General features: G+C 40.1%; 7 protein-coding genes, 1 non-coding gene and 1 pseudogene across 13 annotated transcripts; 3 read left to right on the forward strand and 6 right to left on the reverse strand.

Annotated features, from left to right (window-relative positions):
- Nucleotides 1-13,554: 13,554 nt before the first annotated feature.
- On the reverse strand, nt 13,555-40,014 carry SEC62 (SEC62 homolog, preprotein translocation factor). The gene is made up of 8 exons (XM_059391579.1): nt 39,663-40,014; nt 31,827-31,935; nt 30,515-30,620; nt 25,900-26,104; nt 25,559-25,651; nt 22,933-22,993; nt 20,367-20,486; nt 13,555-16,351 (listed from the first exon to the last, which is right to left on the reverse strand). The coding sequence occupies exons 1-8, from the start codon at nt 39,696-39,698 to the stop codon at nt 15,882-15,884; spliced, it is 1,200 nt and encodes a 399-aa protein (XP_059247562.1). The 5' UTR covers nt 39,699-40,014; the 3' UTR covers nt 13,555-15,881.
- A 20,522-nt stretch (nt 40,015-60,536) lies between these two features.
- SAMD7 (sterile alpha motif domain containing 7) lies at nt 60,537-76,898 on the reverse strand. The gene is made up of 7 exons (XM_059388055.1): nt 76,813-76,898; nt 75,814-75,938; nt 72,163-72,241; nt 70,376-71,007; nt 69,143-69,264; nt 64,223-64,333; nt 60,537-60,734 (listed from the first exon to the last, which is right to left on the reverse strand). The coding sequence occupies exons 1-7, from the start codon at nt 76,896-76,898 to the stop codon at nt 60,537-60,539; spliced, it is 1,353 nt and encodes a 450-aa protein (XP_059244038.1).
- Nucleotides 76,899-112,205: 35,307 nt separating this feature from the next.
- On the reverse strand, nt 112,206-114,588 carry LOC132010525 (large ribosomal subunit protein uL22-like; annotated as a pseudogene).
- A 13,359-nt stretch (nt 114,589-127,947) lies between these two features.
- On the forward strand, nt 127,948-156,918 carry LRRC31 (leucine rich repeat containing 31). Its single transcript, XM_059388056.1, has 9 exons — nt 127,948-128,209; nt 137,120-137,263; nt 138,914-139,081; nt 141,704-141,871; nt 142,105-142,272; nt 143,051-143,218; nt 146,202-146,369; nt 149,899-150,066; nt 155,852-156,918. The coding sequence occupies exons 1-9, from the start codon at nt 128,020-128,022 to the stop codon at nt 156,205-156,207; spliced, it is 1,698 nt and encodes a 565-aa protein (XP_059244039.1). The 5' UTR covers nt 127,948-128,019; the 3' UTR covers nt 156,208-156,918.
- Nucleotides 156,919-159,103: 2,185 nt separating this feature from the next.
- On the reverse strand, nt 159,104-173,260 carry LRRIQ4 (leucine rich repeats and IQ motif containing 4). Its single transcript, XM_059388057.1, has 5 exons — nt 172,238-173,260; nt 167,621-167,794; nt 166,258-166,396; nt 165,168-165,364; nt 159,104-159,291 (listed from the first exon to the last, which is right to left on the reverse strand). Exons 1-5 carry the CDS (start codon nt 173,258-173,260, stop codon nt 159,139-159,141), a joined length of 1,686 nt encoding a protein of 561 aa, XP_059244040.1. The 3' UTR covers nt 159,104-159,138.
- A 5,719-nt stretch (nt 173,261-178,979) lies between these two features.
- LRRC34 (leucine rich repeat containing 34) lies at nt 178,980-204,693 on the forward strand. 4 transcript variants are annotated; one of them, XM_059391583.1, is made up of 12 exons: nt 178,980-179,103; nt 182,904-183,024; nt 183,565-183,683; nt 183,785-183,849; nt 185,305-185,388; nt 188,639-188,767; nt 190,436-190,531; nt 193,321-193,475; nt 193,855-194,010; nt 194,813-194,939; nt 196,421-196,606; nt 204,057-204,693. In XM_059391583.1, exons 1-12 carry the CDS (start codon nt 179,001-179,003, stop codon nt 204,060-204,062), a joined length of 1,347 nt encoding a protein of 448 aa, XP_059247566.1. In that variant the 5' UTR covers nt 178,980-179,000; the 3' UTR covers nt 204,063-204,693. The 4 variants fall into 4 exon arrangements, with proteins under 4 accessions (XP_059247566.1, XP_059247568.1, XP_059247565.1 ...); XM_059391585.1 differs by lacking the exon at nt 196,421-196,606; XM_059391582.1 differs by lacking the exon at nt 204,057-204,693 and having other exon boundaries at nt 196,421-199,002.
- A 4,296-nt stretch (nt 204,694-208,989) lies between these two features.
- Nucleotides 208,990-226,772, reverse strand: MYNN (myoneurin). 3 transcript variants are annotated; one of them, XR_009402513.1, is made up of 9 exons: nt 226,136-226,771; nt 224,991-225,287; nt 219,434-220,227; nt 218,549-218,708; nt 215,679-215,857; nt 214,679-214,762; nt 213,575-213,661; nt 211,572-211,892; nt 208,990-209,915 (listed from the first exon to the last, which is right to left on the reverse strand). XR_009402513.1 is itself a non-coding variant. In XM_059391580.1 (8 exons), the coding sequence occupies exons 2-8, from the start codon at nt 225,254-225,256 to the stop codon at nt 211,630-211,632; spliced, it is 1,833 nt and encodes a 610-aa protein (XP_059247563.1). In that variant the 5' UTR covers nt 225,257-225,287; nt 226,136-226,771; the 3' UTR covers nt 211,532-211,629. The 3 variants fall into 3 exon arrangements, 2 of the variants coding, with proteins under 2 accessions (XP_059247563.1, XP_059247564.1); XM_059391580.1 differs by lacking the exon at nt 208,990-209,915 and having other exon boundaries at nt 211,532-211,892; XM_059391581.1 differs by lacking the exons at nt 208,990-209,915; nt 214,679-214,762 and having other exon boundaries at nt 211,532-211,892; nt 226,136-226,772.
- A 1,174-nt stretch (nt 226,773-227,946) lies between these two features.
- TRNAV-AAC (transfer RNA valine (anticodon AAC)) lies at nt 227,947-228,019 on the reverse strand. The gene has a single exon. It is a non-coding gene; the product is annotated as a tRNA-Val (tRNA).
- Nucleotides 228,020-229,791: 1,772 nt separating this feature from the next.
- Nucleotides 229,792-231,891, forward strand: ACTRT3 (actin related protein T3). The gene is made up of 2 exons (XM_059388058.1): nt 229,792-229,991; nt 230,973-231,891. The coding sequence occupies exons 1-2, from the start codon at nt 229,792-229,794 to the stop codon at nt 231,889-231,891; spliced, it is 1,119 nt and encodes a 372-aa protein (XP_059244041.1).
- Nucleotides 231,892-265,565: the final 33,674 nt, after the last annotated feature.

Genomic DNA, 265,565 nt, shown 5'->3' on the forward strand with positions numbered 1-265,565 from the left:
GGACCCTGGGATCATGACCTGAGCTGAAAGCAGACGCTTAATGACTGAGCCACCCAGGTGCCCCGATTTTCATCATTTTTATCATATATCTGTGTTCATGTGTATAGTTCTTTTTTTTTTTTTTTAGGTTTTATTTATTTATTTGGCAGACAGAAAGAACACAAGCAGGCAGAGTGGCAAGCAGAGCGAGAGGGAGAAGCAGACAGGGAGCCTGATGCAAGGTTCGATCCCATGACCCTGAGCAGATCAGGACCTGAGCTGAAGGCAGACACCTAACCACTGAGCCACCGAGGTACCCCTGTGTGTATAGTTCTGTGCAAATTTATTTTACACATAGATTCATATAACTACCACCACAATCAAGATATGAGACCATTTGATCAGCACAAAAGAACTCCTCTGTGCTACCCTATTATGTTTCGGTAACCATTAGTCCATTCTCCATGTGTATAGTTGTGCATTGTGAGAATATTATATAAAGAGAATCGTGAAGCATTTTTAAAATTTATGAGTGAAACTATCTGAACCTGGAATTTTCTTTATGGGAACTCAAGAAAAAAAAAAAGAGAGAGAAGACACAAGTGACAAATACCAGATGCCTATGGACATTAAAGAGGTAGGGAATATTGTGAACAATTTTATGACAATAAGTTTGATAAATTGGGTGAAATAAAATTCCTTGATAATGTAATTTTCTGCCACATATTTTCTGTCCTGAGACAGTAGTCCTGAAATCTTTATATCTGTAGGACAGTCTTTTTCCTCCTATGAAGTCTAACAGTTTTTGCTTCATTTCTTTTGAAGCTTTTTTCTTAGGTGTATACATACTTAGGATTGTTATTTTTTTAAAAGACTTATTTATTTTGAGAGAGAGAGATAGTGCTCTTGTGAGAGCAGGGGGAGGGGCCAAAGGAGAGGGAAAGAAGCAGACTCCCTGGTGAGCACAGAGCCCAGAGCAGACTCCATCTCAAGACCCTGAGCTCACGACCTGCACTGAAAGCAAGAGCCAGATGCTTAACCGATAGAGCCACCCAGGCGCCTCCAGAAAAATTCTTGCTACAATGGCTAGCAAGTTCTCAGGAAATTATTATTCTAGCCAGGATCCACCCTCCATTAATAATGGTAGCTATGCTTCTCCAAGGTTACACTGGGAGATGAGGAAATGAAGTTGTACTTGGAGTCCTAGTCTGAGGGAAAACTCACACTCATCTGTGTCATCCTCTCTCCCCTCCAGGATGTGATTATTTGTTGGTGTGGAGAAGATGAAGGTATTGCTGCTATATGCAATATAGATTTCACAGTGTTGAAAAGTCCAATGCAGAAGACTACCTGTGAGGATTCCCTTTACATGAAGTTAGAAAGAGGCAAAACTAATCCATGGTGTCAAAAGTGAACACGGTGGGGAGAGGAGGAGTCAGGTGCTTGGGAAGTGCATGGGGAGCTTCTAGATGCAGGTGTTTGACTTCTTGGCCTGACTGATGTCATGCGGGTAAGTTTTCTTTGTAATGATTCACTGAGCCATGCACTTAAGATTTGAACATTTTTCTTTAGGTATGAGAATTTGTTTTAAAATATTTGTTGTGCATGTATACATTTTGATTTTAATTATCCAGTTAAACTGTTCTAGCAACAGAACATTAAAAAGCAAAAAGAAGTGGGTCACACACAACATTTTTTCAAGACTTTATTTATTTATTTGAGAGAGAGGGAGAGAGAGAGAGAACAAGCAGACGGCTGGGGAGAGGGAGAAACAGACTCACTGCTGAGCAGGGAGCCCTATGTAGGGCTCAACCCCAGGACCTTGGGATCATGACTGATCTGAAGGCAGACGCTTAAACTGACTGAGCCACCCAGGTATCCCTGTCACACAAAATATTAAAGCAAACCACCTTCTCTAAATGCACAGTTCTTTGTTGCCTTCACCTGCAGGGGGATCTTATGTTGCTCTAGGAGGAACTAAATTTTCAAGCACAAATGTATTTGGAAAAAAATTCCCATAATTACATGTCGTATTAAGAAAAACAAAATCCATTTCTTGCTCTACTGCAATAGGGTGTTAATGGATGGTTAGTGAGCAAATGTAAAATTTTACAGTTCTGCTAGTAGCTGGGAAGTTCTCAGCTGGTTAGGAGTGGAAAGAACCAAATTTCTTCTAGATCTCAAGGGAAATTTGGGGGCAACTTACTTTAGAAATGAAAGGTGAATGAAGAAAAAGACAAGGGAATCTCAAGCAAACAAAACACAAAACCAGCTATTTGCAGACAGAAAATATCTCCTAGGAGGTTATGATCCCTTCCTGAAGTCATTTTATGAGGGTGCAACTGGCCTGGATCGTGGTTGATATATTCAGCTATACATCCCCTCAACCGCCTCTCACCAAAATGACTAGGAGGAGGAACACTTAACAGAGGAAAAATTCAGAGACTATGCCCTCTCCTACAGAACTATTGGATATGGACATAAACAGTTGGAAAGGGAATTCAGGGTAACAATTATCAGGCAATGCCTAGTTTGGAGAAAACCATTAGTGACAACATAGAATCTCTAAGGGCAGGAGTGAAGGTCACCTGGGAAGATGTTAAAAATATTATCAATGAGATCCAATTAATCGAAATACGCTAACAGCTAGGGTAAGTGAGGCAGAAGTTAGAATTATTGATCTAGAGGACAAACTGATAAAAAGGCTCAGGAGAAGGTATGGAAGAAACAACTTAGAAAACCATGAAAACAGGGTGCCTGGGTGGCTCAGTGGGTTAAGCCTCTGCCTTCGGCTCAGGTCATGATCTCAGGGTCCTGGGATCGAGGCCCGCATCGGGCTCTCTGCTCAGTGGGGAGCCTGCTTCCCTCTCTCTCTCTGCCTGCCTCTCTGTCTACTTGTGATCTCTCTCTGTCAAATAAATAAATAAAATCTTAAAAAAAAAAAAGAAAACCATGAAAACAGAATTACAGAAATAAATGATGCCATGAAACATTCCAGTGTCAAAATTATTTGGATCCCTGAGTGGGTGGAGAAAGAGAGAAGACTAGAAGACATTGTTGAATAAATTCTAGGTGAAAATTTCCCCAATCTGGGTAACAAAACAAGTGTTTGTATCCTAGAGGCAGAAAGGACACCCCCAAAGATCAGCGAATCTAGAAAGACCACCAGACGCTTGACTGTGGAATTCATGAATAATAATTTTAGACAAGAGTTCCTAAGGGCAGCTAATGGGAAGAGATTCTTAATATACAGAGGAAGGTCCATCAGAATAACATCAGGCTTGTCCACAGAAACCTGGAAGCCAGAAAGGGCTGCAAGACATATTCAGGGCACTAAATGAGAAGAACATGCAGCCAAGAATACTTAATCCAGCAAGGATGACATTCAAAATGGATGGAGAGATAAAGAGCTTCCAAGACCAGCAAGGTTTAAAAGAGTATGTGACCACCAAGCTGGCACTATAAGAAATATTAAAGGGGGTTCTATAACAGAAGGAAGAACCCGAGAGTGACATAAAATAGAAATTTATAATCTCTAGAAATAAGAACTTCACAGGCAACATGATGTCAATAAAAACTTATCTTTCAATAATCACTCTCAATGTGAATGGCCTAAATGCTCCAATAAAATGGCTCAGGGTTGCAGATTGGATAATCGATATGCTGTTTACAAGAGACACATTTGGAGCCTAAAGATACATCCAGACTGAAAGTGAAGGGATGGAGAAGCATCTTTCATGCCAATGGCCCTCTAAAGAAAGCTGGGGTAGCAATTCTCATATCAGATAAATTAGATTTTAAGCTAAAGACTGTAGTCAGAGATACAGAAGGACACTACATCATTCTTAAAGGGCTTATCCACCAAGCGGTTTTAATAATTGTAAATATGTATGCCCCCAATATGGGAGCAGCCAACTACATAAGCCAACTGTTAATCAAAATAAGGAGTCATATTTAATGAATACATTAATTGTAGGGGATCTTAACATGCCACTCTAGACAGATCATGCAAGTAATAGACAGACCATCCAAGCAGAATCAATAAAGAAATAAGAGCTGAATGACACATTGGACCAGATGGACCTCATCGATATATACAGAAAATGTCACCCTAAAACAACAGAATACTCATTCTTCTCAAGTGCACATGGAACCTTCTCCAGAATAGACCACACAATGGGTCATAAATCAGGGCTCAATTGACACCACAGGTCTCAAACCGAGACCACAATGCTTTGAAACTGGAACTCAACCACAAGAAAAAGTATGGAAGGAATTCAAATACTTGGGAGTTAAAGACCACCCTGCTTAAGAATGTTTGGATCAACCAGGAAATCAAAGAAGAACTTAAACAATTCATGGAAACCAATGAGAATGAAGACATATTGGTCCAAAACCTATGGAATATAGCAAAGGCGATCCTAAGGGGGAAATACATAGCCGTCCAAGCCTCATTCAAAAAAATTGAAAAATCCCGAATACACAAGCTCTCTTTACACCTTAAAGAACTGGAAAATCAACAACAAATTAAGCCAACCTCACACACAAGAAAGGAAATAATAAAGATTAGAGCAGAGATCAATGAGTTAGAAACTAGATATACAGTAGAACACATCAACGAAACTAGAAGCTGTTTCTTTGAAAGAATCAATAAGGGCGCCTGGGTGGCTCAGTGGGTTAAGCCGCTGCCTTCGGCTCAGGTCATGGTCTCAGGGTTCTGGGATTGAGTCCCGCATCGGGCTCTCTGCTCAGCAGGGAGCCTGCTTCCTCCTCTCTCTCTCTCTGCCTGCCTCTCTGCCTACTTGTGATCTCTGTCTGTCAAATAAACAAATAAAATCTTAAAAAAAAAAAAGAATCAATAAGATTGATAAACCACTGACCAAATTAATCCAAAAGAAAAGAGAGGACCCAAATTGATAACATTATGAATGAAAGGGAAGAGATCATGACTAACACCAAGGAAATAGAAACAATCATCAGAAATTATTATCAACAGTTATATGCCAATAAATTAAGCAACCTAGAAGAAATAGATCCATTCCTAGAAACCTATAAACTTCCAAGACTGAAACAGGAAGAAACTGACAACCTGAATAGACCAATATCTAGTAACGAGATTGAAGCAGTGATAAAAACCTCCCAAAAAACCAGAGCCCAGGACCTGATGGATTCCCTGGAGAATTCTACCAAACATTCAAAGAAGAAATAATACCTATTCTCCAGGAGCTGTTTCAAAAAATAGAATCAGAAGGAGAACTTCCAGACTCTTTCTAGGAAGCCAGCATTACCCTGGTCTCCAAACCAGGCAAAGACCCCATCAAAAGAAGAATTTCAGACCAATATCCCTGATGAATATGGATGCCAAGATTCTCAACAAGATCCTAGCTAATAGGATCCAACAGTACATTAAAAAGATTATCCACCATGACCAGGTGGGATTTATCCCTGGGATGCAAGGTTGGTTCAACATTCGCAAATCAATGTGATAGAATAAATCAATAAGAGAAGAGAGAAGAACCACATGGTCCTCTCAATTGATGCAGAAAAAGCATCTGACAAAATACAACATCTGTTCCTGATTAAAACTCTTTAAAGTATAGGAATAGAGAGAACATGCCTCAACTTCATAAAACCCATCTATGAAAAACCCACAGCAAATATCATTCTCAATGGGGAAAAGCTGACAACCTTCCGTTTGAGATCAGGAAGACAACAAGGATGCCCACTCTCAACACTCTTGTTCAACGTAGTACTAGCAGTCCTAGCAATAGCAATCAGACAACAAAAAGAAATAAAAGGTATTCAAATTGGCAAAGAAGTCAAATTCTCTTTCTTCGCAGATGACATGATACTTTATATGGAAAACCCAAAAGACTCCACCCCCAAACTACTAGAACTCATACATCAATTCAGTAATGTGGCAGGATACAAAATCAATGCACAAAATCAGTTGCTTTCTTATACATTAGCAATGAAAATATAGAAAGGGAAATGAGAGAATTGATTCCATTTCCCATAGCACTGAGAACCATAAGATACCTGGGAATAAACCTAACTAAAGAGGTAAAGGATCTGTACTCGAGGAACTACAGAAGACTCATGAAAGAAATGGAAGAAGACACAAAAAGATGGAGGAGCATTCCACGCTCATAGATTGGAAGAATAAACATTATTAAGATGTCTATACTGCCCAGAACAATCTATACTTTCAATGCCATCCCACTCAAAATTCCACTGGCATTGTTCAAAGGGCTGGAACAAACAATCCTAAAATTTTTTTGGAACCAGAAGGGACCCCGAATTGCTAAGGCAATGTTGAAAAAGGGGTGGGGGTTGCGTGAGCCTGGTGGTGGGTATTAAGGAGGGCACCTATTGCATGGAGCACTGGGTGTGCTGCATAAACAATGAATCTTGGGACACTGAAAAAATAAAATTAAATTAAAAATAAAAATAAAAAAAATATTAAAGTGGAAAAAAAATTCAACAGGAAGGAAGTGGAATTGTTCTCAGCAGCCTAGAACAATGTCTTTGGTTGCTTCCTCTTTGTAACATGGTGGATGGGGGTAGGGGGAGAAAAAAGAACATCCTGGTGGATTTCATTTTAGGCAGATTTAACCTGAGCCATGATAAGTGAAGAGATACTTCAGAGAGAAATGGAATGTTTAAATGAATATTATCCTAGTGTTATGGCTTGGTGCTGGAAGTCTCTATCACAGAGGCCTGAAGAGTTATCCTTTTGTCCCTTCCCTTTCTACTCCAACACTTAGTGGCTATTTTTCACTTGGACTTGTAACCTCCTGGAGGGTCATATTTTCAGGTTTGGAAAGCAGCTGTTGATGGCAAAAAAGAAACAGAGAATGAGTGATGGCAGCTGTATCATCCTTGCTGGCTGGACGAACATGATCTCATTGGTCTTCTCTTTGCCTCCCCAATCTCGCCTTCTGGTTCTCTCTAAGTCCACAGCATCGGTGTTTTGTCTCTAGGGCACATGGGTTTTGGCTTTGTAGTTGCCCTATTCCCCTCCAGGCTGGAAACTTTGCAGTGGCTGAGACTGTAGCTCTTTGGGTAGAAATGGATCTCCTATCCCTTATCTGTTCTTGCATGGTTGTGAGCCCCTTCTCTGGACTCAGCTGCCTGGGGGCAGAAGCTGCAGGTCCCTTGTGTTTTATTTTCATTGTTCAGTACCTACCAGGGGTTCAGAATGTGTTCACTGGCTGAATGATGAGAAGAAGGGATGGTGGATCAGGGTCTTTCAGTTTCAAGATTCTTCAGATGACCTGCCTCCCGAGTCCTGCAGGAAACTCTCACAGCCCCTGAAAAAGGAGTCTCCACCGCATTCCTCCTGTCCCTGCTGATCACCACACTCCTTTCCATCTGGGTAGGGCAGAAGAAAGAATGTGAGGTGGCGATGGGCCAAAGATTGGAACTTATTTCCCAGGGGTTAATTTCCCTGCTATAGGGAACTCATCTACTTATAATTGTGGCTTTACATTGATGGAACCTTTAAAACAAACATTCTATACTTCCTGCTAAGACAGTGATTTAGTAAGTCCTTTTGGCTGGAAACTGAGGGAAGTACTAGACATCTTCAGAGTCCTTCCATATGCTGTTCTAAAGAAGTAAAATTTGCAACCAGACCTTTGGGAAGAGACCAAGTTGTGGGTAGGATGGAAGAAGAGGTAGAAGAAAGTGCATAGGAATTTGAGAAATGGAAAACTCTGGGTGTTCTTTTATTAAACTTCAGTAAGATAAAATGTTATTAAGGATAGGAGTTTCAATTTTGTAAACCTTGAAGACTATATGCAGCTGAAGAGTGGGGACAGAGCTATCACCTGTCTTCCTTTCTGTGATGCCAGTACCTCTTTACAGTTGTGAAGTCTGTCGGATATTGAATAGACTCCAAATGTGCAGACCACTTTCTATGTACACACTGCTTTCTCTCAGTTTTAGACTACTTTGCTTGTTATTGATTTTACTTCTTCTTTCCTGCAAAGTCTCATCATTGGAAGAGATGAGGGTGTATATTTGAAGATATGGGAAAGCTAATGATGAAATCTTCTGATCCCCTCTTACATTGATCATCAAATGCCCTGCAATGTGGAAATCCTTGTCTGTAGCATGCGTTTGGCATACACCTAGTCTAAGGTTAACATTAAGTTTGCATTTTGAAGTTTGAAGGTGATGAACAAGAATATGATTCAAAATCACAAGCTGATCAGTGATTTGTTTTTCTGGAAAAATGTTAAGTCTCTGGTTTCACACATGTTCCTTTTTCCAGATCATTGATATGGTATGATCTCATTTGCTTAATACCTTTTCCTACTTCCATGAACATGCTGACACATGTCACACACATAAGGGTTTAGAAAGATGTATATGAGTTTCAACAGTGATAGTCCCTGGAGGTAGGTTTGGGGGTTTTCTGTTTCCTTATTTTTGCTCTTGAGTATTTTTTGCGTTTTCTATAATACAAAAAAATCTCAAGTTATTTTGAAACAAGAGGGGAGTTATGGTTAGAACATGAAAATCTGAGGATTCTTAGAAGTATTCAGAGAAGATGATGGCCACTCCAATAGCCACATCATTCTCCTTCCCTCTGGACATTCCCCTCATCAGCCCATTTCCAGTGGTCAGTACCATCCAAGATGCAAATTTGATGGTGTCACTTCCTTGCATTGAGTCAATCCCCTCCAAAGGGATGTCAGTATCACTGTCCAAACTTACTGTCCTGTGTAGGTTGGTCACCTTTCAGTTCCAAGTGACAGAACCCTCACTCAAAGTAGCTTAAGCGAAAATGAGGAATTTTTTTTACTCATGTAACTGAAGAGTCCAAGGTTGGCTTTAGGCAGGGCTAGATCTAAGAATTCAAAGGTGGCACTGATAAAGTCCTCCTTTTTCTCATGTTTGTTTTGTTTCTAGACAAGCTCTATGTGAAGGCAACATAGCCACTGACAACCCATGGTCCTTCAAACTCGGATCCAGAGGAAGGGAGAGGCCCAGGGTTGGCCTGGGTCACATGGTCTTCCCTGGCCCATCACTCCAGAACTGAATGAGGAGTACAACAGTGGAGAATGGGTATTTCAAAAGGAAAGGATTTGAGGCAAACCATGACCTCTTCCCTCTCCAGACTCCTCTCTCTCTCTCTTTTGGTTCTGCCAAGACCTTTACTGGATGATTTCTCCCAGAATGGGAGCACACATGCTCACGTGGTGGTGGTCAGGCATTGCTCGCCGCTCTTCTGCCTCAATGGATTGCACCCTGGGCCTGACCCTGCCTGCCTGTGTTCAGCAGGCAATGGAAGGCTCCAGCATGGTCACTTCTCCAGGCGGCGAGACTCGAGCAGCTTCTTGATCAGGTCAGCGTGGGCCAGCAGCATGCAGCCCCTGCAGTAGCCGTTCAGGCCCCGTGCCTCCAGGGCAGCCTCCTAGAGGTACGGGCCTGCAACACCCCAGGTAGGCCTCCCAGTTGTTGCTGGCAATCATGCCACAGAGGAAGCAGCATGACCATGGTGGCAGCAGACTTGTTCCCGGGGCTCCGAGGCTTTGCGACCATCAGGCACACTCCATGATTCTCCAGACTCATCTCTCTCCCAGCTGCACCTGGACTGTTTTCAGTTCCAGGAACATGGCAGACTTATTTCATTGTCTTTTATTTTGTGCATCTCGTTGTAGTGACCGCAGATAGCCTTTGTCTCTTATTTACATACTGCCAACTCATCCTTCAAGCTTTTCCTGACCTTCCCTATCTGGGCTGGATGTACACTTATGTGATCCCACAAGCATGTCATTGATACTCTTGCCATCACACTGCGCTCTGCTGCAAGTACTTATTTACATAAGCACTTGTCTTTCCCTCACTGAACTAACTCCTTGAGTTCGGTGATTGCACAATGAATGTCCCACAAATATTTACTGAATGATTGGAAGATAACCTCAGCATGGATAAGAGTGTGCCCTGCTTTGCCCGTTAATAAAGTTCCTACAAAAAATGAATTTTTAAAAATATTTTACTTTTTTAAAAAAAGTTTTTAAAAATTTTTTATTAACATATAATGTATTGGGGCACCTGGGTGGCTCAGTGGGTTAAAGCCTCTGCCTTCAGCTCAGGTCATGATCCCAGGGTCCTGGGATGGAGCCACATCAGGCTCTCTGCTCAGCGGGGAGCCTGCTTCCCTTCCTCTCTTTGCCTGCCTCTCTGCCTACTTGTGATTTCTGTCAAATAAATAAATAAAATCTTTTAAAAAACAAAACAAACAAACAAAAAAATATAATGTATTATTTGCCCCAGAGGTACAGGTCTGTGAATCATCAAGCTTACACAATTCACAGCACTCACCATAGCACATACCCTTCCCAATGTCCATCACCCAGCCACCCCCATCCCTCCCACTCCCCTCCACTCCAGCAACCCTCAGTTTGTTTCCTGAGATTGAGAGTCTCTTATAGTTTGTCTCCCTCCCGATCTCATCTTGTTTCATTTTTTTCCTCCCTACCCCCACGACCCCCCACCCTGCCTATCAAATTCCTCATTATCAGAGAGATCATATGACAATTATCTAAAAAGTTTCTTTTTTTTTTTAAGTAATCTCTACACCCAACGTGGAGATTAAACTCACAAGTCCAAGATCAAGAGTCGTACACTCTACTAACTGAGCCAGCCAGGGACCCCAAGGTATAAGCTATTTTAAATAAAACCTCACACATGTTACATATGTATTAATGAGGTAGACATGAGATGTGACTAAGATTAAACACCAAATTATGCTAAATTAAATAGCATTTGATTATGATGGCCTTCGAATATAATGGTATAGTTTTATTTGAAATATTGCCACCAATATCTTGTTAGCTAGGTTAGGAACTCTCAACCTGGAGTCACAGACCTACAAGAGATTTAAGGGCAGAATTCAGAGGATATGTGCACTTGCATGGGAATAAAAATTATTTTCTGTAAACTGTAAATGGAATTTAGTATTCCCTTTGATTATAATAAATGCAAAAATGCAGAACTGTATCAGGCCAGTGACTATGACTAGTCAATAACAGAAAGCAGGTATTTTCATATCTCATTAGTTGTTTCAGAGATCTCCATATAGTATTCATGCTACTTCGCTATCAGAGCAGTTATTAAGCCTCCTGCTAGATTTGGTTATTAAGTGAACACATTTTTTACTGTATCACACATATATTTTGATAACTTACAGTTCAATATAATTGGTTTTCTTTGTAATCCCATGTATTTCATTTTCTGCACTTAAACACATTTTTCTGAAAAAGGGTCCATAGTACAAAACCTGAATGGATCTTGGCATTCACTTTAAATGAAATGAGAACAAAGTATGGTGATCTGACTCCAGAGAAACTTAGCCCTCCTGCCCTCTCTGCTGCTGGGTTAGGAATAGAGATTACAGGCCTTTTGGACAATTCCAAAACTACAGATCTAAGAAAAGATGTCCTTTCTCAGACTGAAAATCTATTTGGATGGGAAAGCTGTGTGACTTATTTAAGTTTCAAAGGGTTCCCAGGGTAGGCTGAAAGAGTGGAGTAAATGCAGTTAGACCTACTCATAAGCTCACAACTAAATCCTGCAGACATTGGTTTAAGAGCTTGTCCAAGAAAACAAATTCATTTCTTTATGTAGTATCTGCATAGGTATCTACTACAAAAGGGTTTGGGTTATCAAAACTGTTAGGACATACTCCGTAAAGTTGTGAGATCCTTTCAAGGACTGTCAGAGGTAAACTCTTTGGAGTATTTTCTCTAGGAATTCCTCTTTGGTTTCTTGGTTTTGGTTCCAACAGGAAGCAGATGGTCCTTAAATTAAGATACTCTGAGGAGATACTGTGCAAAGCTATGGGTCCAGAGAGCCAGAACAGGAAGCGCACTAGCTTTAGCAACCCCAGGTTAGGGGCAGCAGAGGTGACATGACATGGCCAGAAGGGAAAAGAACAGGGAGTGGCAATTCAAAGGAAACTAGTGAAGAGAAGTTTGGAAGAAGTTATGACAGAGCCAAAAGAATTGACACCCTGATCATCTGTCTATCTCTGACAAGGACACTCCTTGGCAAAACCCATTCAGAAGCCCCGAGGCAAGGGAGCTCACTGCTGTGGTCCATTCATTAGCTTTATGGGAAAAGAGGGTGAAGAAAAGATAGAGGGGGAGAGATGTCCACCACGTCTGACCAGTCTCTACCAGAACACATATCACACTATTTGATGGTCCAAGGGGGCACATCTGCAATTTTCAAATTCATGGCTGTGCCTAATAAAATTCTGGCACACAAACAGTTAGGAACCAAGTATTTACTGTTAGACTTTGAACATTTAAAGTATTATGGAGGGGAGAGCACCTGGGTGGCTCACTTGGTTAGGCTTCCAACTCTTGATTTCGGCTCAGGTCATGATCTCAGGTCATGAGATCAAGCCCCATGTTGGGCTCCATGCTCAGTGGGAGTCTGCTTGACATTCTCTCCTTCTGGTCCAACTTTCGCATGCTCTCTTTAAAATAAATAAATCGTAAAAAAAAAAAAAAAAAAACCAAAGAGTCACAGAGGGGCAACTGGCTGGCTCTGTCAGTGGATTGTGCAACTCTTGATCTTGGGGTTGTGGGTCTGAACCCCATGCTGGGTGGAGAAATTATAAATATATAAGATCTTAAAAAAAGTTACAGAAATATGGGAACACGATTCAGCAATATTCTGTAGATCAGGCAGATAGATATCATAGCTTTGTAATACAGTTAAGGACGATTGAGCCTCATTATACATGGGTTCTGTATTTGTATGTTTGCCTATTCTTTAAAACTTTCCTGGTACTTTCATGGTTACCTGTGGAGTGAAAATTTTGACTTGCTCAATGTGTATGTTCCCACTTGAGGCTGAGCAGGGTACCTCAGCACTCATATTGTAAATGAGAATCCTTTGCTCTAGTTAGTACGTTTTTTGCATCTTTGTCCTTTCTTTGATGATTTCCCTGTTTAAAATGGCCCTCAGATGTAGTGCTGAAGGGCTGACTAATGTTCCTAATAGGTACAAGAAGGCTGTGACGTGCCTCATGGAGAAAATAACCTGTGTAAGACAAGCTTTAGTCAAGTGTCAAGTTACAGGGCTGTTGACCACAAGTTTAATGTTTGTAAGTCAACAAAACACAAAGACACCTGAAACAAGCTTAGGTATTGATTAGTTGATAAAAATGTGACCAGAGGCTTGCAGAACAATAGCCCGTATTTCCCCTAGGAGCAATGGTTTAGCATTAATTCTGTGTTAGTGGCGACCACAGAATAGTTCTGCCAAGAAGAACAATAAACTGTACTTGTTGTTTTCCAGTTCCTAATAAAGATTCAAGTAAGAAAATTCAATTTATGAAAGACATGATTTTTTTTATGGCAGCAGCTAATTGGTACTTACAATGTAAAACCAAAAAAGGGAGAAACATTAAAATCCATCACCACTGCATAATTTTTATGTTACAGTAAAATTTATTAGTTTCTGAATAGTATTTGACTAAATCCAAATTATTTCAATTAAAGTTGTCTAGAAGGCCATATAGTTGGAAAATTAAAGAAATTAGTGGGAGGAAAAAGTGAAAACAATCTATTTAATACATTGACTTTAAGAACAATTACATACAATTTATGCTTATTATTTGGACTCAGCTGGTTAATCCAATCCTTAGTTAGGCCAATTTATATCTATTCCACAATAAGTCGTACATTATCCAAAAGCTTCATGCTTCTACTTACAGTAGCATTACAAATTTGAAGTTCCTTTAAAAAAAAAAATCACCATTTCGTTGACTAATGTAAACAGTTCTTCCATGCTCTGGCCTCAGAATATTTAATGTTAGCCAACAAAGACAACCAGCTATTCTTCTGAGGCATCTAATAGTGGCAGTCTTTTGATTTTTATAGTTGTTTAAAGTATACAACCTTGAATAGTAGAAGATACTGAGCTGAAATTTCTAACTCACTTTCTAACAATAGTAAGAATGATATTTTCCCCCAGGGACCACCAAATATTTATAAAAATTTGTACTAACGTTCTGTAAGAATCCACAAACATCAATGAGAAGCTGACTTTCTTGCCATGCTCCAAATGTCTTTAAGACTAGACACACTACATATATTATAAAGAGCTTTAGGATAAATATTGAGTGCCTGGGTATTATCGCAGTAGTAAAAATTAAGTCATTTTTTTATTTTTGAAAAAACGCTTTTGGTACCATTACCATACCCCAAAATAGGTATTAGTGCTACTGGTGATTAAGATGCTCAGATGCTGTAATTTGCATACTCTTACTGTGGAAATAAGCAGTAGAGCTCTGAAAATGTGAGGGGGAAACACCCAGGCACTTAGCGAACATTTGCTAGGAGGAAACTTTTTAAATGACTGTTTGCAGCCTTGACAGAGTTGTGTTAACATCAAATAGCCATATTTTCTGTCCACTTAGAAGGAATACTAAAAAGAAGCAGTCAAGCCATTTAATAAAAGGTGTCAGTATACAGAAAATGTCCTTTGTCACAAATAGAAAAATTTAACATCTTTAGTCAAACACTAGATGGGAAACAGCCTGAAAGAAAAAAAGACCTACCCACAACAACCATTTCAACTACAAAGCAAAATGCTCTGTGACTGAAGGAAAATAATTTAATATTCATTATAATTTTAAAAGAGTAGAAGTCCAAGGAATGATATTCTGCTCATAGGTAAACACAAGATTTTCCCCAAAGATTTGTAACTAAGGTATGCAAGACATAAAATCAAACTGAAAACTAGTTCAAAGTAATTAGAGTCCAATGGTTCTCTCATGTTTTCTTTCATGTTCTTTATTTTAAATTGGTATTTTAGAACAGTAAATTATCTTTCATAGCAGTGCCTCGTGATCTGATAATATAGTACCTCCTTTCTGAATGTAGAGATTTAAGATAAATCAAAATGAACATTAAGGCGTACAAACAGCTACTTTAAGTCTGCTCTTATTTAATAAGGATCTTTTAAACTCATATTCAAATACATGGAATGTTGGCACAAAACTGAAGCTGCTGTAGAAAGATCACAGATGTTCTGTGGGTTATTGAAACTTCCATTTCTCTAAAAACATACCCTTACATGGTCTTAATTTTACAAATTTAAGTGTTGAGAAAATGTCTAAATAATAAGTAACAATTAAAATAAAATGTTTATTTGTAAATTATGTACAGAATACATTTACTTTACGACAAGGAAATGGAAGAAGAGCCATCGCATTCCAACCAACGCTGTTTTGCTTTCTATGTTGGAGATGACTATCTTTCTCTGAGTCAGATGTACAAATCAGTTTGGATTTCCTAAGTTGGAAAAGGAGAATTTGTAGCTAAACTAAAAGTGTTGCTGTATTATTAGTTGACTTGTTTCCACAAAATGCTCTGAACCCTGCTAACTCAGAATCTTAGAAACTTCCTGGTATACTTTTATAATCAAGCAAAGCTTAACTATCAAGACCAAGGAGTTTAAGCATTTCATTTTAAAGAAACTGTGAAATGGCTATATAACTATGCATAATCTGAAATGTTGGTGTTTTCTGTTTATCTCTTTTAGTTATTTTGATTAATCTAATAGTAAAAAGCCATACAACTATCAAAAATGCCATTAATCTACATATCATTGTGGAAAACGCATCTTTGATAACTATCAAAATGAGTAAGACCTACTTACTGTAAAATTATCAAATAGACTCAACTTATAAATGGCTTTAGACTGTACCAATAATAGTATTCTATGAAATGAAGGACTGAATATAATTGCCTGGATGTCAAAATACATTTCAGCAAATGGGGTTGAAGAATGCTACAAATGTGTACATTAGGATGATCAGCCAACATAGAAAATCCAACTTCCTGCACTTATTTAGTCCCAAATTAGTCAGATTATGATTTTTCATGTGAAGATTTAGTTGTTTCTCCATCATTGTCTTCTTCTTCCTCCTCTTCACAATCCCCATCTGTTTGCTGTTCCAGTTCCTCTTTTGTGATCATTTCAAAATCATTCCCATTTCCACTACTGTGTTGGGATCGGTCATCTTCCCTCCTGTCACTGTCTGTGTCTGAATGCCGTTCTCCACCTGAGCCTTCTGTTCCATGATTCCCTGGTCCTACTTTTCCTTCCTCATCTTCCTTTTTCTCACTGTCTGACTTTTCCTCACTGTCGGACTTCTGTTGCTTTTTGGTTTCAGATTTCTCATCTTTCTTCAAGTCTGCTTTTGGTCCTTTATATTCATGTGTGTACAGAGGCCTGAAGGAGTCGATGAAGCCGACATCAGCAGTCAGGTTTGGCAAGAACCAAAAGTGGTGCCTTCCTCCAGTTATGAGCCAAATGATGAGAAACAGAATGCAACGAGCTGTAGGAGAAAAAATGTCTCTAATTGAGTAATTCAAGCAGTGACTCAGATAGCAGGGAATAGTTGATAAAAAACTGAAAAAACGTTCAGTTTATTATTTGCACATTACATGTACCGTAAACATAAACAATTAAATCCTGGCTAGTTTACAGAAGCAACCACAGTATTCTTGGTGCAAAGCATTCTGCTCTGATCCTGAGCGACACATTTTGCTATGACGTAGATCAATAAGCACAGCCTCAGTTGGACGTTTAAGTATTCATAAGACCATGGTATAAGAAAAAGGAAATACATGCAGTCAGGGAAGGAGGGTATCTTAAGAAGCACTTTAAATGAAAAAAACCATGACTTTCCTGGACTCTAGGAATTGCCTTTGTAAGGCAATTCCTTTGTAAAAAAAATATTAAAAATTATACTCTTTATAATCATACTGGTGTAAATACAAATATGCATAGGTTCATTATTATATACATGTGTATATATTACTACTTCTGATTTTTAAAAAAATGGAAATAGGGGCGCCTGGGTGGCTCAGTGGATTGAGCCTCTGCCTTCGGCTCAGGTCATGGTCCCGGGGTCCTGTGATCGGGCCCCGCATTGGGCTCTCTGCTCAGCAGGGCGTCTGTTTCCTCCTCTCCTCTCTCTCTGCCTGCTTCTCTGCCTAGTTGTGATCTCTCTCTGTCGAATAAATAAAATCTTAAAAAAAAAAAAAAAAAAAAAAGGAAATACATTTCTGTATTATGTCATGGGTCCAAGTCGTGTGCTTACTCTGCCTGAACAAGATGTCTTCTAAGTAAAATTACATACTACTGAACAGTAAGAGAATATAGCTACAATTTTGCTTATTAATTAGTTACATAATTTCTGTTATTTAGGGACCATTCCTCTCCTGATATTAGGAAATAATAAAAGCAGTAGGGCTTGAGGTTACTCTCAAATTGCAAACTCCAAACTGTGGTTAGATAATGGAAGCATCAGAATTTATAAAGTTTATAGTTTATGAGTTTTCACAAACACAGTCTCAGTTTTTCATAAAGTTTTCTTCTCAGTTATACAGAGTTGTGTGATTTTCCTATTTTTTTTTTAAGTCACAATTATGGGAATGCTATGGACAAACAATTATGATAGATTTTGGTTTGTTTCGCTTTTTGTTTTCTTTACAATTATATCACCATTTTAATATTAGGTCTGAAAAAAGCTCAGCTATCTGTGCCTCCTCCATTTATCTGCTTTGGATAAATAAAAGGAAATGGTTATAACTACCTTGAGTTTTATGAAGTAGTAATTGGTATTTTCACAAAGAATATAAATATTCTGAAAGTCTGTACACACTGATATCTTTTAAGGTACAAAGAGTAAAGGCAAATATGTTTGAAATTATGATTTAAGAATAAATTCCACAGATAAAAAGAAATAATATCTCTTAAGGAGGCTGCATGTTTTTTTCCTCCAAATAAAATTATGATACTATGATAGACACTGTAGGGTTGTAAGATAGATGGTCCATAATTGGAAATCTTGACTCAAATCAAAAAAAGAAAAAAGAAAAAACAACCCACAAAAACCAGGTATGACACAAATAAAACTTAAATTCTCCACATATATAAACTGGGCACAGCAGAATTCCAACAGGTTTTATGTGGCATTAGATTACCAGGGGCAAATTAGATTACCAGGGGCAAACATGTAAAGAGTCATGGGAAAACCATGGTTTATTTAATGTCCTATTGTTCATACTAAAAAGGATACATTTAGAAAACTGCCAAAGGTCTTATACATATTCAAAGGAGCACCAAATATAATTTTGACCAATATATAATACTTCACAGGATAATATAAAATAAATATCCACGTTATAAGTAGGCTACAGATGAACACTATTTGAAAGTATATTTGGCCTTGCCTTTTTCTAACAGAAACAAAATGTTGGGTTTGTTTTCTGGTTTAATTCACAAGATTATTAATCCACAATGAATACTTAGATTAATAGTATATTTAAAATGAAAAACGATGGAAAACACTATTGAAAACTGTTAAAGAGCAAAATGACATAATAATCATAAATTATTATGAATACTAGTTTAAATAAAAGGTAAGTAAGTGGGTTAATTCTATTCAAGAGAGTTAAATCTTCACTGAAATTTTTCAAAGAGCTTCTAAATTTTCAGGGATTTGAGAGCGTAAAGATACCAATTTGATTTTTTAAAAAGAGTTTATTTATTTATTTGAGAGAGAGTGAGAGAGAGCATGAGACGGGAGAGGGTCAGAGGGAGAAGGAGAGTTTCCTCTGAGCAGGGAGCCCCATGTGGGGCTTGACCCAGGGACCTTGGGATCATGACCTGGGCCGAAGGCAGTCACTTAACCAACTGAGCCACCCAGGTGCCCACCAATTTGATTCTATCTAATGTCAGATCAAAGTTTATAGCTTCTCATTCTTGATGCAGATAGTGTACTGTCACTAGTTAGCTGCTTTACAATCTTAGATATAATTTCCTGGCCTACAAATGTGCTGTATTGTATGTAGAAGCATCAGGGGATTTCCTCAAGGTGACTAAACCAGAGGAGGGAAAATATGAGGGTGGTGAAAAAGCTTCACAGTCAGAGATCACAGAGAAAAAAGGGAGGCCCATAAACCTGATAAATTGAATGAAAACACTACATGAGCCACTGGGTCCAGGGATGGTGGCACTAACTCAGGACGCCCTGATGTTCAGGGTGAATGCGCATGCAGAGGAAAATTGCTTAGGGGCAGATGAGTAATGCTTTACAATATAGGAATCTATTATATTTCACAAATCTCAGAATAACACGTGCTCAGCTCGGATAATCTTAGACAAAGTACGTCCTCTAACAGCAAATGTTAGGTCAATACGGTGATGTTGTATTTTCTTTTTGTACAGAAAGTACTCTCTTATGTCTTGGTGGAAGAAGGATTTGTCATTTGGGGAAATAATCAGAACTTAGTACCATCTGCCAATGTAAACTCTACCAAAGAATTATATATAGGTTTAAAAATCAATATATAGCTTTAGATAAGCAGAGAAAAATTCCCATTTCTTTCTCAAAGTAAAAATTAAATTAGACCTACCCAACCCTATATGGGAAAATCTTCAAGGATTTTAAGTATAACAGTATTTGTTGGTTTTTTTCATGGTAAGTAACATACTCATTGTAAAAAATACAGACAAGCATAAAGAATAGCCTTAAAAGTATTCACAACTACCAAAACGTATTTATATTTAGGTGTATTTCCTTCTAGTCAAACCCTCCCTGGCATTATTTCCATTTCAAAAAAAAAAGAAAAGAAAAAAATCTTCCTACTTAAACATACAAAAAACCTACTTTATCATCTTAATTTTATTATTTGATTACTGGTGATAAGAATTTTTCATGTATTTAAAAATCATTTGTTTTTAACTTTCTCATTTGAAGTGAGTTATTTTCATATTGGTTTGTTTTTAGTTATAAAGACCCTAATTCATCCAGAAATGTACAAAAATACTACTTACATTCTGATTTTTAAAAACCATTTAAAAACTCCTTAATGTATCTAGAATTTATTTTGGTACATGGATGCAAAATTTTTCCCAAAATGGCAACTCAATTTATTAGAATCATTTATTGAATATATGCATAGAACTTAAATATTTAATTCAAGTTTCATTTGCCTTAAATCGATACATAATAATGCTTTACTGAAAGTATTACATCTCATAAATGATCAACCACTGTAAAAATATTAAAGTCTTTGTGGTGGCTAAACTTTAAAACATATCTATATGCAGATTAAGAGACATTAAATACTTTTTCTTCACAATAGACCAGATCAAATCAGGTACATACTCTACTTCAAGCCTGAGTCAGTTTTGGGATATAACCCAAAATGCAGGTCCATATACTTCTTCATTCGCCTACATTAGTTTTGCTATTAAGCTTTACTTGAAGCTCCAGACTACAGTCCCAACTCCTGGGTATCAACCTTACTAAGGCCAAATATACTAATAACAATACTTACCAACAGCAAGAAGAAGAATGCTGGCTACAAAACAGCCTGCACCCACACTGAGGTAATAAACACCTACTCTCATTTCTGCTGGCCAAAGAGGGAAGAGGGTGGCTGCTATCACTGCAATCACTAGAACAAGAAATGACAAAGTTACATAGACAACTTTGAGATTCAAATTTTAAATGGTTTGGTTGCAATAACAGCGAATATTTTCCTAGGGGACAAAAGTGCAATATAAACATATTGAAACATATAGAATTGCCATTTTAATAGGTAAAAAAATGGTAAATTACCAGCCATTTTACACAGTTCAATCTAACATTTTAACTACTGCTTTCAGGTTAGGATTTTTTCTAGTACAAATTACGTATGATTAGAAAAAAGTGTCTAAAAATGTGAAATTGTTAGCCCCTTAAATGATCAACTGCTACTGTTTCCAAGCAATGTCTGTCTTATTTTTTGAATATATCTGCCTACTGAATAAGGGGAGCTTAAAGAAACAATCGCAAACAACACTAACTAAAAAACGATTCCCAAGATCCCTCCCCCAGGGAGGGGTGAGTCTGGGGTGGAGCTTTGACATCTATAGACTGAAAAGCTCAGCAGGTAGACTCTGATAGTTTTTTGGTAGTTAGGGAAAACTGGATACAAACACTTCCAGTTTTTTTCTAAGTACCGCATGGAATAATCAGAAGAAATCGGAAGTCTGGTTTCCGGTCTTGAGAACAAGAGAGCTCTATCATTTTTAAGCTAAGTAACTCTAGGCTAAAGTTATTTCAAGGCTAAGTTACCTTATATTTAATATGTGCCTCTCCCTCTTTTTTTAAAGGTTGCCCTGAGGATGAAATAATGCATGCAAAATATTCAATGAAGTGACAAGTACTTAGTAAGTGACTGATATTTATTAGCAATTTGGGTAGGATTTAACGGAGTTATTTTGTATGGGATCCTATGCTATCATATTGACCACACTTATTATTTGACCGCTCTCTATTTTTTTGTTTGTTAAATACCCTTCCTCCCCAGGCTCCTACCTTGAACTTACAGGAATAACAGATACCCAGAAAAATAATCCAAAAGGTATAAAGTGAAGTCTTCATCCAATTACTGGTCAGAGGTTACTACTACTATGTTTCTAATTTATACTGCCAGAGACTGCCTATGTATAATTAAAAAAAGGGACATAAAATATTTTTTCTACAAAAATGAGTTTATATTCTTCTTACATTTATAGTCTCTTTCACTTAGTCTATTTTAAATATTTATCCATCAGTATATCCTACCTAATTCTTAAAAGCTGCATGGTATTCTACTGTGCAGCTATGCTATAACTTATTTCACCATTCTCCTGTGCAGGAACTTGAATTGTTTGCAGTTTTATTCTATTAGAGACAACAATGCAACCAATACCAAAGTATTGTACATTTGTTTGATTAGGGTAGTATACATAGAGTAAATTCACAGGATATATTCCTTGAAGTGTAATTGTTAGGTCAAAAGGTATTGACATTTAAACTTTAAAACTTGCTAATTATCCTAAATATAGTCTGAGGGACTTGGATTAGAATACTGTGTCAATGAAGGGCATCTGGGTGGCTCAGTTGTTTAGGTAGCTGCCTTGGGTCATGATCCCAGGGTTCTGGGATCTGCATGGAGCCCAACACAGAGCCCCACATTGGGACTCCCTGCATCCTGGGGAGTCTGCTTCTCCCTCTCCCTCTACCACCCCCCATCCTGGTCATGTGCATGCACTCTCAAATAAATAAAATCTTTAAAAAAAAAAAAAGAAGAAGAATGAGTCAATGAACATTTCTGAATAGATACTTTGTGTAACTGTATTAAGAACAGTCATGGGATAAGTTCCTAGAAGTATAACACCTGAGTTAGTGTGTGTGCATTTAAAATTTGGAAGACATTGCCAAACTCCTCCTTAAAAACTAAAACAATGGACATAAAATCAATTGCTAGAGAGTGTTGGTTTTCCCTAAGTGTTGGGCCTACACTAAGACTCTGTACTATCAAACTCTGTAAGCCTCTTAATCATGGTTGCTTTAATGTGTGTGTGTGTGTGTGTCTGTGTGTGTGTGTGTGTGTTTGTTTGTGTATAAAACGGCTGACTAAGTTTTATTCATGATTATTGATTACGGTATTTATCTGTGGGCTGCCTTTACCATTTTTCTTTCTTTCTTTCTTTCTTTTTTTAAAAGATTTTATTTATTATAAAGAGAGAGCACACAAGGAGGGGGAGCAGCAGGCAGAGGAAGAAGCAGGCTCCCTGCGCAGAGCCTGATGTGCAGGGAGCCTGATGTGGGACCCATCCCAGGACCCTGGGATCATGACTTTAGCCGAAGGCAGACGCTGAAACTGAGCCACCCAGGCATTCCTACCATTTTTCTATGAGGTTGTTAATCTCTTAATTTTTGTTTTCATGCCTTGTAATTATTTTCCTCAGCTTACCATTTATCTTCTAACTTTATTTAAAGTATACCTATTTTAAAATAACTATTTTATGTTGAATATTTTTATGACTTTTGTATTTTTATTTTCCTTTCTAAATTTTAGAGATTGTACTTACCAAGAATTAATCCCATGACAAATGTTTTAAAGTGAACTGGGTCATAGATCCACACAAATACCTAGAAAAATCAAGAAACCCCAGTGCTTAAGGTTACTTTGGAAAGTTAAGCTTAATTCTATATCCTCTACTACAGTAGCTTTCAACTTCTTAACATATAAGAACTATTCCCTAAGGCAAACAAATTCCAAAAAACCTTTCATCAGTAGTAGGGTTTCTCTGGGTATTCATTTAGTTAGAAAATTATTTTCAAGACTATAAATTCTGTAATACACTTCAGTAAATTTCCAAATATTTAACATGAACTTAACAATTTGTTCATGTGTGCCAACCATTACTTAATTTTCAACCCAAAGACCAGCACTTGTACAACTTTTTGTCCCTAATGGAATGGTGCACACTGATGTAAGCAGAAGCAGTCTGGGCTAAGAGCACAGTTAAGATAGATCGAGCCAGGCCCTACTACAGATCCAGCAGTAATCAACTCTACCTTGTTCCCTTCATCAGTGAAATGCAAAGATTCATTAATGAAGTTCATGCTTACTAGACATAAAGATGTTATGACTATCCGCAATAATTACATTGCCTACTCCCTTGTGGAGGGTGTATAGCCTATAGGTTGGGAACCACTGCTTTAAAGCCTGATTTACTTTTACACAAGAGAAGTTTACTTCATTCACAACAATCAGAACTCTGCTCAACCCCTATCTAAAACTCCTACTTTCATCTTAGTTTCTATAAGTATCAGTACTCTTCCATTTCCTGATTTTATTTTGGCCAGAGTTCTTTGTAATTGTCTTTTTGATTTGGTTCTGTTTCTAACACGGGGGTTCCATTCCTCTTTTTTAACTGCAAATTTCCCCTGGAAATCAGATCCACAGACCTCACTTCTGCCAGTTAGCATTCTAAAAACCAAGTTTTTAAAGACATTTCCCAGCTTTAAAAGTTTGAAAGCATGTTGCTTCCTACAGAAAAAAATATAGTCTTTTCAAGAATGCAAGCACCTCTGCTTTTGCTCAGGCTATTTCCTTCACCTAACAGATCTGGAATTCCTTCCCACTGAAGCTGGTAATCTGCCAGTCGTCCTTCAAAGCTCAGCTCAAGTGTTCAAGGTCTCCAGACCCTTCTTATCCTGTCTTGATTAAATTTACTATTCTTAATTGATATTCTCATATTTTAACACTCACCACACTATGACATAGTAACATTTAAAAGCTTATATCTTTGCTAGAGTATAAAGCACTTCCAAGAAAAGAATTTATCTTATTTATCACGCTATTCCTAGCACCTATAAAAATATCTTTGCATATAGCTAATGCTTGATGTTTAACTGAAGGTATCTTAGCTTTCACACTAGCAAAGACCTATGGTCTTCTATTACAGTGGTTCTTAACCAGGGGTTCACAACAGAATCACCCTGGGACACGTTATACAATACACACACACACACACACACACACACACCCTTACATTCCATACTACAGATTCTCATGCAAGTATGTTTGGAATGAGCCAAAAGCACATATTTTCTGAAAAGCCTTCCCAGAATTTCAAACTCATAGCTCTAGGAACTACTACATCATATATACTATTACTTTTGTACTAGGTATAACAGAAGAAATATGTCTTGAATTTCACAAGAATTCAACGGCTAGTATATAACTAATGTAGTATATAACTAATGTTTCTGTATGAATTAAATGACTAAGTAATCTTCACGGAAGGCTATCATCACAGAACTCTCCATTACAAAAGAAATAAAAACAATAAAATATTGTGTCTGACTATAAGAGGACAAAACTATAGGTGTTCTCCATTAACCATTCTACTCTTTTTTCCTGTGAGAGTAAAGGAAATTCTGCATTTTAGGTGGGCAAATGACCACCAGTACAAAAGCACATTTCTAAGACTTTACTACAGGTAGGCCATGACCATGTGACCAAGTTTTGGCCACTGGAATCCACGCAGAAATGCAGCCACTAGCTTCCTGGAAGGTGTCCTTAAGGAGAAGGCATGTCCCTCATTCTTTCCTCCTTTGGATGCAGAGATGAGACTGGCAGTCATTTTGAACCGTAAGTTAACCTTTACTAATTGCCTCAAACAGCTCTACTATAGAACTATCAAATCTGTACTACTTACCTGCAGATTTCGCTGATGAGAGAGAAAGAGCATTTATTTTAAGTCACTGTTATTTCAGATTTCCTATCACTTATAGATAGCTAAACCCAATTCTGACTGGTTTTCTTACACATTTTTTATAACTCTAAATTCAGGGAAATTACTGATTTTTTTTTTTTTTTTTTTAAAGTTTTTATTTATTTATTTGACAGAGAGAAATCACAAGTAGATGGAGAGGCAGGCAGAGAGAGAGAGGGAAGCAGGCTCCCTGCTGAGCAGAGAGCCCGATGTGGGGCTTGATCCCAGGACCCTGGGATCATGACCCGAGCCGAAGGCAGCGGCTTAACCCACTGAGCCACCCAGGCGCCCCTGATTATTTTTTTTTTTAAAGAGTAGTATCTACATGGTTAGTTACCAAAAATACTTCTTGTCTTAGTAAAGTTATCAAAATGATTCTAAAAACTCTTATGGAAAACTGGAATTCTATTTATAAGCTAGATACTCTCACCTCATTTCCATCCAGAAAAACTTGATCATCATGTGGCTCAAGTTTGAATTTTTTCTTAGTTTCCTTCTTTTTGGGAGTTCCTGGAGTTTCCTCCTAATAAAACACAAGTTAAACAGAAGAAAAAAACACTTACAAAAAGCAAAAAAACAGTAAGACATTCACAGAGGCAAAAAAAAGTTTCACTTTCGAGACACAGAGATAAAAATTCTCAACCATAGTATTTATAAGAAACCTAATACAGTTATATTTAAGTGTTGTTGCACAGCATTTCAAAAATACTCATATGCCAGTGATCATGTCCACATAATAATTTATTCTGACTTAACTGTAGTTGAAATCACCTTTTTGGGTTCTTCCTTTTCACCATCTTTTTTTTTTTCTTTTTCCTTTTTCGTCTTTTCATCCTTTAGATTTTCTTTCCTGCTCTTTCTATCTTCTTCTTTTCCACTTTCGGCCTTTCCTTTCTCTTTTTCTTTTTTTATGTCTTTATCATACTTCATTTTCATTACTTTTAGTGCCCGGTGAAAAAACTGTTTCTTTAAAAGCCTATGGAAAAAATGGTATGACATTCCATTCCTTATCAACTATACAAACACAGACTGAAAAGAAAAACACCAAACCCAAATAAAATGAGCAAACACTACACTGGCAACTCACAAAAGAAATTACAACTAGTAAATCAATGGAAAGAATCAACCCCTAACATAAATAATTAGAAAAAACTGTATTGCCAACTGTATTGATTACATAAAAGTTTGTCACTTTTCAACTACATAATTTAAATATAACAGATTACAGGCTTGGAATTATGCTTATGAAGCTTTTCTATGAATTTATTAAAGTAAATCAAGATTCTATTTTATTTAATATTAAGTCTCAAATTCAAAAGCAGACATAAGGGGAAATTAAACAGTTTAAGAAATATTTGATTAAAAATATGCCCATGATTTGTCTGATCTAAATTGTGTCTTCAGCTGTCTTTCTTCATGTCATGTTCTTCAGGTCTTCCCTCAAATGTTTCCTTCACAACTAGCCCTATCCTATTTAAAATTATAAACCCATTCTCCCACCCTCCCTCCTGTTTCCTCTTATCCTATCTATAGCATTTATTTTCTAACTTAATATACAATTTATGTTTGTCTGCTCCCTTCACTAGACTATAAACTCCTTAGGAGATTCGCTTTATTCATTTCTTTATCTGATGAACTTAGAAGACCCAAAATTAAGTCAATGTAGATGGTAGTTCCTTTCTAACATTTTAATTCTACTCAAGAAACTGGGTTGCCCTTGCCTTTATTACCTAAAAGCCATCCTTTCAAATTTTATGTTCCAATTTCAGAGTTCTGGACTTCCTCCTTCATTCCTTCTTTGATGATGTACAACTACCAAAACACAACCTACAAGCTACATTTTAACTGTCACTATCTGTGCCTGTTGACTACCCACCTTTCTACTGCCACTAATACCTGTTCAGCACATCATACCACTTGTTAACTAGATGCTTCATTCCTGCCCAATGCCCACTTACTTCTGGTCATTATGCTGTGGCCTCTGAGGCACGTGTTTTCAACTGCCTGGCTGGGCTTCATTCTCCTGCCCAATTAGGTCCACCCCATGAACATCTCCACAAAACTAACTTTTAGGTCTTCTCATTTGGCCTTCTCCTTGTTCAGAAAATCATACAGCATAAAATTACACAACGCCTGAAATGCCCCAAAGACTCTACCATTAATATCTACTACCCAGGTGCAACTGACCCTTGAACACAGGTTTGAAGCATGCATATCCATTTACATGCGGTTTGTTTTTTGATAGATATAGTATGCACTATAAATGCATTTCTCTTTCCCATAAGTTCCTTTTTTTTTTTTTTTTAAAGATTTTATTTATTTATTTGATAGAGAGAGAGCAAACGAACAAGCAGGGGGAGAGGCAGGCAGTGGGAGACGGAGAAGCAGACTCCCTGCTGAGCTGGGAGCCTGATGTGGGACTCAATCCCAGGACCCTGAGATTATGACCTGAGCCAAAGGCAGATACTTAACCAACTGAGCTTAATAACATTTCCATATTAACATTTTCTTTTCTCTAGCTTACTTTATTGTAAAAATACAGCATATAACAGATATAACATACAAAATATGTGTTAATCAACTGTTTATGTAATCTGTAAGGCTTCTGGCCAATGGTACGCTATTAGTGGTTAAGTTCTGGAGTTCAAATATGGATTTTTGACTGTGTGGTGGGTTGACACCCCTTAACCTTCATGTTGTTCAGGGTGAACTACAAACTATTAACCAAACTGGTATTGAAAAGTTCACATTCAGGTACATGAGTTCAAATACCATGTCTATCACTTAACTGTACGGGTTTGGGTAAATTACTTCATTTTAGTAAAATTTCAAAAATGGGGTATGTACCTCACAGGGGTTTCTAGGACTAAATGAGAAGTGCAGACTGTATACAGTGTGGTCCCTGGAATGTATGTACTCAAAGTTAGCATTATTATTGCTATAACAAAAATCTTAATTTTGTTTAATAGTTATGGAATATACACACACACATTTTGGGTTCATATTATAACATTACAGCATCAATCTACTCAGTAGTAAGTAAAATTATTGACTTATTCCTCAATAGGTCCTTAGAGAATGCCTACTTCAACTCACTCTATGGCTAGAAAAGTGACATGACATTTACTATTGCAATAAAATCAGTGTCTCCGTTATTTAACACATCATATAGTATAAATCACTCATACAAACCTCTCTTACATTTTCACAGAACTACTGCCTTGTCCCAGTATGTTCTGTCCCATTTGCCAGGATTGACTGTCCTTTCTCCCATTGTTTCCTGGGTAATCACCTATTTATGTTTCAAATTTTGTTTAAGTATTTTCCCTGTGAAGCCATTTTTGAAGTTTTCTCATCCCTGTCCTCCTTACAGAATGCAACATACTATAATTAGTCATGAATCTTCTCTGAAGGCTAGAATATATATTTAGGAGATGGGGACCAAGTCACAGTCATCTTAGTATTCTTGGGCCCTGGATTACAACAAGTGTTTGATAAATGTTTGTTGAATACACAAATGGATCATTGAAAGCATCTGGTACAAAGTTATTAATTGCTTATATTTTTCCTCATCTCTTTTTTTTTTCAGGTTTCACAAACATTTATTGAAGCCAGACATGTGTTAAAAACTTTCATCTATGTGGTAATGGTGAAGTTTTATTAAGTGGTATTATGAATGAGAGTGAGAAGGACATTACTGTAGTAATGGGCTGGAGATGCAAAGTCACATGGAGTTAGAATGGTGCTAGATCAAGGGTTCATACTCAAATCAGATCATTAAGAGGCACAGAGCATATTAAAAAAGGTTGCTTTGTATACCATCCTACACTTTCCTGTTTTCTTTTGTTTCTCTTCAGACACCTTCAAGTCCACTTATCAGCTTCATAAAATGAGACCAGACAAATGTCCCTTCCTGGTTTTGTTTATGGTCAAGCTGGAACCCCTGAGGGCTGGCTGCAGTTGTTATCAGAAGTGGCTCTGAAGAATTTACGTAGTTATGATTCTCTATGTTGTGCAGAAAGGACACAAACAACCTGACATGAATGGGAATAACAATATACAACAAAAAGTGAGTGTATCTCTAGGTCTTTAGGGCTTTTCACAGAATACTATATGATGGCTCCTGAAAAGACAAGAGATATGTGCACTAATACTGGCTGCTCTGTCTGGGTTGACAGATTTAATATTCACATAGTATTGACAGACAAATCCTTCATCTTAATTTTTGTTTCATTAAATGCATCCTCATTTTGTTGGAGGAGAAAGGATACCACAGTGGTTAAGGGCATGGACTATGGAGTTTGAGTGCTGGATTTAGAATTCTGGCTCTATCACTTACTAGCTAAGTGACCTTGAGTAAATTATCTAACTTCTGTTTTTGCATGTATAACATCTCTTAATTTTCACACCATATGTACAAAATAAATCTATTTTGAGGCAGGCATGAAATTTGCACTTTAGAGTTCTACATAAACAGCTGAAGAGAAAAATGCCAGCTATACCAGCTATACCACTGTTGTGGCAGAAATGAGCTATACCAAGCTCATTTCTGCCACAATAGTGAAACTTTCATTATTTCTGAAAGGTCCAATAGTGACTCTAGTTATTGGCAACTAAGAATTTTAAGAAATATTTGATAATTCTTTCACTTCACAGTTTTAAAACCAGGTTGTGGAACAGTGGTTTTTAGACGGGTCTCATCTGGCTGATACTTTAAATGCCATTAAACAATATATTAGTAAATAGTATGTGTATATCACTACCACGGATATAAAATAATCTGAGATGTTAAATTCCTACTGATTATAAACTTCAGTTTTGATGTTTCCCAAAGTACCTATTATGAAAAACATGGATGTTACTGAACTATCTACACTTCACCATGGAATCAAGAAAAGCCAGATGTTGTAGTTGCCTTGATTTTATCAGAATACATGAGCAATCACTAAATAAAATAAGGAAGGGTACCTGACTAATAACCCCGTGTGGGCACAAAAATAACAACCAGCCAAGGGGTAACAGGTCTATTAGGAATCCCTGCCAAAGTTCTGAAAAAGACTCCCTCGCTATTTGCCCTAGGAAAAAAAAAAGAATTTTTTGGTTACTTTTGGCAATGGTATATGATTTTTATTGCTGATCTTTCAGTTCACTCAGCCTAGCAAATGTACAAATAGAACATAAATTAAAATTATGAAAATATCGTATCTAACACCAAATAAATGCCATTTCCAGAGGTACTAAAAAAATTCAGGTTGCATGTAAAAGCTCTGTGCTATGTTATTGTATTACTATATTTAATGATAAAAATGGGTAAGGGGCTTCTGGACTATGGCAAGGATTCTGAAATTACTACTTATGTTATCCGTCACTAAGAAATAAACACTACCTGTTGCAGTAGTCAACCACAGACTCCCTTGTTGTAAATAAAGCTTCCTCTCCTTTCTTGGCCTTTGCCCACTTTGAATCCAAAAGGCAATCCACTGCTTTTGAAGCTAAAGAAGAAATTTGTCATTTTAAATTTAGTATACATGGGAATTTATGTCTATCTAAATAGTAATTTGTAAGACATATTATCAACATTCTGGCCTCAGGAAATAAAAACAAATCCAGAGGAAATGATCATGATAAACAAACGGTTCCTCAAAACCTCAATTTATGAAACACAGCAATAAAGATCTTTTTAAGATAATGCTGGGAAATAAATGACATTCAAAAATATTAAGTAAAACATGGGAAAATGTTCTAAACAAATACATTTAAAATAAATGTAGGTATCACTCTTAATCAAATTACCACAATTAAATGTATGCTAAACCAAAAATCTTCCTCTCCCACAGTAATAAAAATTGTTATCAAGCTTTACTGTTACCCACTAAGAAATAAGTCTGTGAACAATCTACTGCTACCACTAGAAGAAGCTAAATATATTAGATCTGAAGAGAATAGCATTTATTTTTATTTTTATTCTTATTTTTAACGAACATCAAAACCATTAATCATAACACTAAAGAAAAGGAAGATAAGAAATTTCTTTACAATGGCAATTCAATCTTAATCAATGAGAGGCAAACTCAACCACTTTGTGGTCAGTGGGTAAGTTATGGGGCTATATTATAGATGACATTAGCTTATAATGAGGTTCTTTGGATTATGTGAAGAACCAAAGCTCCTACATTAGTTCCAACAGACTTACTTCACACTGAATTTTACTATAGTTTTTTAAAAAGATTACTTTCAATACATATACTATCTGAATAAAAGGTAGTACTAATACTGAAAATAAATCTTATTTTTAAAATTTGCAATGAAAGGTATTACACAGTATTCTTTTTTTTTCTTTTTTCTTTTTTTAAAGAGGGAGAGAGCAGGGGAAGGGCAGAGGGAGAAGGAGAGAATCTTAAACAGGCTCCATGTCCAGTGAGGAGCCTATGCAGGGCTCGACCTCACAACCATAAGATTATGACCTGAGCCCAATCAAAAGTCAGACAGTAAACTGACTGAGCCACCCAGAATGCCCCTTTTATCTTTTGCTATTCACATTTCCAATCATAAAAGAAAAGAACAGAATCATCAATTTCCTTATGCCCATCACCCAACTTCATCAAGCATACTCAGAAAGCACTTTTAAAACATCTTCACAACTGAGATTTAGTTATCTTCATAAAATATGTACACTAATATTATTGATGTAATCCTACCAATAAAATAATCAACTCGGTGCCCCATCATATTGGTGGACTTTGTTGGACAGTTGAATCGAAGATACTTGGCTACAGCCTTCTCTTCTTTAGATGGTTCACCAACTTCCTGCAAAATAAGAGTATTAATTTAATATAATCATTTATTTCACAAATTCGTGCACTGAATTTACAGATGTGTTTCGCAAATCTTTTAAAGTGAAGTATAAGCCTTCCTTTCAAGCTTTATATGAAGCAGAGCTGGTAATGTATACAAAAGACAGAACAGAGATTTTTAAAATTACATGGTTTTCGAATACACGCTGATAGGGCCAAAACCTGCCTCTCTGCCTCAGCTACAAGGCATTTATTTCTTTTGAGTTGTTTTTCCAGTATGGTAACTACTTTGTACTAACCCATCTTTTCTCTTTACCGATCTCTTTGTAACTCATGAAGCAATAATTTAAAAGATTAACAGGTTGCCAAAAGTGAGTGCCCAAATGTCAAAGTAAGTAGAAACAGGTGCCATAAATAAATGTTAAATAATAGTCAAAGCTATGAACCCTGAACAATGGACAAAAGACTATAGGAGGAATTCTCAGATTAATCAGAGATCTGTCTCAATGTAGGAGCCATAAGACTATTTCAGACTCTTTTTTCACTTTGTCTTTCTTTTCTTCCCTACTAGGGGGGAAGCAAAAATTAAAATGCAATAAACATAAATTATCATCTAATTTAACTCATTAATGGAAGTACCCAGAAGTTTGGAAAGGCTGCTTAAATCCTTCCCTATTCTCTCTCTTCATTTCTCCAAATTTTCTATTACTTTCTTCATTGTTTATCATTCCCTTCTTTTTATTTCCTTACATTCTGAACCTTTAATTTGACAATTCCTCCTGTGTATTCTTACCACCCATATACTGAAGAAAATGAAGGCAGTCTACATTTGTATACATCTTATATATAAACTTCTATAAGTTGTCTTACTGCTATAAGCTACTGGAACAAAAGTACTGTCTTTAATTTCATGTTTAAGCATGATATACACTCAAGCACTATTTCCAGCAATGCATAATCTAAATGTGAATGATTTCAGGAAGGTTTGTTTCTTAACTAAATGAAGTGCCAAATATTAGTAAAGAATTATCTGCTGAGAATCTAGGATGCTCAAAACAATTAATGCTACTAAAGACAGTTACATTTTATTTTTTTAAAAGATTTTATTTATTCATTTGACACAGAGAGAGACAGCTAGAGAGGGAACACAAGCAGGGGAAAGTGGGAGAGGGAGAAGTAAGCTATCTGCTGGACAGGGAGCCTGACGTGGGGCTCAATCCCAGGACCTGGGATCATGACCTGAGTCGAAGGCAGACGCTTAACGACTGAGCCACCCAGACACCCCTGACAGTTATGTTTTAGACAAGACATTCTAACAACACAAAACAGAAAAAATAATCTACCCAAATCATCTGTCTTTATGTCAGTTATCACGCAAAATTTATATAAGTCTGAATTCAGTTATGTTTGATGAAAATGAGGTAACAATTAACAAACAAAGCTTCCAGCTTCGATTTTATCTAGAAAAGGAGTAATTTGTTGGATGAAGTGAAAGCCTGTGATTTGGCTGGTAGCTACTTCTCCTATTTCTTCCTCTGCATTTTCCAACTCCCCTACTTCCAACTGCCCAATTAATAGTTCATGATTCTTACATTCTGTTAGTAAGCCATCTGTGGGCTATATGTGGCAATAAAAATTAAAAGCTCAAACCAGTCAATCCAAAAGAAGACTAGAGTAAAAAACAAATAACTGTGTAAATAAAAAGCCTTTTGTTTTATATAAAAATATGTATCATAGAAAAATAAAATCTTAAAAAACTACAAATTTAAATTTAACACTATTAACAAAATTAATTAACAAAATTTAATGCTCCAAGTTCACTAACAGCTACAAGGTTCATGATTTGGGACTTAGCCACAAAATATACTTTTGGACAAACTAAAAAGGTGAAAGTCTGTATTTCAATTTTTGAAATCACACTAAAATATATTAATATGTATTAGTATATGTGAAATGATAGTATTTAATTATGCTTGCATAATACAACGGATTTCTAGGAGGTTCATCTATTAGTAAATAATATCCTATATATTTGTGGTGCTGCCAAAAAAGTAATACGTAATACAATAAATAGTTTAAAATAATGCAATATTATAAATTAGTTTATGGAAACCAATTCTACTTTATAAGCATACCAACATATGCTCAATTTTCTTCTCAACTGATACATCTGTTGTCACTTAAAGTTTTATGTACTTAACTGATAAGTTGTTACTGGAATATACTTGATTGAAAATGACCATTATTTGTTCAAATACATACTTACTGAGTGTATACTTTAGAACACCTTTGGGTGTTTAGGTTAATAAAAATTTGTAAGGCATAATATCTACACTCTGTTACAACCATCTAAAATAGCAACTGTTATATTCTGGAAACATATACCTATTTTCTAAGTACATCAACTTTAGATGTGACAAACTTATACTAGCACTCAAACCATTTACTAAACAGAGGTATAAATGTACTAATCTAATGATTTTTGACAGAGGGATCACATGTAAAATCCGATATAAGGATACACAAGAAATGCAAAAAGTCCATTCTACTATTTTACAGTAGGGAATCTGATACTACATGAATCCACAACACTTTTACACCTCATTTTAACAATTAACTTCCAGTTTACAGAACTGTTCCAACAACCGCAAGATAGATGCAAGTAATGTATTTTTATTCCTTTCCCCTCCTTGGCAAAGGTACTACTAAGTAACAATGAATAGAGGGGACCCAGAAAACATGGACTTGAAAAATCTTTCCTAAGTAGACACAGTTACTTATCCATTGATACTTTTTAAAAGTATCTGTAACTTCCTTTGAAAATGACCAGAAAAGTAGTGACCTCTATCAAGATAATTGGTGTAAAAGAACTGATAACCTTCTTTATTCCTTCTTCAAATTCAAATCCTTAGTAAGTTTCTATTTTCTTTTGTGAATTATGAAAAGTTCATTATACCACATATAAGTTAATACACATTGTAGAATGCCTTTATGTGAAAAGTATAGAATTTGTACCATCTGTTGGGGCTTTGAAGACAGAAAGAAAGATTGCTATAAAAGCTGGTTAGATAGAAGATCTTGCCATGGAGTCTTCACTTTCACTGCTCCCTGCTGCAGCCAATGAGTATATAAAACAGTCTTATCCTCTTCCTGTTTATACTTTAGACTATAGTACTTCCCTTCTTTGTTCCCTTTTGATGTGAACAAATCTTCAGAATATTTTCTTAACTTTCCTAGAAACCTTCTAACAAAAAGTGAAGGCCTTTTGGGAACAGTACCAACCACTAAGAAAGAGAAGCCAGCTCATCAACCCTCAAATGGAAAGAACTTCATAGTTCTATGAGTGAGCTCAAATGTCTTAGAAAGAGAAAGCAAAGAAAAAGCCAATAGGTTTTTAGGCTAGACTGCCATCTTTGCACCCAAATACCAAAAGCTGGCTGTCACAACTTACAATCCAAAATTATTTAAGTTGAAAGTTCGGTTAGAACACTCTTTTTTTTTTTTTTTTTTAATTTACTTATTTATTTATTTGACAGAGAGAGAGATCACAAGTAGGCAGAGAGGAAGGCAGAGAGAGAGAGGAGGAAGCAGGCTCCCTGCTGAGCAGAGAGCCCGTCGCGGAACTCGATCCCAGGACCCTGAGATCAAGACCCGAGCGGAAGGCAGAGGCCCAACCCACTGAGCCACCCAGGCGCCCTTTTTAAGTTACTTAACAAATACTCTTTTTACTTTAGAATAGATCAAGATGCAAATACAATAATGAAATAAGGATTACCATTTTAAACCATAAATTGTTTTAGCCAGTACCTATGATAACCTCTTCAGGAAAAAATATTAGATCAAGGGTCAATACACCAGTCTTCAATCTTACAGAATTTTAAAAATTACTATATTCAGTAGAAATAAGCTTGTTTGATTTGTTGAGTGAAGTAAGCAAAAAAGAAAAAGATTAGTTCACAAATCATTAATACATGCGGCGGGGGGACCTTAGATAAACCATTTGCTTAAAGTCACACAGCATATTACTAATAAAGCTTTTCAAGAGTCTCTGTATCTTGACTATGACAGTGCCCTTCTGTAAATACATCACTGTTCACTCCTATTGCAAACACTCCATTAAGACTCCGGGGAAGTTTTCAGACTTAGTACTGGCTTCCCGGGTTCCTTCTATTTTCTTCAGAAGTTCTCAGACAGTTTGTATAGTCATAAACTTTCTCTTTCCTTCCCTATTCTGAAATTAAGCATATAGGCCCATGATATGCCAGGGTTTTACTGCCAGGAAGACAGAGGAGTGCAATAAAATTAACTGAGATGAAGATTATAAAAGTTCTAAGAATCAGTAGCCATTTAAATGTCCCAATACTCAACTGAATACACATAAGCAGTACACGAAATGGGATGTTTCTCTCTTTAGCAGGGACAAATTATGTTAAATCTTTATGTTATACAAGTTAATATAAAAATTTTAGGATTAAAGTATTTCAGAACAATTTATCACATCACTGGGGAGGTGTAAAGAACACTCAACTGGGAATTAGAAGACTTGGTCTAAATTTGGGTTTATTACTTTGATGAGTGACACTGGGTCAAATCATATAACCTCACTGAACCTCAGTTTATTTATAAAATGATGGTGATATACTAGATCTATAAATTTTATACCTAGTAAACTTGTAGATGTCGGTCCTAAAAAGAGTTTAAAGGACCATAAGGTATGGGATGATGGTAGTGGGGTACTGAGGTGATAGGGCCTTGGGCCCATCATCCTGCTTTTACATAAGAACTGCATGTGTGCAAAAAAAAAAAAAAAAAAAAAAAAAAACCAACAAAAAAAACAACAACAACAACAACAAACCCTGCATGTGTGCAAAAGGATCCCAAACACATTCTATTATCTGAAAATCCTTCTCAACTCTAAAATTTCATGACGCCCCGATTCCAAACGAGTAAGCACTTTGTTAACCAAAAAGCACCTACTGTATATTCTTAAAAACCTACATAATTCATTTCTTAAATCTTAAAATTATTTTCAAATGGTCCATTAATTTGGATTGACATCATTCTCATTTGAGAACCTCAATCATTAAAATTTCCTATTATAACATTAACAAACATGTAGCTCACTTCCAGTTTTCAGTGATCAGTGAAGTGAATCCAAGAATAAAATGTGACAAAATAGTTCTCTTCCTTCCAACTTTGATGGGATATCAGAATCTGAAATTATGCAACACTAGAAAAAGCAAATGAATTAGCTACTTTTCCAAACCCTGAAATTGTATCAGTCATTTCCCCCAATGTACCAATTACAATTCAAGGTCACTTGAATCTTTAAACATAAAAATTTTTTCTAAACATGAAACATCAAGTAACAAACAACAGGAAATTCAGTTGATATTACAGACCTTTTTGCCCAAAAGTCCTACAAGAGAATCTCTTCTGTAACTTAAACTCTGAACTTTGTCATTACATTTGATCTTTTTGTCTAAAGTGATGCCAATATTATAGTTTCTGATTTGGGGTGGGATGGGTGGAGAGAAACCCAAGGATGTTATAAGATACTTTATATTTATATTACTTTATTAACACTGCATAGTAGTACTCCAAGTAGCACTCCCAAGATATCCACAACATTCTAGTACAGCTATATATAAACTTTGAGGATGGGTAAAATAAATGTTATATATTTTAATTTAGCAATATGTGAAGCTGATTTTTAACAATCAAATCCTCACATATTTATCTGATCCTCAAATAAATAATATTGAGTAAATAGCTATATTTTATGGAATCACAACTTAATGGTTTATTTACTGAATAGATAGCTGTTAATCTTTCTTCAGCATATCAGAGTGGTTAAAAAAGAAATAAAACAAACTATCTTAAATCCTTCCTCCTTTTAAAGAAGTGAAAAGGAATGAATTATATGCCAACCCCTCTTTTACTAACTTCTACAACTTTTAATAACAAATCACTGACTCACCTATTTTTCATAACAACTCTACAACTTTTTTTGAGGTACATATCCTTTCTTATGATTTGTAAATTGAGGTAAAAAGTTAAGTAACTTGCCCAAAATTACACAACTAATAATTAGTGAAACTAGGGTACAAACAGGCACAGTTTGGCCCAAGTTTTAGCTCCCTGTCACTGCCACTACTACACAGCTTCCTAATCTACCTTACCCTTGAATATAAGATCAAAACTGAAAAAAAAGAGGGGGGATCAAAACTGAAAAAAGAGCAGCTATTCAAAAGTGAGTAAGGATCACCTTTACAACAATGATAAAGAAAAGCTGAAATGTACAAATAATGTGTATTAAAGGGCATAACATGGACTATACGTGTAAATTTAAGTAATTACAAATCCGGCCAACAACTTCAATATAAATTTTAACCAAAGTATTACATATTCACACCCAACCAATAACCCTAAATTCTGAAACTAGGAATAGCACAATTAGAAACTTCTTCCATAATAACCTCAAGCCCTGGTTTGATGACCTGTTGGAACTTGGGGGACTTGTCTCTTTTTGATTCTCTTCTGTACTCTGTTCGGAACTACTTTCTTACTTCTGCTCTATTCCAAAATTCCAAATTTACTGATCACTGGCGTCTTTTTTTTCTAGTAATTCATAGTTTTCCAGAGAACTTTAACGTGCATGGCTCAAATCACCTGCAGTATAGGCAAAAAAACAAAGTTTTTTGTTATTTTTTTTAATGTGGAATAAAACTTTAAATAGAAAAAAGTCATTCTCAGCAATGAAATCCTAAGAAACAGAAAGACATTAAGTGTAACAATTTGAGATTAGTATAGCAAAAAGTCACAACATTTCATCAATTTATGATAACATATGAAGGGTTCTAGGCAAATAAGCTGATGAGACAACTAATAAAAAAACATCCTGAGTGTAAGATGTCCCACGTATTTAATCCTCTTGGCAAAAAGCAAGAACAACAGGGGGATAGCCTGCAGGGAAGAAATGCACCAATGACATGCATGTGGAACAAGCGAGGGATGTTATGTAGGTTATGAGGCTAACACACTGGCATGTGAAAGGTTTCTGGGCGCGACCAGGTCGCTGCAGTACCAACAAGGTTGTATTTATTTACACTGTGTCGCCCGAAAGAGAGCCGGAAGGCTTCAAATGGACTATGAAGTTAGTAACATTGAGAAGAAAGAAGGGGTATACGCAACTGAACATCTGGATAGGCAGACCGTCGCCTGGGCCCCCAGGCAGCTGACCGAACCCCGATCACTCGTCTCCTATTTGCGCACAAAGAACCGGCTGCTTTAGGTCAATCAGTCCTCCACCTCCTTCTACCCTAATTACTACGGCCTTAATTTCGGGATAACTAAGGCGAGAGGATGAGGCAGAAAAAGGAGGGGAGGAGCCCGGGGAGGTCTATGTCTGAGCTCGGGAGGAGGCTGACCTCCCCCCGCAGGACTGGGCCGGAGCAGTCACTGAAAGCCTCCTCTGGCAGCCGCGCCTCCGCGGCCGATTCCGAGAGCGGCTCCTCTTGCCTTCCGCCGCTGCCCCACCACGTCCGCCTAGCTCTCCACGGTCGCCAACACCGCCCCCCCGCCAGGCCCCTCACAACGACGCAGCCCGCACCCGGAGACCTCGCGGCAGAGCCCCAGCTCATCTCGCCCTCGGTTTCGCTCGCCCTTCCAGGGGCTTCCCTCGCTTCTTCTACTGCCGAGCGCGCTGAAGCCCCCTACCCCAGGGCTCGCCTTTACTACCTGGATCCGCTTCTTGTGTCGCCTGCGTTCCGCCATGTTGGCCGCTCCGCCCGGTTCCCTCTGACGTGGAGCGAGGGGGGCGGGGGGGGGGCGTTGGAAACCTCGCGAGAGCGCGCGTGGGCCCGTTATGTAATCCGGCGGCTGGCTGTCGGCTGCTGGCGCCCGGCGCCCAGAGAAGGGGAAGGCGGGCGAGAACCCGGGACCCCGGCGGCCCCGCGGGCCCGGCGGGCCTTGTTGGCTCCTCCTTTTTCCTCTTCACTCCTTTTGTTGCGGGAACTGGAAATCTCTGGGACCAGAAGGAAACTGAGAAGTGGTTCAGAGAACAGGAGGGCTGGAAAGAGTCCTCGGTTCTCAAACCCGACTGAGCATCTGAATCACCTGGGAAGTTAGTAAGATACAGATTCCCGGGCCCCACCCCCCTCAGGGTCGGGGTGGGGCTCTTCACAGTGAGTTTTGCTACGTTCTACGGAATTCCGGACGTCTCTGTGGCAATTCCTATCTTGTCAACGAATTCTGACCCACCGGAACTTGACCCGTGTGTCAATTCTTTTAAACCCACTTAAGAGAGGGAAGACCTCTGAGGGGCAGAGTTTTGAACTGATTTATCGAAGTCCCCACCGTTGGTAGACTGGCGGAGCCGGGACCTAAACCAATTTTCTTTTCCATACGAAGTACGGGGTAGGACGGCTCGTCTTAAAGTTTGGATTCTCCATTCCCCATTTTCTACCTTGTTTCTCAAAAGTCACCTTTAGAATCCGAGAGTCGGAACCTAGGGAAGTACAAGCAACTAGTAAGATAAATGGGAGAAGGAGTCGAAGCAGTTGGGAGTGAAGAAGCCTGCAGGCTACTTAAAGTCTGGTGAATTACTCTTACTCCTCCAGCGATTATTATTTTAGAGATTCTCAGGCTTACAGCGTAATTTAAAAATATACTGCATGAATGTTTATTTCTAGCTGTCTTCTGGATATTTCCACTGAATAGCCAATGAAAAGTCACTATTTATCTCACAAAACCTGCCCCTTTGGCTGTATTTTAAATCTCTGATCGTTTTATCACTGTTGACGCAATTACTCATATTAGGAACCTTGGAGGTATCCCAACCACGCTTTGCTAATCGGTTACCGATTCAATTGATTCTGCAGCTGAGATGTTTGGAATTCTTTCCTCCCTCATCATTCCTACTGCCATTTCTTTCTCAGGTCTTCAGCATTGCTAACCTAGACTATTGTTGCAAGAGCCTCCTGATCCTTTGCCTCAACTCTACCCTCTCTGCTTCACTCCAGCGGTCTTCCACTCCGCCACCCTATGGCTAACCCATTGGTACAGCATTCATGATAGCCAATGTTCACACATTTAAGCCAAATTTACAGCTCAAACACTCTCCCCAGCACTCCATTTATATATTTAGTGGTAGTTGGGAGTTTCTCCTAGGCATTTCTTGCTCTGATTTCCTTTTGAATTTACAATCTCACGCCTGTCATTCGACTGTTCTTTCTTTCCCAAAGGAGGAGCATTGCCTCTTTTTTTCTTTTGCCAAAGCAAAACTTTTCTTTGCCGCTAAAGTCTGTCACTTCTCCCTAGGGCTCCCTCTGAAAGTTAGATTTCTCTTGATTCATAGAATAGAGGAATTGAGTTCTTCCCTCTTTACTGGATTCCTTTGGGCATATAGATTAAAAGACTCATTACCATGCTCTATTAAACAAAGGGCTCTCCACTTTGCATCCTGTCGCGGGAGGACTGATGAATAGATGGGGGTTTGAAAAATTCAGTTTCTTGGGTTCTACCATCTCAGTAATTGGAAGGGAATAGTATATAGTAGTATTCTCATTGATCAGACTTAAGTAAACTGGAAACTGGTACATTCAGATTTTTGTTTTAAATAGCACTTTCTTTGGGTCCATTGTATATGTTAAACATATATGTATGACTAAATCAAAAAGGAAGAAATTATAGAGAAGTATCGCAAAATAAATGAACAGGCCTTTTGAGGGCATGGTTTTTATAAGGGCATTTAAAAATATGTAGTTAATGTCAGTGACTTAAAGTTGTTATTACAAAGAAAATAAATTTAATATAAATATATGTAATATAAAACAAAATACAGTGAGCCCCATTTTATTTAAAAATTGACTTAATATTTATTTTTTTGAAAAGCTATATGCTCCCCTATGTTTATTGCAGCATTATTTCCAATAGCCAAATTATTATTATTTTTTTACATGTATTATTTGTTTCAGGGGTACAGGTCTGTGAATCATCAGTCTTACACAATTCACAGCACTCACCATAGCACACACCCTCTCCAGCATCCATCACCCAGCCACCCTGTCCCTACCATCCTCCTCCCCTCAGGCAACCCTCAGTTTGTTTTCTGAGATTCAGAGTCTCTTATGGTTTGTCTCCCTCCCCTGTCCCATCTTATTTCATTTTTTCCTCCCTTTCCCCAATGACCCCCCACCCTGCCTCTCAAATTTAATGTTTTTTTTAAAGATTTTATTTATTTATTTGACACAGAGACTAAGTAAGAGAGAGAACACAAGTAGAGAGAGCACCAGAGGCAGAAGGAGAAGCAGATTCCCCATGGAGCAGGGAGCCCAATGTGGGGACTCAATCCCAGGACCCTGGGATCATGACCTGAGCTGAAGGCAGATGCTCATCCTGCTGAGCCACTCAGGCACCCCGATGTAATATTTAAAATAAGTTGGTTCTGTAGACTTCTAGCATAAATTAAAAATGGCATAAGTAAGACATTGAGCATGTATTCTTGAAAAACAAGCACAGATATTTTGTCTTGAAAAAGTGCTATATATATATATATATATATATTCACTATTTTTAAAAAATGTATATTTTTATGTTTAATATTTAAAAATCACTTTGTTGAGGCACCTGGGTGGCTCAGTTGATTAAGGGTCTGAATCTGGGTTTTGGCTCCATTCATGATCTCAGGGTCATAAGATTGAGCCCCCCATCAGTCTAAGCCCTCAACATAGAGTCGGCTTGTCCCTTTCCCTCCCCCTCTGCTCTTCCCAACATCCATCCTCTCTCTCTCAAATAAATAAAAATCTTAAAAATATATAAAAAAAATAAAGTAAGAATCACTTTGTCTTTTTAACTGAAATGGTAATTTTTTTTTGTCATTTCAAGGACAAATGTTAGCAGTACCAATCTCATTCCAATAACAGTTACTCACGATTTCCTTTACCCTATTAATCAGGGTTCAGTGTGTAAAAGATGAACTAATCTAGGTATTTTAATAAGAAAGGAACTTAATTAGCATAATTAGATGTTTCCAAAATTCTTGAAAGATTGCAGATTCAAGTCTGAGGCTGCCTGAATGACTGCCAGAACCCTGCAGCATAGACCAGTGAGGGAAATCTCTACCCTTGGGGAGACAGAAATCTAGAATTAGGAACACTAAGTTCAAGAAACTCCTAGGATAACTGTGACCCAACCACTAGGAAGCCAGAATCAGAAGCTGTTGCCCACACTGTCACAACTGCCTCTTAACTCCCACACTGAAGAATGCACACTGGAGCAAAAATGTGGAAAAACCCTGTGTCTCCATGACTTGCTTGCCAGGAGCACCAGGAAGATGGCCTCCCCATTACTTTGGTCCTGATACCCTGCCAGTGCATCGGATTAGAACCAGAACTCTAACTGTAAGGGAGTCAGGAAATGAACACTTTAGCTTTCCATCTTCTGCTGTGTGCTAGTTGACCACATCCAAGCATCACCTTCTTCCTTAGAATCACGTAGTACATGTCTACCTTTCCTCCTTCATCTTTGATACTGTGAGACAGTTGTGGGGTGGTGGGGTACAATGACCAGGAAAGAAATCTTGAGACGTTTTAGGGTACAACTTAGTAAATTTAGTTAAACCGCAAGGAAACAAGACTCATGGGCAGAAAGGGCTGCACTTTTGCTGTATGGAGCTGATGGTTACATGTTTCGCACTCAAGGGGGGAGAGAACATGCAAGAAAATTAGATCATAAATGTCTTCTTTGAACTTCTATTCATGAAACTACTTTTGCAAGATTTCTCTGGTACTTGTCATTCAGTTTCGTTTTGGCTATCGGTATGATTTACAGGCAGTCATGAGACCCGTTAAGAACGTAGCAACCAACATGTATTTGATCCTTATCAAAACTGTGCTGGCTATAGGTCAGCCTTCTGGGTAAGAAAGGTAAACATTTTTCTGCTCTTACCAAGATTACATTTCTCCTCCTACTCCCCCATCCTGCCATGTGCACTTTCATACTCACATGTTTCCCATTTCTTTCCCCTTCCCATTTACCATCTCCTTCAAGGGCCAGTTAACACACCACCTTCACAGTGAAACCATCCCTGAATTCTTTCTTCAGCAGACTCAATTGTGTCTTTCTCTGACCCTTATAACATTTTGTGGACTCACTGCTATAGTATACAAACTTACATTATAATTTGTTGTTTTTCTTTCTACCAAACTGAAACACTCAATGTCTAGTCCAGTGTCTGGTTCAGAGTAAATAGATGTCAATGGAGTAGGTGACAAATGATGAGACTGACAGGTTATTCTCTGGAGCTTTAATAAATAAGAATATTCTTATAAGGCACACAAAATTATGTGGGGGACTCTTCATTATATCCCAAGGCTTCTATTATCTCTATAGTCCTCTTGATATTTAAAAGGAAATCAGTTTAATAAGAAGCTCCCCTAGTCCAGGTTAAGGAGGCACTTTCCCATGCAAGAAGAGAGAAATCTATCAGCCATTTTGCCTGGTTTCCTGTGAGTGTAGTCTCATCTGAGAAGAGACATGTGAGAATCTATCCTCTCAACCTATCTTCAACCCAGCAATCTGAGAGGAAATACAGGGCTTGGCAAAGCTAAATGCCTCAGATTGAAGCCTTTTTGACATGAAAAGGCAGCTAAACCCCAGAGGTTATTAATATACTTAAAACTTGTTTTTTGTGCAAACCCAACATCTGTGAAGACGGGAAGAGAGGAGAGGATTGGCCATGAAGAACAGAGGTCCACCTGGCACAGAATTCATGGAATGGAAGTGAGGCAGGCCAAGAAAACCAGGGCTTCTAGACCAGGAGAGCCTGGACATTGTGAGAAAAATCCCAACCTTTTCCTTCCTTATGTTGGCCTCAGATAATTTTCTGACAACTCTTGTGCTTGACTAGCAGTTCAATAATGCTGATTTCTCTGAAATAAAAAGTACAATAGACCAAGTAAATCTTATAGATTGGATATTTTAACTTTTGGGTAGTTATCTAAATAACTTGATGGAGGCTGTGGTAATTATGTGTCTACCCCCGAATTAAAGCTACAAACTATTCAATTATTTTTCCTTGTATATCTATGTAAGCAATTATGAAGATATAACATTTTCTATTCCTATGTGACATGTAAGATATTTTGCTTCCCCTGGCTCCAGTTATTGTTATCTTTCTTTCTACAGGCTGCTTCTAAGTTATGCAGCTTCTCCCCTGCCCCACAAAAGAGCTCACTGCATTTGAAGTGGTAAGGCAAAGAGCAAAGGAGTACTGGGTTACTTTCCTAAGCTATATGTTTAAGGGAAGGGATTTGCGGGGGAGCGTTCTTGATTTTTTTATCTGCCAACTGGAAAACTTTCCTCTTCTATCCAGTTTCCACCGAGGAATTGCTGATCTGAAGGTCAGTTTATTTAGAATTCTATTGTCATAATAAAACACTTCCCAGCAAAGGTCTATTCATATCGTTAGAAGGACAGACCCGAGTCACCTAAAAATTTTCACATACAATTGCTATTCTGATATTCCAGTTTTGGTAATAATGTCTTTTGATGACTTGCTAAAAGCTTAGAGCATGCTTTTAAGAAATGCCTGAATAACTTCACACCTGACTAATCAAAGGAGAAGGTTGCTTGTCTAGTCTTAAATTCAAGAGTGAAGTTATTTCTTTTAATTAATATGTATATTTTTATTTTGTCCAAAAACCAATATTGTAATAAGTAAATTTTGCTCAGCCATAGTTTTTTAAATGTATTTAAAACTTTTTTTAACTAACCATTTTGAAATACTTTCAGACTTATGAAAAAGTTACCAAAAAAGAATATGAAGAATTACCATATGCTCTTCATCCAACTTACAAATGTCAATATTTTATGTAACCACAGTACCATTTTCTTTCTTTTTTTTTTCCACAGTACCATTTCAAAGCAGGAAATTAATTTGACAGAATACTACCCAGTAATCCACAGACCTTATTCAGATTTTGTCATGTCCTACTAATGTATCTTTTTTCTGCTCAGGATCCAGTCCAAGATCCTGCACTGCATTTAGCTTTCATGGTTCATTAGTCTTTAATCTTTAAAAAAAAAAAAAAACACTTCAGTTTTTCTTTGTCTTTCATGACTTTGAATCTTTGAAGAGAACTGGTCAGTTAGAATCTTGCTCAGTTTGGGTTTGTCTGATTATTTCCGCATGATTACATTCAGTTTACACATTTTGAGCAAGAATGTCACAGAAGTGACATTGTGCCTCTCAAGGCATCCTATCAGGAGGAATGTAGTTGATGTGTTCCCATCACTGGTGATGCTCATTAGTTAAGGTGATATCTGCCAGCTTTCATTTCACTACTGAAAAGTTATAGTCTTCCTTTTGAAATTAATAAGCATTTAATGAGGTGATACTTTGTTGTGTTATTTTTATTTTTTTTATTTTTTAAAAGATTTTATTTATTTATTTGACAGACAGATCACAAGTAGGCAGAGAAGCAGGCAGAGAGAGGGGATGGGAAGCAGGCTCCCCGCCAAGCAGAGAGCCTGACATGGGGCTCCATCCCAGAAGCCTGGGATCATGACCTGAGCTGAAGGCAGGTGCCCCTGCTGTTGTTATTTTTAAAAAAGATTTTATTTATCTATTTGCCAGAGAGAGAGAGAGATCGAGCACACAAGTAATGGGAGTGGCAGGCAAAGGAAGAAACAGGCTGCCTGCTGACAAGGAGCCCGATGTAGGTCAGCACCCTGAGATCATGACCTGAGCCAAAGGCAGACACTTCACTGACTGAACCACCCAGGGGTCCTGAGTGAGGTGATACTTTGAAAGTATATAAATATTTTGCTTTTTATCATACTTTTGCCTGCTTATTTTAGTCTTATTTTAGTCTATTAATTATCTCTGCCTGAAATAGTTATTACTATTACATTTGCCAAACAGATATTTTCTATTTCCATCATTCCTTCTACATTTATTAATTGGGGTACTACTGTAGGGAATAGTGAATTAGTTATTTAGTTGTCAGTTTGGCTTGACTCTCTGGAGACTGTCACTTAGGAATGGTTTGAGAATGAGAGATAACACAGTGACAGTTGGGTACTATGTTCTCTATTCCATCCCATAAGAACTACTGCCTTTGTACTATGTGTGCAGTCAGATTGTGAAAGAGAGCCCATGTATTTTTGTGGGGAGAACCTAGAGGACATCTCTTATTATGAATCTGTTTGCATCCACTCATCTGCATCGAGGGCAGACCTCTTTGCAAGAAAAAGACATTGAACTCTAGGAAAGCATATACAACATGGGTGATGGACTGGCAGGGTCCTCCCAGGAGCCAGAATTTTGGAAGGAACAATGTGGGGCATGAGCGCAATAGGAGCACCTTAGAAGAGAAGAGGGGGCCTGGTCAGGGAAGTCAGACCCAGTAACAGAGCTTCAGAGAGGGGGGAGGTTTTAGATCATTGGGGTCCTATACTCCGCTTCTGAGCATCACCCACAGGAAGAATTCTCCTTCTCACTTTGTAAGACCGACATTTGGACCTCTCACCTCAAAGACAACCCTTCATTTTAACTGTTGTCTTAAGATAATGAGGCACCAAGATCTAGGGTTAAAACAATAATTTGGCCTCATCTGCTTGGTCTTCAGAGCACACACATGAGCCATTTCCAACCCATGAAATAAGGAGATCTTCATGAAACACTGTCTTCCTGTTGCAAATGAATAATAGTAATTGTGTCATCCTTATTCAGATCTTTTTCTTCTATATGACTTTAATTGTGCTAGTCCAAGATCTGAATGATGAACTTCAAAAAATATATAAGTAACCCAGAGGCAATTAATTATGGCTACTATGCTGCTGAGTGCCCATCTACCAGAAAAATCTAACATGGGTTAAGGCAAGGACAGTCATGACTGAAAACCTTTATCTTTCAGTAGCTTGAAAAACTCCAGAGATGAAGTAAAGTATCTGAGGTACAGGTTCCAAAGGAACATGAGGTTGACCATTTTGTGAGCATGCTGGGTGTCTTCTCTTGTTTTCCTAGGTCCATTTTCCATCCTTCCCCATTACTTTGTGATCAGGAGGCTAATCAGTGATCTCCCTCCCACTCAGGTTTCTGGGTACATTCAGCCAGTGGAGAGTGCTGGCAGGAGATTGGAGGGAGGGTAGAGAGGGTCAGCTTGCTTAGTCTGCCAGTTCCCGTCCCTACTGGGAGACAGTGGTCTTGCTGTGTTCTTGGTTGAAGATCATAGCTCTTGCTAGGTGGCCCTCTCCATTCAGGTCTCTCAGTTGGGGTTCTAGACACAGTTCTAGCCCTTGGCCCTTCAGGTTTAAGCATAAGGTAGATTCCAGCTGCTACTAGACTGAGGGCACAGGCAAAGAGCTCTCTAGGAAGAGTATCAAGAGTAAGGCAACAATGGATGCTGGTGGGCAGACTGGCTTGATGAATGAACACTGGGATCCACCTTTCCTCCTTTTCAGGATGTAGAGAATGAACAGGTTCCTCAAGCAGACATTTTTGCTACTTCCTATAGGGTAAATATTACCAGTGAAAACTCTACTGATATTTTTTACCTATTGCATTAGCAAAGATCAGAAGTTTTGATGAAACTGTTGGCAAGAGTCTGGGGCAACAGGCACTCATGCATGGCTGGCAACAGTGTAATATTCTATTACATTAAAAAAAAAGCCAAGTGCAGTATTTTAATGCTTTCATAAAAAGGGGGTAAAAAATGTATGTACATGTTTGCTTGTTATGGGAGGCTGATCAGTAGCTGGAAGGTGGGACTGGAGCAGCGGTTTTTCACTGTATACCTTCTTGAGCAACCTGACCTCGTGCACTAATTTTTTTTTAACCATAAAATTCAAACTCAGGCGTGCCTGGGTGGCTCAGTCAGTTAAGCATCCAACTCTTGTTTTTGGCTCAGGTCATGATCTCAGAGTCATGAGATCAAGTTCTACAGTGGGCTCCATGCTCAGTGGAGAGTCTGCTTGATAGTCTATCTCTCCTTCTCCCTCTGTCCCTTCTTCCCCTGTAGGCACACACTCTCTCTCTAAATAAATAATTATTTTTTAAAATTTCAAATTTAAAAAACAAAAGAAGTAGTAGTAGGAGGAGCGGCAGCAGTAGCAGCAGCACCTCTAGCTGAAGATAGAAGACAGAAGACTGCTTTCCTACCCCACTGGAAGCAGCACTGGCCCCCCCAGTGCTAGAACCACAGGAACAGAAGAGCTGCAGGAACAGAAGGGCCCAGGTGTTAAATCCACATCCTGTTTGGTGGCCACATTAGTGATAACTGGATAAGCAAGACCTGGCCTAGACAGGAATCAAAGACAATACTTTGGACCAGGCCTGGCACTAGGTGCTATGAGCAGAGGAGCCAATTGTCCCAAGCTAGAGGAAATGCATAAGACTTGGTTGCATTTCAGTCAGATTGGGAATGGACAAATCTGTTCTGACTGGTCATTTGGAAAAAGCAGACACTGAAGGTGGTGCGTTCCAAAGGCTTGGTGCCCTTGAGTAGATAAACTTCCAGGAGCAGGGTTTTCCCAGGGTGGTTCTCCCCAGTCCCACCATACCCCTGCCCAAGCATGCTTCATCAACCTTCCACTTAAGCAGATGAAGAGGCAAAGGCATAAAGGAACCTCAGCCTAGCCCAGATCATGTTGGAAACAACTCATTTCATAAATGCTCTCCACTAATGAGTGTGGGGTTTAAAAGTGACTCCAAGCTTGATGGGCCAGAAAGAGTACACGGTGGTGGTTCCTACTCTTTTTACCCAGACACTGATCATTTAGTCAATGATTTAATCATTTTCCTGTCTCAACCTGTTTTGGTATTAGGATTTCTTTGCTTCATTTGTTAAGTTCCTTTATCAAACAGCTCATCACTCACAGATCGGTGAAGAGCTATTCTCTGCTTGTAACCTTGGGAATGGGGTGAGGGGAGGCAGGTATTTCAGAAATGACACAACAGAATGTAAAGCCATGAAACAAGAGAGGGTGACTCAGATGAAATTACAACATACATCTGAGAATTGGACTAAAAATTACTAAAAGGCACACACATAGATGTTTTTATTGTTCTGTTTTCCTTTGTTGGTTGTCATGCTTTCAGTTTTCCCAACTTAGCCATGGAAAGTAGTTTTGTTGTTTTGAGTAAACTCTACCCCCAACATGGGGTAAAACTCACAACCACCTCAATTTCCTATAAGATTTTTAGTTTTTAGGGACACCTGCATGGCTCAATTGATTAAGTGTCTGCCTTTGGCTCAGGTCATGATCCCGGAGCTCCTCTAGGACAGAGCCCCCACTTCAGGCTCCCTGCTTAGCAGGAGTCTGCCTCTCCCTCAGCCCCTTCCCTCCCCCACCCCATTTTTTTTTTCATTCACTGTATCTTTCTCAAATAAATAAGATATTTTTTAAAAAAGGTTTTCAGTTTTTAGAAAATAAGTAAACCAGAATCTATCATACTAGTACCACAAAGGTTAGTTTCTGGGCCCTTTCTTCACTAAAATATAAAGCCTATATATACACATATATGTGTGTGTATGCTTGCATAAAAACACAAATAGGTGATCCATAGATCATGGGCTGTTAACTGTTGGGGATCCTAAAGGTCAGTGTCTTCATTTCACAGATTAGAAGATGGAGGTTTAAAAGAAGTAAAAGGAGGGGCGCCTGGGTGGCTCAGTGGGTTAAGCCGCTGCCTTCGGCTCAGGTCATGATCTCAGGGTCCTGGGATTGAGCCCTGCATCGGGCTCTCTCCTCAGCGGGGAGCCTGCTTCCCTTCCCCTCTGTCTGCCTGCCTTTCTGCCTACTTGTGATCTCTGTCTGTCAAATAAATAAACAAATAAATAAATATTTTAAATAAATAAGAGAAGTAAAAGGAGAAATACAATGAGCCAGCTGGAATTCAAACTCAGACCTTCTAGCTCCAAATTAAGGGCTTCTCCACTTGTGAAGTACTCTTTTTAAGGAGAGATTTTCTGAGGGAGTTTTTAAATACTGTGGTTTCTCAATGGTTTCTGACAAATGCCAATACCTGGTATTCTTTTGGCAGGGACATGGGAACAGAAATGGTGGAGGAGTTACTGTTTATTTCCAGTAGCATATGGGGAAAAAAAAGGAGCAGGTTTGGACATTCACTTATTTATCCTTTTACTGAGTACCTACTCAGGCAGGATTGTGTTAGGTTCTGTGAGAAATGAAAGATGAATAAAAATAATAATATGTAAAGAAAATCGAAAGCATATTTACAGTAAGATCCTAGAGTCATTGGGAGAGGAGTGAGTAAACTTCGAATATACACCAAAATGTTAACCAAGAAGTGGGAGTCGGGGGGCGGTGAGTGGAGAAGCATGCTGGGGAGGGAGGGGGATCATTAAGGACTACTCTCTCCCAACTCCCATTTGGGGATGGGGGTTAATTTTCAATTTCTGCATTTTGCATGACTAACATGCATTACTTTTGGAATAAGGAAGGAAAGTTATTTTCAGTTTTGAGAATTAACTAAGATATGCTGGGTGAGTCTGTCAGAGCCAGGTGGGCTATGCACAGGTGTTCTCCAGCCCTAGGCTGCAGTGTCCTTAGTGGTCTCCAGTCTCCCCCAAGAGCTGTGGCTTCCAGGAAGCACTGACTGGATGTGAGCGTGAACAGGGAAGGCATTGTTCCTGTATTCACGTGACCCTCTCTTACCCCATCTGCCACCTCTTGGACAGCAGGCACTTTGCACTAATTTTCATGGTTACTTTACTTGTTCTACCTGTCCATTCTAAATAAGGGCCAAACTGCTGTCACTGGAACCGCTTGGAACAACAGGGACACGATCATTGGTTACCCAAGAAAGAGATAAATCAGAGTCAAAAACATTTTTAAAATATTTTTTTAGCTTAGAGAGTGTAATCGACTTTTTTTTTTTTTTGAGAGGTCAGCAGTATTAAATCTCATACAAGCATTTCAGTTTAATGAGGGCAACTCCGTCCATTGTATACAAGAAAAAACAAAGTTCTTGAAACAACAGGAAACATTTTTTTTTAATTTTTTTAAGGATTTTATTTACTTATTTGACAGAGATCACAAGTATGCAGAGAGGCAGACAGAGAGAGAGGAAGGGAAGCAGGCTCCCCGCTGAGCAGAGAGCCCGATTCGGGGCTTGATCCCAGGACCCTGGGATCATGACCTGAGCTGAAGGCAGAGGCTTTAACCCACTGAGCCACCCAGGCACCCCACAACAGGAAACGTTTAAGCATACTTTATATTATCTTGTTCTTGAACTTTGACATTAAGGTATTATTAAAAACATTGTGTGTACAATGAAAGTCTTCTAATTTCAAGAAATGAAACCTGATGTGTGTTTTGCTGTCCTTGGTTAAAATCATTTACTGGTAGTGCTCCTGGCCTTCTTCAGTCCCTCTGTGATCTGAATTCAGCAAGAGGAGTCAGCATTTGGGGACAGAGAGGTACAGCAATTGCATCATAGAGCATCCAAATTGACACACCATCCCAAAACAAGTTAATTACAGCAAATTACTATTTTTAAATAAAAGATTTTCATGTTCATAAAAAGCATTTGACTCTTCACAAGAATTCTTACATTTTATTGTTATTCTTTATCTTAAATTTTTATATATTTATTTATTTGAGAGAGAGAGAGAGAGAGAATGCACAAGCAGGGGGTAGGGGCAGAGAGGAAGAATCTCAAGCAGGCTCCATTCCCAGCACAGAGTGTTGATATCATGACCTGAGCCAAAATCAAGGGGCAGAATCTTAACTGATTGAGCCACCCAGGCATCCCTCCTTATCCTAAATTTTAAAACATAGCTCTGATTTTGAATTAAATATTTCAGAAATAAGACTCATAAGAAGTAACCCAATGAGACCGTTCACTTTGGAAAACTCTCCACAAGGGAAACAATGCTTAGAATGTATTCTGTGAATATCATTTGCTTAAGTGCTGGTGAATGTAGACAAAAGCTGGTGAATAATGATAGTTTTTGCCTCTGGCATGGGAACATTCATCAGGCCAGAAATAAGGACTTTTGTCATAGGCTCCCAGGACTAAAAAGGCAGTAGTCTTTTAAGGATTTGTCCTTTGGAGTGGCTGCTGTATCTCTTAGGTACGGCCTAACAATCAGATGTTGGCAGATTCATTCTGATTCTTATGTTGTGACCCTTTATTTTCTTGCTCAGTTAAATGAGTGGTTTTAGTGATAAACCATTGGTGTTAATATAAAATACTAAGAACCAGCAGTTTTAAGAAAAGCCGAGTGTTAAAAGGTTCTAAACCTGTTAGACTACCATAGTAATTCCAGTCTCATGAGACCCTGAACCAACCAGCTGATCATCATATAATTTATTAAAACAAAAACAAACACAAAAACAAAAACAACAACAAAACCTAACATGGACAAAATTGCTTTCTGATGTTTGAATGAAGTTATTTCTATTTATTCAGTGTCTGGGGACCTAAATGTGTATCTGAAAAGAAAATGTTGCCTTTTTTCAAGAGAAGTCTACAATTGGAGTCTTTAAAACATCAGCAGAACTGTTTTCAGTGATCATTTATCAACTGTACCAATGCTTTATGTAAACACTTGTAATTTCTGTCATGTAGGTGAAAAAAACACTGCAGCAGTTCTATTCTGTTATTAAGGCAAAGTACATCACTGTATTTGACATAACTCCAGCAAATACTGTGCTTTCTTCATAGAACTGGTTGGATTAGTCGTATGACGTCAAAAAACACGTTGACAGTTAACCATGATATCTGCCTAGCCCATAGAGAAAGCATGGAAATTTCAAGTCCCCACAGAACACTTTGCAGTGTTCAGAGAACAGTGGGCATTGCTAGTTTGATTCAAGGCAGCTGGTGGCACAACCTACCTTAGGGAAGAAAAGGGCTTCTGATGTACAACATACACAGAAACTTTGCCTCATAGATTCTGCATAGTGTGTCTGGTTGAATTCATCAAATAACTCTACAACAGTATGGAATAAAGTCTTAGAAATGCTTAAAACAGTTTGAGGACCCAGATAAGTAGAGAGAAGCAGCAGAATGGTTTGCAGACACGGAAGACTATTTCAGAGCCACATGATAAATATAGCTCATAGATTCTGCATCCTAATGCGCGCCTGCGCGCGTGCGTGCGTGCGTGTGTGTGTGTGTGTGTGTGTGTGTGTAGAGGCCTGTTTTCTAGATGGAAGAGGAGATTCTGATCCTGTCTCCCTGGAGATATTTCCTCAGGACATTGGGACAGTTAGTGGGAGACTGCTTGAGGTAACCAAGATAGGAAGATGGACCAATTTAGAAGAAAGAATGGATATCCTACAGTTAACGGGAAGTGCTCAGGAAGGAGGTAGGCTGGATTTAGAACGGGTGGGCTGGTGTCCTAAGGAATTTAGAGTCAAGAGGTAGAACAAAGGATGGCATGTCTCAGCCTGGTCCCCAGGACAGGGAGGGACATCCATCCATAGAGTGGGGTCAGTGAGACTTCTGAATATTGAGATTCTCACAAGTGGACAAAACTCTTTGTGGTGAGTTTGCTTATCTGGGAAAGGCAAAACTCAGAGTCCTAATTCAGGAGACTGCAGAATGATTTCAGTAGGAGGAAGTGGTGGGAAAAGGGAAGGGGCCATGAGCCAAAGATGGGTGACCATCTGCCAGGTGCTATCCCAGTGGCATTCATCTTTCCTGGCAGTGTGAGTAGAGAGAATAAATCCAAAGCATATTCTGTAATGTCCCTTCTCTTCCACCCGGAATACAATAAAAATTTTTCTTCTTTTTCTGTGATCCAAGGTAGAGGCTGGTCAGCAGTGAACTGTATGGGTGAGTCAGTGTTGTTTTTTCCCTTGGGTGGCTGGAATTAGCTTAAAAGATGGGTGCCTAGTATGGTGGGAAAGGTAATTATCCCACCTCTGTTCTTGCCATGGCTGGTGAGTAGCTAGCCAGTAGGCTTGGGTTGCATCTTCTCCCTTGTTCTCCTCCTGTTTCAGAGCTCACTCTTGAGTACTTTTGGTCTGGTTATAGATGGACTTTGGAGCATTTGTTTGGAGGAGAGTTTTCCCAGGTAATTTTTACTTTAAACAGAATGCATTATACATTTTGCTATGCTTGGAGGCCTCTCTCCCTTGACACAAATGCCTGGGCCCCTTGTAGCCCACATCCCCCAGGGCCACACATCAATAGCACAGGTGTGGCTTCAATAGTGATGTTCAGGTACCTAATGAAGAACCATCTTTGTAAGAATGGTGGGATGGCAGAATCCATGATGAGGGCTCCCATGCAGCTTTGCAGTGGTTGCTGAATATCAGAAGGGAGACATGTGCTTTTTCTTTTTGTGCTTCCCAAGACGTGCTCTTAGGACAGAGATGGTTAAGAAGAAGTACAGTTAAAAAACAGGATTTTTAAGTTCTTGTAACAGCTGGTTTATCATCTTTTCTGGAACTCCCTCATCCTCTTCGATGTGAAATTTGCTGTTTCCTATATAGGAATGCAACTGTGGGAGGAAAAAAAGTACAGAAATCTGGCTATTTCCTGCCCTCCCCACCCCACCAAAGACACAGAAGGGCATCTAAAATTGCTGAATACTTCATTAGACATCAAAGAACTGAGGAATGTTGGGAGGGGACTGACAGCAAATGGGCTGATGAAGGTATTATGGACTAAATGTTTGCATCCCTTTGCTAAGTTCAAATGTTGAAATTAACCCCCAATGTAATCGCATTAGTGGGTGGACCCTCTGGGAGGTGATCAGGTCATGAAAATAGTACCCTCCTAGATGGGATTGGTGCTTTTCTAAGAAGAGACACAAGAGTTTGGTCTGGCTTTGCTTTTTGCCACAGGAGGACACAATGAGAAGTCAGCAGTCCTCAACCTAGAAGAAGGCGCTCACTAGAAGTTGGCTGTGCTGGAATCTGGATCTTGGATTTCCAGCCTCTAGAACTGTAAGAAATATGTTTCTTTTGTTTATAAGCTACACAATCTATGGTATTTTGTTGTAGCAGCCCAAACTGACTAAGACAAGAGGTGATTAAAAAAAATTTATAGTAACAAAGTGTTTGAAACCCTTGCTTTTATATTTTATTTGATGAGTATAACTTTTTAGCAGAATGAAAGAAAGAATAATTGAATTGAATTGAATAATCAGTCAAACTTTTTAACTAGCTTGCAAAATAAAATTACCTATTAGGGAATGAGCCAAAGTAGTAGTGGTGAAATATATTAGAAATGTATTTTTTTAAAAAACAAATATGCACAGCCTAAAAGCATTCTGGTTTTTTCAAAATGGCATCCAGTCATGTTAAGTGAACTATTACCTTTTCCAGGGAGATTACTTCTTATGGCTTATGAAATCTTGTGCTTATTTAGCAAATATATTGAAGAACCCAGACTCTGCTTTTGATTTCCATGAAGAGAGATTAATTTCCCCAAGGACAGGATGGACACATATAATAAATTGGCTACAACTCTTTATAAAACAGACGTTTCATATATCTGTAATAAAATTACTTCCCATCATGAGTAACTGCATTTGCTTGAAGTAAATTCTTAGTATTAATGGATGGAAAAAATATTCCATAAATTTTAAATAGTGAATATATATATTATGAGTATTCTATCAAAATATTAGAATTCACACATATTATATATGATAACTCTTTAGTAATAAGATTTTTAAAAACTTTTATTATGGAAAATTTCAAATATATAGAAAAGAAGAGTAACTAGTATAGTGAACCTCATGTACTCATAACCCAGCTTCAACAAGTACTGACTCATGGGCAAAATTGTTTCACCTGTATGCCCACTGACTGATGTACACCCTCTCCTCTCAGTGGTTTTTTGAAGCAAATCCATGCCATGATATTGTTGGAAGAGACACTCTTTTCTTGGCCTCTTTTGTTCCTACAGATCTTTCTGGGTGGGCCAAGATTACAGTTCTTTTACCAGGGCCCATTTTTCAGGGTTGATTATATACTGGTAACCTTAAGAAATGAGTTCTCTTTCCCATCCCACCCCCCACATTCTATCCCTAGCTCAGTTAAAGAGCAGCTTTGCTTACTGCTTGCTATAAAATTAGTGGGTTCCCAAAACTCAGTGCTACTGTACGGTGAAGCAAAACACTGCATGTGCAGGCCTCCTCTAGACCCATCTCTGTTACCCTGTGGCACCTGAGAGCACATGAAACTAACACAAATATGCTAAGGTTTGGGCGACTTGTTGTGTCATGAGTAATAAAGTCCCTTGTCTCTGACTCAAGAGTCTTGAATATTCTGCCAGTCTCCATAAAATACTAAGTGGGTAATTTATTAGGTTGTAATTAAGGTACAAACCCTAGATCCAACATATATCATTTATCCAGACGTATTTCAATATGCATTTCTAAAAGATGAAACCTCTTTAAAATAAAGGTAAGTTCTAGAGACCTGCTATATAACATTTTGCCCATTGTTAACAATATTATATTGCACACTTAAAATTTTGCTAAGAGGAAAGATTTCACTTCATATGTTCCTACCACAACAAAAAATCCTTTGTAATATTATGATGACATCTAAAAAAAAGGTGACCATTCCTTAGTAGTACCGGATATCTCTGACTATATTTAAATTTCCCCAATTGTTTAGTTCAGTTTAGTTTTTTGTTTGTTTGTTTTTTACAGTGCATTCAATAGGATCCAAATAATTGTTTTGGGTGATTTGAATCTTAAAACAAATTTTTTGTGGATATATATAACAAAATTTGCAATTTAAACCATTTAAATGTACAATTAAGTGGCATTAATTATAATCACAATGTTGTGCAACCATCATCACTACTTGTTTCCAAGATGTTTATATCTGAGTGATTTGAATCTTTAGCATCTTTTAATCTTTTGATTTTCCTCTCTCTGTTTTTCTTTGCAATTTGTCTGTTGAAGAAAATCAGGTCTTTTCTACTACACAGTTACTAAACATTTTCTACTGTGCAGTTTCCCATAGCTTGGATTTTGCTCTTTTCATAACTGTTTCATGGACTTCCATAGGAGGCATTCCATGGTTGTTTCTTTTTTTGCGATGTTAGCAGCCACTCATGATCATCATCCGGATCCTTTATTTTTCAGGGGTACAAAATGATAATATTCAAATTCTATTTTTGCTTCTTAATAGCTGTAAACTTTCACAGGGAAAAGAGTTACATTGTATTCCATTGTGTGAATATTTATTCAATCTGTATAAACAGAATATTTCATAAGTCACAGATCTTATTTAGCAAACACAGGTTCATTGTGATTGGTTTTCAAACATAGGAGAGGTCTTTCGGTTGCTGTCCTTTGTTATATTCCCACAAAGGCTACAGAGTATGCTCAAGACTAAAGTAGTATTTGCAGCAAAGTTAAACACTATTTCTATATGATAACCTGAGTGAAATTTTCATCCCCCAATATAATTTCTATCTCTAAAGCAGATTTGTTGTTGAAAAGTATCCTGAATTCATTCATCTGGAAAGAAAGTAGCCTGAGTGTGGACAAGCAACTCCAGCTTTCTTTTCTTCCGCAGAAGAGTAGGGGGAGCTGAGGAATCACCTCCTTCACCTGCGTCCTCTGCTTCTTTTTTTAATGCAGGGATCTAAGATTAAGCACAGTGCCTTTTTCAGTGATAGTACGTGGCCGGAGGGCATATCAGAACACTTTCTTAGAGCAATACTGCGACACATCTGTTCAAGTGAATCAGTTACCAACTCAATTGACTCATTTAGCGAGGATAAGAAATTCAAAACCATCATATGGATTGAATCACGTGATGCCTTTGCCACTAAAAATATTAATTAAGCTTTCCTTTTTATCCCCCACGGTAACATCGTTAACTCACACGTGGCATCCTCTGAAACTTCTGTACACTGAGAATCATAACAGTTGAAAGGTCATATGACAAAACTTCTTAAAGTTTTGAAATTTGGAGGGACTATTTCTCTCTTTCTCCCTCTTTCTCCCCTCAGTCTCTCTCTCTCTCTTTCTCTCTCTATAGAGGGGAAGTCACAAGCATATTTCTGAGTATAATATAATTTTATATTGGCAAAAAACACTGCTGTTTTCAGATTTAAAGTAAAAGAAAGCAAAGCTGAGTTATGTTAGCAGGGCTTGTAGGGAAATAACTTCAAAAGCCCACTTTCCAAATCAAAAAGTGAATGTGGGTACCATGCTATACATGTTTATCAGCACAATTTGTTTGTTTTAGTTACCTATTGCTGTGGAATTAATGACTCTAAAATGTGGTGGTGGAAAATAACACATTTATTATTTTGCAATCCTGTGGGTCAGGAATCCAGGAGCAGCGTAGCTGGGGCCTCTCGTTCAAGACCTCCGTTGAGCTGGGACAGGAGCTGTGTGTAATGCCATTTCAAGGCTTGAATGGGGAGGAGCCACCTTCAAATTCCGTAGTGTGGCTGTTGACAGAACTCAGAAGATTCATTTCCATGTTCAATCACTCAGGCCTCTCTGCAGGGCTGTCTTTGGACATAGAAGCTGGCTTCTTCAAGAGTAGGAATTTCAAAGGGAGAGGAAGACAGACAGACCCACAGATGTGACATTCATCATGTTTTCCATATTGTGTTCATTAAAAGAGTCAGTAAGTCTAGCCCATGTCAGAGGGGAGGGCATTACTCAAGGACATGAGTGCCAGGAAGCAGGATTCATTGGGGGCTATCCCAGAGGCTGCCTGCTATAGTTTCTTTATTTTGAATGTAAATTTTAAAATAAAAAATGCATTCTCATTGTTAGACATTTAAAGCATAGAAGAGGGTATGCAGTCAGTTTCCCCTCACATCCCTGTTACCCAGCCCAACTTGAGCAAACTCCTAGCAGTTCCTTGTATATTCTTTCAGAGACTTTCTGTCAAATGGGAGGTTGAAAGGCACTCCACAGGGACAAGCAGAAAGCCACTTTCATCTTCTTCCCTCCCTCCTGCCAACTCAAACCTGCATGCAGAGATAACTCTTCCCCACCCCTCTGGTGAAATCTGAGGTGGGCAGTATGGCTTTTCATCTCCCGCTCAGATAACCAGTAGTTATTTTTAGTCATAACATAGTTCCGTGTCAGAAAGAAAATGCTGAGTAACAGTCACTCTGAACTTAAAGGTTCAACCAAGTTTCTGTTTTTCCCTAACTTGGTCCTTCTTCAGCCTGGAAGCCTGAAATGAGAAAAAGTGGGGGCCCTGCCGTCAACGTCTCCTCCTTTTTACACTTCGCCACTTTTTCTTCTACCTCCTTTCAACTGCTGGAGGTTGCCTTTGTCTCTTTCTGGGTTGGGGGATGGGAAATGAGTGAAGAGACATAAGGAGCTCTTTTATGCAATACAGGTTATTTTGGCTTCTTCAGAGATTTCCACATGGAAACATCCAACTGTAGCTTTTTTTGGTGTTTGTAAATTCTCTCCTTCATTTAGCATTTGCTTCCAAGGATACACCTCCAGCCGCTTTGCTCTGAGGTCACTTTAGGAAGCCTTTCAGGCAAGGTCTCTAAGGGCTCCAGGTGGGCTGGCTTCTCTCCCTCCCAGTCTCCACCTCATCCCGGGAAACCCTCCCACACCTTTCAGAATGTCCTAGACTCTTTGGAAAACTGATTAAGACCGTTCTTACTCCTTGAGGGTTTTAATTTCTCACGCTATCTCGTTCAATTCCTTTAGGAATTGTTATATCCTGGGAACAAGGGATGTCTAATGTATTATCACCCCAGGAATTAAAATCCAAAAGAGGAGTTGTATCTGCTGGTTGATCAAATGCTTGTTTTGTATTGGTAGGAAGTGAAAGACTTTTCTTGTACAACATACTTTCCACATGCTGAGATACCTTTGAAGACAAAATGGTGACAGTAGTTAAGGCTAGAGATTCTTCCAGTAACCCAACACACTCTGCTTAGCCACAGAGGGCAGGGAGGTTGAGGTAATTTCAGGCATGGGTCATCTGTATAGTTGTGAGGGACACAGTTCTAGGACATGGTGGGCTTTTTATTTCTCTCAGTAGCATACAGTGTTTATTACTGTAATACTAGATATGAAGGGGGTAGTAACTTCCAAATTCCCATTCCCGGGTCTGCTGTGGTTCATCTGTGTATACCATTATTTTATTCTGAGTTCAGTCCACCTCATCCTTTTCAAACAGTCCTGCAAGAGATCCTACAGACACACCGTTCCATGTTTACTAATGGCCAACTGGTAACCTCTCCAAGCCCAGGCTGTAATTCTTTAGACGACTTCAGCACACAGCTGGCTTTAAATTGGCTTAGTGTTGAGACATAAACACTGCCACCTGGGGCCTCAATGCCCCAGTATCATCCGCTGGGCTCCTACACAAACCTGACCCTCAACGGGACCCAGGCGATTTCTATGTTGTTCACATTATCATAGCTCAAACCCAGCTTCTTCCATTCTAATAATATCTGGGTTCTCAAATTCCAGTAACTCTTTCCTCTCCTATCCCTTTCCTTGTATGCCTTGTCCAGGTCCACCCTCTTAGTTTCTGGCTTTCTGAGGGGGGGGTCTCCTTCTTAGCAGGGCTCACTGTATTGGAATATTGCCCCTGCTTCCCATTTTGGAGATTGAGACTTTGTTATCTTATCCATTGATGAACTCATGCCCGCTCACTTCCTGGGTCTTCCAGATGTTACCCAGAACCTTCCAATTCTGCTACTTCAATTGGATGCCTGGAAGTTCTCAATCCCAAGGACTCTACAACTGTTCCATTTGGTGGAATGTCTGGCATCAGTCACAGACCTTCCCCCACAACTCCTGTGGGAGCCCTGTCCTGTCGTGCAGGCAGAAGGAGTTTGGACATTAGAGCTCAGCTGGGCTCCATGGAGGCATTGAGACATGTCAGGTGGGAGCCAAAGAAATGACTACAGCCCTCAGAAAATGATTTGGGGTTAATACTAATGGCAAGTGAGAAGACTTGGAGAACATAACACTGTATGACAACTATAGTCAAGGTGGGGGTGGGGGAGAAAGAATTACTTGGAGTTAGCCACATTGTAAAGACCAAAACAAAACGAAACAAAAGAAAACAAACAAACAAAAAAACATAAATGATAAATTAAAGGTAAAGAAAATCAGATTTGAGAAAAAATCCTGCAGTGTCATTATAAAGTATGCCAAGTATCCTCATTAAAGAAAAATAAATTATTTAAAAGTGAATATGGGGTGCCTGGGTGGCTCAGTCTGTTAAGCATTGACTTCAGCTCAGGTGATGATCTGAATGTCCTGGGATCAACTGCACTGGGCTCCCTGCTCAGCGGAGAGTCTGCTTGTCCATCTTTCCCTCCCTCTGCCTCCATCCCTGCTCCTGCACTCTCTGGCTCTCTCTTAAATAAATAAATATATACATACATACATACATAAAATCTTTAAAAAATGAAGACCACATTGTACTGATGTTAACTTCTTAGTTTTGACAAATGTGCCACATTATGTAAGATGTTAATGTTAAAAAAAGTTGGGTGAATTCTCTGTAGTATCTTTGCAACTTTTCTATATCTAAAATTGTTCCAAAATAAGAAGCTGAAAAAAAGAATACAATGGAAACATGAAAGTATTTACATGAAATAAAGAACTTTTTTGCCCTAAAATTTTTAAGCAGATAAGAATGGCTTTTGAAGGATATTTTCAAATCTCATTGTACTTTGCATAAAACAAGCATTGTAGAAAAGTACAGTCCTGTATAAATTCTGGGAAGAATTAGCTGATGCTTCTTGGCTTCACTTTTAGGAAACTCACTCTTTCAGTAAATAATTTTTGACCTATTTATTGGTCTTGCATATTCTAAGAATACATCAGTCAACAAAACAGATAAGTATCTATGCTCTTGTGGAGTTACATTCTAGTGGGTTGGGAGAAATCAACGATACACATGAATATAATAAATGAGTTATATAGTATGATCTATAAGTGCTAAGGAGGAAAAAAGAAGAGCAGAAAAGGGATAGCAGCAGTATGCATGGGGGTTAGGCTGTGTACACTTTTAAATAGGGTGATCTGAGCAAGCTTCATTAAGCAGGTATGTGGAGCACCGATGAAGAAGAAGAGGGAGGAAAGCACGAAGGTATCGGGGGAAGAACATCCCAGGCAGAGGGAACAACCCTAAGATGGAGTGTGTCCACACGTTCAAGCAGTGTCTAGAGGCAACTGGTCAAAAGCAGTAACTGCAGGGGAGGGAGGGTACATAAGTAGAAGATGAGGTCAGGAATTTAAGGATCGTGGTGGGTGGAGAGGAGCACAAATAATACAGATCTTTGGCTTTTCCTCTAAAGGAGATGGGGAGCGAAGGCAGACTTTTGAGAAGGGAGACATGATCTGTCTTATGTATTAGAAGGATCATCCTTAACTGCTTTGTGGCTAGATGCTGGGAAAGGCAAGGGCAGAGCAGAGAGAACAGAAGGCTAAAGCAGTAATCCAAGGACAGATAATGGACCGTCAGTCCCAAATGAAGCAGTGGAGATGGCAAGAAGTGGTGAGCTAGAGTTAGCTTGTTCCAGTCTCAAGAGCCAGTTGAGAAACTCCTTGAAAGTTTGCAAGCCAGTGGTTAAGCACGGCATTATTAGAAGTTAAATTATGGTAAACTTACAATTAAACTCGAGTAATAAATATTCAAAAACTCATCACTTCTTAATTGTTTTTACTGAATTATTTTACTATTATTACTACTATTACTAGTTTAGAGAGTGGGTGTGCACATGCAAGCAGGGGGAGGGGGAGAGGGAGAGGGAGAATCTTACGCTGACTCCACACCCAGCACAGAGCCCAACGTGGGGTTTAATTTCACAGCCCTGAGATCATGACCTGAGCCGAAATCAAGTTAGACCCTTAACTGGCTAAGCCACCCAGATGCCCCATACTGTTATTTATTATTATATTTACTCCTGAGTTCATTTAGGTCCCTTTAAATAGAGAAACTATTTGCAAATGGGGTACTGCTGTGCATTTCTTCCCAATTCTGTATTCAGTGGCATTACATTAGGAGTTTGTCAGTCAGATTGGGGTTTTTGCCCTATAGAAATGAAATGCTACAAATCAGCGTTCATTTTGTGTTTGAAGAGAACTAGTTGTTAAGCATTAACCAGCACACCATTGCTTTATGCCTTCCAGCTATAGCTAGGAACATGTACCACTACTCCATCCAAAGCTTTCGGGTTCCCTGGCTCCTATCATGTCCCCACCCACAGAGGCAATTTTTCATAAAGAGGTCAAATAGGTATTGTGCATACTACAACGGGAGAAAAATTAAAAACAGATTTCTTTTAAGTCTCATACCATTAATGCATATTTAGTTACAAGAACTCAGCATACCTGTGATTGAATCTTTAGTGCCGGTCCTAGCTTTAATCCCAGAGTGCTTCGGAGATGCTCCTCTGTGAGTAACGGCAAGGTTTCCCCATCAATTGCATGATCTTTAAATACCTTATTAAATACAAAAGGTGTTAACTTTGTCTCTATGAGTTTTTAAAAAATTCTTGTTTTGTATATAGATATTTAAGTTTTGGAGGAAACATTAAGGCCGCTTGAGGCTGACACTAAATATTATAAAATTTCTCATTTTATATTATTCTCTTTTCTGTGCTTTGGTGGCAAGTTGTCTGTGTTCTTTAATTACTCTTAGAGCACATTATAATTCTGTTTATGGGACTCAAGTCCATCCTGGAGTAGGTATTATTTGAGGGCAGATCAGTGTCTTATTTACCAGTGGCCCTGTAATGCCATGGCTGGCACGTAGTAGGTATGCAATAAATGTTGCTGGACAATTTAATGAATGCACAAACAGACTGAGTAAAGGATTGTGGGTAAAGATAATGGCAGACAAATTTCACTTTTCACATAGACAGATACAGCCTCTGTCCACTGCCTTGGACGAATGGCAAGGGGAGGAGAGATAATGCGGGTGAGAACCATCATTCTGGGCCTTTCTGGGGCCCTCTCTGTTCTGACTGTGGAGTGGATGGCATCATGCCTTCCTTTCTTCCAGAAACTAGGAAGGCTGCTGGTGGACAAAGATGCCAGGCAGATAAAAAGGTGAATCAGAAAATCTGGGCAGACTGGCAGCACTGTAACTTCATGATTTCCAGCTTCAACCTGCTCAGCAATCCTATATTTACTGATGTGATCTGTTTTTTCTATTTTCAAGCTTTCTTCACACTCTTCAAGCTTAAGACCTTACAGGATTCTCCCTCATTTTTAGCAGACCATATAACTTCCTAATTGAAAAAGGAAGGAAGGAAAGAAAAGGAAAGGAAAGGAAAAGAAATAAAAGAAAGAAAGAAAAAAGGAAAAAGGAAGGAAGGAAGGAAGAAAAAGAAGAGAGAGGAGAGGAGAGGAGTGGAGAGAAGTGAAGAGCTTCTTTGGGGCGCTTGGGTGGCTCAGTCGGTTAAGCATCTGCCTCAGGTCAGGTCATGATCCCAGTGTCCTGGGACTCCCTGCTCAGTGGGGAACCTGTTTCTCCCTTTCTCCCTCTGCCCCACCCTCCTGCTTTGCTCTCTCTTGCTATTTCTCTCTCTCTCAAATAAATAAATAAAATCTTAAAAAAAAAAAAAAAAACACCAAAAACAATCTACTTCTAATTCTGCCCAGCAACCTAACCACAGATGTGCTCCAGGCTGCATTTGACATTGTTGACCACTTTTTCATGAAAAATGGTCTTCCTTGCCTTTGTGAGGCATCTCCCTCCTGGGGACTCTACTGAGGCTACCATTTCTTTATCCAAACCCTTCTGTGTTTGGGTTTCTGAGGCTTCTACTTTAGGTCCTCTTAGGTTTTCCTGATTTACCTCAGTCTTTGGCTTCAGTGAATGTCTCTCTATGCCAAAGTCTCCCTGAAACTTAGAAGCTGAATCATGCTAATTCTGCCTTTTAGATAGTTGTCTTTTTTTCTTTTTAAGGTTTTATTTATCTTATTTCTCTCTCTCTCTCTCTCTCTCTCAGAGCAAGCACACCAGTGGTGTGGTGTGGGGGCAGAGGGAGAGAGACAAGCAGACTCCCCAAGGCCTGATCCCAGGACCCTGCGATCATGACCTGAGCCACAGGCAGATGCTTCACTGACTGAGCCACGCAGGCGTCCTAGATGGTGTTCTTATCTACCCACCCATCTGGTGCTACCCTGGGTCTAGGGCTTCCCTACTAGCCTTGCCACCTTCAACCTGTTTTCATAAGAGCAACCTAAGTAACTTTTCTGAAATAAAAAGCTAGGCGCCTCAGCTGCCTTCAGGATGAAGTCATAATCCCTCACAGGGTGTCCCCAGCTCTTGGTGACCTGGCACCTTCCCCTATTCCAGCCTCCTGTCCTGCCATTCTCACCTGTCCTACCTTGGTTCTCTGTGCTACCAGGAACTACTCTTGAAATCCCAACTGTGCTAAATTCTTTCTGGTTCCTGGCCCTTCTCCTGGAAATTCCTCCTTTGCCTCACTTCCACCTCACCAACCCCCTCAGTTGGTAAACTCACTGTCAGACGCCTCACTCTTCAGGGAAGGGATACATTTTCAAACCCAGGCAGGTTGGCAGGCAGGGCCTGACCCTCAGCTCTGGTGGCGGAACCTGGCCCCAAGGCAAAGTTGCAGAAATTTATACTGTCACTTAGATGTCCCTCCCCCCTCATTCTCAACACAGTAGTTGAGGCCAAGAGCACCCTATAAACATACACATAGTTTTAGTGATTTCAGTTATTTTTAGACAGAGAACATTTTACCGTTGAGTCACCTAGAACAAATAAGAATCACTGAACACTGCATCAAAAATTAATGATATGTACTGTACAGTGACTAACTGAACATTAAAACAAACAAACAAATAAGATGTGTTGGAACATCTCCTGGACATCCCTGAACAAGTGAGCTACCAACCCTCTTTCTACATCTGTTTAAAAGAACTCATTCGCCTAAGAGCCTCGGGGTCTAGTTGTGGTTCTTTTCTTCTGGATTTCTTTTGATACCTGCAGGAAGCAGGTGGTGGGAGACTGCTGTGTAGCCACCTAAGGCAGAGATGAGGAAGAGGACAGGGTTGGGAGATATAGGGGGAGGACAGGGAGTGCAACTCCGGGGTAGCCCCAGGCTGTGACATACTAGACAAGGGATTTAGTGGCAGCTGCGCCTGAGCCATGCTGCTTTGATGCTTGTTGCTCTCTGCTGTGTCCAGGGACATTCTCTCTGTTTCTGCACACTGTACTGTCACTGAGCATGGCGGGTCATGCCCAGCAAGTCAGTGGCCTTCCTGCAGCTGATTTTGCCAGCAGTCCCAGGGAGGCAATAGACTAACGAGGAAGCGAGAGCAGAACTTGATCCTAGCCACGTTTGAGAAACACCTAGAAATAATTGTACCACTTCTCGGGGTGGGGAAAGGAGCACTGACATCCTGTTGGTGAGAGATAATGAGTCAGCCAAGTTTGGGGTACTCGTGTTTATGTGACTTCTATGTGTCCGCAAGAGGACGTGGAGGATGATAAAGTATGAAATGCACACGTGGCATCATTTATCACAAGAGTGGTTATTATCAAGAGCACTTTTATGTCTGATTAAGAATGATGAAGGTTCAAATAGATTCTGTCCACTGGAAGTCAGAGGTCACATGTTCATTACACACAGGGTTGCTTATTTCTGGCTGTTATAAAAATTTTGTAACTTTCCTAGTGGTTGATGAGGCACTTGATGCATGGCACAGATAAATTTAAAAAGTGATTACCCCATGGTGAATGACTAGTAAAACAATAATGTTATACTTGCTGAATAGGAGAGAACAGGACAGGAATTTTCATCAAGTATTCAAAAAGACAGGGTGGGTGACTTGAAGAATACAGCTTGCTTCGTAAGTAAGCTGCGGTTCTGTTCTCTTGAGGAGCCTCTGATAGAATGATGAAATTAATATTTATCAAGTACTTATAAAGTATGAGGCCCTCTTCATGGCTTACAACAATCCTTTGAGAATATATTATACAAGTATACCCATTTTACAGATGATTAACTGTGTACCAAGAAGATAGGCAACTTGTCCCAGGTCACATGTCCAGAAAACATGAAAGCCAGGTTTTGCACTTGTACTTCCTGGTTTCATACGCCATACTCTTAATGACGACGCTAATTTTTCCATAAGCCCCATAAACAGAAAAAAAAAAAAAGAAAATGTAGAAGAATTGACAGCATTACAATGAAGTAAAAAATGATCACAACACTGATAGCTGAAAAAAGTTATTTTTAACATCCGTTAATTATGTTCAATTATAATGTCCTTTCCTTGCTTTCTTTTCCTTTAATATATAAACCAAAGATAATGACACCAGATTTACTAGGCAAATTGTTACTTAAAATTGTGTTATTATATCACTTGCAGGGATGCCTGGGTGGCTCAGTCAGTTAAGCGGCTACCTTTGGCTCAGGTCATGATCTAAGGGTCCTAGGATCAAGTCCTACATCGGGGAGAGGGGATCCTTGCTCAGCAGGTAATCTGTTTCTCCCTCTAGCCTCTGCTGCTCCTCCTGGCTTGTGCTCTCTTTCTCTCTCTCTCTCTCAAATAAACAAATAAAATATTTTTAAAAAATAAAGCACTTAAAAAAATAAAATTTATGTACGAAAATATAGCACTGACATAAACTCTAAAAACTGGCCAACCTATTTTCCATATGAGTGAAACTAGTCTTCTTTCCACCTCTCCTGACAGTTCATTATAACTAAAAAAAAATAGTATTTTATCTACCAGATTTAATTATCTGTGTGTATGCACTTTTGTATGTTGCCCCAGCATACATATAGAATTTTAGAAGAGTTAACTTATTTTTTCAGATCTATTGTCCTGTTACCCTTTTCAGAATGAAGAATATTTCTATTACTTATTATGAGTAGCCTTAAACTTCTGGTACAGAAGTATGTACCCCCAAAGTATTTGTTATACAGAAGACTAGGGAATGTAGTAGACATTTCTCCCTGTTTTTGAATGTTTGTCCACTGAATCTTTTAATTTGGGGTGAATTCCAACCTCCTGGGAGTCTTGATAGAACAGAAACAAGCCAGACAGACATGGCTCTCCCAGCCTCCCCTGCAAATGGGGTGCGGGGACTAGACCCAAGCTCCACGGATCCCAGGCTCCTGTCCTATCAACCAGTGACATACGAAGGGGCAGATTATTGGGAATTCTCTCTGAGAGAAAAATACATGTTTAACAGAACTCATTAGGAAGGAGATATATTTCCTACAAGTGTCTTGTTTTCATGAAAACACTTCAGTGTTAAGTCACCTGAGCATAGTCTGAACAACCTGGAAGGCCACTAATGAAGTTGTACACGTCATCCACAGTCCATTTCTGAATATCTTCATCCAAGGACACATTTTCCCCAATTGTAGCCAGTGGGTGTGTTCCTTTAAAAATGGAAAGGAAATTATTTGGTGATATAAAATTTCCAGGGAAAAGGGGGAAGCTAGGAGTACAGTTTCATGTATGGTTACCTTAATTTCCTCAAATTCTATCTCTTACCACAGAGGGTCCCTTTAGACCCCTATAGATCTATGTATAGGCTCCTTAAAAGATACTGAGAGAAATTTTCTTCCCATCCAAGTACTAACCAGGCCCAACCCTGCTTAGCTTCCGAGATCAGACAAGATCAGCACATTCAGGGTGGTATGGCCGTAGACTGGGAGACATTTTTTTAAAAGTTGAGTATCTCCTTTCTTTTTCTTCCCCTAAAGATCTTTAATGACAGCATTATCATAAATAAACAAAGAAGTTGCCGACTGCTCTGTTTCTCTGCAATTCCAAGAGACATGCCATGTGGATTTCATTCTCCAGATGAACACTATCATGTTCTATAATGTTTTGTGATTTATCATGCTTTCTCGGTGACACGGGAATTTAGATACATATTCAAAAATGGCAAATTAACACTTTGTAAGGCAAGAAGTTGGTTCAGTGACCACACTCCCCCTCCCCTCCCCACAAATTCCAGTATTTTAAAATATTTTTGTCTAAAGAAGTTCTAGAAAACTATTCAGTATGTGTTTGGGTGGGGTGGGTAGTGTGCTAATGCTTTTAGGTAAAAAGGTATCACCACAGGAATGGGCATTGAAAGTTAATGTTTCTGTTTCACTGTCCATAGTTTTCTACAGTTAAATACAGGGGAGATAGAATTCATACTTCAAAGCAAGAAGTCCCTCTATTGTGTTTTGAAAAAATTAGCAGCCAATGAAATTAAAATTTTAGTTTAAAATGCTGGTAGGTTTCCCCACCCTTCCTCACCCTTGCCTTCCTAGCTTTTGCTGAAAGTTCTCTCTATAGCTACATAGGAATAGATACGAATGTCACTAATATGGCTTTAGTGGAGCTAACATAATTGAAGTGACTTCAAAAAGACATAGGTCTCAATAGGACTAAGAAAAGAATTAAGGAAACATGATGAGTATAAAGCATTACGGAATAACTTAGGGATTGGTGACCTGTGGCTCATAGAATCTGCCATTGGCCTCTGACACCCACCTGGCAGAACTGGTCGAGGAATTGGAGGGCAAACACCATTCTTTTCCCCACAGGCTGAGAAGCCCTGCTCTGAAGGCTTCTCTTTAGCACCATCCCAGGAGGCCTTTGCTTCTAGAGGTGCACCATGAGCTCCCCAAGGTTTTCTGTGGGAGGGCTCGAGCTCCCCACAGGTGTTGGCAAGAGCTGTAGTTGGCTTTTCATTGGTTTCACTTGACTTCTGGTTGTTGAGAGCTTCATTCTCTGGTTCCTTTGCATATTCATCCTCTTCATAGGAAATCCCATGAGTCTGGCCTAAGAGTTTTTCTTCTACTTGACTTTTGGAGCTCTCAATATCGCTGTCTAGAACTTTCTGATTCCCTGTACCTCTCCTGAGACGACGACATTTCTGACCCCAGCTCTCTAGAAAATGTGGACCAGTGGCCACTAGCGTAGGGTTTCCCTGAAGATTTCTCAGGGTGCTTCTGTGAAAATGCAGGTCACCAGCAGGAAGCATACTTCTGCCATGGTAGGGGGCTGGGGCAGGTGGCACACTGGAGCCATACAGGAATGGTATCCCTAGGCCTGCTAGTCCCTTGGGGTTCACTTTTTCTATTCTCCTTTGTTGGTAAATGGCATGCATTTCCATTTCCATCCTAAAAACAGAACAATATATTTTATACACCTGAAGAAAACCATTAGAAATACAGTCTTCATGGACCTCTGCCTTTTCTGAGATGGGACCTCTGCTTTTCCTGAGTCTTCACACTGCTTATCTGAAGTGTGTTGGGTGGAAACACGAGGTCCCCAAAAATTCACTGGGAAGGAGAGTTTGGAATAAAGATTTGAGGGTGAGAGGTTTGGTTCAATCTCTCAACGGAAAGGCAAGGCCAGTTTTTAAAGCATTAATTCTAATAGGTCTGGCAAATTCAGCAGGAGTGGGGATAACATAGCAGAGAGTAGTTTCTTGCCAGAGATTAATCCTCAAAGAAACTAAAATTCTGGAAAGAGGTTTTTAAACCCTGTACTATAATCACAGTGGGACTTAAGGCAGGCAGTAAGTCAATGCAAGTCTCAACTGTTACAAATCAATGCAGCTGGCAGGGTTTATGTAGGAGGACTTGTTGAGGGCTTTGCTTACTTTACTTTGGTTATTGGTTTTCACCTGGACCCCCTGGGGTTTAGTGATGAGAAAACTGAGGATAATGCCTTCTTGCACCCCAGGGTCATGCCCTATCATTATTGCTGTCTTTTCTTTCCATTTGCTACAGTAGAAGGCCATTGTGGGGGGCCACTGACGTGGGGCTGTCTGGGCTCTGCTCACAGAGTCTGAAGTGGAGTTGGCAAGCGTGGCTCCTATGTTTGGGCAGAATTGAAGTCATTTAAAATAGAAGGGCTGATATGAATTTCAGAGGCATCACAAGTAGGCATTTTAACTGTGAGGCATTGTTAAACTCTTATGATCTACCTGCTTAGCTTCACTACATAATTTCCAATCTTGCTTTTAACCAGCCTGAATCTATGTTTGTATATATTTCTTTTTGTAATATTCCTGAAATACTTTTTGCATATAATCAGAAATCTATCAAATATACATAATATAATATGTGTATGATTAGGGTATGTATAATGTATACAAATAAACAAATATAACAAATGAATGAGTGTATGTATACAAAAACTGTATCTCTGTCATCTAGCTATTTTTCAGTCTACCTATCTTTCTGTCTATTTACCTATGTGTCTAAAACAAATGAATAAATGAACAAGTGAGTGAATAGAAAATAAACAAAACAACACTGTTATGTTACCTGGCAGTATGCTGCCTTTGAATCATTTCATTTCTTCTGGCCATTGCCTTTATGGATTCAGGTGGTAAAATGCCCCAACCTTAAAAAAGAAAACCATTATCTCACTCCACAAACAAATTAACAATGTTTATTTTAAAATAATACAAAAAAAGTAATGATTTAAAACAGCATCTACAAAACCCTCCAGTAGAGTATAATGTTGGAAATAGTATCAGATAATTGCTGTTCAGCATTTTAGGGTCACTTTGGTGATGGAATGATAAATACTAGATAATTTTATTTTTCTTTAAGTATGGGTCTCATGATTGGTGACATTTTCCTGCCATACTTCAAAAAGGAAAAAAGATTCAATGAGCTGTGGATCGTGGATCTCTTCACTTCTAGCTTTTGAAGTAAAAATGGATAACTTTTTTTTTTTTTTTTTTTTTTTTTTGCTATAAGAGAAATTAGTTGACCGTAAAAAAAAAAGTAAATAAGTGCTTCTTATGCATCAAAATGTCTGGAAATAAATGCAGTGATTTAATGGGTAGGATATAAAGCTCTCTATGTGGACTTATTTGTGTATCTGAGGAAGATAATTTTTCCAAAATGTTTTCAATGATGTTGGGTAGAAATTATGTTCTTTGTGTAATCTTCTAAAATATCTTGAGATAACAGTGACATCACAGATTTGAAGGTTGTATTCTTGCTTCGTAACTTTATGCTCTATTGACTTTCTTCTTTCTCTGTACTCCTAATGCACTTAGTGTCTATATGTTGCTTTTCAAACTATCTATGGTAAAGGGAATTGTTTTTCTCTTAAAATTTCTACCCATCATAGACCAATACTTTTTTTTTAAAGATTTTATTTATTTACTTGACAGACAGAGATCACAAATAGGCAGGGGGTGGGGCGGGAAGCAGGCTCCCTGCTAAGCAGAGAGCCTGATGCGGGACTCGATCCCAGGACCCTGAGGATCATGACCTGAGCCGACGAAGGCAGAGGCTTAACCCACTGAGCCACCCAGGCGCCCATGGACCAATACTTTTAAAAATTATAACAAAATGAACTCTTTTAAAATTGAAATGAAAACAAGCACAAATACAAGTGAAAAAAAATACTAGATCAATAGAGAATTACCCTGTCAATTCATTGCAAAAGTTTCTCTATATATGTATTTATTTGCACAACCTCCTCACAGACCAGCACAGGTCTACAGAACACTCTTTAACATAATAGACACCCAAATTGTACTTATTAAGTATAGTTTTGTTCACTGATAGTTTTACATATGAAAATCTGTTCTCCCTAACAAGGGGATTAGTATCATGCAGGCTAGAACTGTTTCTTGTACATCCTTTGTACTAAGCTAGAAGATCTCCTTTAACTCCTATTAATAACCTATCTTGAAATAAATCGTACTATATCTTTTTAAAGGAGATTATTTGTCATTTGTAAAATTCAGAGATTAAATGAGGTGACCTCTAAAATCTTCCTAACTCTAAAGCTCTATATTTTTATAATTCAGTGGCTTCAAAGTATTCTTCTTTAGGGAGCCGGTATGCATAAAACTTTCAACCCGGGAGGTACTGGCAAAGGATGCAAAGAAAGTTCTCATGAGAAGTCCAGTAGAGAGGGCACAGTTCTAATTACCTGGATTCTAGGACCCTCTGAAATTTGGAGCCATCAAACCTATTTCAAGTTTCTTTCTCTTTCCCAAATAGATGACATCAAACTTAGGGCTAGTCCAGCTGTAATAATCCACTCTACCTAACATCTAATTTTTGAAATAGATTTCTGTCTTAGTTTCTGTTTTGATAACTTACTTAGTAACTCAGTTTCTGTAGGACTCAGCCCTTACTTTTCCCTTGCTCACTCTGCTACACATCAGCCTTGAGGCAGGAGACCTGACCTATGTCCCTGAGACAGGTGGTCAACTTGCTTGTGTATATACAAATATTGGCAGCTTCTGGATTTTTTATCACTAAGACAAGCTCTCTGAGTCAGCAATGAAACTATTTCACTGGTCTGTTTATGTGTTGTCTGTAACCATGGGCTGTAGATTTACTGGGTGCTTGCTGCCAGGAGGGGCTTTAATCTGGATCAACTGTTGGGACAGCCTTTTTGGTCCTTGGATCACTCCACGGAGTGTGTCTAGTTTCATATCTGGCCCTGGCTTGTCTGCCCGATCCCACTGTAATGGATCCATGCACAGCATGCTCAAATCTAGGCTGTTCTTCACCGGCCCTGACACCAGTGGTATTTCTTCTTGTGTCAAACTTTTCACTCACATTGTTCTTATCTACTCAGAGTTGTTGGAACTGGAGAGCAAGGACAAACAGAAATTCACGAATATAGTTTTGGGGAGATAAGATACATCAGTCTGATCTTCAGTATCCTGAGGAAATTCTCACTTCCTAATCTCTCTCAAGCCCCATCCAGTCATGTTTTCACTGATACCGCTCTACTGACTGCTCTTATCAAGATCACCAATGAGCTCCTCTTAGCTAAATCTAGTCATATATCGCTAGTTTTCATCTACTTGGCACACTTCACATAGATGCTCTCTCTCTCTCCTTACAACTTCTTCCCTTGCTGTCAAGGCCACCAGGCTGTCCTGAGTTTCCTCCCACCTCACTGGTTTCTCTTCCTGTTTCTTCCCTGCTTGTTCCTTTTCACATTTTGGATCTTTTCTGTGTCCTAAGAATCACCCTTTTAACTTCTATCTACATTCGTTCTGTGGGTGATCTCATCTAGCCTCATCTATGCTGATGACTTCCAAAATTATATCTCCAGGTTGCCTCCAGAAGTCTTTTCTGGGAGTTAACTGCCTTCCTGACATCTCCCAATGACGGTCGGTTAAGCGCCTCAAACGTAATAGGAGCGAACTCTGCCTAGGATATCTCTCCACCCCAAGAACTCTGTTCCTCTCATCCTCTTCCTCAACACAGAAATTCTGCCTTTCCTATTGCTCAGACCAAAATTTTTGCTGTCCTCCTCAACACCTCTCTCTTACACAGCTAATTTCTAAACTGTAAAAAAAACCCGTTATTTCTACCTTCAAAATAATTACAGAATCCAACCACATGTTGCTCTTGAACTGTCACCACCCAGGGCCAACCCCTCATAATCTTTTGGCTATTCTAATAGCCCATTAACTCCCATCAGTTTATCCTCAGAACTTTGATCCTATCAAGTTTGTCCCAGACACAGCAGCCAGAGTGATCCTGGTAAAATGTAAGTCAGACCACATGCCTCCTTTGCTTGAACTCCTCAAAAGCTTTGCTTCTTACTCAGAATAAAAGGCAAATTTCCCGCAATGACCTGTCAGGACATAGACAAACAGCCCTAAACCCCTTTAACTCTCAGATCTCATCTCCTCGTGACCTCCTTAGCTCCTCACGTGTAAGATAGGACAGATAGTAATAGTGCAACTTTTCATGTTACTCACCAGTAACTTGATGGTTGGAAGAGTTAAGCAACATACACTCAGGCACACAGTGGCAGAACCATGATTTAAATCTAGGTTGCAAATACAGAACCTACACGCATTACCGACACAGAGTTCTGCCACCAAAACTTAGCAGTAAATCTGATGGCATGATGGCAAGCATAAAGCAGCTGCCCAGGTCACAGTTGCTCCACAGACTGGAGCCATTTTTTGCCCATACCTGAGTAGACATGATTAGACAACATGCTCGGCACATTTGCGTTTGGTAGAACAGAAGATCCAAACTGGGAAGGAATGCAAAACTGTCTTGGGTCAGGAGGAGCTACGGTGGAAGGCAATAAATCTCTAGGGGAAAAAAGATATAAAGTAGATAAAATGATGTTGGAATAATACAAATTCCCCATTGTGTAGACAGTGGGCTCTTTTAACTGCCAGACAGAATTCTATCATCTCTTCCCCAAATGAAATGTAAAAATCCTGCAGCCTCTATTGGTTTAAATAGAAATGTGGTAAGAAAGAACTACTAAGGACAGACTGACTCAGCTGATAGCACGACAGATAAAGCAAGAAGAGAACATTTTAAGAATGTCTGCAAACAAGATCTAATCAAATCAATACTGCTTTCTGATTTCCCGTGACCAACATACCACTTGGACCACTACATTCTTTCCCTATGTTATGGACATACTTTGGATTGGGTTTTGCCATCTGGGCTCAGGGTTTGACTACCTGGGTGACAATTTATTTATTTTGCCAAACTTCAGTGGTCTCAAGAAGTCCAAATTTATTATTGATGCTCCACAAACAACAATAAATAATGGATATGACTTTCTTCTCAGAATGTCAAAACATGGGGAGCCCGGGTGGCTCAGTTGTTAAGCACCTGCCTTCAGCTCAGGTCATGATCTCGATCCTGGGATCGAGCCCTGAATCGGGCTCCCTGTTTGACAGGAAGTCTGCTTCTCCCTCTCCCGCTTCCCCTGCTTGTGTTTCCTCTCTCAGTGTCACAGGGCAAGTGCTCATCAGCTATGTGTTGAGTGAATATATCAAGCAGGCCTCAAATGGGAAGTGGCAGGAAGTGTGTTGACTGGACACTGCACTGGACACGAATCAGGGAAATAACATTAGTCAAGAAACAACATTGGAGTTATTATCATTTGAAAAGTTAATGATCATCCATTTTCTCCTTAGACCAGATTAGTATACTGGAAAAAAATACCTGTCTGCCATTGGAGGTTCAAATGGTGAAGGAACCAGTGGCATTCTCTGCTGCCCTGATGCTGTCAACAAAGGGTTCATGGCCATCATAGGATTTATCATCAATATCTCTCGCCACTGATGGAGTTCTAGAAGGGATCAGATAGATATGTTAACAAGTAACTCTACTTTTTGTGAACTATTGGATTTTTTCTTGAACACAATGAACACCTTTTGTATTTCCCCCACATTTGGGGAGACTGCTATAATAAGCTTTAAATTCCATAAAAGCCCCTCCATTTTAAGCACCCAGGTACAACTGTAGAACTTAGTCATTTATCAGTTTGTCCTTGGAGTTTGTTAATGAGCCCACAGGAAATACCACATCACACTACAAGCGATAATAAAACTAAACCAGCTTTGCCAGATTCTGGAAGTACCAACCTCCTTTTTTACAATGTATTTTGATTTTTTTTAAAGATTTATTTATTTATTTTAGAAAGGAAAGGAGCAGAGGGAGAGAGGGGGGCACTCAAGCAGACTCTGCACTGAGCAAAGAGCCTGACGCTGAGCTCCACGTCACCAACTTGAGATCAGACCTGAGCAGAAACCAAGAGTTGGCTGCTTAACCAACTGAGCCACCCAGACACCTCCCCCCTTATTTTTATTTTTATATTCATATTTCAGAGGTACAAATGCATATATTCTCCCATATGTTCAATCCTCAGAAAAATATTCTTATTTAATTGATAAAACAGAAAAGAAGGGGAAAATCTTCTTAATGGCTAAAAAATATATCTAGTTAGAGTGAATACAGGATAAGACCGTATTTAATTAGAACAAGTGATCAAGTTATATCCAAATGTACATAAACACAAGTATTCATAACTTTATCTGCAGAACCTAGTGATCAGAAAAAGGGACCATTGTTTAAAGGATAACATTTTGCTTTACATTTTCCTGTTAATTATTAATGTCCTTTGAATAATTTTAAATATTCAAGAAGTACTAGTCAAGTAGATCATTTTAGCTTCTCTTTCCTTCATCCTCAGTGGTCACTTAAAAAAATTCAAAATACCTACAATTATCTTTTATTTTTTAATTAACTTTCATATTTTAAAAGATTTTATTTATTTATTTGAGAGAGAGAGAGCATGAGCAGAGGGAGAGGGAGAAGCAGACTCCCCTCTGAGCCTGGAGCCTGATGGAGGCTCGCTCCCAGGACCCCAAGATCACCACTGAGCTAAAGTTGGATGCTTAATCGACTGAGCCACCCAGACGCCCCTTGTTTTTTATTTCTTAAGCTTTTACTTATTTATTAATTTCAGAAAGAGAGAGAGAGAGCTGGGGGAGGGGTAGAGGGAGAGGGAGAGAATCTCAAGCAGACTCTGCTTTGAGCACAGAGCCGGACCTGAGGGCCCTCTGACCAGGCTCCATCTGATGACTCTGAGATCATGATCTGAGCAGAAACCAAGAGTCAGGCATTCAACCGACTGAGCCACCCAGGGATACCCCCTCCCAAGCTATGTTTTTAGTAAAGAAAATTAGGAAGAATATGTTCTGCTTTTCAAAGTAGTGATCTGTCTTTTTTTCCCTTCTCATATGTATATTTGATTTAATTGTTAAACAGTTTATATGCTCATATGGTTCAAAAACCAAAACTGCAATGGTATTGAAATAAGCAATCGCTTCTTTAGTTTCTTTCTAAACCTATATCTACTGATCAAGTCCACAGTTCACATAACAATGGCTTTTGCCATTCCTATATTCTAAAAACTTCTTTATGTTGATTTATTTTCACTGTATTTCTGTGAGATCAGTATTGCTTCCTTTCTGATAGTGGCCTCAGAGAGGCTAGTGACCAGTCAGGATTAGAATAAAAATACCTGCCAGATGCTAGCCAGCCATGGTGAGAATGCCAGCAAAGAACACAGGTGAGCTCTGTGTCAGACCTGACTTGGAATTCTGTCAAGGACCCTGTTTGTGCTGTGAGATCTCAGGTTCCCCGTGTGAGGTCAGGAGCACAACCATCTTCTCCCACCTTGTTCATTTCACAGAAGAACAATGTGGGACGCAACTTGGTGCTCCTGAACTTTGATTGGTGTCATAAATTGTCTCCGGCAGAAGTTTGAATTTACTCATGAATGAGTTAGGATCTTTAAAATTAAAAAATATAGTGTTTATCCTGCATTTTCTATGATGTTGGAGACAAATCAGGAGGAAGAAGAAGAGGAGAGGGAGAGGTACAGAACCCCTCTAGAGCAAGGACTGCCTAGATGCTGACAACCCCTGCTCCTCACACATGTCACCTGAGGGAAAGGCTATGGAGATAAGTTGCCCAAGCAGATGAGACTGTCTTATTTTGGCGTCCCCCTGGGCAGGCCTCAAGACAAGGGCTTGAAAGGAGGTAGTGATCCCAAGAAGCCCACAGGAGGGAGTGGGGAAGGGAAGGGGAAAACCACTAAAGGGTGAGTTAACGTGTGAGTTACTACTGTGGGCAACTGGGGCTCAGCCCTGCTGGGGAATCTCCAAGAATTGTGGAACACACCTCAGAATTGTCCCAATGAAAGACAAAGAGTTGGATTAATAGCCATCTGGGTTATGCCTGAGCTAGAAGCAATGAACTCCTGTGGTGTGGAGGAAGGCCTTCAGATTAACAAGATGAGAGGTACAGGTGCTTGAGACAGGAAAGGTCCCCCATGGTTGTAGGTGAACTTGGAAGGGGCCCAGGGAGTATGGAATAGGGCAGCAACAGTGTCTAGTGCTGAGGAGGCGATGTGGTTACCTTCTAATGTCATTCCATTAGATAACTGGTACAAATGCCTTTCTTCTGGAGTGCCAGGCTCACCAGGCATAGGCATATTTCTACGAGATTCTGTAGGGTCCATTGTCTGCAACAACACAGCAGGATTTTTTTTCACTGTCAGGCACACATTTAGTGAAGTAAGCATGGAACTCAAGGCTATTGGGTTAATGGGGATGAAGAAATGAGGCATCAGAGACAAGTCTTATCTAATTTAAATCTAATTTAAAGCCCTCCTTGGTAACATAACTGTTCTGGGTTCTATGGTCCTTGGGTCTGGCTTTCTTTCTTTTTGCAATGCCAACCAAGGAGATTGAATGTGATCTATAAAATTTTGTTACACATCTGATAGAGTGATTTATTATTTTTTAAAACAATTCTCCAAGTTCTTACCTAAAATGTAAGTTATTTCCTGTGTCTAGAGAAGTATCCCTAAGCCACAGAGGTCCCCAGGAGGGAGGAGTCACTGACATCTGCTACACCTGTGTTCTCGGCTCCACTTGGCTTCCCTAGTTCCTTTTCATCCTCACACATGTGAACAAATGCTTTTTTACTTACCACCATCATATTTATGGGGCCCAAATTTTCTTTTAAAAAATTTCATTGTCTAGTGCTATAGACTTTTTAAATAGAATTTTTATTGCCCTCTCCCCAAATTCCTGTGTTGAAACCTAATCTCCAGCATGATGGTCTTAGGAAGTCTTTGGGAGGCGATTAGATCATGAGGGGGTGTGTGTGTGTGTGTGTGTGTGTGTGTGTATAGTCATATAGAAACTATTTATAATTATTAAATTATGTTTAATTTTAAATTAAAATCAGTCAAATTATTATAGATCATATAAATTATTATGTATAAATTATAACCAAATTAAATTATTAAAATATGTTACATTAAAAGAAATATATTTATTAAAAAGAAATATATTTATATTAAATATAATAAATATATTTATTAAAAAGAAGTATATTTATATTAAATATAAGAAATATATTTATATTACATATAAATAAATATACACAAATATATACAAATATAAACAAACATAAATAAATATATACAAATATAAATAAATATATACAAATATAAACAAATAAATATAAGAAATATATTACATATAAATATATATTTATGTATATATTAAGTATATATATACATAAAATATATATAAAAATATAGTACATAAAAATAAATATATTTATTACATATATGTATATATTGTATATAATGTACATATGTAATATGTGTAATATATGTACATTATATACAATATATACATATATGTAATAAATATATATTTTTTTTAATAGGCTTTATTTTCAGAGCAGTTTTAGGTTTACAGAGAAACCCAGTAGACCGAACAGGGAGTTCCCATTTATCCTATTTTTCTTCCCCTGCCCCACAGGCATGACCTTGCTCACTAGCAGCAGCCTATACCAGGGTGGTACATTTGGGAAAGTAGCACCATCCGTGAACCCACACTGACGAATCACTGCCTCCAAAGTGCACAGTGAACCTTAGGGCTCACTCATAGTTTTGCATATTTTATGAGTTTTGACAAATGTAAAATGATGTACATCTGTCACTGATGTGTAATACAGAATAGTTTCATCGCCCTAAATCAAATTATATTTCAAATCAAATGCTATCAGGAGACTTCCAGGGAAATATTCTGGAGTTGACCAGATTTTTCCCTTCATCAGTAAGATATGTGCTTGAGCTCCAAATCTAGGTTTCTACAAATTTGCCATTTGGGGAGTCATGGGATCAACCCATAAGTCTGTTTTTCCCCCCAAGATGACATTTTTAAACCCCCCAAGTCTTTAGATGTCACCTTTCCCATTTTCAGGGTGTCCTCTTCTATTTTTAGAAACATCCAGACAACTTGTGAACCAAGGTCACTTTGGCACGGCCGATGAAGCTCTTGAGTGCACATGCAGACGGGGGTAGGCGCTGAGAGTGCAGTGTGTCTGGTAATCCCAAGTTCGCGAGGGGACCGGTGCTTAGGTTTGCATTCAGGAAGGATTTCCCTGACCCAGAGCTCTAATCCTGGATGCCCAGCACTTTAGGAGGATGAGGACTCCTTAATCTCTGTCTTCAGACTCTTACCCTCAGCAAACCCCTCCGGGCAGCACACAGACGACTTAGCCAGTGCTGATTCTGTCTCCACTGATTAGGGCAGTAGTAGTAAGACATGAACTTCATGAACTAAAGCTCTTGCCAAATCAGCAGATATTTACTGAATGCTTGCCTTGTGCTCAGGAGCCAGGTGTCAGTTTGATTCTATTTCCGTCTCTTGTTGGTGACCCTGTGACCATTTATTAAAGTTATAACTCTGTATGTGGTAAGTTTTTGCATTTGAAGGGCGGATTAGTAGACTTAAATGTTTCTATAATTTGGAAAAAAATATAAATTCTTAAAACTAGCAGGAGATACTTACAGGGCTCTTTTGTTTAAGGGACAAAACAATTCTTAGTAGCTTCATACATTCCCTAGTCCAGGTGTCCTACATTAATGTGGGTTCTGAACAGCATTTTAATGCTAAAGTGTAATTCACACTTTTTTAAGTATATTTTCAGTTTTTAAAAGTAACAAATGGGAAATGTTTTTTAAAAAATAGAAAGGCCAAGCAGCTATGTAAAAGCATTTCATTATCAGTACCAGTAGCAGAAAAATTTGCTGTGAGAAGAACAATCATGCTAATTTCTCAGTTACAGTTAGAAGTGTGAAAAGTCTATTTTTAAATTCAATAAGAAAAAATATTTTTAAAAAATTACGTAAAATAGTGTGTAAAATGTAAATAATTGAATTGATATCCAAAATACATTTGTTAATTGAATAAAGCCTAATGTAAGAATAGATTAATAAATTGACATAAAACAGAATGTTTCTAATTGTAGATATACATAATTTCCTGAGATGACAGGGGAATTCTAAAATTATCCAAGCTTGTTTCAAGTGGAAGAAATACTTATATTTAAAGTATCTTTACCCCAAATATGCATCATGGCCATTTAAAACAGGACAAATGATATTGCTCCTTAAAATCTGAGAAGCTGATGTCACCTTCGACCCCCTTCCTCTTCTGCAAAGTCTCTGACCATTCCTGAGGATTTCATCCTCCTGGGCATTCTGGCTCTGAGTTTATGCTCTTGTGGGTTCCCCGTTTGCCCTATGAGCTACCTTCTATAGCTGTTCCCCCTTCACTGCTCTACACGGACTCCGAATGCACTCCATTTCCCTCAGTATCCACATAAATCCACAAGGCACACAAGGCAAATGTGTGCATAGCCAACTTTACCTAGATGTTGGCCAATTGGAGGTGAGGTGGGAAGGAGCCGAGAGTGTTGTGTCAAAAACAACTTAAAATTGGACATTAAATTCTCCACTATAAAATACTCCTTTGAGAAATTTTGACATTTCAGGGCCAAGATTCTCGTTCTTTTTCTCAGCCTTCTCTTAGCAGGTCCCCCAACAATGCCAACATTCCTCCCATTTCATTTTGCAGAGGATCTCTAGACCACCCTCCTGACTCTGCTTGGAGCCTCTCCTCAATGGGCCTTTGGCTCTGGGTCTCTGCATGTTCCCTCCCCTCCCCATACTCACCAAGGGTAGGGAAGAGACTTCAAGACTTCTCTTCTACCTGTTGGAATTATGCCACAAACATCCCACTTTAGAAGATAGCTACATATAGTTTTTGTTCTAAATAACCAGCCTTGCTCTGTTACACCAGCCCCGTCTAAATGAAATGAGTTCGTGCCGCAGTGAAGAGCAGTACTGCCACCAAAGGCACTTAATCCCGAGACACTTGGCAGTGGCCCTAAAATAAAGTTCACTTTTTTGAAAGGCATATAGCTTTAGCACTTTGCTAACTAAGTATACCGCATCACAACAGGTATCCTGCGTCAGTGAAGACTGATGACGTGTGTGCTGCCCTCACCTCACCTTTCTTTTGCTCTGGAAGCTCATTGTCATGACCGCCCTCCATGCCTCCTTGAACTTAAAGTGCTAGGTACATTTGCAAGTGTTGTAATGAAAAAGACTAAAACCTTTGTCATTGTTAAGCAAGTAGAAATGATGTCAAATCCTCACTACTTTGATATAACTTATGAGCCACTATAGTTTGAATAAATCATGTTCACTTTCTCTAAGGGCTTGTGAGGCAAAACCTGTCATATATAAATTTGTATGAGAACCAAAGTGAAATTGAGCAGTACCCATAGAACCAACCTGAATTTTAGATATTTTAGGTAGATTGTTGTTAAGAATGAGTGGAGAGATATTAATATAGTGGTTTTCATGATGATCATGGATTGTTCCTCAATTTTTTTTTCTATAAATTTCTACTCTGACATTTCATAGTCCATACATCATGACAATTTTTGGAATGTAGTTATCTGCAGCAATGAAAGGCCATTAAAATAATAATGCATAGTAAATGTGCAGTAGCAACATACAGAGGCAGGGACTTAATCTATTTGAAGATGAGAAAACATTTAAGAAATTTACATACAACTTTGAGCTAACTTTATTTTAAATAAACTTCCCTTTACTTTTACTTAAAAAAAAAAAACAGTGTATGCCAGTATTTATTTATTTGGCATGGGCAGTATATCATTAGTTACTCTTTAGTAACTTCAGCCAAATAAGAATTTATTAGTTAACATCTTGTTAGCAATAATGAAGCCAACAAAATCTATAGATAAACCTGAGCATTTCCTTATAAAGATTTATTTTTCTGAAGTCTAGTGTGTTTTATTTTTATAATGTGCCCAGTGATTTTGGCAGGAATGGTGTTGATGGTATTTATACAAGATTATTCCCTTACTTCTCCATCGGGCATTGGATCCATATATTTGCATTCCTTTTAAGATAAAGGTATCCTTTTATTTTATTTTATAAGTGCAAACATGTTACTAAAAGCAACTGAGTTTGGACTAATTAAAGTGTAGCTGTATATACTTACATTCTCCGTGAAGTCCTCCTGGTTTTGACATTGCTCACAGAGGAACCATCCCAAGACTCTACTTGCAGAAGGTAGTCTGACTGCAGACTGAAAAGCACATCTGACAACCGTTTCAGAAACCGCCTTAATTAATTCACCTTGCCTTAAATACGAGCTCAACTAAGTTGATTAGCCCTATTTCATGACAGAAACGCTGCCCTCCGATATCCCCTCTACAGATAGGGGAAAAGACGCTAAGCCCCAGGAAAGTGCACTGCAGGGTACATAAACCTGTCTCAGAGTTTAGCCTTTAGTTTAATCCTTCCTTAGCCTCTAAGATGCTTTGTGGGCATTCGCTTAATGCCGCTCTTCAATTTGACACAAAAGGAAAATACTAAAAGAATAGTAAGTTTTCTTTGATGAGAATATGACCTATTTCATATTTCCAAAAGGTTCGGAGTGGGGAATTTCCTTCGCAAGTAGAAAAAAAAAACACAAGTTATTTTTCACAGCTGCAAAATTAAACAAAAGAGGCAGTCTATTTAAGGAAGATGCTTCTAGAAAGTACAACTGTACTTTCTAATAGGAAGAAAGCCCTTCACCGTCTGTGTGAGAGCTGCGATCTATATAAAAGAGAAACTACGGAATTTTGAAAATGTGATCTGTCTTATTTACTAGTGAAACATGTATAGCTTTGAAAAAGAACACCAATAATTTTTATTTCTAAAAATTTGCTAGTGAAAAGTACAAGATAAGAATCCAAGACAAAAATTAGGTTACTAGTAGTGCTTTAGGCTTCCTGTTTGAAGATAACTTGCTTCTTTGTTGACACACGTTTTTTTCCCTCTAAGATTTTATTTATTTGAGAGAGAGAGCACACACAAGTCAGGGGAGGAACAGGGAGCAAGAGACAAGCCGACTCAGGGCTCAATCCCAGGACCCCCAGATCAGGACCTTAGCCAAAGTCAGACACTTAACTGACTGCGCCAGCCAGGGGCCCCTGTTGACACACATTTTTATCATTGGCTGTTGAGTTTGCTTAAAAAATTACCTCATGGGATGTACTGATTTCACTTTGGGATTCTTTCTCCTGAAATGGCAGTCAAGAGCAGAGATTTACATGACTAACAGACCCCATCATGTTTCAGGCCAACCATTTGTGAGCTTGACAACCTGCCCAAGGCATTGAACTTCTTTGAGCCTCAGTTTCCTCATCTCAGCAGAGTCTTGTAGAGTTTCTCTGAGACATGAAGGCAACAATGTAGACAGAATATTTGGATAGTTCCCACTAGGTGTTAACTATTATGTTAGGTAATGACATTATATGGAGTCCTCTGTTGAAGAGTCCTGGGAGAAATTTTCCTAGGCCTTCAGTGCTAGGAATATGAATAATTGGGATTTTCCCTGAGAAAACCAGCCAAAACAAAATCTCAAGAATCATTTATCTAGTGAATGTCTTTCTTTGCACTGGCTACCAGGAAGCTCAAAGCCAAATTCCTGGCCTGCCTTTAGTCATGCATTTTATTTTATTTTTTTTAAAGATTTTATTTATTTATTTAAGAGAGAGAGAATGAGACAGACCATGAGATGGGGGAGGGTTAGAGGGAGAAGCAGACTCCTTGCTGAGCAGGGAGCCCGATATGGGACTCGATCCCAGGACTCCAGGATCATGATCTGAGCCGAAGGCAGTTGCTTAACCAACTCAGCCACCCAGGCGCCTCAATAATTTTAGGCCTCGATAATTAGGCATGCATTTTTTTAAAGATTTTATTTTTTAATTTTTATTTGACAGACAGAGATCACAAGTAGGCAGAGAAGCAGGCAGAGAGAGAGGGAGGGAAACAGGCTCCCCGCTGAGCAGAGAGCCCAGTGTGGGGCTCGATCCCAGGACCCTGGGATCATAACCTGAGCCAAAGGCAGAGGCTTTAATCCACTGAGCCACCCAGGCACCCCAGACATGCATTTTAAAATTAGAAATTATCCATGGCTTCATCTTATTTTTCCTAATGTTTTCCTTTCGCCTTGATTTCTTTACTCAACTATCTCTCTCTTTGTATTGTATGTGTATATTAAAATCTCTGCTAATAAATAATAAATGCATAGAGATTTTCATCACCAATAGGCCTCAAATCAGAAGAGCTTGTGTCTGAAAGGCTTATCTCTACACTGCTAAACAAGAACTTATAAATGCACTGCTTTCGTACAAGCAACTTCTTAAAGGGGAATTCAGTTCCTGGCCAGCCCATAAACACCCATCTAACAGTGTAACAGCAGTCCTCATTCCAAGATAGAGCTACCATTTATAGTCCTGCTCTCTGGAAATGTGATCAGAGTCCTGGTCCGGTTCACAAATGATCTGGTTTCTCTTGGCCTGGCCCTGGATGCATTCCTCCGCCCCACGAGCAGCTCTTACTCTCTCTACCCTCCAACATCAGCTCCTGCTGTGTGAAGGAAGGAAGGAAGGTGAGGGGCTCTGACAGGGGGAAATGGGGGAGAAGGAGAAACAGGGGCTTCTGGAGAGTCCGGGGGCTCTGATGGGAAGTGGGAGAGAAGAGGTAGAAGCTTCTGGTCAGCACACATGGGTCTGATTGTGCAGATTGTTAAAAAACAAAAAAACAAAAAACAAACAAACAAAAAAAAAAAACAAATCTCCTGCTCTTGTTAGAAAACAGTGAGTGCCCTGAGCCCCCAAGTACTGTTGCTCCAGGATTTCCACTGAGACACCCCTACCAGAATCCGGTCAGACTGGTCTGCAGGGGAGGTGACTGTCGCTGTGCTGAGAAGTAGGAGTAGGAGTAGGAGAGCAATGGCTGCAAAGGAGAGGGGCAGGGAGGATGGGCGGGGCCTCAGCTATTTGGGGAGTGGCTAGAAGCAGCTCCACAGGCAGGGAGGAATGGGTGAGCAGGAGACCAGCCGTGGGTGTGCGGGGTATTTGTTAAGCATTCAGGAGGGTTGGAAATTTGCACCCTATACTCGGTATGAAGAAATGCCTATTTTCCTGCAGTTGTTCTAGTCTCCTTCAAAAGTTCTACTCTCTCAATAAGAGGTGAGAAACTACATTGAGTCCAATCTGGTAAATTCAAACCTACCTAACAAGGCAAAGAGACCATGTTTCTTGGGTAGTCTAGCCTCTTCTGAGATTCAGTTGTCTCCTCTGGATCTTTTCTCCAACTCCCTCTCTTAAGATGCTGCGTAAGTTGGGCATGGGCAACATACAGTGTCCCAGCGGGGGAGGGGGGTCGAGGGACCATATCCAACCCTGTGGCTCCCCGGGTGTTCCCGCAGGCTGGAGGTTCTGCCAGCTTCCCTTGGGGGCATCATGGCCTGGTCCATTCACCAGGAGGCCCTACCTGTTGACTCAACATCAGATGTTGTCAAACCTCGGAGGTTTGGCTGTGCATCCTCTGGCTGAGATGGTCCTCCCTGCAGCCCGCGGGACCGATGACCCACTCCAGCAAGCTTCCCAGACAGCGCCTCTGCTACTTACATATCATCCGAGAGGACGCAGGCACTTCCTGGTCCCTCCTTCCACACCAGTCAGGATCACTCAGGAAAGCTAAGTCAGGCTCCTGCTCTCAAAGCATAGGCCGCCTTCTTCCTTATCTGCTGGGACTTCCCTGCCTGTGTGCCGGTGAGTGGGGACCACAGTCCTCATTCATGCTGTGCTTACCAAAGGGATGATCCATCTTCTCCCCACAAACTCTAGTTTTAAGAAAAAAGTCTCAATTAAGCAGGTGAAAAAAGGAAGCTGGGGACTCAAAAGCAGAGCCACCCTCCCACCTCTGACCCCGCACTCTACGCACAGCTCTGATGATAAACATTCTCCCCCTCTCCCTCCCTGTGGCCCTAAGTCTCATGGTAGTCTTAAGAAATGGCTGATGCCTTTTTATCATCACATATTGGTATTTTCTCTATTTTTTGAAAAACAAAGTTAGCTTCAAACTTGGTTTATTGCTAAAGTTCTTACTGTTCATCAGTGACTTCTCTAAATGTGCAAAGGATACACTAAAGTCATATAAATCTGACTTTAGAGCTATTTTGTATTGTTTGTTTTGATACTGACACACGTCCAATCCACCATACACTTGAAATTATTTTCTGTAGCACTGAGTGCTCTTTTCCTGGAGGGTAAGCATGTAGGTATAGAAATGGAATGTAACAGAATTTGTTCTAAAGACATGTTTTCCATGTAAACAAAAGACTTCCAAAGAATAGGAAATATTTATTCTTCATCTGTATTTCCCTTTCCTTGCCCAGAACGTAGATGGTGATTATTTCATAATCTATGGAAACTGTGAAAAGTTGAGATCTCTAGTGTAATGAAATTGTGATTCATTTATTAAAAATATGGTAGCATTAAATAATTTCTTCTGTACATGTTATGTGCTAAATTTTAATGCTTCACAATTTCATTGTTTAACAATATTTAGGATAAGCCTTGTATGGATGAAAGTGTTTGCTTATTTAAATAACCGAGCTGGAAATAGCAAACATACTTTACATCTATTGCATATATTCAAGACTATGAAATATGTTACTGTTATAATGGCAATCCCTTTGAATCAGTGAACTTTGGTTTATTTCTTGCTCATTTATATTTTACAAGTGGACAACAATTTGGAAATGGTAAGACAAGAAAATAATCAACAGGGGTTTTCGTTTCTCTAGATGCTAGTTTTACTTGCCATTTACCTTCATTTTATCAATTTTTTAAAGTCTCACTTTCCTTAATATTCCCCTTAAAAAATAATTACTAAGATTAAGAAAGCCATGAACACTGAAAAGAAAAATAATATTTTAAAATTTTGTTTTCTGCACAACACTGTGCTTTCAAAACATCATTTGATCTTAAATAATGCTTCACAGGGTTGGGGGAGGAGGCAGAGGAGAGGGAGAGAGAGAGTCTTACTCCGACTCCACACCCAGTGCAAAGGAGATGCAGGGCTCAGTCTCATGACCTCGGCCAAAATCAAGAGCCCAACATTGGGGTGCCTGGGTGGCTCCGTGGGTTAAGCTGCTGCCTTCGGCTCAGGTCATGATCTCGGGGTCCTGGGATCGAGTCCCGCATCAGGCTCTCTGCTCAGCAGGGAGCCTGCTTCCTCCTCTCTCTCTGCCTGCCTCTCTGCCTACTTTGTGATCTCTCTCTGTCAAATAAATAAATAAATAATCTTAAAAAAAAAAAAAAGAGTCCAACGCTTAACTGACTGAGCCCCCCGGACACCCCTTTTATAATGCTTTTTAAATGGCCATAAAAATGTCAAGCCCCATGAAAACTGTATGCCAGACACATGGCTCTTGCTTCTAGCATATAAATGTTCCTCCCCTCCTTTTCACAAAGGACCCTTGTTCCTGCTACGTGATTCATTTGCTCCTCCCTCTTCACTGTAGATATAGCATAAGAACTAAATACAAAAAAATGATTGGCAAGGTATAGAAAAGAGAGTCGACTAGCAAACAGAAAGAAATAGCGTTTCATCTTCAAACAGGAAAATTAATTTGAAAGGGTCATTAAAACAATTGCATTTGTAAACGGGGTTTCTAGTGGTGATATTTTCTTTGGCACCAAGATGACAGGATTAACAATTCTTCCAGGAAATTTGGATCTAGACTACTTGGCCACATCACAAAACTTCTGGAATTGAACATATTTTTGTTATGTGGGGATTAGGTATAATGGAATTTGATTCCAAAAATTATTTTCATTTCTCTAAATAATAAAACTATTCCCCACAAAGGATGATCGTGGAAAATGGGAACTACAGTTGCCATGCTCTTAAAGCTCTATAAAATATTGAGCGCTTTTGCTGAGTGTCATTATGATTCATGAGTAACATATTTTTACTGCCATTAGAACACTTGCAAAATTAAGCTAGAATTACCTCAGTTGACTGCTATTAGCCAAAGCTCCAGGATTCAGTGCCAAGAATAAATCCTTGTAATGATAGACTTCAACAGTTGTACAAAGCAGGCTTTTAAAGATTGGTTTCTGGAAACTAAATATTACTTGCTGTGACAAACAGCCTATCATTAATAGATATTTAGCCATGACCAGTTAAATGGAAAGATTTCTTTTTAACAATGTAAAATGTTTGCAGAAGTAGCATAATAATACCAGTGATATACTTTTTCTTTTTTAAAGATTTTATTTATTTATTTATGAGAGAGAGAGAGTGGGTGAATGGGGGAGAGAGAGACTCTCAAGCAGTCTGATCTGAACACAGGGGCCTGACTCAGGGCTCAAACTCATGACCCTGAGATCATGGCCTGAGCTATAGCCAAGTGTCAGATGCTCAACTGACTGAGCCACCAAGTGGGTGGCTTTTTTCTTTTCTACAGTCTTCTTTTTGGTAAGGCACCACTGTTGTTTTATAAATATTATCCCATTCATACCTGAAACAGTTTCTTTGAAAGCAGTGATAGCATTTGATCAAATCCTCAAAAGGTACAATAATGCTATAACTGCATTTCACGTGCACTGCATCATCAATGAAACCAGAAGTGGCCCCAGGTTCCCTTACTCCAGCTTAGTGCTCTGAACAGCTTCCTGTTGCAAAGGAGTCTTGGATGTCTATATTTTATATCTAAATAATGAATCACTCTTATGAGTACCACATGGCGTGAAAGATCTTTTTTTTAAAAAAACTTGTGGTAAAGTACCCTCAACATAAAATGTATCATCTTAGCCATTTTTAAGCATACAGTTTAGCAGCAGTTTCATTCATATTGTTGTACGACCAATCCCCAGAACTCTTTTAATCTTGCAAAACTGAAACTCTGTTCCCATTAAAGATTCCCCCTCCTGCCCTTCTCCCCCTCTCCTCAACTCCTGGCAACCACCATTCTACATTCTGTTTCTACGATTTTGACTACTCCAGGTACCACATATAAGTGGAATCAATACAGTATTTGTTCTTCTGTGATTGGCTTATTTCACTAAGTGTAATGTCCTCAAGTTTAATTTCCTCCCTTTTTAAGGCTGAATAAAATTCCATTGTATGTATATACCACCTCTTAAAAATTCATTCATCCATTGATGGACTTTTGGGTTGCTTCTACCCTTGGCTATTATGAATAATGCTACTATGAAAATAGGTGTGCTGATATCTCTTTAAGACCCTGTTTTCAATTCTTTTGAGTACATATCCAGAAGGGAAATTTCTGGATCATATGGTAATTCTATTTTTAACTTTTTGAGGAACTACTCTATAGTTTTCCACAGCAGCTGCACTATTTTAGATTCCTGCCTGCAAGGCACAAGGATTCCATTTCTCCACATCTTTGCCAACACTTGCTATTTCTGTCTTGTGTGTGGAGAGGTGTGTGTGTTTTACAATAGTGATCCTACTGGGTGTGAAGGGGTACCTGATTGTAGTTTTAATATGCATTCCCCTTGTGATCAGTGGTGTTGAACATATTTCATGTGCTTATTGGCCATTTGTTTGTCTTCTTTAGAGGAATGTCTGTTCAAGTCCCTTGCCCATTTTTTAATCGAGTTGCTCGGGTTTGTTTGTTGTTGTTGTCTTGTTGCTGGACTTCTCTATATATTCTGGTTCTTAGCCCCAAACCAGATATAGGACTTTCCCCCATTAAGCCTGGTATCACTTAGATGTAGAACTGAAAAAGAAAAAAAGATCAAACTCATAGAAACAGAAAGTGGAAAAGTGGTTGCCAGGGGCTGGAAGGGGAAAGAAATAGGGAAAGTTTGGCAAAAGGTATGAATTTTCATTTAGGATGAATAAAATCTGGGTATCTAATGTAAAACATAACAACCATGATTAATAACATGGTATTGTATAGTCTGGATTCTCTAAGAGTATAGAACTTAAATGCTCTTAGCGCCACCCCCAAGAAAGGTAAATATGTGAGATGATGGATAGGTTAATTAACTTGACAGGGAGACTCTTTGCACAACCTGTGTGTTTATCAAATCATCACACTGAACATTTAAATATCTTATAATTTTGCCCATTATACCTCAATAAAGTGGAAAAAAATATAAATATTGAAAGAATAGTTTCTCAATTTTTTGTGCTGTTTTCCAAGTAATGGCTTCTCAGAGACATGACACTTAACGTTTCATCTGGATTATTAATATTTTCTTCATCACTCTCTTAAGTCTACGATCAACAAAACAATGTATCAAGCTCTAATTCATAGCATTCTCTGATTCTGTGGTATCCATCCTCACAGCCATGGCAGGTCTCAAGCCACCACTGTCCCTGAAGAGAGGCACATGGTTACACATTGTTTCCATCATTCTGATAAGGAGATGTAAATCATCTCAAAACCGTAGAAAATAGTAAAACGTGGTAAAATAATTAAGAAGTGATAAGTTTTGAGTATGTATTATGTTTATTTTTAAGATAATGGATTCAATTGTGAGTCTATGTGATTCGATTTTTAATAACGGGTGTGTTTAACGACCAACATGAAAATCCCTCAGAATTTTATAATCAGCTCTTGTGAGTTGTTGCAAGCTGGCCCTGCACAATGCTGCTTAGACCACTTCTGGCCCTCAAACATCCACACTTTTTCCACCCACCCCACCCACTGCAACATTCTGCTTGGGTTTCTAGAATAGTGGTAACTTTGGCCTCTCCTTGAAAGCTTTTAAATAGGTCTCCAATAATTGCTATTCAGAGTCTTTCTAAATCTGGCCCCTGCGCCCTGCTGGACTCTGAGCCCCGCTTCCTCCCCATTTCTCTGGAAAGCCTACCTCCTTTCTCATCCAAGTTCAACCCTTCCTTCAGGGTCCAGCTCCAATTCCATAGAGTGTACAAAACCTTCCTCCCTGGGTGCCTCAGATATCTCTTATCACTTTATTGCCCTTGCAGTTTCTACCAGAAGATGCACCCTGAATGAACTCTTATTTTGCACCGTCATGATTCTGTTGTCACATGTTGTTCCTCATTTACCAATGATAATGTAGTAGAAATGGCTGCTGCCTCCAATTAGAAGGTCAGGGAAAGAATGGTGTTTTGTACTGCTTGATTGCCCTCCCTTGGTGTCTGCTCACATTCAGAACTATTTACTGAGTATCTACTATGTATCAGGGACTGTGCTAGACATTAGGGAGACACTGGGAAGTCATTGTAAAGGAACAAGACATGTGTTTGTCTTTGCCACCCTGAATGGAAAAGCACACACTAGGCATTAAAACTAATTAAATTAAGTTCAGCAGTAAAGTACATAAATAGAACCACCACATTCTGGAACTAGCAGGGATCTTAGACCAGGCATTCTTACTGGTGACAATGATGCCTCCACAAGGACTTTGTGGAAGCCTGTTGAAGGTTTTTGGTTGTTCGGTTGTTTAGAGAACATTATGGAATTTATGGATAGTCCCAGGGATAGGAGACATCCTGCAAGGTGTGGATAGTCCCATTCGACAAAGCACTGTATTACCTCATACCCAATTTTTAAGTGTTTCACGGGAATTTAGGAAGATAAATTATAATTAGTAAAGCTCAGAATTAGAACTCTGCATGAAACACAAAGCTTTCTCTTGTGTGGTATTTGAAATACACCGACTTTTCCAGATATTCAACTATGATGTAAATTGAGAGAAAATTGTTGTCTTCTGTTCTATATCTTGTTGACAGTTGATCATCATTACAAAAAAAAAAAAATCACGTTATGAACAGCAATGCCTTTTATACTATTCAAGTCACCAAATCAACAGTTCCTATCATGTTGCAATCTTAGTCATTATACATCTACCTATATAAAATCTCATAATATCCTAATATGGAGAGTGTACGCATTGAGTCCCAATTTCAAAATGTCATATATCTTTAAAAGTCAAAAATAGTCCCAACATGTTACTATATTAAATACAATTTAAATATTTTAATGTATAATCAATTAAGATATTAAATAATGTAATATAAACACACATAAAATTAAATAAAACATTTTCAATATATGCAGATATAAGCAGCTGGTTTTTCATGTCTTCTAAAATCATGGGGACATGATTAAGTGTGACAAAAATATTCAGCAGCTAAAGGGAGAGCTTGCCTTACATGTCACTTACAGTGGAATCCCAAAGTTGCTTATAAGGATGGTATCTAGAAAAGCTAATCCTGACAAAAGGAAATAAGCCTCCTGGTGTTGGGTATAGTTCTAGAAACTGGAGTTCACACCCCAGGGAATCAACCTGAATGTTCACACTCCTTGTCCTTACCACCTGGTCAGTCATGTTTCCTACAACAGATTGGAGGTTTTAAAACCCATCACCTAAAGGAAAGGTCCAATTACCTTGTGATTTTGAGTCAAGGTTTAAAAAACAGTGAAAGATCAAAGGCTTGAAAATGTGGGACATGTTGAGGAAAATCAGGCATGGCACTTACTACGCAGCAAACAGCCTCCTTGGGGCGCATCTCCCCCAGCCCCCACACACACAACAAAACACCAGTTCTCGTTTCACACAAGTGTACTTCATTTTCATTTTTTTGTGGTGTCTCCCTCTTAGTTCTCTGGTCCAGACTGCAGCAGAGAGTCACACACAAAATCTGAGTATCAGACGTCCCCAACTTTTAACTAAACAAAGTCACCCCTGACGTAACAGGGACAAACCCTGTCCAGATGTTTGCTGCTGCTTCGTGTCCCACCTGCGGCTGCAAACCCAGGTTCTCTGGATTGGAAGGAGGAACACGCTTCAGAGCAAAAAGAAGTTGCAGCTGGTGACCGTGGTGATTATCCAAGTGGCTTCCCCGTGTTCGACCCACTGAAGAAGCAAGCGCCCGGAAGAGACGGTGGGACCAGCCAGCCGAGCCCAAACCAATCCGTCAAGAGAAGTCAGCTACAATATAGGAGCAACTGCTGCTATGTCAAGTAGTTTTCTGGCTGACTCATGAATTCTTTAGCTACAACAAAAAAATAAGTAATTTTTCTCTCCTGTCTGTAAGGCTAATGCATCCCTTTTTCCTGTGGCCAGTCTTTCCACTTTCCACTCATCTACTAATCACCCTTCTAAAGACACACTAAGAGTAACAACGGTGAGACCTTATCTTTTCCATCTATTATAGTGCAAAAATGGTATTGCTGCCGCTACTCCTGTCAGAAACCGTGGCAACAGCCTTCCCTCCCTACTATCTTTGCCCCTCCCCAAGCTCCAGCATCTAGAGTATCCCCCTTCCTACTTCTGAAGGGAAGGCTGCCCGTGTAACTGCCCTCCATTAGAGAGATCTCATTTGCGTTCAAGTCCTTTGAGGCATGCCTTTTGGGACATGGTTTCAATTTTGTGGGTGTTTCATTTTCTTCGGTGAGACCGATGAGTGAGCCACATTCCACTGAATTGTCAAAGGTGTAAAGACGGGCAGATTCTGAAATGTGACATTGGAAGATGCGTGTCCACCTTACAAAATGCCAGAGAAATTCGAGAGTTCTGTCCTGGCCTTTGGGGGAAACACGCAGCATGTTTTTCTCATAGGCTAACACTGACCTCAAGGTGCTGATTGGATTTCAGAGAGAGGGACTTCTTTGTCCATAAATGCAGGCAGCCGAGGCTAAAGGAGTCCTCTCTGTTCCTCCAGCAGAACAGAGCCTTGCACTTCATACGACAATAATGCTGAGAGCTAACATTTATTGAGTCCTTACCCTGTAGTAAACCCTGCGCCAGGTATTTATACACTGCCTCGTGCATTCATCACAACAAGCCTGTAAGCTGGTACTAGTTTATGACTTTCATTTTATAAACAAGAGTGCTAAGGCAAGGACACAGGTGAGTTCAAATTCCTGGTTAGAGACACCTGGAATTGAGCCCAAGTCTGTCTGGCTTTACAAGCTTCTCAGTCTCACCCACTGCCTTAGGTTGGAGTTGAGTGAATTGGAGCAGAGCACCTTCCCTCCCACTCCCTACCCTACTCCTGCCCCCCTAGGTCTCTGCCATTGGAGGCTCTGGGCCTTTTCTTGGTTCTCCTGCTCTGAGTCCTGCGGCCTCAGGCTATTCATTTTTTTTCCTCTTGCAGTTGAGATCTCAGCGCGCAATTATTACTGTTGTCTGGTGACCTGGGCTATAACTGTCCCCTCTTAGAAAACACAAGGGGAGTATAAGTTTCTTAAGGTTCTGTGCTAATGCCGCTTGGCACTCTTTAGCTAAGGAGACATGAGTCCATGGATGTCCTCTTTCTAGCTCTAATTTTGGAAGTACTGTGAGTAAGAATGTAGCCTATCGGGTTGGAAGTCTACTTTATATCCAAAAGGATAAGGCTGTCCTTTGTTTGCTTGCTCTGGGCAGAGACTACAAACAGCAGGAGTGATAGTTACATGAAGATGTAATCCTATAGGGAGAGCTAGGTGGCCACTGGTTTGCACATTAGCTGTGAGAAGTCTGGAATATCCTAGCAGGTTACTAGGACTTCTGTTGCATGAGGACCCCTCAGGGTCTTGGAAAAACAGGGAAGTGAATTTTGAGAAGTTAAAAGCTCCTAGACCATCAAGATGAGGACTCTCAAAGATGTGATGAAGGCTTCCTTCAGTTTACGGGGACATAGGTACCCTGCGAAGCCAATCATGTACCATGTCTTGAATGAGGGAAGGAAAACTGGTCCCTAAAGAAGAGCTCAAGGGGTGCCTGGGTGACTCAGTCATTAAGTGTCTGCCTTCGGCTCAGGTCATGATCCCCAGGTCCTGGGATCAAGTCCCATGTCAGACTATCTGCTCAGCAAGGAGTCTGTTTCTCCCTCTCCCTCTCTACTCTCTCTCTCTCTCTGCTCCCCCACTCTCAAATAAATAAAATCTTTAAAAAAAAAAAAAAAAAGCTCAAGGTCAATAGATGAGAAATCCCTATTACCTGCCCACATTTGTCTAGATCTGGGAAATTTTCCCCAAGTTCCTCCAAAAGGAGCAGGCTACCTTTCAAAGAAAGCTCAAAGAAAAGAATAGCAAATATAACGCCAAGCCACAGGAAGTAAGACCAAAAAAGCATTTTGCTGGTGAGGAAGAGACTCTTCTTCAGCATTAAGGATCACTGAAGTAAAAGAAGAGGGAGTAGAGAAGCAGGTTCCAGTGACAGGGAAGTAACAGCCACAAAGCCAGGCCACCAAGAACCAGAACAGGCAATGTTAACCACAGCCGTATTGAGAAAGCTTCAGAAGCTCGATCGAGATTTTGTCACCAAGAGACTTCCTTGGAAAACTCTGTCTAAGCTAGTGCAGTTGTCCCCAAGGACAGGGAGGTCTGGGAAGATACCTAACCTAACCCCCACCCAGTACCTCAGAATGTGACCTGATATGGAGATAGGGTTTTACAGAAGTCCTCACCCGAGTTAAAGTTATTAAAGTCATTAGAATGGGCTTTAATTTAGTGACTGGTGTCCTTTTAAGAAGGGAACTTTGGACACAAACATGCAGGGAGAATGACATGTGAACATGAAGGCGGAAACCAGAATGATGCTTCTACAAGCCAACGTATTATAAAAGTGTGAGCAAATCATCTCAAGTTAAGTGAACGGCATGGAACTAAGTTTTTCTTTCAGGTCCTCAGAAGGCACCAGCCCTGCCAACACCTTGATCTTAGACTACTAGCTTCCACACTGTAAGACTAAAAACTTGTGTTGTTTAAGTCACCCAGTTGTGAGTCTTTGTTGTAGTGGCCCCAAGCAACTAACATATCCAGGAAAAACCTCAGAGCACCAGTATCAGAACATTTTAGTTCTAATATCAGGGAACCAAAGGATGCTAGGTCCCACTATCATGATAATGTTATGCCCCTTAAATTTGTGTTCTCCATCCAGACCATGTTCTGGTGAATCACTAGATTGACCTCTCTCCTGTGGCATGAGTGTAAATCCTATGAAACACTCTATGCACGAATGTTCATTCAAAGACCACTTACAGGCAACCACTATATGCCCAACGACTTCGCAGATTTCTTTTTTTTTTTTAAGATTTTAGTTATTTATTTGACAGAGATCACAAGTAGGCAGAGAGGCAGGCAGAGAAGGAGGGGGCTCAATCCCAGGACCCTGGGGTCATGACCTGAGCCCAAGGCAGAGGCTTTAACCCACTGAACCACCCAGGTGCCCTGTCCTTGCAGATTTCAAAACATGACAAATCAAATGAAATTAAATACTCTGTCATCTCTTTTTAAAAATATTTTAATGAAAAGATGTATTGAAATCCATCTCCAACATTGCTGCCCTGGCCAGCTCTCCAGAGGGGAGGTAGAGTGGAGAGAACTGACTCAGCAATCAGGGCATTCAACAGGGTGTCCTTTGTCTCAATGAGAACATGGTTCCTGTATGGACTATTTTCTGGAATGCACTAAATGCTGCAGGATTTCCCTTTCCAGAGTGGAAATCCTATATGGAACAATCATCAGGATAATCATGGCCTCTCTTGCTTGGCTTTCCCTTAGAGGTGAGATTGGAGCAGAGACTCATTGGTCCATTTTATCTAGTTTTGTTGGATTCCACTAGAGCATATAAAATTCTTGTTTCTGAGGAACATTTTCTTGTCTCTGTTGTACAGTTTAGGAATACAGAAGAGGATGGTGGTTGGACATAGCCTTAAAAAATAACGCTCATTATGGCTAATTTCAAACATACTCTAAAGGAGATAGACTAGAACAATAAACCTGAATGCGCTAGTAATGTAGCCACAACAATGACAAACTCTTGCCTGCTCTGGTTTCATTTATGCCTTCTGCTTCTCCTTCCCCACACTGGAATATACTAAACCAAATGCCAGCTATGGGATTTCATCCACAAAGACTGCAGTCTATACCTCTAAGAGAGAAAGACCCTAAAACAATTATCATGAAACCATGACTGCATCTTGATCACCCACAATTCTAAACATCATTTATTGTCTAGTCAAGGTTCAAGTTGCCTTGATTTGTCTCATAGTTTTTTAAAAAAGTTGATTCACTTGAGAATCAAAAAAATGCCCATGTATGTGCATTTGTTGATGTGTACTGACTTTCTGTGAAGTTCTAAGTTCTCCTCTCCCTTCTATTTCCTTGGAATGTATTTAAGAAAACAGGTTATTTTTTCTGTCAAGTCTCTGGTTTTGATAATGGCACCCCCCTGGTGGTGTTACCATGTTCCCCACGCCTTCATATTCCTGAAATATTAGATTTAGGTGCTCGATCTGATTCAGGTTTAATATTTTGGCGAGGTCACTTTATATAAAGATGGTGTTGAATCTTCCATCAGGAGGCACATCCTGTTCAGTTCTCCCCTGCCATGGTGGCTGCAGATAGCCAAAACCTAGATCTTATTTCGTTTGAGATTTGCCAAATGGTCGTATTCTAATTCTATTATTCCTTGAGTGTGAGGGTACAGCTCACACAGGAAAGACAGATTCAAGTTTTGACTCATTTTAGAATAACTGGTTTACTAATATCTTCCAATGAGGACCGGTGACTTTACTTTAAAAAATTTCATTATTGGGTTGCCTGGGTGGCTCAGTAGGTTAAGCTGCCTTCAGTTCAGGTCATAATCTCAGGGTCCTGGGATCAAGTCCTGAGTCATGCTCCTTGCTCAGTAGAGAGCCTGCCTCTCCCTCTGTTTGCTGCTCTCCCTGTTTGTGAGTGCTTTCTCCCTCTGACAAATAAATAAATAAAATCTTTAAAAAAAAATGCACACACACAAAAAAAAGTTCCATTATGAACTCACATGACTTTCTAATTTATTTAATATATTTATATATTTATTTAATTCATTGTTGGTATTAGTACTCAAACTGTCCCATCATTGGCTATTTGGAGCTGTTTCAATTTGGTTCTTGAGTCTTGGACATAAGCTTTTTAACTGCTTTTGGGAAAAGGGCACAAACCCTTACCAGAACTTTCACTCCTGGATCAGTGGTATCCAAACTTCTTTGATTATGAACTCCCATTAGAAAACATTTTCAACCCCTTTTATGAAGATGGCGCCGAAAGCTAAGAAGGAAGCCCCTGCCCCTCCCAAAGCCAAAGCCAAAGCAAAGGCTTTGAAAGCCAAAAAAGTGGTGCTGAAAGGCGTCCACAGTCACAAAAAAAAGAAGATCTGCACATCACCTACTTTCCGGGGACCCAAGACTCTGCGTCTCCGAAGGCAGCCCAAATACCCTCGAAAGAGCACCCCCAGGAGAAACAAGCTTGATCACTTGCCATCATCAAGTTCCCCCGACTAATGAGTCAGCCATGAAGAAAATAGAAGACAACAACACACTTGTGTTCATTGTGGATGTCAAGGCCGACAAGCACCAGATCAAACAGGCTGTGAAGAAGCTCTACGACATTGATGTAGCCAAGGTCAACACCTTAATCAGGCCTGATGGAGAGAAGAAGGCATTCATTCGGCTGGCCCCTGACTATGATGCTTTGGATGTTGCCAACAAAACTGGGATCATCTAAACTGAGACCAGCTGGCTAAATCTAAATACAGTTTCTTCATGATAAAAAAAAAAAAGAAGAAGAAGAAGAAGAAAACATTTTCAAGCATGAATCCCCTCTATATGCTTATTTATAAATTATACACACATCCTAGGAGTTAATATGTTAGATACATAGCAAAACTCCAAATGGAAACCTTGGATGTTGAGAAAGAGCTGAGATAAACAATGTTTTAAAATGATAGTCGCCTAGGAGGTCATTAGACATAGCTCTCTTAGCCAACCCAACAGGGAGTTTGGAGGGGCAAGAATCTCGGCCATGGCAGAGCTCCACGTTTGCTGGCTGAGGAGCCAGGAATCCTAGAAGAGACCAAGCTGCTGGCCTACAGCACCGCAGCCTGGAGAGCTCAGCCCTGCTTCCTGCCAAGCGCTTGGCCATGAGCAGGACAGAGATGCCAATAGTGTCCTGGCAGCCCACCAAGCTCTTTCACCATCCAGCAATCTGGCAAGCAGTCCTCGTGGGACCAATGTTCAGCAAGGGGGCATGCAGGCTAGCTCCACAGATACAGAAGTAGAATCATGTCTGCTTTCTTTCTAGGAAGGAGAACTCTGAAGCTGCAAAAGTTGAACTCCCTTTAAAAGGGCAATCAGCTTCAATTAAAAAAATTGATAAAGCAAATAACTGTAAAAAGACCTTTTCAGAGCACCTGAGTGGCTGAGTTGGTTAAGCGTCTGCCTTTGGCTCAGGTCATGATCCCAGGGTCCTGGGATCGAGTCCCATCTTGGGTTCCTTGCTCAGCTTCTCCCTCTCCTTTTCCCTTTTTTTGTGCGCTTGTACTCTCTCTCTCTCTCATTCACTGTTGAATAAATAAATAAAATCTTTTTTAAAAAATGACATTTTCATTGGCTTTCTGTGCTGATAAAACCAAAGGATGAATATTAATGACTCAGGCTGCTACACCAGTGACTTGGTTAAGTAACCTGTTTAAGACCAGCTCTGAGGTAGAGATTTGGCTCCATCCTAAGTAGCGGGTTCCCTCAGCTATGATATTCAGTATAAGTTGTGAGGACGCCTTACTGCCCAATTGTTTTGATACCCATCTAAATGGCAGAACTTTGTGCTTGTCAATAACTCTGAAAGGTGGCTGGAAAATTACAGAACATCTAAAAGTAAGGCAGGTGTTGGAAGTACTGTCCTTAATCTCCTCAAAGTATCTGAACATAAAATTGGCTCCAAAATTTCCAACATAAAAACCCCATCTTTTGTTCTCCAAAACAATTAAAAAAAAAAAATCAGAATAGCATTTGGCTTTTGAAGTGATGGTTATTATTCCCTCTCTCTTGTGAAAAGCTCAAAAGCAAATTTGAATAAAATAAAATGTGCTCTTCTGACAGTTTCTAAACTTAAATATAGAATTTTGCTCATAATTTGCAATTGTAGCAAGAAAGTTAAGAGGAAGAAGACCTCAGAGTAAGATAATCTTTTTTTTTTTAAGATTTTTTAAAATTTTTTATTTATTTGACAGAGATCACAGGTAGGTAGAGAGGCAGGCGGAGAGAGAGGAATGAAAGCAGGCTCCCTGCTGAGCAGAGAGCCCAATGCTCGATCCCAGGATCCTGGGATCATGACCTGAGCTGGAAGCAGAGGCTTTAACCCACTGAGCCACCCAGCCACCCCTGAGTAAGATAATCTTTAAGAGGAAGTAGAAATTTCTGAATGGTTCATCATCTGAGGTCATTCCTGTGAGTTAAGGATTGCTGATCCTAGGAGAATATAAATATGCCTGGAGAGCGGAACATCATGTTGCTAATATTTTGTGTATAAGTCGTGTTTTTCTACTGATTGATGGGACCTAGGCAGAGACGCTGAAACTTTTGAGTGTCTTTTCAAAGAATGGGAAAATTTCTCACCTACTGACTTCTTTTCTTTTTTCCCCCTAATTATTTTTTTTAGCATCTTAATTTTATTTTTTTCATATTCCAAGATTCACTGTTTATGCACCACACCCAGTGCTCCATGCAATATGTGCCCTCCGTAATACCCACCAACCACCCATCCGCTCACCCCTCTCCCCTTCATAATCCTCAGTTTATTTCCCAAAGTCCACAGTCTCTCATCTTTCGTCCCCCCTCCGATTCCCCCCACTCACTTTTCCTTTCCTTCTCCTAATATCCTCTGTGTAATTCCTTATGCTCCACAAGTAAGTGAAACCATATAATTGACTCTCTCTGCTTGCCTTATTTCACTCCTACTGACTTATTTTCTATATGAGAACTTAAGCCCTATTTTTGTAACCCCAAACACTCTTACTGAAAAATAAAATATGACCAATTTTAGGATCCATACAAGACATTAACCAGAAGTTCAGTTCACAAAACTGGGGCAGGGGGAAGGCCCAGAGTGAAACCTAAAGAGCCTTTATTCCATCACAACCACCTTCACCTGAAGGAGGCTTGGCTGGCCCCTCGGTTGTGTGATATTAACCCACCCCTCTCACGGCTTCATTTATAAAGTGCCTTGGGATTCTAAATGATTTTTCTACAAACGCTCAGCATCATCAATTTATTTTTAAAAAGAGAGAGAGAGAGACAAATAGATTACATCATCATGGAAAAATCTTCTTTCCTTTTGACTTCTCAACTGGATTAAGTGCTTAGAGGCCCCAAGAAAAGACAACAGTGCTCTTTCTATTATGTAAACAAGCAAAAAAAAAACCTTCCAAACTATATAAAATACTTGTAGGGAGTCCAGTAAAGGATTTCTATTTCCCATGATGACTACTTCAATTTCAAAATTTTTGTTTTCAGATACTGAATATGAACTTTTTCAGAAAAGAGGTTAGCATGTGCTTCTCTTTTGCCCATGCTGGGCTTTTCCCCTCTGCAGACCCCATCCACATATTTTCATCACAAAAGACAATTTGCTCCAGGAAGCCGGCTCAGGTTCAAGATTGCAGTTTCTTGGGAACAGGTTTACGAGTTAATAAATTGGTCTTTATTAAGCATTTGCTAATGCTGCAGGGAACGCCGAGACCTATGAGCACCAAGATGGTATGACATTCAGAGAGTTTATAATCTAGTAGAGAAAGACCACTTATGTTTAAAAAAAAAAAAAAAAATGAGGCAACAACCAAATGTCAGTTGTTGGGCACGGTGTATCTGGAATTGAGGGCCTGGGAGGCCCTTTGGAAGGAAGTTGGACTTGGGGGTTGTGTTTTTATTACTTACATTTTATTGTCTATTTTAAGTAAATAATGTATTCCCAAGGTCCAAAATTGCAAAGAGTTCCTTTTCTCCCCTGCCCTTTGACTGCAACTTCCCTTCTCAAGACAATCAACCTGAGTGGCTTTTGCTTATTTTTTCCAAGCTGTTTTATGCATATATGTAAGTAAATATGATAACTCTTTCCTCCCCCTTCCATGTTACAAAAGGTAGCTACTCTGTGCCTTGAAGCACAGAGTGGTGGTATGGTAGAGTTCTTAAAAGCTGAGGCTCTGGAGCCTTGACTCTGTCCAGTCTTGACTCTGTCCATTTTGACCAGGGTGACCTTGGACAAAAGTCACGGAGTCTGCTCCCTGATCTCTGCAAGGAGGCGAACAGGAGTGCCTGCCTCTTCCGGCTGTGGGGAGGATGAAACAAGCTGACGTCTAGTAAATGCTTAGAGCAGGGCCCAGCAGGTAGAAAGCACTCTACTATATGTTAGATTTTTGCTATTTTCACTGAACATATCTTAGAAATCGTTCCATATCAGCACCAATAGAGGAATTTATTTGTTTACAAGTGCTTAATATTTCCTTAAGGGACATGCTGTCTTGTGCTTGGCCTTATGTGATGAAGACTGTTTAGAAAATTAGGAAAACAGTGTCCTAGGGTTTTTAGCTAATAGAAGAGGTAAAATTTTTTGAATGTCCAAATTATAGTTGAATACATGTGCAAGTATAGCCTAATACCAAAACCATCATTTACATTTAGTTCTTACTTTGCGCTTTTTCCTTCCTTGCTCCCATATCCAAACTACATTTTATAGAGTAGTTTTATCAATACATATTGATAGGGGAGGGAAAACCTTCTGTGTTTTCAGCTGGGTTAATGTAACAAAGAATAATTAAAACAAAATAATCCAAGTTTGTTAGCATATGTATCTTACGTATGCATGGGAGAAACTCAGAAAAAGAGAAACTAAATAAAAAGGGGGGCTTCTACTCCTTCTGTAGTATCTTCCACGCAGGACAACAAATGTGTGAAGAAATGACAGGACCAAGGAGAGCTGTGTTAGCCTTCCAAGGGAGACAAACTGAGGGAAGGAAATACGGAGCGGAAGCTGATGAAATTGATTTGTTGGCAGATTTCTCTGGAGCTGTCTCTGAGCTGATGAGTCTGTAGTCACCTCCAAGAAAACGGAATTCATATCCTGCCTTTAGGCAGAAAAGTTGGAAGGTAGAGGGTTTCCCCATGTTTGCTGCTGCTTTATTGCCTTCAGCTCAACGTAAAAGCTCAAAGAGGCGTATTTTCGGGTGACATACTCTGGTTTCCTCCTTTGTTACTCAGTTGGGGAACTTTTTTCTTTCAATTGCTTTGATGAGTTGTTTAATATTAATTATTGAATGAAACAGTTTTTTCTTAAGTAAGTGTTGGGAAAGAGTATGATTGGTGTGTGTGTGTGTTGTGTGCTCTTCAAGGTGGAACATGTGGAAAGGTGGCTAATACATGGCAAGCATATTGCCGTATTTCCCTCACACCAGCAATTCTCAAACTATTTTTGGTCTCAGGGTCCATTCTGTTTTTAAAATGTATTGAATGCCTCAGAAAACTTTTGTTTAAATGGGTATATACATCAATATTTACTGTACAAGAAATTCAACCAAGAGAATTTAAAAAAATATTTATCAGTTTGGGGCATCTGGGTGGCTCAGTTGATTAAGAGTTCACCTCTTGATTTTGGCTCAAGTCACGATCTCAGGGTTGTGAGATCGAGCCTTGCATCAAGCTTTGCACTAGACATGAAACCTGTTTAAGACTCTCTCTCTCTTCCTCTCCCTCTGCCACTCAGTCTCTCTCTCTCTCTCTCAAAAAAAAAAAAGTTTAAAAATATTAATTCATTCAAAAACAACAGTTTACTTGTTCATGAAGTAAGATAATTTTTATTGTATTATGTTAGTCACCATACAGTACATCATTAATTTTTGATGTAGTGTTCCATGATTCATTGTTAGCGCAGAACACCCAGTGCTCCATGCAATCCGTGCCGTCCTGAACACCCATCACCAGGCTACCTCATCCCCCCACCCCCTCCCTTGTAAAAGTCTTGGTTTCCTGGAGTCCATGGTCTCTTGTGGTTCATGTCCCACTCCGATTTCTCTCCCAATGTAAGTAAGATGTATTTATGAATAATATCTTTTCAAAAAATTTAGTTTGAAGAATGGCATTGTTTTCCATTTTTGTCAATCTCTGGAGTGTCTGGCTTAAAAGAAGACAGCTGGATTCTCCTATCTGCTTCTTATTCCATCTGGTGTGATATCATGTCATGTAGTTTCTGGCAATTTCCACTGTACAGTCATTAGTGTATGAGAGTGAAGCAAGCAAATAACTTCTTCGTGTTGTTATGAAAATTGTTTTCACCTCAAGGACCTTAGTGGAAGGTTTTTTTTTGGCCCCAAATCTCTTCTCTGGGGGAGACTTTGAGCTCATGTCTTACAGGACCACATGTAAGTCATAGCATCCCACTAAAAATCTATCCTGTTTTACAGGAGTACCTTTGAAAGAGAGTCAACAACTGTCCCAGTTTAATAAAATATTTACCAGATAAAGCAGCTGGAGCCTCAGAAGTGTGAGGCTGGAAAAAATGGATTCGAGGCCAGAGAAAAAAAGGAATGTTTATATGTATAGTTAACAGTTACTCCCAAAGCCTTAAAGAATGTATCTAACACCGGATTTACAAAATCTTTACTATGGCCCGACTACTCTGAAAATTGACCCACTAAAACACCCTGGAGTTGCTCTAGCAATCAAGGGAACAGTCCTCTGACCTCATTTTTCTTGAATGGCAGCAGAGTTTCCACTGTTTTCCTAGACAACAACAGTTAGTCATTAAGGGCTCTTCTAGGGCAGAACGTGGTCTCACAGTCCTGCCCAAACCAGTGGTTTAATTTAAAGTAATTACATAGTGGAAACCCAGTACTGTGTTTAAATGATACTGCTCCTAGCCACAGAATTCGGGAATTGGTAGTGACTGCACCTCCAGGAAAGGTCTAACTTTGGTTAATGTATAAATTACATAAAGCTTATTTGAGGAACAAAAGAGATAGTAGGTTTTTGTTGAACGTTGGTTCTTGAGGTTAATTGCATACTTTCTCAGTGAGGCAAAAAAATAAAATATATTAAAAACCAGAGAAAATTCCTCACGGCAGAATCCCTCTTTTCCTACCCTCCAGGAGTTCTCTCAGATTGTTTCTATTCCTATTCAGTCATGTGTAATTTTACCCTGTCAGTGTCATACAGAAGATATGTGATTGATAGGTATCCAGTGCTGGTCCTGGGCATTACTGAATGTATGTATGTACCTAGTGGTACAGTCCTTTGCAACTAAAGAATGGGGGGCAGGGTGGGGGAGGGGGAAGGTAAAGGAGCCTGCTTTCCAAACCTAGGACAAAGTAACAATAAGCCTTGCGGGGATCAAATAAATAAACACATGCAAAAGAAACCTACAAAATTCTAAACTGTTTCATCATCCGCAAATGTTTATTGAAGCCCCACGATGCGTTCTGCCAAGCAGTTATCAAAGTGTTCTGTGCTTGGCAAGGTGCAGTGTGTGTCAAGGTATGAAGTACCTTCCAGCGCTGGATTTTATACTCTAGTTGGAGAGATAAGCACATAGGTAATATTAGCTCAGATCAGAAATGTGGGGGAACATTTCACAAAGGCTGAGAGATCCCTTCTATAGACTGACTGACTGCATTCCCTCAAAACTCTTATGTTGAAACCAATTCCCAATGTGATGGTATTTGGAGGTGGGGCCTTTGGAAGGTGATTAGGTCATGAGGGTGGAAACCTTACGAATGGGCTTAATGCCTTTGAAAAGGGACCCAAAAGAACTCCCTAGCCCCTTCTGCTGTGTGAGGGCACAGTGAAAAAAATGGCTTTCTGGGGACCAGAAAGCATGTTCTCACCAGACACAGAATCTGCCTGTCAGCACCTTGATCTTGAATTTCCCAGCTTCCAGAAGCATGAGAAATAAATTTTTGTTTATTAGCCACCCAGTCTATGATATTCTGTTGGCGCAGCCTAAATGTACTAAGACAACTTTTGTCTGGAATTGCCCCAGAAAGCTTTGTGGCTATGGTGTGATATGAGTACTCAATGTCTGGAAGAATATGGTCCATATGATACTAACACCAATATTATCATGTATTATTTTCTGGCCTGAAACTGGGTTTGTGGTTATAGTAAATGTTTAAAGTATCTGGTATAAACTTCTTTACTCTTTTCCCACAAAAATTTAAAGAAGAAGAGAACCACAAAATTTCCACTGTGAAATTTTTTAATGAGTTAACTGTAAATGATTCAAAAACATAAGGATTTTATTTCCCTTAAAATATACAAAGATCCCTGACCAAGGGGAAAACATGAGGTCCCAGTGCAGCTTGCTATTTGCCAGAGGAGGCATGTGTGGCCAGAGAGTGAATTGGGGGTAGTGGGGGTGGATCATTTGACATGGTTGGATCCTGGCATGGTTTTCTCTTTGCCACATGTTGAGCCAATTGCTGTCAAGGACACTTTTTGTTAGTGAGTCAACTGATAGTTCATCCTGTTTTGTTTGGTTAAACATAATTCTAAGGAAAGAAACTGTACATTATTTTTTAAAGATTTATTTATTTAGTTGAGAGAAAGAAAGAAAGCAGGGGAGGGGCAGAGACCGAGGGAGAGAGGGAATCTCAAGCAGACTCCCCACTGAGCCTGACCTGGGGCTCCATCCCATGACCCTGAGGTCATGACCTGAGCCCAAATAAAGAGCCAGATGCTTAACTGACTGAGCCACCCTGGTGCCCCAAGAAACTGGACATTATTAATTATAAATTTCCCAGAAATATTTAATGGACTCGATTCTGTTTTTGGTTTTGTGCAGTGAAGAATCTAGCCTTCACTCCCAAGAGAGTTCTGGCCTTTGTCCTCAGCTTCATGATAGGAGTGTTTTTGTTTGCCTGAGGGCTCTGCCACAAACAGATAGTCACAACTTGATAGGGGTTGGGGATTTGAGCCTTGTGATAACAGGTGAAGTCCCGAGGGGCTAGAACCCAAGATCTCCCACTGGATGGGACCCTAACAGAGACTCTGGACCCCAAGGCTTGGGTAAACCTCCTTGGTTGGCAATACTCACTGCATATTTTGTCACATCAATGCCAAGATGTGGTGGCAGTATCATGGGTTCATGGGGAGTTCATTTTGTACTCAATCTTGACTTCTGCCCTGGGTACTTCTTCCCTTAACTGATTCCAATCAATATCCATCAGTTGTGTTACAGCCTGACCAGGGCATAACAGCTTTCAGTGAGTTGTGTGAGTTTAGCTAATGATCAAACCCAAGGGTAGTTACAGGTACTAGGTACCCCTGAACTTGCAACTGGTGTCAGAAGTGAGGGTAGCCTGTGTGCACACTGTTCTAACTTCTCAGTTGGCTAAACTCTCACAGGTATAAAGGCACATTAGTATGTCCTGCAAAACTCCCTGAGTTCAGCTTTACTGCCTGAAGGCTGTCCATCCTGGCCTATCCTAATAAAGTACAGGCTAGGATTTTTCTCCCAACATTTGGGTCAGGAGAAATCACATTAAAATGAAGATTAAGGACAGTTTGGGAAAAGAGGGCGCATACATACATAGAGATGTCCATTGGACTTTTGGCTTTCAGCTCAGAGGGGGAGGTGAGGATGCAACTGTCTTTGGTCACCCTGATTCGGGCTCATCTGACACCAGCTGCCTCCATCCTGCCACACCAGGTCACCCCAACAGGATCAAAGTCGTGTACCTGAGGTGACCATGGGAAAGTCCACGCCTGTCTGCCCTGGCTCCCAAGATCAGGAGTGTGATCTTGTATGAGCCTGAGTCGGTCTCCCAGAAAGGTTGGTGATGATCTCACCAAGACAACCAGTGATTGGAAGGGTCTGAGGATAACAGTGAAAATGACCTTTCTGAACAGACACGCCCTGATTGAAGTGATACTTTCTCCCTCTGCCTGATCATGAGAGCCCTCAAGAAACTGCTAAGAAACAGGGAGAGGCAGAAAAACATTCAGCACAGGGGAAATACTACTTTTGATGGGATTGTCAACGTTGCCTGACAGGTGCAGCACTGATCTTTAGCCAGAGAATTCTCTGGAACCATTAAAAAGATCCTGGGGACTGCCCAATCTGTGGGCTGCCACGCTGATGGCTGATAACCTCAACACTGGTGCCATGGAATGCCCCACTAGTTAAGAACGACAAAGGAAAATAGTTCAGTAAAGGATCTTTGATGATCCCCCCAAAAGATGTCCATTGAAGTATTTATCACAAGAGTGAATAGAGAACTGATTATATAAATTATGATATTCCACGGAGTGGATACTATTTCAAAAATTAGATGTATATGTACTAATATGAAAAGATCTCCAATATAACTTATTAAACTATAAGATCAAGGAGCAAAGAATTTGCTTTTTTTAACCTCAATAAATAACCCTGAGGCAAAGGGGTAAATACTGTAATGATGAAAGAAGTGAACAAGTTTAAAAAGAGTTTTCTTTCCTTATTTGGGCATGAGGACTTACTTCTCTGGGGACCCGGAAGATGAAACAGGAGGAGGAAAAGCCAGTCCAAAGTGTGTTAAAGAAGGCAACGGTGGTTCACTCTCTCTGGGGAACCCCTGTGGAAATATGTAAAACACCCTCAGCCTGGGAGGAGGGGAGCACGTATCTGGTTGCATGCCCCTCACAAGTCCCTTCTTGGCTAAGGTTTGCCCCAGGGGTGTTAAGTCCCTGGTACTTGAGACTTGTGGCCACAGAAGAATGTCTGGGCAGCTTCCTCAGCATCTTTCAAAATGGCGGCAGAGCTCCAGAGCCGGGAAGAGTCCTTGGGTTCAGCCTAGGCGTGCTGTCAGGTTAGGCCTACACAGGCCTGCTTGTTGCAATAATGGGCAGGGCAACCGTGGGCTGAGAGGATGTCAGACACAACACAAAGATGTTTGACATGACATGGTATTTGGATGTTAATCCCAATCCTGGGTTTCCTAGATGACCTAGAATTTCTGGATTCTCACTTGCAATTATGACCCGAGGACAACCCAACCTCAGGACTGAGATGTCTGGACCAACTGGAGGTCCCCACTGGGCTAAGTCCCCTGCTTTCAATATTTCTCCCTGCTGCTTTGACAGCCTCCTCTCTCCAACCATGGATGGTAAATGTTCCCTCCCTATCACTTGTTGATCATGCTCCTCTCTCTGCTCTCTCAAGCTCTCTCTAAGGCAGCCTAGGCCTGGGGTTGGGCAGGGGGAGACCCATATTTTACTTGCTGAGATCTACCACCCCCCGGGCACAGATCACCTTCCACATACCTCCAGAGACCCTAACTATACAACACTATGTAGAATTTTCTTGCCTCTGAAATCCTTTTTATTGCCCCACCACTGAGTCTGTGTTTAAATTTACATGGTCATGAGTTTAGGTGATATTTGGGTGGGGGTGGGATACATCTTGTTTTCCCAGCTGGAGTTAGTTCCTTGAGTACAAGTGCCATAAATTGTATTTTTACCTCTCAATACCTAGTAAAGGAATTATAGGTAACAGATGTTCAATAAATGTGTGGTTGTTGATGCAATCTGCAGTCACCATTCTGCAAAGACCCAAGAACAGCTAATTTCAAAACAAATGAATGAAAGCAACAGTACACCCATGGTTCATGTGTAACAAAGGGACTAAATCTGCTTGTCCTCATTAAGGCAATGAATAGATGATGAGCCAGCTTGGGTAAGCAAATTCTGCTATTGACCTAAAGTTCATTTTCACAGGGACATTTCTGGTAAAGCCCTGAGCTTAGGACTGCCAAGATATGAATGCTCATTAGCCAGGAGAGAACCTAACAATAAAACTGAAAGGGGAAAAATGTGCCTTAGAACAAAGAATGCAATGTGCTTGCTTTAGGAAGTAAAACTCAAGCCACTACTTATAGACTAATCAGTACTTCCCCCATCCCAACCTTAATGTTTAGGTTAGCCTCTCAGGTGGGGAGCTGCAAGAGGTCAAAATTTCCAGTCCTTCTCCCATTCCTGATCACCCTTTTGAATGTAGATGACCTCGGGACTTGCTTTGGCCAATAAAATGTTAGTAGGAAGGGAAGCAGGTCACTCCCACGCAGAAGTATTTAGGAACCTGTGGCCGATTCTGCAGGCTATCTTCCCTTGCTGCCACAATCTGGGGGCACGTATTCAGAGATGCAACAAAACTGAACCAGGAAGATGGAGCGCCTTGACTCAAACTACACTTACTGAATACCAGCCACGCACCAAGCCCTGTGAGACGTCAGGAATATGCTAGCCCATAAGGCAGACTCTGCTCTCCTGAACTTTGTCTGCAGGGCAGACCTCTATTTTTAACTTCCATAAATCAGTATTTAATTCTGGCTGTGACTCATTACGAAGAGAGATAGAACATGTCAAGAGAGCACATAACATGAACAACCCAAAGTCTGAGATTTGATGGGAGGATTGACTTGAGAACACGTAGGAGTCATCAGTTAAAGAATGTTCCAGGCTGGGAACAGAGAAGGGCATAGTCAATCCAAAAAAGGAAAGGCCAGCATGGCTGGACAAGAAAAAGTAGGGGAATTGTCTACCGGGCTTGTGAAACACAGAGAAGCCACACTGGATGGGCCTTCTGGGCTTCATTAAAGACCTCAATAAGTTGTTCTAAATTTATTTGGGTTTTCTTTAAACAAACAGCGGTCATGCATCACCCTTCTATAATCCTTCTCTTTACCCCAGCAGCCCGTGTGGAGTGGGCACTGAGCTCCTTCTTGTTGGGAGGCACTGAACCAAGTTGAAAGATTGAGCAGGTCCTCCTGTCTTAAGTTTTCCCAGTGGTGTCTCCCACTCCTTCAGAAGTTATCATCGCCTCCTGCCATTGGAGATATTCAGCCTGATCTAGGATCAGCTCTGGCTAGCTTGGTAGAAAGGCATTTATTACAGGTATTAAATGGCTTACGGAATCATGGAGAAATGGGTTCTACACTATGTTTCCAGGAAGAACCTAGAGCCACCCTCACGGAAATGGCCCAGCAAGAACACTGCTGCCGGGGTGACATTAAGGATGCTGCCTGTGGGGCACCTGGGTGGCTCAGTGGGTTAAGCCTCTGCCTTTGGCTCAGGTCATGATCTCAGGGTCCTGGGATCGAGCCCGACATTGGGCTCTCTGCTCAGCAGGGAGCCTGCTTCCCCCCTCTCACTCTCTCTGCCTGCCTTTCTGCCTAGTTGTGATCTCTGTCGAATAAATAAATAAAATCTTTAAAAAAAAAAAAAAGATGTGCCTGTGAAACTGGAAGCAGCTGTCACAGCTGCTGGCTTGAGACCACATACATCAGGAAATTGGGTGTCACGTGACCTGCCCCTGTCCCCAAGTACCCTGCTTACAGATTCAAGGCTTGCACCAACGTGAGAGATCAGCCAGACTTAGATCACATCCAGAACCTAGCTTTCGGGGAGGCTGGGAAAAATCCTTAAATTTGTAGTCTCAGGGCGCCTGGGTGACTCCGTTGGTTAAGTGTCTGACTCTTGGTTTTGGCTCAGGTCACGATCTCCACGTCATGAGATCCAGCCCCGAGTGGGGCTCCACACTCAGCATGAAGTCGGCACGAGACTCTCCCTCCCTCAATCCCTCCTCCAGCTTGCACATCTCTCTCTCTCTCAAAGAAAATGAATAGATAAATAAACCTTTTTTGAAAAAGAAAAAAAAAAAGGCTTGTAGTCCCTGCAATACGGAAAAGCTGCTGGAAGAGGGTTGAAGGAGATTTTGAATGTGCAAGTCGTGGTGCTCATCACACCACGTCTCAGAGGAGCCAGATTTAAATGAGAGCCGCGCTTTCGAAAGCCTTCCAGCTCTCACTTCAGCTTTCGCAAACCCTGTACTTTCTGTATTTATTTTGTGCAGAATCGACTCCCAGGCCACAAGCTTTTGTTTCTTTAGTTTCTTCTAAAATATCTTTTTCTTCTGGGTGAGCTCCTCTTCTGGTTTGGGAAAAACCTTCTCTTTTTCAGTAAGGATCATCATCTCAGCATGGCAGGGAGAGCTCATGGCTGGGTTCGTTTGACCAGGAGCCCCATAAGTTCTACGCTGCAACTTTGGGGCTTTGTGCACTTGGATGTGCTCAGTGACTAGAGAATCTGCCTCTAAATCCTTAAGTTCAGCATTACGCTATGCGTTTTTAAGCACACGTGGTAAAAATCCAGCACTACTTTTGAGCCTTCCAAGCCTGTGCCCAGTCCCACTGTTTGGCCCAGACACACCTGCCAGGTCCACCACTATAGCAATGGAATGGCACACGTGGCTTCTGCAAAGTGACATCTTTCAGATACCTGGTGGCTTCTCAGATATGCATGCCCTTGATGGCCTGGGCAGTTTCATGTGAGTTCTTAAAGTGAGCACGAAGATTTGAACCTCTTGATTTGCATGATTTTGTAGGGTTTTCTGGGTCAAGTGACTGGCAAACCATTTTCAGAGATCACCTGAGGCCACTTAGGGGAAGCTGAAAACCCTGTATGTATCTAGTGCTGCATTTCTTGTCTTTGGTCTTTTCTCTGCCAAGAGTGAAACCACCGTATTTCTCCATTTCTTCCGCATTTCATCAAAGCATGTTCCCTTCTGTTTATCTGTTCTCTATGTTAGGAATATAGAAGCTATATAAGGACAAGTTCATCAAAGGTGAGCTTTGTCAGAACTCAGGGCTGTGTAACGTACATACACATGCTTATCATACAAATGTTTTTCTCATTGAGTTCCTCTGTCAGGCAGTCGCTCCAGACTGCTTTGAAGAGGTTTAAAAGGGAGCATAAGAAATGCAGCTGGGGGGCGCCTGGGTGGCTCAGTGGGTTAGGCCTCTGCCTTCTGCTCAGGTTGTAATCTCAGGGTCCTTTAGAGAAAAAAAAAAAGAAAGAAAGAAAGAAACGCAGCTGGAATGAGCTACATTGAGCATCTAGCTTAAGGACCAGAGGGGAGTAGATGTTTCAAACCTCCCTGGACCTTTATTATTTTCTGTGACTAACTGAACAGCTAATTACAGCTCTCTAATTATCTTTGGACTTTCTTTACCTTAAGCTGATTTCACAATCAGGATTTGTCTAGATAGACCTCTGAGGCTTGGGATTTTGTCTGAGTTTTAATGTTTTCCTGGTGCAGGGCACAGGGGAACCCCCAGACTGTTGTCCAAAGTGATTGTGCACCCCCTCAAAAACAAAACAAAACAAAATAAACCCAAACAAAAACAAAAAAAGCAAAGTGCCATTTTGCCAGTTTTGCCATTTTCTGTTCCAGCCAGCAGTACATGCAGTGTTTTAAATTCTCCACATTGTTATCTGACTTTTTTATTCTAACCATCCTACTGGATATGAAGTGGTATCTCATCCTAGTGTAGATTTGCATTTCCTTGGTGACTAATGATGTTGAGTGTCTTTTCATGAGCTTATTGGCCATCTGTCTGTTTTCTTTGGAAAAACCTATATTCATATCATTTGCCCATTTTAAGTTATGAGTTGGGTTAGTCTTTTTAGTATTGACTTGTAAAAGTTCTTTACATGTTCTAGATCTAAGGATTTTTAAAATTATTTATTTGACACAGAGAGAGAGATCATAATTAGGCAGAGTGAGGCAGGCAGAGAGAGGGGGGAAGCAGGCTCCCTGCTGAGCAGAGAGCCCGATTCAGGGCCTGATCCGAAGACCCTGAGATCATGACCTGAGCCGTAGGCAGAGGCTTAACACACTGAGCCACCCTGGCGCCCCTAGATGCAAGTTTTTTTTAATCACATAAATGATTTATAAATATTTTCTCCATTCTGTGAGTTTTTTCATTTTCCTGATAATATCCCTCAAGGCTCAAAAGTTTTAAATTTTGATAAACGCCAATTGATCTATTTCTTCTCTTTGCTGCTTTTGTTACTCAGGGTTTTGGTATCATATCTAAGAACTGGCAAGTCAAAAGTCACAAAGATTTACTCCTATGTTACCTTTTAAGAATTTTATAGTTTTGTCTCTTACATTTTTTAAAGATTTTATTCTTTTTTTTAAAATATTTTATTTATTTATTTGACAGACAGAGAAATCACAAGTAGGCAGAGAGGCAGGCAGAGAGAGAGGGGGAAGCAGGCTCCCCGAAGAGCAGAGAGCCAGATGCGGGGCTCGATCCCAGGACCTTGAGATCACAACCTGAGCTGAAGGCAGAGGCCTAACCCACTGAGCCACCCAGGTGCCCCTAAAGATTTTATCCTTATGTAATCTCTACCCCCAACAAGGGTCTCAAATTTTAAAACCTGAGATCAAGAGTCACATGCTCTACCAACTGAGACAACCATGCACCCCACCTCTTACATTTTAGGTCTTTGACGTGGATGGAACTAGAGGACATTATGCTAAGTGAAACAAGTCAATCAGAGAAAGACAATTATCATATGATCTCACTCATGTGGAATTTAAGAAACAAAACAGAGGCACATAGGGGAAGGGAGGGAACAAAAAAACAAGATGAAATCAGGGAGGGAGACAAACCATAAAAAAACTCTTAATCATAGGAAACAAACAGGGTTGCTGGAGGGGAGGGGGTTGGGGAGATGGGGTAAATGGGGCATTAAGGAGGTCACATGATATAATGAGCCCTGGGTATTATATATAACTGGTGAATCACTGAAGTCTACTTCTGAAACTAATAATACACTGCATGTTAATTAATTGGATTTAAATAAAATAAAGTTTTATGGACCATTTCCTTATACCACACACAAAATAGACTCAAAATGGATGAAAGACCTCAATGTGAGAAAGGAATCCATCAAAATCCTTAAGGAGAACACAGACAGTGACCTCTTCGACCTCAGCCGCAGCAACTTCTTCTTAGAAACATTGCCAAAGGCAAGGGAAGCAAGGGCAAAAATGAACTATTGGGACTTCATCAAGATCAAAGCTTTTGCACAGCAAAGGAAACAGTCAACAACACCAAAAGACAGCTGACAGAATGGGAGAAGATATTTACAAATGACATATCAGATAAAAGGCTGGTATCCAAAATCTGTAAAGAACTTATCAAACTCAACACCCAAAGAACAAATAATCCAATCAAGAAAAGGGCAGGAGACCTGAACAGACATTTCTGCAAGGAAGACATCCAAATGGCCAATAGACACATGAAAAAGTGCTCAACGTCACTCAGCATCAGGGAAATACAAATCAGAACCACAATGAGATACCACTTCACAGCAGCCAAAATGGCTAAAATTAGTAAGTCAGGAAATGACAGATGTTGGCAAGGATGCAGAGAAAGGGGAACCTTCCTACACTGTTGGTGGGAATGCAAGCTGGTGTAGCCACTCTGGAAAACAGTATGGAGGATCCTCAAAATGTTGAAAGTAGAACTACCCTATGACCCAGGAATTGCACTACTGGGTATTTACCCTAAAGATACAAATGTAGTGATCTGAAGGGGCACGTGCACCCAAATGTTTATAATAGCAATGTCCACAATAGCCAAACTATGGAAAGAATCTAGATGCCCATCAACAGATGAATGGATAAAGATGTGGCATATATACACAATGGGATACTATGAAGCTGTGGAAAACCCTGAAGTCTTGCCATTTGCAATGACATGGATGGAACTAAAGGGTATTATGCTAAGTGAAATAAGTCAATCAGAGAAAGACAATTATCATGTGATCTCAAAGATATGAGGAATTTGAGAGGCAGGGCAGGGGTCATGGCAGGTGGGGGGGGGGGAATGAAACAAGATGATATTGGGAGGGAGACAAACCATAAGATATTCTTAATCTCAGGAAACAAACAGGGTTGCTGTGGAGTTGGGAAGGGGAGGGTTAGGGTGGCTGGGTTATGGATATTGGGGAGGGTTTGTACTATGGTGAATGCTGTGAATTGTGTAAGACTGATGATTCACAGACCTGTATCCCTGAAGCAAATAATAAAAAAATAAAAAAATAAAGGATATCTTAGTTGCTTCCAGTAAATAAATAAATAAAATAAAGTTTAAAAAAAAAAAAAAACACCTAACTGAACCACAAACATACAAACAAACGCCCAAACCACTTTAGGTCTTTGATTTATTGAAGTTAATTTTTGTAATGATGTGAGATTAGGGTCCAATCTCATTCTTTTGCATGTGGGTACTATTGTTCCAGAACTATTTGTTGAAAGAAGCTCTCTTTCCCATTGAATAGTGTCAGCACCTTGTTGAAAATTATTTGACCATAAATAAGTGGGTTTATATCTGGACTCTCAATTCTGTTCCATTCATCTATGTGTCTATTATAATGCTGGACCACACTGGCTTGATTATTGCTACTCTGTAGCAAATTTTGAACAGGGGAAGCGCGAGTCCTCCAACTTTGTTCTTTTTTGGCTCTTTAGGGTTCCATGTGAGTTTTAGGATCAGCTTATCAATTTCTACAAAGAAGCCAACTGGGATTCTGATGGTGATTATGTTAATCTGTAGGTCAATTTGGGGAGTACTACCATCTTAACATATTAGGTCTTCTGCTTCTTGGAAATGGAATATTCTTCCATTTATTTAGAGGTTCTTTAGTTGTTTCAAACAATGTATTATAATTTTTAAAGCATAGGTCTTACACTTCTTTTGTTAGATTTATTCCCAAGTGTTTTATTCTTCTGGTACTATTATAAATGGAATTGTTCTCTTAATTCCACTTTTGGATTGTTCATCGATAAGTGTATAGAAATTCAATTGATTTTTTATATTGATTGTACAACTTTGACAAACTTGTTTAATACTTCTAATAGTTTCTAATTATTGCTGCAGTTTATTTTTTTTTTTAAGTATTTAGTGAACAGATAGTATAATATTAGTTTCAGGAGTGGGATTTCATGAGTCATCAGTTACCTATAACACCCAGTGTTCATCACAAGTGCCCTCCTCAATACACATCACCCGTTTAGCCTATCCCTCACCCACCTCTCCTCCAACAACCCTAGTGTGTTCTGTATAGTTCAGAATCACTGCAGTTTAAAATTTGCTTTCTGTTGTACTTATTACTAATTCATGCACAGATTCTGGTAGAGCTTCAAAACTCCCTCTAATATGGCCAGATAAATCAGAAATCACTCTTGCCCCAGTTTTGTTTTGTTTTTACTGAAATATCCCTGGTTTTGACCACTAATGGCTTGGGTGACCCTAACCCTAGTACCTGTCATTCTGGGATTTCCCTTTGTAAATATCTTGGGACTTTTTCCTTTTTGGATCCTATGTTTTCTTTATCTTGGCTAATTGCCTCATTTGGTGTGCAGTACATAATCCATTGGCCTCCTGAGAAAGTATACATGAGAGGGAAATTTTTTTGAGACTCAATTTGTTCAAAATCTCTATCTCTTACCTTCCACAAGACAGGTTACTTGGGAATGTAAAATTCTACATTGGAAATAACTTCCCATAGAATTTTGAAGACACTATTCTATAGTCTTTTAGCCTTTTTTTAAAAAAGGTTTTATTTTGTCAGAGAGAGAGAGAGAGACAGAGAGCACAAGCAGAGGGAGTGGCAGACAGAGGGAGAAGCAGGCTCTCCACTGAGCAAGGAGCCCAGGGTAGGACTCCGTCCCAAGGCCCTGGGATCATGACCTGAGCCAAAGGGAGACTTTTTTTTTTTTTTTTTTTTCAGTGTTCCAAGACTCATTGTTTATGCACCACATCCAGTGCTCCATGCAATACATGCCTTCCTTAATACCCACCACCAGGCTCACCCAACCCCCCACCCCACGCCCCTCCAAATCCCTCAGTTTGTTTCTCAGTGTTCACAGTTTCTTATGGTTTGTCTTCCCCTCCTATTTTCACCAACTCACTTCTCCTCTCCTTCTCCCAATGTCCTCCATGGTATTCCTTATGCTCCACAAGTAAGTGAGACCATATGATAATTGACTCTCTCTGCTTGACTTATTTCACTCAGCATAATCTCCTCCAGACCCATCCAATTGATACAAAAGTTGGATATTCATCCTTTCTGATGGAGGCATAATATTCCATTATATATATGGACCATATCTTCAAAGGCAGACATTTAACTGATTGAGCCACCCAGGCGTCCCTTCAGTCTTCTAGCTTTTAAAGTTAATGCTGAAAGTCCAACGTCAGTTTGAGTCCTGATCTTCTTTATGCATCTAAGTTTTTCCTCTATAGCAGCTTTTAGCATCCTCTATTAGTCATTGTTTAGAAATGTCAGGAACGGGTGCTTTGATACAGGTGTTCTCTTCTTCATTCTTTTGATGACTACTTGGGAGGCTATTTCAATGTAGAAACTCACACTTTCCAGTTCCGGGAAGTTTTCTTATATAATTTCTTTGCTTTTTTTCTCTGTCTTTCTGGAGAGAATAGACTATTATTGATCATTTTACTTGCAGCTATTTCTTTTAGTTTTTTCCATAATACAGAAATGATAGTCTGTTATACTATAGGGCTATTACTTTTTCATAGGTTTCATAATTTAATATTCATACTGTCAGAGCACACAACCATTAAATACTTGGTCTTCCTTAAATATATCAATTATTCTTAGAACCACATGTAAGTATATATTCAGTGATCAACATCAGTTAGGCCTTATGCTGATGTCATTTTCATTATTTTTGTTGTCCAAAGATAAATCTTTAGATTAGGATTTCTCAGGAAGAGTTCATGGCAACCACATTTCCTTATTCTTAAATGCTCATAGCCGTATGCCTACAGAGTTCAACTTGGCTAATTATTAAATCCTTGGCTCATTTTCTTCCTTGAGTGTTTTGTTTTTTTTTTTTTTAATATTTTATTTACTTATTTGACAGAGAGAGATCACAAGCAGGCAGAGAGGCAGGCAGAGGGAGAGGAGGAAGCAGGCTCCCCGATGAGCAGAGAGCCCGATGCGGGGCTGGATCCCAGGACTCTGAGATCATGACCTGAGATGAAGGCAGCGGCTTAACCCACTGAGCCACCCAGGCGCCCCTTCCTTGAGTGTTTTAAATATGTATCCCACTGTCTGGGAAAAATAGTAAACTACTGTTGAAAAGTCTGCCGACAGTCTGATTATTTTCCCTTACGAATGACCTCATCTTTTTGCCTTTTCTTTCTTTCTTTTTAAAGCTCATTTGTCTTACTGGTATATGTCTTGGTGTTATCCATTCCAGGTAATTTGTCCTAGGTATGCTCTATGCCATTTAAATATGCCGGTTTAAGTCTTCCTTCAGATGTAGTTTCACAGGGTGCCTGGGTGGCTCAGATGGATAAGTGTCTGCCTTCAGCTTGGGTCATGATCCCAGGGTCCTGGGATTGAGTCCCACATCCCGGCTCAGCAGGGAGCCTGCTTCCCCCCTCCACTGCTCCCCCTGTTTGTACTCTCTCTCTCAAATAAATAAATAAGATCTTAAAAAAAAAAAAGTAGTAGTTTTATGAACTAAAGGTTTTAGTATTTGCTTTGAGTTTCTTCTTCAAGAAATCCCCTTTCTTCAGGGAATCCCAAACATGTTGGTTTATCTTTGCCTATCATCTATTTATATCTCCCACTTTCTAATTTTTTTTGTAGGACATTTTAAATGTCTGCAAATTCTTTTGTATTCCTCCCTTTAAGGGGTAGAACCTAGTTTCCCTTACCTTGTGTGAGGGCTGGACTTAGTGACTCACTTTTAACGAATAGAATATGTTAGAGTGCATGATGAGCGACTGGGTCACCACAGGCCTCACAGCTTTCTCCTTGCTCTCATTCACGAGTCATGTGCTCTGGCAAGCCAGCTGCCATTTTGTGAGAACACATCAAGCCAGCCCCATGAAGGGGCCCGCATGGTGTACCTTAGGAGAGAGAGTGGGCCAGGACTGCTTCCCTAGCTCTGTGGCTAGTCTATTATTATTTTAGAGTTAGACATGGACGCTTGGGTGACTCAGGCAGTGAAGCTTTTGCCTTCAGCTCAGGCCATGATCCTGGGGTCCTGGGATCGAGTCCCACATCGGGCTCCCTGCCTGGTAGAGAGTCTGCATCCCCCTCTCCCTCTGCTGCTCTCTCCCTCCCTTTCTGTCAAATAAATAAATAAAGTCTTTACAAAAAAAATAAAGAGTTAAACAATATTGCCTTGTGCTTTCTGAAACTAGTTTTTCTGCCTCCTCCCCCACTTTACCTGGATCTTCTCTTGCCTTTGCCCACAATGTCTCTGTGCTGCTTCATTTAGATTCCACCCCAGCAGACTCTCCTCTGAGAGGGACTTTGTTCTGCAAAAGAGATTCCATTGGTTAGTGCTGAGGCTTAATAGGGCCAAACAGCCCCATATAATCTAACCTTTCTTTTGCCTTCACCCCTAGGAACCCCTTTCCAGTTCTAGCACCACTCCCCAAAAAAGTTCAATTAGCTTTCAATGCTGAGTGTGGACATTTAGATTTTGGGATAAATACCTTTGGCAGTTTTGATAATGAGTTTATGGGCACTCAGTGCCACCAGAAGATCCTAGCTTTGCCTGCTTTCTACTATCTCCTGCCACTTGCTGATATCATGTGGGTCTTGCTGCTGTCAGTTAATCAGCCCTCTCCTTGTACTTGGGAATTCACAGGATACCTTATTAGTTTCATAGTAGGTCACTCTTATGCACTTGTGGTGGTGGTGGCTATTGCTGGAGGATTAGGTAGATTCAAAATGATACCACTTTATTCTTGCACAGAAAGTATCACTTTCTTAATTTCTAGAAGGTCTTCTCTTCTCTGGATTTTCCCTTTCTTACATCTGGTTCTTGGTTTATGGACCCTCCATCAACACTTCACTCTCTAAGTACAATAGTGAGTTTTAAAAAATCTTTTATTCTCCCTACATTGTCCTTATTCTAATTTCCCTTTTTCTTATTGTTTCTGCATCTCATTTTCATGACAGTCTTCCCTCCACTATCTTGAGATCTTTGGCCCTTGAAGCATATATAGAATTGGGCATTTTTTTAGGAGCTCTGTGTATATATGTAGGACTTCTCAGTAAGTGAACATCTCTGTAATTGCTTGGTAGAGGCAAATTTATGTAGTTAAAGGACACCGCACAGTCAGTATTGGTTTCCTTAGATTGGTGTCCTCCCATATGCTGCTATGGGGTGGGGGAAGGGGAGGTTCAAGCTTGGTTGCCAGTGTGTTATTAGAGGAACCGAAGGGGAAGTTGTCACTGTTCAATACACAGACCTTACTCAACTTCCCTATCCAAAAAGGTACTCAAAACATGACCAGTGTCTGAGTCCAGATCTTCAATGTTTCAAACTGTCCTGAAAATAAACTTTCTATCTTCTGCCAGGGTGGGGAAGAGGTCATCTCTGTCTGCCCTGGTGTGAGAAATAAAATTTATTTATTTATTCTTGAGAGTAGGAGAGAAGGTGAGAAAGCATGCGAGCACGAGTCGGGGTGGGGGTGCAAGGGGGAGGTGCAGAAGGAGAAGCAGGCTCCCCGGTGAGCAGAGACCCGATGTGGGACTCAGTCCCAGGACCCTGGGATCATGACCTGAGCTAAAGGCAGATGCTTAGTGGACTGAGCCACCCGGGCAGAAATAAAATGTAATTGTTTAGGTGGGGACACCAGGCTGCTCGGTCAGCAGAGCATGCAATTCTTGATCCCGGGTTTATGGGATCAATGTAGAGATTACTTAAAAGTAAACTCTTAAAAAGAAAAAAAAAAACAAACTTCTTACAATTTTTAACTAATCACTCTGTTCTCAGTCCACCCATACTCACCTCTTCCTTCAGAGTTACCTGGTACAATTATTGGTTCATTTACTGAGTCTGTTGGTATACTGAAATTTTTTAAAAATTTGTTCCTCAGCACTTACATGCACTTAACTATAAAATCAGTTAAATTCTTCCTTACCCTCTCTAGATTCCAAAATTTTGTTGACATCTAGCCTGTTGTCTTCATCCTTAGAGATTTATGAAGTGGTTTAGAAAAAAAAAAAAATCGCTTAATTATTATTTAAGTGGGGTTCAAAAGGAGTGCAGGCAAATACTATTTATCTCTGCCATACTTTTAATAAATTCCATTTCTGCTTAAACTGAGAATAGTAGTACTAACAATAATGCTAGAAATATATTTACAATAATGTGTTTTCTAGAGAAGAGTTCTGAGTAAGTCTCAACTAAGACCATCAGATATATAACTCAAGACCCTGCATGCCACCATCATACTTTTGAAACAATTACCTAGGATTTTTACTTTATACTCATGAAAATATATTTAGGCATGGATATTAAAAAATCATATCATATCACACTTGTACATACATAAGGAAAATAAAAGCTGAAATTAAGGTACATCTAAAACTTCCTTACATTTAGTGTTCTAGTTCTCTGTATCATATATATAAAATTCTTAGTTGTGCTAAAACCCCCTTATTACGTAAAGTTTACCGTATTAACCATTTTTTGAAGATTTTATTTTAAAGCAATCTCTATATCCAATGAGGGGCTTGAACCCACAACTCCAAGATCAAGAGTTGCATGCTCTACCAACTGAATCAGCCAAGTGCCCCTCATCTTAACCATTTTTAAAGGTACAGTTCAGTAGTTTTAAATATATTCGTATTGTTGTGCAACCCATCTCCAGAACTTTGTCATCTTATAAAACTCTGTACCCATTAAACAACTTTTCATTTTCCCCTCCACTCTGTCCGTGGTAACCACCGTTCTATTTTCTGTCTCTATGAATTTGACTATATTCCCCCCACCCCCACCCCATAAGTGGAATCACACTGCCTTTGTCTTTTTGCGACTGGTTTATTTCACTTAGTATAATGTCTTTAAGGTTTATTCATGTTGTTGCATGTGTCAGGACTTCCCTCTTAGTGAAGCACCTTTTGTCGAGAAAGAATGATGCATTTCCCTTTAACAAGCATCAGGGAAAATATGATTCACTCTGAAACACTGGGTCAGAAACATTAAGTAATGTTAAGCCCAAACCTGAGGATGGAAAAGGAAGAAAAGGCATTTCTCATTTTAAATATAAATAAATAAATACAGCTTAGATGCAAGAAAACAACATGCCAACTGCATATTATCCTTGGAGTTTCGTGGCAAATAACCTTATCTAGTGATAATATAGTACACATCCAAATAATAACTGCTCAATTAATGTTGTTAAGTCAAATTGAAGTGCCAGCCCAGTTTTCCTAAAGGCCTCTTAAATGAATGTGTCTGATCCTAGAAAAAGAGACAAAGCCCAGTTTTCAGCGGCTGTAGTCTGGTTGTTGTGTTGTGATCTGCAAATTTCCCAATTCTGCTTCCAGGCTTTGCCTTCACACTGTAAAACCCAGTGCAGGGACAAGGGGAAAATGGAAGGTTGTGTAAGCGTGAGTTGGTACGGGAAGCTGGAGTACTTGTTCAAGTTTGTATATAAAGAGGAATTTCCGGAACACATTCTGGAAAAAAAGAAAAAGCAAAAAGATGTTTTTAGAGTGAGCATGGTAACCTACTTCTTACCCACTGTATGTTAAGTAATGTGCAAATGCTTTCTGCTTGGCACTCACACGTCTGCCTTCCTTATACTTGGTCCTTTTCTACCTCCCCGGCTTCCTGTCTGTTGTTTCTTACCCTTGCCTTTCTCTTCTTTCTGCCTTCCCCTCCCCCATCCCCTCCAACTTCTGTTTCCTCTTCTGTCCCCAGAGTCCTGAATCCTGCATCCTGGGTTGTATCTTGCCTCCCCCACCCCCCAACACCGCCCTTCCCATTCTGCTCACAAGTGTGCTCCTCCTCAGAGGACCTGGAGGGGCCTCCCAAGCTGGGTGGGGTTTCACTTGGGTAAATTACCACATCCTGGAACACCATCCAGCAGTGTTTTCTTAAGACTTGGGAATTGAAGTCAGCTTATTTAGTGGAAGAAAAAGTGAAACCATTTAGTGGGATGACACTCCAGAGAAGGGCTGTGTCCACCAAAATCTGCAATTGCATGACAATGACCATGGAGGTAAATCTTGGAGGGGGAGGCCAGAGGACCAACCAAAGGACAAGGGCCCCTGAGGTGACGGCGGAATCAGGATGGGATGGCCAGGGCTGCTGGTTGTGGCTGGGTTCATTGCCAGAGGTCTCTTTTTCTTTCCCACCCAACCCACTGAGGCTAGGTCAGCTGTGGGCCTGCAGCGGGGGGCTACTGTTTGGTTCCATTGCTGTGTTCCTGGGTAAACCTGGGCTGCCCCCTGCTCTCATTTGAAAAGAAAATGCAAAAAGCAAAAGATGCCCAATTGTGACTTCTAAAATTTTAGTGCTCCAGGTCTATAGAATATTGAGATTCCCTAGCATGGAGGGGGGCTCTCCAAGGTCATTTTTTGGAGCCCCTGTGCAAAATGTTCTTGAGTCCTTCTAGAACATACTATTACAGAAAGACCTATTTTATAGGAAGAAGCCATGAACATTGTAATTTCAAAAATACCTATTAGGGGAGTGCCTGGGTGGCTCAGTCATTAAGCATCTGCCTTTGGCTTGGGTCATGGTCCCAGGGTCCCTGGGATCGAGCCCTGCATGGAGCCCTATATGGAGCCCCACATTGGGCTCCCTACCTAGCAGGAAGCCTGCTTCTCTCTCTCCCACTCCCCCTGCTTATATTCCCTCTCTTGCTGTCTCTCTCTCTCTCTGTCAAATAAATAATAAAATCTTAAAAAAAAAAAAAAAATAGGTCCTGTCCCAAGGACAGGATCTAAATTTTTATTAACGAAATCTAAAATTCTAGGAGTGGGATAGGGATGGGGTAACTGGGTGCTGGACATTAAGGAGGGCACAGGATGTAATGAGCACCGGGTGTTGTATGAGACTGATGAATCACTGAACTCTACAAAACTAATAATATACTATATGGTAATTAATTGAATTTAAATTTTTTTAAATGTCCCCCAAAATCTAAAATGCCATTGGCAGTTCAAGTATTTAACCCTCTCTTAAAATGTAGGCAAATCCCAGGAGGGACAATAGATAGACCCTTATGACTCTTTAGCCTCAAATCACACCAGACCCACTCCTTACCTCCATCTCCACATCTTTTGCTCCAGGAAGATCAGAATTCACTGCTGGAGCCAACCCCAGGCTTTTCCCAGCCTTTATTTTTGGAGACTTTTGAGCTTGTTTTTTTCTGCCTGGACCACTCTTCCCTCTCTTCTCTTTTTAGCTAACTCCCCAGGCTAAAAACCCGGGCTCCAAGTCTGTTCTAGGAGGCAGGCGCAGTCCATCGGAGCCTTCCCTGACTTCCTTGGTCCCTCCTCCCGGGCAGCCCTTAGCCCAGTGTGTTCTCCGACTTACAGGTTAAGCCTCCATCAAAGACAGGAGCTATGTCTTGCTCCTCATGGACTCTCCCATCTAGAGCTGCATCTGACCCAGAGTAGGCTCTGTTTATGGAGTGAGTGAAAGTTTTACTGCCAATGTGTTTTCCATGGGGGAACCGAGGGGGGCTGGAGTGGAAAAAGGGAAGATGCCAGAAGAAAAAGCAGCAGTGTGCGGAGAAAGGAGCCTGGGCTCACTGAAGGCAAACTCTTCCTGGGCAGCAATTCTGCAAAGGGCCAGACAGTTGAGAGGTGTGCTAAATCCTCTTTTACTGTCGTCCCTTTGAAGGTAACTGTAATCGACAGCTGAAATTTCAACTGTATTGACACATCTGATGCATTTGCCCAAGTGGTTTTTAATGACCCGTATCTCACATAATAAAATAGGGCAAAGTTAAAAACCAAGTTTGCTTTAGATTTGTATCTGCCACCATCTGTTGGTTCCCGGATCCTGGGTTACGTCATTCTTATTTTTACATTAAACATTACCAGTAGTAAAAACAAAGGAAAGGGGGAAATAAAAACTCATGCAGGGAAATTCTGATTTCACACAGGCTTGACAGAGTCTTTTTCTTCTCAGTAATCCTAGAAACAGAAAACAACAGGAAGATGTCTTACTGAGACAGGCCCCCTTCAACTTGACCATGAGTCAAACACAGAAGAAGAATTCCTCAAATGGAGAAACTAAACCCCGGACCTCATTTCTCAACAGATTCCTTAGGAGCTCAAAATTCATGTCCTCCAAACCTGAAAGCCGAACAGAGAGCAATGACCTTGAAACAACTGATTTCCAACCCGGCAACGAGGCACAGAAAACAGCCACCTTAGATACTGGTAAACTTCTGACTGCTCTTACTTCTTTAATTTTTAGAATAATGCTTTCTCCTAAAGAGACTGTATGGGTTAAACTAAAACTAATCTGAGTCTCTATTCTAAGCGTTTACTACGTGACTTAAATGCTTTAAATATTTTGCTAATTTGACTTTTAATGATCAAAAGTAACACTACTGGAAGGTATAGAGAAGATACCTTGTTTCCTTTCATTCTAACACAAAGGATTCTTTCTTCAAGATTCTTTTAGTCTTTTGTTCATATGCATGCATTTATGGCCAGTCAGGCAGTCAACAAACCTGGAGTCACTACCTTTTGTATGACAGCTACTGTTGTGTTACAAATGCGGCCACAGAGAAACAGGACCTTGTGTACACAAAGAACCGAATGCACACACTTTCAGTGTGATAAGTGACCGGAAGAAAAATACGGCAGGCTAAGGAGACAGAGGATGGATGGGGTCCTACTTTAGATGGGATTGTGGGGAAAGAGTCTCGGATTTGGTGGCATTTGAGCAGAGGTCTGGATAAAGTAAGCCAAGGAAAATGGAGGAATAAAGCCAGTCACGTGGACGTCAATGGCAACAGGTTCCCAGGCAAAGGGACCTGTAAATGCAACGGCCCAAGGTGGGACTGGGCCTGGCATGCTTGAGAGTGAGCCCAAGGTCGGGGGTGCTGAAGCAAGAGGAGTGAGGAGAGAGGACAAGAGCAGGAGGACGGTCATGGAGGTGCCTGGGGGCCAGAGCAGGCAATTTTTACACTTATAATAGCTTACAAATCCCTCTTGAGCTTACATGGATCTGTGATATTACTTCTGCAACATACGATTATATTGCTTAAGCCTAGCATGGCAGACATGCATAAAATGATGTTCATATGCCACCTTTAACAGCTATTCCACGCATATGCCATAACTACTTAAGCTCCTTTTTTGTCCTTCAGTGACTATTTTTGTCTTTCCCTCTTGCTTATACCTGGCTTCATTGTATTTCAGCCTTTTTTTTTTTTTTTTTTAAGATTTTATTTGACAGAGAGAGAGATCACAAGTAGGCAGAGAAGCAAGCAGAGAGAGAGGAGGAAGCATGCTCCCCACTGAGCAGAGAGCCTGATGCAGGGCTTGATCCCAGGACCCTGAGATCATGACCTGAGCCGAAGGCAGAGGCTTAACCCACTGAACCACCCAGGTGCCCTTCAGCCTTTTTAAAAAATATAAACTCTTAGAACAGAGATTATAGATTCAAGGGTTATGAAAATAAATAGTGCCAAATCTCTCCCTAAAGCTATATGTCATACACAATACCATTGGCATATTATTAGATTAAGTGTATTTTTTAAACATCTTAAACTTCTTATGCAAACATACACAGCAGTAGAGAGAATAGTCTAAAACAAGTCTCGAAGGAGTCCCCATGATCACTTCCCCCATCAGTGATCAACCCATGGCCAATCTTTCATTTATATCTACCTTTAATTCTGTCCAGTTATTTGCATCAAATACCAAAAATAATATCAATTTATGTGAAAGTCAATTAAGTTTATATTTAAATATATTTTGGAATTAGGAAGTTAAAGTCTACTTTAAAAAAAAAAAAAAAAAAGGACAACCTGTATCACAAGATTGTTGATACTTGTTCTAAAATAGGAAACAAAGCTTCGGGAACCTGGGTCATGAATGCCACAACCATGATGAAATTGACCGTGCAAGGCCAGGCACTGGTTATCCTGGCTGTGCAACACTGGCCACTCAACCTTGCATGGCTTCTCCATTTCCATTTCTCCCCAAATTCAGTGGCTCCTGCAGTCATGTCAATTCTGCCCTCAAATGGCTCTGAGAACTGGTTCCTCCTCTCTATTGCTGTTCTGGCTTTCACTGTTTTTTGCCCAGACTGCTGGGACAGCTTCCTAACTAGTTTTCCTATTTCTGGTCCAGCTCTCTGGCCAGCTTGTCCTCCACTCTGCCACGGCTTGCTCTCTCTAAATCACAGACATGATGTCTTTCACCTGCTTCAAATCTTTCCCCAAGTCTCTCTTGCCTTGGAGAGAGTCTACACTCCCAAGCACGGTCTTCAGGGTGCTTATGATCAGATGGACCTCTCTTCGTGTCCTCTGCCTTCCCCCAACCTCATGTTCATCCTCTACTCCTGACATTGAGATTCACTTGCAGTTTCCTGAACTGGCCATACATATTCTTTCAAAGGGGTTCCCTGGGCTTATAAAGACCTTCCCTTATGTCACCATGCTGCTTCTGCACCCCTCCTCCACTTATCTCTCCCTCATGTCCACCCACCTGGTTGACTCTCCCTCTCCCTTAAGGTGTAATTCATGTATCCCTTCCTCTTGAAAGCTTGCCAAGACCTGTCCTGGGACCTGAGGTACGTATTGTCATACCATGTGTTCCCAGGTACCCTCCACACACCTCCACCATTGCATGTCTCCTCTGTGCGGTGGGCATGGCTTTCGTGTTTATCTCTTCCATTAGACAGGTAGCTCCTTAAAAACAGGAACTTGTTATCTTGGTTCCCTGTACAGTGCCACCCATGTTACAAATGTGTAATCTGTTTTATGAAACCACTGGGATTCTTGGTTGTTCATAAGCAAGAAACCAACCCTTACAGATGTAGGTCGGAAAGAACTTAATGTGAAGATACTGCTCAGCTCACAAGATCACGTGGAGAAGGCAAAATCTTGGTTCAGCAGTAAAACAGCCAGGAAAAGTCTCTGAATCACTCCACAGAACTGCTCACATGTGACAACTTTGTCCTCCTCATGGCATGTCAGTCATCCTACCTCAGCCAATGGGGAGCAGTTCTGACTCAACTGTTTTATGTCTTGAGCTGTGACATTTGCTATCCTTTAAGGAAATGGGTTTATGTATTAAAAAAATGATATGTGTGGTCTGCAAGGACATGTCCAAGGACCTCACAAATTGGTACTTGTATTTATACTTGGGAGTTTGATAAAGATTTATCATGTTGACTTATTTTGGTCATTAAGGAGTTTAAAGCTAATATTCATTCATTCATTCAATTATCTGTGCGTTCAACAAATATTAATAGAATACCTCTCACATAACAGGCACTGCAGAGTCCCATCTCCCTTGGGAGGCCCCAGTAAATGAGAAGTGAACCAGGCAGGAATTATAGTATCTCTTTCCAGACGAGTAAACCGAGGCTCAGAGAAGTTCAGTGACTTGCTCACCTGAGGGACCCATGATTTGAACCAGGTCTTCCATTCATGCTATCTTAGACCTGCCAGTCATATCCAGGATTACAGAGTGCCCAAGTAGGATGCGGTATGAGAAGAGATTCCTGAAACTGTCAATTGGTAGGTCACTGCTGGTGACCTTTGAGAAACAATTTGTTGGGATAGGTGATTGTGGTCACCAGAACATAGAGGGTTAATTGGCAAATGGGGTGACGTGGGACCAGCAAGCCCAAACCACCCTTTCCAAACATTTGACAGTAATCATTTCCTAATGATGGACCAAACAGTAGCTTGAGAAAACAGAAGCTTTGGTTAAGCTGGAACTTGAGCATGATTGTAGGTTGAGCCTATGGAGATAAAAAGCTCAAAAACAGAAGGGAGAAAGCATCAGATAGCACACACAGAGATTTTTTTAACATAGAAACTCTAACACAAACATTCATATAATGGACTTTGGAGCAGACCGTTCTGGGTTCAAATTCTGACTTGCTACTTACTAATTGACAGGCTCTCTGTGTCTCGTGTTCCAAACCTATGAAATAGTGTGATTGTGACTCCTTGCATGAAGTTTACACAAAACATCCTGTACCCATTGGCACATAAATGTTAGTCTCCCAGGGTGCCTGGGTGGCTCAGTGGGTTAAAGCCTCTGCCTTCGGCTTGGGTCATGATCCCAGGCTCCTGGGATCGAGCCCCACATCGGGCTCTCTGCTCTGCAGGGAGCCTGCTTCCTCCCCTCTCTCTGCCTGCCTCTCTGTCTACTTGTGATCTCTGTCAAATAAATAAAATCTTAAAAAAAAAAATGTTAGTCCCCCACTCACCACTCTCTTCTGCTCCACCCCAAATTAGAATTGCCAGATAGAATACATGCAATATTTGGGACATACCTTTACTGAGCAATGATTCCTTGTTTACTTGAAGTTTAAATTTTATTGGAAAGGCTGTTTCTGTTTTTCCTAAATCTGGCAATCCTGCCCCAAATAAAATGCGATCTATCCAATCAATGCACAATGCAACTGGAAGGCCAGAGTGAATCGCAAAATGGTGGATGGTGCTGCCTCCTACTGGCATAGTGTGGTAACACCAACCATCCTGCAAAGATGAACGCAGTATAGGTGTTCTCTTAAAAACAGCCAGCCAGTGGTGATGGTGGACATCCCAGCCGGGTTCCTGACCTTAGCGGAAAAGCTCTCAGTTTTTCCCCATTGAAAATTATATTTGCTGTGGGTTTTTCATAGATGGCTTTGATGATATTGAGGTATGTACCCTCTATCCCTACACTGTGAAGAGTTTTGATCAAGAAAGGATGCTGGGGGCGCCTGGGTGGCTCAGTGGGTTAAGCCGCTGCCTTCGGCTCAGGTCATGATCTCGGGGTCCTGGGATCAAGTCCCGCATCGGGCTCTCTGCTCAGCGGGGAGCCTGCTTCCCTCTCTCTCTCTCTGCCTGCCTCTCCATCTACTTGTGGTTTCTCTCTGTCAAATAAATAAATAAAATCTTTAAAAAAAAAAGAAAGGATGCTGTACTTTGTCAAATGCTTTTTCAGCATTTATTGAAAGTATCACATGGTTCTTTTTCTTTCTTTTATTAATGTATTGTATCACATTGATTGGTTTGCGGATGTTGAACCAAACTTGCACCCAGGAATAAATCCCACTTGGTCATAGTGAATAATTCTTTTAATATACTGTCTGATCCTATTGGCTAGTTACTTTGGTGAGAATTTTTGCATCTGCGTTCATCAAGGATATTGGTTTATAACTCTCCTTTTTCATGAGGTCTTTGTGTGGGTTCGGGATCAAGGTAATGCTGGCCTCATAAAATGAGTTTGGAAGTTTTCCTTCCATTTCTATTTTTTGGAACCGTTTCAGGGGAATAGGTATTAATTCTTCTTTAAACATTTGGTAGAATTCCCTTGGGAAGCCATCTGGCCCTAGACTCTTGTTTGTTGGGAGATCTTTGACGGCTGCTTCAATCTGCTTCCTGGTTATGGGTCTGTTCAGGTTTTTTCTTTCTTTCTTTCTTTCTTTCTTTTTTTTTTTTTAACATTTTATTTATTTATTTGACAGACTGAGATCATAAGTAGGCAGAGAGGCAGGCAGAGAGAGAGGAGGAAGCAGGCTCCCTGCCGAGCAGAGAGCCCTATGTGGGGCTCCATCCCAGGATGCTGGGATCATGACCTGAACTGAAGGCAGAGGCTTTAACCCACTGAGCCACCCAGGCGCCCCCTGTTCTGGTTTTCTATCATAGTATTAGAAGTCCTAGCCTCAGCAATCAGACAACAAAAAGAAGTAAAAAGCATCCAAGTTGGCAAAGAAGAAGTCAAATTCTCACTCTTTGGAGATGATATGAAACTTTATGTGTAAAACCCAAAACTCCACTCCAAAACTGCTAGAACTCATATACGAATTCAGTAAAGTGTCAGGATATAAAAATCAATGCACAGAAATCAGTTGCATTTCTATGCACCAACAGTAAGACAGAAGAAAGAGAAATTAAGGAGTCAATCGCATTTACAATTGCACCCAAAACCACAAGATACCTAGAAAAAAACTTAACCAAAGAGGCAAAGAATCTGTACTCAGGAAACTATAAAGTACTCATGAAAGAAATTGAGAAAGACACAAAGAAATGAAAAATCATTCCATGCTCATGGATTAGAAAAAAAATATTGAGAAAGTGTCTTTGCTACCTAAAGCAATCTACACATTTAACACAATCCCTATCAAAATACCATCAATTTTTTTCAAAGAAATGGAACAAATAATCCTAAGATTTGTATGGAACCAGAAAAGACCCCAAATAGCCAGAGGAATGTTGAAAAGGAAAACCAAAGTTGGCAGCATCATGATTCCAGACTTCAAGCTCTATTAAAAAGCTGTAATAATCAAGAAAGTATGGTACTGGCACAAAAATTGACACATAGACCAGTGGAACAGAATAGAGAACCCAGAAATGAACCCTCAACTCTATGGACAACTAATCTTCGACAAAGCAGGAAAGAATGTCCAGTGGAAGAAAGACAGTCTCTTCAGCAAATGGTGTTGGGAAAATTGGACAGCCACATGCCGAAGAATGAAACTGGACCATTTCCTTATACCAGACACAAAATAGACTCAAAATGGATGAAAGACCTCAATGTGAGAAAGGAATCCATCAAAATCCTTAAGGAGAACACAGACAGTGACCTCTTCGACCTCAGCCGCAGCAACTTCTTTCTAGAAACATCGCCAAAGGCAAGGGAAGTAAGGGCAAAAATGAACTATTGGGATTTCATCAAGATCAAAAACTTTTGCACAGCAAAAGAAAGAGTCAACAACACCAAAAGACAACTGACAGACTGGGAGAAGATATTTACAAATGACATATCAGATAAAAGGTTAGTATCCAAAATCTATAAAAAACTTATCAAACTCAACACCCAAAGAACAAATAATCCAGTTAAGAAAAGGGCAGAAGACATGAACAGACATTTCTGTAAGGAAGATATCCAAATGGCCAACAGACACATGAAAAAGTGCTCAGCATCATTCAGCATCAGGGAAATACAAATCAGAACCACAATGAGATACCACCTCACAGCAGCCAAAATGGCTAAAATTAATAAGTCAGGAAACAACAGATGTTGGCGAGGATGCAGAGAAAGGGGAACCCTCCTACACTGTTGGTGGGAATGCAAGCTGGTGCAGCCACTCTGGAAAACAGTATGGAGATTCCTCAAAAAGTTGAAAATAGAGCTACCCTATGACCCAGGAATCACACTACTGGGTGTTTACCCTAAAGATACAAACGTAGTGATCTGAAGGGACACCTGCACCCAAATGTTTATAATAGCAATGTCCACAATAGCCAAACTATGGAAAGAACATAAATGTCCATCAACAGATGAATGGATCAAGAAGATGTGGTATATATACACAATGGAATACTATGCAGCCATCAAAAGAAATGAAATCTTCCCATTTGCCACGATGTGGATGGAACTAGAGGGTATCAGGCTAAGCAAAATAAGTCAGAGAAAGACAATTATCATATGATCTCCCTGATATGAGGAATTTGAGAGGCAGGGCGAGGGGTCTTGGGGGATAAGGAGGGAAAAAATGAAACAAGATGGGATTGGGAGGGAGACAAACCATAAGAAACTCTTAATCTCACAAAACATATATAGGGTTGCTGGAGGGTGGAGGGGGGATAGAGTGGCTGGATGATGGATGTTGGGGAGGGTATGTACTAAGGTGAGTACTGTGAATGGTGTAAGCCTGTACACAGACCTGTACCCCTGAAGCAGATAATACCTTATATGTCAATAAAAATAAATAAATAAAAATAAAATTCAAGTTGCCTTAAAAAAAAAAAAAAAACAGCCAGTGAATGAGAGACATTGGGGAGGGTATGTACTATGGTGAGTGCTGTAAATTGTGTAAGACTGGTGATTCACAGACCTGTACCCATGAAACAAATAATATATTACGTGTCAATAAAAAATCATAGCCAGCCAGCAAACACACTGCAGAGGAGAAGTAGAGTTTGTGCTCCTCTCCTAATATTTAAATCTAGGCTGATTACTACTGAAATCCTACTATTAATTTTCACTGGTACCAATACATTTCTCTTTAGCTATGTGGTTTTGTACTTCGTAAAGGTTAGAAGAGTATCACTGCATATTTGGAACTTACACTTTCATTGTGGATTCCAGTGTGCTCTTTTTATGTTTTAAATTTTACATTTTCATCTACAAAACCTCCTTAAAGTCACTGTCAGTACCTGCATATTTGTTTTTCCTTACAAAAGTATGATGTGTTTTATATGTGTCTTTTTTTTTTTTTTAAGATTTTATTTATTTATTTGACAGAGAACACAAGTAGGCAGAAAGGCAGGCAGAGAGAGAGAGAGAGAGAGAGGCAGGCTCTGCACTGAGCAGAGAGCCCGATGCGGGGCTCGATCCCAGGGTCCTGGGATCATGACCCGGGCCGAAGGCAGAGGCTTCAACCCGCTGAGCCACCCAGGCGCCCCTATATGTGTCTTAAGTGCTGACACATACTGGGACATAATAGGTGTTCAATGAAACTAAAGTTTTTCTTAGCTTAATGTTCGCCTTAGCCCAGCATTAGTACAGAGGAACTTGATAAGAGGGCCACATAAGTCGTCTCTCATAACAAGAAGGACAAATGAGGCTTTTGGGGTGTATTCGCTGGCAGGGGTGGAGAAAAGCTCTCCCAGCCACTCCGCCCTCTGGATCTGTCAATTGAATGGTCTAGGAGCCGCGTTTCATTGGCTCCCGTAGCCAATGAAGCTCCAGGCGGGTGAGGGCAGGTGACTGCAATGCTTCCCTTTCCTCACTGGTTTGGTCAAATACCTGTATTCCCCACCTGGCGTGCACCAGGCTGCCCGTCCCTTAAAGGGTGTGCTAACAAGTTCGCTACTTTGTCCAGGAAGACAACCGTTTCTACATGCTGACAAGCTCCTGTCAGGCGGTAAAGGAAAAGCGCCTGAGTCCTCAGTTTCCTTGCCAGAAGAGGGTCACTGCAGTGATCAGTGTCCAGCACCTGGAGGCAGGACAGTGGTGAAGTTCTGTCTCTGCTTAGCGCTTCCCTTCTGGGCGGAGGTTTGCTCAGGACTGTTGTTAGTCTTGTTGACTTGTCTTATTGCCATCACTGTGCCTCTTTATCACGGTCTCACTCAGGGCACGTTCTTCTTTATTCTCACCATGTAGCTCAGCCTCTCACTTCAGAAATGGAATGTGGACCCAGCATGGAGGAAAAGGAGCAGTTCCTGCAGAAGCTGGGCAGAACAGCCGTGGACAAGTGTCTAGATCTGAACAACTGCAGGCTGACGGCGGCCGACTTGAGGGAAGCGGGTCTGTAAGAGCCGGCACGCACGGAGGGCCACGGGTGCCCTCGGGTTGCCACCGGCGGGCAAAACACGCTCATTACTCACCTGGCAACCCCGGGTCTCAGGGTGGCCCCAGACAACTCGGGAATAGCAGCTGCACCACTTTTTTTTTTTTTTTTTAAACAAGTTAATTGATCCTTCCTCAAGCTTCAAAGATTTGAGCCAAGTGTAGGAGGAAGGTTCCTTTGTCTGTCAGTTCTCCCTGAGCATTTCACCTCCCCTACTGCTGGCTCCTTACTCCCTGAAAAACATTTGTCTCGCCCACGGCATGAGATATAAACTCTTGCAGCCCGTCCGTGAAGCCCGAGCCCTGCTGGGTGCATAGTTATGAGAGAGGAGCCGCCAGCAGTCTTTGCTCACAACCTAGACGCTCAGCAGCGTGAGCGGCAGCTGCCACACGGAAGCAGCAGTCTGGTTGCAAAGGTGCCCCTCCCCACACAATTATGACCACCTTTCTTTCCCTTTTTCTTAGAGACCTTAAGCCCAGCCTTCCCTCAAACTAGTTGTGTCTCCCAGCACAGAGGTATCAAAAGAACTGGATCGTGAGTGAGCGGTCCTTGACCATTTTAACGGAAATCCATGTCATTACATTTTGGCCACTGTCTTCAGCGAGAACCTACCCTTGTCTGTGTTTCCAGATGCCCGTGTGTCAGAATCACTCGCAGAGTTTGTGTTCACTTGGTTTCAACCCAGACCACTGACCTGGAGTCTCGGAGATCGGGCCCCAGCAATCTTGTTTTTAATTTTTTTTTTCCTTCTTCGTGTGTTCAGTGACTTCTCTGCTCGATAAAGTTAGGATTTGGGTAAACAAGTTGAAATTGAAGGCTAGTAGAAAAAAAGCAAAAACAAATTTCACTCCTACGCCTGGCCTCAGAATATTGGACACTGCTGTGCCTTAAACTGTAAGAGCTCAGCTTGCTACTTCTGACTGTTGCCCTGAACCTTCAAGATAGATATTTAAAAGCAAATACTCAAAGATTCTTTGCCTGCTCCAGGTTGGCATTTCTACTCTTGAGTATCATTGCTTCAGGACACAGAGACAGCCTTAGCGAATCTTTATCACAGACAGTAAGGTCACTGTTAATGGGCAATGGCAGATACTCAGAGAAGGTTCTGGTCAGGCTTTGTGCCAGTCTAAACCTCCACATATTAGTCTATTTAAATATAATGGGAGCTTTCTAAGGTGGTGACACCCAGGAAGTCATGATCTAAAAGAAGGGGTAACATGGACCCCCAATCTCGGCAATCCTGGCCGACGGAGCAGTCCTCCAGCTTTCAGCCCAAGGATCCAATAGGATGAAGGGGTGAGGAATTATTTTTGCAAAATAAAGGACTAGTATGCATATCACAGCGGCAGTGGTAGTTAACAGTAGAATTACCATTTCTGCTACAATAAAGGAGCTTCTATGCTATGAAATCTTATGAAGATACCACTACATTTTTGGAGCGCATTTATTTGGCAGAAATAGGAAATATCCTAGGAAATAGGAAATACAAAAGTCATTCTTCCCAATTGCATGGCTGAGGGACCCCTGCTTTGCTGAAGGCCAGTATGGCCACCGCTCCTTCGTGTAATTACGTATGCAACCCTGTATATCCTCTTGTTCATTTCCAGTTGCTTTGCTGCCTCTTCTCCCAGACTTGGAAAAACTGGATATTTCCTGGAATGATTCTGTAGGCGGAAACCTCCATTCAGTTACACAGCACCTGCATCTCCTCAGCAAGTTAAAAATCCTGAGGCTGGGAAGTTGCAGACTTACCACGGATGATGTGCAAGCCCTGGGTATGGTCAATGTTTCACTGGAAGCGGCTCTGAAGTGTCAAGGGCAAACTCCCTGGGTCACCCCCACCCCCCAGGTGCTTGTGAATGAGAGCGCCTGGATGATCTAGCACTTGCAAAACTCCAGTACACTTGCAGCCTGTACCTACTAGCACTGTAGTAAGCCCCAGGACAGAGTAGGGAACAAGGCTGGCCAGAAAGACATCTGCTCTCAACGGAGATAGTTTGTCAAATTTGCTTACTCTCAGTCTGCTAATTGTCTGTAAAATTGAGGAGTTGGAGTAGATAATGATTATTTTCCGATCCCAAAATAATCTCTTCTATTTTTCCATTCCCATCTTTAAAAAATGGATCAAAACAAGATCTTTAAACTAAAAGCAATGGTTTAAATAGAACTAGGACCTCAATTAAGTTAATTTATATACTGGACACAGAATGTAGGATAAAATTTGTCACTCTATTAACCCAACTCTTTATACGATCCTTGCTGGTTTCAGATGCCATTCAGATTTTTAAATATTCTTTTGGCCTGAAGTTTCTTATTTCAGCGACTATTTTGATAATTTACATCTCTGCAAAAAATCTCTGTAAAAACAACACAGTTCACGTCAAATGTCCTCTCTCTAATCCCTCTGTAGGAAATCAGGGTCATTTGACGCCCCCTGGCCCACCCTTCCTTTAGCTGAGAAACACCACATAAGTGGCCACGTGTTAGTTCACATTCTAGCCCCCCATCTAACTAGTCTTGTGACCATGGACAATTATTTAAACTTCCTAAGCCTCAGCTTTCTAGCTTTCTTTTCTCTGAAATGGGTTGGATATCTACCTCAAAAAACTATTGTGAGGATTAAATAATTTCTATGAAGCACTTACTACATGCCTGGCGCATAGTACATGCTCAGTAATGGGGAGGTCCTCCTTTCAGTACTCCCTCATTCGAAATTGACTTTCAGTGGTTTGATGTGGTGAGTTGAGCCCCACTGGTTAGCAGCTGATTATTATGTAGCAGGCTGCAAATTTAACTCACTGCTACTCAGGGGTGAAAAGAAAATGTAGTTTCTCTGTTTTCTGTGATTTATTTAAATTTTGTTCATGATCTTCCAACATTAAGAAATGGGGAAATGGGGGGGCACCTGGGTGGCTCAGTGGGTTAAAGCCTCTGCCTTCGGCTCAAGTCATGATCCCAGGGTCCTGGGATCGAGCCCCACATCGGGTTCTCTGCTCAGTGGGGAGCCTGCTTTCTCCTCTCTCTTTCTGCCTGCCTCTCTGCCTACTTGTGATCTGTCTGTCAAATAAATAAATAAATAAAATTAAAAAAAAAAAAAAAAGAAAGAAATGGGGAAATGGGAATTTCTGCCCTGGAACTCATTCCAAACTTACCTGGTTCAGGAGAGAAGCTACATCCTTGTTGCCGTGATGTTTTATAACCCGCTCCCTCTCCCAGACTCCTTCTCCTCTCTGGAAGGGCTTCTGCATCTTCTCCCATAAGAAGGGACCTTCCTTAGTATTGAGGGCAGATGTGGTACAGGGAGAATAAACGGTTTAATGAAAAGAGACCATAAATCAGGGGGCACGCCAATGTTATCATACCTGTTACAATTGCTGAGTGTAGGATGATCGATGATGGCTCCCCCGTACCATGTACACAGCAGACATGGCTGATCAGTCCTGCACTCTCTGTCCCTGATGCTGAGGAGGGCTTCCAGGTATAGAAAGCCACCCCAGCTGACTGGCGATGGCACACACAATGGCACCTGGGCTGAGAGAACATGCATTTTAACATGAGGCTCCTGGACTCCCAAAACCTCAGTCCACACAAAGAATGATCAGTGGCAGAAGTCCAAGGCCAGTAGTGGACCGTGGAGGAGAGGCTTCTAGACACAGGGGACTTTCCATTACTCTTAATCATTCAGTGTGGAGATTGACTCCGCACATCGAGGAAGTGCGTTTTCCATGTGTGTGCCTCTCTGCCCTGTTCTACCCGGAACAGTAGAAGTCATTCCTAAGGCTGCTTTACCTGGTCGCTTCCCTGCTCTCCGCCAGCCTCCATTCCAGCCCTTAGATGCTTTCCACCCTTTTCTCACTGCACCCTCCTCCACTCTCCAGGGCTGCACGGCTATTACGAGCTGCTAGCATCTTGTGCTTAATTACTGATTCTCTCTAGGGCTCGGTTCAGTTGTATATTCTTGATGTCTAATTGAGCTTTGCCCCCACGGTGGCAGGTGCCCTGCTTGGCCTCTCCTCATCCTCTGGTCCAGCTTCCCAGTGATGCTGACCCCAGACAAGGTGGATGAGAGAAAGCAGTTGGAATAGTACACGTATTTACTACCACAAAACCAACTCCACGAAACCACCCTACTGACAGGTGGGATTTTTCTGGACAATGATTTTTGTACAGAGGTCCGGCTTCGGAACCTTGGAGGGACTAGAATCACTGAGCCTCTAAATACAGGGGCTCAGCCTGCTGGGACCAGGCAAGAACTGGGTCTACTCTGTTCTTTGGCACCTGACCAGTCCCTGGCTCAGCCATTATCATTCCATAAATAACATTTGTGCTGATTTTGAGGCAGACTCCCTGCTTTTCAGATTAGCAATCGACCCAATATTTGGGCTGTTTTGTAACAGGAGAAGCACTCGGGGGCATAACTGACCTGCAGGAGCTGAACTTGTCCTGGAACAGTGAAGTGGGGGGGAACTTGCCTCTGACCCTCCAGAATTTCCAAGAAGGGAGCAAGATACAAACGCTTGAGCTTGTGGATTGTGACCTCACATCTGAAGATGGGGCATTTGTGGGTAAGTGGAATTTGGAAGGGTCCTTCCCAGAAAACAAATGTGAAGATGCCCATGAGCAGACAGTCTGAGGGTCAAAGGGTCAAAGTTGGCTGTGCTTTATCTCTCCCTAAATTGGAAGAAGGGCTCATTATACCCCTGGGATCACATGAGGCCGCCCTCCCCCTCCTGCCCCAACAGTCACACCCTGCATTTTTATTGAGTTGCTCTTCTCATTTGGATTCACTTCCCTCTAGGTCAGTTGCTACCCATGATGCAAAATCTCGAAGTCCTTGACCTTTCCCTTAACAGAAATATCGGTGCCAGTCTGAACAGTATTGCTCAGGGATTACGAAGTACCTCAAATCTGAAAGTACTGAAGTTGCACTCATGTGGGCTATCACAAGAGGGTGTCAAACTGCTGGGTGAGTTAGCAATGACTGGGATTTTTCTGTACATACGTAATTTTAGTTTATATTTAATTTTTTTAAGTTGTTAGGAAATTCAACTAAATATACACAGAGGTTATGTTGGGGCAGGAGATTATAGGTAATTTAAATCTTCTTTGTTTTATTCTTTTCTAACTCTTTTACAATAAGCATATACTTTCATGAGTCTAAAGATAACCTCTTAAGATGGCTGACTCTGAAAAGGCCAGGATATTCCGGGTTTGAGAGAGACACTGGGCAAAAGAAAAGTTATGTGCTAAGAAAGTTCTCCATTTTTCTCTTTTGAAAATGTCAACATTATTTTATGCTCGGTAGTAGGAAGGAATTGGTACTGATAAAAAGAAAGCTTCAGTGGCATCTGTAGGGAGAACATGACATGAAATTTTGTGTTCCCCTTCGACTTACAGAGCCTATAATATCCTTTTCACTGGCAGTTTGAATAAGTCTAAAATTCTGTGAAATGCCAATGCGCCAGTGTAGGAGGACGAGAATGAGCCATTGGAGGGTTCCACTGAAGCCATTGGCAGTCAACGCAGATCACGGGGTGTTGGTTGGGGGGGTGGGTGTTTGAAGCCACTGTCAAGTCCAGAGAGGGCCAGATGGTAGGAAGTCTAAAGTTCTTCCCTCATCTTGTCTTTTCTCAACCTGGTGTATTTTCACCATCTCCCTTCTATACACCTGCCCCCTTGCCTGCCCTACACCTGCCTTCCACCTTCTAGCCTGTCAGAATGGGACTTTTGATTTTCTCTTTTAGATGCTGCTTTTAGGTACTTGGGTGGACTGAGGAAATTAGACCTTTCCTGCAACAGGGATCTGGGTGGAGGTTTTGAAGACTCATCAGCTCTGCTGGCCACGCTGGAGCATCTAGAAGTTTTGGATCTTCACCAGTGCTCTCTCACGGCCAATGACGTGGTGTCTCTGAGTAAGTGTGAACAAGAGAGTCAAGGAAGGACTTTTGGAACCTCAGTATATGTTTGGAACTTGGCAAATTTGAGGTGTCTCCTTAAACTTACTTAAACTTAACAAAAGCACCAAACCATAAAACTTCTTTGAATGCCCCAATATTTTATTATGTGCTCAGTAAATATGAGTGAATCTAAATTCCTCCTATACACGTTTGTAAATGATGGATATGGCACTTGGTGGAGAAAATTTTGAATATGTGTTACTGTTTAGAAATGACTCTGTTAGTTACAAAGTTTGTTTCGAACAGGATGTAGAGAGAAGGCCCAAAAGAGGGCACTGCGGCTTTCTGACTAACAAGTGAAGTTAAGCGGCTTTCTGACCAACAAGTGAAGTTAAGCCCCTTGGATACAATGAAATTACACAAGAATTTAGGGTGGTGCATCACGGGTATACATTATAACTTTAGGTGCCTACACTCTTTCCACTGTAGACATAATCCTGTAATTATAACACATAATATATAAATGCAGTTTCCCATAACAAACAGCGCCAAGCGCAGCCTTGCCATTAAGGGGTTTATTCCATCTGTGGCCACAGTAAACTTCCAAAACACCTCCAGGATCTCATCACCAAGGTCTACCGTCTAGACCTGGACCGGGCTGGTTCAGGCCACTGTTATCTTGTGCCCAGACTACTGCGAGTCCAAGTGGTCTCCCTTTTCCTCCTCTGTCATTCTGACTTTGTTACCTAGACTTCCCCTCCTCGATTCTACCCCAGCCACTTTTCTGTGCTGACCTCCTGTCCTGGGGCCTTTGTCCTTGCTCTTTCTCCAGATCATGGCCCCTCCTGTGTTGGGAGCCCCTTTTGCGTCTCTCCTTCATTAGGTACAGAGGTCTGGCACAGAGTTGGCACCAGGAAATTCTTGTGGAATATGATCGAATGAATGAATCAATTGAAAACAAGAATAAGGGCACCTGGGTGGCTCAGTTGGTTGAGTGTCTGCCTTCAGCTCAGGTCACAATCCTGGAGTCCTGGGATCAAGTCCCACATTGGGCTCCCTGCTCAGTGGGGGCTCTGCATCTCCTCTCCCCCTGACCTTTCCCCTCTCATGTTCACTTGCTCTCATTCTCTCTCACTCTCTCAAATAAACAAATAAACTAAATCTTTTAAAAACAGCATTTAAAAAAGAAAACAAGAATAAAAAGAATTTTTTAGCTTTCTTTAGTACAATTTGGGAAGGAAAAGACTAAAACAGGTTCTTAGGTCTAACATCTATATTTTAGACCTGCTAAATTACATTTGGGTCTCATGCCTCAATTTGGAAAACAGAGAAAAGTTCAAGGCTTTCATAAAGATTTTTTTTTTTAAGATTTTATTTATTTAGGGGGTGCCTGGGTGGCTCAGTGGGTTAGAGCCTCTGCCTTCGGCTCAGGTCATGATCTCAGGATCCTGGGATCGAGTCCCGCATCAGGCTCTCTGCTCAGCAGGGAGCCTGCTTCCTCCTCTCTCTCTGCCTGCCTCTCTGCCTACTTGTGATCTTTCTCTGTCAAATAATTAAATAAAATCTTTTTAAAAATTTAAAAATTAAAAAAAAAAGGTTTTATTTTATTTATTTGACAGACAGCGATCACAAGTAGGCAGAAAGGCAGGCAGAGCGAGAGGAAGGGAAGCAGCTCCCCACTGAGCAGGGAGCCCAATGTGGGGCTCAATCCCATGACCCTGAGATCATGACCTGAGGCGAAGGCAGAGGCTTTAACCCACTGAGCCACCCAGGTGCCCCTTTCATAAAGATTTTAAAGAAACAAAACAAATCTGTTTCTGAGCTCCAGGTGGGGCGAATGGGGTATCACCATCCCCTTTCCTTCTGAGCCTCATACCTGGAGGAGATACCCCTGAATTATCAACAGCCAGATTCCAAAGAATGAATTTTCCTTGTTACAGCCAAAATAAATGAATATCACCTCAGGTCTTCTTACTCAGAAGAAGGTTCCAGGGCTAGAGGGACCTCAGTTGTTACCGCAAGCCTAACAGGGGTTCCGCTTCTCTTACCAAATGTGCCGCCACCAGCACAGGTGAACGGCCCTGGAAAGCTAATGATTATAGAAGAACTGTAACAAAGTGCATCGTTCTCCTACTGTCTAATTTGAAAGAGATGGAAATGAAAATACATTCCATTTATATCTTAGGAGGTTAAATAGCTCACCGTTCTTTTATCTGATCATTCTAGATACTCCAAAGGAATAGAATTACAGGTCGTTTAGCCAACAAATTTTGATTCAAATCATCTAGTTGTACGAGGCACTGTGCCATGGGCTAAGGGAAATTCATAGTCCAGGAGCCTCCATCCGGTAGGGACAGGAATCAACCACCCACACAGTGAAGAGGAAGACACTGTGACATCTGTTGGGACCCCACCTGCCTGCCTGCCTTTCCTTCCTATCCTCTTTCCCTCCTTCCACCAACGTCTGTGCCTCCAGTGTTCTAGATTCTTCCGCATACTCTGGGGAGGAAGCAGGGCTACAGACAAGCTCATCTTCACTGAGGGGGGACAGAAAAACACATAAGCAAAAATGAATAGGGTGACATAATAGTGACCAAGGGCTTCGGTAGCTTAGGGGGCCCTGGAAGGCTCTGCGGAGGTGAGGCAGCCCCACAGAGATCCCACCATACTGACATATACCGAGTTATCTCATCTTCCCAGTGACCCTGTGAAGTTCTGTTGTCGTTCTTACTATGGTGGTAACTGAGGTTCAGAGAAGTTAAGTAACTTTCCTAAAATCACACAGTTCTTTAGCCACAGAGGCATAATTAGGACCCAGTTCTGTCTCCAAGGTCTTTGCTCCTAATGTCTAGCCTGGCGAGAGCCCTGCACACTTGGGGAGCGTGGCTGGTGTGCGTGTGCGTAAGGGAGGGAGACTGTGGGACTGTGGGACCCAAATATCCAGCAGACTCTTCATGAGATGGTGCCTAAAACAATGTCACTGCTGACATTTCCACAGCCCAGGTAATCCCTTTACTCTCCAGTCTTCAAGAGTTGGATTTATCTGCCAACAAGAAGATGGGCAGCTCTTCCGAAAACCTCCTCAGCCGGCTCCGATTTTTACCAGCACTGAAGTCCTTACTCATCAACAGCTGTGCTCTGGAGAGTGAGACGTTTACCGCCCTGGGTAAGAGAATTCCCCAGATCCCTGCAAGCATGTGCAGTAACACATGAGAACACATACTCCCTACATGGAACTCTCACGGCAAGCCTTTGCCAGAGGCAAGGCTGTGAATTAATAATTTGTCTTCTTTCAGGAAATGTGTTCTCTTAAAAGTATCTTTCTGAAGGCCAGATGAATGATTCTGGCTGATTCGCAAATTTAACATTTTTAAAAGCTAAAGTGTACGTAGCCAACTCTGGAGGTCCATATCCGTGGTAACTTGGGATTTCACCAAGGTGCCAATATAAACTGGATTGCTGGGAGTCTAATGGGGAAAGTGAGGTAATTCCTGGTGTGTGAGTAATTGATGGCCCAGCACCCACTTTCCAACAGAATTCATTGCCTCTCTAGGAATCTGGGCCTGCTTAAAGGTCATAAATACTGTCCAGCCTAGATCAAGGGTCTACAGAATCTGGAATTCTGCCTCTTCGGGGGCAAGAATATTGTCTACAAGATAGAGGGAGATACTTTTTTAAGATTTTATTTATTTATATGACACACAGAGAGACAGTGAGAAAGAGGGAACATAGACAGGGGGAGTGGGAGAGGGAGAAGCAGGCTTCCCACAGAGCAGGGATCCTGATGTGAGGCCCGATCCCAGGACCCTGGGATCATGACCCAAACTGAAGGCAGATGCTTAACGACTGAGCCACCCAGGCGCCCCTAGAGGGAGATACTTTGAGGCAAATTCACATGGCATCATTCTGCAGAATCCGCCACCCAGGCAGAGCACTTTGGGCATACATTGCTGGATGGGGGTCCCCAACGCCACCTTTAGGTTCAGTGATTCACTAGGAGGACTCACAGGTTTCAGCCTAGAGTTGGATTCACTGTTGGGATTTATTACAACAGAAGGATACAGGTCAAAATTGGCAAAGGGAGAGGCATGTGGCACAAAGAGGAAACCAAGTGCAAGCTTCCAAGAGCCCTCCATCTGTGGAGTCACACAGGACACGCTTCCTTCGCCCACTGGCTTCTGACAACACATGTGAAGTGATGCCTTCCAGGGAAGCTCACCTGAACCTTCCATCTGGGGCTTTTATTGGTTGTTGACCACACAGGCACCCTCTACTGGCACATCTAGGAATTCCAGAGCACAGAAGGAAAGCTGGTGTTCAGCGTAAGTCATAGAATTTGCAGACACACAGGGGAGGCGCAGCGAGCCACTCTTATTAGGTGAGGAAGGGGTGGAACACATCCAACTACAAGTGCCCACACGCCGGCCAGCCTTGCCAGGAAGTCTTTAGTGGGTGGCAGCCTCAGGCCTGGCAGGTTAACTCTTGCTCTGCACACACGCACGGACTAGAGAGCTTACACTGCGGTGCTTCCTGGACAAGGAGGAAAACAGAGTCCTTCTCTCTGGCCCCCAAGGGTTCTATGTCCGTTGACATTTCTAGGAAAATGAATTGTACCATGGACTAAACAGGAGTTACAATTAATGAAATAAACATATTCTAGTAAGAAAATAAGCTATTTATTAATGCCTGTTAACAGAAATGAATGCATGTAATCCACCCCAAATTCTAAGACCTCTACGTTTAGGGCACACTTGCGGCCTTTCAGCCCAGTACTTTGTTCGGCCCACATAGATTTGGTTCTTGCTGTGAACTGTGCCCACCCCTCCCAGCATCGCTCATCTCCTTGTCCCCATGTCTGGATGGGCGAAATAGCAGATCTGGAGTTCTTAACCTGCGTCAGCAAGTCAGTCTAGAGTTGTGCCTGGGGGCGGGGGCTGTGAACTCCTGAAAACTGATTGCAATTATTTTGTGGGGAAATATGTGGTACATTTTCTGGCTTCAAAGCACCTGGGACTAGGCTGCCTAAAATCAAATTCTGGCTCTAGCTCTTGTGACCTGAGATAGTTAACATCTCTGTGTTTCAGTCTCCTTGTCTGTAAAATGTAAAGTGGAATAATAGTACATACTTCATGGGGTTGTAAGAATTAAATGTGTTGGGACACCTGGATGGCTCCGTCAGTTAAGTGGCTGCCTTTGGCTCAGGTCATGATCCTAGGGTCCTAGGATCGAGTCCCGCATCGGGCCCCTAACCCAGCAGGGAACCTGCTTCTCCCTCTGCCTGCTCTGCCTGCTGTTCCCCCTGCTTGTGCTCTCTCTCTCTCTCACTCTCTGTTAAATAAATAAATAAAAATCTTTTTAAAAAAATTAAATATGTTGATACATGTAAAGTCCTTGGAAAGGTGCCTGGCATATTGTAAATGCCCGGTGAATGTTAGTTGTTAATATTGTGGGGAGAGAAACTATAAATTTCATTTACAAAGTAAATTAGATCTTACCACTACCCAATTTAAAAAGACACAATGGCAGCCCACAGCACCTCAGTTAAAATCCACATCCTTCACGGTGTCTAAGAGACCCAGGTGATCCGGCCCTAGTACCTCGGGCCACTGGCCCGTCTCCCCCTTACTCCCGGAACCAATTTCAGCTGGTTTCTTTCAGTTCCTTCCTGTCACTGAGCTCTCCCTTGTCTGCAGACCTTCCTGTTCTCTGGATGGAATGCCCCCCACCCCCACTGGCCTCCTTCTCTTTCCTGGGGAGCTCTAACTTCAGATTTCAGCATAAAGGCTCCCTGTTAAGATACCATCTCTTACTAAATGAGGAACCTCTGTATCTTTTTGGCTTAGGTCATGATCTCAGGGTCATGAGATCAAGACCTGTGTCAGGCTCCATCCCGGCGGATTCTCTCTCTCCCTTGCTCTCTGCCCCTCCCCTCCTTACATTCTCATGTTTTCTCCCCCTGGCTTCCCAAAAAAAGAAGTCAAGTAAACATATAATTCTCCACAACACTTTTATTAGAAGAAAAAGTTCCATTTCTTATTGATAGGTCTCTGTACCATGCAGGTGGGAGGGATTTTCTTATTAGATATCATAAAAGGACATATACTTGCTCCTTAGGTGCCTGTTATTCTTTAGAAAGAAGAGTGGAATTAAAGTGTAATTAACTATATCTTAGGAATAGTTGTTTGGGTTAATTTCAACATTAGGGGCAGCTGAGAATTAAGCAGAACCTTTTCAACCTCATTTTAAAATCTCTCCCAAATCCACTAGTTCTCTTCCTCGTCTCTGAAACTGCAGGAAGGTCGACACAAACACATTTGGGTGCTTCAGAGTCTGGAGGAGGCTTGGCCCCATTTCTGAGCTTCTGCTGTGACTGAACACAAGAATATGTAAAATGAGGATGTGCTCTGGAAATCTCAACTAGCTGTCCAAATCCTCTGCTGCTTTCTCCTTCCTAGATGGGAACTAAAGGAGAAAAATCCCAGTTGATAGTGAATTTCACTTAATCAAGTCTTACTTTTCTAAATTTCCAACATTTCTCCCAAATAAAAATAGACAGCATAAGTTGTGGTCATGAATTTCGGGCAGAAGACAACAGTTCCTGTAACTTTCTTATCTCAGTTACGTTACTATGCTGCCCCAGGTTCCTCAGTTGCAGAGGAAATCCTAAAGGATTGCTGTTCTGTTATCAATTTTAGCTGAAGCCTCCGCTTACCTCCCTGCTCTGGAAATATTCGACCTCTCTTGGAATAAATGTATTGGTGGCAACCTGAAGCTGCTTCTGGAAACACTGAAGTTCTTAGCGTCCCTTCGCGTGCTGAGACTGAGCAGCTGTGGCTTGGTGACAGAGGACATGGCACTCCTGGGTTGGTATCCACTGGTCCCACGGCAGTCTCAGCCCTTGGAGCCCAGGGCGCCTGCTGCAGGGGAAGGGTGGCAGGGAGCCGGGCCAGGCCTGTGGTGGACCCTCTTTGCCTCTTCCCTTCTTTCTCTTGGACATCTGCTTAGGAGAGAGCTGGTGGAAACCAACAAGGGCCATTCCCAAGCCAGGAAGACAGAGGAGGGCGTTTCACAAAGGGACAGATGGGCATAGACATGGCGGTGGGGCGTTCCAGCTTCTGCTCCCTGTCTTCCCCGCACAGGGAGGGGAAGGACTGTCCTGGTCTCTTATTCAAACTTCAGTTCCCTCCAGTCTGCCTTCACAAAGTTTTCCCTGTCCACGTGGTACCTGCACTGTTACTTAATTTTTCCTTTATACTGAGTCTTTAACCTAAATGCTTTCATTTAAACAGGAAACTCATCATCACCGTAACTGAAATACAGGAATCACCTCTCATAGACATTAGTACACTGTTGCCAGCTGAAGGCTTTGAATAGAGGTTCATCCTCTCTCTGTTAGAAAAAGGGGAAGAGAGGTCTTTAAGAACATCAATCTGATGCTTTCTCCATGTCAATTTAGAAAGATGGAAAGAGAGTTGAATAAGGAATAAGTTTTGCACTGCAGGATTCCAGGGTATATAATATAATACCTTTCCCAAATCTCCCCTAAAATCGCCTCTGTTATGTCCACTTCCCACTGGGAAATAATGAATTGGAGAGTACATCTGTGTCTCTCCTCTACCCTTGTGCCCACATCCCCAGGACCAAGCAGCCATCCGTCCCCAGATCTCTTAAGTGATGAGCACCCCTCCAAAATTTTTTTTTTGTGAATAACAAGTTTTACTATATCTGGTTAGCTATTGCCACTTTTATATTGGATTACTTTAACAAATGGATTACTTGGATTACTTTAACAAATGTTCTTTAAGAAATACTTAATCACTTATAGCTTTTTTTCTTTTATAAATAATAACAGTTTCTCAGAGAAAACTACAAAAATATTTCCATAACTTATGATCCTATTACCCGGATTTTTAAAATATCTAATAAGTATAAAATAGTGAAATATAATAATTAGGATACTTGCATGATTGGAAAATTCAAACAATACAAGTAAGTTAAAATGATGCGTGCGATTTGGTTTAAAATACAGTAATATGATCATCTCAAAAATCATATAGTTATCTCAGACATACAAAAAAAGCATCTGACAAGAGTCAATATCCATATGTGATAAAAACTCCAAGAAAAGTGGGATTGGAGGGAATATACCTCAACATGATAAATGTCATCTATGTCAATCCTACGGCTAACGTCATACTCAATGGTGATAAATGGAGAGTTTTTCTCTGAAGTCAGGAACAAGAGAAGGATGTTCACTCTCGCCACTTTTATTCAACATGGTACTGGAGTCCCAGCCACAGCAGTCAGGGAATAAAAGGCATCCAAATTGGTAAGGAGAAGTAAAGCTTTCTCTATGATGCATGATGACATAAAACTATGTCTAGAAAACCCTAAAGGCTCCCCCACAAACTATTAGAACTGCTAAATGAACTCAGTAAAGCTACAAGATACAAAGTCAATTTGCAGAATTCTGTTGCATTTCTATATCTAATAATAAAGCAACAGAAAGAGAAATTTGAGAAAACAATTTCCAATTGTACCCAAAATAATAAAATACCAAGGAGTAACTTAACCAAGGAGGAGAAAGACCCGTACTCTGAAAACTATAGGAGACTGATCAAAGAAACTGAAGATGACATAAACAAATGAAAAGATACTCCATGCTCATGGACTGGGAGAACAAATATTGTTAAATGTCCATACTATCCAAAGCAATCTACAGATTTAATGTAACCCCTATCAAACTATCAACAGCATTTTTCACAGAACTAGAATAATCCTAAAATGTGTATAGAATTACAGAAGATCCCAAGTAGCCAAAACAATCATGAAGAAGAACACAACTGGAGATATCATAATCCCAGATTTTAAGATACACTACAGAGTTGTAGTAATCTAAACAGTTTGGCCCTGGCACAGATACAGACAGACATATAGATCAATGGAACAGAGCAAAGACCCAGGGCAGGAAAAAAAAAATCTTTGCTTATGTGGTCAAGTAATCTACAACAAAGGAAATAAGAATATACAGTGGGGAAAAGGCAGTCTCTCAATAACTGGTGCTGGGAAAGCTGAACAACTACATGCAGAAAAATGAAACTAGACCACTCTCTAACACCACACACGAAAGCTCAGAATGGATTAGAGACCTAAATGTGAGACCAGGAACCATAAAACTCATGGAAGAAAACATAGGCAGTGATCTTTTTGACACTGACCTTAACAACATTTTTCTAGATATGTCTCCTCAGACAAGGAAAACCAAAGCAAAATTAAACTCTTGGGACTACACAAAATGAAAAACTTTTGCACAATGAAGGAAAACACTAAAAAACGTGAAAAGGCAACTTACTGAATGGGAGAAAATATTTGCAAGTGATAGATTCAGTAAGGCATTAATGTCCAAAATATTTAAAGAATTCAAACAATTCCAAAACCAAAAAATCCAATTTAAAGATGCACAGAGGAACCAGAGAGACATTTTTCTGAAGACGACATGCAGATGATCAACCAGCCACAGGAAAAGATGCTCAGCATCACTAATCATCAGGGGAATGCAAATCAAAACCACAATGAGGGAGGGCCTGGCTGGCTCAGTAAGTAGAGGGACTCTCGATCTTAGGGTTGTATGTTTGAGCACCACATTGCGCATAGAGAATACTTAAAAATAAAATCTTAAAAACCACAACAATATGAATATCACCTTACACCTGTCAGAATGGCTAAAATCAAAAAGACAAGAAATAGAAAGTCTTGGAGAGGATGTGGAGGAAAAGGAACCCTCCTGCATAGTTGATGGAAATGTAAGTTGGTGCAACCACCCTGGAAAACCATATGGAGGTTCTTCAAAAAATTAAGAATAGAAATAGCACACGATCCAGTAATCCTACCATTGGGTTCTTACCCAAAGAAAACAAAAACACTAATTTGAAAAGATATACACCCCCTATGTTTATACCAGCATTAATTATAATATCTAAGATATGGAAGCAACCCAAGTGTCCGCAGATGGATAAATGGGTAGAAAAGAGTGGTACACACACACACACACGAATATTACTCAACCATAAAAAAGAATGAGATCTGTTTTTTAAGATACATACATTTTATTTATTTATTTTTAAAGTAAGTTTTATGCCCAACATGGGGCTTGAACTCATGACCCAACAATGGGATCAATGGCTCAACAATCTTGAACTTCTGCAGAGCCTTGTGTTCTACAGACTGAGCCATCCAGATGCCCCAAGCATGAGATCCTCCATTTGCAAGAACATGTTGGACCTAGAGGGTATAATCCTAAGTGAAATAAGTCAGAGAAAGACAAATACTATATGGTTTCCTTTATGTGCAGAATCTCAAATGCAAAACAAATGACAAAAAGCAGACTCTTAAATGCAGAGAACAAACTTATCATTAGTTACCAGAGGAGGTGGAAAATGGGTGAAATAGATCAAGAGAACCAAATGGTATAAAAACTTAATAAGTCATGCAGATGAGAAGTATAGCATAGGGAATGCAGTCAACAATACTACAGGATAAATAAGAAAAATAAAGTACAGTTATATCTTAGAGATATTGTGGGTTTGGTTCAACACTACCACAATAGAGCAAATAATGCAAAAAGTCAAGTCGAGTACATTTTCCGGTTTCCCAATACATACAAAGTTATGTGTACACTATACTGTGGTTTATTAAGCATGCCATACATTATGTCTAAAAAAAGAATGTACCTTAGTTAAAAAATACTTTATTGTGGGGTACCTGGGTGGCTCAGTCTGTTCAGTATCTGACTCATGACTTCAGCTCAGGTGATGATGTCAGGGTTATGAGATCGAGCCCCACTGGGCATGGAGCCTGCCTAGGATCGTCTCCCTCCCTTTCCCTCTGATCCTACTGCCCCTAAAAAAATACTTGTTTGCTTAAAAGAGCTAACCATCATCTGAGCTTTCAGCAAATCCTACCACAGATCACCGTAACAAATTAGGCAAAAAATTCAAATATTGTGAGAATTACAAAATGTGACATAAAGACACAGAGTGAGCAAATGCTGTCGGAAAAATGGTGCTTAATGCAGAGTTGACCCAAACCTTCAATTTGTTAATTTAATAAAAGCACTATCTGTGAAGCACAGTAAAGTGAAGTACGGTAAAAGGAGGAATGTCTGTACTAAAAAAATAAATAAATAGGTAAACAGAAGGGAAGGATTAGGTGAAACAAGATCATTGTAATGAAGGTAAGTGTTGAATCTGAATGACAGGGACATGGGAGTTTATGCTCCTATTCAGTCTGTTTTTTTATACCTTTTAAAATTGCCACAATTACATAATAGAAAAAATTATAAAACAGAAAAGCATGCACATTGTCTCTAACAGTTAGGTCTTGAGAATATGGTGAGTAATGTTGCAGAGAGAGGAAGAGACCCACATCAATACGGACACCCACGAACAGAGTGCGGCTCTCGAGTGTATGGAATGCTAAGCTTTCAAATGCACAGTGGACCCAGACCTTGGGCAAGTGAAAACAATGGGGATGGAGCAACCTGCTTGCTCTGGGAGCCAGGACACATGAAGAACTACTGAAAGACCGGGACACACTTATTCCTAAAGGGAGAGAATACGAGGGGAACAGACTGTCGTCCAACACCGCAAGGCTGGTGTGAGGAAGGAGCCAAAGCGTCTGGCTGGCTGCGGAGCGATCAGTGAACATCACCGGAACGCAGAAAGGGACCTGAAGGACGGGGGGGCTTCCTCCTGCTGAGAGCCACCCCACTCCGCAGGGGCAACCGGCAAGGGTGCCTCAGGCAGGAGCTGGCTGGTGACCAGTAGAGAAGCCGGAGAGAGAGTCATCTCTGATCATTGATCCAGAGGCTGAATAAGGATGCCTCCAGGGTGTGTCCCTGCCAACTCTGAGATCCCATGCTACTCATGGGACCTCTGTGGTCCATCACTGCATTTGGCTGGCAAGGGGAAGCACATGCTGGCTGCTCTGGGAAGCTCTCCTATCTCAAGTTACTATCTTGAGTGTTACTCAAGTGTTACACTCTTGTTAACTAAGCTAGTTACTATCTAGTGTTACTATCTTTTCTTAGCTTCATCACAAACTATTATCAAGTGCCATTTTAGGTCGTACTGTGATATGTGCTCTTCAAAGGGAAAACTATTCTATGAATTGGAGGTCCCTAAGGCGACTTAGAAATCACCCATGTGTATTTGGCCATGAAAAGTGCTCAGTTAAATATTTGCTGAATGAAGAATGACTGAATGAGCAGTGACCAACTAAACGGTATTAAACAGCAAGATGACAATTTATAAATGGTCCTCAGTTAAGTGAGAGCCATCACTCCTCACATTTAATTAGAGTCTGTAGAAGAGCTGGGACTTTAGTGGAGCCAAGAGCAGGAACTTGACACAAAAGATATTCTTTGGGTTGGGATTTGGAAAGAGAGAGGAAAAAAAAAACTTTCAAGCTGTACTTGGGATGTACAGAGAACAGATTTGGTATTAACCTGATTTCAGATGCCCCGAATAAAGCTGCTAGCTAATAACAAATCATTTCTAATCACCAATCATTACTGATCTTGGAACTGGCAAACAGCCACGGGAGACAGTTTTCTTGTATTTTAGCATTTACTGTGACTTTATTTTTCAGCATCGGTAATACATACAGGTCACCTGGCCAAGTTACAGGAGCTCCACCTGAGCTATAATGACGGCATCTGTGATGCAGGATGGGCCATCTTCTGCCAAAACGTGTGGTTCGTCAAAGAGCTGACCGAGTTGGATATTAGCCTTCGGCCGTCAATTTCTCGAGATTGTGGACAATGGTTTGGACACTTGTTAAATGCTATCACCAAACTTTCCGAGATCACGGAGATAGGAATGAGAAGATGGATCCTCCTCCCTTCACAGAAGGAAGAACTAGAACATTTTTACCAAGATCACAGACACAACATTCACTTTGACCTCTGTGAGTTTCAGGAAGCTGATTTCCCAAGGCTTAACTAAGCTATAAACCATTATCTGGAGGAGGAAAAGAGCAAGAATGAATCTTAGTGTAATTAAAGGAATATCAGCTTCTGGGCTGTTTAATGGGATTCATGTTAATGAAGGTTTTGTAAATATGTATATGGTAATCTGAGGTAAGTACAACTTTACGTTCCAATGGCAAAGATTATGTGTTTCCATGGAGTTTCATTTATTCTGGATATATAGTTCGTAGTTTAGAAGTCCTGCCAAAAATGTTATAGATTCTGGTAATACCTTTCTTCTTGACCTAGAATTTTCTCTGTCTTCTTTTCCCACGTGATAAATATTCTAAATACAAGTGCGTGTGAGTGTGTGTATGTGTAAGTGTGTGCGTGAAATTCTAATGTGAAAGGCACTGGCTATGATAGTTTCATGCTATCTTTACTATTATATGTGTCTTAATGTAATCTATTTGCATTTTTGTCAGAAAGTATACTCTTCCCTGGTTTATTATTTTATGTTCTGGTGCTTTTTATCTCAGATATAAACCATGAACACTAATAATGGTCACAGACACATAAATCTTAGTAAAAAGTGGTCAAAACTTTGAAAACCAGTATTAAAAACAAATCTTAATGAAATAAAGTAAAATCTTTTATTGCTAAAATAAAATAACATTAGCTCTGGGTACTTTTTGATAAGGACTATTCTATGTAAAATCTATTTAATTTGTTAAATACAGTTTTTGTCTTGCTCTAAATGATTTTTGAAATTTTTGGTTATTTTTTTGCAGGAGTATGAAACCCATTACACAGCAGAAGTGTTTGTCTGCTTACACACTTCTATTCTGAATCACTCTAAGCAAATTATGCTTGGTTTCTTGTTGCTACACTAGTAACTTATATTGCAATTATTGCTTGAAGGACATGTAGAATTTCTTTTTTTGAGATTTTATTTATTTATTTGATGGAGAGAGATCACAAGTAGGCAGAGAGGCAGGCAGAGAAAGAGGAGGAAGCAGGCTCCCCACTGAGCAGAGAGCCCAATGCGGGGCTCGATCCCAGGACCTTGAGATCATGGCCTGAGTCGAAGACAGAGGCTTAACACACTGAGCCACGCAGGCGCCCCCGATATGTAGAATTTGAAATCAGTCAAGGAAGTCATCAGGAACGAGGAGACTTTGGGTGGTATAGATAGGGATGTTTTAGGCAATCATGGTATTCTTCATTTTCTGGGCATTTCCATGAATTCCATGAGCACCTGTGCTCATGTATTTTCATGAACATATGCAAAACCTATGTACAACTAGCCCAAAACCGGAAACAGACCAATATCCTTCAAAGGGTGAATAGTTAGACAAACTATGATACTAGGCGATACCACTCAGCAGTAAATTGATTCATGCAACAATGTGGATGGACTTTGACTTACGCAGAGTAAAAAAGCCAGTAAAAGTAAAAGTAAAAAAGTGTTACATACTATGTGATTCCATTTACATGACATCCTTGAAATAAAACTGTACAGCTGAAAACAGGGTGAGGGATCCAGAGATGGGGTAGACAGTAAGTGTGACTCAAAGTGATGAGGGAGCAGGAGGCTGGCTGAGGACAAAGCAAAAGCTGGTGCCTTGCACCCCCCCCTCATCCGCTCCCCTCCATATGTGTAGCATTCCTCAGGCACCCCTGACTGCCATAAAATGATAAATAGTTAACTTGCTGAGATCACAATCCTGCAAGACAGGAGTCTCCCTCGGTTTGCAAATGTCCTTGAGATTACAACAAAGAAGTTACCTTATCAATAGCCCAATTTCCAAAGACACAGAACTCAGTTCCTCAAGCCCTAATGTCACCCTGTCACCCTCCCCTCCATAAAAAACCGAAGGAGGCGGAGGTAGAAGGAAAAGTAAATAAAGTTAAATTTCTTCTAAACCTAAATCTCATTAACAAGGATGCTTGATAGCAGGAATGTAACATTCCACCAGACTTCCAATTGTCTATACTTGATAGCAACTAAGCCTTCAATATCCTGATAGTATTCTTTGCCCCAATAGCCCTTCTGGACACCCCTTTGTCCTCACCTACCCAACTCCTGTGTATATAACCAGCCACTCCTCACAACCCGGGGCAGCAGCTCTTCCTGCCCACGGGTCCTGTCCCCGTGCTTTAATAAACCACCATTTTGCACCAAAGATGTCTTAAGAATTCTTTCTTTAGTCGTCAGCTCCGAACCTCACCCCACCGAACCTGACTTAGGTTCTGGACTTCATCAAAAGGAGTAACACCTGGAGATTTGTGGTGATGACTATGTAAAGCTTACATGTGACATTAACAATACTGAACTACACACACATACACATGCACACACACAAGTTTACCTACAACCCATAGAATCTGAATAAGCTCAGTTTATGGCACCAATATCAGTTTTCTGGTTTTGGTATCCTATTAGAGTTATGCAAGATGTCAACACTGAGGGAGGGTGAAGCGTGCATGGACCTCCCTGCCTATTTCTTTGGAACTTCCTGTAAGTCTCTATTTCAAAATTAAAAGTTTTAGGGCTGCCTGGCTGGCTCAGTCCAAAGCATATCCGACTCTTGATCTCGGGGTCATGAGTTTGAGCCCCATGTTGGAGGTGAAGATTACTTAAATAAATAAACTTAAAAAGTTTTTTTAAAAGTAGACAGGATGGTACAATGAGCCTCCATTTACCTATCACATGCATCTACAATTAACAACTTAATGCCAATCCTGTTTCATTGGGATCCCCTACACTGACCTCTCCCTGGTATTATTCTGGGGCAGTTCCCAGGCACCATATCATTTCATCCATAAATATTTCAACAAGGTGAGAACCTTTATTTTTGCACATAGTCATGTTTCTATGAATAATTTTAGTGTGGTAGGCCATCTAATTCCTACACATGTTGCTTTCTTAATCCAACAGAGTTCATTACCTCAGTTCGTTATAGAATTATTTCCTGTTTTTCTTTGCAGTTTTTCCTTTTACATCCTTTTTTCCTTTCTTATCTTTTGGAGAATTCTTTCCTTTCTTCAGCACTTTTTGCAGTTCTTCAAACCTCCCCAATCCTTTCCGGATCCTTATGCCACGCCACCATGCCTGAATCTGAAAACAAGATAAACCCAGAAAGCATCAGCTGGTATCACTCAAGACCGGGGATGGTTAGCTCTTCATTCCGGTATGTAGTTTTAAAGATGTGAAGAATGGAATGTCATTAGAATGCCACACCTTATTTTCTCTTTTAAGTGGCCATTCTGGCAAACGTAAAAAAAACAACAACAAATCAGTGCTTTTATGCCCCAGGCACTGCTGTAGACCTTCAGGGAACAGCAGTTAAATGCCAATGTCCCCGACCTCACCTTGCAGCGAGAAGAGACAATAAACCAGGAAGGTATGATTTCGTAGATGCCAGTAGACGCCACAGAGACAACAGTGCACAGTATGGGGAGTCGGGAGTGCCTGCACCCGCCCTCCCTCTCCTCACTGGACTGCCGGGCTCCTGCCTACAGCCAGCACCCATTCCTTCCAAGGCCCTGTGCCCTCCCACCTACTCAGAAACATCCCTCCCCTCGGTAGGCTCTGAACCTCCCCGGGCCTCCCCACTTCTCCCAGGATAAAAGCTCAAGTCCTTACAACGGGCTTACAAGGGCCACTCAGATCTGATCCCTTCCTCTTAACTGAAAGGACCTCTCTCTCTCCTTCCCCTTGCTCGCTCAGCTCCGGCGGGCTGGCTCACAGTCAGCCACACCCCACACAACCCCACCTCCCGGCTCTTGCTTTTGCTGCTGCTTCTGCCTGGAAAGCTCTTTCCAATACTCAGATGGCTTAATCTCCAGTTCTCCAAGTATTTCCTCAATTGTCATCATGGCTGTGGACTGAACTGTCTCTTTCCATCCGCAGCTCATATTGAAAGTCCTAACCCCCGCCGTGGGGTGCCTGGGTGGCTCAGGGGGTTAAACCCAGGGTCCTGGGATCGAGCCCCACATCGGGCTCTCTGCTCAGCCGAGAGCCTGCTTCCCTTCCTCACTCTCTGCCTGCCTCTCTGCCTACTTGTGATCTCTGTCTTTCAAATAAATAAAATCTTAAAAAAAAAAAAGAAAAGAAAAGAAAAAGAAAAAGAAAGAAAGTCCTAACCCCCAATGTCATTGTCTTTGGAGGTGGGCCTTTTGGAGGTAATTAGGCTTGATGTGGTCATTATGGGGTCTTCAAAACGGGATTAATGCTCTTATGAAAGACAACACACAACTTAGTCTTCTGTCTCATGAAGGCACAGCAAGAAGACTGCCACGTGTGAGGAAAGAGAGCTCTCACCAGTGTCCGCCCGACTGATGAGGGAGCAGGAGGCTGGTTGAGGACAAAGCAAAAGCTGGCGCCTTGCACCCCCTCTTCACCCTTTCCCCTCCCTAAGTGTAGCATCCCTCAGGCAGCCCTGACTGCCAGGAACAATAAGCAAATAGTTAACTTGCAGAGCTCACAATCCTGCTAGACAGGAGTCTCCCTTGGCTTACAAATGTCCTAAATCTCACTAACAAAGACGATTGATAGCAGGATTGTGAGACCCCACCAAAAAGTCTCCCAACTATCTTAATGTTAATGGCCGGTCTAAAGACAACATTGATCCAGCAGCAAGGGCAAGGCCTCCGGCAGGCCTGGAACATCCTGGCACCTTGTAGGCCCTCTTTAGCATATGAAAACTCCACTGACACCTCCCTTCCCCTCACCTTCCCCCAACCGCAGGGTACATAACCTGCCATCCCTCACAATCCGGGGCAGCAGCTCTTCCTGCCCACGGGTCCTGTCCCGTGCTTTAATAAACCACCATTTTGCACCAAAGATGTCTCAAGAATTCTTTCTTGGTCATCGGCTCCGGACCTCAGCCCACCAAACCTCACCTAGGTTCTAGAACTTCATCACGACCACACTGGCCCCCTAATCCTGGACTTCCCACCTCTAGCACTGTGAGAAAATGTCTGTTGTTTGAGCCATCCAGTGTATGGTATATTGTTATGGTAGCCAGAGCTGACTAAGACAGTCATTTTTCCAATGAGGCCTGCTCTGACCATCTCATTTAAATCGAACCCTTCCCCCCGCCCCCCCAGCCCACTCAACACACACATGACTTCTGGCAACCTCAGTTCCCCTTAGCTTGAGCTTTTTCCAATGCCACATATCACTTTCTAACAGACTATATAATTTTCTGTTTTATATTTCATGTTTTTATTTTCATGATATTAGACTTTAAGCAATATGAGGAAAGAAAAATTTGTTTTGTTCACTGATGTATTTCCAGTACCTAAAAAAGTGCCTGGCACCTAGCAGAAGCTCGGTAAGTATTTTCTAAATGAATGAATGAGGTGGTTGGGGGATGCTGTTCTATATAAGATGGATCAAGGGCAGGTATGAGGATATTTGAGCAAGGACTGAACTAAGTGAGGGCCGGGGTCTTGTCCATATTCGGGAGACGCATCTCTGGGCAGAGGGAGGAGCAGGCTTGGACTTTGGGAAAACACCAAGAATCTGTTTATGATGTGAAAATGGGTTGGAGGATATGGGAGAGTGAGAGCAGCCACACAGGAGTTCAGGGGGTGATTTTCCAGGGGAACAGTATTGCCCTCTAGAGGCATTCTAGGCATTTTCCGGGCTTTTTGATGTCTTGAGGTTTAGCCATCTTCAATGGTCTGACACACGCCCCAGGGCACACTTTCCCAGGGTGTGAACACTTGGATAGTCCAGCGGCAGTCCATTTCCAGAGCTTCAACTTCCACCCCTGCCCACAATGTATCTGCCTAGGAACTAGGCTGCTGGTTCTCCATTCCCACCCTGCTTCCTGGCTGCCCCTCTGGCACACCTCTCGGCCACCCGAATCTGACTGGGGTGTGTGGCCCTGGACTCCAAAGACCTCTGGGACACCACAAAAACCAGACAATACAAAATAGTAGTATCGGAAAAACAAAACATACGAACAAACAACAATAACATAAAACAGACTCTTATAAAGAACTGTTGGTTGTGGTGGGGAGGGATGGTTAGATGAGTGGAAGAGCTGATGGGCTGAAGAAGTACAAACTTCCAGGGGCACCTGGGTGGCTCAGTGGGTTAAGCCTCTGCCTTCGGCTTGGGTCATGATCTCAGGGTCCTGGGATTGAGCCCCGCATGGGGCTCTCTGCTCAGCAGGGAGCCTGCTTCCTCCTCTCTCTCTGCCTGCCTCTCTGCCTACATGTAATGTCTGTCTGTCAAATAAATAAACACAATCTTTAAAAAAAAAAAAAAAAAGTAACTCCCTCTTGAGTAATCTACCTGAAGTCTTTGCAGTTATGAAATATTTCATTAAAAAAAAAAAGAAGTACAAACTTCCAGTTATAAAGGAAGTCATGGAGATGAAAAGTACAGCGTACAGGAACACAGTCAATAATACTGTAATGATGTCATATGGTGACAGATGGGGACTACACTTGGGGTAAGCGTTGTGCAATGCACAGAATTCTCAAGTCAGTATGTTATGCACCTGAAACTAAAATAACATTGTATGTCAATTATATTTCAATAATAAAAGACTAGCAGTATTGATGTTGGCCCTAGGGACTAGGTAACCAATTCTTTTCTAAGGCAAATGGTTCCCAGCTCTTTGCCTTCAAGGAAATTGAAAGACCTGTTGATTTGCCAGCCAAGAGCCCACTATCTGATTTTTGGGGATATAAATCTGGAAGAAGTTCAGAGATGTGTGAAACATTACCATTTAAAATGAAATAATATAGGCACATACAAAAAAAATTCTTCCATTCTTGTAACTAATCTATGTAAATAAGGTTTCTCAGCGTTTCATCTGCAAAATGAAAAATAGGAATAGAACTGATATCAATCCTGTCTCATTCTAGCAATAACTAACAATTATACAGGGATATATAAACTATATCAGAGAAGTCTCACATTTGTGTATGTATTTTCCCCAAATCCTCTAGGTCAAATAATTAAATACCAAAATTTGTAATGGATTTTATAGTGTTTTGGTCAATTTTATACCACTAATAATTGTAATATGACTTAATCAGGACATTAAAAACCCTATGATCAAATAAAAATATTTTAATTTTAAAACTTAATTAGTATAAATATTTGTGCTGCCTAAAAGTATGAAAGGAGATCTATAAATGACTTAAAGTTATATATATAAAACATTAAGCTCAATTCTTTGTTTTTTTAAAGATTTTATTTATTTATTTGACAGACAGAAATCACAAGTGGGCAGAGAGGCAGGCAGAGAGAGAGGGGGAAGCAGGCTCCTCAGAGAGCCTGATGCGGGGCTCAATTCCAGGACCCTGAGATCATGACCTGAGCCGAAGGCAGAGGCTTTAACCCACTGAGCCACCCACATGCCCCTAAGCTCAATTCTTAAGGGAAAGTGAAATAGAAATACATGTTCAAGAAGAAAAAGAAAGAATATAAAATTTCTGCCTATGGGACACCTGGGTGGCTCAAGCCTGACTGGGGGTTTTGGCCAAGGTCACCATCTCATGGGTTGTGGGACTAAGCCCAGCCACTGGTTCTGGGCTGGGAACCCAGCATGAAGTCTGCTTAAGAAGATTCTTTCTCCCTCTTCCTCTGCCCCACCCCCACTCAGTGTGCATGTGCATGCACGCACGTGTGTGTGTGTGTGTGTGTGTGTGTGTGTGTGTGTGTATGCACGTGCACGCGCGGGATCCTAAAAAAAATTCTGGCTATAAGAGCTCGCTCGTGAATTTTGTAAACTGATGTGACTGACATATCGAATCATAATGGTATTTAGATTCCACTGGGTACGTTTAAAATACTGATCTAAGAGCTCTATTTTAAGATGTCAATATTTAAAACTCGCTAAAAAGTAAATCCTTTGCAATAATTTAAACTTAGTGGCAAAAGAATTTAAACATCAATTTCAAAATGTGCAAGAGGGTACATGATTTTTCAAAACACTTTTGGGAAGTATCCAAAAAGTATTATATTCATTCTTCCAGTGTAGCCATTCTTGAGTATATACATATTAAAATAAATATTTTAATATAAATTATTTTCCTTTCTTCTTTACCTTGCCGCTCAGGCATTATTTCCATTTGTCAAAATTACAGGTTTTGGTAGGTCATATTATCTGAGTTAAATTTCAGAAGAGTAAAGAAGGTATCACATACTATTTAGCATAAAAGAGAGGGTGTTAGGTTTGATATGGTTGAGAGCCTTTGCCAGAAGAGGGTCTTGCAAAGTAAAGACTGACTCTTGCTTCAGGTGAAAAAGAGAATCATGGACTTCAGTAGAGTAGTGATAAGATCTCACCCATGTTTTAACTGCACTGGTCTGACAACTGAGTGGAAGGTATACTGTAAGGGAAGCAGGTGTGAAAGTGGGGATACTAGTTGGAGGACTAGGGTGGTCATCGAGGTGTGAGACAATGGGGGCTTGGATCAAATGCATAATGTATACTGAATCCTGACGGACACAGGCCTGGCCTAGCCGGGGGTAGCCTATTATCTCCATGGGCTAGAGGGGCAAGGAGGAGATGACAATGTCCTTTGACCCCGGCACCCTCATTCCCCCATCCCTCACTTTAAAGGCTCTTTGCCCTTTGATCCAGAGCAGAACTCTGGTTCCCACAGCCCTGCTCCACAAATACTTTCATTTCTAATTTTTCAAGCCTTATCTTAGCAACTTTGTGAATATAAGCTTTTCAGTCCAGTGAACAATCCAAGAATTTTAGGGATTGGAAGTTTGGGTTTTTCCACCTCTCTGCTGTCTTAACTGGCAAAGGGATGAAGAACGAAAATGCAAAAATGCCAAGAAGATGTTCAAAGATCCTCTTGCTTAATTCTGAGGATATAAAGGAAATAAGAGGGTTTACTCTTGACAAGGACAAGGTATAGATGTGTAAAGAGCAGCCCCGGCATGGTATGTAATATCTTTACCACTGGCCCTTCTCCAAAGCAGCTGTGAATGTGCTATCCAGAGTTTTTTACCTTGGTTGCCATTATCTTCATGTTTCTTTTTTTCTTAAAGTGTGCCCATATAGCCTGGATGCCTTCAGTATACACTTCTTTTGGGGGGTCCTCTAGGGGGTTGTCCACCAGTGTCAAAACCTTTAGATTTGCTAGATTATCCAAATTCTCTGGAAGACAGGTGATCAAGTTGTCCTCAAGCAGTAATTCTTTCAAAGCTGAAACAATTTGTTTTTAATGACAGATTTGTCTTAAGAAGAGGCAAAGTCAACCTGTGCATTCTTTAGTCCAGTTACTTTGAAATGTGTGTCTCCTGCTGTGTCATCTAACAAAAGACACATTTAATGAGGCAAACCAAGTTCTCTTCCTTATAACAATTCAAAGTTGTTAGAGCCAGTGTATATAAGTATGAGAGACAGAAACAGTACACACACAAAAAAGGTGACAATGTTTCAGTCCTCCAGGGACCAAGGACAGGATGAAAATGCATGGTCAGGTGCATTACTAAGGAGTACTGCATGCTCATCCCTGACTTTAAACTATGGCAAAAAACATTTTTTTAAATTTGGTCCTACGAAAAGCTCAGCAAAAGGCTGTTAAGTGGATGGATAAATGGACACTCGTAAGATAAAGAATGATTTAGCCTAGCGTGAAATGTTTGGGTGTTTAAATACGGGTCATAACTGATTCTTCATGCCAGTCATACAGCTCCAAAAGTCCTTCCTTGCTGATTTCACCACTCTGGGTCAACGCTTTTCCTTTAAGTGACTTAGTGACCTAAAGCAAACTCCAAATTCTAGCATGTAGTAGGTAGGCAATAAAGTATGGTCATTGGTATGATGACTATATGGGCGAATGCTAATTTTCTTAGCCATTGCTATTTACTTCTCTGTTCAGTTCCCAATAAACCTTTGTGAGGTTCTTAGCTGTACTAATCAGGAGCCTGGCCTTCCCTGTCTGGCTAGGGAGACCTGAGAGGAGGTGATGGGGTCGGGCTAAGCTCTCTAAACTGAGATTGGTCTTTAGTGAATGGAGGAAATGGGAACTGCGTCATTATGGGACATGCTGGCCTCACAGTCCACCAGGCTGGGCATCTACCAAGACTCCTCACCTTGTGCCTGGCAAATGGAATCCGGAAGTTGTTTAAGGCAGTTGTGACGGCAGTCGAGAACTTCCAGGTTAGGCATTGTTCCCAAGGATGTGGGCAGGTACTCCAGATGATTGTTCTCTATATACAGCTCTTTAAGACTCTGAAAAACATGAGAGTACACCATGATGATCTTTACACTGATGAAAGAATGAAAATAACCACAATCACTGGAGAGTTCCCATACTCTTTCAATGGGGGATACTATGCATTGGGATCAAGGGAAAAACATATTTATTTAAAGAACCATCACCTAAACAAAAAATTATTTTTGAGTAAAACCGTTAGACATGGTTCCCAGTTTTGCAGGGATAAGAGTTTGTTTCGCACAAACTTTATGGAGAGATAGTTGTGATAATTTAACTATATATATCATTTGCTCCCTTTCAACAGCTAATTATCTGCAGCAGTTGATAACGAACTGAAATTGTGTCAAGTATCAATCTAACATTGCCCAGGTTTGAAGTAGCCAAATGTACAGGTAATGAGTTAGCTATTTTGAAATCCTCTGGGCAAAAATGTAATGTTTGCATCTCACCCGAAGATTTCAGGGAGTGTTATGTGGCCTGTCAAGGAGCCAGATGATGAGAAGAATTCTGAACACAGGACAAAGTAATGGAGAATCAGGAACAGGACCTCCGTGTCACAGGTGAGAAGTACCTGGGCTACACACGCTGTCATTCAGGTCCAGGATGGGAGGTCATGCTGTGGCCGGCATCTACTTTATCCTTAGTAAGAGTTCAGTACCACAAACATGGAAAAAAAATTCTCAATTCTTTATGCATACATTAAGACACAGGGTAAGGCTACCTTGAATGAAGTTACCTTGTTGCTTTGTCAGGATTTAGCACAGGGCTGCTGACCCATCTCCACAGGAACCCAGGACAATGTTAAATATACCCTGATTGGCTGGCCACCATGCAGAAAGGGAGGTCACCTTGACCCATCCAAAATGCAGGCACCTAGACATGTCATCTGTATGACACTTTAACTTAAAAAAGTACAATTTTCAGGGGCCTCTTACAACAAGGTAGTAATCAAATGGAAAGTGGTTCCATGGCTCAATTGCTGCAAATAAAACATGCCAAACAGCACAGTGGAGAGGAGTATGGCATGGCATAACTTCTTGGCTATGTTCTTTGAGGATGGACCCAGCAGCTCAGGAAAACAGTGTTAGAGTGACTACTTGTTCACGGTTGGAAATCTAGTCGGGATGATTCCACAGGCAGCCTATGTGGGGACACCACCGTGTTTTCTCAGTCTCGGCCAACTTAAGGAATCAGTGGGCAGGAACAGCTTTGCCTAGTCGTCTGGGGAAGAGGCTTACCTGTAGTTTACTAATGTGTTCTGGCAAAGAGGTGAACTTGGCTCCTTGGTCTTGCCCGATGTATAATTTCTCTAAAGACTCTAAAGAAAAGATTTCTTCTGGAAATGAAAGGAACTGATTTCCTGTTAATCCAAGCATCTTCAGCTTTGAAAGTGAGCCGAAGTCTGGCGGTAACTAGAAGTATTCCAAAAAGGTAAGTTTCATGTCAAGATTATTTTCAACAGTAAGATAATAAATGGGGTTTTTAGTTTTGAGGCCCATTGATAAACATAAAGCAGAGCAATTTAGCAATTCCTGCAGAAGAGAAGTTGGCACACGTGTCTGCATATAGAGTATTTATATGGGTAGATCTAATGTCTGGAGTCCCACTCTTTCCCCGAGCCTCTCTGCTCCTCACTTTTAGGCACTGCTTGAAATTGAAGCAATTTTTAACCTAATTCATTGCAAATTTTTGAACTGCAATGTAGCTTGACACTCCTGAAAAAGTACTGAAGTTTTTAGTGTAATATTGCAACTATAATCTGAGTAAGTTCAGTTATTACATCTGTTCAGTTGAAGAACATGACCTCTCATCCTGAAAGGCTTTAAGTCAGCAATTTAGAAACTTCAGCTGAGATCTCAGTGTGGGGTACTTGGGAGGCTCAGTTGGTTAAGTGTCTCCTTTTAGCTCAGGTGGTGATCTCAGAGTCCTGGGGTGGAGCCCCATGTCAGGCTGCCTGCTCAGTGGGGAGTCTGCTTCTCCCTCTCCCTCTCCCCCTCCCCTGCTCCTTCTCTCTCTCTCTCTCTCTCTTACTCTCTCCCTCTCAAATAAATAAATAAAATCTTAAAAGAAAAGAAATCTCAATTGGAAGCAAACAACAAAGACTGTCGAGATTTTATCTTGTCATATTCTGCCCCCCAATGAACACCAAGGCTTATGTGCCCTTTGTAGGTATTAGGTAACCACTTTCCAGACTCCCAGACTGTCAGGCTTGGAAGGCTTTCCAAAGGTCATCTATTCCAATCCTTTAATAGGATGGTTGAATATATTTCACAGCTAGCCATCCAACATACATTCAAAGACCACCTCCTGGAATGAAAAACTCATTACTTGGATGGAGACCTCTAATCATCAGATTTCCTTCTCCTGTCAAGCCAAAATTTGTGTCACTATTATGTTCACTTATTGGTCTCTTTCTGGCCCCCTGGAACCACATGGAAAAATCTCATTCTTAAAATGTGACAGTCTGCCTATTGATTACATTACAGAGACACCTACTTTCTTATAGGAAAAAAAAAAGCCCAGCTATATGTATCAACAGCTTTCTTCACTCACTTTGAACCACCTTCATCTGGCTTTACTCCTAATGGGGAAATCATTCCTCACATTTGCCTGTCCTGAGCCCTGGTTTCTCCTCCCCCCATTCTTCTCTTCTTCATGAGAATGATAAGAATTTACAGTTCAAGTCAGCCTGCTCTTTCCATAGATGGGGAGACAGACAAATAATTGGGAAGTAGGTCAAAAGAAACGTCCTAGAAGAATCACATAATAGTAAGTCTCACACACCTGCAATCTTTTATATTTTTCTCTTTATTGTGTAGGGTGAGTGCTCATTTTCCTAAAAATGCTATAAAATGTTCATAGTTTTATTTATTTTTCAATCAGAGGAAGTCAATCTCCCGAGAAACGGTCGTTTAAGCTTTCCTTCTTGGTTGTTTCAAGATTCTTCATCAGGCACTTAGATCCCTTTAATACAAAGCATCAGCATCAATGCAGTTCAAAATAATAGGAAAAAGGTTTTCAATCTAGCCCCTTTATTATAGCCTAGTAATTTCCCTCTTAGTGCTGTTCAGTTAGCTCATAGGTTTAGTTTTTCTTTTTCAAAGCACACTGAATGTTTAAAGATTTTTTTTTAACATACTCAAGATCCAATAATTAATCCCGTCATAGTCACATTAAAGTGTAGTGGGAATAAATCTGGATGTACAGAAAACCTACAGAGTGTCAAATGAGGACAATCATTAGGGATGCTCTAACCAAGCTTTTGTCATTTTGACGTTGAGTTGTCCCTTAACAGAAGATGGACCAGACAAATAAAATCCATCTAGATACACACTGAAAGTCAGCTACTTTTGCATCCACCTAGACAAGAAAAAACTACTGGCCAGGCTCCAAGAGCAAGCAACCCATCAGGAAAGTCTTCGGGGGAGGAGAGGTAAGCAGCTGGCTTAAAAGTCATGTGTCATTTTATTTATTTATTTATTTATTTATTTATTTATTTTAAAGATTTTATTTATCCATTTGACAGAGATAAATCACAAGTAGACAGAGAGGCAGGCAGAGAGAGAGAAAGAGGGAAGCAGGCTCCCTCTGAGCAGAGAGCCCGATGCGGGACTCGATCCCAGGACCCTGAGATCATGACCTGAGCGGAAGGCAGCAGCTTAACCCACTGAGCCACCCAGGCGCCCCCATGTGTCATTTTAAAGAGAAATGGACTGGGAGGGTAATTATTGCAGGAATTAGCATAATAGGAAATGAGAGAAGACCAAAAACCACAGAAATACCATCATAAGAACTGAAGAATAACAAGCAATGGGACACAGAGATTTTCACATTCAATATGATAATATTGAACACATCCACATTTCAGCCAACTTGACTTGAGGTAAAACATGGTGTCGGATGAGGCTTATGTTTGTTAAGGTGCCGTTTGTGTGTGATTCCCTCTTCTATTCTGACCTCTGAAAATGTTTCCCAGGAAAGGATTAGGTATCATTCAGGACTCGGCAGGAATTAAGTCTGTACATTATACTTCCCAAGGGTACTTCATATATTGAGCCTTCACTCCCACGTAGAACTGGACAGACTTTTTCCACTGTAAAAGGAACTTCTTACCCCAGTGTTGGAATAGCTGCGGGGGGGTGGGGTGGGGAGATGGCCTCTAAAAAACCTCTAAAATCCTCCAAAGTGGGTTGCTACCGAAGTAGACTCAAGCCCTAGATTCTCTTCATAAATCCTAAATTAGCATCAGAATTGTTACTTCCGGAAAGGCTGTTTTAAAACTATAGCAACTAGGAAAAACAACAACAGCACTCCCCACAAAGTTCTAAATTAAAAAGCGAGTAAGAGCTTAAACAAAAACACCCCCAACAAACACTTAAGACCTAGGACTAGTATAAAGTATGGTGAGCACAGGAGATCTGTGCCCACGGCCAGGAAAAGCAGACCTATTATTTGATACAGTCGTGGATTTCCAAATCTCTTGCTTTCTCCCTCCACAGTTGTAGCAGAACTCACTGTTCTTCTTAATTTTCAAATATTAAAAATAACAAAACAAATACCTGTGCATGCACCATCCAAACCATTTGTTAATAAGATGAAATGTGCATCAACTAGACTCAAATAAGAATTTTTAAGGAAACAAAATGAAATTCTGCAATTAAAACAGAGCTCCCCTGAGATCCCCTCCTCATTTCCTTGACTTCCTTCCTCTTCCCAGAGGCAGCCACTATTAAGAATTCAGCCTGGGGGGGCGCCTGGGTGGCTCAGTGGTTAGGCCGCTGCCTTCCGCTCGGGTCATGATCTCAGGGTCCTGGGATCGAGTCCCGCATCGGGCTCTCTGCTCAGCAGGGAGCCTGCTTCCTCCTCTCTCTCTCTCTGCCTGCCTCTCTACCTACTTGTGATTTCTCTCTGTCAAATAAATAAATAAAGTCTTTAAAAAAAAAAAAAAAAAGAATTCAGCCTGGGGGCACCTGGGTGGCTCAGTGGGTTAAAGCCTCTGCCTTTGGCTCAGGTCCTGATCCCAGGGTCCTGGAATAGAGCCCCACATCGGGCTCTCTGCTCCGCGGAGAGCCTGCTTCCTCCTCTCTCTCTCTCTGCCTGCCTCTCTGCCTACTTGTGATCTCTCTCTGTCAAATAAATAAATAAAATCTTAAAAGAAAAAAGAAAAAAAAGAATTCAGCGTGTTTTTTTCTAGCTCATATGTTTTACCCTTTTATTGCATATATACAGATCCACAACGTATGTGTTGTGTGTGTATGTACGGAGTTTGTGTGATTAAGAATTTATAAATAGCGTCAGGTTCTGCAGTTTGTTTTCCTGCTTAAGAAACGTCACAATTTTGAGATCTGCCCTGGCACATGGGTTAGATTATTGTATAGTTTTTAAATTTACGAATATAGCACAATCTGTGTGCTCACGGCTCTAGCGACAGATTTAGATTGACTCCCGTGCTTCCTTACTGTCAACAGTGCTCTGCCCGACCTTTGTGAACGTGCCACCCTGCACACGTGGGAGAGAGTTTCTTTGGGGACTGTTCTGCAGTTCACCATGAGGGGAGCATCAAGGCCTGAGGTTGTACGTGCCGGAAAAAACCCTGCCCTGTGAGGAACCCCAGTTAGGGGGTGGTCTTGGTTCAGAACACAGCCCCCGGGACCCAGCCGCTCTGGGTTGAAACTCGGCTCTGTCTCGTGCAGGGGTGTGGCCTCGGCAAAGTAGTTACCGCCGCCTGTGCCTCGCCCTCCCCGCGTGTCACTGAGGATAACAGCGCCCACGTCAAAATGAGGACACGAGCACCGGCCCAAGGGCGGGAAAAGCCCTTGCGGAAGCGCAGTGACAGCCACGAAGGGACTCAGTACCTGCCATATTTTATTATCATCCAGCGCCAGGACTTCCAGGTTCTTGAGCGCCGCGATCTCCGCCGGACAGCGTTCCAGATGGTTCTGGCTGAGATCCAGGAAGCGCAGGCTGACCAGGCGCCGGAAGGAGCGCCGCAGCCCCCGCAGGCCGGTGTTGCACAGGTAGAGCAGGTGCATCGAGGTCCACTTGCAGACGAGGCGCGGCACCTTCTCCAGGGGGTTGCCGCTCAGCCCGATCTCCGTCATCCCCACCAGCTCCGCCAGGGTGTGCGGGATCGAGTGGAGGTGGTTGTAGGACAAATCCAGCACCGACAGCTGGCTGCAGTGGCCCAGCGCCTCGGGGAGAACGGTTAGGCTGTTATAAGCTAGGTAGAACTTCTGCAACCTCTTCAGGTTCCCAATCTCTTCGGGGACGACGGCGAGTTTGTTCTCGTCCAGGTCAATGATCTCCAGGCTGGTGAGAACACAGAGCTCCGCGGGAAACACCTCCAGCTGGTTTTGCTTCAGGTAGATCTCCCTCAGTTTGGTCTGGTTCACCAGTTCCTTGGGCAGAGAGCGGAGGTGGTTGCCGCTCAGCCCGAGCAGCTCGAGGTGGTGCAGGAATTTGCAGATGACGATGGGGATCTCGGCCAGGCCAGTGTGGTAGAGGCGCAGCTCGCGCAGGCGGCGCAGGCCGCTGAGGACCGGAAGGGACGAGGACAGGAGCGGGTTGTGGCTCAGGTCCAGGCCCTCCAAGCTGCCCAGCTTGCCCAGCTCTGGGCACAGCTCGCTCAGCTTGTTCCTGTTCAGATAGAGGATCCGGACGTTCCTTAAACCCTGGATGCCCGGGGGGATTGCTTCAATCTGGTTGTTTTCCAGATGCGCTTCTTCTAATTCTTCTAACTGCAAGATCTCTGATGGGATGGTAGTCAGGCTCCGATTCGAAGCATCAATAAAAAATGTTCTAGCAGAGGCCTGTTGTGGATCATCTTTCGGATGAATTCTAGATGCGCCACCTACTGATTTTATAATGTCATTTGACATTGTGCTGAGGGAAGATCAAGTAGTCAAAATCCGAAATACTGGGAAAAGAATGAAAAGATCCGTTTACTGCCAGGGGATTCCATATCCTTAAGACAGATTAAGTTTAGTTAAGTTTAGTTAATGGGCTTGACATTCTAACGTGGCATAAAATGTAGGTTTCTGTGTTTCATGTTGGGAGACGAATTCAAGTAGACATTCCTTCTAACAGGTTGACTTACATGAAAAGAAAAAAGATAGTCTCATTTTAAAAAATCCCTATCTTGACTCTATTTTCAGGTAGAATGGAGAAGATTGTAAAAAGTTTTCTCCTACCATAAACACAGAGAGAACACTAGGAAAAAATAATATTTTAAAATGTTGCTTACTCCCCCCCCCCCCCCCCCCCGCAAAGCCACCAGAGAATTGTGGACGCAAAGAAGACCAAAAGAATTAAATTCTAGAGATGGACTACCCCTTCCTAAGGAAGGAGAGACCAGTGGGCACTTTGATGCCTGGTGGCATTTTCGACTTTGGGGACCGGCAGACAGAGAAGCCAGTCTTCCATATTCACAGACAAAGGAACTTCTTGAGACAAGGAGAAGTGGAGAGACTTTATGGTCTTAGATCCCTAAGCCTGGCTGGCGGGTAGGGACTTAAATCCTTGAGCAAGATATCTGAAATTGCCTCAAATTGAAAGGAACTACAGCAGCAATCTAGAAAGAAATTAAATGAGAAGTATATCATGTCCATAGATTAAAACACTCAGTGTTAAAATGTTAATGTATTCCCCAAGTTGATCTTTTGTTTTAGTACAATCTCAATCAAAATCTCAATAGGTGGGGCGCCTGGGTGGCTCAGTGGGGTCATGATCTCAGGGTCCTGGGATCAAGCCCCACATTGGGCTCTCTGCTCAGCAGGGAGCCTGCTTCCCCCCCCCCCCCGCCCCTCTCTGCCTGCCTCTCTGCCTGCTTGTGATCTCTGTCTGAGAAATAAATAAATAAAATCTTTTAAAAAAAAATTAAAAAAAAAAAATCTCAATAGGCAGGGTACCTGGGTAGCCCAGTGGGTTAAAGCCACTGCCTTCCGCTCACATCATGATCTCAGGGTCCTAGGATCAAGCCCTGCTTCAGGCTCTCTGCTCAGCAGGGAGTCTGCTTCTCTTCCTCCTTCTGCCTACTTGTGATCTCTCTCTGTCAAATAAATAAATAAAATATTTAATTTTAAAAAATATTAATGGGCTTTTTTTTTTCTTTTTTGGTGGAATAGGCTGATTCTAAAATTTATATGAAAATGCAAAGAACGTAGAATTGCAGAAGACAAACTTGAATAATAATAAAATTGGCAGACTTGCACTACTGGATTTATAAGTCTTATAAACCTAAGGTGTTAATATTATATTACAGAAGACTAAGTACTTGGTCATTAACCTATGCACACCACCCCCAAAGCCTAAGAAGAAAGGCAGAAAAGATGAGGAGATGATGATGGCCTGGTTGATAGTAGCATCTTTGACTTGCCTTCTAGGCTGGGGGCTTTCCGGCTGAGTACTGGGCTTCTCCTCCCACACAGGGGCCTAGGCCCTAGATGGAGGGGATGTGCTTCGAGCCCCACACTTACAATCACTGCGCCTTGCAACATAAAATATGTGGTTTAGATTCTCATTACTATATGCCTAGCCTCCAACAGAGTTCTGGGACAGTGCTGTTCTCTGTTATTTAAAGAAGGGACAAGATTTACCATGTAATGGTAAGGGTAACACCCTTTGCTTTGATAAAAATTTCTGGGAAACCCAAATCCCAGGAAAAATGTTTAAGTCTCCTCTCAAGTAATACGAGATGAAGACCCATATAAACTTCAGACTTGAGTGGAAAACTTTCATAAGCAAGCAACTTTAGATTTTTGGCCCGGGCAAGGGAGAATCTTAAACAACTCAGACCATAATAAAGGCAAGATTCTAGGTGTGATGTTGTGATATAATAATAAATACATATTTGGTCTTTGTTCCCAAGTTCCTGATACACGAGCTTCTAAAACCTTTAGTGTTTTCTGAGGGGTTGGAGAGAAGCGTCTCTTGTTATTCATAATAAGCCCCATTCAACCCACTTGAGTCCATACTAATGAGGTCACTCTCCTTAGGCCCCCAGATTGCCTCGGGAGGGGGCCTGGCTGCCAGAGGAACCATCCATGTGATGAGAGGGGTGGAACTTTCAGTCCCAGTCCAGGACCTCAAGAAGAGGCGACTGGGAGAGAGGCTGGAGGTTGGGTTAATCACCAATGACCTTTGATTTAATCAACCGTGCTTCCAGAATGGAACCTCTATAACCCTAAACAACGGGGTTGGGAGAGCTTTTGAGTTGGTGAGCACATCAAGGTGCCGGAAGGGTAATGTGTCCAGAGAAGGTATAGAAGCTCTGTGCCCTCTCCTCATACCCTCTCTTCCCCACATGCATCTCTTCTATTTGGCTGTTCGTGAACCGTAGTTTTTAGAACATAGCAATAACAGTAAGTAAAATTGTTTGGGTTCTATGAACCTTTAAAGCAAATTGTTGAAATTCAGGAGAGAGCTGTGGGTACCCCCAATCTGTAGTCCACTGGTACTGGTGACAACCTGGGACTGTGGCTGGTATCTGAGACGGGAAGCAGTCTTATGGGACTGAGCTCTCAAGGTGTATGGTGGGCACTAACTCTGCGTGTGTAGTGTCAGAACCAAACCTTAGGACACCTACTTGGCGTCTGCAGAGAACTGGAGACTGGCTTGTTTGGAAAACCCGCAGTTGGTGTCAGGTGTTTGGTAAGTAGAAACTTCCAAATTAGTACTAGGATACGGAGATGTTTGGTATGTTAAGAGAAATAGAAGGGAAAAAGTCTATAATCTGATAATGAGCTCTGAAAGTCTTGTAGAGTGAAGTCTTCCAAGCACGGGTCCACCCGCAGGTAAAAGAGACCTTAGAGAAACATTCGTCTGCCAGAATTGTTAGTCGTGTTCATGGTGTCCCCCCATCCCTGCTGTCACCAAATTATTGATCTGAAATAGCTTCTTGGGACTTGTTTTCTTTAAATAGGCTCAGACGGGTATTTTACCCATTTTCAAAAATGTTTCTACCCTTCATTCCCCTACAGGTACCACCAAGCTATAGATCTAGTAATTCCTAGGCAAAACCTTTTTTTTTCTTTTCTTTTAGAATGTGGTTTTTCGAATTATTGTCTTGCACAATGAAGGAGGTTTGAGGTCCTATCTATTACTAATCAGATACCTTTTTGTCTCATCAGGTAATAAAAATGTAAACTTTTCAGACCACTCACTCTTTTATCCATGGGCCAAATAATTTTTTAATAACACTATTTTTTCCGCCTGCATATTTAGTACCTAAGCAGCACACATGTGTGAGCAACACCGGAAGCCAGCACTTCAGATACTCGTCAGAAAATTCAACCAGGAATTTGCTCTAACACTTTCTAGCAGCTCAGTTGAGCCTTCTGGTACCTGGGGAAAAATAACTAATGAATGTGTTAAATATTAATTCTCCCAGATCCTTGGAGTTGTCTCCATGTTAGCAGGAAACAACTTACCTAGACCCTATTATCTGTGTTTCCTCAAGACAGGAGGATTGTAATTATGAAAACTCGTGCTGTTGGCCTTTTAAATAGTTACAATAAAAGAAACATTTGAAAAATACTTCCAGATTTTTTTAAATAAAACTATAATCGAAGACCTATTAAGTTACTTATATAAAGATACACCTACTAAACCTTCCTACTATAAGGTGCCAGAGAAATATAAATGCTGCCTTTTATAGAGGAATGGGGACTCCAAACCCTCATATATTCTCTTTGGTTCTGACTTCTGGAAAGCTGAAGTTCAAGTTTGACTTCCACTCTGGGTTCTTGACACCTAAGCACCAGTGAATCCACTTAAGTCTCCTTGAAGCCAGCTCCGCAACATGTTTCCCCACCTCCTATCCCCTCCCCACCAGTCAGTGATTCTCAAGGGGAGGGTTTTAAAAAATTATATCCCTTCTCCATCTGGAAATCATTGGATTAATGAAAAAATGTGCTGATGGAAAGGAGTTGTACATATGGTCAGTTTTTTGTTGTTGCTGTTTTTTTGACCATCCTATGTGATATGCCGTTTGAAGAGCTGTAGTTCGCAGCACAGATGCTATTATTTTTTGGTTTTGTTTTTTGCTAAGGTGGATAAGGAGAACAGTGTTTTAAGTGCTGTTTGTCTAGCTAAAAGCAGCTCTTTTCTGTTTATTCTGTTCTGGCCGTGTTTTCTAGTTACTCTCTAGAACAAAAGGGTGATTGGCACTTCTTGTTCCCTTAGAAGAGTATCCCTCCCTTCCCCTAGAGCAGTAATTAATAAATCCTGAACCTTCCTTTACTTTCCTCCACTTAACTCCAAATACTCTGAAAGGGGTTGGGAGGGTATGCTAAATTGTGCGCACACTCATGCTTTAGTATTTCAAGCTACCTCTTGGCTTTGTTGGTAGAACATGGGGTAAGTGAAAATATTTTCTATTCATGTTTAACCTGAAATAATTCAAGTGATGCTTAAAATCTGGGCTACACTTGGTGTGAAGAGGCCCCGCCTTGCCTAGCAGAGTTTCTTAGCAGTGGACTCGTGTTCTGGAATTGCCTAGTGGGGTAGATTCAGGGACAGAGGTTCTGGACATTTTTGTTTTCACTGTGTTCAGATACGTCTTGGTTTCACCTTGAGGGGCACCCTTCTTTCACCCAGGCAAGGAGTCTCTGCTTGGCTCCAGAGCGCTCTCCAGGGGCCCTTCAGCTGCTTCCTCTGGGGTCTGTGGTAACCACAAACAGAAGACCTTTCCTTCCCTCCTTCCTCTTTTTCTCTCTCCCACATCCAAGTACCTGAGCATGTTGCCTGTAACTGTGGCTGGGTTTTGTCCCCTCCTCCTCCCTTCCCCAAGTCCAGCCTCAGCTGGATCTTCTCTCAGCTGGGATACTGCAACTGCTTCAGACCTCACCTCCCCCAGGTCCTGTCAAATCCACCCTCCACCTGCTGCTCCCTATCTGAGGGCTTCCGGCATCCTTGTCCCATAACAGCTTGCCGCTCAGAGGATGCGCAAGGGCTTCACGTGGGTCCGACCCTGCCTGCCTGCCTCCCACCCTGTACTCCTCTGGGCGGCCCCAAGTACCAGCGCGTCTCCAGCACCTACCAAGCTGTTCCGCCCTGGGGCGGATTCACTGGGACTACTTAGGAAGTTACCTCTTACAGAAAGCCCTCCCTGATATCCCTGCCCCTCGCCCCGCCACTCCCCCACCAAGACTATCTACATACCCCTTTAAGCTCCCTTAGCTCCGTGCCTAATCCGTGCTGGTGCTACTCTCTGCTACTGCCCGTGACCGCCGCAGGTATGTACACACTTTGGGGAGGAGACTGTGTCATAATCGTCTTTGTAGCCCGGCCCCTAGCCCATCAGCCGTGCTCCCTGAAACCTCAAGAACGTCCCTCTGCAGAGGAGCCAGAGCACCCTCCCTCTGTGTGTTTTTAACCCAGGTCTAGGGGATCCGGAGCCAGAGGGGGTGACCAAGGAACTTCCGTTGCTTTGGCAATCGCAGCCTGCCCTGAGGCCCACATGGGTAATGGCAGGGGATGCGCAGCCGGCGGGAGGTGGCGCTCAGGGTCTGGCGCTCAGCCCAGCCCAGAAGCAGCAGGTGTGTGGCCGGGGACTGCGCAGGCGCATGCGCGCCGTCGTCATGCCAACGCTTCCGCGGCGGCCCAGGGGTGAAGAGGAATATGTGGGACCCGGGGAAGGAGGCCGCGGGGGCCGGGCCTGGGTTCCCCACTCCCGTACCCACTACAACCCCTAATCCGTTCTCGGCCCCCGCGGACGGTAGTGGTAAGAAATCGGATGTCCTCCGGCGCCCGCCGGGCCCACGGGAAGTGCGGGAGGCGGCTCCGGCCCCTGCGGCAGGGTCGCCGGCACAGCCCGTTCCTCCCAGCGGGCCGCCGGCTCGAGGCGGTGTGGCCGGCGGGCGCCCCCGGGAACCTCAGCTGCGGCCAGAACTTTGGGGCCCCCAAATGTGGGTGGGAAGGGAGCCCAAGTTCCCCCGATGAGTCCGCCCTTCACACTAGCCATCGTCCTGGAGGAAGGTGTGTCTGTTGCTTTACCCTCATCAGAGTCTCCGGGAAAGTTCTGGGGCCCTTTATTGGTGGAAGTTCCAGAAAGCAGGGCCTAGGTGGGCCAGAGGGCCTTGAGACCGTTCTGACTTGGCATCTCTATGTCCCCTCCGTTTTAACTATTTCTGCAACCGTGAATGATCTCGAGCAAATTAAGCATAGCCTGCACGTCCCTCGTCTGGCCACCATTTCCATTGTGGATGCTTGTGTTAATGTGCCTGTAGATACGGAACTGCGCTAGAACACTTACCTATTCCTCACTGCATCCTTGAGATGCGTGCCGTGCTCTGCTTTTAGCATAAGAGGAAATTTAAGATGGGAGAATTAGGATAACTTGTTCAAAGTCACACAGCTGATCCTGGGCAACCACCCCAGTCTGACTCACTCCCAACCCTTGGATTTTCTGGTATTTGGCTGTTCCAGTACAGAAGGGCATGGGGGACCACCTCCAAAATGAGCCTTCTCTTTAGAAAATTTAAAACGTGCTGCCAGGTAAAAAATACTTGGAATACAAGAAAAATGACATTTGAGTTAGATTCTTTATATTTTCTTGTGTAACTGGTTAGTCTTAGTTTTAGCTTTACAATTTGAAGATGGATTTATTATTCTCCCCTAAGATGAATACAGGAAATAAATTTTTGGTACCATAAAATCCTGACATACAACATGAAAGAGCATAGCAAAAAATTTTAAGTACTTTAAATCCATGGTTAGGTAGGAAAATAAAATAAAATAAAAGAATTTTCTTTTCTTTCCTTTTCCTTTCCTATTCTCCCCCCCCCCCCCCCTTTAAAAAAGGTTTTATCTATTTATTTGCAAGAGAGAGCACAAGCTGAGGAGAGAGACAGAGGGAGGAAACAGACTCCTAGCTGAGCAGGGACCCCAAAGTGGGGCCGGACCCCAGGATTGTGACCTGAGGTACAGTCAGATGCTTAACCCACTGAGCCACCCAGGAGCTCTTAAGAATTTTCCTGTAACTTTCTTTAGCTATATTTAGCTTGTAGTCTAAGATTCCTTCCCTCAGAGAAACATGAGTTCTAAGTCTTGACACATTTCTTGGGTACATCTTGGGTGTGGTGTAGCCAGCTGAGGGCAGGCCCTGACTCAGATTCTCAGGCCAGTCTTCACTTTTTAATACTAAGGAAGGTAGTAGCCAGAAGGGAGAAAAGAAGCCTCCTGGGAGCCCAGCTCCAACAAGTAAATTTGTTACAGATCAATTTGCTGTGTTGTCTGTGGAGAATGCTAAAGTAGCATTTTGTAGCTTGAACTCCATGTGAACCATGGTCACATAAGTCTGGGAAACGGAATATTTTTATTCTCTCTTCTCTCCAGGCCCAACAATTTGAAGTTTTTGTGCCCTTGAGTGTTGTAAATGTCCTGAGAAGTGTTATAGAGGTTTGTTTAGCTTTAAGTTAGAACTTCCCAAATGTATTTGACAATAAAATCTATTCTATTTAGAACATGTTTGATCATCTCACGAAAGATTTGTATTCTGAAGAACACAGTTTGGGAAATATTGTGCTAAAATGTTATTTAGATTCATGGAAATTTCCTAAAATAAGGAAGGGTTTTTTATATGCATCAACCCATAAGACAGGAAATTCTGTTGACATTAAAATTTTTCTGAGACTGACATGGGAAAACTCAATGTTAACTGAAAAGATATAGAACTGTACTGAAAAATTCCGATTTTTAAAAAAAGGGTAATATGTACATAGTTGAGAAAAACAATAAGAAGGAAATACCCAGAGACCTTAATTGTAATGGTTCTTTAACATGGGATTGCTGATATTTATTTCCTTTCGATATTGAAATTTCAACTTGTCTGGAATAAGTGGGTTAAATTAATTTTTTAAAAGCTGATTTAAGGGCGCCTGGGTGGCTCAGTGGGTTAAGCCGCTGCCTTCGGCTCAGGTCATGATCTCAGCGTCCTGGGATCGAGTCCCGCATCGGGCTCTCTGCTCAGCAGGGAGCCTGCTTCCTTCTCTCTCTCTCTCTCTCTGCCTGCCTCTCAGTGTACTTGTAATTTCTCTCTGTCAAATAAATAAATAAAATCTTTAAAAAAAAAAATAAATAAATAAATAAAAGCTGATTTAAAAGAAAACTATTAAGAAAAGTTTAGTGCTTCCATTTTCAATGTAATGTTCCTCATTTTAAATCTTTTTCTGCAAGTTTGTTTAGCAAACTCTTGAGTTCATACAGTGCAGAAATCTCAGCCAAGTACATCTCTTGAGATGCAGAAACTCAAGAGGCTGGCTCCTGAAGACCCCAAGTTGGTTGAGTAGTGAGATCTCTGAGCACAGATTTTTATTTTTATTTTTTTATTTTATTGGTTTTTTTTTTTTTAAGAGACCTGTACAGGGGCACCTGGGTGGCTCAGTGGCTTAAGCATCTGCCTTCGGCTCAGGTCATAATCTCAGGGTCCTGGGATCAAGCACTGCATCGGGCTCTCTGCTCGGTGGGGAGTTTGCTTTTCCTTCTCTCTCTGCCTGCCTTTCTGCCTGCTTGTGATCTCTGTCAAATAAATAAATAAAATCTTAAAAAAAAAAAAAAAGACCTATACAAAAGATAAGACAGAAAACAAAGATAGTGGTAGGTGCTTCTAAGAAGAGGAACAACATCACTTCTACCCCCAGAAGGCTTGGGTCTTCCAAAGATCCTTGTAAATTAATATCCAAAACAGTAAGACCATTAAGGAAAGCTTCAGGCGTAACAGAGGAAGGAGATTTCAACTCCTGCTTTGTTTCTATCATCTTTATTAAGGACTGAACAGAGAAAAATCAACCTTTACAAAGAGGAAGTGAAAGGCCAGGGTAGGTGAAGAGCTTCTCTGAGTCTGGCCTCAACTCAGTTTTAGGAGGAACCAACAGATGCCATCAAAGTGCATGTGTAGAGGGTATCCAGGGAGCCTTGGGGACTCACGGATTTTTCAGATCCTTTTTGAGTTTAGATCCTCTGATTAAAATGTTTTTATTTGATTAAAATAAAAAATAAAATTTAAATAAAATTTTATTTTAAATATTTTAATATTTTTAATAATTTTTATTTTTAATAAAATAAAAATAAAAATTTTTTATTTGACGTCCTGATAAGAAAATGTGAGTCTCCTAACCCAGTGTGGTAGAGTGGAAAGAGGCTTTGGAGTCTGTCTGTTTTTATACTCTACCCTTATTAGCTGTATGATTTTGGCAAAATCTTTAATTTCTCTGAATATCCTTTTCCTCTGCTACCAGGATGTTAGTTCTTTGTGTCACTTGCAAGTTAGTGTCTGCCTAGCCTCAGTGGGTGTTTCTATGGCCCTGCTTCTCCAAACAGCATTTTTATTCCCCCTAATTCCTTCTATTTTCTTCCTTTCTCTAGTCTTAATTCTTTTGCTCTTTCTTCCTCACTCCTGACTCTATACATACACATTCGTATCTTTGAAGAAGTGTAATTTTTAGGGAGGGGAAGGAGTAGGGACAGGAAAGGTCCTGATATCATTTATATGTGATGAAGAGTAATGCACTTATTTTTCAAAAGCTCCAGAAGTTACTGGCCATCTCCAGGAAACTTACTATAATCTCTGTATGGAAAAGTCCCAGAAAATTAATACTTTTATATTGCATATACTCCAAGAAGTCGATGAAGAACTCGAAAAGGGGTAAGGAAGACAAATACTTGATTACAAAGTAGTATTCACTGACCTCCTTCTGTATGAGAATCCTGGAATACTGAGTGATTTGTTTAAAGTGATTTGTACATGGCTTTTAAAACAGATCTACCTTTTGATTTAGAACAGTGTCTGATGGACACTGTTAGCTGGTCTTGGAGGTAGCAGAGTACACAAGGAAAAACAGTAGACCAGTGGCCTCCAAGTCTAGCCTTCAGATTTGTCCTGAGCTCCTGGGAGCTGGATTTATTTGTGAAAATATTGAAGTCTTTGATGTGATTACCTATCAGGAGGAGTGTGTGTATGTGTGTGTGTGTGTGAGAGAGAGAGAGAGAGAGAGAGAGAATAAAATTATATACTATAGAAGTGTTTACAAAATCTATTGAATATTCAGTCGTCTTAAGTTACTTGATATAAATCTATATTGTGATACATACTTGGTTTCAGTAAATGCTATTCATGATGTTACTGTTTATATAGGGGGAAAATACTTCTATTTCTTTAGTGGGTTTCTTTTTTGCATTTTAATAGGTCAGAAGGAATCACATTAAATATTGCTGGTAACAGTCGCTTAATGCCAGAAGAAAGAGTAACAGGCAAAGATTTTTGGATTCTTTTCAGAATTTTAAAGAAGAGTCCATATATCAGTGGTATATGTCTCCTTAAAAATCATTACCTCTTAATTTTCCTGATTTTAATTATTCAGTATAAGGAATATCAGCCTCTATTCATCTGTTCATGTGTTCTTCAGGTTTGGATGTTAGATATAACCTCATAAGTGATGTTGGTGCATACTATGCTGCAAGACTGCTTCAGGTATTTTACTACAAAATCTTGTTAGTTCTTTTTGTTTTCTTCCAGGAGTCAGTTAAGAGCCAGTACTTTTTCTTTGAAAATGTACGTGGTTTGAGTACCTCAAGTCCGCTAAGTTAATAACCCTTTATTGCAGACTTCTTTGAAGATGCCCATGCTAAAATGCTGCCTTGTGGCTGCATTTCATTTAAGAGAGACAGTGGGGTCCAAAAAAAAAAAAAAAAAAAGAAAGAAAGAAAAAAGAAAAAAAGTGTGGTCCACCAATCAGAGTAGGTGTACTTTAAGAAAAGGCTTTGTTTCAACCTCCGAAGATTGGCAAATATAGGTGTATGTTTGTATTTTCAGTTAAAATGTTTTTTTTTTTTTTTTTAAAGATTTTATTTATTTATTCGACAGAGAGAGATCACAAGTAGGCAGAGAGGCAGGCAGAGAGAGAGACGGAAGCAGGCTCCCTGCTGAGCAGAGAGCCCGATGTGGGACTCGATCCCAGGACCCCGAGATCATGACCTGAGCTGAAGGCAGCGGCTTAACCCACTGAGCCACCCAGGCGCCCCATTTTCAGTTAAAATGTTTAAAGCAGCATTATCATTATTGTTTAAATTGGCTTTTTAAGTTCCTAACTACTTTCCCCAATCGCTAAATATGCTTCTAATGAGCTTAAAAATGATCTTAAAATTCTCATTTCCATGAGGGGCACCTGAGTGGCTCCGTCCTTAAGCATCTGCCTTCAGCTCAGGTCATGATTCCTGTGTCCTGGATAGAGCCCGGCATTGGGCTCACTGCTTTGCAGGAAGGCCACTTCTCCCTCTCCCTCTGCCCTTGTGTTCCTTCTCTTGCTGTGTATCCCTCTGTTAAATAAATAAAATCATAAAAAAAAATTTCTCCTATCCATGAGATGGCACACAGCACAAGGACAGAGTGAAGATTAAGAAATATGAACTAATTCTCAGCAATTACAAAAATATTGCAAAAATCACCAAAATGTTCTTAAGTTTTCTTAATTCTCTTTGCAGTGAAACCACCTAGTCTAGCGGCACACACAAAATGCTAGTCTTGCAAAATGTCCAGGGTCCTGACCTTGCACTATATTTACAACACTTGAAATAAACTGAAAACCCACTTGTGTATTTGTTATTGGTAGATTGCTGGTAACTAGAGCTTCTAAGTCATCTTTTGCAAACTTGTACACTGTGGTTAAATAAAGGGCATTCATACTTTGAATAATTGATCAAAATAGAATAGTCTTTTTCTTTCACTTACATTGCAATTATGTTTAAATGAGCATGATGTTTCCCACAGCCCACCCCACCCCAATTGTAGCTTCTTTTGTTGGACTTTGAGATTTTCTGTTACAAAGATTTTCTTTGGAGGTAAATTCTTTTACTTAAATAAAGCAGTGTCTGTATTTTTTTCCCCCTAATAATTACATACGTAATAGCTTCTTTTCTCTTATTATAGAAGCAACATAAACTCGTTTACTTAAACCTTATGTTTAACGATATTGGGCCAGAAGGTGGAGAACTGATTGCTAAAGCACTACATGTAAGCATTTATATACCTCAGACATTTTCTTTTGGCATTTTAACTTCTGATAGCTTGTAATTAACCAAAATGTTATTGTGAACTCATTGTGCAAATGTCTGTTTTTATTACACTTTAATTTATTAAAATGTAATATTACATGAGCATTTTTAAATTCATTTTTAAAAAGCTTTAAGATACTTAGCATACATAAGAACTTACTTTTTCTCCATCAAAATTTACCTTTAAGATTTTTGTTCAGTGGGTTTTTGTACATTCAGAATGGCATGACCATCACTGTTTTTAGAACATTTCATCCCCGAAAGAAACCGTGTACATATTAGCAGTCCTTCTCTATGCTTCTTTCACCCTCCCAGCCCCTGGCAGTCACTAATCTGTGTTCCATCTAATAGATTGCCTATTCTGGACATTTCACATAAATGAAATCTTAAAATATGTGGTCTCCTATGACTGGCTTAATGCTTTCAAGGTTCATCTGTATTGTAACATACTTGATTCTTATTGCCAAATAATATTCCATTGTTTAGATATATCCTATTCATCCATCAGTTAAGGACATTTAGGTTTCCACTTTTTGTCTACAATAATGTACTATGAATATTTGCACATTTTTTGTGTGCATGTTTTCAGTTTTCTTGGGTGTATACCTAGAAATGTAACTGCTAGATCATTTGGCAACTGTTCAACTGTTTTCCAAACTGCCTTTTTACAAGTCCAGCACTGTAGGAGTGTCCTCGTTTCTCTACATCCAGCACTTGTTACTGTCTTCTTGATTTTAGCCATCCTAGTAGATATGCAGGGGTTTTTTGGATTTGATTTGCATTCCCATCATGAATAATGATGCTTAGCATCTTTTCATATGGCATTGTTTTGAAAAAATGTCTGTTCAAAGCCCATGTCTAGTTGTCTTTTTAAATGCTAAGAGTAGTCTGTATGTTCTGGATATAAAGTCTCTCATACATGATCTGCAAATGTTTTCTGTCATTCTGTGGATTGCCTTTTCACTTCCTTCATGGCATCCTTTGAAGCACAAAATTAATTTTGATAAAGTTCAGCTTTTTTCCTTTGTGCTTTTGGTGTTATAGCTAAGGCCTTGCCTATCTAAAAATCATTAAGATTTATATTTGCATATTCTAACTGTGTTTTTAGCTCCTTTGTTTAGTTCTTTGATCCATTTTGAGTTAATTTTTGTATATGGTATGAGGTAGGAGTCTAATTTCATTCTTTTGCATGTGGATATCCAGTTGTCCCAACACTATTTAAGATTATTCCTCCCCCATTAATTTTCTTGATGCCCTTGTCAAAAATTTATTACAAACAGTTTATTTCTCTGCTCTTCATTCTATTCTTTTAAAATGTATGTCTGTCCTTATGTCAGTCCCACACAGTCTTGATTACTGTAGTTTGTAGTCAAGTTTTGAAGTCAAGAAGTGAGTCCTTTTTGTTGTTTCAAGATGTGTTGGATCTTCTGGGTCCTTTGCATTTTCATATGAATTTTAAGACCAGTTTATCAATTTCTGCAAGAAAAACAAGGATTTTTTTTTTTTAAAGATTTTATTTATTTGACAAATCACAAGTAGGCAGAGAGAGGGAGAAGTAGTCTCCCTGCTGAGCAGAGAGCCCAATGCTCGGCTCGATCCCAGGATCCTGAGATCATGACCTGAGCTGAAGGCAGAGGCTTTAACCCACTGAGCTACCCAGGTGCCCCCCAAAACAAGGATTTTGAGAGAGTTGCTTTCAATCTTTAGAAAATTTGGGGAGTACTGTCATCCTAACAGTATTGTCTTCTGATTCATGACGTGGGATGTGTTTTCATTTATTTGTATCTTTCACTTCCTTCAACAGTGGTTTTTTAATTTTTTTTTTAAAGATTTTATTTACTTGACAGAGATCACAAGTAGGCAGAGAGGCAGACAGAGAGAGAGGAGGAAGCAGGTTCCCTGCGGTGCAGAGAGCCTGATGATTTGGGGCTCGATTCCAGGACCCTGGGATCATGACCTGAGCCAAAGGCAGAGGCTTTAACCTGCTGAGCCACCCAGGCGCCCCCCACAGTGGTTTGTTTTTAATGTACAGGTCTTGATTTTGCTAAATTATTTCTAATACTTTATTCTTTTTGATGCTACTACAAATGGGACAGTCTTCTTTTTTTAATATTTTATTTATTTGACAGATACAACAAAAGAGGGAACACAAGCAGGGGGAGTGGGAGAGGGAAAAGCAAGCTTCCCGCTGAGCAAGGAGCCCCATGCGGGGCTCAATCTCAGGACAACAGCATCATGACCTAAGCCGAAGGCAGATGCTTAACTGACTGAGGCACCCAGGTGCCCCTAAATGGGAGTCTTAATTTCAGTTTTGGATTGTTCATTGCTAGTGTGTAGAAATACAATTGATTTTATATATTGGTGTTGTGTCCTGTAGTCTTGCTGAACACATTAGTTCTAACAACTTTTTTAGGTGGATTCCTTAGAATTTTCCATATATGATATCCTGTTACATGCAGACATAGTTTTCTTCTCCAATGTGGGTGCCTTTTTTTCTTTTCCTTGCCTAACTGCCTCATCTAGAACCTGCAGTACACTGTTAAATGGCAGTATGAACAGTGGACCTCCTTGCCTTCTTCCTGTTCTTAAGGGGTTTCAGTTATTTGCAGCTATGTCCTCTACTATTTATTAGGACACTGAAATGTCTAATTTTCTTTGTGAAAGGATTATCAAGAGTGGAATGAGAGGAGTTAAACTTCGCAAGTGTCTGAAGAATTACATTCCTTTAAAAGTGATACAGGGAGAATATAAAGTGATTGCTTAATAGGTATAGGGTCTCCTTTGTTGGGGGTGAGGGGGGTTGAAGTGTTTTCGAAACTAGCTAGGTGATGGTTGTATAACATGGTGAATTTATTAAAAACCAGTGAATTGTATATTTTAAAATGGTTTACTTTGGGTTATGTGAATTTTACCTCAAAAAAAAGGTGGTATAATTTTCTTAAAAACGAATCTATAGATTTCTCAATGAAAGGAAAACTTATAAAATCTGCTTCGTTTACTGAGCATGTTTCCTGGGCATTCTTTCCAGTAAAAAATTAAACCAGATTTTTATCTTATTGGGAAACTAAATGTTACCTTTAAGGAATATCCTATTCTATCTCCATGAAACCATGAAAACTTGAGTCTGCAAATAGTAAAAGTCTGCTGTAATCAAGAAAAAAATTTGTGGAATACAAATTTAATGAAGTTTTTATTCTTTTTCTTTTCAGAAGAATACAACTCTGAAATACCTAAGAATGACTGGAAACAAGATTGAAAATAAAGGTGGAATGTTTTTTGCTGCAATGCTACAAATTAATTCATCTTTAGAAAAATTAGATTTGGGTGACTGTGACCTGGTAAGTAAAATGGTTGAGAAAAATCACCCATGTACTGCATCAATCTTTTTGGAAATAGGATAAGGAATTGTTGAAGAGATCAGCTAAATGAGAGTCTTATGACTGATTAAGCTTGTCCCTAATATCTAATATCAGGGAATTTTTTTTGTTTGTTTTGCTTTGCTTTTACTATTAGGCATATCAGTGTTATTAATAAGATTGTATTAAATAATACTATAGAGGAATAACTAGAATAAAATTCTTCCTAAGCTTCTATCTATAACACTTCTTAACTTATACAGGAGTTTTTGAGAAAAAAAATTTAATTGAAAAACGCTACTTCATTAGAAAGCCTATATTCTAGTTGGTAAAACATCAAAAAGAAAAGTGCTACAAAGATAGCTAAGTACTCTGTCTGGTAGGAGGTAATCTGCATAATAGCACAGTCGTCTAATATCTGAGGAACTACCTTGGAGAGGGTCCATGGCAGAACATCCCAGGCAGGGGTCCAGCACACACAGACTCTAAGATAGTGGTACCCTGACTACGGTACGGGTAGCACAGCTATTACAGATAGAGGTAATTTTACTACTCATGTATTTATTTTTGCAGATGCTCTATTTTGAGGAATTAGTTTTCCATTTATGGTAGTAATAGAACTTTAAAGTGGGAAAAGTAAATTGACTTAATAGAAAACTATTAAGTAAACAGTAAAACTGGTATTATAATATGGCAAAAATCATGAGTGGTACATGAATAATGAAAGGCTGAGTCTGGCAGGTTTAGGACCTGAAAAGCCAGAGTGGCTAGTCAGAGTATCTCAAAGTGTGGGTGAGAGGTGTGCAGAGGCCAGATCAAGCAGTGCTGTATGGGTTGTGGGTCAAGGCCAGGGGAAAAAGGAATTGAGTTCTAAATACATCTATGAGATGTATTTAAGGCTTTGAGGGGTGATGTGATTTGATTTGTCCTTAAAAAAAAAAAAAAAAAAAAGATCACTCTGGTTTCTGTGGGGAATTAGAGGGTAGCAAGAAGCTCGCTGACCACTTCAAGTTATGGTCCAGGTGGGTTAAAAGGATTGGGGATGGGTGGTGGCACACAGATGGGTTAATCTGAGATGTCTTTTAGAGACCATCTCTAAGACTTACTGATTAATTGGATGGGACGGTGAGTAGACTGGTGAAGTGGAGGCCCAGGTTTCCTAGTGTTACAGCTGGGGGGTGTGTGGTGGTGTCCAACACAGAAATCAGGGAGAATTCGGCCCTTCCAATAAGGTATTTCCACTGCATACACGCACTGAAAGTAACAAGTATGCACATAAAAGAATGCTTTCACAAGGTCTGTTCTAAGTAGTGTAGAACCCTAGCTGAGATCTGCTTGTGTGTCTGGGTATCCGAGGTCAGAAACACACAGAAACTTAAGGACTCAGGAGCAAACCAAGAGGTGAATGTCCTAAGAAATAGATACTGAAACTTTAAGAAACTCCCTGTGCATGTTATAGATTTTAGGGCAGAGAGAAAAGAACATAGTAACAATTTACTTCTGAGTTTGACCAAACTATAATTCAGGGTTTACAGTTCTGACAGATAAATAAAATCTTAAAATAGTTTATTTCTCTGAATCTAGATTACTGGTTTTGAAATAGGGAGATTATATACTTTGTCAGCTCCTTAACGAATTTACTATTTCTAGGGAATGCAAAGTGTGATAGCATTTGCTACAGTCCTAACGCAAAACCAAACAATTAAGGGAATAAACCTAAACCGACCTATACTGTATGGTGAACAGGTATGTATTCAAAGTGATGACAGCTAATATTATTACATGTGAAAAAAACGAAGGCACTATTTACTGAAGGTTATTTCAAGGTTAATATTTTTAGAATTTACTGTATTTACAAAGAACTTATTTGAAGAAAAACTGAGTTAAATTATGATTTTAGTTGTTTATTTAAGCAGTAAACAGGTCTTTTTTTTTCTTTCTTGTAAACTCAGATTAACGGTGAGTAAACCTGTAAAGAGGCAGAGTAGTCAAGACGGAAACAATTATTAAAGTTTTAAAGGCTGTGAATTTTGTTATATTACTATCACTAAACTGCTTTGAAATCATGAGTAACAATGGCAGAATGTGTATGAAGAGCAGCCTGGGAAGTCTGGACTTGATCCTATAGGTAAGCTGCACTCTGGAGACAAAATGGTAGTTGCTTTCAAGGCTTCTCCTTGTTCTTTAACATTCTTTTAGAAGTGGCAGACAAGGTTCTCAGATTGAGGACATGAGATCTGAAGGCTAAATTAAAATGTTCTGATTAAAGCCTTGAGGAAATAAGTATGTTAAACTATGTGAAATCACATTAGAAACACCATTCCTCTTTTAAGTGTGTTGAGTGGTGTCATTTTTCCCAAATCGGAGAATAGTTAAGAAAAGCCCAAGGTCTTTCTCAGGTGCAGGCTCTTGCTCTTAGCCCAGTGCTTCTAGCAGTCAGCTAAACTCCAGGCTGCTTTCTTTTCCTCTCCGAGGCAGGCACTCTCTGTCCCTCTGAGTCCTAGTTTCTTCAGTGGCTGTGGAGTAGAGTCCTTCTGGGTTTCTTCATACTTTGCTGTTCCCAAACATAAGCCTGCAAACCTATTCCATTTCACTATCTGGGGAGCATGGAAAGATACTGATGCCAGGTGCCATCCTAAGCAAACTGTCAAAGTTGATAAATGATCTAAAAACACTATTTCTTATTTTAGTTCCCTTCCTTAATAAGGGTGGTCCCTCAACCAAATTTCTTGATCTAAAAAAAAAAAACCACAATCAAAGCATAAAACACAAACATGTATCCTGGTTCCAGGCACCATGCAGAGCAACACTGGACCCCCTAAGTGGTCAGTTTGCATTTGTTAAGATCCCAAACTATAGCTTCCCTTTGGGCCTTTTTCAGTGTCAGCAATAATTTAAATAAATCAGATACAGGATTATAGACTACTGAACAATAAAAAATGCTTTATAGTGTCCTATAGATCAGTTATTTTATGCCAGGTACTTTTTTGTTAATTGTGAGGGAAGTATAATTTTACCTACCTTACAGAAAAGGAAACAGACTTAGCTGGATGAAATCATTTGCCCAAAGGCAGGCAGCTAGTATAGAGCTAGTATTTGGACAGTTTTCTCATAAAGCTCATATACTTTTATTACAACTCATGTACTATCTGCTACTGCTACATGATTTAACTTTTGTAGTTTTTCTCAGTTATTATGTAGAAGTACATAATTTGAGCATACATAGATATCCATGTTCGTGATCAGCATTTCCAGTGACTGTAAAACTTACAAATACAGCAATCTGTGGACGCCTGGGTGGCTCAGTCGGTTAAACATCAGACTCTTCATCTCAGCTAAGGTCTTAATCTCAGGGTCATGAGTTCAAGCCCTGCATTGGGCTCCTTGCTGGGCATGGAGCTTACTTACAAAGAAAAAAAGCAGCAATCAAGTAAGAGGACTTCTTACCATAAAATACTGACCCATTCATTTTAAGACCTACTTTGACTTTGTTAAAAAAAAAAAAAAAAAAGTGCTTGGTATTCAAATCCTCATTGATGTTATATACTTTTTGCCTTGGAAGGAGCTAGAGTTTGGAATTAAAAATAAGTCTTCCAGTGACTGGAAAATGTATTTAGAGATTTGGGATGATTATAAAAAGGAAGAATTGGATATCACAGGACTGATTGTATTTTTAAAATAGAACCAACATTTGAGAAATGGCTTTGTATTTTTTAAGATTTTATTTATTTGACAGACGGAGATCCCAAGTAGGCAGAGAAGCAGGCGGAGAGAGGAGGATGCAGGCTCCCTGCTGAGCAGAGAACCCGATAGGGGGCTTGATCCCAGGACCCTGGGATCATGACCTGAGCCGAGGGCAGAGGCTTTAACCCACTGAGCTACCCAGGCACCCAGAGAAATGGCTTTGTATTTTATCCATAAAGAGTGGAGATCAAGAGTAAAGTTCAGGAACATATGGGTATAAGAAACATCTGGAGATTCTTGAAAGGACAACAGTAAGGGAGCTTAATATGTGCAATATATCATGGGGCCAATCACCCCCGCCCAACCCTTCTGGAGTGATTGTTTAGAACAGACTTTTTTACACCAGCCTATTTACCTCACTTAGTCACCGTACTTTCCAAGTGCCTGCTGCTGGTTTTTAAAATGATAAAGTATCATTTGTGGCAAAAGTGATTTTTCTTAAAAACCGAGCCAAAGCAAATACAAATTATAGGCTAATAGTCTCAACTGGTATCTTTTTAAAACGCTAATTTAAGGGGGCGCCTGGGTAGCTCAGTGGGTTAAGCGTCTGCCTTCGGCTCGGGTCATGGTCTCAGGGTCCTGATTGAGCCCCATGTCAGGCTCTGCTCAGTGGAGAACCTGCTTCCCCCTTCTCTCTCTGCCTGCCTCTCTACCTATTTGTGAGCTCTGTCAAATAAATAAAATCTTAAAAAAAAAAGAAAAAGCTAATTTAAGTAACTTAGCATATATTTGGTACAGCTTCAAATGTACAGCTTCAAAACTGTATTTTAGAAGATTTTACCTATTTTTAGGAAGAATCCACAGTTCATCTAGGCCACATGTTGAAAGAAAATCACTGCCTTGTTGAACTACATGTGTGTAAGCATAATATAAAAAACTGTGGTATAAAACAGTTATGTGACGCACTGTATCTGAACAGAAGCCTACGCTACCTTGATGTCAGCTGGTAAGTGATAATACATTAGAAGTCCTGGGAATAATCTATGTAAATATTCATGATACAGAGGCTATATTGTTAAGACAGTAATTCCTAAGATCAGAAGATATAATCATTGTTGTCAACTTTTTGTACTAAGCTTTAGTATCTAGTTTATACTGATTATTTTATCTCAACAGTGTGAATGGAGCATTTAATCATGAGTAAACCAGAATGGAGCAACATTTTATAGCAAATTTTCATTACCTTTTTGGAAACTGAGTGATTAAAATCTTTTACTAACCTAGAAAAATAATGTTCTATACAACAATTCTGAGGCATGTTAATCTCTATGAATAAAAGAATACTTCATATTTTCAAATGTAACCATGTATTCTTCCCTTCCCAGCAATAAAATAACTTGTGACGGAACGGTGTTTTTGGCTGACGTACTGAAAAGCAATACTACCCTGGAAGTACTGGATCTTTCTTTTAACAGAATAGAAAATGCAGGAGCAAAGCATCTCAGTGAAACTCTTGCTTCACACAACAGGAGTCTTAGAGCGTTAGTATGGTTTTGTATTTAATCAAGAGAAAAACTTAAACTTTTAAAATACTAACTTCAAGGGGCACCTGGGTGGCTCAGTGGGTTAAAGCTTCTGCCTTCGGCTCAGGTCGTGATCCCAGGGTCCTGGGATCGAGCCCCACATCGGGCTCTCTGCTCAGTGGGGAGCCTGCTTCCTCTCTGCCTACTTGTGATCTCTGTCAAATAAATAAATCTTTAAAAAAAAAAAAAACTGACATCAATCCCCTTAAAACCCAAGATTCATGATGAAATATGAAAAATTTCTAAGCTGACATATTGACATTTGAGAGAGAGAATGAGAGAGAAAGAGAACGAGAGGAGAGAGGTCAGCGGGAGAAGCAGACTCCCTGCAGAGCAGGGAGCCCGATGTGGGACTTGATCCCGGGACTCCGGATCATGACCTGAGCCAAAGGCAGTTGCTTAACCAACTGAGCCACCCAAGCACCGTAGCATTATTATTTTTTTTTAAAGATTTTTATTTATTTATTTGACAAACAGAGATCACAAGTAGGCAGAGACAGGCAGAGGGGTGGGGGGGAAGCAGGCTCCCTGCTGAGCAGAGAGCCCGATGTGGAGCTCCAGGACCCTGGGATCATGACCTGAGCAGAAGGCAGAGGCTTTAACCCACTGAGCCACCCAGGCGCCCCAGTTAGCATTCTTCTTTAGTATCTTTACTTTCTAAGATTTTACACAATAAAATAAATGTTGTTGGCTAACTTATGCATCTTCTTTGTGTAAGTATGTATTGGTTTCCAGGGTTATTACTTCTTGTTTCTGATAGGTTGTCAGTAGTCAGCAACAACATACAGGGAGAAGGACTGGTTGCACTTTCACAGTCAATGAAAACAAATCCCACACTCTCGAATGTTTACATTTGGGGAAACAAATTTGATGAGGCTACATGTGTGGTAAGTCTTTTTTTTTTTCTTCCTTCACTAAAGGCTTTTCCTGGGGTCTTCTCTATAGTATCGGGCATTTACAGGTGGCCTTGGAAATTATTCCAAAATGTAGTAAGACACTTCAGTTTTGATAAATTTTAACGTAAGTCCTAAAAACTAAGCACTGGAAAGTTTTGTGGTTTAAATAGAAGGCAACGAATACCACATATTAATATAGAGATCAATGAATTATGCAATCCCAATTCCTCTAAAAAAATATTTTAAAAACCAGAACTATTGATTTATTCTAAATTTTTTTTTAAAGGTTTTTTTTATTTATTTATCAGAGAGAGGGGGGGAGAGAGCAAGCACAGGCAGGCAGAATGGTAGGCAGAGGCAGAGGGAGAAGCAGGCTCCCCGCTGAGCAAGGAGCCTGATGTGGGACTCGATCCCAGGACGCTGGGATCATGACCTGAGCTGAAGGCAGCCGCTTAACCAACTGAGCCACCCAGGTGTCCCAGATTTATTCTAAATTTGATGTAGCACAATCTCCAGTCTGTTGCCCAATAATTAAACCAAGACATGGAATTTGGAGACCTAGTCTTTTATGTTGCTTTTAGGTTGCTTATGTAAACACAGCCCTTGATACCACTTGCAAAACAAAAAGCATTGTAACAAATAGTTTTTATTTGGAAAGAATGAAGATGCTAAAATTCTCAATTTGCAAAAAGACTATCCAAAATTCCACCTCCAAAAAGAGTAATAAAATATACTATTTAAACCCTTGATTTCAGAAAAAGATCATATTCTACACACTAGAATGAGTTTGGAATAATAAGCCTAAGCAGAAAACAGCTAAAATTTTAAATTTTTTACTGTCTATATATCTTTCTCTATACTCACAATCTTATTAACCAACCATTTTAACATGTTTGTATGATACCCTTACAAAGATACCAATGATCCATTAGTGATATACAAAGAAAATTCTACAGTGAAGACAGAATTAGGCTACAGCCAGGTCAGCATCTGATACTACAGAAATTGTCTTAGCCTCAATCTATAAATTAGCTTCAGGGAGTTCATGAACTCCATACAGCCATATGCCAAAATCTGGTTGCATATTTTCCTGTGAAATGGGTCCCTGGCTATCATCAAATTTTCAAGGCATACACAACCCCTTCCTCCCTCACTTACAAACCCCTGCAGGACTTGAAAATTTTGACAATGAGACCTTTGGCCCACAAAATCTGTAATACAGAGAACTGTTAATTCTGGGAGCCATAAAACAAAATACTTCAAAACTTAGAAGTAACTTTTTCAAAATTATAATTATGTGAAATTAAGTGAATAAAAATTGTATGTAAAAAATACTAAAATTTAGTATTTACTCAGAATATTTTAAACTGAAAATCAGCACAGCTAATCTGAAAATTGCAATTAGCTTATTCATTTTATGGAAATTAGACAATTTTCTTAATGACAGGTCTCTCTTTTCTTAAAAATCATAGGCTTATTCAGACTTAATTCAAACGGGCCGTCTAAAACCAGACAATACAGATGTGGAGCCATTTGTGGTGGATGGACATATGTATCTTGCAGAAGTCTCCAATGGCCTTAAAAAGCATTACTACTGGAGACCAATTTATGGAGAAGCTTGCACAAACTCACCTAATGCAGGTTTTGCTCTTGTACCAGTAGGTGGACATCTATGAAAAACAAGCTCTGAAATTTTCACATTACTTGTCTTATGTTAATATTTTATTGCCTATTAAATTCTTAAATTAGAACATCTTACCTTTTATACATTTGAAAAAAATGATTATATTAAAATGACTTTGTATAACTGTCCACTGTGGAAAAACAGTATCATTGTTTTAAAAGAAATTTTACAGGAGAGGGAAGATGGCAGAGTAGGAGAATCCTAAATTCACCGCCTCCCTCCACCCCAGCCACACATGGTGGCAACTGCTGCATGTACTGCTACTCACTCTGAAAACTACCTGACGGGTGGCAGAACAGATCATCTACAGCTAGGTGAAGATCATCCACAGCTAGGTGTAGCAAGGTCACATCAAAAGCGCAGGAGGTACAGAGCTGCCATCTGCCATTGGTAATGAAACTCCTGGAGTGACTACTCACAAAGGTGAGGGACATCACAGGCGAGGAGCGACCCCACAATGGACACCCTTGGCCCTGAGAACTTGCACTAGTAAGACCAGTCTCCATAATGTCTGGCTTTGAAAATCAGTGTGGCTTAACTCCAGAAGAGCTGGAGGGCTGCAAGAAACCAAGTCTTTAGAAGTCAACACATTAAATAACTTGGCCCAAGACAGAGCATAGAAGCAGCAGTTTGAAAAGTGCCTGGGGTACATCTGAGAGAGATTTATCAACTAGTTTTAGGATGTGTACAGGAGGGGCAGGAATCTATAGGAGATAAACAGGAGCTTTCCCCAGGCTTGAAAGTGCTGGTGGGTGCCATTTTTCTTGTCCTCTCCCAGCCTAGACAGTCAGACACTTGTAGAAGCGAGTTCTGACATTCTCCCCCTACCTTGCTAGCATTGTGTGCCCTGCCCTTCCAACCTGCCCACTGTGATAGGCACATTTCCTGCCCTAGGGAGTGAGGAGCTAACCCCATATACCAGTGCACATGCAGATGCTGTAGCTGTGCTTCTCAGCTGCCTCTAGAGCCCTACCCCTCAGTGTGTCTGCAGCAGTTACAGACTCTCATTCCAGACAGCAAGCCCACAAGGGCTGCAACCAGGTCTCACAGCCACCCACACAGGAAATCAGCACTGCCTACAAGTGAGCCCAGAGCAGGCAATGCGGACCACCGCAGACAGGCTGAGTGCTGGCCCAGTCTGCATGATGTAGAGATGACTAGGGCTTATTAGCCAGCTGTGCAGCAGACAAGCCCTGCCCACCAGTGTGCCCTCAACACTACAGGATGATCACTGTAGACGGTAGGGCAGAGGGCTAGCATCATCCACCAGCATGCCAGCATCCATCATAGCTCAACCTCAATAAATTCTGGTGACCAGAGAGGGCCATGTTACAGGTAACTACAGGAAACGTTCCACACAAGGCCACTACTTTCAAGACCAAGAGAAGCAGCTGACTTATGTAATTCACAGAAACACATAATGAGGAGACACAGGAATACGTTCCAAATGAAAGAAGGCAAAACCACCGAAAAAGAGATCAGCAATATGCCTGATAGAGTTCAAGGTAATGGTCAGAAAGATACTCACCAGACTTGAGAGAAGAGTGGCTGAACTCAGAACTAGTCAGAGGTGAAGAATGTAATAACTAAAATTAAAAATGGGCTAGAGGAAATCAGTGGATTAGAAGATACAGAAGAATCAATCAGTGATCTGGAAGACAGGGTAATGGAAAACATTCAAGCTCAACAGTAAAAATAAAAAATGAGAATAGGTTAAAGTATCTCTGTGACTTATCAAGTACATGAACATTTGCATTATGGGATCCCAGAAGGAGATGAGAGAAGGGGGACAGAAAGCTTATTTGAAGAAATAACAGCTGAAAACTTCCTTAATCTGGGGAGGAAACTGACCTCTAGGTGCAAGAGGCAAGAAGAGTCTTAAAATGAACCCAGGGAGGTCCACACCAAGACACATAATTAAAATGACAAAAATTAAAGAGAAAGTCCCAAAAGCAAGAGAAAAGCAATTACATATATACATGGGAAACCCCATAAGGCTATCAGCTCATTTTCAGCAGGACGCTATAGACCAGAAGGGCATGGCATCATCAAAGCGCTGAAAGAAAAAAGCAAAACAAAACCTCTGCAACCAAGAATACTTTATCCAGCAAGATTATCACTCAGAATTGAAGGGAAGAGTGTGTCCCAGACAAACAAAAGTTAAAGGAGTTCATCACCCCTAAACTAGCTTTACAAGAAATGTTAAAGGAGATTATCTAAGTGGAAAGAAAAGGCCACAGTGGAAGAAAATTAGGAGAAAATTTCACAGTAAAAGCAAACATATAGTTAAGGTAGTAGATCAATCACTTAGAAACCTAGTAAGGAGGTTAAAATAAAAGTAGTAAAATCAATTTTATCTATAAAAACTAGTCAAGGGATACACAAAAAGAGGTAAAATATGACCTCATATACCTAAAACATGGAGGGGGGAATCAAACTTAGGTGCTCTTAGAGAACTTAAGAGACCATGATCTCAAAATAGACTGCTATACACAGGGTGTTATATATGAACCCCAGGGTAACAACAAAGCAAAAACCTCTAACAGATACACAAGAAGAGAAAGGAATTCAAGCAGGACACTAAAGAAAACCATCAATCACAAGGGAAGAGAGAATTACAGAAACAACCAGTAAACAACAAAATGCTAGTAAGTACATACCTATCAATAATTAACTTTAAATGTTGGATGTTTAAATGACTGGATGGGGGCGCCTGGGTGGTTCAGTGGGTTAAGCCGCTGCCTTCGGCTCAGGTCATGATCTCAGGGTCCTGGGATCGAGCCCCCCATCGGGCTCTCTGCTCAGCAGGGAGCCTGCTTCCCTCTCTCTCTCTGCCTGCCTTTCCGACTACTTGTGATTTCTCTGTCAAATAAATAAATAAAATCTTAAAAAAAATTAAAAAATAAATGACTGGATGGCTCAGTCATTAGGCATCTGCCTTTGGCTCAGGTCATGATCCCAGGGTCCTGGGATCCAACCCCTCACAAGGCTCTCTGCTCAGTAAGGAGCCTGCTTTCTCCCTCTCCCTCTGCCTGCTGCTCCCCATACTTGTGCTCACTGTCAAATAAATAAATAAAATCTTAAGTAAATAAATGAATGAATAAATGTAAATGGACTAAATGCTCCAAGGAAAAGATATAAGGTGACTGAAAGGATAAAATAGCAAGGCCCATCTATATACTGCCTACAAGAGACATCAGCCCTAAACATGCATACAGACTGAAAGTGAAGGGATGGAGGGGTGCCTGGGTGACTCAGTAGATTAAGTGTCTGCCTTCAGCTCAGATCATGATCCCAGGGTCCTAGGATAGAGCCCCACATTGGGCCCCCTGCTCAGCGGGGAGTCTGCTTCTCCCTCTCCCACCATCCCTTCCCTCTGCTTGTACATGTTCTCTCTCAAATGAAAAAATAAAATCCTAAAAAAAAAAAAAAAAAAAAAAAAAAGAGATGGAAAAAGATATTCCATGCAAATGAAGCGGGGGAGGGGGATGGGATACCAATACTAATTATTAGGTAAAATAGACTTTAAAAAAAAGACTGTAAGGAGACAAAAAGGTCATTGAATAATGATAAAAGGATCAGTTCATTAAGAGTATATAATAATTACAAATACTATGCATCCAACATAGGAGCACCATATAGATATATAAAGCAAATATTAACAGACATAAAGAGAGAAATTGACAATAACACAGTAATAGTAGGGGGCTTTAACACATGCTTACGTCAATGGATAGATCACTCAGACAGTAAATCAAACCGTGGCTTTGAATGTCACATTAGACCAGGTAGACTTAACAGATACACACAGAATTTTCCACCCCAAAACAGCAGAATGTCTATTCAAGTGCACATGGTATATTCTCCAGAACAGATCACAGGGCAGACCATAAAACAAGTCTAAGAACAATGAAATCCTATCAAGCATCTTTTACCACTATAAGAGTATGAAACTAGAAAGAGACCAATTATAAGAAAACTGAATGAAAAACAAAATAACTGGAAGCTAAATAACAGATTACTAAAGCAACCAATGGATCAACAAAGAAACAAAGAGGAAATCAAAACATACTTGGAGACAAACAGAAATGGAAACACTACAGTTCAAAATCTTCAGCACACAGCAAAAGTATTTCCAAGAGGGAAATTTATAATGATATAGGCCTACTTCAAGAAACAAGAACATTTTATTTTTTATTTATTTTTTTTTTTAAAGATTTTATTTATTTATTTGACAGAGAGAAATCACAAGTAGATGGAGAGGCAGGCAGAGAGAGAGAGAGAGGGAAGCAGGCTCCCTGCTGAGCAGAGAGCCCGATGCGGGACTCGATCCCAGGACCCTGAGATCATGACCTGAGCCGAAGGCAGCGGCTTAACGCACTGAGCCACCCAGGCGCCCGAAACAAGAACATTTTAAACAATCTAACCTTATATCTAAGGAACCAGAAAAAGAAGAATCAACAAAGCCCAAATAAATGAAATAGAGACTAAAAAAACAACAGAGAAGATGAATGAGACCAAGAGCTGTTTCTCTGAAAAGATAAACAAAATTGGTAAAACTTCAGCCAGAAGTTTTAATCAAGAACTCAAAATCAGAAATGAAAGACGAGTTAAAACTGACACCATAAAAATATAAAAAATTATAAACAATTACAAAAAAAACTAAAAGCCAACAAAATGCACAACCCAAAAGAGATTAATTCCTAGAAACAATCTTCTGAGTCAGGAGGAAACAGAAAATCTGGAGAGACCAATTACTAGTAACAAAATTGGACCAATAATAAAAAACTCCCAATAAAGCTAGGATCAGAGAGCTTCACAGATGAACTCTACCAGACATTTAAAGAAGAGTTAATACCTATCCTCAAGCTATCCCAAAAAACAGAAGAGGGAGAAATTCTTCAAAATTCATTTTACAAGGCCAGCATTACCTTGATACCAAAACAAACTACAAAACAAACAAACAAATCTATAGGCCAATTATCCTTGATGAACATAAAAGCATAAAACTCAACAAAGTATTAGTGAACAGAATTAAAAAATACATTAAAAGGATCATTCACTATACTCAAGTCATATTTATTCCAGGGATGCAAAGACGGTTTAATACCTGCAAATCACTGATGTGATCTACATTTACAAAATGGATAAAAGTGTTATGACCACTGCAGTAGATGCAGAAAAAGAATGACAAAATTGAACATTCACTGATAAAAACTATCAAAGTGGGCACAAAAGGAACATCCCTCAACATAATGAAAGACATATATGATAAGCCCAAAGCTAACATCACAATGGTAAAAAAGCTGAAAGCTCTGCCCTTAAGGTCAGAAACAAGGATGTCCAAACTTTCACTACTTTTATTCAATATTGTACCAGAGGTCCTAGGTATAGCACTCAGACAAGAAAAATAAAAGGTGCCCAAATTGGTAAGGAAGAAGTAAACCATCACTGTTTGCAGAGACACAGGCTATATATAGAAAACTCTAAAGACTCCACCAAAAAAATTATTAGAATAAATGAATTCAGTAAGTTGCAGGATACAAAATACAAAGATCTGCTGCATTCCTGTACACTAATAACAAAACAGCAGAAAGGGAAATTAACAACCCTATGTAAAACTGTATCAAAAAGAGTAAAATACTGAGATGCCTGTTTAGCTCAGAAAAACATGTGACTCTTGATCTTGGGGTTGTGAGTTTGAGCACCATGCTGGGTGTAGAGCTTTCTTAAAAACATTAATAAAGTTAAAAAAAAAAAACACAACTGATGAATGAAACTGAGGACAACACAAATGGAAAGATATCCTGTACTCAAGGATTAGAAGATGTAATATTGTTAAAATGTTAAAACAGACTCAAAGAAGACAAACTAGCGGTTGCCAGAGGGGAGGGAGATGAGAGTTTAGACAAAATAGGTGAAAGGGATTAAGAAGTAAAAATTTCCAAACTTATTAAAATAAGTGAAGAAAATGAAAAACTACAGCACAGAGAACATATTCATTAATATTTTAGTAACATGGTACAGTGACAGATGATAATCATACTTATCATAGTGAGCACTCTGTAATGTATATAATTGTTGGATTACTGTGTTGTAACTCTGAAACTACTATGTCAACTACATATCAATTAAAAAAATAAAAAAAAAAGACTGGGTGGGGGGAAGATTAGAGGCTAAAATTTTAGCCATGGAGAAAAAAAAAAAGAATCAAGGAATTAAACCAATATGCTTTTAAAAACAAAATATCATTAAGTAGTAAAATAGCATAAAAAGGAAAAGCCATTATAGGTATCCTAACTGACAGTTGTCATGAAGTGGTAAAAAAGGCTCAGGTGGCAGAATCCAAGGGAATTTCAGGCGGTTCAGAGTTGAAAAGGTATTTTATATAACTTATTTAGATAATAATGATTGTTGATACAATTTTGCAAACACAGGGAAATATATAGAAACACATATAAATGCATGCTTTTTTTTTTTTAAGATTTTATTTTATTATTTGACAGAGATCACAAGCAGGCAGAGAGGCAGGCAGAGAGAGAGAGGAAGGGAAGCAGGCTCCCTGCCAAGCAGAGAGCCCGAAGTGGGGCTCAATCCCAGAACCCGGGATCATGACCTGATCCGAAGGCAGAGGCTTAACGCACCGAGCCACCTAGTGTCCCTAAATGTATGCTTTTTAAACAAGTCAGTAATGCCAGTGAACTTTTTAAGATCATTCTCTTTTAGAAGATGCCAGTAAGATTTTAATGATTTGATGGCAAATTACTGTTGTCTATGGCCAATCTTGTTTTCAAATTAAGATTCCTATGAGGAGGCAACAAACACTATGATGCTTTGATTACAGACCTATATTCACAAATTTATTCACACATGCCAAGATGATGCTTCACCGGAATGATTTACTCGTCAAAGTGTGAAAAAAAGACATGTGGGCAGTTTTAAAAGGTTACTTTAAATTATGCTTAGGTCCTACAGTCTAAAAGAAACTACCATCTATCTCTAAAGGTCTACAGGGAGGAGGTGGAATAAAGGTGGTGGTCAACTTTACATAGTTGTCAAAATACCAGCCTTCACTTAAAAGTACTGTGAATTCTTCAAGCTGTATTTATTTTTTTAAAAATTAGCATATCAAAAAAAATCACATCTGTCCACTCCTTTAGTAGATTAAACACTTAAGATCAGTAACCCCTACCCACTATTTAATGAGTTTTGAAGGTTTACAGGTATTTCCTTGTATTTGGCACCTAACACCATGTTCCTATACTCCCTGGGGGGAATGAAGGGTGGGCACAGAGGGTAGTGATGGTTACATAAGGGGAAGAACATCTAATAAACTGTTCAGGCATTATTTTCACTTAATGTTATAGAGTTACTGAGCCAGAAAAGACCTAAATGCCTTACCAAATCCATTCTCATGCTTTCAGAGATGAATGTGAATCACCCAGGACAGGACAGATGGTTGCTATCAGGATGAGTCTGTGCTGAAAAACAAAATCTTAAAACATCTGGAATTGGCTGAAAAATACATACTCTACAGTTCATATTAACTATGTGTGAAATGGATTTCAAGTTGTTGGTATTTTTTTTAGATAAATATAGTTTATATGTTATATCAAAGAAAATTACCACAATCTGATCATGGAATTTTACAAATAATACGACCTTCCACTGATGTGAAAATCACATAAAGATCTGCCATTGTTTACAGTGGAACTAACAAAGCTATACTTTATAGACTATGGAATTCTATAAATGACATTATGTATCCTGACACTTAAACTGACTGATTTTACTAGTTACTGATTTTACTTATTAGGTTTTACCAAACCTTACTTGGCAACATTCTATGTGTTCAAATCTTATTTTATTTCCATTTTAAGATCTCTGCTTTGCAGATATAAAGACTGGTTGTTTTTTAGAGAGTTCTTTTACATTATCACATGTTGAGTAGTCTAGAACTAAATATCTGTATCTAAAAAGGCAATATATCCCAGGAAAATCAAATGTACTTGTACTGTAAAAATTGCAATAGGAAATGAATAAAATTTTTTCTTTTAATCAAATTTGAAAATCTGCAGAATTCAATGGATGCAATAAAACCACGCTATAGAAAAAAAAAAAAGGAACATTTTAAACAACTGTCATTACATTTGTAAGACATTAAGGTGGTGAGGAAATGTTACTCCTAGACATTAGAGATCCAATTAATTCAGATTTAAGTAACAATTAATATGACAAACTTCTTATACTTAAATATCTGTCCAGAGAGTTAAGGAGAATTTGTTAAACTACAGATGCTAAGTCGGCATTTTTAAAGCATGGAACATCAGAACCACTCAGGCAAATGTTAAAATTACAGATTCATAGAGTCAGACTTACTGAATCAGAACTTCAGGTGACAGTCTGGGGAATCTGCATTTTTACAATCCAGGTCTTTAGGCTTATTAAAGTTTAAAAATCAATACTCTAGTTTTCTTCATTCTTCAAATTCATTTTTTAATATGTACTTTTTTAAATGTACGTACAAAAAGTACACAAATCTTTTTTAAGAAGCCTCCATGCCCAGCGTGGAGCCCAATATTCGACTTGAACTCACTACTCAGACATCAGAGCCTGTGCTCAGGGCCCAAGCTGAGATCAAGAGTTGGGTGTTTAAACGAATGACCCACTCAGGCACCCCTTGAAAAGTACACAAATCTTAACTGAACAGGTAAACGAGTTACCACAAAGCTAACCCACCCATGTCAGCCATGACCTAGATAAAGATAGTAAATGCCACATGTTTAAAGAAGCTCTTCCAAACTTCTTCCAAAAAACACCACTCTCTTGCCTTCTAACATCACAAGTAGTTTTGCCTGCTTTTGAATTTTATATAAACTGAATCTTAGCAGAATACACTGTCTGACTTCTTTTGAACAACATTAACGGGATTCATTCATGTTTAATGTAGCAACAGTCCATCTTTTATTGCTTTGAAGTATCTGTAATATGCTGGGTAGTAGAGGAGTTTATAGGATTCTGGAATGAGATGGCCTCTCATCAGGCTAAGCAGGGCACAGTCACATGAAAGTAAATCTTGGTAATGAGATTTGTTTGTCCAAGCTAATCTTTGTTCTTCTGTGGTATGGAGGGGACCCAAGAGTTTCTATATTCTCTCAAAGGGAAACTCAGAAGGTAGCTGAGTAGGAAGAAAGCTCATGAATGGGAAAAAAAAAAGGGGGGGACTTATTTTGAGCCTGCAGGAAGGTAGCACAGGCGAAACCTGCATCCTGATCTATACCGGCCTGCTTGAGACAGAGCTGCAGAAGTGTGAGAGTTCTCCACATTTCTTGGAACTAAGATGAGGCCAACTCAGTCAAGAACTACCGGTATTTGACCAAGCTAGGAAAAACCTGATCGCATATTTCACAAGCTGTGGCCTACTGCATCAGAGGCCAGTAGGATGCCCAGAGTATGAAGAACTGAAGACGTTGTCTTCCCTGATAACATTGTATCACGTTAAGTCCCCTTCATATACCTGGACACCAGTTTAAAGAGGAGACGAAGGATAGAAATAAGAGCATTTTCCCAAAAGTTTAAGCATTACCTCAAAATCTTATAAATTGTATCTCCTTTTTATCAAACTAAGTTTTAAACTGGCTCAAAAGTTAATTTTTTCCTGACTTCCCATGGGGTATGAGCTCAAGAGGAAAGAAATTCAAGTTGTCAGAAACTCCACTTCCTCTGCACACCTGAACTGTAGTGAGTAAATCTGCAACCATATAAGTTTCCTTCCACTTTCAAGATCAGGCTCGAAAATACAGCCTCTGATTACAGTGTTGCAAATCATATTATGCTGATCATTTTAGTGTTTGAGATGTGAAAACAAATAATAATGTGCTTTGTATTTTTTACATATTTGACAAAAAATGATCCTGCACCACACTGCTTTTCAGCTAAATAGTAGTATTCAATGTCTTAACTACTCAAACCATATCCACCTAACTTCTACTCCTGCTATTAATACAACTGCCTTCTCCAAGGGTCATCATGCCCCCATTACCCAACCCAAAGTTGTCTTTGATTTGCAGCCTATTTCATTTCTCTGTACTGTATGACCAGTACAAAACACTTGCCTTCTTAAAACTTGCACTACCCTGGTGTTCTTCTACTTTTTAATCTCCTTTTTCATCTTTTGCTCATTTTTTAAAAGGAGGGTCCACACCCAGTGTGGAGCCAAAGCGGGTCTTAAACTTACAACCCTGAGATCAAGGCCTGAACTGAGATCAAAAGTGAGATGCTTAACTGAGCCACCCAGGCACTCCTATCTTCTGCTCGTTCTTTAAATGTATTTCCCCAAAGATTTTTTTAGCTTTTGTTCTTTACCATATCCCAGGGCTGCCTTAATCATTTCTATTGCAGTAATTATTAGCCTTATGCTACAAGATCCGTATCCCTAGCTTTAACCTCTCCTAGATTTGGGGCTCCATTTCCAAGTACTGCTAGACATTTTCACAAGGCTATTGTACCACCAACCAAATTCAGTGCATCTAAAATAAAGTCTTCTCTGCCATAAACCTCTTCCTTATCTTCCCTATCACAGTTAATGGCATCACCACCTTCTTAATCATTAAGGATCAAAACTTAAGGTGTCTCGGGGCACCTGGGTGGCTCAATGGGTTTTAAACCCTCTGCCTTCGGCTCAGGTCATGATCCCAGAGTCCTGGAATCGAGCCCCACATTGGGCTCTCTGCTCCAGGGGGAGCCTGCTTCCTCCACTCTTTCTCTGCCTGCCTCTCTGTCTACTTGTGATCTCTGTCTGTCAAATAAACAAATAAAAATGTTAAAACAAAACAAAACAAAATTTAAGGTGTCTAAGTCAGGGTTAACCGCAAGGAAAAGAAACAGATTCAAGACTATCTAAGAAAAGGGGGATTTACTGTGTGGATGTAACAGGAAAAAATAACTGGCACCCAGGGGATAAGGAAATAAAGCATAAAGCTATGCCAGCTCAAGAATGGGACTGCAAAGCCAGACACCAAGGCCACACCAATCTCTCACAGGCAATCAGTGGCTTGGTTCTGTGAACCTATTTCATTCCCTTGCTTCACTCTATAGATTAGCTTTCTCTGCTTATTCATCATTTCCTTTATATTTCGATTAGCTTCACACTGGTCCAGTTCTAAATTATCTTTCACTTACACGTATGCCAAAACATAACAGTCTCTGAATTTCAGAGCTCAAATTATTGAGAATCTAACTAGCTCAGTCAGACTTAAGAACTGTTTCTCCCTGGTAAGGTGTTCAATTAAGCTCTGGACATTGATATGGAGTCATATATTATAAATGTGGCTGTCTAATCCTCTAATCCCTGCCCTTCAGCAGTCAACTGTGCTTGGGTGTGTGAGATTATAGGAGTTACAAACCTAGTTGTTCAATCCTACTCCTTCAGCACAGGTTAAGGACAGAGGACTATTTCATGTAAGATGGTGTAGGCATAGCGCTGGATATGTCTTTGACTCCTATCTCCTCCCGGTTTCATACTTTCTTCATTTGGCCTATTTCAGTTAGCTGTGTGCACATTCCTTCCCATCACCATCATCCATCTCTTCTGGTTTGTCTATGCAGGGGAACAATGGTCCTTTTTCTGTCCATTCAACTCTCACTGACTGCTCCGTAGTTCCTTCCTTGTCTTCCCCCATTAACACTTGACATTCTGCCTTGTTTTACTGACATTATAGTCACGTCTGTCTTTCCCATTTGACTTAAAGGTGGCATTTATCTTATCTTTGTTAGGTTTATGTATCCTGATCTCAATTTTCCAGTATCTGAAATACTGGCCAGACATTTTAATCCAAATAGATGTTCACATCCATGATGTTTACTTTAGTATATTCTTCTTGAAATTAAACACCCTATTTCTAGATCGTTATTATGTCTACCTGATAATCACCAAATTCCTTAAGCAAATATACCAAATCTCTCTTGAATGAATGGAGCAGGGGTCGCAGAGAATCAAAGAGTAACCATATCACTGTCTCAAGAAATTAATGTTCCAGTAACTAAATCTCCATACTGTTCATAAATAATGAGTAAAAATGTAGAATTTACTAGGCGGTATTTCTAGGTAAATTCTAAAGACTCAAAAATCTGAGTATAAAATGGAAATTTCTATCAAGAGCTTCAATTTTAAATGCTTCCCAAAAGAAAACCAAGAAACATTTAGGCTATCAGTTCTCAAAATCTGGTTACATTAAAAGACCCGTGGAGATTTTCTAGCATGTACATCCCAAAGGCCTAAGGAGGGGTGGGGCTTGGCTAGTATTATTTTTAAAATGTTTCTGATATGCATCAAATGTCAGAACAGTTATTCTAGGATAATTTTAAAAAACAAGAACATGTACATTGTCTTTATAAATGTACATTTCAACTACTCTCATTTGTACAATTTCAGCAGAACTGAAACATACAGAAGTAATAAACTTTTACAAGAGAACAGATGGAACCTTTTCTTTAAAAAAATTTTTTCTAAAAGTTGTCTATCAAAATCAATCTATAAAATTAAACATAAAACAAATACCATTTAAAAACATCAAAAAATCATTTATATATAATCTATGGTTTCTTTTTTAAAATTCTACAGTCTAACAATACAGTAGAAATAATCTAATACATACAAAATTATTTTAGAAAATAATTTCTCAGTAAGATCTTCAACATCCTAAACAGACTTTCAAAAATGTAGTCATATTTAATTAAGAATAGACTTCCACAAACTGTATTGTAACAAATATATTTAAAAATGGGCAGAATTAAAATGGTAATTATGAGTGTTAGGATGATACCAGATACAACTGAAATATATCCACATTATGATAAAGAAGAGTATAGCATTATGAGAAGAATCAAAAGACAGGAACCTCAGCCTTTGAGACTTACTATATGTAACTATGGAAGAACACCAAGCCATGTCAATTTAAAATAGAATTATTTTAGCTATGAAGCAGATAGCGTGATGAAGAAAAAGCACAATAAATCAACCTTAGCCATTCCAATCCAGTAATATTAAAAATAATAAGTTTGAAGACTAGTCTATGTAAATGCTAACTACCATCATATTAGTGGAAATTTGGTAACTACTGCTCTCATAAAATTTTGAAATCACTGTAGATTTTGAAATTTTATTCATTAGATGCTTGGATTAATGAAGATGTGAATTAAATATAACCTCTCCATTTCAGCAGACTTCTTAAAGAGGCTGAGTCTTTTAATTTTCTTTAATTTCTTCACATTCCAATAAATTCCTATTGAATTTAAGCCAGAATAGATTAGTTGAACATTTTGTAACTTTGTAAATTGTATTTAAACCAGTATATTAATACACAAGCATAATTAGATTTCTTTGATAAATTATTAAATACTAAGCTTGATGTCTATTATACAAAGGCAACAGTTCAAAGTCTATTCAGTTAAGTCAGTCCCACTGGTGGCAATCCATTGTGAAAATGCTGACTGTGTTGGGAAATGGTCACAATCTCCACAAGAATTAAGGAGTTTTACTATATCCTCTTCTAGTTGGTTCCTCTGACTAAGATGCCAGAGAAAATACAATTAAAGAAATCAATACCCAAAACCTCACATTAAATTTATTATAGGTGTAATTTAAAGTCAGAAAACAAATAAGCCACAGCTAAAGCAATGGCAGAAATAAGAAATAATGTCACCATGGTGTTTGATCGGCAGTATAGGAATTGACTCTGTGGAACTGATAATTTAATGTCCAAAGATTAGGCAATAAAATAAATCAATTATGTGGGAAAAGTGGAATGGGGAAGACTGGTAGTGAATATTAGAATGATATTCTATTTTCTACATTCAGCAGGAAGGAAAGAGACTACTGTGAAATTATGACAACAGCCAAATGTTATGGTTTAATTTATAAAATTTTAAAACTCAAAACTCACAGAAAACTTAAATATAAAATAGTTAATAAACTGGCTTTCTGGTAACTCAAATGTTTACTTATAATTGAAGCTGGTTTCTTAACTCTCTTTGTAATTATTATGTGTCAATTCAGAGGCCAAGTGATTTAGAGTATGCATTAAGTTTATATTTAAAAAATTCCTTTTAGAGCTTAGTATTTTAAAAAGATTATAACAGGTGTAAGAGAGGCTTATCAAAAATTTTCAAAACTCAGTATATTTTCCTCATCGCCAGTAATCTAGAAACCTATTAAAACATAACCTGAATCACATTTTTAAACTGTCTTTTAACAAGGTAAAAAAATCAAATGATCTATTCAAAACTCATTTTGCAAAAGTAGTCTAGGATAACTCAGTTATTGAGTCGAAAGTACTGAAGCTTGCTTTTCTCCAGAATACTGAATTCTAAAAGAACAAAAACGTACATACAGTTTTCTAGCTTTTAAGAAAAACACTTTTTAAAATTCATTAGAAAAGTTACCTCCAATGGAATATATTAAATAGCACAAGTCTTTCAGTACCTAAACTCTCTTAAGTAGAAATATGAAAATTTACTTCCCCCCCAGAATTTATGTATTGATCTATGGGGCTGGGTGACTGCAACATTCTTGGCCGGATACTATCCTGGATTTTGCTTAAAATTTTGAGGGAAAAAAGAAAACTAAAAAATCCCACAGGTCAAAACTGACTCATATAAATGGAAAGACTCCACTTCAATAAATGAAAGGCAATTTAAAAATGCAAAATAAACATGAATTAAGGCAGCTCTAAAAGAAAATATAACTTACCCATGCAAAATAGTACTACTACAGTATAATTCACTCCTTAACACGCTGTGTTTATAATCTAGACATAAAAGCTAAAAATCAAAACAAGCGTTGCAGTTACGATGCAGCATCAGGTGTTTACTTCAGTGAATGAAAAATAATGGTCACAACTCAAATGAATGGTAATTTAATATGAACATATGCACCTTACCAGAGATGTTTATGTTTACTACCAGAGACGTCTTAGCAATTCCATATTCCTCACAAAGTCAGTATAACTGCTGTAAAAAAATCAACTGTGGTTCTGAATACCCATTCACAGTTGATCTCAACAATGTATCTGATGTAGGAGACTGATTATCTGTGACAGGCAGAAGGATATGGTGGTCCTCAGTTCCAAGTGGAAGAGATAGTGGTAAAGTCATATCAGAAGGTTTCACATCCAATGTTTCTGATAACGGACTTTTTTGTATAGAATCTTGTTCACTCAAGGGATGATCCTCTATACTAGAATCCAGAACTTTATCTGCACCTAAAATAGAGGGAAACAAATTTAGGCTATCTTTGAAAACAAAACAAAACCCCACAGACTAAATCTGCTTACCATTTCAGAACATTGCATTCCAACCTCCACACCTTTTACTCATGCTGTTTCTCTTACACTGATTCACATTCATCATCTATTCAAATCCAATAGGGGCCTCAAGCCTAGGTTCAAGCACAAACTTGAAATTAAAATGGACTTAACTGTTCTAGACTAGGGTGAACTGTTATCTATTTTATCACTCGCTTGTCAATTTTTCATGTGCCACCTTGCGATATCTCTCTTACTGCTACTGATCATTCTACTTCAGTATGCCCTGAATTCTCAACCAGACTATAAATTCCTTAAGGGTATAGATCAAGTTATGCTTCCCTAATTCCTTAAAAGTACTTAATAATAGTGCTATATACATAATAAATTTGTTTGCTGAACATATTAATTAGTTCATACTATTCTCTGAGTTCAAGTTCAGAGGTATGGCACTTTTGTTTATTTCCAGAAGTGAGAAATTTAGCTCCACTTAGGGAGTGATTATCACCCTGACCATGATACACTTTTGACATCAAATTTTCCATCAGCTTTATCATACTCCTGTCACTCCAAAGTACTTACATGATTTCAATCTCCCGGTCTTCATTAGACAAAACTGCCTATTAACTTTCATAAAACTGTACTTCTCTGTTCTTGCCAAACCACTCTTCAGTTCAACCAGCCAAGAATGTAACCTGCACTTCCCAAAGACTCCTCTTACAATGCTCTCTCTGCCTGAGACAAATGCTCTTTTTCCTATCTCCATCCTTCAACCTTCAAGTTCCCTAGAATTAAGCCTTTCCAAAACTTATCACAGAAAGACTTTATCTCTTCTTTGACACTTTTGTATCTCTATAATACCCTACATTTTATCTTGTAATCACAGTTATTTAGCTTTCTGGTCTCCCACACTAGACTGCAAATTCTTTGAGGACTAAGAATGTGCCTTGTTCAACTTCATGTATCTTGCAGTAATGTGTACTTTGGAGGTAGAGGCATTTTGTGTTTGTTCAATTAACAACACTGCAGTTTTCAGAAGTTACTGACTTAATCCTTATTATATTTCTATTCACCATCAGACTTGTTAACATCTCTACACACTGAAGAAGCCTAGTATTTTGTTTCTAATCATGACAAACACAGTAAAACTTTTTCAAAGATTTATTTTAAGCAACAGACTTAAAGTTTTATAGTCTATCCTTCCATTTCTATGTAACAATTTGGGGCTACCTATTCCCCTATTTATATCTTTCTATTATATTCCTTCTTATAGGTCTCTGGATTAGGGCTCATGATGCCCTTTTCTTCACATAACTATAGTTATTCCCAGGTAACCCAGACTCTAGTATGGAGAATAGTGATACATACATATATATATGTTTTTTATATTCTTTCACTCTTGAAACTCCATAAATCAGGTTTTTAAGAGGAAATATCTCAAGTATTGTTTATTAGAAAGTCAATTTGGAAAGAAATTCTTAGTGAACTTATCTACAAATTATGAAGCTCCCTTCCTAATATGGGTATACCTAATTTTCAAAAATATATACCTAATTTAAGCTGTCAAAATGTGCATCTCAAAATTTTAGGAATAGCACCAATATGAGAGCACCAAATTTTTATAAAACACAAACATTTACCGGAATGGACTTTTGTTTTGTGCTTCTTTAAATTTTTAATATCTGTGTAAGAATTTCCACATAATTCGCAGATAAATGGCCTTTCTCCTGAAAAGCAAGTTAAAAAGTTTAAGCTCAATATCTTAGAAGCTGCTAAGACAAAAATATCAATGCCTATGAACAAAGTGCAAACACTACTATACTGTTTAAATTTAGTTTTAAATGATCTTTTTAATCACTTGGTTATAATACAGTGAAATGAAAACTTCTATACATACTAGGCACTCCTTTACTTTATTACACAAAGCATCCCCATTTCTGGGAAAATGGAGCATGTTTATTAACAGAAATTTAATTACGCTTTTAATTCTATTAGACATTTAGTGAGTGCGAGTTATCTGCCAGACCCTAAGAGGAACAGCTAAGGGAAAAAAGTGTAATTATGGTTTCTGCTTTCTGGCAGCTTACAAATTAGAAAATCCTTTAAAAACGGTGACAGAATAAAATGCTACAAAATTGTAATTCCTCTGAAATAAGAACTGTTCAATGCTTTATAAACAAAGAGCGTGAGAAAATAGATGCTTATTAAATGTCTACTAGGTGCTCACATTACTCTAGATAGGAATCGTGAGGAATAATTTTAAAAATAAAAAATCACAACAGTATATTTTCACTTTTGATTTCATTTCAAAATGGCATTTTCCTTTAAGTTAATTTGTTCCATATTTTCTTCATACTACACAATACTATTACAAAAAACATGTCAATGCTAAGTTCATTCTGAAAACCTGCTTACGGAACGCTATTTGATAAGAAAATATATTATCTTGATATTATCTATTCCTTTTCATTTTTTGGTATACCTGTGCAACTTAATCCAAATTAATCTAAAAACTATTATTATCTGGCATATTAGAAAGTCTATACAATTCTAGACCAAATTTAATTAATACTACTTCAAATAACTAAAAAAAAAAAACCAAAGCAAGTAAAGTTAATATTTATACATTACTATAGGTAGAGTATGACTAGATACCATATAGTCCATAATGGTTTAAAAGTCAAGGTTTACATAAAAAGAAATTAGAGAGAACCAAAAATAATACGTTCTCCCTAAACACAGACCTGTATGGGATCGAAAGTGTTTGTTGAGCTCTCCTGAGGAAATAAAACTTTTCCCACAAATACCACATATGTATGGTTTTTCACCTAGATGGAAAATAAAAGATAGCGAAGTGGTGTACTATACCAATATAATATTTATCAATTACAATAATCTAAAGTAACCTGAATTTAAATTAAAACCTCTTTATATATTGTATTTTAGAGGTATCTTCAGTGTGAACCTACTTAGATGAACATTAGTAATTATTTTACACTGTTCATGTAACCTGATGCTTTTCATATAATAAAACTTGATTTCTGCAAAATTCTTCCAGTAGACTAGAGTTGGGCAAGAAGTTCAATTTTTATATGATTACAAACATATGATTAAAAATTCATCAATCCATTACTTTCATTCTTGCTATCTACTATATTAAGAAGAGTAAGATTATTTAGGAAAGATCTGGTTTTTTTTTTTTTTTTTTTTAGGAAAGATCTGTTTTTAAAGGTACCCTATCAAAACTGAAAATAAACTTTGAGTATGATTTGCTTCAAAACTGATACTCTGCCTCTGAAGTATCCATTTAATTTGCAAATCATAGAATGTCTGCATAGGAAAAGTCCTAAGAAGTCATAAAAATCTATGTTCTACCTAAACCCACCCTCACCCCATAATTTCACTCTACAGTTTTACCCAAGAAAAGTAAAACAGAGGCTAAGGAGTTTTTCTAAGGTCATAAAATATAACTCAAGTTTATATACTGTCAAAACTACCTGATTTTAATGTACACAAGTTAAATGATAAAAAAAATTCCAACCACCATTATTACTCTAAAAAATAAATCTGCTTTAATAGCTAGTATTTATGTGAAAACCACAAACACAAAAAGCTTCAACAAGCACAAACGCAACAGATATACAACACAAAGTCTATAATCTATTTTCCTTAAGGGCTCAATTTCCCTTTTTCTTTCTTTTATTTACAGCTTTTCCTTATTTTAAACATCTGTCAAATTCTTACCTGTATGTTTTCGAGAATGAGTGATAAGAGAACTAGAGACAGCAAATGCCTTCCCACAAGTATCACACACATAAGGCTTTTCTCCAGTATGCCTACGAACATGATAGGTCAGTGTGCTGGCTTGAGCAAATCTCTGTCCGCACCTATCACAGACATATGGCTTCTCTCCACTATGCTTCCTATTCATAAATAAATATAAAGTTATAGGCTGGTAAGTAAAACAATTTGGGCCAGTCTCTGCAATAAACATCTTTCATACAGTTTTCACGCAGTATTTTATTTCATCTTAACAGACCAAAAATACTATTTAAAATTAATAGTTTCAATGTAAACTGTCAAAAATAAATGTTTTGGTTGTTATCAAAAAACCTGTTCTAAAATTAGTTAACAAAAATTGTGCCAAGCAATGAGGTATCACCTCACACCAGTCAGAATGGCTAAAATTAACAAGTCAGGAAACAACAGATGTTGGCGAGGACGCGGATAAAGGGGAACCCTCCCACGCTGTTGGTGGGAATGCAAGCTGGTGCAGCCACTCTGGAAAACAGTATGGAGGTTCCTCAAAAAGTTGAAAATAGAGCTACTCTACGACCCAGCAATCATACTACTGGGTATTTACTCCAAAGATACAAATGTAGTTATCCGAAGGGGCACGTGCACCCAAATGTTCATAGCAGCAATGTCCACAATAGCCAAACTATGAAAAGAGCCTAGATGTCCATCAAGAGATGAATGGATAAAGAAGATGTGGTGTATATATATATACACAATACTCTGTAGCCATCAAAAAATCTGAAGTCCTGACATTTGCAACGACATGGATGAACTAAAGGGTATTATGTTAAGTAAAATAAGTCAATCAAAGAAAGACAATTATCATATGATCTCCCTGATATAAGGAATTTGAGAGGCACGGCAGAGTCTTGGGGGGTAGGGAGGGGAAAAAAATGAAACAGGATGGGACCGGGGAGGGAGACAAACCATAAGAGACTCTTAGGAAACAAACTGGGTGGGGGACAGATAGGGTGGCTGGGTTATGGACATTGGGGAGGGTATGTGCTATGTTGAGTGCTGTGAATTGTGTAAGCCTGATGATTCACAGACCTGTACCCCTGGGACAAATAATACATTATATGTTAATAAAAAAAAATTGTCATCATCTTTATATGGTTGTCAAGTATGCTCCTAATACCACAGGCAATTATTTTCACTTGTCCATTCATGCCTTTTTTTTTTTTATAGATTTTATTTATTTATTTGACAGAGTTAAAGAGGGAACACAAGCATGGGGAATGGGAGAGGGAGAAGCAGCAGGTCTCAATTCCAGCACCCCAAGATCATGACCTGAGCTGAAGGCAATCACTTAACAACTGAACCGTCCAGCTGCCACTCACTCACTCTTTAAAACTCTTTCCTTAGCCGATGTCCTTGCTTCCTGTTTTACTGAGAAAGTTTAAGCAATCAGAAGAAAATTTCCACCATCCCAACTCTCAACCTATAGAGGTACTCATGTATTTGCTGTTCTTTTCTTAACTCTAACATGAAGGTGACCCTTCATCTGAACTCAACTACTCCTATTTGCATAATGAAGATACTATCCTATCCCCCATTCCTACTCAGTATCACTCCTGTATTTTCCTCCACCAGTTTTCCCATCCCATTGTATCACAGCATAAATATACTGAAGTCTTCAATCTTTTAAAAAAAAAAAAAAAAAAAAAAAAAAGACCCCTGACCTCTTTTGCTCCTCCATTTCTCTGCTCCCCTTTATCAAAAATTTGAGTCTCCAACTGTTTCCACTTTCTTATCTACTATTCTCTACTAGTCTCTGCTAACATTGCTTTTGTTAAGAGCACTGCTGACCTCTCACTCTACTAAATTCAACTGAATTCTTAGTCTTTACCTCCCTATCCTCAGAATTTGACAGAGCTGACTGCTCCCTTCTGGAATAATTTCCTTCACTTGGATGTCTACTCTTGGTTTTCCTCCCAGACTGGCTGTTCCTTCCTAGTCACCTCTGGGTGACTCTGACTCAGTCCTCTGGTATCTTTTCTATCCACATTCATTCCCCTGGTGACCTCATTCATGTTAATAGCCCTAAATACTATCAATACACTGAAGACTCCCAAATTTGTACCTTCAGCTCAAACCAGTCCCCTGAGCTACAGATTTACATAACCAATGTATATCTCCATTCAGATGTCTAATAATCACCTCAAATTTAACATGTTTGGATCTCCAGTCCCTCCTAAACTGCTCTAGCCACAAATTTCCATTTCAGTTAATATTAATTCTATCTAAGGCTTGGGTCTGTAAGCCTCAGAATTATCTTTGATTCCACTCTTCTTTCCTCCTTTCATACCCAACATCCAATCTGCAGCAAAATCTGTTGTTCTACCTTTAAAGGTATGTCTAGAATCTGACAATTACTTATCTCTTCCACAGTTACCACTTTGGCCTGTATCATTATCACTCTGACTTGGATTTTATCTATAGCTTCTTAACTGGTAACTTTGCTCCCATTCTTGCAATCTTACATTCTTTTTCTAATATTGCAGCCAGAGTCATATCCGTCAAATGTAAACAAGATATATTACTTACTTTTCAATCTCAAGAGTAAAAGCTTTATAATGACCTACAAAATCTTATACAATCTAGATGCCCTATCACCATTCTAATCTTATGTCTCTCCCTTATTTATTCCTCTCCAGTCACTATGGCTTCCTTCTGGTTCCTTGACTATGTTAAGAAAATTTAATGGTGGAGCCACAATTAGAACTCTGTCCTGAGTGCTAATAAAGTAGGCTATTCCAAAGACTACGGTGAATAACAGACTCAAAGACCAAACAACTCATTGTTTTGTTTTTTACCTTGCATGAATCTTGAGATTGCTAGAAGTTGCAAACTGTAAATTGCATACATCACATTTATAAGGTTTTTCCTCACCATGATGCATACGACTATGGAAGACCAGCTGGCATTTCTGAGCAAATCCTTTATCACACAATTCACATTTGTATGGCTTCTCACCTAAAAGAACAAGCAAATAAAATTTATATTTAAAAGGAGATATTGTTTGAGCTGCTTGAACCACATAAGCTTTCAAAAGAGTTCATCAACAGTACTATTTTCAGTATTCAGAAAATGTTAACTGCTAATAGTAAAAAAAACAAATGGGATTTTTTTCCGGATTGTCTATTGAAAACATTAGTAGAATTAAAAGAAATCAGTGTTCTCATTTCATAATAGTGAAAGGTGATCAATGAGAGAATTGAATCTTAAAATGTACAAATCTAAGTGTACTGACAAAGGTTAACACAGGGGCTGAGGAATGAATGTGTGTGTAATTCTAAGAAACATGTTCAGAAGTCGACACTCTAGGAAGCAGAAGGTAAGATGGTTGGCAAAGTCTGAGAATTGTCCTGAGTTGTAACTACTTTTTGTCAGTTCTCTTAATCTGTTTGTTAAATACTTAGCACGCTAGAATCAAGTTTGTGTTTATTGTAACTATGAGAGAAAATGGCACAAAGACCTCAAACATTAGGACTTCAGAGTGATCAGCAGCAATAAAACAAATAACCATTAAATACTTGGTCACAATTACAAATAAATTTTCAACAATCTAACATGCATTTGTGAATGCAAGTATATACCAAATGTTGGTCAAAAACAGTCAACACTGCTTATTAATATGTTCTGTACAAAGATGTTATTTCAATATAAAAGCAATTTTATCTCCCACAAACCAGTCTTACCTGTATGAGTTCTTACATGCGTTTTCAGCTGGTTACACTGGGTAAATGCCTTTCCACACAAGTGGCAGACATAAGGTTTAACTCCTTTATGTATTCTCATATGCCTTCTCAAGCTGCTGGCTTCTGAGAACATTTTCCCACATGTGTTACACATTGGCTTGGCCTTGGAATACCTCTGATCCAGCTCTTCCCCAGAGCTCTCCAGCTCGTAAGAATTCTTGACACTGGCTATGTTAGACATAGAGTGTTCCTTTAGAGCACAGTTGGGTTGTGATTTTCCACGTTTCCGTTTCACTGTAACAGTCTGCACAATATCTTGTGCTGGAAAAGTATTTTCCACAACTGACGTCAACTCAAGTTCTGAATTATCATTTCTTTGTGAAACTTGATCTATTACAGGTGTGGATACTTTATTTGCATCTAAGAATAATTCAACAGACGCGTTCTCTAAAATGTCACTGGGATATTGCACTGTTTTATTCTGTCCTGTTTTCTGGGAGTTGAAGGCCTTCTTCTTCTTTTTAGTTTGAGATGACTTCTTTGCTAAAGCCCCTTGTTTAGGATTGGCCTGAACTAAATCTGTAGACAGTTCTGATTTTTCCCGACTGTTATAATCTCGTAAAGTAAGGAGACAAGTCTGTTGATTCAATTCAATGTTTCCAGTAATACTAGATATCTCTGTAGAAGAAGGATTAGCAATAAAAGCAAAATCTTCCATCTTTATTTTACATTTAGTGACCACCTCTTCCACCTTGAGATAGTCAGCAGCCTGGTGAATTTCTTTAACATTCCAACTGTAAGGAAACAAGGCTAAATGACAATATTCTGAACAAAGAAAAGCTATTTGTGAAAACAGAGCTGCACATAAATTTCAATGTCTTTTAAAAACCTAATGCAGCAAAATGATGAAAAAGGCATAACTAAAAGAACAAATTTACAAAAATTCATTCACTCATTCAGAATAACGTGTAGGCAAAAATCTCCAGTTTTGCAACTTGAAAAGATGTAAACAATTCGTTACATACTACATTATGTACCACTATGAGAAAATAAGATGTTAAATAATAACTGTGTGTTTTAAAAAATACTGGCAACACAAAAAGTAGCTGTTGGCAACTTATTGCCTCCTCTCATTCATCCTGAGGCCTATTCAGATACAACCATCTTTTGTGGACTGACAACAGCGAGTCTAAAAAATTACTTCCTGTCATCTTTCTATGCTCCCCTGTGAGGGACCTTAACTGTGCTTCTGAAACTTTCTCATGCCTGTGAGTCACCCAGGTATCTTGTTAAATGTAGATTCAGATTCTGTGGGGAGGTCTCTGGTAGGACCTAAGTGTCTGCGTTTCTAATATACCTGCTGGTGATGCCAATGCTGCTGGTTTACTGATTATACTTGGAAGGAACAAGGATTTAGAATGCACTCAGCTCTAACAATCCTCGTGTGTGTGTGTGACTCAACTCATGTTAGTTGGAGAGTCTGTCATTACTAGAATTATATAAAAAGACTTAAGTTCACCCAGTTCAACATTCCAGTCAATATTTACTAAGCATCTATCATGTGTGGTCCACTAAGAGGAATATTTAGAAATATCAGATAGTCCCTGCCCTTCAGAAGTTTATATTGCAAAGAAAAATTGTTTAATTTCTCTAGTACTGGCTCTGGCATTACAAGGTGAATTCATCACGGTAAGTCAGGACATTTAGGCACTTTGATTTTCTTAGCTATAAAATCTGAGAGTTGAGGGGTGCCTGGGTGGCTCAGTTGGTTAAATGTCTGCCTTCAGCTCAGGTCATGATCCTGAAAACCTGGAAGAGAGCGCCACATATGGCTCCCTGCTCAGCAGGGAGCCTGCTTCTCCCTCTTCCTCTGTGCTCTCTCCTTCCATCCCTCAAATAAATAAACAAAACCTTCATTTAAAAAAAATTTGAGAGTTGGGGCACCTGGGTGGCTCAGTGGGTTAAGGCCTCTGCCTTCGACTCAGGTCATGATCCCAGGGTCCTGGGTTGAGCCCTGCATTGGGTTCTTTGCTCAGCGGCAAGCCTGCTTCACCACCCCCTCCCCCACCGCCTGCCTCTCTGCCTGATTGTGAGCTCTGTCAAATAAATAAATAAAATCTTAAAAAAAAAATCTGAGAATTGAGTAACTACTAATATAAAAATATGACCCTTTTAAGTATCTGCAAATAAACATACACACACACACAGAAACACACCCTCCAAGCAAACTTACTACTTGCCATTTCCCCCAAATAATATTAAACTCTTCAGGAAAAAAATGTATTTTCCCTGTCCCCTCTTCATTATACATATAAACCAGAAAACGGTTTTAGTCACAGCTGATTAATATATAGTGCTATTAATACATCTTTAAAAAAAGAGTAAAATTTGAAATTAAAAATTAACTAGTGTCATAAATCACTCAGGTCTTCGAACATATACTACAATATCTATAGATCTCTATCCATTTTCTCATCATCTAATGAAAACTTCTTTCTTTCAAATGCCACCTGTATGTTTCTTCTTTTTTTTTTTTTATTTAAGAAATTTGTCAGAGAGTGAGAACAAGCAGGAGAGGCAGGCAAAAGCAGGCTCCCTGCTGAGCAAAGAGCCCAATGTAGAGCTCAGTTCCAGGACCTGGGTGTCCCTGTTTCTTCTTTTTTAATTTAACATTACACTGGCTTTTTAAAAATTGCCTTTCGTTATATATATAATCATTTTTCAGCTCATTAAGTAGGTTGATAGGCCAGTTTGGAAACCTAATCACAAGTTTAGGGAACATTTTATTTTCTGGGAAAATATACCCTGAGTTCCTAAACATACTATAAACTCTTGGAATATAACCTACTTGCAAATGGAGTCTTTTCCCTAGATAAGAAAATATTACCTAAAGACTTCTTATGTCCCTCAGTTATAATTTTGGAATATATAACAAATGATCTTTATAATGAAGTTAATTCTTTATTTGCAAAGATAAAGCACAAATGCTCCAAATATAAACACAATCTTGTTCATCTTTTATACAAAGTATTTTGTTTTTGCCACATATACAGTAGCATTAACACTTTCTAAAAATGTTATGCTTTTCCTTAAGCATGTTTATTAATTTTGTTACAGTCTATTATTAAATTATAATAAATGAGAAATACCACTAGAACAAAACCAAATTTATCACTCATTATACTAAGGCCTCCAATTATAATTGTGACTTAGTGTTCCATAAAATGAACCACCAAACACATAACAAGGTCTGGTAGCATTTAAGCCCAATACAAATTGGCACATTAATTGTTCAGTACTGATACAATATTTCATACCAATTATTCATCTATTTCATAGACAGCCTATAATCTCAGTTACGGTTAAGAGAACCAATCAGCATCTGTTCACATCAATAACTGCTTTTGTTTACAAGCATGAAGTTACAGTGCTTGCAAACTTGCTTTCATCTTTTAAACAGTCACTGAAAGTCATTTAACTACACAGTGCCAGATATATGGCTAAACACTTTACATGAACAGTTCATTTAATTCTTAGGACATGTCTATGCAATCCGTAATAATTCATTTTACATACAAATGAAGGCTAAGAGGTCCAAAAAAAGCTAACTTGTACAAGATCACAGTGTGTTAAAACTACGATTTGATCAAGGAAATCTGGCTCATGAGTCCACTTAATTCTTTATTTTTTTTTCCACTAAATTTAATCACTAAGTTATATACAGACTTTCTACTTTTGATGTAAGCCTTCTCACATCTGTGGCTGGGCTCAAACAACTAGTTCCCAGGAAAGGTATGTACCAAAAATTCTTAATTTGAAATTAAAAATTAACTAGTGTCATAAATCACTCAGATCTTCAAACATATACTACAATATCTATAGATCTCTATCCATTTGCCAAGAGCAAAAATCTGGCTCTTTTCACATTGGTCCTTTGCATGAAGGCTCAAAGTAAGATGCTCTTCAGTGTGTTCAAATCAATTCAAGATTGTTCTGGAAAAGTTAATTGAGAAAGGGAAACTACTAAATTGAAGATCAACCCAAATTCACTAGTTTTATGGTTATTTTATATTACATATTCTAAATATTTAAGTAAGAGGCACCTGTAGAGTCAACTATTCAGTAAGTTTAAATAATCTGTCATGTGGGTTAATCTATGACACTGGTCTGTTCCTTTAATCAATTCATATAGAACTGACTCAAAGATGTCATCACCCCAAAATTTAAAAATAATTCCAAACAGTACAAATGTTTTCTTTTCAAAAGGATTAAGGAACATCCTGCTTCTAGCTTTTTAAAGAATAAGCTGCAGTGTAAAACAGAGAGAGGGATTCTGCTTACTGTGTTATGTGTATATATATACTGTATATATATAGAGAGAGAGATCATCTAGAAAAGAATGAATGAATATTTAATCGAAATGTTAACAATGATTATCAGTGGGTGGCAGAATTTCAGGTGTTTCCTTTTGGCTTCTTTCCTAATTCTCCAAAAATTGTGGAGTTAAAGGAAAAGGAGAGTAGAAAAGGGTAGATAAATGAAACTAATGTTCATCAGGAGGAGGGCCTTCAAGTAAATCCTTGATCTTTACACTAACACCAAGGTAGTTATTACCATCTCACTTTTACAGATGGGGAAACTGAGGCCTTCAGAGGTTGTATCTTGCTCAGAGACACAGTGACTGACAGGATAGACCTAACTCTAAAGCCCATAATATTTTCATGTCAGATTATGATCTAGTCATGTTCACACTTTCATAAGAGATAAAGAAAACAGGAGTAATTTGATAGGTTTCTCTTCCACCTCCACATTTCCCTCCACAACTAATAAATGCATTAGTATTAAACTTAATTATGTAGTTCACTATGCATGGGAGACACACAGCACCTACATTATCAAATTCCTCAGAATCTACTTCTTGTTAGTGCAGTGAGAGCATTAAACATTTCAAAAAAGCATTCTAGCACCTCAGATCTGATTTAAGCATTAGCACTGATAGCTTTACAGAGATAACAGGAACCACTGCCATTTACGCTCCAAGGAAATTATTTTCCTGAAACAAGATCAGGAAGAGGTCCTGCACATTGCTATCTATGGTTAGAAATGGGAGTATTACCAAATGAACAGAGGCTTATCCTTCTTTCTTCATCTATACTCCCTTACCTCCACCACCATAAGAGGTAGGGGATAGAGTGAGAGAGGGAAAAGAGCAGAGGTACAAAAAGACCAAAGAAACTGGAATTCACTTAGAATTCATTGTATATGTTCCTCATGTTTTCATAACTGAAATCACAGGCTTTATTTCAGTAGATAAATCAAATGTGTCAGAAACAAAGCTTTAATCTTATTAACGCCTGTGCCTTTTGTGCTTAAGAAATGCAGTCTGTTCACCCCAAATCAGTAATACTGACTTCTTTATTAAAAACAACAATAGTATTGTACACATGACTATAAGAAGACTCCAAGTTAAGGGACTGAATGGAAAAAATACAAGTCTACTTTATCCCCACAGAATGCTGACTAGCTTTTATAAGTGAAAATAAAATGTGTACTTTACCTGTCAAGATTTAAAGTTCCTGTGTATATGAACTCCAACAGTTTCTGAAATCCATCAGCCTTCACCTGACTCTGATCAAGGAACACATTGTTCTCAGAAGTGCTTCTGTAGATTGCACCAAAATACTCACTAAATGAGGCAAGCACATTCCTATGAGCTTTAAACTGGAATTCCCCAATCACCACAGTGCAGTCACAAAGAAAACCTGCTTCCCGCTGTTTGTTCAGTCTCTCTAAAAGGTGCTCACAGTGGTGCGAATACTGCATTTTGGTATCAGAATGGAATTTTACCCTTGTTCTAAAAGACAAAAAGAAATAGCAAGTCAGTAACCCTAAGTTTTCATCAAACATCTCACCCAAGCAATTGGTAAAGGGAGAAGGGACATGGGACAGAACATGGACAAAAACAAAGTCAGTTCTCATTTACTGCCTCCCCCAACGAAAATTCTTATCAAACAGAATAGTTTAAAATGCTGAAGGGTAAGTTCCTGTCTATGTTACATCTTGGACAACTAACACAATCCTTGGGTCACATAAATAAATGGCGATATATGAAAACACTTGCATGACCTGAAAAAAAGCACCGCAAAATTTCACGCTTTTGCAGAAATAGAACCTTCAGACTTTCAAGCTCAGTTCGCACGCACATGCTGGGGAAAAAAGACAACAAACCACTAAGAAATGACCCCCTTTGAACAGATGGCGAAAAAACACGGTACGAGTTCTTTAAAATTGCTCTCAAATCACTAAAGCAGTTAGTTTCCCTAGTGCACAGCTGCTTTAAAACGCCAAGTGGGTACCCAGGCGCGGAGAATGAGCAGAGCCAAGAGTTGTCAAGGTTCCGTCACTCGCCCGGAGGAAGCCACACCCCCTTTCTTCCCACTTCTCCATTCCCGACCGCAACGGAGAGTGACAACCAAAGCCAACGTCTCCCGGCTTGTGCCGCACTGCCCTTCGCCCAGCTCCCACTACCTCCAGTTCCCACAGCAGAGGTTGTGGCCAAGGCCAACATCGGGCTGCCTCCTCGAGCTTTCCACGTTAATACCTTCTCCCCGACCTGAACTGGAACTCCAAAAAGAGTGCCCTCCGATGGCCCAGGGTCTAGAGAGTGGGACTGGCAATCTAAGGGGTGAAAAAAAAACTCACCTAAAGCAAACCAAAGGGGAACAGTTTCTTCACGCTCTCTCCGCCATCTTGGAAGGACGTCACCGCGCCCCGCTCCGCCTCTTCCTTTTTTCTCTACGGAAACATCATATCCGGCCCGAGCATTCCACGGAAACGCAGGAGGCTCTGGGACTGTGGAGGTCCGAGCCTGGCGAGGACCGGCCAGGGTGGTCCGGAAATTCCACTCCTCAGCATAGTAGGGCCCCCGGCGAAACCGCAAACGTCATGAATACGGGACTTAAGGCTTTTTCACAGCGCCGCGCTTGTCTTCCTCATTCTGAACATTGTGGTCGGCCGTCGGCATCTCTTCGACGGCCCGCGGTTGGGCTGCACCTCTCCGAGGCCCTCTTTCCAGGAGCCAGAGTGTGCACTGCATGCTGGGGCTTGTAGTTCCTCTTCTTCTCCCATCATCCTCCCCTTCCTCGGGACCCCGCGAGTGCAGGCAGCTTGTGTACTTAGGCTCCTGGCCATGGGAGATTTTCAAGCTGAGACAGATCACCCCTTTTCAGTTTACGTACCCGAAAGCTCTTGAGACCCCCCTGGGTTTGGTTTGCATCAGCCGACTGCAGCTTAGTTTCCAGGATATCCTTACCTGTTACAAGTCTGAGATGCAGCAAAGCGGAGCAAAGCAGTAGGGTACACTGGGCACGCGCAACATTGCAGGAAGGTGGGCTTTATACCGGAAGAGGTTCTGCGTCTGGACCAGGAAAATTTTAATATAGTGATTTACATCGGATGCAGATTTTGTACAGTGAAGGAAAAGGATGCCAGATATCTGCGTAACATACAAACGTTAATATGTTAGTTAATATGTTAATATGTTAGGGTGAATTTTTCCCTAGTTTTTGGTGGGCGTCATAAGCCTCAGAAAAACAAAACTTCATTTTTTCTTGTTAAAAGTTGTGTCAGGGGCGCCTGGGTGACTCAGTCGTTAGGCGTCTGCCTTTAGCTCAAGTCCTGGTCCCAGGGTCCTGGGATCGAGCTCCGCATCGGGCTTCCTGCCCGGCGGGAAACCTGCATTCCCTCTTCTACTCCCCCCGCTCCTGTTCCTGTCCTGGCTGTTTCTCTGCCAAATAAATAAAATACTAAAAAAAAAAAAAAAGTAGTGTCAGGACTTTAGGATATTTACTTATGATTTCGTTTTAAAGGACAGCAACTGGAATTTATTCGTTTCTTCCGAGATTTTTCCAATTACATTGTTTCCTCTTTAGCTTCTTTTCTCTCGTCTGTAAAAATCATATTTGTGGATAAAGTCACTATCATTATGTTTATAACAGGAAAAAGCTGAGTTGGGTTCTTGATTTCATCTTTCTTATTTCTTTTATATTTTGTCGGAACCCTTTTCAGTAGAAATAGTTATGAGTTACCAGGTGTTAAGCGTGACACCAACTATGCATAGTATGAGTAATATATGGTCTCTTGGCGTTTAGGGGAATTTGCAATCTGAAGGGGAGAACTAATGGAAAATTAAATAACTTGTAATACAAAGAATGCTCAGGAGACAACAGGGCTAACAGTTTTTAACACCGTGTTTGCGCTCCTCTCTAGATTGTACATTACATTATTTATCAGTAGTTGTTTGGGAGTTGAAATTTTTTTTTTCTAATTTTGAAACATTTCTGCGTCTCCAGTGGTCAGTGAAAACATTTGCTGAATAAAATAACCAAGGTGAAAGTTCAAATTTATACTGTTCCACAAGTTTGTATTTAGATTGTCTTTTAGAAAGCTAGATTGGTAAAAGTGACACGGCCCTGTTTGAGGAAACCTGGTAGTAAAGAAAAATGTGTAGCATTTGTTTCCGCCCGGTTTCGAACCGGGGACCTTTCGCGTGTTAGGCGAACGTGATAACCACTACACTACGGAAACTTCGCTGGCTTGTCAGCTTCAGACTGGCCTAGATATGGATGTAGTTCCATGGACTTCCCGGCACTTAAAGCAGTACTAAGGTAGCTTTTATAGAAAAAAATACAAACAAACAGAAAAGGAAAAATGACTTCACTTTTAATTGTGTGATGCTGAAAGTATTTTGAAAGTTGGAATTTGCGTGCGATCCCCCCCTCCGCGCCCCCCCCCCCCCCCCCCCCCCCCCCCTCCCTCCCCCCGGCCCCTAGGGACGGACCGCTGCAGAAACCTAGCACTGGCTCCTTGCACTTCCTTTTGGTACACTCTCTTCTGTGGGAAAGAAATATTTTATTTGGCATTCTCTCCCCGCCACGCAGTGCTGAGAAGCCCGGGGCAAGTGCGGGGCTTCGTTGGAGTCCCCCTTCTTGCAGTGGTCTGCAGCAGCAAATGCCACCTCTGTTACTTAGTAACTTGACCCTTCCAGCCTCTGGTGGAAGGACGGGCTTTTTTGAATTTCCTCCCCTGCTCTCATAGACCAACCAGAGGTCCGAACTTGCCTACTTTAAAATTCTCCACACAGTGTGTAGAATTAAGGGGATAAAAAAAATCAAACACCAAGATGCACGTTTTGGCACGCAGTGTACTTAAATTATTCTAATCTTGCACTTCACATGACCGAGGGAATATCGCTTTTCTTGTAAACAGGCAGGCACGTCCTTATGCCTAAAAATCAAGTATTTTTAGGAAATGAGAATGACCTTACATATCACACAAGGGATAACCAGCTGAGATTCTTAAAAATCAATCAATCAATCAAAAGAAAAAAAAAAAAGCAAGACTCTACCATTTTGGTTTTGAGTACATTTTGCTTAGAAACTGCAGGAAAGAAACACAACGAAGTATTTGCCCATCATATAGAAACAATAATAAAAGTATATAAAACCCACTTTTTTTTTCTTTCAAGATTTTATTTAAATTCAAGTTAGTTTACATATATTATAGTATCAGTTTCAGGGGCAGAATTTAGTGATTCATCTGTTGCACATAACACCCAGTGCTCATTATATCACGTGCCCTTAATGCCCATCACCCAATTATCCCATCCCTCCCCCGCCCAGCACCTCTCAGTTTGTTTCCTATATTTAAGAGTCTTAAGGTTTGCTTCCCTGTCTTTACCTTATTTCATTTTTCCTTCCCTTCCCCTTTGTTCATCTGTATAAAACCCACGTTAAATCACAGCATTTTTTTCCTTTTTCTTTTCATAAGTTAAGGAGGGTTTCAGAAGCTTCTTCTGAAATTCAGCTTCTTCGACAACTTTCCCCTGTTTCTCTCCACCTTTTCCTACTTTCAAGGGCACATTCCAGAGCTTTCCATGGACAGATGCCTATTAGGCGGAATTTAAAGCCTTTGGAAAAGAAAATTGTTTTCATGGCCCACCCAGGTATTAGAGAAAGCCACTTGTAAAGGGCTAGATTTGTATCTTCAGGGAAGAAAGTTGGGTTTTCCTGATACTGGCATCCCTGGATTCCAGGGGGTGGCAAGTGACCCAGCCCCTGTGAGAGGCAATCGGTGGGCAGTACTTTGGAGAGTCAATGGGCCAGGCCTCTCCCTGCCCCCTGCGCGCCCTGGCCAGGGCGCAGGCCTAGTGGGGCAGGCTGGGGCCTTTGTGACGCGACGTTCCTGGCGGTGGGTCTGTTAACTCTGTCCAGGGCCTGTGCCCCCGCATTTTCCGCCCCACTGGCGCAGCCCACAGGCAGGGTGGCCTGTGTGGCCAGGCGACAGGAGGCAGCGGCGGCATGAGCTACTACCAGCTACCAGTGGTGATCGACAACGGCTCGGGAATGATCAAGGCGGGCCTGGCTGGCTCGCGGGAACCCCAGTTTGTATACCCGAATATTATCGGCCGAGCCAAAGGCCAGAACTGGGAGGCCAAGAGCGCGCTAGAACTGTGTGTGGGCGATGAGGCGCAGGAAAGAAGACACTCACTGTCCATCAGGTATGGCCTTCTCCCAGCAGGCAGGACCCACTAGGGGCAGGGGGAATCCAGATGAGGGGCTCAAAGTTGCCAGGATATGGAAACGAGGAACAGGAAAGTTTCAGCCCGCTGGTGCAGGCCACAAATCTCCAAGGAGTGCTAAACATCCAAGAGTGAACATCACTTGCTCTTGGTATCTAAACAGATGTATTCAAATGTATAAAGTTATTCATAAAATATAAGTTCATTAAGAATATCACTTAATTCATAGTACCCTCATCATGTGGGTTTCTTTAATTAATTTTAAAACTATACTATTATGTAAAGATTCCCTGATTTTTTTTTTTTTTAAAGATTTTTTTTTTTTTTTTTTTTTTTATTAATTTGACATAGAGAAACCACAAGTAGACGGAGAGGCAGGCAGAGAGAGAGAGAGAGAGAAGCAGGCTCCCTGCTGAGCAGAGAGCCCGACGCGGGACTCGATCCCAGGACTCTGAGATCATGACCTGAGCCGAAGGCAGCGGCTTAACCCACTGAGCCACCCAGGCGCCCAAGATTCCCTGATTTTTTAAAAATGATTTTTGTGGGGGCGCCTGGGTGTCTCAGATGTTAAGCATCTGCCTCCCACTGGGGTCATGATCCTGGTCCGGGGATCAGCCCTTCATCGGGCTCCCTGATCCCAGGGAAGCCTGCTTCTCGCTCTCCCACTCCCCATGCTGTGTTCTCTCTCTGGCTGTGTCTCTCTCTGCCAAATAAATAAAATCTTTAAAAAAAAAAAAAAGGATTATTTGTCTTCTAAAGGTGGGAAAAATGGAAATCAACAAAAATTGCGGAGGAAGAGAGTAGCTATGCTAACTGTTGCTGGCAGTTACCTTTTCTGACTGGCTGTCACTGCCCTAGAAAAATTAAAAGCTGTCATTGTAAAAAAACAAAAACAAAAACAAACAACAAAAAACAAAATAGCAAAACCTGCTGCCATTTATCTTATTGCTTTTCCTACAGCTATCCAGTGGAGCGTGGTCTGGTTACTTCCTGGGGAGACATGGAAATCATGTGGAAGCATATCTATGATCATAATCTGAAGCTAAAGGCCTGTGATGGCCCAGTCTTGATTACCGAGCCAGCACTGAACCCACTGGTGAACCGGCAACAGATCACTGAAGTGTTTTTTGAGCATTTGCAGGTTCCTGCCTTCTATATGTGCATCCAAGGGGTGCTTGCTCTCTTTGCCGCTGGCTTCACAACTGGCTTTGTGTTGAATTCAGGTGCTGGGGTGACCCAGTGTGTGCCCATCTTCGAGGGTTACTGTCTGCCTCATGGCGTCCAGCAGCTAGATCTGGCAGGTCTTGACCTCACCAACTACCTCATGATGCTGTTGAAGGACCATGGCATCATGTTGCTTAGTACTGCAGACAGAAAGATTGTTGCAGACATTAAGGAAACCTCTTGTTATGTGGTAATGAACTATGAAGAGGAAATGGCCAAGAATCCTGAGTTTGTAGAGAAAGTTTACCACCTGCCTGATGGAAAGATGATCAAGCTCCAGGACCAGCTCTTTCATTGTCCAGAGGCCCTCTTCTCTCCACATCTTATGAACCTTGATACCCCTGGCATCGATAAGTTGTGTTTCAGCAGCATAATGAAATGCGATACGGACCTGAGGAATTCGTTTTTCTCTAATATTGTCCTTGCTGGGGGATCAACCTCTTTCCCTGGTTTGGACAAGCGGCTAGTTAAAGATATAGCAAATATGGTACCTGCCAATACGCCAGTGCAGGTTACAGCTCCCCCAGAAAGGAAACTGTCAGTGTGGATGGGAGGCTCTATTCTTGCATCCCTGTCTGCCTTCCAGGACATGTGGATCACCGAGGCCGAGTTTAAAGAAGTTGGACCCAACATAGTACATCAAAGATGCTTCTGAATACAGATGAAATGGTTAGAAAAAAATGTTTTGAGTATTTGTGACAGAAAACTGTATATTATAAGTACCTGGGGGAACAGGAAGTATTTGAATTATTGGACTGTCCATGTCTCTTGCATTTCTATGTTGGGGGAAAATAATGGTAAAGTAAACCATTGAGTAGAGCCAAATTAAATGCTAGAGGAAACTATTCTTGACCTTGGAGATCTTGTACTTCCTTTGGAAAAAGAACAATTTGTAGTACAACATGTGTGCCAAATGAGTGATATAGATTTAAGTTTGTTAAGGTTTATGGAAAGAAGGTTGTTGTGAGGAAAGATTTTATAGCAAAGGTATGCCATCATGAATGGGGTGGCATTAGAATGGGTGTGTGGTAGAGGAGGAGGAAGAGGGCAGATATCCAGAAAAGCATAATGGAAAAGAGCCAGGGTCTCTGGACGAGAATGAACAAAGCATATTCAAAACACGCTTACCAGACTGGTGGTAGTGAAACGGTCTCACAGGGAACAGGCTAAGAACAAGTCTTTGTGTTAAATGTCCCATAGACAGAGGGGAATAATTAAAGACAAAAAGCAGGAGACACAGGAAATTAAGATGAATGTGGTTGTAGTTTGGAAGATAAATTGGACTGGGAAGGCCCTGGAGATTTGATCAGTTAATTTATTAATCTAGATATAAAGTAGTCAAGTTTTATACTCAAGATTATAGGCAATAGGAATTAAAAAGAAGAAATTGCAAAAAACTGACAAGTCTTGGTGTCAAATTAGATATGAATGGTAGAAGAAAGGTGTAAAATGACCTGTATTCCTGATAATGACGGCATTATTAACATAAGTATTTCATATCTGCTCTATACACTGCACTGTGCTAAGTGCAATGAATGCTCAATTAGGAGTCAGAGCCTTTCCTTAAGAAGCCAGCAGTCTAGTATTAGAGGTGAAATTTTTACCTTAATTATAGTAATACTGGATAGAAGTGATTTAATGTTCTCAGAGAAATATGAAATGCTCTGGGGCTCAACGGAGGGAAATACCTTGAAGGCTCATGGTAGACTTTTCTAGTAGACTTAGGTTTGGGGCTGGGCTTGAAAGACAGCTGGAACTGAAACCCAATGCAATGCCCTTTCCTCAGAATTTAGGGACAGCCTATATGGATTTCGGTCCAGGCTCTACCACCTACCAACTGCACCACAATTTGAAGATCAATTTCTTCATCCATAAAGTGGGGCTGCTGATCTCTGTCCGTCTCACAGGGTCGTTGTGGGGTTCAAATGGGATAATGTCTCTAGAGATATTTTCAAAATACAATAAAAGGTTTTCTTGGTTATAGAATTAGATAACTTATAGGTCCAACTCAGATGCTACTTCCTCCACGCAGCCAAAATTCATTTTGTACTCCAGCATATTGCATTACTTGTACTTCTATTGACCACTTAATTTATGCAGCCTTACTTGGTTTGCTTGTCTTTCTCCTGCACTAGCTATGTTCTTAGAAGTTAGGGATTGCAGAATTTCCCTTTTCATCTCTATCTCCCTCCCTGATGCTCTCTATGGTGCACTCCCGGTAAGTATGTAGAGATTTAGAACTGACCAGAAGCATACTCTGGGCAGTGGGAACGTTAGTGCAAAGGCTCCAAGGTGTAAAAACAATGGGCACATTGTACAAGTAGCAGTAAGTAGACCTGAGTCAAGCATTTGTGAAGAGATGCATTTTGTTCCTTGGTACTTCTCTCCCACTTTAGTGATTGTAGGCAAACCTAGATTGGATAAAGTGTGGAAAATAATTCTCTGAGGGCAGTTTGAACAGTTGATGCTGCACTCACTAGATTCAAAATCACTGTAGAGAGCATGAACTCACTTTTCACTTTAGAATTCTTAAAGTGCTTTTTTTTTTTCTAAAAGAAAATAAGGCTACCTAATTATCTGACTTCAACTTTGACATCCCAGAGAGATGGGCAAGACAAGTCTTATTACCATTTTACAAATTAAGAAATTGAGATTTAAACAGGTTAGTAGTTTAGACTTAAGTTTAAAGTGATCCCAAAGTAGCTTGCTACATTAGGCAGGCCAACGATCCTTAAGCATGGTCTCAGGTAGTTAACCCAACCACCAATCTGGACTATTCTGTACTGACTTCAGCCTCTAACATGGGGTCATAGATGATCCTTCTCAAATAATCTAGGGATAGAGAATAAAATTAGAAAATCACGTTTGTATTTTCCCCGCCCTTACAATCTTTGGAAACCGATGCCCCTAACATTTAGCTTTTCTCTCAGATTGACGTGTCCACAGCGACAGCTCCCCAGAATTCACCCAATGCAACATGAATTCAACAATCAGGATCTGCCAGTTGTATGTAAAACAGTATTACACCGGCTATTATGGAAACCCGCTACAACTTATGGTGGATTGTTCTTTTTTAAACTAGTCACAATATTAAAGCAAAGTCAACGACTGAGAAGCTTTTATTCGTAATAAAAGGCAGATTCCATCCTGAATGTTAAAATTAAGAACGAAGTAGTTATACTTAATAAAACCCACTCTTTGTTCAAGGAGAAGTTGGAAGAGCGGCATTCTAATGAGAGAGGAGCAGGGTAGGAACTCCAAGGCGGTCCAAGGAGCTGCGCCAATATTCTGGTTTAGTCAAGGCTGTCCGAGAATCTATTTTCTTAAAGATCTCTAACAAATGTGAGTTACGAATCCCTGTTCTGTTTCCCCGGCCCTAAAATTTTTCTGTGAACTCCACTTTTTAAGATGGTTGAGCGCACCGTGTCCGGTCCGTAGGGGATGGAAAACGGAGCCGGGATTTACTGCAACTTTCCACTTCTGAAGCACGGACGGAAAAAAACACACAACACGCTCCCTAAGGAACGTGGAGGAGGGGCGCGAGGGTCCGCATGGCAGGAAATAGAACTTGGCGGGGGGGGGGGGGGGGGGGGCCGAGGCCGGCTCCGGCTCTCGCGAGAGCCGAGACAGGGGCTCCGGCCAATCGGCGCGGGCCGCGGCCGCTCCCTTTATAGGGAGACGCGGCCGGGTGCAGTTCGGGTTGCGGAGGGTGGGCTCGGGAGGGGTGGCGGTCATTTTCTGTCTAACCCTAACTGAAACGGGCGTAGGCGCTGCGCTTTTGTTCCCCGCACGCTGTTTTTCTCGCTGACTTTCAGCGGGCGGAAAAGCCTTGGCCTACTGCCACACACCATCCAGTTTGGAGCAAACAAAAAATGTCAGCGGCTGGCCTGCTCGCCCCTCCCGGGAGCCTGCGGTGACTCGCCCGCTTAGCCCCCGCATCCCGCCTGGAGGCCGCGGTCGGCCCGGGGCTTCTCCGGAGGCACCCATTGCCGTCGCGAAGAGTTGGGCTCTGTCAGCCGCGGGACCCTTGGGGGCCAAGGGCGAGGCTCTGGCCGCAGGGAGAGAAACGGAGCGGGTCCCCTCGCGCGGTGCGCTTCCCTGAGCTGTGGGACTTGCACCCGGGACTAGGCTCACACACACGCCGCCTGCAGAGGGTCTGCTGGAGGCCCGCAGTCGACTTTCCCACGGGAAGGGGTTGTGGGCACTCCTTTTGTGCGCTTCGGTCTCCCTTTCCCCATCAGTGGTGGGCCTGTGGATCCCCAGACCTGCGGGCTGGTGGACCAGGATGCGTGCAGATTGGTAGAAAGATAGGTGGAAGGGCATTGAGCCAAGCAGCTAGCTAGCCATTCTTTTGCAGGATTTTTGTCTTAATGCCCCACATCAGGTTTTGTTGCGCATTTATATTTCACGTATTTTCTGCTCTGCGGATTTTGAACTTTCTGCCATAATAAAAGATTTCTCTGTGTCCTCAATCGGGTGCGAGATTTTTAAACATTTCGTAAGCATTTGTTAACTAAAACTAGTGTGTTGTCAAAACATGAAAATTGCGTTCATAAATGGTGGTTGCGTTTGACTTTTCTTCTGCCTCTGGATGCGAAGTGTTAGGTGGTGACAAACAAAGAAGTTTACAAAGAAATACATTCCCTGCCCCCACTGAATCTGGTGGTCTTCCAGAAAAAATAAGTTGGTGGCCCACTAGGTTAAAAGAAACCACCTACAGGCCCTTTTGCCCACTCATCCCCAAAAGCTAATTCCTAATTACAGGTTTACGTACTGGATTCTTCCCAAATCTGTGCCTTCACCTCCTTAAGAGGGCTATTCTGTGGTCAGTTACTGGGAGAGATAATAGCCAGCGGCGTGCTGGCTTACAAAGGCAAATGATCCGGGTGATACCCATCTCAAATCTGACATGACAATGGGAACAGTAAGTCAGGAGGACCAGGTCAGCAAAGTTGTAAATGTGTATGTCAGCCCATTACCCAAAATAGGACCCTCGGTGTTGTCTAACACAGTTTTTAACCCTATTAAAGGAAAAATGAGAAATGGGATATGGGAAAAAACTGAAATTCACTGTTGCTGGTAATGTTCTCTAAGTAAAATGAAAAAAAAATTCCCCAGTCAGCATAGTTTTGTGGAAAGGACACAAGGTGAGTAACCAAGTGAAGTCTAGTTCTGATTTTTTAGATTCTTGAAGTACCTAAGCATCACTAAGTTTCCTTTTACTCAGAAGTTGATCTTTGAAGTCCCTTGAAGTTTGTCTGGGTTCCTTGAACTAAAAATAAGTCTTTTGTTCCTGCTCCCTCTAGTGGTACTTTAGCTTCTCCACATTCATAAAATTGGTGGTGTTATGAGGCCTGAGGCAAGGATGGCCATCTACTGGGAATGTTTTTAGCTCATTTTTAAAAAAGAAAATGTAATTGAATAAATATAATTAAAAAATAAGTCCACAGCTGTTTTGTTGTTGTTGTTGTTGTTGTTGTTGTTCTCATATTTAAAGTCCTCCCTCTGGCTAGTATCTTGTAAACATTCCAAAGGAAAGGTCTTCTTAGTATTATAAACACTTGACTTATTTATTCTATTTTGGCAAAATGATTCTCTTAAGTTACATAGTTTTGGAGTAAGAAGCAGCCATCAAGTTCATTCAATAAGAAAATTTACATGGAAACCTTTTGTAGATAATTATGGCAAATGTAACTTAACTGCTACAGATTTAAATCCCTCTAGCAGATAAAGAAACTGGTGCTTAAATGGGTTTAGGTGACTTGCCTAATTAATTATTTGCAGAGTTGGGACCAGCAACAAGACCTCCCAACTTAAAGTTCAGTCTTCTGTTTACTATGTGGCATCTTACTGCTGCATTGGTTTGGCTGGGAGGAATGACTAGCATTAACTCCACCATCACTTGCTGGTTTAAAATAAAATAGCATCCTTAATGGTTAGTTGCCTGTGAGCTTAGTTTCCATCCCCACCCCCACTCCCTCCATGGTGTCTTTGATGTGATTTTGTGCTGTAAAGTCCCTTGTGTGTGTCACTATTTTACAAGTACAGTTATCTGTATCATTTATGGTACTTAGGTTCTGTAAAGTCATCATAAACACTGAATTAGGGAATACTGAACCATTTCTGTCAGGGAAAATAAAGAATTTAGTTTCTGTGAGCCTCTGGTCACAACATCTTCATTAACTGATTAATACATAATCTTGTTTTATGTGTGTTTCTGTTTGAAGAACTGTATTAGTATACTCTATATTATTGACTTACTATTTTTAATATATTATTTAATATATGTTGTTAATTCATTAACACTCAACTCATGTTAACACTATAATCATGCCTGTACAAAGCTTATCTGGCACACTATTTTCTCTTTAGGTCATACCAGAGTTTTCTTGTACTTGGGAACACAGGATAGCACTTGAACACTATGCTTGAGGGTCGTTTTAAATGGCAAAATCATTAAGAAAAAAGCACAAAAATCCAAAAATAGTGCCACTAAATAGAACACAAAAAGGGAAGTTAGTTACAGTGTTCTTTTGGAACAAGAATGTATAGTGTCACTTTGGCCTCAGTGGGGAACATTCATAATCAGGTGACTCAAATTTTTCACTGCCCTGCACATGTTTGTGACGACTGATTCTGGCATTACAAATTTTAGTGAGTAGATGAATTCCAAATAGGAAATTCACAAATACTGAGATCAACTCAAGGGCTGTTTGTGACACCTGTACCTGAGAGAGATTAGAAGTGTCCCCATGGCCACTGAAGTAGATGGGACTTGTTTCACGCCTTTTATGTTCTTTAAACAAGTGATTTACAAAGGGAGAAGGAGTATGTAAAGTTTGAAAATAACGACACTTGTCCCACTTACTTTCATTGAATGATGTTGAATTTCAAAGAATAAAGGAGGATGTGAGAATTTTATGCTCATGAAGGAAGCTATAGCTTTGAAAATACTGAGAAACCTAGGTTTTGGTTTGTCTTTAGAATGAGAGTCTTCTTTTGTAAGTTCCTGGGTGGGCTATTGTTGACTCTGAAAATGACGCAATATTATATTTAGCTTGTCCTGGTTCTGCAGTCAAAAATGTCATGCTAGCCTGGCTCAAGACATAGGAGACACGTACATGGTACAGGCATGCATATGTGTGCACATGTGCCCAGCCTCATAGAAAGTGTAGAGGAGGAGAAGTTTGCAGTGGAGAATGAAATGAGGTAATTGTCATTCCTTCATGATTTATTCCTTGAAGTTAATTTGTGTGATGCAGTAAAAACAGCCAGGCCTAGGCCAGAGTTTGCGAATTTAAATGTTTGCATGAAGGAAACAAAGGAGCAATTCACTCCAATAAGAAAACAGAGAGGAGGGAGATGGCAGGAAGCATGAGTCCCTTCTAAAGGGGGCAGCAGCTTTATGGGAATGGAGGCAGAAAGTTGCCGAGATGTTAGGGGAGGACGACACATTTAGTATTTTATGTGAACACAGATTTTTAAATGTTGGTAGCTTGTGTGAAATAGAATTTAAATATTGCATGGGTTTCTAAGTAATTTGGCTAGTCTTTGTTTCTGAGTTGTGGGGAGAAGCTTTTATACCCTTGGAATTCCCCGAGTGGTAGGAGTGCCTTTCTTGTTCATGGCGGGCCCCTCACAGTTTGTGAGGTGGCTAATAGTATGAGGTGACTCAGTCCGGGGCTGTTCATGCCCGGAAGAACAAACATGGGGTTATCAGTCCAGCCTCCTGGGAAGGGGGGAGGGGTAGGCTGGGTGGGCAGAGACTGATACATGATTTAGCTGATCAAACTGATATAATGAAACCCCAGTAGAAACTCTGGACACATTGAAACTTGAATAAACTTTCCTGATTTGTAATAATCTGTCTTGTCACATAGCAATGAGTTGGGAGAATAAGTCCCTGAGGACCCAGGAGAGGACAATGGAAACTCCACATCTGGGACCCTCCCAGACCTCACTCTATGCATCTTTCCTTCTTACTGGTCCCAATTTGAATTCCTTTGCTACGATAAGACTGTAATTATAAGTATTGAATTTTCCTGAGTTCTGGGAGTTATCCTACCAAATTTTCAGACTTGAAAACCCCTAAATTTGTAGCCAGCAGCTTAGAAGGGAAGGTGGCCTGGGACCCTCAAACTTGTCGCTTGTATCTGATGTAAAGGCAGACTTGTGGAGGACTGTGCCTTTTTAACCTGTGAAGTCTGGCCAAACTTGGGTCGTTGGTGTCAGAAGTCATTGCAATGGGCCAATCGAAAAGCCTTTTGAGGTAAAATCTCTCCCATCATAGGCTAATTTATGTCCTTTGGCCTAGGCAAATTCCCCAGTACCAGAGGTCAGTTAGGTATTCCCTAGAAGTGTAGGGGTTTGGGCCATCCCACCAGTTCAAGGTCTACCCAGGATAATTGAATTTGAGAAGAAGTTTTGCTGTTGGTATCTATTATAGGCCCTTGGGTATATTGCTGGAGACAGAAATTTCAAAATTAAACTTAAATAATATTCTGAAATAGTAATGCTACTCCTTCCCCCATATATAGGGCCTATGGTATTTTCCCCAGTGTTCTGCCTGAGGGATGGGCCTATTGTCCCTCAGTGTCCATTCTGTCAGATCCTGGTAGGACCGTGAGCAGGCTTCCACCATCACTTGGTGGAATTGAGTCCATTTTCTCTCTCCTATTCCACTTTCCTGGTTAACTCTCCCCTCCTAGAAAGTTATCAGTGTTCAGTGTCTTCATTTGTGTTGCCTCAAATTCTAATTTCTTCCTGGAGAGAAAAAGGAAACAGGAAGAAAGGGTATCATTGTGGTCAAGCATTTTTATTTAGCCTGTGTTCTGACCTCGCTAGGAGATTAGTGTAAGGCACCCCGTTTCAGATGCCACGTCTGTTGAGTGGATATATTAAGACTTACCTGGAACAGTGTTACCTAAGAGAAGAGAAGTAGGCCTTATTCTCTTACTTTGCAAAGAACAATTTTATAGCACTTGACTGGGAGTGTTTTGGCTACTCGAGCAGAGAGAGTTTTGATTTGTGTTAGGTGTATAGGTAAGAGATGTGTGGATAAGGAAGGAAATGCTAATGGTTTGAGAGTTTTTTAAATATATTCCTGATGATGAACCTGATGCACGTCTATTATAAGAAATGTTGTTCTCTAGATGTATGTTAGTGTTGTCAAGAAAGGCAGTCTTGTTTCGCATGCTCTAAGGTGGGAGAAAAAAAGCTGAGAATTAACAAATGATTGGTTCTGCTTTTTCCTGGAGTTTTGTAGTAAGTGGGTGTGGCTAGGATCTTCCATCTTTTAGGGAGCTTTTGTAAATAAGGAAGAACTTTACTGTTTGTTCTTTCATTAATGCTAATTTTGAAAAAAAAAAAAAGTTTCATTGATATTAAGAAAAGCCTTATAAACCCAGTTGTTAAGTGTCGAAACACTGATGACCAGCTGATTTCTCTTGGCTTTTAGTTAAAAAGAAGTCTGTTATATACAAGAAACAAACCAAAAACAAAATAAAAAAAAACAAAGAGTTTATGCAATAATTTAATATGTGTTATTGGGGTGTATATTTAATTTGGAAATAAATATTAAGTCCTAGGAATGCATATAAGAGATTTATGAAATTGAAGAAATGTATACGATTTATTTGCTTTCCTCCCTAATCATAAAACTAAAATATGTTTGTGCATAAAGAGTATTTAAATGAAGAAATAAAATAATCTGGAAAAAAAAAAAGAAATGTTCTCTATGTTTACTATCCTGTATTCTTTTTTTTTTAATAAATTTTCTTTTTAAAATATTTTATTTATTTATTTGACAGAGAGAGAGGCAGAGAGAGAGAGAGAGAGAGGAGGAAGCAGGCTCCCCCGCTGAGCAGAGAGCCCGATGCGGGACTCGATCCCAGGACCCTGAGATCATGACCTGAGCCGAAGGCAGTAGCTTTACCCACTGAGCCACCCAGGCACCCCTGTATTCTGTCTTGAGGCCTATACATTTTTTTTTTTTTTTTAAAGATTTTATTTATTTATTTGACAGAGAGAAATCACAAGTAGACGGAGAGGCAGGTAGAGAGAGAGGAAGGGAAGCAGGCTCCCTGCTGAGCAGAGAGCCCGATGCGGGACTCGATCCCAGGATGCTGAGATCATGACCTGAGCCGAAGGCAGCGGCTTAACCCACTGAGCCACCCAGGCGCCCGAGGCCTATACATTTTTACTTTGGTGATATTTATCGGTGTACCCTGGCTGTTGATATAGATCTTTCTTAACTTAAGATGGGGCTATGTCCTGATAACTGCATTGTAAGTTGAAGGTATCATAAATAAAAAATACACTTAATACATCTAACCCAGCAAATATCATAGCTTTCCCTAGCCTACCTTAAATGCGTTCATAATACTTACATTAGCTTACACTTGGGTCATATCTCTAAAGTAAAGCCTATGTTATAATAAAGTGTTGAATATCTGTTATTTGTTGAATACTGTGCAGAAAGTGAAAAAACAGAATGACTATGTATGGATACAGAATGGCTTTAAGTGTATTGGTTGTTCACCCCTGTGATTGTGTGGCTCACTGGGACCTGTGGCTTGCTGTCACCGCCCAGCATCTCGAGAGAGCATCTCACCATATATTGACAGCCCAGGAAAAGATCAAAATTCAAACTTTCAAGTATGGTTTCTACTAGAAGTATCCGTATCGCTTTTGCAGCTTCCTAAAGTAAAAAAGTTGTACGTCGAACCATTGTAAGTCATGGACTGTCTGTATTTATAATGTTAAAATGCATAATTATCGCTATTGAAAGCAATTTTAAGAAAACATCAAAAAATGCAACAATGAAGAAATTAAAAATACTGAATTTTTCATATCAATTTTTGAATGAGGATATTGCAGCTAAAGTGAAAAACATTATACATATCTTTTGCATAAAATAGTTACATTCACCTCACAATCACTTTTTAGAGTGCAAGTAGCTTACCAAAGGACTTATTTTCAACCTTGGAAGAAAAACTCAATTAAAGCTGCAGTTGAACTATAATGGCACCAAAGAGTTCAACTTGACCTCACATGCTAGATGATAATCATCTCTCAAGTGTACAAACAAGGAAGCGTAGTTATCAAAGAATGAGAAATACATTTGTTCAAAGACCATTTACTGCTTTAACAAGAGGTGAAAGCTTGCCAGAAATGTATAAACACCTAACACAGTGCTATTCATAGGCTTAACGTGTTCAAAGACTTGGGGGGCAATTTAAAAATATCTTTGAAGTTGTGAGTATTCATCATCATATCTAATAATGCTTACTTTCTAGAGCCCCTTTCCAAGGAGGGCAAAGCAATTTATCTGACTTATTTTCATGACATCCTTGTGAGATAAGGCAACTACCATTATCTCCCTTTTGCAAATGGAGAAACTGAAACACTGGGAGGTAAAATCACTTGAAGTAGGTCAGTAGCTGGCCCAAGAATTTAAGCACACACATTAAAGCTTTTAATTCCCATTTTAGTTTAACTACAGAAAACTAAACAAAGAATCAAAAAACAAGAATCTCATACTTTTTCTCTCTCTTTTTAAGTTAAAGGATAATTAATGGTCAATCAATTTTTTTCTTGTCAGCTTTGGTTAGGAAAAGGGTCGTTGATCAGGCTTTTCACAATAAGTAGGATCTTATTACATTGGAATGGATGAAATAATTGCAAAGCTATGACGTTCGCTTAACAAATACTTAATGAATAATGGTAATCTGTAACATGTTGCATTGTTCAGGATGTTAAGGTTTCAAAGGTGAAAAACATTCCCCATTTTTAAAGGTCTTCCTGAAGAGAAAGATTATATAAGTAGATTATATATGGCAGTTCAGTATTATTTAAATTTAACTAAATTCTTCATTTTATCCCTCCAATCTATTTCTTCCTCTATTATCCCATCTCTGTAAGTACCACTGCTGTAGGCTCAGTTGCTCAAACCATTAATCTGGCCATTACCCATGACTAGCATTCCCCACATTCCACCATATGCTCTGGTCTATTTTGAAAACATACCCTGAAGCTTTTTAGTCTAATTCGTCTCTTTGCAGGTGGCTGTCAACACCCCTGACTAGCCTCTCTGCTTATCTTGTCCCCTACTCACCACCAAATCATTTTCCAGAATATAAGGGTGATCTCTTTTTTAGATTTTATGTATTTATTATTTGACAGAGGGTGGGGGGCGGGGGAGAGGACAAGCAGGGGGAGAGGCAGGCAGAGGGAAAGGGAGAAGCAGACTCCCTACTGAGCAGGGAGCCCAATGTGGGGGCTCCATCCAAGTCTCTGGGATCGTGACCTGACCCTGAGAACAGGATCTGAACCAAAGGTAGATGCTTAACCCACTGAGCCACCCAGGCGCCCCCAAGGGGTGAGCTTAATTATAGTGCAAATTGAATCATGTTTCTTCTCTCTACAACCCATCAGTGGTTTCACGTTGCATTCACAATAAAATCCAGAATTCTTGTCAAGGTTTTGAAGGAGCTGATCCTTGCTTACCTCCCGACATCATTTTACCCTTCTCCTCTTGCACTGTGCTCGAGCCACTCGGGCCTCCTGCTTTCAAGTTCCCAGGACTTGCCAAGCTCTTTGTCACCTTAGGTTCTCTGCTGAAATTTCCCTGCTCCAGCACTTGCAGTTTGTGGCTACCTTCTCATTCTCATCTCAGCTTAGATACTACTTCCTTGGAAGCCTCTCTGACCTTCTTTTCTTTCTTTTTTTTTTTTTTTTTTTAAGATTTTATTTGTTTATTTGACAGAGATCACAGTAGACAGAGAGGCAGGCAGAGAGAGAGGAAAACAGGCTCCTCGCTGAGCAGAAAGCCCGATGCGGGACTCGATCCCAGGACCCTGAGATCATGACCCGGGCCGAAGGCAGCGGCTTAACCCACTGAGCCACCCAGGCGCCCCTCTGACCTTCTTTTCAAATAGGTTCTCCTTCCTATTATGACCTTATTTGGTTATCTTCATACTATGTTTTCCTCGTTTGTAACAAATTATTTGCCTACGGTCTGCCTTTCGTACCAGGCTGTCAAGATAGGAGCAGGGACCACATCATTTACTCATTGATACATCCTTGGTGCCTAATAGGTAATCGTTGCTCAATAATTATTTCTTGAATAAATGAGTGAGTGCTGTCAGGACAGATGACAGACCACTTAAATGTCATTGCTGTGTTTTTTTGTTTTTTGTTTTTTTGTTTTTAAGTTAAGTAATCACTCACCCAATGTGGGGCTCAAACTCACAAACCCAAGATCAAGAGTCACATGCCACTGAGCCAGATAGGCACCCCTCTAATTACATTTTTACCAGCATAGGGGCAAGCGGCTAAGTAGATATCTGCCAAGTAATAATGCCTTTTTTTTTCCCAGTTATAAGGTTAATGTAACAGTATCACAAGAAAAGTTGAGAAGTGGAGAACAATCACATTTCAATAAAACTCAAGTATTATTTGGTGTATTTCTTTCCAATCTCTTTTTAGATGTGTGTTTTACATGATTATATCTGATAGGTACATTTTTACATAATTATTTTCCAAATTCCAAATTCTGCTTTTTTCACTCAGTAATAAATCATAAGCCTTTTTCTGGTGATATTACAGCAACTTCAGATCCATTAGTTAATATTGCTGCTTAATGCTCCATTGAATGGATGTACGAAATCGATATAACATTTTGCCTATTGATGGATACTTAAGTTGTTGTCAATCTTTCCTCTGCTATTGTGAATATTATTATGCACAACATTTGCCATGTTTTTAGATTATCCTCTCAATTACTAAGAGAGCCTGATTAACACGAGGGGTAGTATTTGGTTTGAAGGAGAATCACCCATGCTTGTATAGTGTCTTTGGATAATCCACCTATTTTGCTTTGTCATCCAAAATTTCCCCAAACAGAATTTTTCTTGATCACCATAAACATCTGCTTATGTACAGCATTAGATCTGGCCACAGCTGCAGGCCTTGGGTAAATGTGCAGATTGAGTCACTGAATCTTTCCCAGAGTCTTTCTACTAAAATGAGAGACACATTATACATTCCCTGTCTTATTTCTTCATTCTCTTTCCTATCTTGCTTTCATGGTCAATCAGTTTTAACAAAGCCGGAGATAAGAGCTGACTGGGAGAACAAGATAGGGTGGGGAGTGTGGGAGGGATGAAGGGGGAGAAAGAAAGAGAGGGTGTGGAGGCATGGGGGGGTGGTGGAGAATGGTTAAAAATGCTAAGTCTGTTTCTCAGAAGGTTTTGTTTGTGGTTCTAAGTTATAGGGACTGAGGAAATGAACACAGAGCCTGGATATGGACATGGACATTCTACTTTATTCTCTCCTCCTGCATTCAGTTGCAGCTATGCATTATAGGTGGAATGGACTGACCCCCGCCTTATCTGGGTGGTTCTGATCCCATCTTCCTTGCCATTGTGATTAGTTCCGGGATGGGTCCAACTGGAACAAGTCCAGCTCTTCACTTTAATGGTTGGGTGAAATTAAGGTCTCTCTCCTTGGATGGGAATGAAGAAGCAAGAACTCAATGTTGCTGCTACTGGTGATTAGAAGGGAAGCCACCGTGAGGACAGAGTCACCGCTTAGAGGCAGAATCCAGAGAAACACAGAGGAGTGGGGGTGGAGCTCCTGATGGACTGTACTTAAAAGTTTGCTATGCTTCTGGAATTTCCGAACGCATGAACTGATACATCACGTTGTTTAAGCCATTTGAGGTTGAGGTTTTTGTTGCTTCCACTCAGAAGTACCTGTACAGTTGCAGAAGGACTGGCATGACTGCTCTATGATTGCTATCTTGCCAAGTAATCTTACTATGGCCCTGTCCCAGAGAGGGGTGACGGTGGCTTCTGTCCTAGAATGGGATGTTCTCTTCAGCACAGGAGGCCTGCCACAGAGTTTTTGGACCTGCTCTTCTCCCACTTTGTGTTCTCAGGCCCTGGACACAATGATAGGTGGCATTGCCATTTCTGAAGACAGGACTTGCAACTTTTTTTTCTTTTTCTTTCTTTCTTTTTTTTTTTTTTTTTTAAAGATTTTATTTACTTATTTGACACAGAGAGAGAGATCACGAGTAGACAGAGAGGCAGGCAGAGAGAGGAAGGGAAGCAGACTCCCTGCTGAGCAGAGAGCCTGATGCGGGACTTGATCCCATGATCCTGGGATCATGACCTGAGCGGAAGGCAGAGGCTTTAACCCACTGAGCCACCCAGGCGCTCCAGGACTTGCAACTTTCAGATAGTGTATGTTTTTTAAAAAAGATTTTATTTATTTATTTGACAGAGAGAGATGCACAGAGAGAGAGGGAACACAAGTAGAGGGAGTGGGAGAGGGAGAAGCAGGCTTCTTGCTGAAGAGGGAGCCCAATGCCCGGCTCGATCCTAGGATGCTGAGATTATGACCTGACCTGAAGGCAGACACTTAATGCCTGAATTAATGTTCTCCTCTTAGAAAGGTTTTATAACTACCAAATGCCACGGATATGGTTTGTGAAGATTTATAGTATATAATATTTATATAATTTAACAGACATATTTTATTTTAAAATTGTACAATAGAATTTATAAACATATGAATAATATAATATATCAAATAGCGGAGGCACAGAGGCTGTAATTCTGAGGCAGAAGCAATTAGGACAACAGCCCCAGGCTATTCAGGGATATAGGTCCAAAGGCTAGGAATTTGGAACCACCGGGTGAGCTTGGAGTGTTTGTTCTTGGAGGTGAAAAAAATGGTGTGTGTGGCTGTGCATGAGACACGGCAATGAAAACTCGCAGTTCTCCTGCCCTTCTCCGTCTCCCACTCCCATTCTGTCCTTTCCCCATTACTAGCTCTCACCTTACTCAGCTGGTTGTTTCCAAAAGAGAGATTGACATGAAGGACGTTGTAACCAAAGCAAGAATACCCGTCTAGTTTAATTTTGTCTTAAAGTTAATGTTTTAAGAGTTAATGCATGTTATTGGGTGACTGTCCAAGGTGTTATTCCTGTGATGGAGTAAGTCTTCCTCTGGTATTTTTTTGCAACAAACTGACTCTAGCAAAAAATGGCACTGCTGATGATAATGCTTCTGCGTGGTGACTCCCAAATCAACAGGGCTCCCCTTTGCTGCCAGACATAATGGTGTTCCTTAATCAGAAAGATTGTTTTGGGGGTGCCTGGGTGGCTCAGTGGGTTAAAGCCTCAGCCTTTGGCTCGGGTCGTGATCCCAGGGTCCTGGTATGGAGCCTCACATCTCTCTCTCTCTCTCTGAGTACTCTCTCTCTCTGAATACTCTCTGAGCCTGCTTCCTCCTCTCTCTCTCTGCCTGCTTCTCTGCCTCCTTGTGATCTCTGTCTGTCAAATAAATAAATAAATAAATAAAATCTTTAAAAAAAAAACAAGAAAGAAAGATTGTTTTGACCTGTTTATTGATGGAATTTTCTCTTATAGTGCAAGATATGGAATTCAAACTGAGTTATATAGAGAGCAAAGGAGAGGAACAGAGGGAATGGTTTGAATTCACCAGTCTCTCTACTTTTCTCCATGCCAAGCTTCACTTTGCCTTTTCCCAGCACTAACTCTGATCTTTCTTGGTTGTTTGGTCTTTGTCTTAGAGATTCAGATGTTGATTTTTTAATAGGGCACAAAGACCCAGCTATATTATTCTCAATTTCACACTATTTATACCAGTATTTCCCAAAGGTGTTCTGTAGGATGTTTGATTATTTTTTTCTGTTTGCTTATTCATGTATTCGTTCATCTAATAAACATTTATTGAGTACCTGTTATGTTAGGTGCTGTTATGTTAGGGAATGCCAGGCACTGGGTGATCAAACCTCAGGGTCCCTGGCAGTAAACTGGAGAAGACACATAGTGACAAGGAAGCCAGCAAATATGTAATTACAGAGTATGAACGAAGTGAACAGGGTGATGGGCTAGGGAGGACTTATGGAGTGGGTGGAGGAAAGAAGTATATGTATTTGGATCATATTTTGTAGGAAGATCTATGAGAGAAATTTCATGAAAAGGTTGTGAGAGAGTGGAAGAGAGAACTGGGCATGATTCCAGGTTTCTGGCTTGAGCAAATGGGATAAATACAGATGGGATTTAATAATATGAGGAAAACAGGTTTTTTAGAAAAATCAATGATCCACTGTTTTCTTGTTGAGTGAGATGAGAAATGTCTAAGCGGAAGTATTTATAGAGTTGCCATAAATCCTGGTTTGTATATAAGCAGGGCCTGCTTGTGCCGATCATTTCAGTGTAATAATTATTTTTTTTTAAGATTTTTTTCTTTGTTTATTTGAGAGAGAGAGAGAGGGCAGAGATAGAACCTCAAGCGGACACTGCACGGAGTGCAGAGCCCCACGTTGGGCTCAATCTCAGGATCCTGAGATCATGACCTGAGTTGAAATCAAGAGTCAGACGCTAGACCAGCTGAGTCACCCAGGCATCCTTATTCCAGTGTAATTATTAATCCTGTCCCTTCTTATTCTCAAGAATCCCAGTTTGTGCAATAAATTACAGGGTGATGTATTGTAAGACGAGATTTGGTCAACTGGAGAGGTGTGATATTGCTTATAATAAAAATACATATTGGTCTCCCACCCTATTTCTGGCACAGAGCTCCTAAAACATTTGGAATTTCCTGAGTAATAAGAGTGATAAAGATGTCTTGATATTCTCTAACAAACCGCTTTTAGCCATACCTTAGTTTACATCGATAAGGTAACTTTTGGAGAGCAGCTAAGGATGGGTCTGTTTGCTAGGGGAATCACCAGGTACTTAGGGGTTTGGAGCTTTCAGTCCCCTCTCCTCCCTGACCAGCGTATGAATTTAGAGCCGAGGTCATGTGCAAGGGCTCCTTCTTTCTTCTAATACTCAAATAACTCTTTGTTGAAAATTTGAAAATAATTATTTTATTTTAGTAGCATAAAAACATTATACTATACCTACTATTAATCTGAATTTTATATAGGATAAAATCTAGGGTGAGCAAGATCTTTGACACCCTCCTTTAAGTTATGTCGCTTCTGTACTTCCAGCCTCACTATGTCCCAGGTGACTTGTTCTTCTTTCTGACCTTTAGTGGGTGGCAGGAGAGGAGCGATAGCCGTGCTTTCATTTCACTGAAATTTAGAGTATTAGCTTGAGTGTCTTATGGGATTTCTCCTTTGGGAGCTCTCCCACAGTTTGATCTTACTGTTTGAGTATTCTTTTTTTTTTTTTTTTAAAGATTTTATTTATTTATTTGACAGACAGTGATCACGAATAGGCAGAGAGGCAGGCGGGGGGAGGGGGGAGCAGGCTCCCCTGCTGAGCAGAGAGCCCGATGTGGGGCTCGATCCCAGGACCCTGGGATCATGACCTGAGCTGAAGGCAGAGGCTTTAACTTACTAAGCCACCCAGGTGCCCCTAGTATTCTTTTTTTTTTTAAAGATGTTGTTCTATTATTATTGTTTAAGATGTTATTTTTAAGTAGTTTCTACACCCAACATGGGGCTTGAACTCACATCCCTGAGATCAAGAGTTGCATGCTCTACTTACTGACTGAACCAGCGAGGCACCCCTAGTGCTTGTGTATTCTTAATTTGAAAACCAATTCTTATATTCCAACAGTTATGAGTGTGGTAATGCAGAGACTATGGCTTTACATGTGAAATCTGAATTCACATGTGAATCTGGTGCAGAAAATCAGATTTATTGTCCCTGAAAATAGAAGGAACATTGAATTGAGAGAGGATATCTGGGCTTAAATCTCAATTTTGCCACATAGTTTCTCAGTGACACTGGGTAATCCACTCAACTTTGAACCTGTTTCCTGATCTCTAAAATGAGCTTACTAATATCTGCTCTTTCTAACTCACAAAGATTTCTACAGATTAAATTAGGCAAACCATGTGAGAGTACGCTGCTATGCAAATTTAAGTGACACAACTTCTTTCCTTAAAAGAAATATTTTGAGTCATCCCTTCATATTCTGAAAATGAGAATAAAGGAAATTCATCTATATCCATGCAAGTGGCCTGATACTAATGTTAGGAATCTGGGGCAAAGTAGAAAATACAAAGAATGATATACAGAATTTCAATTACTTAGAATTCAACTAACCCAAACCTTTAGTTAATCAGGATTAGCTTTTAAATTTTATGATTCTAAACCCCAGAAGAAATTTCTTGGATCTGTCTTATGATTCATCCCGTGGTCCACCCATCTACAGTACATCACAGCGGGTAAGTGTGAGGACGATGTTGGAGGGAAATGTAGGATGAATGGATCCTTGATGACACTGATGCACTGCTGTCTTTACTTACTCTGGAATCCCCTGCCCCTAGACTTTGTTACATGAGATTATAGATTTCTTTGTTGTTCGAGGCTCCTTCAGTTGGGTTTAACTATTATTTACAACCCAAAGCACGTCAGTATATTTGCCTCTACTCATTTTATATGAGATAATCTTTATTCTCGTTGAAGATAGGCTTTTATGAATCTTTGATCCCTTCTTCACTAGGACAACACCCAAAGCCACAGATCTTCCCAGAAGCAGCACATAGTAGAAAACATAAAAACAAAAGTCCATTCTAGAATGAGACATTTGTCTCCGCACTCACTTCATCTATTCTGTGGAACTCCTAATAATTGACTCTGGTCATCTGAACTTGGGTGTATCTCTGCCTTTTTTTTTTTTTTGCCTCTGCTGCTGATTTGAGTTTGGCCGTAGATTGTCTAAACCAGGACAGTCTTTACCTATTTTAACCTCATCTTCTCCCACCTTCTCACTTGTATTTGGCCCAGCTCCTCTTTTCTTTACTAGATAACTGCATAATTACATATTTCATCCCTGGGAATCGTTCCTATCCTTACTCAAGCACAGCAGGAAATCATCATTCTAGTGTTTTCATGAAGCTGTTAAAAGATTATGGAAATTTACATGTGAGAGCAAATGGCATCGAAGTCTAGCAGGGTACCTCGTTTCCCAAGTCTCATGGTAGATGATGGCAGTGCTAGATTCAACCCTGAGTCCGTTTGTCTCCAAGTCTCTTTGGCTGCTAGTCATCATGTTTTTTATTTCTTACTTTCAAAACAGGAATAAAATCATACTGAACTTGAAAGAGAAGTCTTATTTAATGTCTTAAAAATCTAAACATACACTTACCATATGGTCTAGCAATCACACTCCTGGACATTTATCCCAGAGAAATGAAAACTTACGTCTTTACAACAACCTGTACGTAAGTGTGCTGAGCAGCTTTATTTTTGATAGCCCCAAATTGGAAATAACTCAAATGTCCTTTAGTGCGTGAGTGGTTAAAAAAACTGTCCATCGGTACCACGGGGTGTTACTCAAGAAAAGACCAATGATACATACAACAACTTGGACAAATCTCTGGCATTACGCTGAGTAGAACAAGCCAGTCACCCAATGTCAGGTATTGTATGATTCCATTTCCATGACATTCTCTAACAGAATTACAGAGGTGGAGAACAGATTAGTGGTGGCCAGGAATAAGGATGGTAGAGAAAGGGGAGGGTGTGTGTATCTATAAACTGGTAGCATGGAGGAGATTTTTGTGACATAGTGTCATGTCTTGATTGTATTGGGGTTACATTAAGTCATATGTAATAAAATGACAACTATAGACCTACAGTTATACCAACATCATTTTCCTGGTTTTGATGTTGTGCCATAGTTATGTAAGATGATCCCATTAGGGGTAAGTAGGTGAGTGGTATTTGGGACTTTTTCTTATGAATTGATAATTATCTCAAAATAAAAAGTTAAAAAAACTTTAACTCCGCTCGCCCTTCCTACCCCACTCCCCTAGTCCAGCTTGTCACCCAGCCAGAGACCAGTATAAGGGTCCAGGACTGTCTCAAAATGTAGCCGGATGGCATACCGATTAGCTTTTGAGTTGAAGCTCCTCAGGGAAGAGCTGATGCAGGGACACTCAGACCCTCCTCTGTCCCTGCTTAAAGCAGGAAATATATCTCCATGTGAAAAATACCCCCCTTCCCCCCCGCATTAAGGAGTAAAAAGATATCTTTACCACCAGAGTTAGGAACTTTAAAGCTGAGAGAGCTGTAGAAACAAACCTGATTACTTTTTAAAAAATCTACTATCTTGGTGGCTCAGTGGTTTAAGCCTCTGCCCTCGGCTCAGGTCATGATCTCAGGGTCCTGGGATTGAGCCCCACATCAGGCTCTGCTCAGCAGGGAGCCTGCTTCTCTCTCTCTTGGCCTGCCTCTCTGCCTACTTGTGATCTCTGTCTGTCAAATAAATAAATAAAATCTTAAAAAAAACAACAACACAACAACCCTACTATCTCAGCCTAAATTCTGCTTAGAATTTCTTACTAATTAAAGCTCCCAAACATCTGTTTTCTTTATTCTGTCAACTCCTCACAGATTTATTGTCTCTTCATTTAAAATGTATGGAAACTGCCTGCCCTGGTCATTTCTTTTGGTCTCAATTTCACTATTGGACCTCCATATGTGTGTAATAAAACTGGCTTTTTTCTCCTGTTGGTCTGTCCCATGTCCATTCCTAAGCCAGTTAGAAGAACCTGTGAAGAGAAAAGGAAATTTCTTCCTCTGGTACATTAGACTCTGTTCTTTCCCTTCCCCCCAAGTGTAAGCAGTCTTGGAGTCCTGTCCACCCGTTCTACTCGTGAGGATGTGTCTTTCTGCCTCCTCCCTGTGTCATACCCCCAGCCTGACCTTCTGCTATAGTTGAAGGTCTGGTTGGCTTCCTATCCATCACCTATCTTTTACAATGCTGGTGACTTCGTTAAAATATGAGTCATATTTCCTTATTTCCCTGCCCAAGAACTGTCAGTGGCTTCCTGATGCCCACAGCTTCAAATCAACTCTTGCTTGGCAAACAAGAGTCCTCAGTTCCTGTTCTCCCCACTTTTTAAGAGCAATAAATATGCATGTATAAATAAATAATTAAATAAATTCATAAATAAATCCTGGAGGTGTCTCCTCCCCATTTTTGGTAGATTAGAAGACAGTGGCTTAGCAAGTCAGAGTGAGTGCACCGGAAGGACGAGCTGACCCCAGTCTTCGGGCTTCAAAGTTTCTCCCTTTCTATCAAGGCCACTCTCTGACCAGGGAGTGTCCAGGGGACATTGCTGTTTCCTGTTTCCTAGAGTATTATGGGCCCCTTTCTCCTGGGATGTTAGCCCTGGGCCATCTGTGCAGGACCTGAGCTGTGGGATAAGGAGAGTTTGGTGACAACGCACACTACACTACTTCTCTGCCTTTCAGCTGTTCTCCCATAACCTTTATTTTATATATCTTCCATGCATATATGACACTTAGGTGTATATGGCTGGAACTACCTACCATTCATGATGCACAGGCCCGCCAAGCATCTGGCATCCTATAACCACCCGTAATTCTCAGCAAGTGTGCCCTCTGCTGGCTCATGCGCTGTGTGGTTTTTACCACCTACACTTTCCCGGTTCCCGCCTTGACCACCAGACAGAAACAGATGTGCTATGGTTCATTTTGACAGAACGCCCCTTCAGCTCTCTGTCAGGGAACTTCCCACATTGTTTCATAAACCCAGTGGTGAGGTTGCTTCCTTCTCGCCTCGCCTAGACTGGGAAGCTCTTTGAAGGATGAGATGGTTTCGAGAGGAGTTTTGTACTTCGGATGCTCGTGGGAGCCTTGCACATGGCTGTTGCTCAGGACACATTTGTTAAATGAGTAAATAACTTGTGACATAGGTCAGGGCCCGTTAAACAGTGATTACTATCTATAGCAGTGCTGATTATGATGAGAAACCTTAATGAAATCAGCAAGATAAGCCACATGAACCAGAATTGTTGATACAGCAAAATCAATGACCAATACATTAACTCCTCTTCAGACACACACACACACACACACACACACACACACACACAGGCACAGGGCCACGTGAACACACACACGCCTGTCTGCACCATACCCAGCACATAGTGTGCAGCCCGTTCTCACACTTAGACTAACACACTGCAAGACTGGGGTCTCTGTCCTTTCTTCTCACAGATGTCCCCACTGGGGGTTTGCTCCCCTCCACCTACACATGGTGCTTCACATCTGCTTCTCGAGACTGAGATAGCTGTAGTGTGGTGCTTAGCTGTTGACAGAGTTAAATAAATATTCCTTAAAGGGAAACCTACATTTTTATGTGCAAAACCAACTGAATTTCGGCCACCAAATCATGTCCTCTAGCTCAACACCAGCCATCAGAATAAAGACAGGTCATTCTTCACATTGATAGATCTGGAGTCACAGAACTCTCTCTCCTTACTAGTAGGTGAGTTTTAATGTGCTGCATGGATTCTCTGACTCAGATGCATTGCTTTTGTAGTAGCTTTCGGCCCTAAAGGGGCTTTCTTGAAATTTGAACTTAATTATGTACAAGAAAAGCCTAAAGAAGGCTGTGTTAACTACCTTATTTTTCTAAGGAAAATTTATTTATAGCTAAATCTAAAGTTAAAAATTGAGTTAGTCTTATGCATTTCTAATGGCTTTATGAAAAAATAAGGAAAATAAATTAGATCTTAAATTTTGAAGTCAAGATAATGAAAAAGGGTTAACTTACTTATACTTCATCTTTATTATAGTATCTAAAATTGTATGCCAGATGGACACTGATGAAACAATGATTTGCTTTCAACTTCTTTTTTTTTTTTTTTAAGATTTTATTTATTTATTTGACAGAGAGAGAAAGAGAGAGAGAGAGAGAAAGCACAAGCAGGGGGAGCAGCAGGCAGAGGGAGAAGCAGGCTCCCCGCTGAGCAGGGAGCCTGACTAGGGGACTCCATCTCAGGACCCTGAGATCATAACTTGAGCCAAAGGCAGATGCTTAACTGATTGAGCCACCCAGGCACCCCTCACTTTCAATTTCTAATCTAAAGTGGGAATAATTACACACAGCAATTTTCTGATTTTAGGTAAGAAATTTTCCTGGTTTGTTATATTTTCTATCCTCTTTGGTTTTCAAACTACTTTATGAATACTAAGTAGGTGCATAAGCAAAGAGAAACTATTTTCACAAAGCCATTTTTTCCCTTTTAAATTTATGATCTGTCAAAACCATAATAAGGCTGAAAAATTTTGCCTTAGCCATTTTATTTTTTCTCAACAGTAGATGGCAATATCTGTTCACCTGTAGCAACAACCTCAATCACAGTTCTGACCATAGACTTTGATTTTCCCTCTCTCTCCTATAGAGTGGAATCAGTCTATTTAAAACTGTAAAATCGAAGACAGAAGCAGTTTGCATGTCTTTTAAAATTTTGGTTGAAGGGACACAAAAGTATATGAGTAGATGAAAACTATGCCTTCTTTTACTCCAGGGTAGAGGGGCTGGCGGTTCTATGAAAGGCGATTAGATCCTGTGAACAAAGACAGCCTACAGGTAGACAGTCTGAGGCAAGAACAAGAGGTTAAGCTAACAGTTTTTAGCTAGTTCTCTTAAAATTTATGCTTGGATCTTGTTACATACCCATAGAGATTTTTTGCTTATTTAAAAAAAAATTCCAATGTGTGGTTTCGCCTAGAAATTTTTAGGCTTTACATGTTTTTATTTTTTGAGAAATAAAACAAGAAATAAAGAAATAAAACAATGCCAGTTTTGTACCCAATGCCCATGTTTAAGGAAGTAAATGGGGGTCAAAGAAGTAAGTGGGGGGGGAGGGTCAAAACTAGAATTCAGGAGAAGCTTCCTTCACATCTGACTCTCCTGATCTCCTCAACCAGAGCAGCTGCATTTTTTTTTTTTTTTTAATAAAGTGGATGTCTAAGGTGTGTTTAAAGAAACGGCTCCACAGTTTCAAACATTTCAAAAATGACAATTAATGGCCTATAAAAATAGCTGCTCTACAAGTTATACATCTTTTCTTCTGTGACAGAACAAGAAACAAATCTTTTTTTTTTTTTAAGGGGTAATAGGTAATTGTGTCCTCCTTAACATCTAACATCATCTATGCCCTTGAGAACTCCAGTGTGTGGTATTGTGTGCTATGATGAGAGAAATAGATCGACATACCACAACATTCTAGATTTTACTGTAGGAATTTCCATAATGAGAGTTATCTTTGTTAGAATCTATCTTGAATATGGAACAGTTGGTATTAATTTGATTGTTTCTTGACTATAACTTTTTTTTCAACTATAACTTTTCTGTAACTCTTTTATTTATTCATTTAAAAATAAGTCAGCCTTTTACCAGAATAGTTCCATTGATTGCACAACTGAAACTAATATAAAACTGTATGCTAATTATATTGGAACTGACAAAAAAAGCAATTCCATTGATAGTTGCTCTTTGGAGGACTCTGGATAGGAAAACAGCTGTTTTGGACAGAACTGGGGAGAAGCATGGCAAGATCCTATTACCACATCGCCAAGCAGCAAGCTGTATGCAAAGTACAAAGAAAAATAAAAATAAAAATTGGGGGCATACCTGATGGTATCAGATAGGTCTAGCTTCTGTGACGTCACACTGATCAAGATTTCACACTTTTTCATGGACCACATTAATATCAGGTCAATTTTCATTAAAAAAATGACTTAACTTTTTTTTTAAGTTTATGTATTTATTTGACAGAGAGAGAGTGAGAGAGACAGTGAGAGAGGGAACCCAAGCAGGGGGAGTGGGAGAGGGAGAAGTAGGCTTCCTACCGAGCAGGGAGCCCGACGTGGGTCTCTATCCTAGGAGGCTAGGATCACAACCCCAGCTGAAGGCAGATACCTAACAACTGAGCCACCCAGACACCCTAACTTTCCTTGTTTTGATAGTAATGATTAGCCTCTCAGAATAAAAATATCCAATTATAATATATAAAAGGATTATAGTCCTTTTAGATTCTTTTTAAAAAGTAGCTCGTTTTAAGGTAGATTTTAAAAATAATGTTTTGAGGAGTCAAGGAGGAATGAGATACAATCTATTTCTAGGTCAGTCTGTGTTGGTGACTGTGGATGTCAGTAGAAAATTCCTTAGGATTCTGGAGATTTGCACTGATACTTGAATTCCTATTAAAGAACAGGTCTGATGGCAGTCTGTCTCTCTCATTATTTAAGAGGTCTATGGCATGTGTGGTTAACTGAACACAGTTACTGCATAAATAAAGTAACCACATTCCATGAAGTTTTGATGGGTTTATGGTCAAATGAAGGAAATTATCTTGGCTATTTCATGGTGGATCTTTTCCATAGAGTACGGCTGTGTTTCTCTCATTATTTCATGTGAAGTGATGGGTTTCACAGTAGAAACTTAACTATTTTTAGGATCACTGGACATCTGACCAGTTTTACTATTTATAACAAGTCTTCCTTAAGCACAGAACCAAATTTCATCATTTCTTTTATCATCTTAATATGCCTGTAAATGAATGCATTATAGGATCTATTATACTTAGCTGAGGAATATCTACAGTGTGTATGTACATCTATGTATAGTTCATCATAGGAAGCAGCTTGAATTTCTTTATAACCCAGGGACTCTCATTTATCTTATTTCACAACAGCCTTTTGCTGTTCACCTAGTTTTATGGCCCCTACTATGTACAAAGAGAAGTGTTAACCTAAGAACAGGCCTTATGACTGTAAATTCCCCCACATCAGAATACATTAAAGGTTCAATTTAATATTATGCATCTGTGGGCAGCTTTGAACAAACAGAGCGTGATGGTTCTGAGTGTGAACTGGTAAAGCCTGCTAATTTCTCTTCCTTTCCATTCACTCTTATCTCAAATTCTCCAAGGTGGAACTTTTATCTGCATGTTTCCAAGAAGGAGTTCAATTAATAACAGAGAAGAATTAAGGCTGATAGGATCATTTCATGTCTTAATTTAACTCTTTTAAATAGACTGCTGGGAAGAAAATACCATTTTCATGTTGGCTTTTTTTATTTTCTAAATTCCAGGGTTTTTTTTTTTTAAGGTTTTATTTATTTATTTGACAGAGAGAGAGAGATCACAAGTAGGCAGAGAGGCAGGCAGAGAAGCGGGGGAAGCAGGCTCCCAACTGAGCAGAGAGCCTGATGTGGGGTTTGATCCCAGGACCCTGAGATCATGACCTGAGCCGAAGGCAGAGGCTTAACCCACTGAGCCACCCAGGCACTCTAAATTCCAGGTTTTTTCCATTATTTGTTTTGTTATGTTACAGATTTATTATTTCCTCTCAGTAACTTATCCCAGGTAATGTGGTATCTGATCACTTAGCCACATAGCATAGACCGACTTTAACTTGAGATGAATAATATTTAAAATGTAATCTGCCTACAGCTTGCTCAAGCCATGGGTTCTCCTCCCTGTTCAGAACAATGACCTCCTGTTTGGGTGTCCCTGTTCGAGGCACCTCATGTATCATCCCCTCCAAGCTTTCTCTTCTAACCCCACCTTGTGTTATCCTTCTCCTGTCAACCATGCCTTATGCCCTGGGTCCTGCTTTAGCTTTTCCCCACCGTTGGGAGAGCCAGGGTGAAGGAGAACCATGCAGCCTACATGCAGCCTACATGCAGCTGGCTCACTCCATCTTTTGAGACTTACTTAAATGGATGTAGCCCTTCCTGCTGTACCTAGTGGGAAAGGAAGTATTGCTTGCCCACATCCCATCCCCCCTAGGGCTTTGGGGGGGGGGCTATCTGTTTCTGGAAGTCTCTATGTTGTGTTTATCTTACTGTCTTTCCTGCCTGCTTTTGTATGTGTCTTCTTCCTAGATGTCATTCAAATCCTTTCATTGCCCCAAGTCCTGACAATTCAGGGTTACATGTGAGGTTTTATGAAATGTTTGGGGCCTTGAAGCTGTGTAAATACAGCTGAATTTCAGATATTTCTATTCTCAAAAGCCCTTGACCATTTCTGCCACCAGGCAGTTGGTGGTCTCTGGACTGAGAGGAGGACCCAGAGCTCCCTTTCTTCTTCCTTCAAAGTCCGCCCTTTTTCTCAGACTAGCATGTGCTCCTAAACTCCCCAAAGTCTTGTTCTTTTCTTATGTAGAACAATTTTCCTCCCTTTGTCTTATTCGTGCCTCATTCAAGCTGTACCCCAAGGATTCTTTCCACAGCTGAAAGGGCACATCAGGATTCTGTGTCTCACCAAGCAGAGACTGTTCTCTTAGATGAATTCGGCTACTAGTTCTTAAAGTAGCATTTATTTCAATTGATGTAATATAATATTAAATTTATGTATTTAATGTTCTATGCTACATACTAATAGTTACCGGATTAATATCCCTCTAGAGATATTTATACAGGGGATTCACCTGAGGAATTGGGAGTCTTCCCAAATAGTTTCTGGACTACTTGTGGGCCCTTTTGGAGAGATATGTCTGAGAAGGAGAGTCAAGGTTCATAATGAAAATAGAGGTTAAGCAGGTGCCTGTGCTAAACTATTTAGGTGCATTATTTTATTTAACCAACAATTTTATGAGGAATCTATTGTGTGTTAGGAAATAGTTCCCTGTGAAGTAACTCACCCAAGGTCACATAGGCAGTGGATTCAATCTAGATGGGTCTTACTCCAAAATCCCGTGCCCTTCACCACTAGGCACTATGGAACTTTTATCCATAGACTAGTTCATTACATTCTTTCAAGGGCACAAGTCCACTGACCTCAATGTGTTATTTTTTTTCCTAGTCAGTAAACAATGCATTGTTTAAACACACTCATTCCGTATATACAAAAAAGAATCAATTTGTTGTGGGATATGTTGGTTGTGTGACAAGTTTAAACCAATGATGAAGTTTTGAGATAGTGTAATATTGCCTAAAAATTAACTTCAGTTCCTTTATAAGTATGTACTGTGCATAATACACAATATAATATAAAATGTATTTTTCTCTTTATTTTCCTGAACCTGTCTCAATATCAAAAAATTGGAAATTTTTTCTTTGTTAAACTATGGTAATGTGGTACACTTTGTGTTAAAGTTAAATATGAGAAAACAATACTTCTAATTATAATATAATTGCCTTTATCATGGTAAAAAACAGAGATTTTTCACAAACACATTTATAAAGTCATCCTGTGGCACGAAGAAGATGATTTTCAAGTAATACATAAAGAAAAAGTGTCCAACTAAAATTTAGTTAAAAATTTTCCAGTAGGTAGTACATTCACACTATTCAAAAATCCAAAAGTTATGAAAAGGTAAATCGTGAAAATTTCCCTTCCCACCTCTAGCCTTCTCTTGTATTTCCTGAACCCGGTCACAATGGTTATATTCTTATGCATTCAAATATATATTTTTAATTTTTATTTCCCCATATACATAAATATTAGCATATTTAAACGCTCTCATGTACTTTGCTTTCTTAATAATATATCATGGAACTTTTCCCATATCAGTACTTAAAGAATTTTTTCCTTTTCTTTTCAGCTGAATTATATTCTTATACAGATGTTCCATACTTTATTTAGGCAGTTCTCATCTAAAGGACATTCAGCTTTTTTCAATCTTCTACTCCTTTAAACAGTTTTTCAGCAATTAATTTTGTATCATTTTGCATGTATGTGAGTACATCTGTAGGAAGTGGAATTATTGGATCAAATACATGGATTTATCATTTCTTTTTTTTTTTAAAGGAGAAAGGCATTTCTTTTTTTTTTTTTTAAAGATTTTATTTATTTATTTATTTGACAGAGAGATCACAAGTAGGTAGAGAGGCAGGCAGAGAGGTGGGGTGTCGGGGAAGCAGGCTCCCTGCTGAGCAGAGAGCCTGATGCGGGATTCGATTCCAGGATCCTGAGATCATGACCCGAGCCGAAGGCAGAGGCTTTAACCCACTGAACCACCCAGGTACCCCTGCATTTATAATTTCAATAAATAGCATGTAATTGCCCATGATAGAAATGTAACTAATCTGCAACATACAGTATAACTAACAGTATAGTAATACTCAACCAATGTATAAAAGTTCCTATTTACCCATAGCCATGTTAATAGAGTGCTATCAAACTTTGGTTTTTGCCAACCTGGTAAGTGAAAAATGGTACCTTAGATGTGTATTATTTTACATTTCTCTTGTTACAAACGAGGCCAAACTTCTTCTCATGTATTTAAGAGCAGCTTATATTTCTTCTTCTGTGACTTGGTCATCTCTTTTGTCCTTACCCAGAGGAGCTCTGGGTCCTCCTCCCAATCCAGAAGAGAGCAACTGCCAGTGACAGGAATAGCCAAGGGCTTTTGAGAACAGAAATATCTGTAATCTGAATATTACAAATTAAATTATAAGTGAACTTTTTTCTATAAAATTACTGTTTTTTGGGGTGCCCCAGTGGCTCAGTTGGTTAAATGTCTGCCTTGGGCTCAAGTCATGATCCCAGGGTTCTGGGATTCAGTCCCGCATCAGACTCCCTGCTCAGCGGGGAGTCTGCTTTTTCCTCTTGTCTTCCCCCCTGGTCATAATCTCTCTTTCTTTCTCTAAAATAGAGAAATAAAATCTTTAAAAAAAAATTACTGTTTTTTTTTTTTCCTTAGCAGTTACTATTTGGAAGATTTGTCTGTCATATCTGTATTGCAAACATTTTCTCTAGTTCCACTCCTCAGAGGTAACCCGAAAATCAGTTTGGGATTAGAATAAACATATAGATCAGTTTGGTATTATTACAATTTTTTCAGGGGGTGCCTGGGTAGCTCAGTTCGCTAAGTGTCTAACTCTTGATTTCAGCTCAGGTAATGATCTCAGGGTCCTGGGATCAAGCCCCATGTCACCCTCCCTGCTAGACAGGGAGTCTGTTTGTCTCCCTCTCCCTCTGCCCCTCCTTCTCTCTCTCTCAGTCTCAAATAAATAAACAAATTTTAAAAAAAATAATAAAAATTTTTCAGAATTGCTCTTTCCAATCTAGAAATAAGGTCTGTTTCAGGTTTTTCTAACCTAATTTATTATTTTTGTTTATTTTATTATTGTGATTATAGCAGTCTTGAACATTTCTTTTATATTTATTTCTAGGTATTCTGGGGATTTTTGTTGTTACTATTTTCTTTTTGATTCAGAAGTATCCTCTCATCTTTCTCTAGTTCAATGTTTTAGTGTTCTGGTACATAGATCTGCGGGTTTGTAACTATTCTGAACTTTTTGGGGGGAGGAGGATCTCCATGCCCCACGTGGCTATTGGTGGCTGAAGAAGAGCAAAGAGAAAGGCCAGCATGGTTCTTATTTATTACTGTTAAGATGAAGAACTTCATCCCTTTTAACCTTCTGTGGTTAGGAAGGAAATGTTCCAATTCTAAAAGCATTATTCCTTAGTATGAAAGGTCTAAATGCCTAAAATGAAAAGGCAGTACAAGTCCTCCAATTTGCTTTAAGTGGGTTAAAAATGAAGATAGTGGTTTTGGAAGTTTTTCCTTGGATTAAGATAGACTGTGAAATAGAAGTATTTTGGGACACCTGGGTGGCTTAGTCAGTTAAGCATCTGCCTTCAGCCCAGGTCCTGATCTCAGGGTCCTGAGATTGAGCATCAGGGCTCTCTGCTCAGTGGGGAGTCTGTTTCTCCCTCTCACTCTCCCTCTGTGCTCTCTGTCTTTGTCAAATAAATAAATAAATAAAGTCTTAAAAAAATAGAATTATTTTTGTGAAATCAAGATTTTTTTTCCCCAACGATCATATTTCCAAAAAAACTGTCTTATTTAAAAAAGTGTGAGCCTTCATTTTATTCTAAATACCAGCTGTTTTGGACAGTAAAAACCCATATCAAGTTAGTTCTGTGAACTGAGTATTCTCCATACCCAGAGCTAGTGTAAAGCTCATGACATTTAGGACTTTTAATTGGTCAGATGATCACAGTTAAGGCAATTTCTTAGTCTGTGGGAATTCCAGTGCATTAAAAACAAATAATAGCAGCAGCAATATATTGTGGGGGAAAGTTTCAACACCTTTGGCTATGGCAAATTTTTACTTTTGTCAATACCAAGTCACCCTGCTTTATTAATTCATAATGGACTGATTTTATGTTTATATAAGCAGCTGTGGGTTTTTAAAAAAGATTTCATTTATTTATTTTGAGAGAGAGACAGAGAGAGCATGAGCAGGGGAAGTAGCTGAGGCAGAGGGACAAGCAGATTCCTGGCTGAGTGTGGGACTCCATCCCAGGACCCCCAGATCATGACCGGAGCCGGTCAAGACACTGAACTGACTGAGCCACCTGGGCATCCAAGCAGCTGCAGTTTTTAGGGATTATGCCATACCTTTTAGTTTATGTTCAACAGTAGTGTCCAAAAAGCTTTTATTTATTATTTAAAAAATCACCTGTGATAGTATGAATTCTGACTGTGTTGTCCTTTTCTTGTTGCCTTTTCCTTCTTCTTTTGAAATTCTTTATTCTGGAGATTTGCAATTGACCCCAGCTTTTCATATGGTCTGCTGGCCATGCCCCTTTGCTCACAATGTGGAGAACATGTTTTTCTGCAAGTGAATGGTCAGGTGGCAAGAATGCGGCTTCTGTACCTCAAACATGGTAGCTGGTTTAGTGATTTATCTGATGGGAAATTTTCTCTGGAGGAGTCATGTTGATGATGTTCCTGTAATTCAGCTACCTCTGCTTCATTGAACACAACTAAAGCAGGTCTGAAAGCAAATGGGAGACAATGTGGTAAACCACAGGCAGAAAGACAGAGCTCTTGAGTATTCCTGACCAAATAAAGGCCTGACAAGGAAGAATATGTGTTGACAGCATTTCTTGGGACATGCTTCAAGGATCACATTAAAACATTTCCACAGGGTCCAGGCTTCAATCAGCAGAAGGTGTTCTTATAGCCCAAGTACCATAGGGTCGAGTTTTCCAGTGACCCCAGCCTAGCAGCCGATATAGGGGCTGTTGGAGTAATTAAACAGATTTCATTAAGTGTCAGCAAAAGCTCCTGGCCAGCTATTAGAAAAACTTTTATGCATTATTACAGTCAGGTCCTTCCAAAAACATCCAAGCTAATCTAATTGAATTGAATATTGCAGTAAGGAAACATTTATTAAAACGGAAGATTTGTTCTTCTGCCTTAAGTGACAATGTTTTAAGAAATTCTGCTTTATTCAATTTGTAAGATAGATAAGTGGCTGGCATAAATTCCTCTCAAGGACACTTTTCAGACAGATGTATGTACTCTCTTCTAGAAGTTTTACTGACCTTTGGATTCATATTTACCTAACGTTAATTATCTACTATGTTAGGCATTGAATTCTAACAAACTCTACCATAGCTATTGTTCTCTCAATTTTATAACTGAGGAAGGGGGACTCAGAAAGGTTAAACAATTTATCCCGGATCACACAGCTATTAAATGGGAATAAACACAGGTTGAAAGAAGCAAGCTAATTACATTCCCTTCTTAATTATTTTTTAAATACATTTTTAAAAAGCAGTTGGGTGGCTCAGTCAGTTGAGTGACCAACTCTTAATCTCAGCTCAGCTCGTGATATCAGGCTTGTGAGTTCCAGTCAGCATTGGGCTCTACGCTGGGCATGGAGCCTACCTTAAAAAAAAAAGCAGTTGGGGGGCACCTGGGTGGTTCAGTCGTTAGGCATCTACTTTTGGCTCAGGTCATGATCTCAGGGTTCTGAGATGGAACCCCTTGTCAGGCTTCCTACTCAGAGGGAAGCCTGCTTCTCCCTCTGCTACTCCCCCTGCTTGTGTTCCCTCTCTCTTTGTCTCTCTCTGTCAAATAAGTAAAATATTTTTTTAAAAAAGCAGTTGGTATTATGTCAGGTGTGTATTATCATCATCTCATTACCGAAGCCATATTCTATTTGATGTGAAAAATTCTTATGTTAACAAAATTACTAGGAATTTTTTAATGGAGTAATAAAACTACTTTTTAAAAATAGACTTCATTATTATTTTTTAAAGAGAGACAGAGAGACCACAAGTTTGGTGGGGGGGCTGTGGGAGGGGCAGAGAGAGAGAGAGAGAGAACCCTAAGCAGGCTCCATACTTAGCACGGTGCCCGACATGGGGCTCGATCTCATGACACTGAGACCATGATCTGAGCCAAAATCAAGAGTCTGGCGCTTAACTGACTGAGCCACCCATGTGCCTCAATAAAACTCTTTTCTTAGGGCACCTGTGTGGCTCAGTGGGTTAAAGCCTCTGCCTTCGGCTAAGGTCATGATCCCAGGGTCCTGGAACTGAGCCCCACATCAGGCTCTCTGCTCAGCAGGGAGCCTGCTTTCTCCTTTCTCTCTCTGCCTGCCTCTCTGCCTACGTGTGATCTCTGTCTGTCAAATAAATAAATAAAATCTTTAAAAAAATAAAATAAAACTCTTTTCTTATCCTGGTTAATGTACTATATATTTATCTTTCCTTTTTAAAATAAAGATTTTATTTATTTATTTGACAGACAGAGATCAC

Source organism: Mustela nigripes, chromosome 2 (genome assembly GCF_022355385.1).
Source record: "Mustela nigripes isolate SB6536 chromosome 2, MUSNIG.SB6536, whole genome shotgun sequence".
Lineage (NCBI taxonomy): Eukaryota > Metazoa > Chordata > Mammalia > Carnivora > Mustelidae > Mustela > Mustela nigripes.

What these genes read in the sequence shown, in the direction of transcription:
- SEC62 (XM_059391579.1), bottom strand. Translation starts at nt 39,698, where the DNA reads ATGGCGGAACGCAGGCGACACAAGAAGCGGATCCAG. An exon ending in AAAAGGAAGAACCCAAAAAG is followed by an intron (nt 25,652 to 25,899) that starts GTGATTTCAACT and finishes GTGTTTTATTAG; the next exon opens with GAGGAAACTCCAGGAACTCC. An exon ending in TTTTTCTGGATGGAAATGAG is followed by an intron (nt 22,994 to 25,558) that starts GTGAGAGTATCT and finishes TGATTTTTCTAG; the next exon opens with GTATTTGTGTGGATCTATGA.
- SAMD7 (XM_059388055.1), bottom strand. Translation starts at nt 76,898, where the DNA reads ATGGCCATGAACCCTTTGTTGACAGCATCAGGGCAGCAGAGAATGCCA. An exon ending in CAAAGGCAGCATACTGCCAG is followed by an intron (nt 71,008 to 72,162) that starts GTAACATAACAG and finishes TTCTGTTTTTAG; the next exon opens with GATGGAAATGGAAATGCATG. An exon ending in TCCTCGACCAGTTCTGCCAG is followed by an intron (nt 69,265 to 70,375) that starts GTGGGTGTCAGA and finishes CCATTTTTAAAG; the next exon opens with GAACACACCCACTGGCTACA.
- LRRC31 (XM_059388056.1), top strand. Translation starts at nt 128,020, where the DNA reads ATGAGTCAAACACAGAAGAAGAATTCCTCAAATGGAGAAACTAAACCC. An exon ending in GGCCGACTTGAGGGAAGCGG is followed by an intron (nt 137,264 to 138,913) that starts GTCTGTAAGAGC and finishes GTTCATTTCCAG; the next exon opens with TTGCTTTGCTGCCTCTTCTC. An exon ending in AGAGGACATGGCACTCCTGG is followed by an intron (nt 150,067 to 155,851) that starts GTTGGTATCCAC and finishes TTTATTTTTCAG; the next exon opens with CATCGGTAATACATACAGGT.
- LRRIQ4 (XM_059388057.1), bottom strand. Translation starts at nt 173,260, where the DNA reads ATGTCAAATGACATTATAAAATCAGTAGGTGGCGCATCTAGAATTCAT. An exon ending in AACACATTAGTAAACTACAG is followed by an intron (nt 166,397 to 167,620) that starts GTAAGCCTCTTC and finishes CATGTTTTTCAG; the next exon opens with AGTCTTAAAGAGCTGTATAT. An exon ending in TGAAGATAATGGCAACCAAG is followed by an intron (nt 159,292 to 165,167) that starts GTAAAAAACTCT and finishes TCTTGTTTTCAG; the next exon opens with ATTCAGGCATGGTGGCGTGG.
- LRRC34 (XM_059391582.1), top strand. Translation starts at nt 179,001, where the DNA reads ATGTGGGACCCGGGGAAGGAGGCCGCGGGGGCCGGGCCTGGGTTCCCC. An exon ending in GGCCCCCGCGGACGGTAGTG is followed by an intron (nt 179,104 to 182,903) that starts GTAAGAAATCGG and finishes ATTTTTCAAAAG; the next exon opens with CTCCAGAAGTTACTGGCCAT. An exon ending in TGATTGCTAAAGCACTACAT is followed by an intron (nt 185,389 to 188,638) that starts GTAAGCATTTAT and finishes TTTTCTTTTCAG; the next exon opens with AAGAATACAACTCTGAAATA.
- MYNN (XM_059391580.1), bottom strand. Translation starts at nt 225,256, where the DNA reads ATGCAGTATTCGCACCACTGTGAGCACCTTTTAGAGAGACTGAACAAA. An exon ending in GCATGTAAGAACTCATACAG is followed by an intron (nt 218,709 to 219,433) that starts GTAAGACTGGTT and finishes TTGTTCTTTTAG; the next exon opens with GTGAGAAGCCATACAAATGT. An exon ending in TCATTCTCGAAAACATACAG is followed by an intron (nt 214,763 to 215,678) that starts GTAAGAATTTGA and finishes TTTTCCATCTAG; the next exon opens with GTGAAAAACCATACATATGT.
- ACTRT3 (XM_059388058.1), top strand. Translation starts at nt 229,792, where the DNA reads ATGAGCTACTACCAGCTACCAGTGGTGATCGACAACGGCTCGGGAATG. An exon ending in AGACACTCACTGTCCATCAG is followed by an intron (nt 229,992 to 230,972) that starts GTATGGCCTTCT and finishes CTTTTCCTACAG; the next exon opens with CTATCCAGTGGAGCGTGGTC.